Raw genomic sequence first — 250,042 nt, 5'->3', positions numbered from 1 at the left:
TTCATCTGGCCTACAGACCTCTATTAGCCTGGCCTTGGTGCCAGACTGATAGCAGCCAAAGTGGATGCAGCCAAAGTGCCATGTTTACCTTGTGTTTACCTTTGTGAACATGGAATACAAGATAAAGACCACCACTGCTTCCCAGCATTACCTGTCAAGAGCTGTGCCCATATTCTTATCTGGGTGCCAGCCAGTCTGGTCAGTCACTGCCCACTTACTAGGTACCTAGTCAACAGACTGGCACCTGGCAGCGACCAAGGCCTGCCTTTGGCATGGTTATTCCAATTATTCCTGGATTATCTTTAGAACTGTAAAGCCAAAGCATATCTGATGTGATTGCTGGAATATAACCACCTACATTGTATGAATCTCAGATTCATGAACCTCTCAAAACACGAATCAAAATCACCACAGGAATCCATGAAATTTGATGCCCGCTGTTTGATTTTGTCCTTTATATCGCCCACAAGGAAGAATATTGCGTGTTTAAAATGTAATGCAGTTGACCTCAGTGGAAGGAATTCAATGCATTTTCACCACCCTCCTTTCTCGGAAACCACACACCTCTGCTGAGAAGCCTTTCTGACAAGCTAAAGCAGTTGGACTGCTGACTAATCCCTGAACCCACATAAAGGGCTGAAAAGACACATTTCATCTGAGGATATTAGTAGCCTACAGTACTGTGTTTAGGTCATCCAAAAGTTACGTTGCTGCAAACAAGTTGACAGGTTACTATACTAAACAAAAATATAAATGCATCATGGAACAATTTCAAAGATTTGACTGAGTTACAGTTCATATAAAGAAATCAGTCAATTTAAATAAATAAATGATGCTCTAATCTATGGATTTCATATGACTGTGAATACAGATATGCATATGTTGGTCACAGGTACACTATATATACAAAGATTAGATTTGATCCCATTTTATACTATTTATACAAAAGTATGTGTACACGCCTTCAAATTCATGGATTCGGCTATTGCAGGTGTATAAAATTGAGCACATCGCCATGCAATCTCCATAGACAAATGTTAGCAGTAGAATGGCTTCACCGAAGAGCTCAGTGACTTTCAACGTGGCACAGTTGAAGGACCTCACCTTTCCAACAAGTCAGTTCGTAACATTTCTGGCTATGGATCTAATAATTCATTCAGCAGAAATGACTGTGCATCACAGAACACTGCAAATATGACCAGGAGGCCTTTGTTTGAAAAGCAAGCTGATTGGATGTTTGAGTATGAGTTTGTCAGAATATAAACACTTTCAACAATCAGAATGAGAGGGTTATAAAATGTAGGGTGATGCATTTTCTACAAATCCTCGTGACACATCTCCTTCGCATAGAGTTGATCAGGCTGTTGATTGTGGCCTATGGAATATTGTCCCACTTCTCTTCCAAGGCTTTGTGAGATTGCTGGATATTGGCGGGAACTGGAGCACACTGTCATACACGTTAATCCAGAGCATCCCGAACGCGCTCAAAGGGTGACATGTCTGGTGAGTATGCAGGCCATGGAATAACTGGGACATTTTGAGCTTTCAGGAATGGTGAACAGATCCTTGCGACATGGAGCTGTGAATTATCATGCTGAAATATGAGGTGATGGCGGTAGATAAATGGCACGACAATAGGCCTCAGGACCTCATCACAGTATCTCTGTGCAATTGAGTTTGTTGCCCTTATCTTATGCCTGCCCATACCATAACCCCACCGCCACCATGGGTCACTCAGTAAACAATGTTAACAACAGCAAACCACTCACATGGCGCTATACACGTGGTCTGCATCTGTGAGGCAGGTTGGATGTACTGCCAAATTCTCTAAAATGACATTGGAGTTGGCTTATGGTAGAGAAATGAGCATACAATGTTCTGGAAACAGCTCTGGTAGACATTCCTGTAGTCAGCATGCCAATTGCATGTGCCCCCGAAACTTGAGATATCTGTGGCATTGTGTTCTGTGACAAAACTGCACATTTTAGAGTGGCCTTTTATTGTCCCCAGTACAAGGTGCACCTGTGTAATGATGATAATTTATAATCAGCTTCTTGATATTCCACACCTGTCAGGTGGATGGCAGGGGTTATCTAGGCAAAGGAGAAATGCTCACTAACAGGGATGTAAACAAAATTGTGCACATTTCTGGGATTTTTTATTTCAGCTCATGAAACCAACACTTCACATGTTGCGTTTATATTTTGTACAGTGTAGTAACTGTAACGGATTGCATTTAGAAAGTAACCTACCCAACCCTGAGTATCCTATGAGCTTTATACAAAGAGATGGAAATACATCTACTTTTGTGATCTTCACGACATTCTATCTTTTGATTAGGATGTGCAGGCTTTCAAACGAGACAAATAAAACGGAATGTTGTTTTCCCTCCATAACTAGTAACAGTCATTACATTGGCAGCACAGCACAGGCAGCTTCCAGTGGGATAAAACAGAGAGGGCTGCTGATGAAATTGTGTGCAATCAGGGAGAAAAACCCTCACCCTGCAGAGCGTGCCACACACTGGTGTGTGTGGCACACGCAGACGTTCACAGTCCCGGCCTTTCTTACAGATTTACAGATCTACTATGACACCTTTAGGGCATCATTACAACACAAAACCTCAAAAGTGTTAAAAAAACATTTGAGAACTATAAATCATGTACTGGTAGTGATAGACCCCAACTGTATAGCCTTTTGGTATGACTTCATGCCTACAGAGATCACCAAGTCTATCTAGGTCATTATTTTCACAGCTCAATCAGTGTTAGAGCATAATATAATATAAACTCTGTCTCCATTGCTGCCATACATGAGTTTTATAGAAGCTGGAATTTTAAAGAAATTCATGAAAGATATGGATGATGCTGTCACGATCGTCGTAGTGAGGAGACCAAAGCGCAGCGTGATGTGAATACATCTTTTTAATGAGAGACGGAAAAACACAAAGTACACTAAACAAACAAAATAACAAGACAACCGTGACCGCTATCACAATTGAATGCAAACATGCAACATCACATAGACAATAACCCACAAACCCAAACTGGCAAATGGCAACCTAAATAGGTTCCCCAATCAGAGACAACGATAAACAGCTGCCTCTGATTGGGAACCAATCCAGGCCACCATAGACCTACAATATGCCTAGACTAGAAACACACACCTAGACATACAAAACCCTAGATGAGACAAAAAAAACACATACCACCCTCGTCACACCCTGACCTAACCTAAATATATTTTAAAAAACAAAGAATACTCAGGTCAGGGCATGACAGATGCAAACATTGCAAACATGGAAAGATAGCAGTAAACCCCCCCAAAAAATGAAAAGCTAGAAGTGAGGCTAATAATAAAATGGTGTATGAACTGATCTTGAAATTACTTTACGAGCAAACCTCTCAATGAATGATTTAGAGTGGCATATCAGGCTAATAATATAGAACTGAGAATTATATTAGCCCAGAGCTACTTTACAAGCAAACCCCTCAATGACTGATGAGCGACAGAACCAATAGGCTACCTGAACATTTGAGATCAAGCGAATACAAGTAGCGAAAGGCACTGAGATGTGTTTAGATCTGGACGGTACAATAAAGACATTGCATCATTTCAGTGCTTTCTGTCAAGATGCATGGAATTTACTCTGAGATGCGGTCGTTAAAGGACAAAGCAAAGAGCTTGCCATCGTACCATAAATATGTAAGGCACTAAAAGTCCTTCTGTTGATCAGCGTGTTATTACTAACCTAGCATTGTGCGAAGCCCCAGCAATGAGACGCTCACAAGTCTTCAAGGGAAAGAAAACTACATCTAATGGCAACTAGAAAGAGACACATTACCTTCTACTGCTGTTTAAATTGTAAGCACTGTTTACTTCCACATTCATTCGCTTTTCTGAGTTTGTGTGGATGAAGCATAATGTTAGACACACCTAACTGATCAAGTAAAATGTCATCTGGAGCTCTGCTGCTAATGTAGTCATTAATACTTAATGGCAGCAGGCCTCAAGTGCAGGAACTACTCACGTTAAATGACCATTATAGAGAAAGGGGTAAATGTCATGCAGGTGATAGAGGACCCAAAAGCGACTTAACAGAAACAGAGTTTATTTAAGTCCAAACAGGGAATAACAGAAATCCTCTAGTCTCTAGAGGGGAATAACTGGAGAAGCGGCCACAGACTGCAGGTCGCCTCGGGTAGGCGCAGGCCGTAGTCGACAGAGACACCTGCTCACACGCAGCATCTGACGAAGGCAAAAAACACGACAGGACAGGGCGATACACAATCACAGCAAAAACACGACAGGACAGGGCGAAACGCAATCACAGCATGGTGAATACTAAACAAGGAACCGACGGGACAGGAACGGAACACAAAGGAATAAATAGGGACTCTAATCAGGGGAAAGGATCGGGAACAGGTGTGGGAAGACTAAATGATGATTAGGGAATAGGAACAGCTGGGAGCAGGAACGGAACGATAGAGAGAAGAGAGAGCGAGAGAGTGAGAGAGGGAGGGGGAGAGAGAGGGATAGAAGGAGGGAAAGAACCAAATAAGACCAGCAGAGGGAAACGAATAGAATGGGGAGCACAGGGACGAGACATGATAATAAATGACAAACATGACAGTACCCCCCCACTCACCGAGCGCCTCCTGGCGCACTCGAGGAGGAATCCTGGCGGCAACGGAGGAAATCATCGATGAGTGAACGGTCCAGCACGTCCCGAGACGGAACCCAACTCCTCTCCTCAGGACCGTAACCCTCCCAATCCACTAAGTATTGGTGACCCCGTCCCCGAGAACGCATGTCCATGATCTTATGTACCTTGTAAATAGGTGCGCTCTCGACAAGGACGGGAGGGGGGAGGGAAGACGAACGGGGGTGCGAAGAAAGGGCTTAACACAGGAGACATGGAAGACAGGATGGACGCGACGAAGATGTCGCGGAAGAAGCAGTCGCACAGCGACAGGATTGACGACCTGGGAGACACGGAACGGACCAATGAACCGCGGAGTCAACTTACGAGAAGCTGTCGTAAGAGGAAGGTTGCGAGTGGAAAGCCACACTCTCTGGCCGCAACAATACCTTGGACTCTTAATCCTGCGTTTATTGGCGGCTCTCACCGTCTGTGCCCTGTAACGGCAAAGTGCAGACCTCACCCTCCTCCAGGTGCGCTCACAACGTTGGACAAACGCTTGAGCGGAGGGAACGCTGGACTCGGCAAGCTGGGATGAGAACAGAGGAGGCTGGTAACCCAGACTACTCTGAAACGGAGATAACCCGGTAGCAGACGAAGGAAGCGAATTGTGAGCGTATTCTGCCCAGGGGAGCTGTTCTGCCCAAGACGCAGGGTTTCTGAAAGAAAGGCTGCGTAGTATGCGACCAATCGTCTGATTGGCCCTCTCTGCTTGACCGTTAGACTGGGGATGAAACCCGGAAGAGAGACTGACGGACGCACCAATCAAACGACAGAACTCCCTCCAAAACTGTGACGTGAATTGCGGGCCTCTGTCTGAAACGGCGTCTAACGGAAGGCCATGAATTCTGAATACATTCTCAATAATGATTTGTGCCGTCTCCTTAGCGGAAGGAAGTTTAGCGAGGGGAATGAAATGTGCCGCCTTAGAGAACCTATCGACAACCGTAAGAATCACAGTCTTCCCCGCAGACAAAGGCAGACCGGTAATGAAGTCTAAGGCGATGTGAGACCATGGTCGAGAAGGAATGGGGAGCGGTCTGAGACGACCGGCAGGAGGAGAGTTACCCGACTTAGTCTGCGCGCAGTCCGAACAAGCAGCCACGAAACGGCGCGTGTCACGCTCCTGAGTCGGCCACCAAAAGCGCTGGCGAATAGACGCAAGAGTGCCTCGAACACCGGGATGACCAGCTAACTTGGCAGAGTGAGCCCACTGAAGAACAGCCAGACGAGTGGAAACAGGGACGAAAAGGAGGTTACTAGGACAAGCGCGCGGCGACGCAGTGTGCGTGAGTGCTTGCTTAACCTGTCTTTCAATTCCCCAGACTGTTAACCCGACAACACGCCCATAAGGAAGAATCCCCTCGGGATCAGTAGAAGCCACAGAAGAACTAAACAGACGGGATAAGGCATCAGGCTTGGTGTTCTTGCTACCCGGACGGTAAGAAATCACAAACTCGAAACGAGCGAAAAACAACGCCCAACGAGCTTGACGGGCATTAAGTCGTTTGGCAGAACGGATGTACTCAAGGTTCTTATGGTCTGTCCAAACGACAAAAGGAACGGTCGCCCCTCCAACCACTGTCGCCATTCGCCTAGGGCTAAGCGGATGGCGAGCAGTTCACGGTTACCCACATCATAGTTGCGCTCAGATGGCGACAGGCGATGAGAAAAATAAGCGCAAGGATGAACCTTATCGTCAGACTGGAAGCGCTGGGATAGAATGGCTCCCACGCCTACCTCTGAAGCGTCAACCTCGACAATGAATTGTCTAGTGACGTCAGGAGTAACGAGGATAGGAGCGGACGTAAAACGTTCTTTAAGAAGATCAAAAGCTCCCTGGGCGGAACCGGACCACTTAAAACACGTCTTGACAGAAGTAAGAGCTGTGAGAGGGGCAGCAACTTGACCGAAATTACGAATGAAACGCCGATAGAAATTAGCGAAACCTAAAAAGCGCTGCAACTCGACACGTGACCTTGGAACGGGCCAATCACTGACAGCTTGGACCTTAGCGGAATCCATCTGAATGCCTTCAGCGGAAATAACGGAACCGAGAAAAGTAACGGAGGAGACATGAAAAGAGCACTTCTCAGCCTTTACGTAGAGACAATTCTCTAAAAGGCGCTGTAGAACACGTCGAACGTGCTGAACATGAATCTCGAGTGACGGAGAAAAAATCAGGATATCGTCAAGATAGACAAAAACAAAGATGTTCAGCATGTCTCTCAGAACATCATTAACTAATGCCTGAAAAACAGCTGGCGCATTGGCGAGACCGAACGGCAGAACCCGGTACTCAAAATGCCCTAACGGAGTGTTAAACGCCGTTTTCCACTCGTCCCCCTCTCTGATGCGCACGAGATGGTAAGCGTTACGAAGGTCCAACTTAGTAAAGCACCTGGCTCCCTGCAGAATCTCGAAGGCTGATGACATAAGGGGAAGCGGATAACGATTCTTAACCGTTATGTCATTCAGCCCTCGATAATCCACGCAGGGGCGCAGAGTACCGTCCTTCTTCTTAACAAAAAGAACCCCGCCCCGGCCGGAGAAGAAGAAGGCACTATGGTACCGGCGTCAAGAGACACAGACAAATAATCCTCGAGAGCCTTACGTTCGGGAGCCGACAGAGAGTATAGTCTACCTCGAGGAGGAGTGGTCCCCGGAAGGAGATCAATACTACAATCATACGACCGGTGAGGAGGAAGGGAGTTGGCTCGGGACCGACTGAAGACCGTGCGCAGATCATGATATTCCTCCGGCACTCCTGTCAAATCGCCAGGTTCCTCCTGAGAAGTAGGGACAGAAGAAATGGGAGGGATGGCAGACATTAAACACTTCACATGACAAGAAACGTTCCAGGATAGGATAGAATTACTAGACCAATTAATAGAAGGATTATGACATACTAGCCAGGGATGACCCAAAACAACAGGTGTAAACGGTGAACGGAAAATCAAAAAAGAAATAGTCTCACTGTGGTTACCAGATACTGTGAGAGTTAAAGGTAGTGTCTCAAATTTGATACTGGGAAGATGACTACCATCTAAGGCAAACATGGGCGTAGGCCTGTCTAACGGTCTGAAAGGAATGTTATGTTTCCGAACCCATGCTTCGTCCATGAAACAACCCTCAGCCCCAGAGTCAATCAAGGCACTGCATGTAGCACCCGAACCGGTCCAGCGTAGATGGACCGACATAGTAGTACAAGATCTAGATGAAGGGACCTGAGTAGTAGCGCTCACCAGTAGCCCTCCGCTTACTGATGGGCTCTGGCCTCTTACTGGACATGAATTAACAAAATGTCCAGCAACTCCGCAATAGAGGCACAGGCGGTTGGTGATCCTCCGTTCCCTCTCCTTAGTCGAGATGCGAATCCCTCCCAGCTGCATGGGCTCAGTCTCAAAGCCAGAGGAGGGAGATGGTTGCGATGCGGAGCAGGGAAACACCGTTGATGCGAGCTCTCTTCCACGAGCCCGGTGACGAAGATCTACCCGTCGTTCTATGCGGATGGCGAGAGCAATCAAAGAGTCCACATCTGATGGAACCTCCCGGGAGAGAATCTCATCCTTAACCACTGCGTGGAGTCCCTCCAGAAAACGAGCGAGCAGCGCCGGCTCGTTCCACTCACTAGAGGCAGCAAGAGTGCGAAACTCAATAGAATAATCCGTTATGGACCGTTCACCTTGGCATAAGGAAGCCAGGGCCCTAGAAGCCTCCCTACCAAAAACTGAATGGTCAAAAACCCGAATCATCTCCTCTTTAAAGTTCTGGAACTTGTTAGAGCAATCAGCCCTTGCCTCCCAGATAGCTGTGCCCCATTCTCGAGCCCGGCCAGTAAGGAGTGAAATGACGTAAGCAACCCGAGCTCTCTCTCTAGAGTATGTGTTGGGTTGGAGAGAGAACACAATCTCACACTGCGTGAGAAAGGAGCGGCACTCAGTGGGCTGCCCGGAGTAGCAAGGTGGGTTATTAACCCTAGGTTCTGGAGGCTCGGCAGGCCAGGAAGTAACAGGTGGCACGAGACGTAGACTCTGGAACTGTCCAGAGAGGTCGGAAACCTGAGCGGCCAGGCTCTCCACGGCATGGCGAGCAGCAGACAATTCCTGCTCGTGTCTGCCGAGCATGGCTCCTTGGATCTCGACGGCAGTGTAACGAGCGTCTGAAGTCGCTGGGTCCATTCCTTGGTCGGTTCCTTCTGTCATGCAGGTGATAGAGGACCCAAAAGCGACTTAACAGAAACAGAGTTTATTTAAGTCCAAACAGGGAATAACAGAAATCCTCTAGTCTCTAGAGGGGAATAACTGGAGAAGCGGCCACAGACTGCAGGTCGCCTCGGGTAGGCGCAGGCCGTAGTCGACAGAGACACCTGCTCACACGCAGCATCTGACGAAGGCAAAAAACACGACAGGACAGGGCGATACACAATCACAGCAAAAACACGACAGGACAGGGCGAAACGCAATCACAGCATGGTGAATACTAAACAAGGAACCGACGGGACAGGAACGGAACACAAAGGAATAAATAGGGACTCTAATCAGGGGAAAGGATCGGGAACAGGTGTGGGAAGACTAAATGATGATTAGGGGAATAGGAACAGCTGGGAGCAGGAACGGAACGATAGAGAGAAGAGAGAGCGAGAGAGTGAGAGAGGGAGGGGGAGAGAGAGGGATAGAAGGAGGGAAAGAACCAAATAAGACCAGCAGAGGGAAACGAATAGAATGGGGAGCACAGGGACGAGACATGATAATAAATGACAAACATGACAGTAAAGACAAGGTGATACAAAAGCAACTGTTGATTTACAATTGACACCACAATGACATCTAATTATGTTGTTGTGCATTAGCATAGCAGACACACAAAAAAATGCTCCAAATGTGTTGGGCCACAGTTTGGCTATGTCAAACCAAATCATTATTTTGTCCTGTCAGCTTTAAGTGGCCATCTGGATTCACGCTGCAAGAAAGCAACAACCAAGCTTAGCGCTACAGGGATAATATTTGAAAACACAAAGGGCCAACTGCGCTCTCAGACAACAATAAGGCTATGGATCTACTGTAATCATTCTGTAGAAATGACTGTGTATCACATAACACTCTGCAAATAAAACCAAGGGGAAGTAGGCCTTTGTTTGAAAAGCAAGCTGATTTGATGGAGTTTGCCAGAATATAAACACTTTCAACAATCAGATTGAGAGGGTTATAAAATGTGGGCTGCTGCATTTTCAGCTTTATGACAATTCTTTCCAATATCTTTCAATGTACAGGCCTTTTTGAAGACTGTGCCCTACAGGTCCTCAGGCTGGAGCTCAACATATGGTTAACATACACTATATATACAAAAGTATGTGGACACATCGTCAAATTAGGTCATTCGGCTATTTCAGCCACACTCTATGCTGACAGGTGTATAAAATCAGGCACACAGTCATGCAATCTCCATAGACAAACATTGTCAGTAGAATGGCCTTACTGAAGAGCTTGGAGACTTTGAAAGTGGCACCGTCATAGGATGCCACTTTTCCGACAAGTCTGTTCATCAAATTTCTGCCCTACTAAAGCTACCACGGTCAACTGTAAGTGCTGTTATTGTGAATTATACAACGGTTGGGTCTAATCCTGAATGCTGATTGGTTAAAACAACATTCCAGCCGGTGTCTATTCCACAAGTTACCACAGGCTAAATCTATGATGTTAAAATGCCTATTTACTCTGTTCCATCTGACTGCGCAATCCACTGTCACATCAGCCCAGCCAGGCAATTTATAAACTTGATTTCCACTATAAAAAGCATCTAGACATTATCTCTCATTTCTTTAGACTAACATTTATTTTTCAACAGCGGAGATTTGTATAAACTTTGCTGTCTGTCTCTCCGACATTTGCAACATTGTTTCAATATTCAAATTCAATCTCCAGCTGTCCCATAGTAATGAACGAGTTGGGACGAGACAGACAGGCAGGCAGCATTTCTCAGACAGTCGAAATCATGAATCAGCTGGCATAATTTTTTGGGAGATATATAAAGAAATGTCAATTCAAAAAAGGTCAAACTAAACGAAGTGCAGCTAGTTTGCAGTCTTTCCAGCTTCAGTTTGAATTGTGTTGTTAGATGTGTTGTTGGCTAGCTCCTCTGAACAACAGTGTCCTGACGAGTGAGCACATTTTCTATGCCGGGCAAGATCGTGCCTCATTAGCTCATTGTTATGGAAGTATCCAAATAAATGTCACTAGAAAACAGTTTAAACAAATGCAAATACAACTAATTTGCTGTTATTCTGGCTTTTTAATGTGACTGTAAGTTAGCGATAGTTGGCTAGCTAGCAAGCAATGGATAAGAGCAATTAGAATTAACAACTGGGTCGCATCCATAGATACAGAACAAAGAGACTGAATGACTGGGTCGCGTCTCTGGCAACCTATAGAACGAACAACCAGCCGGCTTGGGTAACAACCCTAGATTTGTGTCGGGACTATATCTTGTGGAAGGAGGAAATAGTATGAATAAATTCATATGTAAATCATTATTTAAATATGTTGGTAACCCGTTGTATAAAAGTGATAATGCCCTCGAAACCGGTGTTTATAGGATATATTGGCATGGTTTGCCTAACAATACCAGCTTCGAGGGCATTATCACTGAAGTAGAAACCTCTAGGAACAACAATGGCTCAGCCACAAAGTGGTAGGCCACACAAGCTCACAGAACGGAACCACCGAGTGCTGAAGCGCGTAGCACGTAAAAATCATCTGTCCTCGATTGCAATAATCACTACTGAGTTCCAAACTGCCTCTGGAAGCAATGTCAGCACTATAACTGTTAAATGACATTCTGTGCTTCCACCTTTGTGGCAACAATTTGGGGAAGGCCCTTTCCTGTTTGAGCATGACAGTGCCCCCATGCACAAAGCAAGGTCCATACAGAAATGGTTTGTCAAGATTTGTGTGTAAGAACTTGACTGACCTACACAGATTCCTAACCTCAACCCCATCAAACACCTTGGGATGAATTGGATAGCTGACTGGCCGTGCAGTGTATTATGTCCACGGCAGGGGCTTTTATCAAGTCATGCTCGGAATACAAAGTGCACATTCACTTGATGTACGCCTGACAGAATATGGTTTCTAACGGCTACAGGTAGAAAGACTAAGCTCAGATCACATTCAAATGGGTGAGTGCGACGATCTATTCTTTGGTTTGATGTATTCTTTATTCTTGTTTTTCAGGTGACGCGTACCCAGAATAATTCATGTGCCTCATGCTTGTCTCACTCTAATGTTGTTACCTCGCTATGCAGGTCTCGTTCACAGGAGTAATCCATAAAATCCTGTCCTCGGAGCCAAGGGAATATCAATAGTGACTCAACTGGGATTTCAACCATAGCCCCCTCAGGTGCTGCCTGCTCGATCACAGCCAGTCCATCACACTAAAGGCTACAATAAAACAGCAACTCCAAATACAATTCAAGAGATTGGGATCATAAGGTTCTATTTGCATTTTTGTCAAAGTGTAGTTATTGACATAGCCTTGTTGTCTTCAATGTTCTCTACCTATATCGTACACTAAATACCCCATTTGTGTTGTTTTAAAAGGAATACAAGCTCAAATTGCTGACATCATTCAAAAGAATGAGGGTTTGGAACTTTAAAGCTTTTTGCAGATAGAAACAAAAAGTTCCAAGCTCTCGATTTGCAGATGGAAACGTAGTCCCGAGCTCTCGATTTGGCAAAAAGACCCCTTTCGAAGGCCAGAAATCTATAGTCAGTGATAATTACGCATGAATACAACTATCTGGCCGGCATGGTACACCATCTCTCTCACTCTCTCTCTCCTCCTGACCAGTGCTGAGAAAGGTGACCCAGGGTTGGGCTAATTTACAGGCAGTGGACACCCCAAAATACTGCTGATGTCAGCCACATAACGTTATAGTTACACTCCAACATGCTTAGTAATAGTCGTTATGTGTCCCTGTGTTGAGATGGTACACCGTCAATAAAGGACCTCTACATTACTAGTGATAGTACATTTAGTACATGATAGTACATTGTACGGCACCTGCACCCTTTTCTTTATTATAAAAACCAGCAGTTCAAAGGAGCCATATAAACGATGTCAGGATGTAAAAAGCTGCCGGTTTTCACCCTCCTTCATGCCAAGTACCACAACTTCTCCACGGAGTTGAGAGCAGACAAGATCTTTTTTAACTTAAAAAATGTACGTTCTTAAACCCTTACCGTGTACCTATGTTTGCCCTCTGTTTGTGCGTGCCTTTCTTTGTTTGCAGAGATCCGTACTTTTTTATAAAACGTTAATCAAATACAACTATTGACTGTTTCCTCATTGCTGTTACTCTAAGATGGCAACTCGGCACGAATGCGCATGTGCCAATTGAATCTCAACAAGGAAACAGTCGGGTGGATGTATTTGATTAACGTTTTATGAAAAAGTATGGATTTCAGTACACATAGAAAGGCACGCAACAACAGAAGACAAACGTATCTACACAGTAAGGATTTAAATGCCAATGTTTAAGTAGGAGTCCTTTACTCAACTCCGTGGAGGAGATGAGGTACTTGGCTACCCGCCTTCCATCTCTTTGGGAGCTTTCAATGGGGGAGGAAGGTTTCCCTCAGGGCAGGGAGATCCTGCTGCTGCTCAAAACATCCAGTTGCATGAAATACACTACAGTCGCAATGTAAACAAGGTTATTATTCCTGAGATGTGCAGACGTGACAACTCTGGGCTAATTGCTGAGGGTGTGCATTACACAGTGTTATTAATGACGTCACAAGCTGGTGATGACGAGAGGAGAGAGAGAGAGAGAGAAACAGAACCACAGATATGTGAGTAGTAACCAAGCTGTCAAACCAGGTGTAGTACCAGGCTGTTCTCATATCCCACCGGATGAGGAATGTCATTTGGGGGTGAAAACAAACCGATTTCCCCATTCATCGCTTCATGTGTGGTGTGTCTCCTCCATGTTCATCAGCCTCATCGCCTTGAGACAGAACATCAGGGTGGTGCTGTTAAGGATCTCATCTCACACTGCCCTCAATGTTGCTGCTGCTGCTGCTGCCTGCAACAACACACAGGCTGGGAATAATAAGGCCATGTTAGGCTGGTTTCCACAGTCACCACGTTCTGTCTGTGGGCTGCTTCCATTTGGCCATCAGCCTGCATGTCCCAAGGGTTTATGGCTGCTGAAGTCAAACCAAACCCAGCTTTCCTATAACACCTGCTACCATCCAGATTCTCACTGAGTGGGTGATAGTGTGACTGTCGAGAATGGCAAAGTAAACATACATTCCCACATGTAGGCCCACACACAAACACATGCATGCAACCTATTTTGCTACCTGACAACTTTACGGGTTTCACTTTTTAATTACCGTTCATATATTTATTTTTTCCTCGACTTTTCTTTCCTCGACTTTTTCACTCCGGACGCTTTATTTGGACACGATTCGTCAGGACCTCCAACAGCCGAAGCTAAGTAGTAACATTAACATGATGCCTTCTAATTGCAGCCGCTGTGCTCGCCTTACGGCGAGGATAGCTGTACTGCAAGCCCAGCTTCAGACGCAATCGTTAGGCAAGGGTAATTTCAGTGTAGGAAAGGATGAAACAGCGTCTGTGCCACCAGTAAGTACAGATAGTAGTATAAATCCCCTGGCACAGTCCCCGCAGCCGGACAACTTTCTCACGGTTTCTGGAAGGAAATGCTGTAGGAACGCTCAACCGGTGTCGCTCATTCAGCAGACAGAAACTTTCAACCGGTTTTCCCCATTAAGCAGCGGGTCGGTGTCAGAGGCCGAGTCTTCTCTGGTCTCTACTCCTCCCGTTACGGGGTCTGAGACGCCGAAGCTTCCCACCATTAGCTCTGACAAATTGAAACTCTAGTCATTGGCGACTCCATCACCCGCAGTATTAGACTTAAAGCGAATCATCCAGCGATCATACACTGTTTACCCGGGGGCAGGGCTACCGACGTTAAGGCTAATCTGAAGATGGTGCTGGCTAAAGCTAAAACTGGCGAGTGTAGAGAGTATAGAGATATTGTTATCCACGTCGGCACCAACGATGTTAGGATGAAACAGTCAGAGATCACCAAGCGCAACATAGCTTCTGCGTGCATATCAGCTAGAAAGATGTGTCGGCATCGAGTAATTGTCTCTGGCCCCCTCCCAGTTAGGGGGAGTGATGAGCTCTACAGCAGAGTCTCACAACTCAATCGCTGGTTGAAAACTGTTTTCTGCCCCTCCCAAAAGATAAAATTTGTAGATAATTGGCCCTCTTTCTGGGACTCACCCACAAACAGGACCAAGCCTGACCTGCTGAGGAGTGATGGACTCCATCCTAGCTGGAGGGGTGCTCTCATCTTATCTGCCAACATAGACAGGGCTCTAACTCCTCTAGCTCCACAATGAAATAGGGTGCAGGCCAGGCAGCAGGCTATTAGCCAGCCTGCCAGCATAGTGGAGTCTGCCACTAGCATAGTTAGTGTAGTCAGCTCAGCTATCACCATTGAGACCGTGTCTGTGCCTCGACCTAGGTTGGGCAAAACTAAACAAGGCGGTGTTCGCCTTAGCAATCTCACTAGGATAATGACCACCTCCATTCCTGTCATTACTGAAAGAGATCATGATATCTCACATCTCAAAATAGGGCTACTTAATGTTAGATCCCTTACTTCAAAGGCAATTATAGTCAATGAACTAATCACTGATCATAATCTTGATGTGATTGGCCTGACTGAAACATGGCTTAAGCCTGATGAATTTACTGTGTTAAATGAGGCCTCACCTCCTGGCTACACTAGTGACCATATCCCCGTGCATCCCGCAAAGGCGGAGGTGTTGCTAACATTTACGATAGCAAATTTCAATTTACAAAAAAAAAAAAAATGACGTTTTCGTCTTTTGAGCTTCTAGTCATGAAATCTATGCAGCCTACTCAATCACTTTTTATAGCTACTGTTTACAGGCCTCCTGGGCCATATACAGCGTTTCTCACTGAGTTCCCTGAATTCCTATCAGACCTTGTAGTCATTGCAGATAATATTCTAATCTTTGGTGACTTTAATATTCACATGGAAAAGTCCACAGACCCACTCCAAAAGGCTTTTGGAGCCATCATCGACTCTGTGGGTTTTGTCCAACATGTCTCTGGACCCACTCACTCTCACAGTCATACGCTGGACCTAGTTTTGTCCCATGGAATAAATGTTGTGGATCTTAATGTTTTTCCTCATAATCCTGGACTATCGGACCACCATTTTATTACGTTTGCAATTGCAACAAATAATCTGCTCAGACCCCAACCAAGGAACATCAAAAGTCGTGCTATAAATTCACAGACAACACAAAGATTCCTTGATGCCCTTCCAGACTCCCTCTGCCTACCCAAGGACGCCAGAGGACAAAAATCCGTTAACCACCTAACTGAGGATCTCAATTTAACCTTGCGCAATACCCTAGATGCAGTTGCACCCCTAAAAACTAAAAAAATGTCTCATAAGAAACTAGCTCCCTGGTACACAGAAAATACCCGAGCTCTGAAGCAAGCTTCCAGAAAATTGGAACGGAAATGGCGCCACACCAAACTGGAAGTCTTCCGACTAGCTTGGAAGGACGGTACCGTGCAGTACCGAAGAGCCCTTACTGCTGCTCGATCGTCCTATTTTTCTAACTTAATTGAGGAAAATAAGAACAATCCGAAATTCCTTTTTGATACTGTGGCAAAGCTAACTAAAAAGCAGCATTCCCCAAGAGAGGATGACTTGCACTTTAGCAGTGATAAATTCATGAACTTCTTTGAGGAAAAGATTATGATTATTAGAAAGCAAATTACGGACTCCTCTTTAAACCTGCGTATTCCTCCAAACCTCAGTTGTCCTGAGTCTGCACAACTCTGCCAGGACCTAGGATCAAGAGAGACGCTCAAGTGTTTTAGTACTATATCTCTTGACACAATGATGAAAATAATCATGGCCTCTAAACCTTCAAGCTGTATACTGGACCCTATTCCAACTAAACTACTGAAAGAGCTGCTTCCTGTGCTTGGCCCTCCTATGTTGAACATAATAAACGGCTCTCTATCCACTGGATGTGTACCAAACTCACTAAAAGTGGCAGTAATAAAGCCTCTCTTGAAAAAGCCAAACCTTGACCCAGAAAATATAAAAAACTAGCGGCCTATATCGAATCTTCCATTCCTCTCAAAGATTTTAGAGAAGGCTGTTGCGCAGCAACTCACTGCCTTCCTGAAGACAAACAATGTATACGAAATGCTTCAGTCTGGTTTTAGACCCCATCATAGCACTGAGACGGCACTTGTGAAGGTGGTAAATGACATTTTGATGGCATCGGACCGAGGCTCTGCATCTGTCCTCGTGCTCCTAGACCTTAGTGCTGCTTTTGATACCATCGATCACCACATTCTTTTGGAGAGATTGGAAACCCAAATTGGTCTACACGGACATGTTCTGGCCTGGTTTAGGTCTTATCTGTCGGAAAGATATCAGTTTGTCTCTGTGAATGATTTGTCCTCTGACTAATCAACTGTACATTTCGGTGTTCCTCAAGGTTCTGTTTTAGGACCACTATTGTTTTCACTATATATTTTACCTCTTGGGGATGTTATTCGAAAACATAATGTAAACTTTCACTGCTATGCGGATGACACACAGCTGTACATTTCAATGAAACATGGTGAAGCCCCAAAATTGCCCTCGCTAGAAGCATGTGTTTCAGACATAAGGAAGTGGATGGCTGCAAACTTTCTACTATTAAACTCGGACAAAACAGAGATGCTTGTTCTAGGTCCCAAGAAACAAAGAGATCTTCTGTTGAATCTGACAATTAATCTTAATGGCTGTACAGTCGTCTCAAATAAAACTGTGAAGGACCTCGGCGTTACTCTGGACCCTGATCTCTCTTTTGAAGAACATATCAAGACCATTTCGAGGACAGCTTTTTTCCATCTACGTAACATTGCAAAAATCAGAAACTTTCTGTCCAAAAATGATGCAGAAAAATGAATCCATGCTTTTGTCACTTCTAGGTCAGACTACTGCAATGCTCTATTTTCCGGCTACCCGGATAAAGCACTAAATAAACTTCAGTTAGTGCTAAATACGGCTGCTAGAATCCTGACTAGAACCAAAGAATTTGATCATATTACTCCAGTGCTAGCCTCTCTACACTGGCTTCCTGTCAAAGCAAGGGCTGATTTCAAGGTTTTACTGCTAACCTACAAAGCATTACATGGGCTTGCTCCTACCTACCTCTCTGATTTGGTCCTGCCGTACATACCTACACGTACGCTACGGTCACAAGACGCAGGCCTCCTAATTGTCCCTAGAATTTCTAAGCAAACAGCTGGAGGCAGGGCTTTCTCCTATAGAGCTCCATTTTTATGGAACGGTCTGCCTACCCATGTCAGAGACGCAAACTCGGTCTCAACCTTTAAGTCTTTACTGAAGACTCATCTCTTCAGTGGGTCATATGATTGAGTGTAGTCTGGCCCAGGAGTGGGAAGGTGAACGGAAAGGCTCTGGAGCAACGAACCGCCCTTGCTGTCTCTGCCTGGCCGGTTCCCCTCTTTTCACTGGGATTCTTTGCCTCTAACCCTGTTACGGGGGCTGAGTCACTGGCTTGCTGGGGCTCTCTCGTGCCGTCCCTGGGGGGGGTGCGTCACCTGGGTGGGTTGATTCACTGTTGTGGTCGGCCTGTCTGGGTTCCCCCCCCTTGGGTTGTACCGTGTCGGAGATCTTTGTGGGCTATACTCGGCCTTGTCTCAGGATGGTAAGTTGGTGGTTGAAGATTTCCCTCTAGTGGTGTGGGGGCTGTGCTTTGGCAAAGTGGGTGGGGTTATATCCTTCCTGTTTGGCCCTGTCCGGGGGTGTCCTCGGATGGGGCCACAGTGTCTCCTGACCCCTCCTGTCTCAGCCTCCAGTATTTATGCTGCAGTAGTTTATGTGTCGGGGGGCTAGGGTCAGTTTGTTTATCTGGAGTACTTCTCCTGTCCTATTCAGGTGTCCTGTGTGAATCTAAGTGTGCGTTCTCTAATTCTCTCCTTCTCTCTTTCTTTCTCTCTCTCGGAGGACCTGAGCCCTAGGACCATGCCCCAGGACTACCTGACATGATGACTCCTTGCTGTCCCCAGTCCACCTGGCCATGCTGCTGCTCCAGTTTCAACTGGCCTGGGCCCTAGGACCATGTCCCAGGACTACCTGACATGAGGACTCCTTGCTGTCCCCAGTCCACCTGGCCATGCTCCTGCTCCAGTTTCAACTGTTCTGCCTTACTATTATTCAACCATGCTGGTCATTTATGAACATTTGAACATCTTGGCCACGTTCTGTTATAATCTCCACCCGGCACAGCCAGAAGAGGACTGGCCACCCCACATATGCTCTCTCTAATTCTCTCTTTCTTTCTCTCTCTCGGAGGACCTGAGCCCTAGGACCGTGCCCCAGGACTACCTGACATGATGGCTCCTTGCTGTCCCCAGTCCACCTGACTGTGCTGCTGCTCCAGTTTCAACTGTTCTGCCTTATTATTATTTGACCATGCTGGTCATTTATGAACATTTGAACATCTTGGTCATGTTCTGTTATAATCTCTACCCGGCACAGCCAGAAGAGGACTGGCCACCCCACATAGCCCGGTTCCTCTCTAGGTTTCTTCCTAGGTTTTGGCCTTTCTAGGGAGTTTTTCCTAGCCACCGTGCTTTTACACCTGCATTGTTTGCTGTTTGGGGTTTTAGGCTGGGTTTCTGTACAGCACTTTGAGATATCAGCTGATGTACGAAGGGCTATATAAATAAATTTGATTTGATTTGATTTGATATCTGTGTAGGCCTAACTGACCATTTCTGCCAAGGACTTGATCCAGGTAGGCCACCATTTAAAAGGCACTTCAATTTTAGGCATGAGTGCAGCTAGCCCAATAATGGACCAAAAGAGCCTAACGTTACACCTTAGAGTCCAAAGGACCTTACATGTTCTGTTGAAAGGCGAATTAGCTTTGGCAGTTTTACAGGCTTTGGTTTTTCCATTTATATTTTGAGGTTGGACGGTAGCACGTGGGGCGCACCGATTGGTGTCACCTTGTTAGTCAGTATGTGTTACACCAGTGCTGGCTTGTCCATCTCGTTAGTTGGAAGGTGTTTCACCTGTGCTGACCTAGGTGATATTTAAGAGTGGCTGGCCCAGTCCTCCAGTTGTCTTGAGAGATGTGGAGGGTTAACACCTTTAGTTAGGGCTCCCTATTTGAGTTCTAGAAGAACAATCTGATGATCTTCCCTATTTATGTTTTGCTCCGTTTTTTGGTTTGCTTCCTGGGTTTTTCTTTTGTTTGCTTTATCTTGGGAAAATTAATGGTGGGTGTCTTTTAGGTACCAGTTGTTGTTGCTAGTCAACTCAGTGGACACCCCCATGAGTGTCTTCCAGAACCCCTTCTAAAACTCAGCCTGTTTTGTTTTGGTTCTCATTGCAGTAGAAGCTGCTGAGGGGAGGACGGCTCATAATAATGGCTGGAAAGGAGCAAATGGAATGGTATCTAACACATGGAATCCATGTTTGATGTGTTTGATGTCATTCTACTCATTACATTCCAGCCATTACCGAGAGCCCATTCTCAATTAAGGTGCCACCAACCTCGTGTGTCAGTGACTCTTTGTTAGTTCCCCCTTCTGGTTGAGTGACATTTTTTGTTCTTCTTGCCAGGGAACGTAACAGGCAGCAAAAACAGCCAAATACTCCATCTAAATGTGACTCGATTCTCAATTGCGGTATGGTTCTAGATACACAAAGCCCTCTACTTTCATATCAAATAAAACAAAAAATCACAAATGTAACAATGTACAGTGTTAATGTTTTAATTGGTTTTAACACAGTTGCTGCTGACAGTATTTTTCAGTGACATGTTTGTGGCATTCGTCTTCCGTTTACACACAAGTGTTCGAGAGACACAGAGAGCCGATTAGCCTCTGTCTTCTGTCTGTTTCCCGTAAACAAGCACTGTAACATGGAAATATGGCTGTATGAGAACCATAACCCTATAAAAGGTGTGTAGTGATTTGAAGTATTTTTTTCTTCTGTCTATGGTGTTAAGAATTAACAAAAATTCAGGAGAGAGGACCAGACTTGAATGCAATAGTTGCCTTGAACGCAGCTCCCTCCTTAAGTGGTAATGTCCTCGGAGCTGGTGTTTTGAGGATTTATTGGCACGTGCCATTATATTCTCCAAACACTGTCTTTGAGGGCATTATCACTTTTACACAACCGGTTACCAACATATTCAAATAATGATTTACATATTTTCATTAACTTTATTTTTGGGGCCTCCCGAGTGGTGCAGCGGTCTAAGGCACTGCACTGTAGTGCTAGAGGTGTTACTACAGACCTGGGTTCATTCCTGGGCTGTACCAAAACCGGCCGTGGCCGAGAGTCTCATAGGATGGCACACAATTACGCCAGCATCCATTACAGCAGTGGCTCATCCCCTCCACCAGTGACAAACTCCATCTTTGCCTACAGTCCCACTGGTCCTGTGACCGCCACCGCTGCAGTGCCTCACCTTCCTCTCTGCCAGCGACAACAGCTCAGCCAGCTATATGTTCCTGCTCCTCCAACTGTGGCTCTGCCCCTGTTCCTCACAGCTGTGACCTCTCAGTTCAGTGAGCCAATTGCCTCAATGTTCCAGTTTTCACTGCCCGCCCTGGCCTCCGGCTCACCATTTCCTCTCGACGGCCACCCTGGCTCTTCCTTCACCCAACACCCTCCACTTCCCGTCTATTCTCTTCCTCGCTTCGCCATTAGGTCCAATAAAGTCCCGCTGGCCATGTGACCACTGCTGATCCTCATTTTCTACCTACATCCCTTTTCATTATGTCAGATATTACTATCCTCGACAAATATATCTTCACCATCAAGCACAGTAAACTGATCAGTTTAGCAGAATCACAAGTCTACCGGTTCCAGCTATCTAACCTCAGCCCTTACCAACCACTCACCTACTTCCTACAGCTCAGACAATCTCAACATGCCTTTCTATCCGATCCACTGTTCATAAACTAAATCTGGTTTCATCGCCTCGCCAATGTTCCATTCCCATCTGAGACAAATACTATCACTGTATGGCAATCATGTTGATCAATTCTCCTGACCTGCCCTTCCAAGTGGTGCAGTGGTCTAAGGCATTGCAGTGCTTGAGGAGTCACTACAGACCCGGGTTCGATCCCAGGCTGTGTCACAACCAGCCGTGCCCGGGAGTCCTATAGGGTAGCGCACAATTGGCCCAGCGTTGTCCGGGTTAGGGGAGGGTTTGGCCTGGGGGGGGGCTTTACTTGGCTCATTGCGCTCTAGCGACTCCTTGTGGCAGGCCGGGCGCCTGCAGGCTGACTTGCGGATGTCAGTTGAACACTGTTTCCTCCGACACATTGGTGCTTCCGGGTTAAGCGGGCAGGATTTGAGAAGCTCGGTCTGGCGGGTCATGTTTCGGGAGGACGCATGACTCGACCTTCGCCACTACTGAGCCCGTTGGGGAGTTGGAGTGATGAGACAAGATTGCAATTGAATATCATGAAAAAGGGGGTAAAATATAGAAAAAAACTATTAATAAATTAATTGATCAGTAAATAAAAATGTGTTTGTGCATGTGAGAGTTGGGCTATATGGAAGAGATTACTGAGTAGTTTTGTTCATCAGGCTGACCCCCAGTCTTTGCTTGAAGTCACTGAGGGATGATATTCTGGCAATGTGAAGATAAGAATTCCAGAGTATGGTACCTCTTTATCTGATAGAGAATTGACTATGTGAGGTGTGGCAATGGGGAGGGTGAATGTTATTGCAGTGTCTTGAGTTGTATAGCTGTATTTCAGAATGAACCTAAAAAATTCCATTTAAGGGCTTAGGTCAACTGTCTGGAAGGTATGAGTATTAATAGACGAAGGTGCGTAATTGGTGTACATTAATGTCATAAATAGACAAGGTATTGAGTTTCTTAAACAAAGATGCAGCTGGAGCTAGGTAATTACAGGAGGTAGCTAGTATTGTACATTTATTTTGTATGAGGAGTAATTTGTGTAGATAGGAGGCATATGTACTGGCCCAGACAATATTACAGTAAATGTAGCTATAGTGTATATAGTTAGGAAGCAAGCCTGATGAACCAAACCACAAATCTTTCTGATACCAACAGATTTCATAACTTTGCTTCAGGCAAATTGATATGATCTTTCCAGGATAACTTTTCCTCAATTAAAATTATGAGGAATCTAATGGTTGTGACTTGTTCCATTTCATTCCCACCAATTGAGATTCTGCCTCTTTTCTTTTACAATATTTCATATTCATTGCTTATTCTTACTAGTGAAAACAAAGTTGCATTTAAAAAAAAAAAAACATTTTGAAGAATTTGTTTATCCGGAACTAGTCCGAAAATTTTCCCATGCCTGAGTTGTCTTTATTAATAAGTGAATTAACATTTTTTGGTGATTAAAATCAAATTGTTAACATCAGCTAAAATAATGGGAAGTACTGTACAGTGGAAGACACAGCAGCAATGTAGGTGATATAAGTTAGGGATAACAAACATCCAATTATCAAACCCTGTGGCACGACACAGGATATTTTGGCCCTGGTAGATGCACAGCCATTTGCATAAACAAATTGTTCTCTATCATAAACATCACTATTATATCACTATTACCAATTATATGTATAATCATGAAAAACATAATTTAGTTTAGAAAATCATATTTAATGATCAACCATATCAAACACTTTGGATAAATAAATAAAAATGCCAAGAGTGTAATCATTGTTGTTCAGGGCTGTAGAGATTTTATCCAGAAGTTGCAAAAGATGGTATTCTTGGGGTTGTACTCATCGTTCTTCTTCCTCCAAATATGGCGAGTGGAGTTTAGACCAAAAAACTATATTTTTGTCTCATCAGACCACATGACCTTCTCCCATTCCTCCTCTGGATCATCCAGATGGTCATTGGCAAACTTCAGATGGGCCTGGACATGCGCTGGCTTGAGCAGGGGGACCTTGCGTGCGCTGCAGGATTTTAATCCATGACGGCGTAGTGTGTTACTAATGGTTTTCTTTGAGACTGTGGTACCAGCTCTCTTCAGGTTATTGACCAGGTCCTGCCGTGTAGTTCTGGGCTGATCCCTCACCTTCCTCGTGATCATTGATGCCCCACGAGGTGAGATCTTGCATGGAGCCCCAGACCGAGGGTGATTGACCGTCATCTTGAACTTCTTCCATTTTCTAATAATTGCACCAACAGTTGTTGCCTTCTCACCAAGCTGCTTGCCTATTGTCCTGTAGCCCATCCCAGCCTTGTGCAGGTCTACAATTTTATCCCTGATAAATACTTGTTCTCCCCACTGTACCTCCATCACCTCCATTAATTCAGAAGAATCAAATTGAAGCAGAGAAGGGAAATGTCAATCAGGTTTTCTTAAATATTTATTTGACAGAGGAACCCACATTCGCAAAAAAGTTATTAAACTCATGTGAAATAACATCAGGATTGCTATAGATCTTATTTTCAACAAACAATACATTGAGATGGGATACTTGTAGATACCTTTTTCTTATTCAACAGTCGATTGATGATTTTCCAAGTTGTCTTTATATTATTTAAGGATTCTTGGAATTTGTTAATAAAATATGTATTTTGATATCTGAAGCAGGTGAGTAAATTTTGTTCTTATAGTTTTTGTAATTTGCAGAATACAGGAGAGAGGGATTTGTGAGGTTTGTGAGGTTTCTTTTAACTTAAGATTTTGAGACTGATTGTAAACCAATGTTTCCAGAACCCTTCTGCTGCTCTTCTATGTGATTTCACTAAGGGAATGTCACGATTGTTGAAATGAGTGGACCAAGGTGCGTAGAGTTCTGATACTCCAGATCCTCAACTAGTCTAAAGAAGTCTAGTTTTATTGCTTCTTTAATCAGAACAACAGTTTTCAGCTGTACTAACATAATTGCAAAGGGGTTTTCTAATGATCAATTAGCCTTTTAAAATGATAAACTTGGATTAGCTTACACAATGTGCCATTGAAACACAGGAGAGATGGTTGCTGATAATGGGTCTCTGTATGCCTACAGTATGTAGATATTCCATTACAAATCAGCTGTTTCCTGCTACAATAGTCATTTACAACATTCTGAACATGTTTAGGTTATTTTAACGGACAAAAAAATTTGCTTTTCTTTCAAAAACAAGGAAATGTCTAAGTGACCAGTAGTGTACGATAGTGTACTTCTGTTATAGACTCCCACCATAATGATTTGATCGTTTGTTGCCTCTAAGTTCAATATATTGGTATAAATATTTGACCTGGACCATATAGATTAATGAGCCAAATCTGTTTTTCATCCACTTTAATTTTCAAAGGGATCCTGATAGATCAACATTCTTGTTAATTAATATCATCACACCTTTTCAGTTCCTTTGTCCATGACAGAAAATGATTTCACCACCCCATTACTTTTTCCGTGCGTTTCGTGTAAACAGCATATGTTATATTCCTTTTTATTTTTGTCACGACTTCCACCGAAGTCGATCCCTCTCCTCGTTCAGGTGGCTTTCGGTGGTGGACGTCAGGGCCTTCTAGCCATCGCCGATCAACTTTTCATTTTCCATTTGTTTTGTCTTTGTCTTACACACCTGGTTTAAATTCCCCAATTACTTGTTCATTATTTAACCCTCTGTTCCCCCATGTTTGTTTGTGAGTAATTGTTTATTGTATTGCGGTCCATATTTGTGACCTTGTATTTATATTATTGACGTGTATTGTTATATTATTGAGTAAAATTGCTTTCACTACTCATATCTGCTGTCCACCAGCTACACGCAGATACATTACAATTTTAGGCATATAAAGACGGATCTTCTTTTTAAAATAATATGCTAAGCTGTTACAATTATAACTGGCTATACTTACCATAACTAGATACTATTCTCAGTCTAAATTGACCATAATACATGATAATGGAATCAGATTGAAAATGTATTGTCAAATTCCTTTCACACTAATTCTCTATTATCCTCAGTCAAAGTGGATTTTCACTAATCTACACATTGACATAGAATAGATTATTATTTTGTGCATGTTCATTTATACAGTATATTCAATATGTCCCCCCCCTATGCAAATAGTTTGGGTATCCATTTGATTAGCTGTTGTTTTATATACATAGCCTCAGGTCCCATAACACACAAATGAAATTTGTGGTGCTTTTAATAACCATTTTATCACCTGTTTGAAAGAATAGTTTCTGAAAATACCTATAGTTCCACTAGAGAGAGTCATTTATTCACCTCTAAACAGATAGTAGAGAATGATTCACTTCCAGGAACTCACTCTTTTTTTCTAATTTGAATCAGCTTTCTGCCCCTCTCATTGTTGAAACTTTGAACCACATTTTCATTTAACAATTGCTTCTGGTGCTATCTCTAAGATCTGGACGGCGGCGCATGTCCTCCTCCTCCTCCAGGGATCCTTCTGACCTAGATAACAATCGCTCAATTTCTAAACCATCTTGCCTTGCAAAAATATTAAAATCACTGGCAAATGCTCAGCTAAGAACTTTTAAAACTTAACATTTCTGTATATTCTTAATGTGCACCAGTCTAGTTTTAGACCTAGACATAGCACGGTTTAAGCAGCTATGCTTGTCTTAAAGAATGTGTTAAATTGCTTAGATCGTAGGAATCACTGTGCTGCCATATTTATAGACCTAGCCAAGGCCTTTGATACTGTCGACCATCCCCTACTCATTCAAAGGTTGTCTGAAACGGGCCTCGACCAGGCGTCTTGCAAGTGGTTTGGGAACTATCTCTCAGACAGTGCACAAGTTGTGCTTTCTGATGGTGTTAAGTTACCTCGCTATTACTAAAGGTGTCCCAGAGGGGTTGATTTTGGGACCTGTCCTCTTTACTATTTATATAGGTAATAATGGTCTATCTGCAAAAACCGGACACTTATGTACACTATTCCCCTACTGCAATCAGATTTTGCTGCTTTGCAGAAAGCCCTTGTTGATTTAAAATTGGTACTAAATGCAGGACAAACTAAATGTATGTTTTCTAAATCTCGTAGAAGTATTTCAGATAGTTATACACATTTATGCATTGGATGGTTCTCTCGTCGAGCGCATTCTTGCCTATAAATATCTGGGCTTTTGGATTGACAAAAAAAAAGACATATGGATGAGCTAGTTAAGAAGTTGAGATTTAAAGGAGGCTTCTTTTATAGAACTACGTCAAGCCTCTCCCTGAACAGCAGGAAACAGGTTGTACAGGCAATGTTCCTGCCAGCTCTTGATTATGGTGACACCATTTATTAGAATGCAGCAGCCACTACTCTAAAACCCGTGGATGCAGTGGACATTAGCGCGCTTCGCTTTATCACAGGTGACAGCTTTAATACTCATCACTGTATCCTTTATCAGAAGGTCGGCTGAACCTTTCTGAATTCCCATAGATCACTTCATTTCTCCCTTTTTGTTTACAAAGTTCTCCTGCACAAGCTTCCAATATGTCTCACTTCTCTGTTAAAGTATAAATATTTGAGGCACTATTCCTGCTCACAGGGTTGATTAACTCACAGGTCCCTCATGTCTCTACCAAGCTAGGTAAATCAGCCTTTAGTTTTAACGCCCCCCCCCCATGTTCTGAATAATTTACCATCCTTATTACATCTTGATTCCCCGGTGCCAATTTGGCAGTTTAGAATGCTGATGAGGAATGAATTCACTTAGGTTTGTGAGCGTTTTGGTTGATTGCAATAATTTATTTGTGTTGTTGAAATGTAGTGTATTAGTTTCCTTTTTGTTGTTGCTGTTTTATTGATGTTTTATTGAATCATCATGCTGATTTGTGAATTGTTTGTTCTCGGGGCGCGATTGAGAATGAGACCCTGGTCTCAAATTGGGCATCCCTGAATATGATTATTTTATTTGATTTAACCTTTATTTAACTAGGTAAGTGAGATAAGAACAAATGTATATTTAAAATGACAGCCTACCCCAGCCAAACCCTCCCCGTACCCAGACGACGCTGGGCCAATTGTGCGCCACCATATGGGACTCCTGATCACGGCTGGTTGTGATACAGTCCGGGATTGAACCCGGGTCTGTAGTAACAACCCTAGCAGTGTGATGCAGTGCCTTAGACCACTGCACAACTTGAGAGGCCCTCAACAACAACAAAAAAACATGCGCCAAAGGTGGAGACGTTAGGATTTTTATGGACAGGGCCTAACTAGACTGGCCCAATAAGCACGTCTTAGAGATATCCTTTATTTGGACAGGCCACTAGCGCCAATGACGAATGCCCTAACCAGAGAAAATGTAGCCCCTCCTCCTTGGGCATTTGAGTAGATCTGAAAAAACTTGATAGGTGGAAGGCTGTAAACAATAGGGTGAATGCACCTTGAAGTAAATCTCAGCTCTGTTGAAAGTACACTCAAGAAACACTTCTATCGATAATAGCGATTCAGGAGTATCATTCAAACGGGTTAACAGCTATACTGAATGCCCTTAGATCGCTGAAATAAGTAAATAAATTCAAATCAATTATGGAAATGGCCAGACTAACTGATACATAACACGGACATGGTGGCGCACCATGAATCAAGAGGTTGTGAATTAAAATCACAGGTGAGGACTGTTGAACACTAATTACTGTATAAATGAGCATGCACACTGTAGTCATGTATGTCAAAGTGTGTAAAATATGTACAATGAAAACACTATGTTTAAAAGCACTGTGTGCAAGTATCCCTAACCTTGCCGACAGACAAAAAGCTTGGAATGGATCAGTGGTTCACGAAGCAGGGCTTTGATTCACTCTGCAACAGTAGAAAGGCGTGATGTGTAGTGAAACCCTTTTTGGTTTCTGGAACATTCCTTTTGTCCCTTCAAGCGTTGTCCTGACAACTGATGAAACGTGTGTAGTACATTCATATCATACATTCTGAATACACAGCAACCATGTTCTGTGTATGTTTGTTGGGATGTGGATCGAATATTCTCCCAACCCACAGAAAACCGGAAACATTCATGTTCATGCAGCGTTCCATGAAACATGTCGAGAACATGAATATGGTATATTCTAAGAACGTGGTAACCATGTTCTTGGTATGTTTTGTTTGACACTAAGAGATTGTTCACCTAACTAAAACCAAAACATGCTAGAAAGGTTCTCAGAAGGTTTATGCTAAATAGAATGTTCCCCTAACCAACGGAAAAACTGGTCACTCAAACATTAGGTGAACATTTTGGCTAACATTACGAAAATGTTCTCTCTCCCTAGAATTGTTAGCGAGGTAGAGGTTGCTTTATGTTTAATTTAATTTAATATAGTTTCTTTTGTTTGTGTTCTTCTCGTGCTTCCACTGGCCAGTCATGTGCTCCGCTGTGGGTCCCAAAGTGCACCCGAATGAGCCAGTATTAGTGACAAAGGTGACATTGCAGCCCGCAATTTGTGCGTTCCTGCATAGGGGGTGTTCAAACTCTTTATGCTTCTATTGGTCCATTTTGAAGCTAGGACTGTACGCTACTAAGTTAGCCTTCCGTTATCACATTATAAACACCATCCTAAAAATACTGGCTATGCTGATGAGGTAACGTTATAATCATTACTAACAATTATAACGTTACTTTACATTTACATTACATTTAAGTCATTTAGCAGACGCTCTTATCCAGAGCGACTTACAAATCACTTCGTGAGCACAGCATCATGTCTCTCCTTTTCCTTTACTATAAGCAAGCTTGTGAAATGTCATTTGCCTGTTAACTTCATCCTATCAGCATGACAGACTAAGGCAATTTCACCACACTTGCTGATTAACCTATGGGCTCACTCATGCAATAATCACTTCCCTTTATTTCAAGCAATGGGCATTAATCTAGGGGAGAATTTATATGTTAACTGCCTTGTTCAGGGGCAGAACGCCAGTTTTGTACCTTGTCAGCTCGGGGATTTGAACTTGCAACCTTTCGGTTACTAGTCCGACACTCCAACCACTAGGCTACGCTGTGCTTCGGCTGTGCTTTGGTAAAGTAGGTGGGGTTATTTCTCCTGTCTCATCCGGTGTCTTGTGTGAATTTAAGTATGCTCCCTCTAATTCTCTCTCTTTATCTCTCTTTCTCCTTCTCTCTCTCTCATTTCTCGGAGGACCTGAGCCCTAGGACCATGCCTCAGGACTACCTGGCCTGATGACTCCTTGCTATCCCCAGTCCACCTGGTCATGCTGCTGCTCCAGTTTCAACTGTTCTGCCTGTGGCTATGGAACCCTGACCTGTTCACTGGATGTGCTACCTTGTTCCGGACCTGCTGTTTTGGACTCTCACTCTACCACACCTGCTGTTTCTAAGTCTGAATGATCGGCTATGAAAAGCCAACTGACATTTACTCCTGAGGTGCTGACCTGTTGCACCCTCTACAACCATTGTGATTATTATTATCTGACCCTGCTGGTCATCTATGAACATTTGAACATCTTGGCCATGTACTGTTATAATCTCCACCCAGCACAGCCAGAAGAAGACTGGCCACCCCTCAGAGCCTGGTTCCTCTCTAGGTTTCTTCCTAGGTTCCGGCTTTTCTATTTAGTTTTTCCTAGCCACCATGCTTCTACATCTGCATTGCTTGCTGTTTGGGGTTTTAGGCTGGGTTTCTGTACAGCACTTTAAGACATCGGCTGATGTAAAAATGGCTTTAGAAATACATTTGATTGATTGATTGACTGTCATGCAGATCTGTCCCAGAACTTTACAGGGAGGACAAGCTGGGACGAAGGACATGGTGTACTAGCTAGCTGCGCGCTCCACTCGTCGGTTTTGTTTAGAATCAGGCCCAAGTGCTGCTAATTTGTGAATATTGTCGTTATGAGTAGGCCTAGTTTATGATTGCTTTAAATTAGCAATTATATATTACGGTATTGTGACCCAGTTTGCATCCTTTTACATGTGCAATTAGATTGGTCCCCTTAGATAGTGGGCAAGTTGGTAGGCTCCAGAAGACCTTCTCTCTCACTAGAATTGTTAGCTGGGTAGAGGTTTTCTGTATGTTTCATTTCATTTAATTAAATGTTGGATCCATCAGAACTTAGTCAGATCGAGAATATAAAGGGTTCTGAGCTTTGATCAACGCTGGGAGTAGCCTAATATTTAGATGTTGACCCGTAATTGATTTTCTTTATTGTGTACTACTGTGTATATATTTAAAGAAAGATACATCAAAAATACCTAGGTCTGGACCTCGCTGACTTCATACAGTATGTAGTTAGGGCCATACACTGTACACAGTTAACAACACATTTGCGGTGTCCATCTTCAGTTCACACGCAGGTGTTTTGAGAAGAAGATAGCTAATTAGCACAGATAGTCGACTCTGTCTTCCGTTCGTTTTCTGTTACAAAATTCTCTCGTTGAGTTTAAAGATATGTTCATGTTTTGAGCAAGTGTTGGGCTCTTAACAAAACACCCCCGTCCAGAATAGGCACTTAACAGGCACTTAATGTAGCATCAATGAACTCAACTCAGATATAAACCTTGAATGACACACCTGTCTCGATCAATGAGAAGATTTGAAATAGGCAAAATGGCGGCGTAAATATTGTTGGATTACTTTATGGAGCATGTATTTTTATAAAAAAATGTACATTTAATAATGGAGCATTTTTCAATTCAAACAAAGCAACTGCAACTAGCCATATAAGTTTTGAAGACAGTCATTTTCTGGGATGGCAGGTAGCCTAGTTGTTAGAGCTTTGGGCCAGTAACTGAAAGGTTGCAAGATCAAATCCAAGAGCAAACAAGGTAAGAATCTGTCGTTCTCCCCCTGAACAAGGCGGTTAACCCACTGTTCCTAGGCCATCATTGTAAATAAGAACTTAACTGACTTGCCTAGTTAAATTAAGTTTAAAATAATTGTTGGGTATTAACAAGTGAAGTTTGGTCAAATGTTCTGCGCTACAGCTTTACAGTACCTAGGTAATAACGCCTATCAGCCAGCTGGAACAGAAGTAATGGTTTGACTAGGCAATATTTTTTAATACACTGTAGCTAATTGAGATGGAAAAAACTGTGATGGAAAGAACTGGATGGATTAGATGCGCCTAAACCACAAGGGGGCACTCGGCCACCCAATGAGGCGCCTTCTTATTAAAATATGAATTATTGCGCCACCCCACCGAAGGCATTGTTATTTTATTTAATTGGTTCATTATGTGAGTGTCTATAATCAGCCCACAGCATTGCTCCTAATGGAATCACAGGTAGGCAGAGTATAGCATTATTATGCCGCTGATGCCAAATGCCAAATCCATGCATGAAGCCAATGTAGGTCACCCATATACAGGAGTTATCTTAAGTTGCCCAAGGTTATTATTAACTCTGTAACTCATCTACTTTTTGGTTTGATGTCTGTATGAAAGTGAAAGTAATGGATGGAAAGAAAATGTGGGTAGCCCACCCACTGCCCTATTCTTTGCCTCGAAATTGTGGTCCAACCATTTTCTTTCTGTCAGTTATTTATGGACAAAGATTTTGATAGTTGTCCATGTTTGCTTTACCATAGTCTAAAGCCGGTCTCCACAGGAGGCAGCCCCTCAATTAATAAATAAATAATTTTCCGTCTTGGACATTAAAGACCATAAAATCCCCAGGAAATTCTGTATAGCCCCCTACCTTGTCACAACACAACTGATTGGCTCAAATGCATTAAGAAGGAAAGAAATTCCACAAATGAACTTTTAAGAAGGCACACCTGTTAATTGAAATGCATTCCAGGTGACTACCTCATGAAGCTGCTTGAGAGAATGCCAAGAGTGTGCAAAGGATGGCTACTTGAAGAATCTCAAATATAAAATATATTTGGAATGGTTTAACACTTTTTTGGTTACTACATGATTTCCTATGTGTTATTTAATAGTTTTGATGTCTTCACTATTATTCTACAATGTAGAAAATAGTACAAATAAATACAAATCCTTGAATGAGTAGGTGTTCTAAAACTTTTGACCGGTGGTGTATATCTGTTCGGGATTCTTGCGGTCAATTCGAGGTCAACAGATTATTTATAACTAGTTCTGGCCCCCTGACCATCCACTCAAGGAACAATCGGCCTATGACTGAGGGTAATAGGGGTCCCCTGGCCTAAAGTGTGATGGTAAGCCTTCCCAAATAACAGGCTACTTCCCATAATTAGGTGATTGGAAGTTTTCCTTCCAGTTTGCTCTTTCAAAAATAATTTTAGGCACTCTATGAAGAGCAGATAGCAGATATCTCCCACTCCATAATGATTTGGTATTGTCAATTATAATGAACCAGCAACCGTTTACTGGCACGCAAAACATAGACATAAGGTGTTGTGCAAATGTTAAGAGATTATGCAAATTCAACTGACACCTTCAGGTTTGACAATTAAACCAGCACTGCAAGCATCAGTGATACTCACACAGCATTGGAAAACAATCTGATTGCCAGGCGGCTGATTTGCTATGCAAAGCTTGTACTGGATACTTTTCTTAAAGCATTTATTTGCTCTCTGGATATTGGAATACACAGCTAACATTGTGCTTATGTGTTCTATTACAGATGGATACATGAAAAGGAAGCCTTATGGTCCACATAGGAAAAAATACAATTAAGTAACATGTTTAGAATAGGTAATACTCTACAGTGGTTCCCAAACTTTTTATAGTCCCGTACCCCTTCAAACATTCAACCTCCAGCTGCGTACCCCCTCTAGCACTAGGGTCAGCTTACTCTCGAATGTTGTTTTTTTGCCATCATTGTAAACCTGCCACACACACACACTATACGATACATTTATTAAACACAAGAATGAGTTTCTTTCACAACTCGGTTCTTGGGAAGTGACAAAGAGCTCTTATAGTACCAGGGCACAAATAATAATATCATAATAATCCATAATTTTGCTCTTTATTTTGCCATCTTACATATAAAACTTTATTTGTTCAGCAAAAATTGTGAATACCTCACCACAGGTTAATGAGAAGGGTGTGCTTGAAAGGATGCACATAACTCTGCAATGTTGGATTGTATTGGAGAGGGTCTGTCTTACACAGTCTGTGCCTGTATTTAGTTTTCATGCTAGTAAGGGCTGAGAATCCACTCTCACATAGGTACGTGGTTTCAAAGGGCATCAGTGTCTTAACAGCCAGTTTGCCAAGGCAGGATACTCTGAGCGCAGCCCAATCCAGAAATCTGGCAGTGGCTTCTGATTAAATTACATTTTCACAGAACTGCTTGTTGCAATTTCGATGAGGCTCACTTGTTCAGATATCGGTAAGGACTGGAGGCAGGGCATGAAAGGGATAATGAATCATGTTGCTTGTGTCCGTTTCGGGAAAGTACTTGCGTAATTGCGCACCCAACTCACTCAAGTGCTTCGCTATATCACATTCTACAGATGCACAATCGAGAGCATCCTGGCGGGCTGTATCACCGCCTGGTACGACAACTGCTCCGCCCACAACCGGAAGGCTCTCCAGAGGGTAGTGAGGTCTGCACAACGCATCACCAGGGGCAAACTACCTGCCCTCCAGGACACCTACACCACTCGATGTCACAGGAAGGCCATAAAGATCATCAAGGACAACAACCACCCGAGCCACTGCCTGTTCACCCCGCTATCATCCAGAAGGCGAGGTCAGTACAGGTGCATCAAAGCTGGGACCGAGAGACTGAAAAACAGCTTCTATCTCAAGGACATCATACTGTTAAACAGCCACCACTAACATTGAGTGGCTGCTGCCAACACACTGACTCATCTCCAGCCAATTTAATAATGGGAATTGATGGGAAATTATGTAAAATATATCACGAGCCACTTTAAACAATGCTACCTAATATAATGTTTACATACCCTACATTATTCATCTCATATGTATACGTATATACTTTACTCTATATCATCTACTGCATCTTTATGTAATACATGTATCACTAGCCACTTTAACTATGTCACTTTGTTTACATACTCATCTCATATGTATATACTGTACTCAATACCATCTACTGTATCTTGCCTATGCCGCTCTGTACCATCACTCATTCATATATCTTTATGGACATATTCTTTATCCCCTTACACTTGTGTCTATAAGGTAGTAGTTTTGAAATTGTTAGATAGATTACTTGTTGGTTATTACTGCATTGTCGGAACTAGAAGCACAAGCATTTCGCTACACTCGCATTGACATCTGCTAACCATGTGTACGTGACAAATACAATTTGATTTGACATTGTCCATAAACTTGAGTTCATTTGCACACAAAAAAATAATACAATGATGGAAAGACCTGTGTATTGCCCTTGTGAATGTAGAAAGAGAAGAGCTCCAACTTCTTAATCATAGACTCAATTTTGTTCCGCACATTTAATATAGGAGAGTCCCTGTAATCCTAGATTCAGAACATTCAGGCGAGAAAAATAATAATAATATGTTCCGGAGTTCTAAATTGAGCAGCTGCTGAAAAATGAGCTCCTGTATATATTGAGATTTAAATGGTTTTTTAGAGTGAAGTACATCAAAAAAATCAAGAGAAAACTGCAAGACTCAATAGAAGACAAAACAAGGAACAAACCAAAAAGACAGGCTTTTGAAAAATTAACTATTTTTCATAAAATTGTACAGTTATCTTAGCTAGCTGAATTGCTAGCAGAATTGTTTACTTGTTGCTAAGCAGTTGCTAGGGACTCTCCTGGAAGAAGCTAGCTAGCTTACAAAGAATAACAACAAAAAATATCTAGTTAACAGAAGAAAGGAAGACAAAATAAGGACAAAAGAAGGACAGAAGAAAAAGGAAAAGAAAGAGGACAACATAGTGAAACAGTCAGCACTTCTATTGCAACTTGTATTTCGTCGTCCTAACGTAGTCTACACTGCTATCTGCCCAGCAGCTAGCCAGCTAGCATACGTCCACCGTCTACCGAATAGCAGCACTGTAGAAACTATTACACTCAACTGAACGACTTGATTAGTGTAGTGTTAGCTAGCTACATAGTTGTCTTTGCTGTCTTCGTATCCAAGATAATTGTGTAGTTTAGAGCGTGTAGTCTTAGAGTGATTATCTTAATTTACTGAGGTTAGCTAGCCAGCTATTTGTCGTCCTTAACGTAGGAGACACTGCTAGCGCTGTTTTCACTATCTTGAACATTTTTGTTTTTGTCTATCTTGATTGATATCCTGATTTTTCTCCGTTCGAGATTCATGTTCAGCACGTTCGACGGTTCTACTTTTAGAGAATTGTCTCTTAATGGAAGTGCCAACAGCTAGCCAACGTCTACTGAATAGAACTTCCGCACTCAACAACCCGGTCGCATTCCGCTTCGCTCCACAGGTAGTATCACATTTTTCATTTCATTTCATTACAGCACAACGGTTTGATTTGTTTGATCGTAGCTAGCTACATAGCTAGCTACATAGCCGTCTGTGTATCAAAGATAATTGTTGTCGTTCTTTTAACGCAACGTAACGTAATCAACACTGCTAGCTAGCCAGCTAGCCCCAGAATAGCAGCACTGTAGAAACTATTACACTCAACGGAACAACTTGATTAGTGTAGTGTCAACAACGCAGCCACTGCCAGCTAGCCTACAAAGTCAACAACGCAGCCACTGCCAGCTAGCCTACTTCAGCAGTACTGTATCATTTTAATCATTTTAGTCAATAAGATTCTTGCTACGTAAGCTTAACTTTCTGAACATTTGAGACGTGTAGTCCACTTGTCATTCCAATCTCCTTGCATTAGCGTAGCCTCTTCTGTAGCCTGTCAACTGGGGGTACTGTCATGTTTGTCATTTATTGTCATGTTTGTCCTGTGCTCCCCATGCTATTCGTTTCCCTCTGCTGGTCTTGTTTGGTTCTATCCCTCTCTCTCTCCCTCCCTCTCTCACTCCTCGTTCTCTTCTCTCTGTCGTTCCGTCATGCTCCCAGCTGTGTCTGTCTATCCCTGTTCTCTCCTCTCTGCACAGACCATACAAACGCTCCACACCGCGTGGCCGCTGCCACCCTAATCTGGTGATCCCAGCGCGCACGACCCACGTGGAGTTCCAGGTCTCCGGTAGCCTCTGGAACTGCCGATCTGCAGCCAACAAGGCAGAGTTCATCTCAGCCTATGCCTCCCTCCAGTCCCTCGACTTCTTGGCACTGACAGAAACATGGATCACCACAGATAACACTGCTACTCCTACTGCTCTCTCTTCGTCCGCCCACGTGTTCTCGCACACCCCGAGAGCTTCTGGTCAGCGGGGTGGTGGCATCGGGATCCTTATCTCTCCCAAGTGGTCATTCTCTCTTTCTCCCCTTACCCATCTGTCTATCGCCTCCTTTGAATTTCATGCTGTCACAGTTACCAGCCCTTTCAAGCTTAACATCCTTATCATTTATCGCCCTCCAGGTCCCCTCGGAGAGTTCATCAGTTCCAGGTCTCCGGTATGAGCTTGATGCCTTGATAAGCTCCTTTCCTGAGGATGGCTCACCTCTCACAGTTCTGGGTGACTTTAACCTCCCCACGTCTACCTTTGACTCATTCCTCTCTGCCTCCTTCTTTCCACTCCTCTCCTCTTTTGACCTCACCCTCTCACCTTCCCCCTACTCACAAGGCAGGCAATACGCTCGACCTCATCTTTACTAGATGCTGTTTTTCCACTAACCTCATTGCAACTCCCAAGTCTCCGACCACTACCTTGTATCCTTTTCCCTCTCGCTCTCATCCAACACTTCCCACACTGCCCCTACTCGGATGGTATCGCGCCGTCCCAACCTTCGCTCTCTCTCCCCCGCTTCACTCTCTCCTCTTCCATCCTATCATCTCTTCCCTCTGCTCAAACCTTCTCCAACCTATCTCCTGATTCTGCCTCCTCAACCCTCCTCTCCTCCCTTTCTGCATCCTTTGACTCTCTATGTCCCCTATCTTCCAGGCCGGCTCGGTCCTCCCCTCCCGCTCCGTGGCTTGACGACTCATTGCGAGCTCACAGAACAGGGCTCCGGGCAGCCGAGCGGAAATGGAGGAAAACTCGCCTCCCTGCGGACCTGGCATCCTTTCACTCCCTCCTCTCTACATTTTCCTCCTCTGTCTCTGCTGCTAAAGCCACTTTCTACCACTCTAAATTCCAAGCATCTGCCTCTAACCCTAGGAAGCTCTTTGCCACCTTCTCCTCCCTCCTGAATCCTCCTCCCACCCCCCCTCCTCCCTCTCTGCAGATGACTTCGTCAACCATTTTGAAAAGAAGGTCGACGACATCCGATCCTCGTTTGCTAAGTCAAACGACACCGCTGGTTCTGCTCACAGTGCCCTACCCTGTGCTCTGACCTCTTTCTCCCCTCTCTCTCCAGATGAAATCTCGCGTCTTGTGACGGCCGGCCGCCCAACAACCTGCCCGCTTGACCCTATCCCCTCCTCTCTTCTCCAGACCATTTCCGGAGACCTTCTCCCTTACCTCACCTCGCTCATCAACTTATCCCTGACCGCTGGCTACGTCCCTTCCGTCTTCAAGAGAGCGAGAGTTGCACCCCTTCTGAAAAAACCTACACTCGATCCCTCCGATGTCAACAACTACAGACCAGTATCCCTTCTTTCTTTTCTCTCCAAAACTCTTGAACGTGCCGTCCTTGGTCAGCTCTCCCGCTATCTCTCTCAGAATGACCTTCTTGATCCAAATCAGTCAGGTTTCAAGACTAGTCATTCAACTGAACTGCTCTTCTCTGTATCACGGAGGCGCTCCGCACCGCTAAAGCTAACTCTCTCTCCTCTGCTCTCATCCTTCTAGACCTATCGGCTGCCTTCGATACTGTGAACCATCAGATCCTCCTCTCCACCCTCTCCGAGTTGGGCATCTCCGGCGTGGCCCACGCTTGGATTGCGTCCTACCTGACAGGTCGCTCCTACCAGGTGGCGTGGCGAGAATCTGTCTCCTCACCATGCGCTCTCACCACTGGTGTCCCCCAGGGCTCTGTTCTAGGCCCTCTCCTATTCTCGCTATACACCAAGTCACTTGGCTCTGTCATAACCTCACATGGTCTCTCCTATCATTGCTATGCAGACGACACACAATTAATCTTCTCCTTTCCCCCTTCTGATGACCAGGTGGCGAATCGCATCTCTGCATGTCTGGCAGACATATCAGTGTGGATGACGGATCACCACCTCAAGCTGAACTTCGGCAAGACGGAGCTGCTCTTCCTCCCGGGGAAGGACTGCCCGTTCCATGATCTCGCCATCACGGTTGACAACTCCATTGTGTCCTCCTCCCAGAGCGCTAAGAACCTTGGCGTGATCCTGGACAACACCCTGTCGTTCTCAACTAACATCAAGGCGGTGGCCCGTTCCTGTAGGTTCATGCTCTACAACATCCGCAGAGTACGACCCTGCCTCACACAGGAAGCGGCACAGGTCCTAATCCAGGCACTTGTCATCTCCCGTCTGGATTACTGCAACTCGCTGTTGGCTGGGCTCCCTGCCTGTGCCATTAAACCCCTACAACTCATCCAGAACGCCGCAGCCCGTCTGGTGTTCAACCTTCCCAAGTTCTCTCACGTCACCCCGCTCCTCCACTCTCTCCACTGGCTTCCAGTTGAAGCTCGCATCCGCTACAAGACCATGGTGCTTGCCTACGGAGCTGTGAGGGGAACGGCACCTCAGTACCTCCAGGCTCTGATCAGGCCCTACACCCAAATAAGGGCACTGCGTTCATCCACCTCTGGCCTGCTCGTCTCCCTACCACTGAGGAAGTACAGTTCCCGCTCAGCCCAGTCAAAACTGTTCGCTGCTCTGGCTCCCCAATGGTGGAACAAACTCCCTCACGACGCCAGGACAGCGGAATCAATCACCACCTTCCGGAGACACCTGAAACCCCACCTCTTTAAGGAATACCTAGGATAGGATAAAGTAATCCTTCTCACCCCCCCCTTAAAATATGTAGATGCACTATTGTAAAGTGGCTGTTCCACTGGATGTCATAAGGTGAATGCACCAATTTGTAAGTCGCTCTGGATAAGAGCGTCTGCTAAATGACTTAAATGTAAATGTAAATGTAAAAAACATCACACAGATCGGCCAGTCATGTGAGAAACCCGTCATCATGCAAGTGGTCAGACAAGTGAAAACTATGGTTAGTAAAGAAAACTTTAAGCTTGTCTCTCAATTCAAAAAAATGTGTCAATACTTTGCCCCTTGATAACCACAGCACTTCTGTATGTTGTAAAAGCGTTACATGGTCGCTGCACATATCATTGCATGGTGCAGAAAATACATGAGAGTTCACGGGCCTTGCTTTAACAAAGTTAACCATTTTCACTGTAGTGTCCAAAATGTCTTTCAAGCTGTCAGGCAGCAAGAGCCTCTCGGTGGATACGGCAGTGTACCCAAGTGGAGTTGAGCACACTCTTACAACCTTATCTTACGAGTGACTTATTAGCTTGGTATAACTCTGAAGTGCTTACATTCATAACAGTTTAACCGGCGTTATAACGGGTTCAGATTAAACACATGAATAAAGGAAAAAATACCTAATTGGCTGCTTATTACAGAAGGGAGGAAATCAAACTTCACACTTATTATTCCTGGCATGAATTCACACTTCATCCTAACATACACTCTTCAACCTTTATGAACTACACCTGATGACTTGAAAACTTAGCTAATGCAGCACAGGATTGCCTTCCCTCCAAAAGTGTGTTGCTACAATAAGGATCCCCGTTACAACAGTATTAGCTACGTAGTTCCGCTTGTATTATCATTTCCCCCGCACAGCGGACACATAAGCAATTCAAACAAAAGACAACGACATAACCTGTAAGTCTAACTGTCAGTTACACTCCCACCAATCACCGGTGATTTCTGTGAAAGGGGTCTGCAGGTTTCTTGATCGGCTTCCAGGAGGGTGACTGTCTTATGGATGGGCCTCTCCAGATAAGTGGGTTTGGTGATGCGTTTACCTCTCTCATCTAGGGTTGAGTCGCTGATCAGTAACTTGAATCTTCTCAGCCGGCCATCCTGTCCCGGGTACACTTCTGTAACCTTTGCCAATTTCCACTGGTTGCGTGGTGCAGTATCATCTTGCAAAATGACAATGTCATTAATCCTTGCGTTTCTTCTGTCTTTACTCCATTTCTGTCTGTGTTGGAGGTTTAATGCGTTGAATACGGTTAGCTACAAAGACGTGGACTCTTCTGGCTTCATTGTTGATGTAGCCAAGAACTACCTTCGAGTCTGTCCAGAAGTATTCCTGTAGACCTTGTATCTCTAGCTCCTTTTGAGCATGTCACTTGTTCGAACAGCTACCACCGCTGCTGAAAGTTCCAGTCGTGGTATGGTCGTAACCTTGGAAGGGGCGACTCTCGACTTCACCATAACTAGGGAGCAATGAACTTCTCCTGCGGTGCTGATTGTTCTGAGGTATGAGCACTCTCCATAACCTGAGGTACTAGCGTCGGAGAAGTGATGGAGCTCATAACTCTGCACCTCCTTGAAACTTGATGGCAAGTAGCTTCGTTGGATCCTTACTTCAGACAAGTTTTGTAGGCCTTGGAGCCAGAATTCCCACTAGGAACGTAGGTCATCTGGAAGGGGGTCATCCCAGTCGATTTTGTCACGACACATCCGTTGCAAGATCTGCTTCCCCGACAGGACAAAGGGTGCCACAAACCCAAGCGGATCATATACAGAGGCTACTGTAGACAACACTCCTCTTCTTGTGAGTGGGCGTTCCTTGACAACTACTCTAAACTGGAACTCGTCTGATGCGACACACCACAGTACACCAAGCGCTCTCTCCATGTGTGGTTCACCCAGAGCCATATCCAGGTCTTTGGCACCCTTGGCACGTTCTTCCTTGGGAATTGTGGCTATAACTTCCTTGCTGTTAGAGATAAACTTGTGCAAACAAAGTTTGCCGATGCTACAAAGCTCTCTTGCTTCTTTCACCAGCTGGGCCGCTTCAACTTCAGACGATACGCTCGTCAACCCATCATCAACATAAAAGTTCCTTTCTATGAACTGGATAGACTTCTCGCTGAAGCTTCCTCCTCCTTCGGCAGCAAGATGTTTGAGGCCATAGTTGGCGCAACCAGGAGATGAAGCTGTGCCGAACAAGTGGACCTTCATACGATACACTGAGGGTTGAGACTCTAGATCTCCGTTCTCCCACCAAAGGAACCGTAGATAATCTTGGTCTTCTGCTTTCACATGAAACTGGTGGAACATGCACTCTACGTCACACATGATTGCAACTGGACCCTTACGAAAACGACAAAGGACACCCAGCAATGTGTTTGTCAACTCTGGACCGGTAAGGAGATGATCATTCAAGGATGTCTCTCGAAACTTAGCTGAGCAGTCAAAGACGACGTGTATCTTCCCAGGCTTTTGTGGGTGATAAACCCCATGGTGCGGGATGTACCATGCTGGATGCTTGTTAATTTCCTCTTTAGAGACCTTCTCAGCATCTCCACAAGCTATAGTCTCTTCCATGAATGCTGTGTAGTCCTTGTAGTACTGCTTGTCTCTCCTTAGCCTCCTTTCCAGGCACTTGAGTCGGTGAACTGCACATGTTTTATTGTTCGGCAGATTGGGTCTTTCTTCCTTAAACGGCAGCGGCATCTCATAATGTGCATTGTCCTTACATCTGATGCCCTCTTTCATTTTCTTCAGGAACCGGATATCCTCTTGAGATATGAGGTCCTCTTCTGCAGCTCTCTCGTTGAAGTCAGATTGAAGTGTCTTGATAATGTTCAGTGTTGTGATTACCTCTCTTACCTGTGTTTTACAAACATAGTGTATTTGATTTGTGAGGTTGGAAGAAGATTGAAGGCTTGGCATCACCTGTCTAACAATAAACCGATGACTCACTCCAATAGGGTAGCCATAGTCGATACATGGATTTCCATAGCCGACTATGCTCCAGCCAAGATCTGTTCTCTGAGCAAAAGGCTGATTTCCCTTACCAGACACAATTTCTCTTGGAAGGAGAGCCTGGGAGCAGTTGTAGCCAATTAAGAGACCGACATTACAGCTCTGTTGAGGAGCAATCTCCTCTGCAATGTGTTCAAGATGAGACCATGCTCTTGCAGTCTCTGGAGTAGGAATATGATCTCTGTTTGCAGGAATAAACTCTCTCGAGTAGGTCGTTGGCAGAGGGATTTTCTTCTCCAAGTAAAACCCTCTAACCTGCAAACCAGACAGCTTCTGGCAGGGCACAATGGTATTCCTTGAAGCCATTGTAGAGAGTTTCAGTTGGACTGGCTCCTTCCTTGTATTGAGAGCTTTTGTTGTCTCTTCAAGGATAAAAGTGGTGTCGCTCTGGGTGTCAAGAAGTGCATACACAAGAACTTCACGATCTGGCTCACTTGTGGTTTACACCCATACTGGAATGATTGTGGAGGTGTGAGTGTTAATGTCCCTTACGACTCTGTTAGATATGGCCTCACTTGACGCTCTTGTCCCCTTATCTCGTGGGGGCTCTGTCTTCCTATCCCTTAACCTTTCTTTAGTACGATCTTCGTGCAGGCAGGATGGATGCCTCCTCTGACACGTGTCGCAGGTGTTCCTGTTATCACAATCTTTCGATCGATGCCCAGGCCTTAAACAGCCAAAGCACAATTTATTCTCTTGAACAAACTTCTGTCGCTCTGTGGTGGGCTTATCCATGAACTTCCAGCATTTGTGGAGACTGTGACCTGACTTCTCACAGAAGACACAACTAGTAACAGTATCTTTCTCATCAGAGTTAATTGCTAATACCCTTGCTCCGGGGTTGTGAATCCTTGGCGTCTTAAGTTTCCCATTTTCACCTGGTTTCAAAGCATGAAGGGATGTTACAGGATTGCAAGCAATCTTGGCTTCTCTCGTGAAAAACTTCACAAACTGACTGAAGCTAGGAAAGATCTCTGTTTCTTCTAAGATGTCTGTGACCTTTCTATTCCATCTTGAAGTTAGCCAATCTGGAAGTTTAGCAAGGATCTTTTGGTTTTCATTACAGTCATTAAGCACCTCCAGGCCCTTATTCTGAGACATAGCAGCTTCACAGCTGTGAAGAAAGTCTACAAGGTCTCTAAGTTCAAGACTGTCCTTGGATCCTATCATAGGCCATGCATTGAGCTGATCTCTGAATGACTTGGCGATGAAGAATTTGTTTCCGTACCTTTCTTCAAGAATGGTCCAAGCTGCATGGTAGGCTGATTCTGTTCCTAACATAAAGTAACTTTCGATGGCTTTCTTGGCAGGCCCACCGACACATTTTCTTACGCAATATATCTTCTCAATTGTTGGTATGTTCTTCCTGTCTATCAGAGTCTGAAAAGAGACCTTCCAGTCAGTGTACAAGAGAGGCTCTCCATTGAATGTTACTGGTTCTGGTATGGGGAGGCGGCTTTCACTGATTGCTTCCGCTAGTAACCTGAACATGGGCTTGGTGCCATCTTCTTGCTGTGTGCTTGTCACAACATGTTGTGGTGAGAGACTGTGAAATGAGCCACTTCTGGGCATGATTTGCAGTTAGAGAGTAGTTCTCTCTTCTCGTCCTCTGAGTTTTCATCTTGCTCATACACTTGCATTCGCGCCTTGGCAGCATTTCGTTTCTTGAGCACTTCTAGGCGCTCTAACTCTCTACGCTTGTCTTCTAGCGTCCTTCGTCTGGCAGCATTTTCTACCTCTAACTTGACTTGCAGCCTAGCTTCTTCTAAGCTGCGTTTCACAGCCTCAGCTTCTTGCTCCGCTGTCCTCTTCTTATCTTCATCTTCGAGTCTCTGAAGCTCTTCTAGTTGGCGTTCTTGCTTAACCATTACTTCTAAAGCTGCTTGGTTAGCAGCAACTTCCGCCGCAGCCTCTTGTCTCTTGACAGATGACACGCTTGAGCGTCTGGAGTTTACGTTTGAGTTGCTTTGAGACTGGGAGGAAGCACTTGAGGGCTGATAGTTGAGACTTGACTTATGTGAGAGTTCGGACATGCACAAGGAATTGCTGTCCTTCCAGTACAACTCTATCTGGTTACTTTGACCTTCTTCCCTGCCTTTTAAATGACACCTTACAGTCTTGATAATAGACATTGTAACTGCTTCACAAGTATCAACTCTGCGTCGTATATCGTTGTCGGGAATGTCGATTTGACGCAAATTTACATAGACAAGGTTTAGCTGTGTAGAGGTATGGCTAATCTTGTTTAAGAGGTCTTCTAGTAGGTCTTCAGAGCAACAGCCTGTCAGTGACAGTTTTGCTTCCTTTACCAGAGCCTTCCACTTCTCATAGCTGACCCTGAAACGATGTTTGAGCTGTCTCCACCTTTCATCGCGCAGTTCTCTGCCCTTTTCAGTTAACCTGCAGACCCTCTCACCTTTTCGTGGCTCTTGTTGTGCTATCTCATTAGCAGTCTCTGTATCATCATTCACTGGCCAAAGTGACTCCACACCAGTCTGGGCCTCTTCCTGCTGTTCTGTTTGTTCTGATGAAGGCTCGAAGTTTGCGAGGTGTTGCTGCCGCTGCTCAACTTGACCCACCCCATCTCTATCACCTTTAGTGAAACTACCTCTTTCTGACATTCTAAATCAAGTCAAATCAATTCTAGCTAAGGTTTGGATAAGTGAGTAGGTAATTTATACTCTAATTCACTGTAATTTAAACCTTAGTACGTAGTATAAACATGTATAATGCTTGTAACAAAGGCTTGAACAAACACCTTACCAAACAATTACGCTATTAACTTACAGGTGAAAATAGAATTAATAGGTGTACGCTGACCCTTAATGTTTGTGACTATATATATATTTTTAGTAAGTATCAAATAATATTTTTCAGTAATACACATACCAGTGATACATTAAGATAGAAAGAGCAAATGCATAATACCAGAGTCTTTATGAAATAGACAACTATCTCCAGTCCTTACGAATTGTAATCTTAAAGTCTCTTATTAGCTGTTCACAAGGCTAGGACCACCTTCAAACACCTTGACTTGTACTTGCGTGTCTGACTTTCCTGTTAGTCTTGACCTTATGTTGCCTCACGATGCTTCCTTATGTGGAGATGTTCTTCTAAGTTTGCAGGTAGGTGCAAAACTCTTATCTGGCAGATGACAGGGTCTACCAGGATTTGGGAATCTTGTAGACGTTTTACAGCTGGATGAGATTCTTCTTTCTCTCTTGCTCGTGAAGAGCATTGAGTTCTCACTGTAGCTCCCTTCAGTAACCACGAGCACAACCGTTCCTTGATTTTAACTGGCGGCTTTATTCTGTAGTTTTAGTCAGAATTATCACCTTCCGTGAGAACTATAAAGTAAATGAAAAATACAGTTAAGCACACTCTTACAACCTTATCTTACGAGTGACTTATTAGCTTGCTATAACTCTGAAGTGCTTACATACATAACAGTTTAACCGGCGTTATAACGGGTTCAGATTAAACACATGAATAAAGGAAAAAATATCTCATTGGCTGCTTATTACAGAAGGGAGGAAATCAAACTTCACACTTATTATTCCTGGCATGAATTCACACTTCATCCTAACATACACTCTTCATGTCATGTTTGTCATTCATTGTCATGTCTTGTCCCTGTGCTCCCCATGCTATTCGTTTCCCTCTGCTGGTCTTGTTTGGTTCTATCCTTCTCTCTCCCCCTCCCTCTCTCACTCTCTCGCTCTCTCTTCTCTCTGTCGTTCCGTTCCTGCTCCCAGCTGTTCCTATTCCCCTAATCATCATTTAGTCTTTCCACACCTGTTCCCGATCCTTTCCCCTGATTAGACTCCCTATTTATTCCTTTGTGATCCGTTCCTGTTCCGTCGGTTCCTTGTTTTGTATTCCATGCTGTGATTGCGTTTCGCCCTGTCCTGTCGTGTTTTTTGCCGTGATTGTGTATCACCCTGTCCTGTCGTGTTTTGTGCCTTCTTCAGACGCTGCGTGTGAGCAGGTGTCTCAGTTGACTACGGCCTGCGCCTACCCGAGCGACCTGCAGTCTGTGGCCGCTTCTCCAGTTGTTTTCCCCTCTACTAATCTAGAGGATTTCAGTTATTCGGTTTTGAACATTAATAAACTCTGTTTCTGTTAAGTCGCGTTTGGGTCCTCCTTCACCTGCATGACAGAAGGAACCGACCAAAGAATGGACCCAGCGACTTCAGACGCTCGTTACACTGCCGTCGAGATCCAAGGAGCCATGCTCGGCAGACACGAGCAGGAATTGTCTGCTGCTCGCCATGCCGTGGAGAACCTGGCCGCTCAGGTTTCCGACCTCTCTGGACAGTTCCAGAGTCTACGTCTCGTGCCACCTGTTACTCCCTGGCCTGCCGAGCCTCCTGAACCCAGGGTTAATAACCCACCTTGCTACTCCGGGCAGCCCACTGAGTGCCGCTCCTTTCTCACGCAGTGTGAGATTGTGTTCTCTCTCCAACCCCACACATACTCTAGAGAGAGAGCTCGGGTTGCTTTCGTCATTTCACTCCTTACTGGCCGGGCTCGAGAATGGGGCACAGCTATCTGGGAGGCAAGGGCTGATTGCTCTAACAGATTCCAGAACTTTAAAGAGGAGATGATTCGGGTTTTTGACCGTTCAGTTTTTGGTGAGGAGGCTTCTAGGGCCCTGGCTTCCTTATGCCAAGGTGAACGGTCCATAACGGATTATTCCATTGAGTTTCGCACTCTTGCTGCCTCTAGTGAGTGGAACGAGCTCGCTCGTTTTCTGGAGGGACTCCACGCAGTGGTTAAGGATGAGATTCTCTCCCGGGAGGTTCCTTCAGATGTGGACTCCTTGATTGCTCTCGCCATCCGCATAGAACGACGGGTAGATCTTCGTCACCGGGCTCGTGGAAAGAGCTCGCATCAACGGTGTTTCCTGCTCCGCATCGCAACCATCTCCCTCTGGCTTTGAGACTGAGCCCATGCAGCTGGGAGGGATTCGCATCTCGAATAAGGAGAGGGAACAGAGGATCACCAACCGCCTGTGCCTCTATTGCGGAGTTGCTGGACATTTTGTTATTTCATGTCCAGTAAGAGGCCAGAGCCCATCAGTAAGCGGAGGGCTACTGGTGAGCGCTACTACTCAGGTCCCTTCATCTAGATCTTGTACTACTATGTCGGTCCATCTACGCTGGACCGGTTCGGGTGCTACATGCAGTGCTTTGATTGACTCTGGGGCTGAGGGTTGTTTCATGGACGAAGCATGGGCTCGGAAACATAACATTCCTTTCAGACCGTTAGACAGGCCTACGCCCATGTTTGCCTTAGATGGTAGTCATCTTCCCAGTATCAAATTTGAGACACTACCTTTAACTCTCACAGTATCTGGTAACCACAGTGAGACTATGTCTTTTTTGATTTTCCGTTCACCGTTTACACCTGTTGTTTTGGGTCACCCCTGGCTTGTATGTCATAATCCTTCTATTAATTGGTCTAGTAATTCTATCCTATCCTGGAACGTTTCTTGTCATGTGAAGTGTTTAATGTCTGCCATCCCTCCCATTTCTTCTGTCCCTACTTCTCAGGAGGAACCTGGCGATTTGACAGGAGTGCCGGAGGAATATCATGATCTGCGCACGGTCTTCAGTCGGTCCCGAGCCAACTCCCTTCCTCCTCACCGGTCGTATGATTGTAGTATTGATCTCCTTCCGGGGACCACTCCTCCTCGAGGTAGACTATACTCTCTGTCGGCTCCCGAACGTAAGGCTCTCGAGGATTATTTGTCTGTGTCTCTTGACGCCGGTACCATAGTGCCTTCTTCCTCTCCGGCCGGGGCGGGGTTCTTTTTGTTAAGAAGAAGGAGGGTACTCTGCGCCCCTGCGTGGATTATCGAGGGCTGAATGACATAACGGTTAAGAATCGTTATCCGCTTCCCCTTATGTCATCAGCCTTCGAGATTCTGCAGGGAGCCAGGTGCTTTACTAAGTTGGACCTTCGTAACGCTTACCATCTCGTGCGCATCAGAGAGGGGGGACGAGTGGAAAACGGCGTTTAATACTCCGTTAGGGCATTTTGAGTACCGGGTTCTGCCGTTCGGTCTCGCCAATGCGCCAGCTGTTTTTCAGGCATTAGTTAATGATGTTCTGAGAGACATGCTGAACATTTTTGTTTTTGTCTATCTTGACGATATCCTGATTTTTCTCCGTCACTCGAGATTCATGTTCAGCACGTTCGACGTGTTCTACAGCGCCTTTTAGAGAATTGTCTCTACGTAAAGGCTGAGAAGTGCTCTTTTCATGTCTCCTCCGTTACTTTTCTCGGTTCCGTTATTTCCGCTGAGGGCATTCAGATGGATTCCGCTAAGGTCCAAGCTGTCAGTGATTGGCCCGTTCCAAGGTCACGTGTCGAGTTGCAGCGCTTCTTAGGTTTCGCTAATTTCTATCGGCGTTTCATTCGTAATTTCGGTCAAGTTGCTGCCCCTCTCACAGCTCTTACTTCTGTCAAGACGTGTTTTAAGTGGTCCGGTTCCGCCCAGGGAGCTTTTGATCTTCTAAAAGAACGTTTTACGTCCGCTCCTATCCTCGTTACTCCTGACGTCACTAGACAATTCATTGTCGAGGTTGACGCTTCAGAGGTAGGCGTGGGAGCCATTCTATCCCAGCGCTCCCAGTCTGACGATAAGGTTCATCCTTGCGCTTATTTTTCTCATCGCCTGTCGCCATCTGAGCGCAACTATGATGTGGGTAACCGTGAACTGCTCGCCATCCGCTTAGCCCTAGGCGAATGGCGACAGTGGTTGGAGGGGGGCGACCGTTCCTTTTGTCGTTTGGACAGACCATAAGAACCTTGAGTACATCCGTTCTGCCAAACGACTTAATGCCCGTCAAGCTCGTTGGGCGTTGTTTTTCGCTCGTTTCGAGTTTGTGATTTCTTACCGTCCGGGTAGCAAGAACACCAAGCCTGATGCCTTATCCCGTCTGTTTAGTTCTTCTGTGGCTTCTACTGATCCCGAGGGATTCTTCCTTATGGGCGTGTTGTCGGGTTAACAGTCTGGGGAATTGAAAGACAGGTTAAGCAAGCACTCACGCACACTGCGTCGCCGCGCGCTTGTCCTAGTAACCTCCTTTTCGTCCCTGTTTCCACTCGTCTGGCTGTTCTTCAGTGGGCTCACTCTGCCAAATTAGCGGGTCATCCCGGTGTTCGAGGCACTCTTGCGTCTATTCGCCAGCGCTTTTGGTGGCCGACTCAGGAGCGTGACACGCGCCGTTTCGTGGCTGCCTGTTCGGACTGCGCGCAGACTAAGTCGGGTAACTCTCCTCCTGCCGGTCGTCTCAGACCGCTCCCCATTCCTTCTCGACCATGGTCTCACATTGCCTTAGACTTCATTACCGGTCTGCCTTTGTCTGCGGGGAAGACTGTGATTCTGACGGTTGTCGATAGGTTCTCTAAGGCGGCACATTTCATTCCCCTCGCTAAACTTCCTTCCGCTAAGGAGACGGCACAAATCATTATTGAGAATGTATTCAGAATTCATGGCCTCCCGTTAGACGCCGTTTCAGACAGAGGTCCGCAATTCACGTCACAGTTTTGGAGGGAGTTCTGTCGTTTGATTGGTGCGTCCGTCAGTCTCTCTTCCGGGTTTCATCCCCAGTCTAACGGTCAAGCAGAGAGGGCCAATCAGACGATTGGTCGCATACTACGCAGCCTTTCTTTCAGGAACCCTGCGTCTTGGGCAGAACAGCTCCCCTGGGCAGAATACGCTCACAATTCGCTTCCTTCGTCTGCTACCGGGTTATCTCCGTTTCAGAGTAGTCTGGGTTACCAGCCTCCTCTGTTCTCATCCCAGCTTGCCGAGTCCAGCGTTCCCTCCGCTCAAGCGTTTGTCCAACGTTGTGAGCGCACCTGGAGGAGGGTGAGGTCTGCACTTTGCCGTTACAGGGCACAGACGGTGAGAGCCGCCAATAAACGCAGGATTAAGAGTCCAAGGTATTGTTGCGGCCAGAGAGTGTGGCTTTCCACTCGCAACCTTCCTCTTACGACAGCTTCTCGTAAGTTGACTCCGCGGTTCATTGGTCCGTTCCGTGTCTCCCAGGTCGTCAATCCTGTCGCTGTGCGACTGCTTCTTCCGCGACATCTTCGTCGCGTCCATCCTGTCTTCCATGTCTCCTGTGTTAAGCCCTTTCTTCGCACCCCGTTCGTCTTCCCTCCCCCTCCCGTCCTTGTCGAGAGCGCACCTATTTACAAGGTACATAAGATTATGGACATGCGTTCTCGGGGACGGGGTCACCAATACCTAGTGGATTGGGAGGGTTACGGTCCTGAGGAGAGGAGTTGGGTTCCGTCTCGGGACGTGCTGGACCGTTCGCTCATCGATGATTTCCTCCGTTGCCGCCAGGATTCCTCCTCGAGTGCGCCAGGAGGCGCTCGGTGAGTGGGGGGGTACTGTCATGTTTGTCATTCATTGTCATGTCTTGTCCCTGTGCTCCCCATGCTATTCGTTTCCCTCTGCTGGTCTTGTTTGGTTCTATCCTTCTCTCTCCCCCTCCCTCTCTCACTCTCTCGCTCTCTCTTCTCTCTGTCGTTCCGTTCCTGCTCCCAGCTGTTCCTATTCCCCTAATCATCATTTAGTCTTTCCACACCTGTTCCCGATCCTTTCCCCTGATTAGACTCCCTATTTATTCCTTTGTGATCCGTTCCTGTTCCGTCGGTTCCTTGTTTTGTATTCCATGCTGTGATTGCGTTTCGCCCTGTCCTGTCGTGTTTTTTGCCGTGATTGTGTATCACCCTGTCCTGTCGTGTTTTGTGCCTTCTTCAGACGCTGCGTGTGAGCAGGTGTCTCAGTTGACTACGGCCTGCGCCTACCCGAAGCGACCTGCAGTCTGTGGCCGCTTCTCCAGTTGTTTTCCCCTCTACTAATCTAGAGGATTTCAGTTATTCGGTTTTGAACATTAATAAACTCTGTTTCTGTTAAGTCGCGTTTGGGTCCTCCTTCACCTGCATGACACTTCAACCTTTATGAACTACACCCGATGACATGAAAACTTAGCTAACGCAGCGCAGGATTGCCTTCCCTCCAAAAGTGTGTTGCTACAATAAGGATCCCCGTTACAACAGTATTAGCTACGTAGTTCCGCTTGTATTATCATTTCCCCCGCACAGCGGACACATAAACAATTCAAACAAAAGACAACGACATAACCTGTAAGTCTAACTGTCAGTTACACCATGTCTGTATAGTTTTTTTAGCTTTTCTCCCAGCATTGTCCCAGCCATATCCGCGGCAACAGGAAGAATTAAGTCCTCCACAATAGTATAGGGCTTGCCTGTCCTAGCCACTCGGTAGCTCACAATATAAGATGCTTCTATCCCCTTCTTACTAATGGTATCTGTTACTTTTATACATGTCTTACTACTCTACATTTGTCTTAATTCTCGCTCAAAAAAGTCCTGTGGCTTATTTTTCAAATTGGCAGGTTTTGTCTCTAAATGTCTACGCAAGAGTGAAGGTTTCATCAAGTTGTGAGATAGTACTTTTGCACATATACCACAGAGACTGAGGAAAGGCACTACTACCAATATAAGTGAACCGCAAATCAATATAGCGCTCATCATATTTGCGCCTCTTCGATGGTCCAACATCCTCCCTGTCTGTTGTTCGGTGCTTTCCCGGGTATGGGTGCAGTAGCTCGGGTATGGGTGCAGTAGCTCTTCGGCTGCATCAGATTCACAACGCTCAGTGTCCATGCTAGCTGGGCTAACAACAAATGTAGAATTACTTATGCTATAGCATTGGATTTGCTCGTGGAAGCAGAACAACTTGTGTCGTCGACAGGTGCAGGTGTAGTACTGCTGGTAGTAGCAGTACTACCAGTAGAGCTGGTATGTGTCTCTATGGACCTGGGCCTTACTTTTTTTAACCATTTATACATTTTTGCACAAACGGAATGAGCAGCAGCTACGTTTGGCTACATACGGACGTTAGTGGAATTCCCGCGAGAGAGTAACGGTTAATGTGATTGGATGTTAATTATTTGACTAGGCTACCTGTATTTGACATTGTGTTGTTATTTCGCTGAACTCTAGATGGTTTTATTTTATTTTTGGGAGTAAAATGTGGCTACTCAGGTGAGAAAAACACCTCACCCAAATATATAGCCTCGTTGGAAAATATAAATGGATTGTTTGAAAATGTGAAGATTAAAAAAAAAATATATATATAATATCTATTACATTATTAGGATTTATTTTAATTTGAATCACGTTTAAAAATTGTATTGAACCTTTATTTAACTAGGCAAGTCAGTTAAGAACAAATTCTTATTTACAGTGACGGCCTACTAGGGAACAGTGGGTTAACTGCCTTGTTCAGGGGCAGAACAACAGATATTTACCTTGTCAGCTCGGGGATTCGATCTAGCAACCTTCCTGTTACTAGTCCAATGCTCTAACAACTAGGCTACCTGCTGCCCCAATTTTTGCGTACCCCCGACGGCGTTGCGCGTACCCGTACCCCAGTTTGGGAATACCTGTCCTACAACAATAGTATCCCTAGCCCCTATATGGAATTCGACTACACACCATAAACATTAAAGATGGTGTGATGTGGTAGCCTACATCCTCTGGCCTGTTTGAAATGCACTAGGCTAGTTTATACGCATCCCAGATCGACCTTTTCCTAGAAGAGATTAGACGTGGTATGTCAGACATTTTCATTTTTTTATATATATTGAAAATAAGTGATTTCATTTCAGACAAAATTCAATATAGGCCTATCAGGTCACGTGAAGCATCTGAAAGAGCCCAAAGTTGAATGCATGAAAGAGGGAGGAGAGCATGTGTTTAGTGCTTTGCTGGAGCACTTCATTCATTTTTTAAATGATCAATATTTCTATGTACAGCACTTTCAGATGCCCGCTCATCGTTCATTTCAAACACTGAAACGGTTGGCACAAGAACACCAAAGCAGAATAAAAACAAGAAAGCAATATCTGATACAAACTGCACTTTAGCCACATATCTGGCTATTAAAAAACTAAGGAGGAGATGATTCCACAGACCTCAAATAACTTTCAAGTCATAAACAAAATCAGAGAGTTGAACAGTATTTTTGCCCATGGTAATAGATTGATTTTAATGCAGTGGATTCCAGGATAATTTAAAACTGATATTTGGTTTCATTTACTGTTCTATTTTTCATTGTATTATGACTTTAGGGCTTTTAAGATGTGTATTTCTCTTTTCGAAGGACGACACCGAGGACAAAACATACAATATAACATACCATGAGCCCATATGGACTGGGTACCTTTGTGTGTATGTATTCTCTGTAAGACACTGAAATAATCAAATCAATCATGCGACCAGCCTGATTTCCAGCAACACTGCAGCTGATTGTCAAGTATCCACACATAGTACCTGGCATCGTTCTGAGTGACAGCTGGGTCTGTGTCACTCTCCCTGAATCTCAAGTTCACTGAAGGTGAAAACCTCAATATTGAAAGGTAGATAGCTTTATCGCACCTCTAAATTAAGTCAAAGTCAAAAAGTTCAATCAATGCTGTCTGGGCTTAGTGAGGCTTTACAAAGGTGGACAGTCACATGCTTTACTGCCAGTTAATGTAGCCATTAACACTTCTCCGGAGACACAGACTGCTTCATTAGACTGACCAAACAAGATATGATGATCTGTTACATAGAAAGGGCATTGAGGATAATGAGATGCCGCATGTTGATTATAAATCTCTATTGCACTCCACACTGCCATTTCCCACTTGGAAAAAAGGAACGCCTACATGAGAATGTTGTTCATTGACTACAGCTCAGCGTTCAACATCATAGTGCCCTCCAAGCTTATCACTAATCTAAAGATCCTGGAAATGAACACCTCCCTCTGCAATTGTATCCTGGACTTCCTAACAGGACACCTCCAGGTGGTGAGGGTAGGCAATAACAAATCTGTCACGCTGACCCTCAACATGGGTGCCCCTCAGGGGTGTGTGCTTAGTCCCCTTCAATACTCCCTGTTCACCCATGCATGACAACAACACCGTCATTATGTATGCAGACGACACAATTGTGGTAGGCCTAATCTCCAACGACAATGAGGCCCAGTACATCACTGGGGCCAAACTCCCTGCCATCCAGGACCTCTATACCAGGCGGTGTCATGGGAAGGCCCTAATACTTGTCAGACTCCAGCCACCCAAGACATATCTGCAACTGTACGGTCAGCGGTACCAGTGCACCAAGTCTGGAACCAACAGGACCCTGAACAGCTTCTACCCCCAATCCATATACTCTTAAATAGTTATTTAAATAGTTAAACAACTAGCTATATGCATTGACCGTTTTTGCTCTAACATTTTTTGAATCATCACATACGCTGCTGCTACTGTTTATTATCTGTCCCTTTATTCCTAGTTATATGTACATACAGTATCTACCTCAATTACCTCATGACCCTGCACATCAACTCGGTACAGGTACCCCTTGTAATAGCCAGTATATCATTACTCATTATCATTACTGTTATTATTTGTATTATTACATGTTTTACTTTTCTATTATTTCTCTATTTTCTTTCTTTCTGCATTGTTGGGAAGGGCCTGCAAATAAGCATTCCACTGTTAGTCCACACCTGTTGTTTACGAAGGATGTGATGAATAAAATTGATTTGAAAAGCCAATCCAAGCTCAGCTATCTCCATTTTTGTTGGCCTCTTTGTATACCTTACAGCACTATTTCTCTTTCCCATCGGGTTGTCTCAAATTGTTTATGACAACCATTCACAGCATTTCATGTCACAGTGTTTCAGTGACAGAGCCGAAGTGTACCAGCAGCAGCCATCTGGCTGAGACAGATAAGTAGTAAACACATTCCCATCCTTCTCTATATCTCTGTATGTATCAGTTTCAGGGGTTATTCAAGGACAACGATTTTGAGATTACACTGGACGAGATATGCCAGTCTTCCATTTCTCTCTAAAAATCATTCCAAGGGGGATGTATGGATGCCACTAGTCATTACCCCCAGGATATCAGGCAGTAAATACATGATACTGTCAGTCAAGATTACCAAGATAATTAAGCCATGTCATAAACACAGTGTGTGTGTGTGTGTGTGTGTGTGTGTGTGTGTGTGTGTGTGTGTGTGTGTGTGTGTGTGTGTGTGTGTGTGTGTGTGTGTGTGTGTGTGTGTGTGTGTGTGTGTGTGTGTGTGTGTGTGTGTGTGTGTGTGTGTGTGTGTGTGTGTGTGTGTGTGAGAGAGAGAGAGAGAGAGAGAGAGAGAGAGATATATATATATGGCAGGATGGCTGTCCTTGCCAATGTAAAGACATGCTGGGGGGAGAGTACACAATATGGGGGAAGAACAGGGCATTTTTCAGTACAGTTTACTCCTTTGTGCATGTTATCAAAGGCCACTTTGGATTATATGTGATGGCTCAGTTGGTTGGAACAGCATGTCCTCGGATGAAAGTGTCTGATAAAATAAGTTGGCCTATTATTATCGCCTATATTATCACAAATGAAGGGTGGCATATGCCTATGCCATTTATTTGGCTTCGTCAATGACCTTTTAATTTAATTGACTTTTCGTTCTGGATGACTGACTGTCCATCATTGTGGCTCTAAATCCAATCCACCTATGATTTACAAGTGATGATTCAAATTATAATCACCTCAACTCCCTGCCATTGACTCCCACTGCGAATCGGAGCAGAGGGCTAATCCAGTGTATTCAGTGATGGCCAAGCCGTCAGCTGCGCTCTATATCGCATCTCTCTGGCTCATCGTGAGAAAGGAACCCAGCCTCTTCCCTGTGGTGAATAACACTGCGTGCGGTTCATTCATTCTGGAGCGTCAGATGGTGGGGCTGGCGACCGTGCAACTTGCACCGCGTCTCTCTTTCGTCTCTCTTTTTACTGGGCTGTCTGTGCCACCAACCATATATCCAGTATAGGACAGTCATGCTCTGTGTGTAAGCGAAACATGTTTTATTTCCAACAGGGGACAATTATCGGTTTTGAAATCCAGCCAACTGAGGATGCACAGCGCTGCTGAGGAGGATAGTAGTAGGACTCTGTTCAGCTCCACCGATTTCAGACAACGACGGGAATTCTCATATTCGCGGTATGCCTCCTATTGAGAGAGAGTAAAGCAGGGAAAGAAAATAACGTCTGACCACATTGGATTCTACACTGTCCCTTTGACTTTCTGTGTGAAAACTAAATGGTGCTAGTTAGTTGCACACTAGTACCCGACCAACCCGATAGTGGAGGGAGGAGCGATGAGAAGAACCCCACAACACTGGCTTGCTTTGTTTCTCAGCAAAGGACCCTTTCAGAAATAGGCTGATACTATTAATTTCTTCAAGTGGCACTGTGTTTGCCTAATGCCGACTGGCACTTTATTCTGGACCATGTACAGTATGATCGAACATTAATTGTAAACGTTTTTCAGATTCTTTCATTCTGGTTTATGGATTATCCATGGACTGATCATTCAGACGTATAATAACCAGATCAAAATACTACTAATTAAGAACTGACCGACTTTCTGAATTTTGAACATCCGGACATGTAATTCAAACTATTCCAGTATTTGTTGAAATAGGATTATCAAATTGTTGAACCAATCATAATTGTCTTCGTCTATTTCTGCTTGGATACCCGTCGATTGTAATATAGACAAAAGTAAATACGGAGGGGAGTTAATGGGTATGTCAACAAGACTACAGCTTTGACTGAAAACCATCTGGAATTGTGGAATTGGACCTCCTGAAACGTACTCTGCTTTAAAGTGCGGTCGCGTCATTGCAACTGCCCAGGCCAACAGCGCAGATATTTGGGGATTTGAGAGTTACAGTGACCCACGTGGAGCAGAGATCCAAAGTGGACAGTACACCATGGGTTGTTGCAGTGGCAGATGCACGCTGGCCTTTATATGTGGCATACAATTGGTGAGTTCATGATCTTAATGATTTCATGCATAATGGATTTCTCTTAGGGCAGGCTGGTCTCATAGACTCGACGTAACATAGTATACGGGAGACTCAAATAATTATGATATGTTACCTATGGTATAGTTACATAAGGCAGAGGGTTACTTAAAGGAATACTTTGGGATTTTGGCAACGAGGCCCTTTATCTACTTCCCCAGAGGCAGATGAACTAGTGGATACAATTAGTATATTTCTGCATCCAGTATGAAGGAAGTTAGAGGTAGTTTCACAAGCTAATAATAACTTGCATTAGCACAATGACTTGAAGTCTATGGGTATCACTTTAAGGCTAACACGAAAGGAGAGTGGTTTATCAGGGTGGATGGGTAAGCATATAACACTATTGTCTAGCAATCCAAAGGTTGCATGTTTGAATTTCATCACAGACAACTTTAGCATTTTAGCTCATTTGCAACTTTGCAGCTGCTTATGACTTTTTAGCTACTTTTTCAATTACTTAGCATGTTAGCTAGCCCTTTAACCTAACTCCTAACCCTAACCTTAACCCTAACCCCTAGCCTAGCTAACGTTATCCCCCTAGCTAACATTAGCCACAATACATTGGAATTGGTTTTGAAGAAAATTGTGTACTGGGCACATGAAGAAAATAATTAGGTGGACACAACATTTTATTTTATTTGTGTGCCTGACATGAATTTCAAATAAGTCATTTCTGTTTATTTCACGATAATCTGTGATCGTGATCATTTCAACACACTATCAAGGAGAAAAAAATGGTCCAGCGTGGGAGTCTCAAGGAAAAAAATGCCATGGCTGTTTCTTGGTCCCAGTTCGACCCCGGCAAGAGGCATATACTGGGCTAGTTCCCTCTCCAAAAAAATACAGCCACACCCTCAATAGTCCACTTCACTTGACATCAGCCAATGAATCTGATTAACTTCTCCAGGTAACTTTGGCAAAGCATAATACAGCATCAGTTCCAGTAGCCTACATTTGAGTTGTTGATGACAGCATTATCAGCTGCATCCCATCTAATTCCACATTATTCCTGCAGCCTTCTGTAATAAAACCTCAACATGACTCAAGGCGTTAGGCATTTCTAAATGTGACTATGGAAGGGAGCCATTTACAAAAACACCCCAGCCCCTCCATTTCACCATGCTTCCCTGGCATCAGCCCCCAGTGGTACAGCTGGTAAGGAGCCTCTTGTGCGTGTAGTCAGTGAGCACCGGGAGGAGCAGTGTGAGCGCAAACCTTTGTGTAATTCAACACTCCAAATGATCCTATTCCCACTCTCCTCTGAGTTGTGATGATCAAATGATCCGCTTGAACTCTGAATTGTGGATTCGGTCGTACTAGGCCACTGGCGATTTTCCAGTTATTGATTTAGCACAGAGGAGTTGACTTTTAGGATGGCATACCCTGCTGTAGGCTGTAGTGAAGTGACCAGCTAGTACCCTCATGCATCTCCCAAAAGCAACCCGGACTCAGGGGTAGCGTAACATAGTAAACGAAAATGCTGGACTCTCAAATTAGTAAAATATGTTAAGTTGGTATTAATATGTGGATGTCCATCGTAAATTCCGTATGATATGTTATGCATTACAATTCATACACAATGGTACGAAGTAAATCAAATCAAATCAAATTGTATTTGTTACATACACATGGTTAGCAGATGTTAATGCAAGTGTAGCGAAATGCTTGTGCTTCTAGTTCCGACAATGCAGTAATAACCAACAAGTAATCTAACTAACAATTCCAAAACTACTGTCTTATACACAGTGTAAGGGGATAAACAGGGGATGAATAGGCAGTGGCTCGGGTGGTTGTTGTCCTTGATGATCTTTATGGCCTTCCTGTAACATCGGGTGGTGTAGGTGTCCTGGAGGGCAGGTAGTTTGCCCCCCGGTGATGCGTTGTGCAGACCTCACTACCCTCTGGAGAGCCTTACGGTTGAGGGCGGAGCAGTTGCCGTACCAGGCGGTGATACAGCCCGCCAGGATACTCTCGATTGTGCATCTGTAGAAGTCTGTGAGTGCTTTTGGTGACAAGCCAAATTTCTTCAGCCTCCTGAGGTTGAAGAGGCGCTGCTGCGCCTTCTTCACAATGCTGTCTGTGTGAGTGGACCAATTCAGTTTGTCTGTGATGTGTATGCAGAGGACCTTAAAACTTGCTACCCTCTCCACTACTGTTCCATCGATGTGGATAGGGAGGTGTTCCCTCTGCTGTTTCCTGAAGTCCACAATCATCTCCTTAGTTTTGTTGACGTTGAGTGTGAGGTTATTTTCCTGACACCACACTCTGAGGGCCCTCACCTCCTCCCTGTAGGCCGTCTCATCGTTGTTGGTAATCAAGCCTACCACTGTTGTGTCGTCCGCAAACTTGATGATTGAGTTGGAGGTGTGCGTGGCCACGCAGTCGTGGGTGAACAGGGAGTACAGGAGAGGGCTCAGAACGCACCCTTGTGGGGCCCCAGTGTTGAGGATCAGCGGGGAGGAGATGTTGTTGCCTACCCTCACCACCTGGGGGCGGCCCGTCAGGAACTCCAGTACCCAGTTGCACAGGGCGGGGTCGAGACCCAGGGTCTCGAGCTTGATGACGAGCTTGGAGGGTACTATGGTGTTGAATACCGAGCTGTAGTCGATGAACAGCATTCTCACATAGCTATTCCTCTTGTCCAGATGGGTTAGGGCAGTGTGCAGTGTGGTTGAGATTGCATCGTCTTTGGACCTATTTGGGCGGTAAGCAAATTGGAGTGGGTCTAGGGTGTCAGGTAGGGTGGAGGTGATATTGTCCTTGACTAGTCTCTCAAAGCACTTCATGATGACGGAAGTGAGTGCTACGGGGCGGTAGTCGTTTAGCTCATTTACCTTAGCTTTCTTGGGAACAGGAACAATGGTGGCCCTCTTGAAGCATGTGGGAACAGCAGACTGGTATAGGGATTGATTGAATATGTCCGTAAACACACCGGCCAGCTGGTCTGCGCATGCCCTGAGGGCGCGGCTGGGGATGCCGTCTGGGCCTGCAGCCTTGCGAGGGTTAACACGTTTAAATGTCTTACTCACCTCGGCTGCAGTGAAGGAGAGACCGCATGTTTTCGTTGCAGGCTGTGTCAGTGGCACTGTATTGTCCTCGAAGCGGGCAAAAAAATTATTTAGTCTGCCTGGGAGCAAGACATCCTGGTCCGTGACGGGGCTGGCTTTCTTCCTGTAGTCCGTGATTGACTGTAGACCCTGCCACATGCCTCTTGTGTCTGAGCCGTTGAATTGAGATTCTACTTTGTCTTTGTACTGACGCTTAGCTTGTTTGATAGCCGTGTGGAGGGAATAGCTGCACTGTTTGTATTCGGTCATGTTACCAGACACCTTGCCCTGATTAAAAGCAGTGGTTCGCGCTTTCAGTTTCACGCGAATGCTGCCATCAATCCACGGTTTCTGGTTTGGGAATGTTTTAATCGTTGCTATGGGAACGACATCTTCAACGCACGTTCTAATGAACTCGCACACCGAATCAGCGTATTCATCAATATTGTTAACTGATGCAATACGAAACATATCCCAGTCCACGTGATGGAAGCAGTCTTGGAGTGTGGAGTCAGCTTGGTCGGACCAGCGTTGGACAGACCTCAGCGTGGGAGCCTCTTGTTTTAGTTTCTGTCTGTAGGCAGGGATCAACAAAATGGAGTCATGGTCAGCTTTTCCAAAAGGGGGGCGGGGCAGGGCCTTATATGTGTCGCGGAAGTTAGAGTAACAATGATCCAAGGTTTTTCCACCCCTGGTTGCACAATCGATATGCTGATAAAATTTAGGGAGTCTTGTACATGATATGTATGATATGTTACAAATTCAATTGAGGTGGTTAACGTTAACTAGGCTAAGGGTTAAGGTTAGGGTTAATGTTAGAGCTAGGGGATAAAATAAAATGTTATTCATCACATGTTTCGTTAACAACAGATGTAGACAAACAGTGAAATGCTTACTCACAGGCCGTTCCCAACAATGTAGAGAGAAAGAACAGAAAAAGAATGCAAAAGTAAAACGTGTAATAATAAAACGTATAATAAATACACAATGAGTAACAATAACTTGGCTTTATACACAGGGTACCAGTACGTAAGTTGATGTGCAAGTGTACGAGGTAATTGAGGTAGATATGTACATATAACTAGGAATAAAGTGACAGATAATAAACAGTAACAGTTGTGTATGTGACGACAGAAAAAAGTTTGTGCAAAAAGGGTCAATGTCCAGGTAGCTATCCAGGACACCATTTTTGATATCTCTGTGTCCAGTATGAAGGAAGTCAAAGGTAGTTTTGCGAGCCAATTCCATCTAGCGTTGACTGGAAATGACTCATCCGCCACCAATGTAAGTAGTTGCAACATACAGTACCAGTCAAAGTTTGGACACACCTACTCATTGCAGGGTTTTTATTTATTTGTACAATTTCCTACATTGTAGAATAATAGTGAAGACATCAAAACTATAGAATAACACATATGGAGTCAGGTAGTAACCAAAAAAGTGTTAAACAAATCAAAATATATTTGAGATTTGTCACAGTAGCCACCCTTTGCCTTGTTGACAACTTTGCACACTCTTGGCATTCTCTCAACTAGCTTCATGAGGTAGTCACCTGGATTGCATTTCAATTAACAGGTGTGCGCCTTGTTAAAAGTTCATTTGTTGAATTTCATTCCTTCTTAATGTGTTTGAGTCAATCAGTTGTGATGTGATGGAAGGCAGGGGTGGTATACAGAAGATAGCCTTATTTGGTAAAATACCAAGTCCATATTATGGCAAGAACAGCTCAAATAACAAAGAGAAACAACGGTCCATCATTACTTTAAAACATGAAGGTCAGTAAATGAAGGTCAGAACATTTCAAGACCTTTTAGAGTTTCTTCAAGTTCAGTCTCAAAAACCATCAGTGCTATGATGCAACTGGCTCTCATGAGGATCGCCACAGGAGAGGAAGACCCATAGTTACCTCTGCTGCAGAGGATAAGTTAATTAGAGTTAACTGCACCTCAGAGGAGACTGTGTGAATCAGGCCTTCATGGTCGAATTGTTTAAAAGACATCACTGCTGAAGGTACTAATAAAAAAAAGAGACTTGCTTGGGCCAAGAAACACAAGCAATGGACATTAGACCAGTGGAAATCTGTCCTTTGGTCTGATTTGTCCAAATGTGAGATATTTGGTTCCAACCGCCATGTCTTTGTGATATGCAGAGTAGGTGAACGGATGATCTACGCATTTGTGGTTCCCACCGTGAAGCATGGAGGAGGAAGTGTGATGGTGTGGGGATGCTTTGCTGGTCACAATGTCTGTAATTTATTTAGAATTCAAGGCACACTTAACTAGCATTACTACCACTGCATTCTGCAGCGATACTCCATCCCATCTGGTTTGCGCTTAGTGGGACTATCATTTTTCAACAGCACAATGATCCAACACATATCCAGGTTGTATAAGGGTTATTTGACCAAGGTGATTGATGGAGTGCTGCATCAGATGACCTGGTGTCCACAATCCCCTGACCTCAACCCGATTGAGATGATTTGGACCGCAGAGTGAAGGAAAAGCAGCCAACAAGTGCTCAGCATAAGTGGGAACTCCTTCAAGACTGTTGGAAAAGCATTCCTCATGAAGCTGGTTGAGAGAATGCCAAGAGTGTGCAAAGCTGTCATCAAGGCAAAGGGGTGGCTACTTTGAAGAATCTCAAATATAAACAAATCAAAATATATTTTAACAATTTTTTGTTTATTACATGATTCCATGTGTTATTTCATAGCTTTGATGTCATCACTATTTTTCTACAATGTAGAAAATAGTTTTTTATTCTTATATATCTGGCATGTTTAGGTGTGTCCAAACTTTTGACTGGTACTGTATATATTTGATCAAACATAGAATTGTACCTTTACTGCTACAGCCCAATAAAAACACATTGAATAACACATTAAAAAAATGGCAAAACAAACAGACCAAAAAATAAATCAGGAGGAACAAGGTTTTGAAATGACTGTCCTGTATCTAGGAGTTATCAGAAAGCTCAGGAAATAATATTTAACCCCTTTTTTTATTTGGTCCTGTGACACTTGGGGGTCGTAGAGCAAAACAGAGAACACTACCCCTTTCCATAGTGGGGTCATATTAGTTTGTATCCCAAACCGTTCAGACTTTTTTCATGAGAAGACCGACTTTTGGGATGTCTCCTAGTCTGACAAACAGTGCTGTAGCTCTGCCACTTTCCACCGCAGACATAGGCGGGTCCGGTGGATTGAGACACAGCCCAAGCAGATATCTCTAGCTTAATCAGACGGCTTTTGATCGGGATGTTTTCATTATTTTAATTAGATTGACACATGGGTGCATCAATCGACTCTAGGGTTTTTAAAGTAACCTAATGCCTTCATCTGTGATTGAAATGCCGGGAACACAAAAAAACGTGTGGTGGAGGGGAATATTGTTTTTGTGTGTATCTGTCACGAATTTCGCATATGTAATTTGTGTCTATTTCACGATAATTTGTGATATTCGGTTGGATCATTTTGAGTGAAAAACACAAGTTAGACATGCCGACTCAGCTATGAATGTATCAGTCCATTTGGTATTTGCCCCGAAATGCCAGATGGCCAGTCCGCCCTTGGCCTCTTGTTTCACTACTCTTATGAGGATGTTCTTCAATTAAAAATGGTTAATTGTTCACTTTCAAACATAGCCCTTGCCAACAACATTAAATAGTATCTGCCTGATAGTTTTCATTAAAACACTCATTGCTATACTATAGCCTACTCAGCCAAATGCAGGTTAGATTTCAAGGAACCAGATTATATTCATGGTCAAGGCAAGCTCCTTTGAGCTTCATGGTCCATTGTCATTATTTTGGAGATCAGCCTCCATATGAAACTATAGGCCCTATTATAACAAGGTGTTGCATGAGTAGGCTACTATCTCTCATTCCATGTATGTCACAATGTGTCCTATAGACTACAGTGACTCACTGTCACTTAACTGATAGTAGATGGTGGTGACCATGTCAACACCATCCACCAGCTGGTACATATGATGAATCACCCTTGCGTGATGGGTCACATGACATTTGCCAAGTCTTGTTTAGCACACCCCTTAAGAATGTGCAGATGGCTATTTTGTGTGTACAGTATGTGTGTGTACACATTAGTGATGCATGAGTTGACTCATATACCGCAGCCCCCGTGGTTATTTCCGCAGGGCGGGCATTTTTAGAGTCATGATGGGTGGGTGGGTTGAATAAAGAGAAAACAATACCTTTAAAAATCCATAAATGTATCATTCTTGTGCAATTTATCTTTTTTTTAAACAATTTTCTTAAATTATGTTAAGCTATCTGGCATTAGTGTGTAAGCCTAAGCTTTAAGGCATAACTGTATGCATGCCAAATAGCCTACACGCCAATTGCCAAATGCTTTTGGGAAGGGCAGAAAAAGTTAATGTTCGATCCACGGAGGCAAAAAGAACGATGTCGGAGTTTAATTCGATAAGAGAAAAGCTGTGAAATGGAGAGTTGAAAATAAAGAGAAGGGGGGACAGGAAAGTCATGTTTGGGAAAGGTTTGGTGAAGTGCTAAAATAGGATGATAGCAGCAGGATATGTTCTATGTTATATTTGAGCCGCTATACAACTTTGAAAGTCACAAGCAGGGGACTTCAAATACTGTAAGCCTATCAAATACTGTAAGCCCATGGCACGTCAAGGGAACTGTAGCCTACTGTTCAGATGGGTTGAATGGAAACTGAACTCTGGACACTGACTGTAGGTCTATAACCTCTCAAGTAGCCTTAATATTAACTCCTGCAGAATTAATATTTTTTTGCAGTTAAATTATAACAGGGACAAGAGTGGAAAAATATAATTTATTTCTTTTAGCATCTTGAGAGAATGTGAACATGCAATTAGATACCATCTGTAGAGGCGCTGTCTTTATCAACATCATAAAAGCTGATCATATTTCAACCACAAAATATGCATCCAAGCCAAACTGAAATCTTATCAGAAACGTGTTTGGTCGTTTTAACAGCTTTCTATTTCCTTTCAACCAGTCATTTGCAACTGATGTCATTTGGAAATTTTGCACTGAAAATCTTCTCAGTTTTTTTTATTATTGCATTTTATCCCCGGTCCCTGAAAGAAGCAGAGATGACAGAGAACATTACTGATGTTAACTAGGTTGAAGAATACATTCTATTGATTTATAACATTATTCTGGTGAGCAAGGGTTTATTTGGTCTTCTACGGCAACATATAATGACTGAAAAGAAACTGTATGTATCTAATTATAGACAAGTTGCCCCCAAAAAATTATAGGCAGAAACATATAGAAATCAGGCAAACATTATTCCGCCGTCTCTGACTGTAGTCCACATCCCATTTTCTATATTAGCTGGTTAGGGTTGGGTGCGTGCCTCAGATTTTCATCTGAGGATGGGTTATTAGCAATTGTGGGCGGGTGAACAAACAGCCGACCTGAGCAGTAGTGTACATGTCTTATAGCCGGGCGGCTGTTAGAGAGACTCAGCCGAGGCGCAGTGGGCGAAGCCACCCCCTGAAGTCTGTTAATTACAACTCCCAGTCTTCCTAGCTGGAGACCTAGCATTCGGTCTGCTCTGGTCACATTGTTAGCAGACGGCTGTACTTTTACAGAACATGATAAGCCACCTCCTTTCAAAAAGGCTTTTAGGCTTCTCTTAGCACCGACTATGTTGGTTGTAGTGGAAAAAGTCTGCCTATGTGTAACTTAAAGATTATTTATACTTTTCGCATGTTCTGAAGAATAATGTACGCAGTAGGCCCCACAGACACTGTTCTGCACAATGATTGGTGTTTGAAGAAGGAGATAGTTTGAGAAGGTACCACAGGACAGCTGTGTCTGAGAGCCCACACTGGAGTTGTTCTGATCGCATGGACACCATGTCCAGCCTCACCCACAGATACCCCTGTGATCAATGAGCTCTCATGCACACAGCGCTGGAGATAACCTTTCCCAATCCCCCTGACTGCATACAGCCAGACACAGCCTGCTTGCTCCCCAACACGGATCCATCAGTATTTCAAAGCACTGCTGCGGTGTCATAAAGCTGGAGTAGGAATGCATCCTCATCCACTGGGCCGCTTTTTAGCAGCGGCTACATTTAGTGTTTCGTTAATGCTCTGAAGCAGCAGCTGGAATTTTTAAACACTTGTGGGCATGCTCTCTAATTTCCTCCCAGAAAATGTTTCCTCCAGTCGTTAGGAAAGCCCTGTTAGGCTTATTTCATCATCTGTGCTTTTCCCTTTACCTCAAGCTGACTGCTTGACCTTGGCTGATGTCAGAACTTGTAAACAGTTTTGTAAACCATTTTATGTGTATTGATTTAGAATAGGAATTATGCACCAAAACAGTAGGCTACATAAGTATTGCAATATTTATGCATGCGCCTTGATTAGACCATTTGAACGTAACAGTTTATCATACTCGGCCTTTCAAGCATTACCTCTCACTTAGTAGATTTGGAAACACAACACTCAAACAACCCAGAACAAATGCTCTCGTGCTCTCAAAGTGACTTCAAATGGACAATGTGTCACCCAACAATATAATCCATGCTAAATAACCATGACGAAAATATTTTAAAAGTGTTAATAAACTCAGCTGCGTTTTTCATTTTGTTTGTGCATCAAACCGTGTTTCAGAATGGATGTTAATTTGATGCTAATTCCCACAGAAGACTGAGCAAGGATTAAAAAGAGATTGTGCTGTTCAAGTGTATGACATTTACCAATTTATAAAAAACGAAGAAGACCTGTTCATGTTTTTTCTAATCATGACATAATGCAGGGATTATTTACCTCTTTTGATCCTGCCTTTGATCCTCTCAGATATGATTCATTTTTCATTCACTACCCCATCGCGTGCACATTGAATTGCCATATAGTTTACGGGATATTTCCTCTACCATGAGGCTATTTTTGAGAACACTCAAGTTGGCTTCACACTACATCAGTTATCACTATTAATGTCACATTGCTGGTATGTTCCAGTGAAAATAGCTTCGCATTAGTTTGTTTTCATATGTGATAGTACTTGAACACAGGGGCGTAACTTTCACTGGGGACGAGGGGGGCACATGTCTCCCCCACATTCTGAAATACATTTTTTGTCCTCCCCCGCCCAGTTTTATCATTGGTATGAGATACAAAACGAGGCAACAATGGGCTTTAGGACCATGGGGACGCCTCCAAGCAGTCGGGTAGGCTGTTTGGAATATTTATCCGGCTAGATAAAAATACATAGATATATATTATGTTCCCCCACTTCTAAAACCAAAGTTGCGTCCCTGCTTGAACATATGACTAGACTCTGTCGAAGACGCTTGGGCCTTATTTTCAGTGGTATTGTTAACAAACACACCCCCATAAAGAAAATTAGAATTAAAAACAGGTTCAGCCCCTGGTTTGACCGTGATCTTGAAGAATTACACCACCTCAAGAATTGCATTTGGCGAATGGCTCGGCACACGCATACTCAGGCTGACTGGCTTTCAAATCCAATCAAACTGTATTTGCCACATGCGCCGAATACAACAAGTGTAGACTTTACCGTGTAATGCTTACTTACAAGCCCTTAACCAACAGTGTAGACTTTACCGTGTAATGCTTACTTACAAGCCCTTAACCAACATTGTAGACTTTACCGTGTAATGCTTACTTACAAGCCCTTAACCAACAGTGTAGACTTTACCGTGTAATGCTTACTTACAAGCCCTTAACCAACAGTGCAGCCCTTTACCAACAGTGCAGTTCAAGAAGAAGAAAATATTTACCAAGTAGACTAAAATAAAAAGTAACAATAAAAAGTAACACAATAAGAAGGCTATATACAGGGGGCACCGGTACCGAGTCAGTGTGCAGGGGTACAGGCTAGTTGAGGTAATCTGTACATGTAGATGGGGGCGAAGTGGCTATAGGTAACAAACAAACAGCGAGTAACAGCAGTGTACAAGGGGGGTGTCAGTGAAAATTGTCCGGAGGCGAATTTTATAAATTGTTCAGCAGCGCCTTACCGTTTGGTTTGGTGTTAGAAGCTGTTGAGGAGCCTGTAGGTAGACTTGGCGCTGCGGTACCGCTTGCCATGCCGTAGCACAGAAAACAGTCTATAACTTGACTGGAGTCTCTGACAATGTTATGGGCTTTCCTTTGACACCGCCTATTATATAGGTTTTGGATGGCAGGAAGCTTGGCCCCAGTGATGTACTGGGCCGTTCGCACGACCCTCTGTTGCGTCTTACCGATGCCGAGCAGTTTACATACCAGGCGGTGATGCAACCGGTCAGTATGCTCTTGATGGTGCAGCTGTAGAACCTTTTGAGGATCTGCGGGCCCATGCCAAATCTCCTTCAGTCTCCTGATGGGAAAAAGGTTTTGTCATGCCCTCTTCACGACTGTCTTGGTATGTTTGGACCATGATAGTTCGTTGGTGATGTGGACACCAAGGAACTTGAAATTATCGACCCGCTCCACAACAGCCCCGTCTATGTTAATGGGTGCCTGTCCGGCCTGCCTTTTCCTGTAGTCCATGATCAGCTCCTCTGTCTTGCTCACATTGAGGGAGAGGTTGTTTTCCTGGCACCACACTGCTAGTTCTCTGACTTCCTCCCTATAGGCCGTCTCATCGTTGTCAGTGACCAGGCCTACCACTGTTGTGTCGTCAGCAAACTTAATGATGGTGTTGGAGTCTTGTTTGGCCACACAGTCGTGGGTGAACAGGGAATACACGAGGGGACTAAGTACAACCCCTGAGGGGCCTCAGTGTTAAGGAACAGCATGGCAGACATATTGTTGCCTACTTTTACCACCTGGGGGCAGCCCGTCAGGAAGTCCAGGATCCAGTTGCAGAGGGAGGTGTTTAGTCCCAGCGTCCTTAGCTCAGTGATGAGCTTCGTGGGCACTATGTTTAAAAAGAAACTGAGCTGTAGTTAATGAACAGCATTCTCACATAGGTGTTCCTTTTGTCCAGGTTAGAAATGGAAGTGTGCAGTGAATGTTTGTGAATGTTGATCTGTTTAAAGGTTTTGTTCACATCGGCTACCGAGAGCGTTATGGCACAGTCATCCAGAAGAGCTGGTGCTCTTGTGCATGCTTCAGTGTTGCTTGCATCGAAGCGAACATAAAAGGCATTTAGCTCATCTGGTAGGTTCGCTTCACTTGGCAGCTCGCGTCTGGGTTTCCCTTTGTAGTCCGTAATAGTTTGCAAGCCCTGCCACATCCGACGAGAGGCAGAGCCGGTGTAGTAGGATTCAATCAAATTCCTGTATTGACGCTTTGCTTGTTTGAGGGCATTTCGTTCAAGTAAATGAGAAATAAGTGCACTCTTTGGCAATCTGTAAGGCCAAAGTTATTTACTTTAAGAAGCAGTTCTCTCTCTGTGGGTTTAACCCCACAAAGTTCTGGAAAACAGTTAAAGACCCAGAGAATAAACCCTCCTCTTCACAGCTGCCCATGTCCCTTAATGCTCTTTAATCACCACTTCATTAAGTCAGGATTCCAATTTGACTCAGCCATGCCTCCTTTCCCGTCCAACATCTACTCATCTCCTGTCCCTTCTAAGCGACTATCCCCGATGCCTCTCCCTCTTTTTCCCCTGCCCCGCTACAAAGTTTCTCCCTGCAGACAGTCACTGACTCTGAAGTGCTAAAGGAGCCCCTGAAACTTGACCGAAATAAACATCTGGGTCAGATGGTTTAGACCCTTTCTTCTTTAAGGTTGCTGCCCCTATCATCGCCAAGCCAATCTACAACCTTTTTAACCTGTCTCTCCTTTCTGGGGAGGTTCCAATTGCTTGGAATGCAGCCACGGTTCATCCTTTATTTAAAGGGGGAGATAAAGCTGATCCTAACTGTTATAGGCCTGTTTCTATTTTACCCTGTTTATCAAGTGTTGGAAAAACTTGTCAATAATCAACTGACTGGCTTTCTTGTAGTCTATAGTATTCTCTTGGGTATGCAATCTGGCTTCTGCTCAGGTTATGGATGTGTCACTGCAACCTTAAAGGTCCTCAATGATGTCGCCATTGCCCTTGATTCTAAGCAATATTGTGCTTCTATTGTTATTAACTTGTCCAAAGCTTTTGATACGGTAGACCATTCCATTCTTGTTGGCCGGCTAAGGAGTATTTGTGTCTCTGAGGGGTCTTTGGGCTGGTTCGCTAACTGCCTCTCAAAGAGTGCAGTGTATGAAGTCAGAAAATCTGCTGTCTCAGACACTGCCTGTCAGCAAAGGAGTACCCCAAGGCTCGATCCTAGGCCCTACACTCTTCTCAATTTACATCAGCAACATAGCTCAGGCAGTAGGAAGCTCTCTCATCCATTTATATGCTGATGATATAGTCTAACACTCGGCTGGCCCCTCCCCGGGTTTTGTGGTAAATGCTCTACAGCAAAGCTTTCTTAGTGTCCAACAAGCTTTCTCTACCCCCTAAACCTTGTTCTGAACACCTCCAAAACAAAGGTCATGTGGTTTGGTAAGAAGAATGCCCCTCATCCCTCAGGTGTTATTACTGCCTCTGAGGGTTTAGAGCTTGAGGTAGTCACCTCATACATGTACTTGGGAGTATGTATGTCCTTCTCTCAGCACATCAAATCTGCAGGCTAAAGTTAAATCTAGACTTGGTTTCCTCTATTGTAATCGCTTCTCTTTCACCCCACCTGCCAAACTAACCCTGATTAGATGACCATCCTACCCAAGCTAGATTACGGAGACACACTTTATAAATCGGCAGGTAAGGGTGCTCTCGAGCGGCTAGATTTTCTTTACCATTCGACCATCAGATATGCCACGAATGCTCCTTATAGGACACATCACTGCACTCTATACTCCTCTGTAAACTGGTCATCTCTGTATACCCATCACAAGACCCACAGGTGGATGCTTATTTATAAAACCCTCTTAGGCCTCACTCCCCCTATCTAAGATATCTACTGCAGCCCTCATCCTCACCATACAACACCTGTTCTTCCAGTCACATTATGTGAAAGGTCCCCAAAGCACACACTTCCCTGGGTCGCTCGTCTTTTCAGTTCGCTGCAGCTAGCGACTGTAACGAGCTGCAACAAACACTCAAACTGGACAGTTTTATCTCAATCTCTTCATTCAAAGACTCCTATATTTATATTGTATTTATTTGTCATTTTCAATCCCAGGCCCCCATCCCCACAAGAGGCCTTTTGCCTTTTGGTAGGCCGTCATTGTAAATCAGAATTTGTTCTTAACTGACTTGCCTAGTTAAATAAACGTAAAATAAAAATAAAATGTAAATGAATGTTAAAATGTGAAATATGCTAGCTCCTCATCCTACCCCCTAGTGGTGTTGCCAGGTTTCTGTAGGAGCAGAGACAGCAGATCAATTTGAATAGGGTTCCTCACTAGGGTAAGTCAGCCAGGTTCCCCAGCTCTTATTGTACCATTGTTATCTGAGAGTGGTAGCTAAGCACTGCCATGGCTCATCAGCGTCGGTGTCAGGAAGGCTATGCATTAACCATTGGAAGTCAAGCTTCTGTGTTAGGCATGGAACCAATACACGAGAACACGACAACTCATCCCCCTCGTTTGTGTTGCTTCTGATGGTCTCATTGTTGTATGTTGTTAAAACAGCAGTGTGCAGCGGTGGTGCGGTGGCTGCTGGGAGAAGCAGTCTGCTGACCTGCTGGTTGCGGCTTTGGACCTTTATAAAGATAATTGGCCCTATGTTCTCTGGGTCCAGCTTTTATATCAGTGAATGTTAACTGTGTGCCCCACCCCTAGAGAAGCCTGCAGGCTGAACAAAGACAGCTGGGTAGGCTGTGAGTGTCATGAATCAAAACACTATAAATACATTTGTATTGAAAGCTGCAAACTGTCCAGAGCACTCTTCCTATACTATTCTTACATCTGATATAGCGGACATGAAAGCTGGGCTATGTTTGTAGTAATAAGATGTAATTTCCTGACTGATGTTGGCTGCTTGCAGCTGGGCTCCGTGTGGCTGCTAGATGTGGGAGGTCTGAACCTCTGCTCTTGACTGAGCCGTTGCTCTCGGTGGAGATGGTGAGCAGGAGACCTGCTCATTTACATGCTCTCCAATTACATTAATGTACTGTACATCGTAAGTACAATACATATTATGTAAAACAATTTATATCTTTCATATCAGTGCATCATTACTACAGTATTTAGGTATTATCGTATTTTCCTTAGGGAATGATGTTCTAATTAAACTGACACTAAGTTAAAGTAAGGAAGGGAAAGAACCAACAATAGGCTAATTGAATCCAGACTATAAAGCCTAGAGGTACAAAAACAAGGACAAAAAAAAAAAACGTTTAAATGCTACCCATTCAATTTTTTTCTTCTTGAATTATGTCCCAAGTGTTTATGATTCCAGAGAACAATTAGAGTGTTATTGACCAGGTTTAAATTGCATTTCTGAAAGAGCTGTAGTTAGTTAGTTCTGGGCAGTTTGCTGTGGATCATTGAAGCAGGACAGGGAAACAATTGGGAATATGTGTTTAGACTGATATTGTGAACTAATTGTTTGGGAAAATAGTAAATTGACATGTATTTATTCGCCTGTCAACACATGTACACCTCTGAATAATTAATCTGGAGAAATGTATGCACTTCACATCATATGTAGTGAACTCATCGTGTTGATGCTCTGTAAGGGTATCACTACTCTATCCACGACTCAAAGCCCACAGGATAAGCTATGTGATGTCACTTACCTCCACATCCTCTGCACTACCGATTTATTAAACGTATGCTATGCTAATCTGGCACAAAAGGTTTCTGCCACTAGTCAAAATGTCATATTTTTGTTAAGAGTATGCCCACTTTCAGCGATTACCATAAAACGTTCATCCTGACAACGTGATCCAAAAGCAAACATCAGGTGGTATCACTTCAGAACAGAGAGGAGATGCATCTACAGTACAAAATGGACACGGCCTCAAACATAACAGGTTTAGTGTAGAGTGTCGTTGAATTTCAAAATCAGATTGCCGATTCACTCTAGAGATGGGGAAAACGTCTGTGGAATGACTGGCATTAATGGTCCAAATTCCTCACCTCAGGGTCCATATCTGTCTTCTGCTCTGCAGTCCCAGTCCTGCCAACAGTACACTTATATGATATTAAGGAATATGGCGCTGCAGTGGCTGCACATGAATCATTGCATTGTGTATCTGATAAATTTGCCCTGTAATCCATTGTATACATTCAAACCTGTCATGGAGTTTAGCCAAGCAAGGTTCACTGTTAGGATGTGTTTTTCTCTGCATTTCTGTTTGAATGTCTTTCATGTCTTTAGGGATAGCACCTGTTAAATCTATCCACTGGTACAGTACAGTAGGTGGTTGCTGTCATGTTTTTCTGGTAGTTTTTCTCCCAATTGTAACATGGTAGGCCAGCTGGATTTATGCATTTGGCTTCCAACATAGTAAGGCTTTAAATTAGGCCCTGACAACAAAGCATTGCTGGTTCCAATTGTGGAAATAAGCATGTTGTGCGACAGCATTTTCACTAGCAAAAATCTGTCAACAGCTAAAAAGTTGCCATCAACTGGTTTGGAACATGACTTTAGGTTTCCAGCATTGACAGATGGCGGAATAAGTTGTTGGGCCAAATTCTCTCTCAATATTTACTGCCTTAGCTTGCAAAACCCCCTGCATTTATCCAAATGGAGATTTCTGTTTTGCCTGGTTTGTTTTTTATTGTTTATCCCTGAAGGTGAAAAGCCTATTGTTCCAAGTGAACCAATATGCTTCTTAGCAGATCGAAGGATAATTTATTTATGTAGAAATATATGTGAGTCACTGCAGAGTGGTGGCATATGTTTCATTAGGTTTTATTGTCTTATGAGACTACTAAACTGTATCCTGATGCTATAAGTAGTACCACCACAAACCATAATATAATGCAATAACAAACCTTGATTAGATTCTAACACAGGTTATTGCAATGCATTATTTCCCTCCATGCAGTCTTATCAGATCCAGACACATCTACTCATCCTTTACACTCATATTGCTGAGGGAAACTATTACACTGTAAAAATAAAAATAAAACTCTGCTACTGTCTCCACTACCTGTTCTGATTTGATTGAATCCATCCCTTCTGCACAAATTATAGAGATTATATAATGTTAGCGGAGTGGTGGCTTGTTTCTCAGCATTGGTTTTCAGCCTCTCTAGTGACTGAGGGAATTGTCAGATAGCTGTATATACAGTCATAAAGATGAAGGTAAAATATTGTTTGTAGCTTGAGTGATGGCAGGTACGTGTCACAGAAAGCTGCATGTCTATTAAGAAAACTCCTTGTCGTGGGGAAGAGCAAAATTAATTATCTCCCTGTATTGCCACGGATATCTTACAAGGCAGAAACATTTAATGACTCTTCAACATGTTATAAATCATTCAAATCTTAAAAGGTAGACTTAATGAAACGACGTTGCCACTAGAGGCACCGCAGATATTGCGACGAGTGAGATGCAAGACTTCGCTCCCACACAGTCACACACAGTATCCGCTGGTGTGCATGGGTTTGCTTTACAATGTTAGAGCTTGGTATCGGGACCAAAACAGTGGGGGAGTTTAGCCTTGCGCTTCAAAGCTCTTAGTCGTTGTGGAAATTGACCCACTCTACTGTTTACTTTCTGCACCTACCTGTATGTCATATCGCTGAGTCTACCTTTTTAACAAGACCAATACATATGAGTGCTGTGAAGGTGTGTGGGGGAAATCTCTTTACTCTAGAAAGTTTATGCCCATTGCTTTTAACCCCAGTATTCCATTAACCTCTCCTCTTAGCCCTGTCTATCTTTTTGACAGGAGGTATGCCTTCAGTACATACACGGACACTGAGATGAACCCATTGCTGCTGTCTGTTTGTTTGGGTAATTGTCCATTGAGCTGAAGTATAAAAAATGACAGTGTATCTTAGCAACAGAAGGTACCAGGTAAGAATTGCAGGAAGTACAATGTGTATAACTGCAGAGGTATTTAAATTGGACTCCAAACTTCTGACACCTCGACATGCTACATTTCTAAAACGCCCAGCTTTGTCTGACAACAACAGTGCGAGTTGGATAATAACTTTTGAATAAACTAAATGCAGTCTGCCAACCGAAGATGTTACTCAGGGTTTTTTTGTCTCCTGCTCAATCTCTTTCCAGCAATTTGTCAGCCATTTGTCAGAACCCTGTAAAACGCAATGAAAACATGTAGCTCAGTAGAGTGGATATGAGCCCACGAGGCATGTGAGAGGCAGTTGTAGAGATATGAGGGTAGGCCTGAGTGGCCACAGGTCTGAAGGCACATCAGAGGCATTCTGCGGGTTAATTATGGAAGGCCTGGGGGGGGGGTCAACAGAGCTAGCCGCTGAATGGGAATGCTAGGCAAGTGGACGACTGATTAAGGCCAGGCTGAGATCAGTCAACATGGCGATGTGGATGGGCACGTCCACGGCTCTGAGGGCAGCTCGCTTTAAAGGGGGTTTAACCTCAGCGATGAGCCGTGAATGCAGGGATGTATGGCAGTCGCCATGTCTCTGTGAGGACCTGCCTGCCTGTATAATGACAGTGCTGGATTTGATAGGTTCACAGTTTTGTGGTGATTGGTTCAGTGATGCTTAAGAACAACGACAACTGACTGTTTAAGAGATGAGGAGTCTGTACCAGGTTGACATGTGAAACAATGTCGTCGATTGATACTTTTCATTGTTATTCTGACAGAAAGCTGTTATTTGGTGACAAAAAGTTAACGTAATTATTAGACTATTATTTTATTTTCACAGCTTCAAGCTCAAATTGTTGCCTATGAATTTTCTCCAGAAAGCAGTGTTTCCAAACTTTACAATCTAATAATAAACAGCTTGGTCACCATGAAATATGAATACTTGTACCCATAATGCCTCTGTTAAATCCCTAGTTGGGAGGGAAGGAGTTGTTCTCTCTGACTGCAGCGGTTAAACACTGAGTGTACAATCCCACTGAGACGAAAACAAAGATGCTTATATGAAACAAGACATGTCGGGGGAGATGAGGAAGAATCAAACCATGTACCTGTAACTTTTTGTCATTGCACCATTTTCTGTGTGTGTGCGCGCGCAAGAGGGAATAGTACTCTGCGTTCTTTGTATGAGTGAAATCATTAGTATAACTCAAGGCGTTGCTTGCTGGAACTTGGCTTGTGAGAGTTGTCACTTACTACCAAGATATTATAATGACACATGGTGATGAAATTCTCAAACAACAGCCCCAGACAGCCTGGGGATGTAGTCTTGTTATCCTGCTCCTCTCACTAAGATTACAGATAATGTCTGTCTGTCTGTGACAGTACCAAGCTCGATTAGTCTTCCTCTTGTGTACCTCTGTGGTTGTTTAAAACTGATGTATGACAGCCAATCTCCAGCTGGAGATGAGGAAGCCCAAGGCCCCATGACTGCCTCTGTGTCCTTACTGTGCCCCAGAACAGAAGCAGGGCTCTTTGTGTCATGTGGCCCTCATAACGTCTGCTGTGGAAATTCTGTCAATATGGTGGTGGAGTGGTTGGCTCTGTACTATAGCCTGCCAATTATTATGTGTTTTCCAGCACATTGGCTTCCTTCTTCTATATCATTTTAGCTGCGATCTGTTCTCCTGCGCAGCAAGCAGATTATGTACTGTACTGTATGAATTTATTTATTTAGCCTTATTATGTTACACCTGCCCTCTATTGCTAGTCCCTCTGTAATCTGATTCTGTTCTTTTTCCTGCTGTTGAATTGTTTTAACACTGGGGCTGACCTACACACCACATACAGTGTACAATTTCAGCCAGCAACTACACTGAACAAAAATATAAATACAACACGGAACAATTTCAAAGATTTTACTGAGCTACAGTTCATATAAGGAAATCAGTCAATAATTTCTAAATGAATTAGACCCTAATATTTGGATTTCAAATGACTGGGAATACAGACATGCATCTGGTCACAGATACCTTAAAAGAAAGGTAAGGGCATGGATCAGAAAACTTAATCAGGTTGTTGATTGTGACCTGTGGAATGTTGTCCCACTCCTTTTCAATGGCTGTCCATAGTTGCCGGACATTGGCGGGAACTGGAACACACTGTCGTACACATCGATCCAGAGCATCCCAAACGTGCTCAATTGATGACATGTCTGGTGACTGTGCAGGTCATGGAAGAACTTGGACATTTCTAGCTTCCAGGAATTGCCCACCGGAGTCAGTTACGACGCAGAACTGCAGTCAGGTCAAAACCCTGGTGAGGACGACGGCACGCAAATGAGCTGCCCTGAGACGGTTTCTGACAGTTTGTGCTGAAATTCTTTGGTTTTACAAACCCACAGCTGTTTCATCAGCTGGCCGGGTGGTTGGTCTTAGACGATCCCACAGGTGAAGAGGCCGGATGCGGAGGTCCTGGGCTGGCGTGGTTCCATACGGTCTGCGGTTGTGTGGCCGGTTGGACGCACTGCCAAGGCTTATGGTAGAGAAATGAACATTCAATTCTCTGGAAACAGCTCTGGTAGGCATTCCTGCAATCTGCATGCCAATTGCACACTCTCTCAAAACTTGAGACATCTGTAATATAGTGTTGTGTGACATAACTGAGAATTAAGCCTTTTGTTCGTACGGAACATTTATTTTATTTCAGCTCATGAAACATGGGTACAACGTTTTACATGTTGTGTTTATATTTTTGTTCAGATGTCCAATCCCCATACCATATTTTTATGAATGATGGAAGTGGCAGTAAAGAGTGGGCCAACTGGGCACTGTCACACCTGTCAATGACCCCTGGCCCAGATGCAGGGCTAGGGTCTGGGATGGGGACAGTTAATCAGGGTCAGCCATCATACCAGTTTATCTGCCAGTCACCTGGGTCACCACCTGAGTTGGCTTCACTGTAGCCCTGAGGTCCTAGTGCTGGTCGTGTCTGGACCCAATGTCTCACATATGTCCCACATAATGCCACTCTGCTTTGACATTACTTTGTAAATGGAATATCAGATGTTCATTTTATAATATCATGAGATTACCTGGAAGTGTCCCCTTCAATTACAAATAATGTTAGGTGCTCTTTCCCAGCATTACAGTATGTGGAGGAATGATGAAATGGTTTCAGTGCTTGGCTGCTTTGAGGGCATTAATGAAGCCCCGGAATCCTGACCAGCCCCTGACTGGAAAAAACTTCTGGACATCAGAAAAGCGATTACTCACTGCAGAGTGGAATAAACTTTTTCCTTTAATCTCTCTGGGATATGTGGGACAGTCAAAGAGAGGAGTCACAAAAAGCAGAAATAGAGATAAAATTCATCACTAAACTTTGATGATCTTCATCAGATGACACTCGATAAAGTCCATCATTTATGTCCAAATACCTCCTTTTTGTTCGCGCGTTTAATACACAATCTAAACTCACAAGGCGTGGGCAAGTCCAGGCGAAAGTTCAGACGAAAAGACATATTACAGTTTGTAGAAACATGTCAAACGAAGTATAGAATCAATCTTTAGGATGTTTTTATCATAAATCCTCAATAATGTTTCAACCAAAGAATGACTTTGTCTGTAACAATGCAATGGAACGCAGGTCACTCTCACGTGAGCGTGCGTGATCAGCTCATGGCACTCTGCCAGAGCCCTGACTCATTCAGCTCTCATTCCCCCCTCCTTCACAGTAGAAGCATCAAACAAGGTTCTAAAGACTGCTGGCATCTAGTGGAAGCCTTAGGAAGTGCAATATGATGCAATTGAAAAACTACAAACCTCAGATTTCCCACTTCCTGGTTGGATTTTTTCTCAGGTTTTTGCCTGCCATATGAGTTCCACTATACTCACAGACATCATTCAAACAGTTTTAGAAACTTCAGGGTGTTTTCTACCAAAATCTACTAATAATGTGCATATATTAGCAACTGGTCCTGAGTAGCAGGCAGTTTACTCTGGGCACCTTTTTCATCCAAGCTACTCAATACTGCCCCCCAGTCCCAAAGAAGTTAACAAGTCCGATGAGAAGGATATCCTGCTTTCACTGGAACAGGCCCAGATCCACGCCTTTTGCGTGAAGAAAAGACACTGGAAAAGGGGGCTCAGAAATTCCTTTTATGCTTGCTTCGAGGCAAGCAACACTGAAGCATGCATGAGAGCACTAGCTGTTCTGGATGACTGTGTGATAACTCTCTCGGTAGCTGATGTGAACAAAACCTTTAAACAGGTCAACATTCACAAAGCCACTGGGCCAGACGGATGACCAGGACGTGTGCTCAAAGCATGCACAGTCCAACTGTCAAGTGTCTTCACTCACATGTTCAACCTCTCCCTGATCAAGTCAGTAATACCTACATGTTTCAATTAGACCACCATAGTCCCTGTACCCAAGGAAGCGAAGGTAACCTGCTTAAAGCATGCATGAGAGCACCGCCTGGTACGGCAATTGCTCTGCCCACAACCGTAAGGCTCTCCAGAGGGTAGTGAGGTCTGCACAACGCATCACCGGGGGCAATGGGAATTGATGGGAAATGATGTAAAATATATCACTAGCCACTTTAAACAATGCTACCTAATATAATGTTTACATACCCTACATTATTCATCTCATATGTATACGTATATACTGTACTCTATATCACCTACTGCATCTTTATGTAATACATGTATCACTAGCCACTTTAACTATGCCATTTTGTTTACATACTCATCTCATATGTATATACTGTACTCGATACCATCTACTGCATCTTGCCTATGCCGCTCTGTACCATCACTCATTCATATATCTTTATGTACATATTCTTTATCCCCTTACACTTGTGTTTATAAGACAGTAGTTTTGGAATTGTTAGTTAGATTACTTGTTGGTTATTACTGCATTGTCGGAACTAGAAGCACAAGCATTTCGCTACGCTTGCATTAACATCTGCTAACCATGTGTATGTGACAAATAACATTTGATTTGATTTGATTTTAAATGATTACTGCCCCGTGGCACTCACGTCAGTTGCCATGAAGTGCTTAGAAAGGCTGGTGATGGCTCACATCAACAGCATCCTCCTGGACAGCCTCGATCCACTCCAACTCGCATACCGCCCCAACAGATTCACAGATGACATAATCTCAATTGCACTCTACAATGCCCTTTCTCATCTGGACAAAAGGAACACCTATGTGAGAATGCTGTTCATTGACTACAGCTCAGCGTTCAACACCATAGTGCCCACGAAGCTCATCACTAAGCTAAGGACTCTGGGACTAAACACCTCTCTCTGCAATTGGATCCTGGACTTTTTAACGGTCCACCCCCAGGTGGTAAGAGTAGGCAACAACACGTCTGCCACGCTGATCCTTCACACTGGGGCCCCACAGGGGTGTGTACTTAGTCCCCTCCTGTATTCCCTGTTCATCCACGACTGCGTGGCCAAACACGTCTCCAACACCATCATTAAGTTTCCTGACGACGCAACAGCGGTAGGCCTGATCACCGACAACGATGAGATGGGCTATATGGAGGAGGTCAGAGAACTGGCAGTGTGGTGCCAGGACAACAACTTCTCCCTCAATGTGAGCAAGACAAAGGAGCTGATCGTGGACTACAGGACAAGGCGGGCCGAACAGGCCCTCATTAACATCGACGGGGCTGTAGTGGACCGGGTCGGGAGTTTCAAGTTTCTTGGTGTCCACATCACCAACGAACTATCATGGTCCAAACATATCAAGACAGTCGTGAAGAGGGAACGAAAAAACCTTTTCCCCCGTCAGGAGACTGAAAAGACTTGGCATTGGTCCCAAGATCCTCATAAGATTCTACAGCTGCACCATCGAGAGCATCCTGACCGGTTGCATCACCGCCTGGTATGGCAACTGCTCGGCATCTGACCGTAAGGTGCTACAGAGGGTCATGCGAACGGACCAGTACATCACTGGGGCCAAGCTTTCTGCCATCCTGGACCTATGTAATAGGCGGTGTCAGAGACTCCAGTCACCCAAGTTATGGACGGTTTTCTCTGCTACCGCACAGCAAGCGGTACCGGAGCGCCAAGTCTAGGACCAACAGGCTCCTCAACAGCTTCTATTCTATCCCCAAGCTATTAGACTGCTGAACAATTCAGAAATTTTGCCACTGGACAATTTACTTTGAACCCCCCTTGTACACTGCTGCTACTCTGTGTTTGTTTGTTACCTATGTTTAGTCACATCGCATAGTCACCTAAATGTACAGACAACCTCAACTAACCTGTACCCCTACATACTGACTCGGTACCGGTGCCCCCTGTATATAGCCTCGTTACTGTTATTCTTATTGTGTTACTTCTTATTATTACTTTTTATTTTAGCCTACTTGGTAAATATTTTCTTCTTCGTGAACTGCACTGTTGGTTAAGGGCTTGTAAAGTAAGCATTTCACGGTAAAGTCTACACTTGTTGTATTCGGCACATGTGGCAAAAAAAGTTTGATTTGATTTTGATTTGATTTGATCATGCCAAGTCTTCCAAAATAAATCTACAGGGTTCCATCAAAGCAGATTTCATTGACAGGGATTTGGCTATATTTCTGCCCAGAAGTCCATCAAAGAGCTGCAGAGTCAGGCCTAGCTGTCATTGTGATGTGAGGTGATTTTTATGCAGGGGTTATGGGGATTGGAGGATTGGTTACTCCGTGCTCACTGTCACTGATCATATGCTAAATGTGCTTTAGGCCATTGCCAGGAGGCCTCGTTATCGCAGGGAGAAAATGTGATTATATTTTAGAGCACAGGACGGAAATCTTCCTCTGAATATATTAACGGCATTAGATACACTTTTCACCCAAGCAAATGAAATTAATTTGAGCCAAGCAACTGTCTTTGGGCTCCGACAGAGGTAAGAGTTACAAATTGATTGTTATTGTTTCGGAGAGGCAGAAATGCGAGGGACAGTGGCGAAACAATAAATACCGGATGACTAGGGAGTTCTGAATATAAAACAGATTTATAAAGACACGTACTTTATAATTGTCAGTATTTTGGTCTTGTTCCAACCTCTTTTTATTTTGTTTTATGATCCCATCAGACTTTTAGACTTTCTTGAACCAGTAAAAATAAGCAATTTCCACCCCAACTCAATACAGCCCCCTTGGGCCAGAGGCTGTGTTTCTGTCACATCACCCAGTTCTGTGTCCTGTGGCCAAAGTGGTCATGTGTTTAGTGTTCCTGTCATGCTCTTGCTCAAACCCCCCTCCTGCTGTGGGCTCCTGAGGCATTTTCTACCATGTGTGGCTGAGAGCCTTAGCTCACTGTGGCTGTACACTGACAGTCCAAAACATTAAGAACCCCCCCCCTCCCCTTTCCCCTCAGAACAGCCTAAAGGTGTCTGGAGCGTTCCACAAAGATGCTGGCCCATGTTGACTCCAATTCCTCCCACAGTTGTGTCAAGTTGGCTGGATGTCCTTTGGGTGGTGGACAATTTATGATTCACACGGGAAACTGTTGAGCGTGAAAAACCCATCAGCGTTGCAGTTCTTGACGCACTCAAACTGGTGCACCTGGCAGCTACTACCATACCCTGTTCAAAGGCACTCAAATCTTTTGTTTTGCCTGTTCACCCTCTGAATGACACACATACACAATCCATGTCTCAAGAGTCTCAAGGCTTAAAAATCCTTCTTTAACCAGTCTCGTCCCCTTCATCTACACAGATTGAAGTGGATTTAACAGGTGACATCCTTAAGGGATCATAACTGTAGCTTTCGCCTGGTCACTCTGTAATGTTTTGTACACTCAGTGTATATCGGCAACAAAATGCACCTGACAAACACCTCCCCTATGTTCCAGGCTGACTTCAGTCTTTTGTGATGGCAGTTTTTCTGTGTCTGCAAGCAAAGCAAGCCCAGTGGTGAAGTGATTGCTGTTGATCCATAAATATAATTTCATGAATGCCTTTGGGTTACCATTTGCTGCATGTGTGGTAGGCTGATTGCGTTGGAAGTGAATGAGACTCTCCAACGACCGCCTGCATCACATGGCTATCTGGATCACGGTGGTGACCTTGGGAGAAAAGGAGCTGTCTGATGGTCAGGAATGATGGATTTCCTCATGCCTACGACACACAAACACCCACTCGCGCGCACATGCACAAACACATGCACAGGAACGTGCATGCACACTCGCACTCTGTCTCTCTCTCTCTCGATCAGTCTCTCTTTCTCTCCATCTCTTTCTCTATCATATTTTATCCCCAGAGGAAAAGACCCAGAGTAGAAGCTGGTGCTTGGACAAAATAATCAAAGGATTTTGATCTGAGGAAAATGTAATGCCATTCTTATTCATGCATTTCAGTTATGTACTGCCTGAGCTCTTCGATTCACCCATAAACCACAGTATTGTCTTTGTTCTCATTAACCCCACCCCACACATGCACACACCCCACAAACCCAACCACAACCATTGGCATATAATGGAGGAGAATTCATTAGTGTGTCTGGGTTGAGGATGGAGTCCAGCAGCGGAGCATTGTGGTGCTTAAGGTGCTGAAGAGGCTAATGAGATGTGGAGGCAGTCTGGATTAAACAGCCATTCTGTTTTAATAGGAAAGGCCAGTGGTATTGGCTAGAATTATTTTTTCCCTGAGCTAGCTCCATGCTAGCTGCTGCCAGTCTACAGGAAAAGAGGAATAGAAATCTCAACATGCTAATAGCCTTAGCATTAGGATGGGGTTTATTAAACCCACCGAACCTTTCCCCCATGCTTCACTGTCAGAGTCATAAAGGGCATTGTTGCCCACTGAGAAGTCACGAGGAGCCGATCGATAAGCACACAGTGCATGGAGTTTTTAGAGACACTCTGGCTTACGAGGAACCTAGGATGGATCTGGCTGGGGAGAGTTGGGGCAGGAGTTCCACATGGATTGGAAAGTGTAATGGAGCCAGCGATCGCTCCTTAAGCTTCATCCGTCCTGTGGGGGCTGAGGGAGGGAGTTTAGAGCTGTGGCCATGCTGCTGAAAGGCTCAGCTCCTCTCCTATCCTGTGCTCACAGGATGCTGTGGGAATGGAATCCCAGGCAGCAAATAACTTGGCTTGGGATGAGCCCTGTAAATGTGTGTGAAGACCATGATCCTGTATTCAAATATTTCTGGGTCTTTTTTCTCTTGTTATTTATTGGTGTCTCTCCTAACTAATTCTGTAGCTCAGTTGGTAGCTCAGTTGGTAGAGCATGGCGCTTGTAACGCCAGGGTAGTGGGTTCGAGACCACCCGTATGTAGAATGTATGCACACATGACTGTAAGTTGCTTTGGATAAAAGCGTCTGCTAAATGGCATATATATTATCATTTGTGGTATGTTGCTTGTAAAGAAAATTAGGCGACGTTTATATGATCTTCTTTCAAACAATACATTTTTGCCACATATACGTGCATCCAATGTGTAGCTGGCACCGGGGAGTGGTGGGAGTAAAAAACATTTAACTTTGACAGGTAGCCTAGTGGTTGGAGCGTTGGACTAGTAACTGAAAGGTTGCAAGATCGGGATGGCAAGGTAAAAATATGTCGTTCTGCACCTGAACAAGGCAGTTAACCCACTGTTCCTAGGCCATCATTGAAAATAAGAATTTGTTCTTAACTGACTTGCCTAGTTAAATAAAGATCAAATAAAATAAAAAATTAATGAAATTTTCCCACCTTAGTGGAAAATTGGGGAGTTCTCATAGACCACCAGCAGAAAAAGTCTCCATTTACGAGTTGCTTATGAGTACATTTCACACTACTTTTGGATTATAATTGGATCGTAAGGCTGGAATGAATGTCCTGCTTAATATAATGTTTGTGTCATCGTTGCAAATCAACTACATGATACTTAAAAAACACTTCAACTTCAACCAGTAGAATGGCTAGCTTTGCTGCAGTCCATGTGAATGAGTGTTAGCATTCTAGCTAACAACTGCTGCATTCAGAATAGGTATTTTGCAACAATTACAACAAAATATAAACTTATCGACCGCTCAAGCAGTAATCAAAACAACATTTTAACCTAATGAGAACCCCCTAAAAGTGTTTTTGTTTAGAAGTAATAACTCTGTAAATCTAGGCTAAATGGAATAGGCACAGGTGGCGAAAAACCTTTGTTTCAAATCTAAATGTATTTGTCATGTACACAGATTAGCAGATTTTAAAGCATCAAGTAGCCCAGTGGATAGAGTGTTGGACTAGTAACCGAAAGGTTCCAAGATCGAATCCCCAAGCTGACATGGTAAACTCTGTTGTTCTGCCCCTGAACAAGGCAGTTAACCCACTGTTTCAAGGCTGTCATTGAAAATAAGAATTTGTTCATAACTGGTACACGGTAATAAGCTATTTTTTGCTCACCATACTTGTAAATCACTTGTAAGTAATTACCTTGTAATGTGCTTATTTTCCTGTTATGATTAATAAAAAGTTGGCTACTGTCATCAAAATGTTGTCAGATATGTTCGGGTAATTATCTGAGCTGGCAGGGCAGCTAGATAGCTAGCTAACAAGCTAGCAATGAACCAAAACATTGTCTAGAAAGTTTTTTTTAGTTGCCTGGCTTACTAAACTGCCATATCCTAAATACATCTTCAAACAGATGGGTTTTTTGGTGCAATAAACAGAGCAGGTAACGTTGCTATTTGGACCAGGCTGATGCCATGTCATGCAGACTGACGTTTTTTGTGTTCATACCGTTTCATAGTAAGACATTTGACGTCGGGCCACAATAAAATGTTCATGATTCAATGTCGTCTAAAGCTGGTGAGATGAAAGGCAATGTTTACACTGAGGCGTAGGCAAAAACTTGAAAGAAAATACAGAAAATAACATTATGGTGGAAATAAATGTCCTGCGTCTGTTACCGGCTAGACCTTTCAGATATAAAGAAAGGGCGAGATAAAGAAGATGGCATGGTAAAGATGACAGGTTTTTGTCTCGGTATAAAGGGGATATCTGACGAGGACGGTTTAATTTCCTGCAAAGTGGATTGATATACCGTATTTCATAGATGGATTTCTAAAAAAACAGCCATTAAAAAGTTTGTCTTTAACCGACTACATTTTTAAGAAAAGGAACCTCTCACTCACGCACACATGCACGCCCACATACACCCACACACCTTCTGTCTCCTATTACAATCATAGGCTGTGCATTTTTTATGATCTGACAGAACCCCATCCATCTTATTTACTGCCAGCTAATGCAAATGAGAGGTGAATGATATTTAATATGCTGGTTATGCAAGACTCATCACATCCTGCTGGAGGAGGACGTTGGAGATGTCATGTATTCCTCACCGGAGTAGCAACTTCTCCTGTGACACCTATCCTAAGTGTAGGTGCTTCACAATGCCACGCCATGTCTCCAACACTCCATGCCTCAGAGAGTGCTTCACAACGCTAGCAACTGTAATTCATTTTGTCCCCTGCCATCCTCCCATCCTGGTGCCCTTGGGATCAGTGCAGGAGTTACACATCCTTTCAGCAGATATAGCTGTTGCACTCCAACACAATGTATATATATATATATATATACCAAAAACAGAGAGATGACATACTGATGTGTATGTATTTATATATTTATATCCCCCCTGAGGACAGCATCACATTGCAGGGTAATGGCCTTTGGGACCTGCAACAATAGTTTCCCGAGTGTGACTATTGAAGTGATCGATGCCTCCGTGTGGCCATTGATCGTACCTAAGGTTGTCTCTAATTATGCAGCGTGTCAACCTAGTATTACATTAAGTTGATATGACGTAACATAAAATCCCACCCTCGCTGTGTTTGTTTCCAATGCTAATCGCTCCATGTTCCTTGGGTGTGCTTTGTCATACATATGCATGTGAAGTGTGTTTTATACATCGCTGCATGCTGTATTTCATTCATAAATATGTATAGATTTACATTACATTTAAGTCATTTAGCAGACGCTCTTATCCAGAGCGACTTACAAATTGGTGCATTCACCTTCTGACATCCAGTGGGACAGTCACTTAACAATAGTGCATCTAAAACTTAGGGGTGGGGTGAGAGGGAGATGCAAATAGCCACATGCTACATGTATCTCTGATGGTACGACTGCACATTGTAGGTAACTATCAAAAGGCTCAGCTAAATTGGGCTTTTGAAAAATCATGGCCTGTTCAGGTTAACTTACAAGTCAACAGGAAGGAGTACTAATACTGTGTGAATTACCTGGGACTTGACTTGTATAGGACAACGGTTGTGCTTGAGATGTATAACATTACAGTGAGACCGATATGCACTATTAGCTACTAAAAAAAAGGGCTGAATAGGAAAATGATGGAACAAAACTTTGAATGATGTTGAGAAATGAAATGGTTATAATTTGGTTTCATTTCAGTCTTTGAAGAAAAATTGGACTTGATTTCTGCTTGAATATGCAGGTGATGTATTTACAATGAGTCATTTATTAGCATTGTATTCAATGGCAGTGGATCAGACACATTTCATGAAACAATGGCCATTGTGAAGAATGCATAGTGCAGATGACTCAAGAGTTAGAATTTATTTTTTATTTTATCAGAATGATAAATGACTGTCTCAGTACTTTCATTTGTATTCTGGGGTGAGTAAACCGGCAATAACTTTTCATCGTGAAATGGGACTTTTCTCTCTCGTCTATAACTTTAAGGCACCCTAAATGATATGTGGCCATACTGATAAAATACTAATACTTCACGCATAGCCCTTGATCTGTTTTAAGTGACATTACTTCAGTACAGGATTTCCCTCAAAAACCTATCCAATTAATCAGAATAGTGTTGCCTATAGGCTGCCTTTGTTTATACTGTGGGTAGATACAGGACCTCCTAGTATTGACCTTTGTTCTTTTCTAGACCCCTGACCTCTCAAAAGGAAAGGCACAATGCGGTCATTTTACGTTAATCCATAGTCCATCTCAGGACCTCAATGAGCAACCTGTGATTGGAGGAATCCAGTCCAAGGCTAGAATGTGCTGGTAAAGCGAATCAGGGGATGTTATTCTTCAGCGTCCTCTCCTCCTGACAAAACTCCATTCACCTTGTGAATTATTAGCAGGCTGTTCAATAATCTATGCACGTCCTCCTGGCTAACCAGCCTAAAATCCAGGTTCAGAGGAATTCAGCTGATTTCCCCCAGTCATCCATGACTGGTGATTAAGTTGTAAAATCTAGAGGTATTCATTATTGAGCAGCATAGGTCATGGTGAGAAGCATTTTATAGATTCAGACGGCTGTCATACTGTCAGAAAAAAACTGTGATGTGAGGAAATTATTGTGTTGTTAAAATGAATTATTTAAAGACCACGGAGACCCAACAGTGGCAGAATGCAGGTTGCGTTTGAAACATTCTACTGGGGGGGTAGCGTTTGTCATTTTCCAAGCTAGAGAGTGCCGAAATTTCTCCTGAGTAGAAAACGCTGCTCATGATTAATGGGACTATTGCAGTATGCCTATTTTTCTAGTAAATGTATTTACTGTATATTTAGTGTATATTACTGTGGTTTACTCAAATAATTTCCAAGGGTTGCTTGAGGTTTGGCATTTCTATATGAGAGTATAATGGAGGTTATAATGTCCCTTTAGTTAGTTGATTGGTTGAAGTATTTTTGTTTAAATCAGTGCTCTTGATATGACATAAGTAGTACTGAGATACAGACCAAGAGCATCTGTATCAGTCTCTTCATCTGTTAAGCTCTCAATGAAGACATGTTGCTCCTTGTTGAGCCTGGCAGTACATCAGAACATACGTCATATCATATTCGAACTTAGCTATGCATCCAACACTCTGTGTTAACAATTTCAAAACATTATTATTATTAATTTGACTTTTTTTACCCCCTTTTTCTCCCTAATTTTTTGATATCCAATTGGTAGTTACAGTCCTGTTCCATTACTGCAACTCCCCTGCGAACTTGGGTGAGGTGAAGGAAACACAACCCTGTCAAGCCGCACTGCTTCTTGACACACTGCTCGCTTAACCGGCAAGCTAGCCACACCAATGTGTCGGAGGAAACACCGTCCAGCTGTCGACCAAAGTCAGCTTGCAGGCGCCTGGCCTGCCACAAGGAGTCGCTAGAGTGCAATAGGACAAGGAAATCCCGGCCGGCCAAACCCTCCACTAACCCGGATGACACTGGGCCAATTGTATGCCGCCTCATGGGTCTCCCAGTCACGGCTGGCTGTGAAACATATCCGTCTCTGATGTCAATCTGTGTGGTACACAGTTGACAAAGAGCAAACACGCTGAACATGAAACCTTTGTGAACTGTGTTGGCCCGAGACATCAGCTGACTGTCAACCCCACCATTAGAGGTTTATGGATAAAATCAATGGGTAAGACAAGCCAGGAAAAAAGCCATATTACAACCTGTGTTTTGATAGATGCATTGTTTTCTCTATAACCCGTTAGTTCATACAACAGTGATATATATATAAGGCTTAGACAACAAGAAGACAACAGTCACACAGTGAGCAGAATAAATTCAACCACACTTTTGTTTAATCACAAAACCGGAGAGCTTTGCTTTGTTATAGTTATAGAAAGCAAATTGATATAGAACCACAGAGAGTTACAGCAATCCGCAAAGAAAACAGGAGCTACTTTCCCCATTTCAGCACCATTACTACTTCAACATGATCAAATCAGCTATGCTTACAGTAACAAATTGAAGTTACCAAAAAACGATTTAGTCTAATCAGTGTAAGCTAAATATCATGTGGCTGTCCATGGTACTGATTTATGTGTGTAAGATGGGCGTGTGTGTGTGTGTGTGTGTGTGTGTGTGTGTGTGTGTGTGTGTGTGTGTGTGTGTGTGTGTGTGTGTGTGTGTGTGTGTGTGTGTGTGTGTGTGTGTGTGTGTGTGTGTGTGTGTGTGTGTGTGTGTGTGTGCGTGTGCGTGCGCATGTAGAAAAAACGTGTTGACTCACCATACTCGTAGAGCAACACCATGCCATCCTTCTCTCTCTTATGTTGTCAATCATACAGTTTACACCCTTTTAGTGTTTGTTGTCCTAGACAAGGCTACCTGGTTAAAATACTTGCTTGGCTAACTTCCTTTCATTGGCAACGATGAGCCAGCTAGTTAACGTTAGCCTATGGTACTACATCTAATGTTAGCTAGCTACATATGGAAGTTCCCTAGTCTCTGGCTGGCCAGGACCACAATCAGTGGCGACCCGTCATTCAGGGCAGGTCATTTTTTGTTAATACGTATTAAATATCAGTTTGCAAACAATGTATAAAAAAATCTTTGAGTTAATAAAGCCACATACAAGCATGGTCTCTTTATTGCTTTCTTGAGTAAAGCAGCTCCAAAAGGCAGGCGTTTCAGCCTAGCTCAGTGCTTTCTGTGGTGGTAGGGAAGCCAGCGGGAAAAAGGGAGAGTAGGGGTTGGTAATGTTCTCTAGTTGCGCCGTGATTGGTTCAGCGTTCTGTCACTCATGGGGACACTACGCCACCAAAACATCTATGGGGAGAGCTTGAAAATGCAAGCCCCTTGGGTGTTGCCATAGATTTACATTAGAAGTGCCCACCCAAGAAGGCTCAAGGTCATTGGCCACAGATAAAATGACGTCAAATCACGTTATATCTACCGTAGCTTTGATTGGACTGATCATTTCAACATCATACTTTCAAAATCTTAGCTAACAAGCTAGACAAGTAGTCATCATCATGAATCACTTTGACAATCTACTTGAAAATCCATTTCATATGAAGAGAAATTATAGATAAAACGTATCGGTGCTCATCGACCGTTGGACATAAACATTACACAAAAAGTTGGAAATTGCAAATTCAACAATGGGTGGTTTGGAAGGAATCAGTGGCTAACTGCAAGCGTTGCAAAGCAATCACTAGCCTGCTATTGTCACGGTCTGACCATCGTTCGTATGTGTTTTCCTTGTTTTAGTGTTGGTCAGGACGTGAGCTGGGTGGGCATTCTATGTTGTGTGTCTGGTTTGTCTATTTCTATGTTTGGCCTGATATGGTTCTCAATCAGAGGCAGGTGTTAGTCATTGTCTCTGAATGGGAACCATATTTAGGTAGCCTGTTTTGTGTTGGGTTTTGTGGGTGATTGTCCTCAGTGTCCTGATGTCCTTGTTCTGTGTTAGTTTACACAAGTATAGGCTGTTTCGGTTTTCGTTACGTTTATTGTTTTGTAGTGTTTGTGTTTAGTGTGTTTTTTCATTAAACATGAATCGTAATCTACACGCCACATTTTGGTCCGACTTTCCTTCACCACAAGAGAACCGTTACAGAATCACTCACCACCAATGGACCAAGCAGCGTGTCAACAGGCAGGAGCCACAGGAGAGATGGACATGGGAGGACGAACTGGACTGTAAAGGACCCTGGGCTCAGCCTGGAGAATATCGCCGCCCCAAGGAAGAACTGGAGGCGGAGTAAGGAGAGGCGATGGTATGAGGAGGTAGCACGGCAACGCGGATGGAAGCCTGAGAGTCAGCCCCAAAAATGTCTTGGGGGGCTCAGGGAGAGTGTGGCAGAGTCAGGAGTCAGACCTGAGCCAACTCTCCCTGTTTATCGTGAGGAGCCAAGGAGGAGACTAGAACCAGAGCTGGTGTTGGAGGTGAGCGAAGCAGAGACTGTGAAGGAGTTAATGGGGAAATTAGAGGAGAGAGAAATGAGGGAGTTGCTGTGTTGGTGCTTTAAGCATGGAATTCGCCCGACGGAACGTGTCGGGATTTGATGGCACCTGAGTTAGCGCTCCATAATCGTCCTGAGGTGCGTGTTAGTCGGCTGGTGAAGTTGGTGCCAGCCTCACGCACCAGGCCTCCTGTGCACATCCCTAGCCATGCACGTCCTATGCCAGCACTGCTCTCAAGATCTCCAGTACGCCTTCACGGTCTAGCCCATCCTGTGCCACCTCCACACCCCAGCCCTCCGGTAACAGCTCCCTGCACCAGGCTTCCTGTGCGTGTCCTCGGTTCAGTTCCACCAGTGCCAGCACCACGCATCAGGCCTACAGTGCGCCTCACCTCTCCAGCGCTGTCGGAGTCTCCCGCCTGGAGCAGCCAGAGCTGCCAGCCTGCATGGAGCAGCCAGAGCTGCCAGCCTGCATGGAGCAGCCAGAGCTATCAGTCTGCAAGGAGCTGCCAGTCTGCAAGGAGCTGCCAGTCTGCAAGGAGCTGCCAGTCTGCACGGAGCTGCCAGTCTGCAAGGAGCTGTCAGTCTGCATGGAGCAGCCAGAGCTGTCAGTCTACATGAAGCAGCCAGAGATATCAGTCTGCATGTAGCAGCCAGAGCTGTCAGGCTGCAAGGAGCTGTCAGGCTGCAAGGAGCTGCCAGTCTGCACGGAGCTGCCAGTCTGCACGGAGCTGCCAGTCTGCACGGAGCTGCCAGTCTGCACGGAGCTGCCAGTCTGCAAGGAGCTGCCAGTCTGCATGGAGCAGCCAGAGCTGTCAGTCTGCATGAAGCAAGCCAGAGCTGCCAGTCTGCATGAAGCTGCCAGTCTGCATGGAGCAGCCAGAGATGTCAGTCTGCATGGAGCTGCCAGTCTGCAAGGAGCTGCCAGTCTGCAAGGAGCTGCCAGTCTGCAAGGAGCTGCCAGTCTGCAAGGAGCTGCCAGTCTGCAAGGAGCTGCCAGTCTGCCAGGATCCGCCAGTTGGCCAGGATCCGCCGGATCCGCCAGTCGGCCAGGATCCGCCTGTCGGCCAGGATCAGCCAGATCCGCCAGTCAGCCAGGATCCGCCAGTCAGCCAGGATCTGCCAAAACCACCAGCCAGCCAGGATCTGGTAGATCCATCAACCTGTCTGAGCTTCCTCTCACTCCTGAGCTTCCTCTCACTCCTGAGCTTCCTCTCACTCCTGAGCTTCCTCTCACTCCTGAGCTTCCTCTCACTCCTGAGCTTCCTCTCACTCCTGAGCTTCCTCTCACTCCTGAGCTTCCTCTCACTCCCGAGCTTCCCCTCGGTCCCCAGCTTCCCCTCGGTCCCGAGCTTCCCCTCGGTCCCGAGCTTCCCCTCGGTCCCGAGCTTCCCCTCGGTCCAGTGGGGCCCGTTGTTAGGTTTCCTAGGCCAAGGTTAGCGGCGAGGGTCGCCACTCAAGGGACGCTAAGGAGGTGGACTAAGACTATGGAGTGGGGTCCAAGTCCAGAGCCGCCACCGCGGACAGATGCCCACCCAGACCCTCCCCTCACCTTGGTCCGACTTTCCTTCACCACAAGAGAACCGTTACAGCTATTCAGTGGAGTAGCTCCAACTGGGAAAACAAGTTTTGTACGGTCATCCAACTCGGATTTCCAAGTCGGGAACTCAACCTAGTTTTTTTCCCGAGTTCCCAGTTGTCTTGAAAGCACCATAAATCCAGAGAATGCCAGTTGATGACAAAGTTTGATGCCAAAATGTGTCCATAAGGACCACTGTGCCACCTTCCTGTTCAAGTGGGCACAGCACATCAAGGTGAGTCCAAAAATGTCTTGTATGCAGCAGCATAAATTATGTAATATGCCTAGGGGATACGGTTGAAATCGGAAGTTTAAATACACCTTAGCCAAATACATTTATACTCAGTTTTTCACAATTCCTGACATTTAATCCAAGTAAAAATTCCCTGTTTTAGGTCAGTTAGGATCACCACATTATTTTAAGAATGTGACATGTCAGAATAATAGCCGAGAGAATTATTTATTTCATCTTCTATTTCTTTCATCACATTCCCAGTGGGTCAGAAGTTTACATACACTCAATTAGTATTTAGTAGCATTGCCTTTAAATAGTTTAACTTGGGTCAAACGTTTTGGGTAGCCTTCCACAAGCTTCCCACAATAAGTTGGGTGAATTTTGGCCCATTCCTCCTGACAGAGCTGGTGTAACTGGGTCAGGTTTGTAGGCCTCCTTGCTCGCACACACTTTTTCAGTTCTGCCCACACATTTTCTATAGAATTGAAGTCGGAGCTTTGTGAAGGCCACTCCAATACCTTGACTTTGTTGTCCTTAAGCAATTTTGCCACAACTCGGAAGACCAACTTAGTGTATGTAAACTTCTGACCTACTGAAATTGTAATACAGTGATTCTAAGTGTAACAATCTGTCTGTAAACAATTGTTGGAAAAATTACTTCTGTCATGCACAAAGTAGATGTCCTAACCGAACTATAGTTTGTTAGTATATTTCAACCCTGCAGGCGCTACACAAAGCCCTTAAATAAAATATAAAATATGCATTACCTTTGACGAGCTACTTTTGTTGGCACTCCAATATGTCCCATAAAAATCACAAGTTGTCCTTTTGTTCGATCAATTCTGTCCATATATATCCAAAATGTCCATTTATAAAGCGCATTTGATCCAGAAAAAACAACGTCACTAAAAAATATTTCAAAAGTTGCCTATAAACTTGCCAAAATATTTCAAACTACTTTTGTAATACAACTGTAGGTATTTTTAAACGTTAACAATCGATCAAATTGTAGACTGGGCAATCTGTGTTCAATACAGGAATGAAAACAAACCAGCGCTACTTTTCACGTCTTGCGCAACTCACAAAAGTGTTACCCAGGTCCTAGTTGGCCTACTTCTTCATTGCACAGAGGAATAATCTAAACCAAATTCCAAAGACTGGTGACATCCAGTGAAAGCGGTAGGAACTGAAAATAGAAAAATGTCCCTTGGCAATGACAAATCAGGGAACAGACATGATTCAAACAGTTAGTCCTTGGGGTTTTGCCTGCTACAGAAGTTCTGTTATACTAACAGACATGATTCAAACAGTTAGTCCTTGGGGTTTTGCCTGCTACAGAAGTTCTGTTATACTAACAGAGATGATTCAAACAGTTAGAAACTTCAGAGTGTTTTCTATGCATATCTACGAATAATATGCATATTTTATATTCTTGGCATGAGTAGCAGGAAGTTGAAATTGGGCACGCTATTTATCCAAAAGTGAAAATTCTGCCCCCCAGCCCCAAGAGGTGTTAACAAGAAACAAGAAATGTTTGGAGTGGTTGAAAAATGAATTTTAATGACTCCAACCTAAGTGTATGTAAACTTCCGACTTCAACTGTATGTACAGTATACTGCAGCTAAGAAAGTAAAACTAAGTGTATTTTGTGAAGTAAGCTGTTAGTAGGACATGTGCCTCACCTACGTCTGTTGCGGTGACCGTATTACCGACCCACCGGCAGTCACGAGTCATGAAAGCTCTGATGCTGCTGCTGCTGGTTATTAGTTGCCTACCAAACTTGTTAACTCAAATCAAATTATATTTGTCACATACGTCGAATTCAACAGGTGTAGTAGACCTTACAGTGAAATGCTTACTTACGAGCCCTTAACCAACAATGCAGTTCAAGAAATAGAGTTAAGAAAATATTTACTAAATAATCTAAAGTAAAAAAATTGAATATAAAAGTAACACAATAAATAACGAGTCTATATACATGGGGTACGGGTACCGAGTCTATGTGTACAGGTTAGTCGAGGTAATTTGGAATGTGACTCAGCATAGATAATAAACAGCGAGTAGCAGCGGTGTGGAAAGAAAGGGGGGGTGAGGTTGACTGGGAGTCTTTGACAATTTTTTAGGACCTTCCTCTAGGACCTTCTTCTTCCTACTATATAGATCCTGGATGTCAGGAAGCTTGGCCCCAGTGATGTACTGGGCCGTACGCACTACCCTCTGTTGGTCCTTATGGCCAGATGCCATAAGGCGGTGATGCAACCGGTCAGGATGCTCTCAATGGAGAAGCTGTAGAACTTTTTGAAGATCTGGGGACCCATGCCAAGTCTTTTCAGTCTCCCGAGGGGGAAAGGTGTTGTCGTGCCCTCTTCAAAACTGTTTTGGTGTGTTTGGACCATGATAGTTCATTGGTGATGTGGACACCAAGGAACTTGAAACTCTCGACCCGCTTGAGATTGCGTTATCTGTGGATCTGTTGGGATGGTATGCGAATTGGAGTGGGTCTAGGGTTTCTGGAATGGTGGTGTTGATGTGAGCCATGACCAGCCTTTCAAAGCACTTCATGGCTACCGACTTGAGTGCTACGGGGCGGTAATCATTTAGGCAGGTTACCTTTGCTTTCTTGGGCACAGGGACTGTGGTGGTCTGTTTGAAACATGTAGGTATTACAGACTCGATCAGGGAGAGGTTGAAAATGTCAGTGAAGACACTTGCCAGTTGATACGCACATGCTTTGAGTACACGTTCTGGTAATCCGACTGGCCCTGGGGTTTTGTGAATGTTGACCTGTTTAAAGGTCTTGCTCACATCAGCTATGGAGAGTGTGATCACACTGTCGGCCGGAACGGCTCACGTCACTGGACAGCTCACAGCTTGGTTTCCCTTTGTATTCCATAATAGTTTTCAAGCCTTGCCACATCCGGTGACCATCAGAGCCGGTGTAGTAGGATTAAAACTTAGTCCTGTATTGACGCTTTTCCTATTTGATGGTTCGTCTGAGGGTATAGCACGATTTCTTATAAGCGTCTGGATTATTGTCCTGCTCCTTGAAAGCGGCAGCTGCCTGGTACTCAGCACTCTGTTGTCCCTCTAATCACTCTGACGTCAATTCAAATGTATTAAAAAATCTAATCAAACACTTGAGCTCATGTTGTGCAACATTTCTATAGGCTATGCAATTGCGGGAGAAAACAGAGTGATGGCTGCTAATAAAAATACTAGGATCCCATCAGCTTTCTATAGGCTAGGCCTACTATATTGATTTCTCAACTTTCCTAGTATTTTTACAACTGGAGTATAGCCTACCTTGCTGGCATGAAAATAAACCATGGGGAAAAGCGTTCACTATTTTCCTTCATTCCCTATTGTTTGTATTTATTTTTACCACTTTTTCTCCCCAATTGGTAGTTAGTCTTGTCTCATCGCTGCAACTCCTGTACGGACTTGGGAGAGGCGAAGGTCGAGAGCCGTGCATCCTCTGAAACACGACCCAGCCAAGCCGGACTGCTTCTTGACAAAATGCCCACTTAACCCGTACACCTGGTGACCGTGTCAGCGTGCATGCACCCAGCCTGCCGTAGGATTTGCTAGAGCACGATGGGACAAGTACATCCCAGCCAGTCAAACCCTACCCTAACCCAGGCGATGCTCGTCCAATTGTGCTGCGCCCCATGGGTCTCCCGGTAGCGGTCGGCTGTGACAGAGACTGAACTTCAACCAGGATCTCTAGTGGCAGAGCTAGCACTGCAATGCAGTGCCTTAAATTACTGCGCCACTCAGGAGGCCCCCTCCTTTGGCTATTTAAGTGCATAGATGACGATACAGGTGCATGATAATGGTCCATTCTAAATCAAAACAAATGTCACACATATTATTTAGTATATTTATAGACAAGATTAATGGGGGACAATATTAGCCTATCACTTGTGAATTATTTATTATCCCTTGTGAATGATGCCCAGTATAAGAAGCAAAGAAGAGAACTTTTTTTCAAATCATAGTCGCACACCTCATGTCACCGAGCCCATAGGCCAATATGTTTTACAAAGGTTTGTATCACAACTTAAGTGACCAAATAACCTATTAAAATGAAGTACATTAATCCGTTTTACAAGGGTGTAGAGCCTAACTGGCATATATAAGCAGCGTGTGAGTTTCATGTTTGGGGAAGATAATTTTCACCATAAAAATGCACATTTATAATAAAAGCATTACATGCATAATTGCATTTGCGGTCACTTTTGATAATGGGGTTTTCCGCTAATGGAAAATTTGCGCTTATAGCCTTCTACCATGTGCGCATTGCTGCGCTTATAATGTGAGGAAATAGCATAATAGTCAACATTTTAAGCTAAATGTTCTGATCTGTTGCAGCAGCCACATTACATAAAAACATTTTGATGCCAGTGGTTGTATTAATTTGGGATCTATCACATCCCATAACTGTCCCAGGCTATGTTTGGAATATTTATTTCTCGCACACTATAGAATAGGTTGACTTTTATACTATGGGGGATAGTAGATTGACATATGCTTTTGCCGTTTGTTACTCATCTTGTTGGCTGACGAAAAGTAAATGTGGGCAGTTCTTCCAATATCTTTAATATGCACCTCGAAATTGGATAAGGACACATGCAGTTGCGTCCCCGATGTGTCTGTCTTCACTTGTGGCCTGTGAGAAAGACCTGATCACATGACAGAGAACCATGTGAGTGATAGACGCTTCGGATTGTGCAGCACACTCAGGTAGAAGGCCACAATGCAGCACTCCGGGCCACATAATGCATGTTTTTTAGGGTGCATTACGGCCACACAGGGGATGCCGCCGTGTAATTTGAGGCATTATCAAATGCTTATCAAATTGTGAATGAGAGACTATTCGAGTGTGTACGTTCTGCTCAAAAAAGCTAAGCAGAGCTCATGCCTTTCAAGCAACTTTTTTCAAATCATCATTAGAGTCTCATCATGCAGCCTTATTACAATGTATTAAAAATCAAAACATATAGCCCAACATTTGTACAACAACTAAATTTCCATTAATACCTCTAAATTAAGCATTTAGGAGTACATATTAACCACTCAACACAGAATAGCCGCATGTACACACTCCCTCAAATCTTTTGGAGAAAATCTTTTGATTTTATTCAGCTCTGTTCAATTGTATTCTTCATACTATAAAATAATATAAAATAATGCCACGGAATTATAAGCAAATCTTGTCTGCTAAATTAACTAGTGTAGCCCACATCCATTTGGCATAGCCACATCAGGATCTAACATAAGGACAACTCAGAGTATGCTATTATTTTCTTCATACAGTATCATGCTTCTTTAGACCTGTCTAAAATAAACAATACATTTATTGTGAAGGTGTAGGCTATATTACATGAATTTATTAGACCTTTTAAATGGCTTGTAGGCTATGTGTGGAAGCCAGGAGATGCTAAATGTGTTTATGTTAATTAACGGTCAATTACCGTGAGACCAACCAATATTTGCTTGATAATCACCAGCTAATAATTTGGTCCCTTTTCCCCTCATAACTTAACCTACTGTTCTGACTTGGTGGTGCACATGTAGCCCATAGCCTGTTTTAGCCAAGTTGTAACGGCTGTCGGCGGTGGAAGAAGGTGAGGACCAAGGTGCAGCGTGGTAAGTGTTCATGATTTTTAATATAATCAAAACTGAACACTAAACAAAATAACAACTAGGAAGAACGAACAAACGAAACAGTCCTGTCTAGTGATGACACACAACACAGAAAATAAACCCCCATGAAACACAAGTGAAAAAAGGCCACCTACGACACCTGCCTCTGATTGAGAACCATAGCAGGCCAAACTCAAAAACCAACCTAGAAAAACACACACAGACTGCCCACCCCAACTCACGCCCTGACGATACTAAAACAAAGACAAAACAAAGGAACTAAGGTCAGAACGTGACACAAATATAATCATTGAATATTGTAAGAACTTTCATTGTCTGCTTATATGCCCCCTTTATTTATCCTACAGTTCTGACTTGGTGTACAGGGAGAATACTGTAAGAATGACCTATGTTCTGAATTCTGTCACTGTACATTTCAAAAGTGTTAAACAAATAGTTATATTGACTACGTCTGTCCTAGCTCGCTCATTGTCTGAATCAAAATTATGGATTGCCTCATCGTCCCCATCTCAATTGTCAGTAGATACCACATTTGTTTAAGCAAGTCAGCCATATAAGATATGTTTTTTTAAGGCAGCAAATAAGGCTGAAGGAACTGTTTCGACGGGCAAGGCTCTGCTGATAGCCAGGTGTGGAAGTGGTAAGGTAAGGATTCACTCCATGGTGCTGAAAAGAAAGCTCTGCTATTGGGACAGCTTGATATAGGCCCTAACAGTTTGTGGGCACCGTTTGTCACCGTTACAGTGCAATTAATGTATTGTTTAGTGTTAGTGTTGTGTTGTGTAGTGAAATTGCTGGCATGCATCTAAAACAAACTGACCACAATGTATGTTGGATCAGAATCGCTGTTATTGGCCAGTACGAAGAATTAAGTAAAACTATGACTCCAAATCCCTTCTCCATCCATGGCTAATGTAGGAAAGGGACCATTTTAGCTAGCTAGCTACCTAGCCACTGGACGACAACGACTCAACGAGATGCAACAGTTTAGCTTTTGATGTGATGTGATTGGTGTGAATCCAAATCCAAACTGGTTTCCCTTGAAACTATTCTTGGGGGCACCAGAACCATTCACAGTTGAGCTAAATCAGTTTAGCTCAACTCTGATTGGCTGTACTTTTTTATCAAGGGAGGCCAAACGCTTGCTGGCTTCCCTTGCTTTTGAATTCAATGCTACATGCGGAAACCATGTCATACTATTTTGTCCAGACAGCATCAGATACATGGGCTATACATACTGAGACAGAGGGTCGCTTTTCGCTCACTCTGATGCTTTCTCTGGCGAGATACATTCAGCCACTTGCAAATTGAAGGAAAATGATACAACAGAGAAACGAAAGATAAATTATTTAAGATGTTTTCTTTAAGAAATATATTGTACATATTTGGGGAGAAGCCTGGCTTTCCTTGGCCTCCTTGAATATATGCCACTGCAACCCCCCATCCATCTGCCCACCACCGTCCTCGATCCTATCACAGTTCAAGCCCAATGGGGCCCAGATAGTTCACTGCTCCCTCAGCCACCGCCGACAGTAGAGGCTGTCAAGATGCACTGGAACTCTGGAAATGAAAGTGTGAGAGGTGACGTGTGGCAGGAGATATTGGCTGACAGAGGAAGAGAGGGGAGAGGAGAACGTGTTGCTGTAAGGGAGGAGATTGAGACAGAATGGGAGCTGGGGATGGAGGGACGTGGAGGTCAAGCATGAGAGAAGGGGGGAGAGTGCTAGTGGAGGAAGGAGAGAGCAAGAAAGAATTAGAAAGAGGGTTGGTGAGGGAGAGAAAGAGCGACGGTGAAGTGGTGTTAAGGGAGAATGAGAAGGGGAAGAACGGGGGTGTGGAGGCGACTGAGAGGCAGGATAAGCCCAGCACAGCTCAGGTATTGACGACACTTGACTGCTGGAGGGTGGCTGGAAATAAGACAAACTGTCCCTCGCTGTCAGGCCTTCAACCCAGATTGATCTGTTATCTCTTCTTGCAATTTATTTCTCACCAGGCCTGTATGTGTATGTGTGTGTGGGTGTGTGTATTCTTCTGTCTCTGTTTGGGTGTATGGGGGTCTGGCTGACTGTGTTTTGAGGGGGGGGGGGGGGGGGTCATTCTTTCCTTAAGCTGCAAAGGGGAGATAGTTGGCAGACACTACGGTGTGTCTCAGTTCCAGATTAATATGTCTGGTCTTTGTAAAAGGGGGGGGAGTGTTAGCAAAGACCCCGATCGATCGCTTCGAAAAAGATCTGCCATGTCACACTGTCTGACAATGGCCTCCCTACTCCTCTACACAGCCCACAACACCACTGCAGATCGCTGACGTTAACAAATAGCAACGTCTTCAGTAAGATCAGATCCAACCGTGTTTAATCGGCCACCACTCTAATGTTAAGTGCCCCAAACAGGGCAGGAGTGTGGAATTAACTGACAACAGCCCAAGTTTGATCGCCGTATTAAAATGTCATTAATCAATGAGAGACCCCCCCCCCCCCAACAACAAAAAACAACCAAATGTAAGCTTAGCTCAGCACAGTCTCCCATTTAAAATAATGAAATGTTCTAAGTAATTTCTTATTATTTATTTATTTGTTTACGTAGGGAGGTGTGTGGGGGAGGAGGGGAAGTCTGAGTGATTCTGTCTGACTCTGGAAGACGATGCTGAAGTTTCTCTTTTTGTGCGGGAGCAATATCTTAAGTAGTGTGAGACTTGAAGTGGTCGAGCTTTCTCTCTCTGAGATGGATGAAAGTGGCTCATAAATTGCATTAGTGCAAAAGCACATAGAGGGACTGTGCCAGATGTCATTTGAGCTTAGAGGGTCACAAACGCTACAGTTGGTTGTGCCTGGATTTATGCATATAAGCATCCTGTGAAAATCCATTCCTTCTCTGAACCAAGTTCCTGGAAGTTGTCTTTACAGTTTTTGAAAGATATCCGTTGGTTATGACTGTCTGTGCGTGGATAAAAAAAAATCAGCTTTTAATTTCTCTGAAATTGTTATGTTAAATGACTAGCTTGTCATTACTTTAAAAGGACTTTTGAATTGTAGATAACACAACAGACAGTCGCTTTCTACCCCTTTTCTCCCTTATCTTCTAAAATAACAATTATTAGGCATCAGGCTGAGGAAATAGACTGGCTACCGAGGTCACACATCAACTAAAATGAAAAGTAATCAAAAGTTGTTTCCTCTTGAAAGGAGCAGTAGGCTATGACTTTTATTAGCTGTCCTTAGTTTCACCACGGCATTGTCGCTGACAATCAGCGGGAAATAACGCTGATAAGGCAGCACGTGGACTGAACACCCAATTTCTACATCCATTTCAGAAATGATCAGAGAATAACCGGCAGATCTGTCAGGGTTAGAGGAGCAGATTGAAATACATGGACTCAGTCCCTTTAGGTCAGCTCCGATTGAGTTGGAAGGAAGAACACCAGGTGGTTGGCCTTTCTCTCCATTTATCACTTTCTCTCTAGCATTTCTGCTTGCTAGGAAGCGGTTTTACAATGATGAATAGTTTGCATCATGGGACCACTCTCTGACCTCTCCTCCATTGGCTCTTATCATTATGGCTTGTTTACATAACACACAATCACGCACTTAACAACTCTCCCCCCTTCCACTGCTCAGATATTAAATAGTCTGAAGACAATTCTCTCACACTGAGAACAGGCGAAACACACGTTTTAAAATTTTTTATAACCAGGACATTTGTGCCCACAAATATCCTTTGAGCAGAGAAACCAACAACATCAAACGAGTGTCGTGAGACAAAATGGATGACCTTGGAATAAACATTGGCTATGCAAGACTTCATTAGGCTATGTTCTTTTGTTCTGTGGTGGCTAGACTGTCTGTTTGTCCGTGTCACTGTTATGGAGACAAGTCTCAACACCATTATTAAGAAGACAAGTCAGAGTGCTGGCTTTTAGGCTTTAAAAGCCCCAATTAGTTGTAATTACACACAGAGAACATTCAACCAGTTGGAAATCCAAGTATCAACAACAGGAAATTGTTGACATTGAAAGACAACAATTACATAGCATGTGTGGTAGTTTTAAGGGGATTTAAATTGTGTTCTTTGTTCTGCTTCAAACGTGAATGGTTAAAACTACCTTCTGACTCTCTCTCAACTATTCTATTCTGCTCTCTATCTGTCTCTCATACCCCAACTCCATGACTAGGCTGTCAAGGTCTTTTAGACGGAAAGCTATCTTTGCCACCTTGCTCACCACAGATACAAATCAAACACGTGGACTTCAAAAGTTCAAAACCATCCAGTGACCACTTTACCCCCACCATCATTTTTATTAATGCTCCAGATGTATATGGCTGATAGTTTCAGGTTGCCCCTCAGCCCCTGCCCCCTGGAATACAGAGCACCATGGTATCAGCCACTTCATTCTGCCGTGTTGCCATGATTTCTAAAAGGGGGAGATAAGCCAAGAGCGGCCAATTTCCTTCCCAGTATGGGAGAGGTTTATTGATGGAGTGGACTGGGCTAATGTTTTTAGCCTTCTGGGTGTCCATCTGTGAGCATTTTTCCAGTGTCATCACCACTCTGTTTAAGTAGCTCCAATGGCTTCCTCGGGCAGAATGGAGACAATACCTGCTATTTATCATGCAGAAATTCAATTTCGGCCCTGCGATTCTCCTCATAAAAGAGTTTCCAATCCATATATCAACCATTTAGTTGTCTGTTTTCATGAGCGGGAAATCATTTGTGTGCATTTTATTTATTGGGAGGGGTTCCGCCAGTGGGTAGGGGTGAGAAATAGCACGAAAACTGATTAACCAGTGAGAAAAAACAGCCAGGGCAAGACAAGAAACCCAGTTAGTGCTGCACAAGAAGCAGTTTGTCTCCTATTATTCCTGCAATGGGTGTATTAGTATTCCTTTGTGCCATGTGTACGAGGGAAGAAAGGGCATATGCTTCATGCTTTACATTTGCTTTAATAATAACTTGTTCATGCTTCATCATTGAAGCCTAAAACCAGACCGCTGTTAACAAACTGCCAATTACAACAAATGAGACATGCTCAATCAAACCATCACACCACAGCCTTGTTGTCTGTTCCTCCCCCCCCCCCCCCCCCCCCCCCACACACACACACACCGCCACAACCACATCGGGATTCACCAGCCTTACACTGGGTAATGATCACTAACAAATAGTCGCCCTGTGAGGAGAAGGGATTTGTCATTTCCTCCATGTCTCCAATTTCCCTGGTTTGTGTTTTACTTCAGTTTTTGTTTTTGTTTTTTACCCATTTACCCATACAGCTTTGTAAATTCTACACACATTCTACATACATGGCACTTTTTAAATGTTCTATGTCTACAGTAGTTACATAGCAATAATATAGTTTTTTGATATACATTACATCTGGATAGATACTTAAACACATACAGTATACATTATATAGAACATGAGCTTTTAAACTCCCCCTCAGCTATTCTCAGTCTCTCACCTATCTCCGTAAACCCCCCTCTTATGATATCCATGTACCATGACCACTCACTGGCCAGTGCATTAGGTACACCCCCCCCCATTCATGAAAATGTATTGCTCCTACCCACAGCGAGTCACGTGGCTTGCTATGTAAAGTAGGCAGACAGGCATCAAGGCATTCAGTTACTGAACGTTAGAATGGGCCAAACAGGTGACCTAAGCGACTTTGAGCGTGGTATGATCGTCGGTGCCAGGCGCGCCGGATCCAGTATCTAAGAAACAAATGCCCTCCTGGATTTTTCCCGCTCAACAGTGTCTAGGGTTTACCAAGAACTGTGCGACAAACAAAAAACATCCAGTCAGCGGCAGTGCTGTGGGCAAAAAAAAGCTCATTGATGAGAGTGCTCAAAGGAGAAAGGCAAGAATCGTGCAAGCTAACAGGCGGGCCACAAACAGACAAATATCATCGCAGTACAACGGTGGTGTGCAGAACGGCATTTCCGAATGCACAACTCGTCGGTCCTTGTCTTGGATGGGCTATTGCAGCAGACGACCCACACTGGGTTCCACTCCTATCAGCTAAAAACAAGAAGAAGCAACAACAATGGACACACGATCACCAACACTGGACAACTGCGGAGTGGATAAACATTGCCTGGAACATGACAGTGTGTTCAATTTACTTGCGTGGCCTGCGTGGCCTGTCCCCAGACCTCAACCCAATAGAGCATCTTTGGGATGAGATTGAAGGGTCTGTTTGCAGCATGAATGTACAGCATTCCAAACTGCAGCAACTGCATGATGCCATCGGGACAGCATGGACCAACATCCCTGCGGAATGTTTCTGACACCTTGTAGAATATGCTGAATAATTCAGGCTGTTCTGGAGGTAAAGGGGGTCTGACCAAGTACTAGATGGGTGTACCTAATAATTGTATTTTTCAACTTTGCTGTGATGGTTCACATACATTCGGAACCTTTCTAACCTTTCTCGTATCTACAGATTGCAAGTTAAAGATGAATATTTCTAATAAAAGTATTATTATAGTGTTGATTGATTGACTATGGCTTTCCAAATCTCCCAACAGTGCTATTTGCAGGGTTAATTTTTGGTAAATGTTGTGATTTTCTTCAGACACTCCTGAACCTTTGACCAGAAACAAGCTACGTACATAGGGCCAATTCCAGAATAAATGATCTAATGATTCTGTCTCTGAGATGGTTGTGTGCCCCATATATATAACATTCGGTTGGTGGCAAGAATTTTTCATAATCATTTAAATGTTAAAAAAAGTTTTGAATCAGTTCATAAACCATGTGCCATGGAATCAGCACATTACAAATATCTTCAACTGTTTTGCAACCTGTGTGGCGCCGCTGTGAACATTTCTGGTCCTCAAATGAAACTGGTATGTTTTTATATTTATTACAATAATATTTTTTTAGAAAGAGAAGACAAACAAATTCCCTATCTGCCTTCCCTTCCACGTGCCTCCATTTTTGTGGTAATGATGCAATCAGTTGGATGTAATCTTGGGTAGAGCAAACATTGGCATATATCTTTGTTAAGTGCACGCGACGTACAATAACTGTCACGGAGGCGAGATGGATCGGAGGACCAAAATGCGGCGTGGTATGTGTTCATCATTAATTTTAATAAAGAAAACACTTAACACTGAAACCCTATACAACAACAATAAACGAAATAACAACCGTGACGCTAATGCGAACTGCGCTGAAACAAGCAATCAACATAGACAATCACCCACAAACAAACAGTGCAACCCAGGCTACCTTAGTATGATTCTCAATCAGAGACAACTAATGACACCTGCCTCTGATTGAGAACCATACTAGCCCGAAACATAGAAATCCCCAAATCATAGAAAAACAAACAGACTGCCCACCCCAACTCACGCCCTGACCATACTAAATAATGACAAAACAAAGGAAATAAAGGTCAGAACGTGACAATAACTCCACCTTTCCTATTCAAAATATCATTAACAAAGATAATTCCTTTTTTTATCAATTAGTATTCTTGAGTTTAACCGTGATATTTGTTGTAATGTTTGTTCTGTCTTTTATGGGAGATGAAACTGTAAATGAACTGGCATTGTATGGTTTATTTTAGTAAAGGACGATATTTTGAAAATGGTTCCATTTTATAATTTACAAAGTGAGAGGTTGCAATTTGGACCTGCCCGGCAGCTCCGACTTTGTTCACATAAGACAATATGTTGTGCATTTTTTTACTCGACAAATACTGCACCAAGCACCTTAGTTAGATGTACAATTCTGCAACAAAAACATCCCTGGCAAAAACGTCCAAATTCATTACAGATTTCTTACGTTATCGTAGATTCATTCTGGGGATTGTGAGGAAGTGAAATAGGCTTCCATGTCTACAGTGTCTCATGGGGGACAAACATTATTAACCAAACATGGAATCGGTCAGGAAACACACTTCCAAGACTGAAATCTTGTTCTTCTAATGAGCAACAGAAAAACACACTTGCCAATCGGCGTTTTCAGTGGCTCTTTAAAAATGATTGGTTCAAGTACTTGTCTTATATTGTCTCCAATGTATCATCCATTTTAAAAAAGCCTGTCTGATCAGGATGAATTACATCAGACAACATCTTTTTAATAGTATGCGGTATGCACTTTGCTAGGATTTTTGCATCACACACTGAGTACATAACACTGAGTATATTGAAAAAGGTTTGATATAGCTCAACTGGTATGCCATTCCAGCCTTGGAGTTTTCCCTGGCTTTAATTGCATGAAGTTGTTTCTCCTCTGCAATCTTTCCATCATACAAATATTTCTGTATAGCTGTTAATTTTACTCTATTATTAGGAAGAAATTCCTTACAGTTAACTTTAGTTAGTGGAAATGGACTGAAAAGAGAACATACACAAAGGATTTTGCTTCCTCTTTCAAAAAACACTTTTCTTAATTATGGATGACTCCGTCATTTGTAGCAAGTTTCTGTAAATTGACTGGTTGGACAACATGTCATTTCTTGCTGTAAGCGCACTGATAGATTGGAGGACGTCCTCCAGAGGTTGTCATAACTACTCTGTAAATTGGTGGAAGAGGTGAGAAGCATGAGTCTCCTAGATTTTGTCAATGTACCCAGAGGAGGATGAAAGCTAGCTGTCCTCTGGATACACCATGGTGCTATCCTACAGAGTGCTGCTGAGGCAATTGTATACATGTTTTAATGAATTATTTGGTGACATGGGAATATATTTAGTATAGTTTAGGATAACTTTTTTAAATGTTTAACAATAAAAATACAAAATAAATTAAATTCCCTGAGGAGGATGGTCCTCCCCATCCTCCTCCGAGGAGCCTCCACTGATCTCACTAGGTCAGGATTTTAAGCCTCCACGCCTCCAACTCAATCATCAAGTTTGCGGACGACACAACAGTGGTAGGCTTGATTACCAACAACGACGAGACGGCCTACATGGAGGAGGTGAGGGCCTTCGGAGTGTGGTGTCAGGAAAATAACCTCACACTCAACGTCAACAAAACTAAGGAAATGATTGTGGACTTCAGGAAACAGCAGAGGGAACACCCCCCTATCCACATCGATGGAACAGTGGAGAGGGTAGTAAGTTTTAAGTTCCTCGGCATACACATCACAGACAAACTGAATTGGTCCACTCACACAGAAAGCATCGTGAAGAAGGCGCAGCAGCGCCTCTTCAACCTCAGGAGGCTGAAGAAATTCGGCTTGTCACCAAAAGCACTCACAAACTTCTACAGATGCACAATCGAGAGCATCCTGGCGGGCTGTATCACCGCCTGGTACGGCAACTGCTCCGCCCACAACCGTAAGGCTCTCCAGAGGGTAGTGAGGTCTGCACAACGCATCACCGGGGGCAAACTACCTGCCCTCCAGGACACCTACACCACCCAATGTTACAGGAAGGCCATAAAGATCATCAAGGACAACAACCACCCGAGCCACTGCCTGTTCACCCCGCTATCATGCAGAAGGCGAGGTCAGTACAGGAGCATCAAAGCTGGGACCGAGAGACTGAAAAACAGCTTCTATCTCAAGGCCATCAGACTGTTAAACAGCCACCACTAACATTGAGTGGCTGCTGCCAACACACTGACACTGACACTGACTCAACTCCAGCCACTGGGAGTTATGGGAAATTATGTAAAATATATCACTAGCCACTTTAAACAATGCTACCTTATATAATGTTACATACCCTACATTATTCATCTCATATGCAGACGTATATACTGTACTCTATATCATCTACTGCATCCTTATGTAATACATGTATCACTAGCAACTTTAACTATGCCACATTGTTTACATACTCATCTCATATGTATATACTGTACTCGATACCATCTACTGTATCTTGCCTATGCTGCTCTGTACCATCACTCATTCATATATCTTTATGTACATATTCTTTATCCCCTTACACTGTATAAGACAGTAGTTTTGGAATTGTTAGTTAGATTACTTGTTGGTTATTACTGCATTGTCGGAACTAGAAGCACAAGCATTTCGCTACACTCGCATTAACATCTGCTAACCATGTGTATGTGACAAATAAAATTTGATTAGATTTGAGAGAAAAACGGGAGAAAAAAAAACACAAAAAAAATAACATTGAAATGAGAAAATATGAAAATAAGAAAAAAGAAAAAAGAGACACCAGAAAGAGTAAAGTAGTACTGGGGCCAACATAATGCTAACGTTAGAGCACATTGATCGAATCTTTGAATTAAATGTCAAGAATTGTGAAAAACTGAGCTTAAATGTATTTTGCTAAGGTGTATGTAAACATCCTTCTTCAACTGTGCATGGTGCATGAAATCTAAGGAAGTCTAAGTGGTTTTGCTTGCCTGAGGTAAAGTATCTCATTATAAGCTGTAGACCATACTATTTACCAAGAGAGTTCTATATTCTTCATAGCGGTCTTTCTACCACCACAAACCGATGCTGGCACTAAGGCCAAACTCAATGAGCTGTTTACAGCCATAAGCAAACAGAAAAACACTCATCCAGAGGCGGCTTTAATGCAGGGAAACTTAAATCAGTTTTACCTCAATTCTACCAGCATGTTACATGTGCAACCAGAGGGGGAAAAACTCTAGACCACCTTTACTCCACACATGAAGACGCATTCAAAGCTCTCCTTCGCACTCCATTTGGCAAATCTGACCATAATTCTATCCTACTGATTCCTGCTTACAAGCAAAAACTAAAGCAGGAAGCACGACTCGGTCAATAGAAAAGTGGTCAGATGAAGCAGATACTAAGCTACAAGACTGTTTTGCTAGCACACACTGGAATTTGTTTCGGGATTCTTCTGATTGCATTGAAGAGTACACCACATCAGTCACGGGCTTTATCAATAAGTGCATTGAGGACGTCATCCCCACAGTGACTGTACATACATACCCCAACCAGAAGCCATGGATTACAGGCAACATTCGCACTAGCTAAAGGCTAGAGCTTCCGCTTTCAAGGAACGGGACTCTAACCCAGAAGCTTATAAGAAATCCCACTATGCCCTTAGACGAACCATCAAACAGGTAAAGCATCAATACATGACAAAGATGGATTCGTACTACACCGGCCCTGATGCTCGTTGGATGTGTCAGGGCATGCAAACTATTACAGACTACTAAGAGAAGCACAGCCGAGAGCTGCCCAGTGACATGAGCCTACCAGACGAGCTAAATAACTTCTATGCTCGCTTCCAGGCAAGTAACACTGAAACATGCATGAGAGCATCAGCTGTTCCGGACGACTGTATGATCATGCTCTCCGCAGCGGATTTGAGTAAGACCTTTAAACAGGTCAACATTCACAAAGCTCCAGGGTCAGACAGATTACCAGGACGTATACTCCGAGCATGCGCTGACCAATTGGTAGGTGTCTTCACTGATATTTTCAACCTGTCCCGGACTGAGTCTGTAATACCAACATGTTTCAAGCAGACCACCATAGTCCCTGTGTCCAAGAACACTAAGGTAACCTGCCTAAATGACTACCGACCCGTAGCACTCATGTCTGTAGCCATGAAGTGCTTTGAAAGGCTGGTTATGGCTCACATCAACACCATTATCCTAGAAACCCTAGACTCTGATTTGTATACTGCCCCAACAGATCCACATATGACGCAATCTCTGTTGCACTCAACACTGCCCTTTCCCACCTGGATAAAAGGAACACCCACTGTATGTGAGAATGCTATTCATTGACTACAGCTCAGCGTTCAACACCGTAGTGCCCCCAAAGGTCATCACTAAGCTAAGGACCCTGGGACTAAACACCTCCCTCTGCAACTGGGTCCTGGACTTCCTGATGGGCCGCACCCAGGTGGTAAGGGTAGGTAACAACACATTTTCCACGCTGATCCTCAACACGGGGGCCCCTCATGGATGCTTGTTCACTCATGACTCCCTGTTCACTCATGACTGCATGGCCAGGCACAACTCCACCACCATCATAAAGTTTGCTGATGACACAACAGTGGTATGGCCAATCACCGGCAATGATGAGATAGGGAGGAGGTCAGAGACCTGGCCATGTGGTGCCATTACAACAACCTCTCCCTCAACATGATCAAGACAAAGGAGATGATTGTGGACCACAGGAAAAGGAGGACCGAGCACATCCCCATTCTCATCAACGGGACTGTAGTGGAGAAGGTGGAGAGCTTCAAGTTCCTTAGTGTCCACATCACCAACAAACTATCATGGTCCAAACACACTAAGACAGTCGTGAAGAGGGCACGATAATGCCTATTCCCCCTCAGGAGACTGAAAAGATTTGGCATGGGTTCTCCAGATACTCAAAAGTTTCTACAGCTCCACCATCGAGAGCATCCTGACTGGTTGCATCACTGCTTGGAATGGCAACTGCTTGGCATCTGATCTCAAGGCACAACAAAGGGTAGGTGTGTACGGCACAGTACATCAATGGGGCCAAGCTTCTTGCCATCCAGGACCTCAATACCAGGAGTTGTCAGAGGAAGGCCCTAATAATTGTCAAAGACTCCAGCCACCCTAGTCATAGACACCCTAGTCATAGACCGCACGGCAAGCGGTACCTGAGTGCCAAGTCTAGGTCCAAAAGGCTTCTTAAAAACTTCTACCCCCAAGCAATAAGACTCCTGAACACCTAGTCACAGGGCTACCCAGACCCCTCTTTGACGCTGCTACTCTCTGTTTATTATCTATGCATAGTCACTTTAACTCTACCTACATGTACATATTACCTCAATTACCTCTCCTTACAGGTGCCCCCGCACATTGAATCTGTACCGGTATCCCCTGTATTTAGCCTCTCTGTTGTTATTTTACTGCTGCTGTTTAATTATTTGTTACTTTTATTTTTGATAAAACTGCATTGTTTGTTGAGGGGTTGTAAGTAAGCATTTCACTCTAAGGTCTACACCTGTTGTATTCGGCACATTGTGGCAAAAGCTGTAAGGCTGTCAGCCTAGTCGGTTTTGTTCATTGGATCCAATTGTTCGCAAAAGGAAAGAAAGAAATTGAAAATGAGAACCATCATTATAGGCTACATAATATCACAAGAACAGTTCCTAATGTCCCTTACATGCGCTTTGCCTATTGGCAGAGACATATCTCATGTAGTCCTTGTTATGTCCTCTACAATTTTAATAGCCGCTAATGACTGGGAGCGGATATCCATTTCACACATCACGCTACCCATGAAGAGAAGTTGAACTTATAACATAAGTTTAACTTGTAATCAACCCTGACACAGTTCTATCTAGTGCGAGTAAACATGTACACCTACCTTTTCTCCACACTCACATATTTTAAGGTATGTTTATAAGGTACACCCTTCTAGTACCGGGTCAGACTCGCTTTTGCCTTCAAAACAGCCTGAATTCTTTGGGGCATTCTACAAGCTGTCAGAAATATTCCACAGGGATGTTGGTCCATGCTGACGAGGTGGCATCACGCAGTTTTTGCAGATTGGACGGCGGTACACTGATGAATTCGGCTATAATCAGTTTAACACAGTGTTAACCTGACAACCCAGCGCTAGCTGACTCAACAGACCCTGTTGACCAACACCTAATTCGTTTACCGGTGTGTATAGGAACAATAATGTCCTTTGCATTTTTGAAAGAGATTTATGGTGTAAATGGTGTTGAAAAGATCATGAAACCAATTGATACGGGATAGGTCTACTCCAGCAGAGAACCTAGACAGGTTATTAATCCTCCACCTCTACCTTTATCCTATCCTAGCCCCACATTACATCAGTCAAACATTTTTTTTCTTCTATTCTATTCGTACTTCAGTTTGTTTGACACTAGTATTTATAATGAGCAGCGTTGTTACCGTAGTCTCCCAGCACTGCTGAGAGGCGTGACCTTCAGACCCCTTCACTTACTGTTCCATGATGAACACGCACAGAACCCCAGATCAGATAGAGGGTCACATCAGTCCCCCCCCCCCCCCAATGTTTTTATAGTATCCTGCATTTCTTTCCCTTTGGGTGCGGCCCATACTGGTCTAGTACAGTACTCTCCAATATGCTGCGGTTCCCTCGTTTCCATGTCGCCCAGGACTGGGACACACCCACATGTGTTGGGGTAGACTCTGGTGCTGGGGGTGCATATATGTGTTGAGGTAGACTCCAGCTGGTGAGGCCAAGCATGTGGCCTCGTCAAGGTCTGTTTTGCGTATGTTTGACAGTAATTAATTGAGCTGGGTTCAATGCTAGTAGCACTACTTCTGGAATGCAGTCTCCTTGGTGCTAGTTAATGTAGATTTCTTCTGCATAGTCTGACTTTGACAAAGCCACAGATTTGTTTGAATGCCAAGAAAGTTAATATGATCTAATAGAGTCGTGCCAAAATGAATTGAGCTCTGCAGTTTGTCTTAGATGCATTTTCTACGCCTTGTAAAGAATAACCATGGATATTTTTGATAAATTCTAATAGTGTATTTGATTCCAAAGTCATTTCTCCTGTCAGATCTGGTGCTTGGGTACAATAGAGAGGCAGGGAAAGTGCAGTGGAGCTATTTAACATATCCATATTCTTTGCCAGGCGGTGAAATTCCCAAATTGAAGTTATACAGTTTGAAGTTGTTTTCTGCGCTGTCAGTCTCACTGCTGATTGGTCTGGCACATTTCTGGCTATCAGTAGTCAGGTGTCTATCTGGATTATAAATGTGTAATGTCAGCGCGGCGCTATTTGCTCTTGCTGCAGCAACACAACAGAAGTGGTTTCCACCACTCTTCCGCAGACAGCTAGGTGAGCTCACCCCCCTGTTTTCTTCTCCCTGTGGTTCAATGCCTGGCTACAGTGTCAGCACAATTAGGAAGGTCACTCCACACACAGTCATTACAATCAATGTCACTCAAGGTAAAGAAAGGTTCACTGTTTACTTAGTTCTTGCATCTGCTTCGGGACCGTTTAATTTATTAATCGATTTAAAAAAAAATGTGCAGCATTTCCAGTGTATTTATTACAGGCTTTTTAATGTTGGCATCTTGCCTGTTGCATTAGAGAGTTTGTGTGTGTGTGTCTGCGTGTGCATCTGTGCCTGTTAAGAGCCTATTCCGTTACGCCTCCTGAGACTGTCTAATCAGTTGGAAAACAAACCGGGTTTTATTACTGTCTTTTTGTTTTTATTTTGATGCATAATCATCTCTCTGTCTCCAATCTCATTTGGATTCTCATTGCCTCAGAAGTCCGATGTCTGTAGTCAAAGCAGCGCTCTGAGTAAAGGCAGATAAGAAGCTACCACATGTCCTTCCCCGTAGGGCAAAGGGAAGGATAGAGGAGAGGAGGATAGAGGAAGGAGCTCCTTCTTCCCACTCCATGGCAGTCAGGTTTAGTGTCTTCTTTGCTGTACACTGTTGACTTGAATGGGAAAAGGAATTTGGCAGAAGCACCATTCATCCTGTAGTGTGTGCTCTCATTATAAACACCTCCTATGATCATGAGTAGAGTGTTTCTCGAGCACCTGCTCCGTCATACTCATTTTCCAGTTGCTTTGAAAAAGAATAACCATTCAAATTAGTCATGGGGATCAATGTGAGCTCCCTCCATCGTCCCCATGCCGTACCCCCTCTTGTGACTTAATTAGAAAGATGACAGAGCTTGCTTCGACTGAACACCACAACGCCTCTCCATTATGGACTACTTTTACACGCACCAGATAGGAAGGAGGTAAACAGCAATGAAATCAGGGGGAAATGCCAGTTCTTAAGATGATTAGATTATATTTGTGACATTTAAATGCCAGGGTTTTAGGGAAGTGAAAAAAAGCTTTCTCTGAATATTAAACAGTTCGGTTGAAATTAGATGGGGAATGCAGGCAGGGTTTTTTTGTAATAGAAGAATGAGGGTATTGTGTGGTGAAGAAACCTTGGTGCCAAACACAAAGCTTTTTAGCTGATTAAAGGGGATGGATAGGGGATGAGACGTGGGGGACTATAGGTCTGTTCCTGGTGCTTCATTGGCCCTGATACCCACTCAGCCAAGGAAAGCGGAGCCACAAGTGATGTGTTGCTGTCATTGTGACATCATCTCAGATCCTCGATAAAAGTCTCCTCATCCATGATATTACGGGGGTAATGATGATAATGCAGTCCTCCACCTTGATAAGCCGAGCCAACGGATGTTTAAATGGGGACATAGTGATTTGCTTGAATGCAATTTGTTGATTCTGGTCCTCCTGGTGCATTTGAACTAAATATGATGTTTGGCAGTCGTCTGCGTTGACTCACGTTTATTGTATAAAATAAGTTGATTGACTACACATTCTTATTCACAACGAGGACCAGGGATAGTAGATGGGTTGAAGACGTTATCCCCATGGAGTCAAATAAAAGCAGTCTGGAGATACAGTAGCTGTAATGTTGATAAATGATATCATGAGTTACTGGTTTGAATTACATGATTAGCACAAGCAGACTGGCACTTTTCTGGGTTCTGCTAGGCCAGCTGTAATGAATTCAAATGAAACCAGAGCCCGGACTTTGTGTTCTTATTCTAGAAGGTAGCCTATTACATGGCTTCATTTGACAGTTCCGACCTGACTTTCCTTAGTTTCTTTACATCATCTGACACTAATGGAATTATGTATATATTCTCCAGGTGTACTTTCCACAGTAAGCATCTTTGGAAGAGATATGAACACTTCTATGTTCATAAGGCTTTGGGGGAAGTATCATTTCCTAGGGAGGTACTTAGAATAGCTACTATTATGACTTGGTACATGACCATTATATTCAACGGTCATTTTGCTCTGAATGAATGTTGGCCATTAGAGTGATACAGCATAGGTAGATGGAAGAGATCAGTTCAAAACGATTTGATCTATTGTCATATTGGAGACTAAGTAAAAGACTTGGACACTTGAATCAGTAATCATTTCAGTAATTGGGAAAACAAAAACAACAGTAAAACAAATAGTCAGAAATGGATATCCCTGATGTGTGCTACCGCTAGTAAACTATCTTCCCTCTTGCCCTGCCCTGAGAGGCTAAAATTGCCTCTACATTTGCCGGGGATTAATACTGTATCTGATCGATGACGTGGGCAGATAATTGATTGATGGATCAGGCAATCAGCTGTCCTCTGCTGTGGACTGCAGGACGATGCAGGCGATCAATTCTCCTTCCAGTGGACAGATATCATTAAGGCTCAGGAAGTTTCAATAACAGTCCCTGCTGGATCCTCCTGCCCGGTTCACAGCCAAGATAGGATATATATTTGACCTAGGAATGGCCAGTTAACTCTGCTAAAGTCAAGATATAAAGGCTGTTTTATGGAAGCTCAGGGACAGAGTATTACATTTCCCATCTCTCAGGCCCAGAAAACCCTTCTTTTTTTAAATTAAATGCACCAAACTCCAAGTATTTTGATAATTAAAGATGAACGCAATTTTTCTCATCTTTTCTCGTCCCTCCTTAATCCATTGTGCAGCAGAATTTGATCACTGGCTTTTAAAAGGTCACAGAATCATCGGGAAATTGCAGTAAATCCCTTTGGCTGGCTGTGCTGGGAGCTGAGCAGACATAGTATCCACTCCTTTATGACGAAGAACGTTGGCTGGATAGATATCAGACTGTTGTTGCCCTTTGTGTGTTGCTGCTATCAATGTGTGACTTATAATGGCTTAGCTCCTCTCCTGGGGTCCATGCTCCCAGAGCAAGTGTAAACCTACTGCTCTTTGTAAGACTGCGTCTTTACAGATATTTCAATGAGAGAACCCTATGAGTCAGGTTCAAACACTTACGGAAACTCTGCAGAATAGTTGAATCCGACTTTTCCCCCCACAGTCTCAGTAATTGGATATATCGTTGTATGTAACAGCATGAAAACGTGTCAGACAAGCTGGTCTCTACCCCCTCAGTCAGAATTGGAGCTCTTTCTTTTAATTCCCACTCCTCTCAGAGTGACTTCCAGTGCCCTCTGTCATGTTCAGGATCAAAGAGACCTGTGAGTGGCATAGCTCTCCTGAGTAATGGACAAACACTCTGCATCCAGTTGTGAGCACATCCTGGTGCAATTCCATCCGAATGATTTGAAATGAACTTTCCGTCTGTCATTCTCTTCATCAGGAAAGAAACTACCAGTTTCCCTTTCCAGAAGTGCATGTCATGACTCATAGATTTTATACCACTCTGTATATTAATGTGTCAGGGTAGAGAGGCAAGCTCTTAAGTAAATGTAAATTATAACTAGCCACAGAGTCAGAGTCGCCCACTAACTTTGGCCGGGGCCTCTAATGGTCTTGGTCTCCTTATGGTCTGGCTGGGTTTGTCTCTTGGTAATGGCCATAGACAGCCAGGAGGTCTGGAACACTGATGCGTATCCTGCCTCTCTAGGGCCTGTCGTTGCATGGCTGCCTGCATCACCACCACCATGGCTCCCCCTGACTACCTAGCCTTGACGGCTGGGTAGGAGTTGGGAAGGGGATTTTACCCTCCCCCTCGCCCCCCTGCTGTGACTGGAATGAATGGATGGTGCTGGTCCGATCAACACATGTTCCTCTCCAGAGGGGGCCTGGCTGTCACTGGGGATTGTGACAGCTTGACCTCGGTAATACTGGGTCTGTTCAACATGTTTGGGTTGGAGAGGAGAGATTTACATAAGAAGTAGAACAGAACCTAATGAATATTCAAGCCTTTGTCCCCGCTGCACTCATCTCAGTGACCCAAAAGAAATTCATATAGAGTAATCAGGCTTCGAAGAATTGCTTTGTTTGGCTGGAGTGTTGTGTTGAATCATGTTTACTTCGATCAATTTAACACACAGAGTATGAAGTGACATTGAGCAAAGTTTAACATAGAAATCTGAATATCCTTTGTTGTTGCACCAGTCATCCTATAATTAATTACAATATATGTTTAAACTTCCCACACCGAAGCCTCATGCCCATAGGGGACACAATGGCATGTGCTACCTTAGATTTGTCCTGTTAAAAAAAATCAGATGTTAAACTAATTACTAAACTTCATGTTTTATAATAATTGTTTGTAAAAATATCTGTCAGCGGTATTTTATGGAGGGGACCCACTGACTGGATCACCCCCCTATTCCTATTCTCCCTGGTAAGTGGTTCCTTCCAAGGTGCACCACAGAGAAAATATATGCTAGGCAGGACGCTAGATACTCTAGTGCAGGTATTCCCAAACTGGGGTACGTACGCAAAATGCCGTCAGGGGTACGCCAAATAAAAATGTGATTCACATTTTAAAATATATATATACTCTACCGTTCAACAGTTTGGCGTCACTTATAAATGTCCTTATTTTTCAAAGAAAAGCACATTTTTGGTCCATTAAAATATCATCAAATTGGTCAGAAATACAGTGTAGACATTGTTAATGTTGTAAATGACTGTTGTAGCTGGAAACGTCAGCTTTTTTATGGAAATCATACATAAGCATACAGAGGCCCATTATCAGCAACCATCACTCCTGTGTTCCAATGGCACGTTGTGTTAGCTAATCCAAGTTTATCATTTTAAAAGGCAAATTGATCATTAGTAATTATGTTAGCACAGCTGAGAACTGTTGTCCCGATTTAAAGAAGAAATCAAACTGGCCTTCTTTAGACTAGTTGAGTATCTGGAGCAACAGCATTTGTGGGTTTGATTCCAGGCTCAAAATGACCAGAAACAAAGGACTTTCTTCTGAAACTCGTCAGTCTATTCTGGTTCTGAGAAATGAAGGCTATTTAATGTGAGAAATTGGCAAGAAACTGAAGATCTCGTACAACGCTGTGTACTACTCCCTTCACAGAACAGCACAAACTAGCTCTAACCAGAATAGAAAGAGGAGTGGGAGAATCCGGTGCACAACTGAGCAAGAGGACAAGTACATTAAAGTGTCTAGTTTGAGAAACAGACACCTCACAAGTCCTCAACTGGCAGCTTCATTAAATAGTACCCGCAAAACACCAGTCTCAACGTCAACAGTGAAGCGACGACTCTGGAATGCTGACCTTCTAGGGAGAGCTATACATATGGATGAGGTTTTTCTCGCCTGAGTAGTTTCATTTCACTGCCAAAAGTAAAATTAAACCATCTAGTATTCAGAGAAATAACAACACAATGTCAAATACAGGTGCCTAGTCAAATAATTAACATCAACTAACATTAAGCGTTACACGGAACCCAAACCAGCTGCGCATGTGCGCCATTGTGCACTAACGTGCATACATTTATTTTGTCCCCCTACACCAAACGCGATCATGACACGCAGGTTAAAATATCAAAACAAACTCTGAACCAATGACATTAATTTGGGGACAGGTCGAAAAGCATTAAACATGTATGGCAATTTAGCAAGTTATCTTTCACTTGCTAGCTAATTTGTCCGATTTAGCTAGCTTGCTGTTGCTAGCTAATTTGTCCTGGGATATAAACATTGAGTTGTTATTTTACCTGAAATGCACAAGGTCCTCTACTCTGACAATTAATCCACACCTAAAACGGTCAACCAAATTGTTTCTAGTCATCTCACCTCCTCCCAGGCTTTTTCATCTTTGAACTTATATGATTATTGGAATCTACACTTTCATAGTATTACCACAACAACCGGCAAAACAGTTCATCTTTCAATCACCCATGTGGGTATAACCAATGAGGAGATGGCACATATAAACCAATGAGGGGTAGGAGTTGGGAAGGGGATTTAGTAGAACTGCTACTAGTGTCGATGACACAAGTTGTTCTGCTTCCACGAGCACATCCAATACTAGCATCAGTAATTCTAAATTTGTTGCTAGCCCAGCTAGCATGGGCACTGAGAGTTGTGAATCTGATGCAGCCGACGAGCTACTGTTCCCTTATCCGGGAAAGCACCGAACCACAGACTGGGACATTGGACCATCGAAGAGGAGCAAATATGATGAGAACTACATTGATTTGGGGTTCACTTATATTGGGAGTAGTGCCTTTCCTCAGCCACAGTGTGTTATATGTGCAAAAGTACTATCTCACAACATGATGAAACCTTCACTCTTGTGCAGACATTTAGAAACAAACATGCCCATTTGAAAAATAAGCCAAGGGACTTTTTCGACCGAGAATTAAGACGATTTTCGAGTAGTAAGACATGTATAAGGAGTAAGACAAAACAAAGGAGATGGTCGTGGATGTCAGGAAACAGCTGAGTGTGCACCCAAATATCTACATCGACAGGGTGCAGTGGAGAAGGTGGAAACCTTCAAGTTCCTTGGCGTACACATCACTGACAAACTGAAATGAACCACCCACACAGACAGTATGGTGAAAAAGGTGCAACAGACCTCAGAAGGCTAAAGAAAATTGGCTTGTCACCAAAACCCTCACAAACCGTTACAGATGCATAATTGAAAGCATCCTGTCGGGCTGTATCGCCTCCTGGTACGGCAACTGCACCGCCCCCAACCGCAAGGCTCTCCAGAGGGTGGTGCTGTCTGCCCAATGCATTACCAGGGCAAGCTACCCGCCCTCCAGGACACCTACAGCACCCGATGTCACAGGAAGGCCAAAAACATCATCAAGGACATCAACCACTCGAGCCACTGCCGGTTCACCCCGCTATCATCCATAAGGCGAGGTCAGCACAGGTGCATCAAAGCCCCCCCCCCCACTATTCTGGAAAACAGCTTCTATCTCAAGGCCATCAGACATTTAAACAGCCACCACTAGCACATTAGAGAATGCTGCCAATAGGCATAGACTAGAAATCTCTGGATACTTTAAGGAATGGAACACTAGTCACTTTAATAATGTTTACATATCTTGCATTACTCATCTCATAAGTATATACTGTATTCTATACTATTCTGCTGTATCTTAGTCCGTTCCGCTCTGACATCGCTCGTATATAGTCTTAATTCATTCCTACTTAGATTTGTGTGTATTGGGTATATGTTGTGTAATTTCAAATCACATCAAATTGTATTAGTCATATGCGCCAAATACAACAGGTGTAGTCCTTATAGTGCTTTCTACAATGCTTTCTAACGATCCCCTAACCAATAATGCTGTTTTTTTTAAATATGGATAAGAATAAGAAATAAATTAACAAGTAATTAAAGAGCAGCAGTAAAATAACAATAGCGAGACTATATACAGGGGGGTACCGGTACAGAGTCAATGTGTGGGGGCACCGGTTAGTTGAGGTAATATGTACATGTAGGTACGGTTATTAAAGTGACTATGCATAAATGATAACAACAGAGAGTAGCAGTGGTGTAAAAGAGGGGGGGTCTTATGGCTTGTTCTGGGTAGCCATTTAATTAAGTGTTCAAGAGTCTTATGGCTTGGGGGTAGAGGTGCCCCTGTGTTGAGGATCAGCATGGCGGATGTGCTGTTACCTACCCTTACCACTTGGGGGCGGCCCATCAGGAAGTCCAGGACCCAGTTGCAGAGGGAGGTGTTCAATCCCAGGGTCCTTAGCTTATTGATGAGCTTTGAGGCCACTATGGTGTTGAACGTTGAGCTGTAGTCAATGAATAGCATTCTCACATAGGTGTTCCTTTTGTCCAGGTGGGAAAGGGAAGTGTGGAGTGCAACATAGATTGCATCATCTGTGGATCTGTAGGGGCGGTATGCAAATTGGAGTGGGTCCAGGGTTTGTGGGATAATGGTGTTGATGTGAGCCAAGACCAGCCTTTTGAAGATTTTCATGGCTACAGACGTGAGTGCTACTGGTCGGTCATCATTTAGGCAGATTATCTTAGTGTTCTTGGGCACATGCACTATGGTGGTCTGCTTAAAACATGTTGGTATTACAGACTCGGACAGGGAAAGGTTGAAAAGGTCAGTGAAGACACTTGCCAGTTGGTCAGTGCTTGCTCGCAGTACAGGTCCTGGTAATCCATTTGGCCCTCGGCCTTGTGAATGATGACCTGTTTGAAGGTCTTACTCACATCGGCTGCTGAGAGCATGATCACACAGTCTTCCAGAACAGCTGGTGCTCTCATGCATGTTTCAGTGTTATTTGCCTCGAAGCGAGCATAGAAGTTATTTAGCTCGTCTGGTAGGCTCGTGTCACTGGGCAGCTCTCGGCTGTGCTTCCCTTTGTAGTCTGTAATGGTTTGCAAGCCCTGACACATCCGACGAGTGCCAGAGCTGTTGTAGTACGATTCGATCTTAGTCCTCTTTTGACGCTTTACCTGTTCGATGGTTCGTCTGAGTGCATAGTGGTACTTCTTATAAGCTTGCGGGTTAGAGACCCGCTCCTTGAAAGCAGCAACTCTAGCCTTTAGCAAAATGCGGATGTTGCCTGTAATCCATGGCTCCTGGTTGTGGTATGTACGGTCACTGTGAGTACGACGTTATTGATGCACTTATTGATGAAGCCAATGACTGATGTGGTGTTCTCCTCAATGCCATCGGGGGAATTCCAGAACATATTCCAGTCTGTGTTAGCAAAACAGTCCTGTAGCTTAACATCTGCTTCATCTGACCACTTTTTTATTGATCTAGTCACTGGTGCTTTCTGCTTTAATTTTAGCTTGTAAGCAGGAATCAGAATGATATAATTATGATCAGATTTGCCAAATGGAGGGCAAGGGAGAGCTTTGTATGTGTCTTTGTGTATGGAGTAATGGTGGTCCGGAGTTTTTTCCCCTCTGGTTGCACATTTAACATGCTGATATAAATTTGCTAAAACCGGCATCCTGCCGGTGCAGCGTATTACCAGCCAGCTGTATGTTGGTAGTGTCGTTCAGCCACTTCTCCGTGAAGCATAAGATATTAGTTTTGAATGTCCCGTTGGTAGTTTAATCTTCCGTGTAGGTCATCTATTTTTTGCCCAAAGATTGCACGTTTGCTAGCAGAATGGAAGCAAGTGGGGGTTTATTCGATAGCCTACGAAGCCTACGAGCTTCTCAGAAGTAAAAAAAATAAGTTACAAACAAACAAAAATAAGTTATAAGTTATAAACTAACAAAAAAACAGAATCTGTTGGGGGAATGTAAAACGTCTGCCTTCTCCGGCGCCATCTTATCTTTGTTAGATATTACATGTTAGACATTACTGCACTGTCGGAGCAAGAAGCACAAGCATTTCGCTACATTTTCACCCGCAATAACATCTGCTCATCACGTGTATGTGACCAATAACATTTGATTTGATTTGAAATGATTTAAGACTGAGACTCTCTCCAATACAATTCAGCATTGCAGAGTTATTTTCCTTTCAAGCACACCCTTCTCATTAACCTGTGGTGAGTTATTCACAATGTTTGATGAACAAATAAGGTTTCATATCTAAAATGGCTAAATAAAGAGCAGAAGTATTGATTATCATTACATTATTATTTGTGCACGGGTCCTATAAAAGCTCTTTGTCACTTCCCACAAGCCGGGGTTGTGACAATAACTCACAATAAATATATTTGTAGAGTGTGTTTGTGGCAGGCTTACAAGGATAGCAAAAATAAACATTTGAGAGTGTGCTGACCCTGGTGCTAGAGGGGGTACGCAGCTGGCGGTTGAATGTTTGAAGGGGTATGGGACTATAAAAAGTTTGGGAACCACTGCTCTGGTGTATGAGTGTAGAGTGACACACAGCATTTGATTTCATCATAGCTGCCGGTGATGGGCAGGACTCACAGGAGGTATGTTTGTAAATTAATTTGATCAAGCTATGTAGCCTATTGATTCCTTCTTGATGCAAAAAACAACAACATATTTTGTTTCTTTGTAATACTAGCCACTTACCCATTTAATGAAGTTGGCTTTAGCTAGCCAGCTAGATAGGTTCCCAATCTCCCAACCTCATAACATAGCTTGTCTAACTATCTTAGCTGGCATGTCTGCTGGCAAGGTTGCTAGACTTTAGAAAAGCAAACAATTACTAAATGTACTGAATAATCATCCTACTAATCTTTTACACAGATTTTAGCAGAGATGCAGAGAAGCATATGTATTTTCTTTAAAAAGATAACCTCTAGTCATTAGGATACGGACAGCTCAAGAGGTGTGCTTAAAACCTCTTAAGGATTAGCTGCTTTTTTTCAATTTTCTCCTAGAATTACATACCCAAATCGAACTGCCTTTAACTCAGGCCCTAAATCACGGATATGCATATTATTGGTACCATTTGAAAGGAAACACGTTGAGGTTTATGGAAATGTGAAAGGAATGTATGAGAATGTAACACAATAGATCTGGTTAAAGATAATACAAAGGAACAACCAACCTTTCTTTTGTATTTTTTTGTACCATCATATTTGAAATACAAGAGAAAGGCCATAATGTCACGACTAGTCGAGGTGGGTGGAATCAGGCGCAGAGAGCAAATAATGAATAGAGGTTTATTCTCCGGTGAACAACAAAAAACACGGACAACCCAAAAATACAAACAGGGTGAAAAATATCCAAAACACGGAAATAACAGACAAACCGGAGAAATAAAACACAAAAACACAGACAGCCGCAACGAAATGACAAAAACAAACAATCCCGCACAAAACAAGGGCGGGACAACCTACATTATATACAGATACTAATTAACTAACACACAGGTGAAAACAATCAGACAAAACCAACAGATAACCGAAAAGGGATCGGTAGTGGCCAATAGGACGGTGACGACGACCGCCGAGCACAGCCCTAACGGGCAGGAGAGCCTACCTCGGCGGAAGTCGTGACACATAATGTATTATCTAGCCCAGGTGTAATTTAGATGTTGGCCCCTAGATGGCATCAGTGTATGTGCAAAGTTTTAGACTGATCTAATGATCCATTTAATTTTGGTTAAAAAATGTGTATCAAGACTGCCCAAATGTGCCTAATTTGTTTATTAATAACTTTTCATGTTCAAAATTGTGCACTCTCCTCAAACAATAGCATGGTATTCTTTCACTGTAATATATACTGTAAATTGGACAGTGCAGTTAGATTAACAAGAATTTAAGCTTTCTACCAATATCAGATATGTCCATGTCCTGGGAAATTTTCTTGTTACTTACAACCTCATGCTAATCGCATTAGCCCACTTTAGCTCCACCGTCCCGTGGAAGGGAAATGCTTAAAATATGCTTAAAAATACTTGGCTTAAATGTAATCTGGCATTTTATGATAATATAATTAGTTGTGTGTATTAATTATGATGCCATGAGTGCCAGTCATGCAGCCATCATTTTAGAGGGAGCACAATGTACTTGAGGATGGAGGTCAGTGGGGGGGGCATCACCCCCATCAATCCTCATAATCTTTGTGCCCCCTCTAAAATAATGGGTGCATGACACCACTGTTCCCACATGACAACATATGCTATAAAATGAAGTGAATACCTTACTCCAAACCATATATATTCAAACCCAATAGTCAACCTAAGGTTAGTGTCAGCACCTTGCCAGTAGCCACACTGCAGATTGTTTATGAAAGAGAACATTTCAGAGGGGTCTCGGGGCCTGATTGTTGATGCTGCTTTAGTTACAAAAGCAATGAGAGGAACAATACCAGACAGCATGCACGAGTGCTTCCAGACTGATGGAATTCATTTGAATGCGCCTGGCGGGTACAATGTGACTATATTCCTAGGCCTTGGATCAGGTACATCTAGCCTTTCTCCTCAGAGCCTGTGGAAATGAAGAGCAAAACGAATAGGCTAGGTTGTCTGGGATGACTTTATCAATGAAATTCATATCCCCAGCTGTTCAAGTCCACTGCACTTTAATCAACAAATGCATTTTGGGTTTCCAGGGCTTATATGGGGCACATATTAGTATTGTCTAGTGTCTGCCCCCCCCCCCCCCCATTGATTTGTATGCATTTTTGTGTCATTTGATGCAATTCAACACATGGTGTATCCTTTTTTTTGTACAGTATATTACTATATTTTATTCAAATAAAAATTAGCTTTTTTTTTGCAAACAGCCTCTCAATCTGAACTAGTCTCTGAATCGGTGTCTTGAGAGTAAGTCATGGCAGACCCAGTATCTCTCACACTGAGTCTTCTAGTTAACAGGTTTCTTGAGCGTGTAATATTTCCCATTAAATTCCTTGAGAGGATTTTGGAGTCTTTCAGCCAGTATGTTGCAGGTGTTTGGGATACCAGGACACCGATACAGCCCTGCCACAGAGAGTAAAACTGTCAACAAGCAGAAATATCTCTGGATGGCCGCAAAAGATCTTTCAGGGGGCAGGTGCTCCAACTCATGATATATGGTTGACTGGCTAGTGGCTTGTGTGGATATTTTAGTATATGGTGGTTAGCTAGAGAGTAGACAACCTGTGTTGCTGCTGCCCTGGCCCCCATGTGCAACTCCCGCCTGAAGAAGGGATGGAGTTGGGTCAGAGGGTCGTTGATGCAGAACCCTCCTCTCTATGTCTTTCTGTCTCTCTGCTGCACGTATCAGCCACGTGTATCAGCCAACCAGACTGAATATTGATGATGATGAAAATCAAGTGTTTTCAAGTGCTACTCAAATTTTATTTGATTTATTTCACCTTTATTTGACCAGGTAGGCAAGTTGAGAACAAGTTCTCATTTACAATTGCAACCTGGCCAAGATAAAGCAAAGCAGTTCGACAGATACAACGACACAGAGTTACACATGGAGTAAAACAAACATACAGTCAATAATACAGTATAAACAAGTCTATATACAATGTGAGCAAATTAGGTGAGAAGGGAGGTAAAGGCAAAAAAGGCCATGGTGGTAAAGTAAATACAATATAGCAAGTAAAACACTGGAATGGTAAATTTGCAATGGAAGAATGTGCAAAGTAGAAATAAAAATAACGGGGTGCAAAGGAGCAAAATAAATTAATTAATTAAATACAGTTGGGAAAGAGGTAGTTGTTTGGGCTAAATTATAGGTGGGCTGTTATTCTGCTGTGGCTGTCCTGCTGATATTCAAACTAGGTAGCTAACTACACACACTCGACCCATGACCGCATCTCAAGCCATGCATATTTGGATACCGAGTGTTCGCACTCTCCGTACAAGGCAGACTGGGACCCGGGCGCTCGCAAGCTCAGTACAGGGCAGACCAACAGGCACAACGGACGGGTGGGGGTGGCTAACTTGACAACGTCACGACAACTTGCGGGCATTGGGTTTAGAACACCATCACCCAAAAGGGAACTGAGCGAGCGGGAGGGCAAAGGGGCATGTGTTTGGCACAAGTAGATTCCTATCTGTGCACCTGCATGCTCCACGTAGTAATACAGTCATCAGAGCAGATGTCCTCTGAAAGCTTTTAATGAGTTTGAGAATACCGTATTCCCCAAAATGCTCTCCAGCCAGATAAATAAATAAAAACGGCCAATTACTACGTATAAAAACCAAGATGACAGTTTAAGGTCATCCCATTTCTGTAAAACCCTATTAATATCTTGTTATGAGGAATATAACTTTAAAGCTATTAAACCAGACCACATGATTTCGTTTTGCCCTCCAGAGTTTTTCTGATTATTTAGCATTCTGTAGCTGTGTGTAATGTTTTTTCAAGAAGCAGAAATTCACCATGAATCATTTCAACTTCTGTCATAGTAATTGTGCATCGAATTGGTGACCTTGCCGGCCATTTATTGCCTACAATATTTCCCTCCTCACTCAGTGTCTATGGAAGTTGATAGTAGCCACTTGCTGCATAGAGTGTTAAGTCGCACCTTCCAGCCATGTTGGCAACACTGAGGTCTATTCCTGGTCTATTCAGGCCTCACTGACACTTCACCACGGCTCCTTAAAATGCAAATTAATATTGAAATGAATTATCCTCATTAACACTTATCCACATCCTGATGAGTTTTATTCCGACTCTGTCCCCTTCCTCCCGAAGCTATTCTCGCTCATGTCATTAATGCTCTCCCCAATGGTTCTCAAGAAGCCCAGTGTGGCAAATGAGTGCTCGTCATCAGTCCTCAGGGGCTCCTCAATGGCTGATATTATTAATAAGGCTCTCAGGCAGGCACAGTTTGGAATGAAATACCCTCACAATGATTCTCTGGCCCTGCCAGATCATTAGGGACTCAAGGATCATAGCTCCTCCAATCATTTCTATTTGGTGCCAAAATCATAAAGGGGAAAATTAAAGTGAATTTATGGCCAGAGAGCACAATAGAGCACAAAAACCTAAAACCTGGCATGGGTTTTAGGGATCGTACATATATTCCCATCACCTCTAGCGGAGAGAAAAACGTCCGGTATATGTACGTTTGTATGTCGCTTCTGATTCTCAGTATGTTGGTTACAGTTCTTCTTAGTAATGGTTATGTGATATAGTTTGTGGACTGGTGGAGGGCCCTTACCCTAGAAGTTGTCGACGTGATATCCATTGTTGTTACAATAGAAAGGTTACAGAGGTGGGAAGAGGGAAGAAAGAGAGCTACTGCTTCCTCTCATTCCATAGCTAAATGTCTGTTTGATGTCATATGGAGCTGTTCAGCCCACTTAAGCATGTATAACAGTTCTGTAAACAATACGGTACGGTATGTCCTGTAGGACATTAACTGCATTTCTCTCCTTGCTGACAAGCAGCACATTCAGTTTGAGATGGCTGTCGTGTTGTTTAAATGCTTACTTCAGCACAGAAGGCATTTAGTGTTGATGGAGCTGATGCATTTTGAATGACTGTTATTTGTATCATTTCTATTATGTAATGCAGAATGAATTCAATTATATTTTTGAGTCCATTTTGTTTAATTGCTTGTTGGTTCAATCACAACAGCATTGTATGTCTTTAATTACTTATTCATTGTAATGTTCCTGTGTACACTGAGTGTACAGAACACTAATGACATCTGCTTTTTCCATGACATAGACTGACCAGGTGAATCCAGGTGAAATCTGGGATTCCTTATTGATGTCACCTGTTAAATCCACTTCAATCAGTGTAGATTGAAGGGGAGAAGACAGGTTAAAGAATGATTCTTAAGCCTTGAGATAATATAGACATGGAGTGTGTATGTGTGCCATTCAGAGGGCGAATAGGCAAGACAAAATATTTTAGTGCCTTTGAACGGAGTATTGTAGTACGTGCCATGTGCACCGGTTTGTGTCAAGAACTGCAACGCTGCTGGGTTTTTCATTCTCAACAGTTTCTGTGTGTATCAAGAATGGTCCACCACTCAAAGAACATCCAGTCAACTTGACACAACTGTGGGAAGTATTGGCGTCAATATGGGCCAGCATCCCTGTGGAACGCCTTCGACACCGCCAATAAATTTAGGTTGTTCTGGGGGCATATTCAATATTAGGACAGTGGCATTAATGTCTTGTAAACTCAGTGTATCTCCGCAAGTACTGGTTCATATTTCATTATCCATAGTGCCCCAAGCTGTTCAGGAGACACTTTTTGTACTCAGTTGAACGTGTAGACCAGTTTCACATCACTGCATTCCTCACTGTCCTGTGTCAATACCCTCCTCCCCATCTCCATGTGGCCTGTCATATGTCTAAGGGCCTGCATTTGTCACTTTTACAGCCCCTATAGATCTGAGTCTTCTATCACTGAAGACTCTACATGTAGCCTACATTCACAGAGGCGTCTTCAATGGGAACATACCGCACATGACTAGAATACGATGACGGGCACATATATCTGTAGATTAGAATGCACAAAATACCCTAATGTGTGTCTTATTTGCCCTTTATTTTATTTGTATTTTTTTGTAGAACAATATCATATATACAAAAGTATGTGGACACCCCTTCAAATTAGTGGATTCGGCTATTTCAGCCACACCCGTTGCTGACAGGTGTATAAAATCGAGCACACAGCCATGCATTCTCCAAAGACAAACATTGGCAGTAGAATGGCCTTACTGAAGAGCTCAGTGACTTTCAACGTGGCACTGTCACAGGATGCCACCTTTCCAACAAGTCAGTTTGTCAAGTTTCTGCCCTGCTACGTTTACATTTACATTTAAGTCATTTAGCAGACGCTCTTATCCAGAGCGACTTACAAATTGGTGCGCATTCACCTTATGACATCCAGTGGAACAGTCACTTTACAATAGTGCATCTAAATCTTAAAGGGGGGGGGTGAGAGGGATTACTTATCCTATCCTAGGTATTCCTTAAAGAGGTGGGGTTTCAGGTGTCTCCGGAAGGTGGTGATTGACTCCGCTGTCCTGGCGTCGTGAGGGAGTTTGTTCCACCATTGGGGGGGAACAGTTTTGATTGGGCTGAGCGGGAGCTGTACTTCCTCAGTGGTAGGGAGGCGAGCAGGCCAGAGGTGGATGAACGCAGTGCCCTTGTTTGGGTGTAGGGCCTGATCAGAGCCTGGAGGTACTGAGGTGCCATTCCCCTCACAGCTTCGTAGGCAAGCACAATGGTCTTGTAGCGGATGCGAGCTTCAACCGGAAGCAAGTGGAGAGAACGGAGGAGCAGGGTGACGTGAGAGAACTTGGGAAGGTTGAACACCAGACGGGCTGCGGCGTTCTGGATGAGTTGAAGGGGTTTAATGGCACAGGCATGGAGCCCAGCCAACAGCGAGTTGCAGTAATCCAGACGGGAGATGACAAGTGCCTGGATTAGGACCTGCGCCGCTTCCTGTGTGAGGCAGGGTCGTACTCTGCGGATGTTGTAGAGCATGAACCTACAGGAACGGGCCAACGCCTTGATGTTGGTTGAGAACGACAGGGTGTTGTCCAGGATCACGCCAAGGTTCTTAGCGCTCTGGGAGGAGGACACAATGGAGTTGTCAACCGTGATGGCGAGATCATGGAACGGGCAGTCCTTCCCCGGGAGGAAGAGCAGCTCCGTCTTGCCGAGGTTCAGCTTGAGGTGGTGATCCGTCATCCACACTGATATGTCTGCCAGACATGCAGAGATGCGATTCGCCACCTGGTCATCAGAAGGGGGAAAGGAGAAGATTAATTGTGTGTCGTCTGCATAGCAATGATAGGAGAGACCATGTGAGGTTATGACAGAGCCAAGTGACTTGGTGTATAGCGAGAATAGGAGAGGGCCTAGAACAGAGCCCTGGGGGACACCAGTGGTGAGAGCGCGTGGTGAGGAGACAGATTCTCGCCACGCCACCTGGTAGGAGCGACCTGTCAGGTAGGACGCAATCCAAGCGTGGGCCGCGCCGGAGATGCCCAACTCGGAGAGGGTGGAGAGGAGGATCTGATGGTTCACAGTATCGAAGGCAGCCGATAGGTCTAGAAGGATGAGAGCAGAGGAGAGAGAGTTAGCTTTAGCGGTGCGGAGCGCCTCCGTGATACAGAGAAGAGCAGTCTCAGTTGAATGACTAGTTTTGAAACCTGACTGATTTGGATCAAGAAGGTCATTCAGAGAGAGATAGCGGGAGAGCTGGCCAAGGACGGCACGTTCAAAAGTTTTGGAGAGAAAAGAAAGAAGGGATACTGGTCTGTAATTGTTGACATCGGAGGGATCAAGTGTAGGTTTTTTCAGAAGGGGTGCAACTCTCGCTCTCTTGAAGACGGAAGGGACGTAGCCAGCGGTCAGGGATGAGTTGATGAGCGAGGTGAGGTAAGGGAGAAGGTCTCCGGAAATGGTCTGGAGAAGAGAGGAGGGGATAGGGTCAAGCGGGCAGGTTGTTGGGCGGCCGGCCGTCACAAGACGCGAGATTTCATCTGGAGAGAGAGGGGAGAAAGAGGTCAGAGCCCAGGGTAGGGCAGTGTGAGCAGAACCAGCGGTGTCGTTTGACTTAGCAAACGAGGATCGGATGTCGTCGACCTTCTTTTCAAAATGGTTGACGAAGTCATCTGCAGAGAGGGAGGAGGGGGGGAGGAGGATTCAGGACGGAGGAGAAGGTGGCAAAGAGCTTCCTAGGGTTAGAGGCAGATGCTTGGAATTTAGAGTGGTAGAAAGTGGCTTTAGCAGCAGAGACAGAGGAGGAAAATGTAGAGAGGAGGGAGTGAAAGGATGCCAGGTCCGCAGGGAGGCGAGTTTTCCTCCATTTCCGCTCGGCTGCCCGGAGCCCTGTTCTGTGAGCTCGCAATGAGTCGTCGAGCCACGGAGCGGGAGGGGAGGACCGAGCCGGCCTGGAGGATAGGGGACATAGAGAGTCAAAGGATGCAGAGAGGGAGGAGAGGAGGGTTGAGGAGGCAGAGTCAGGAGATAGGTTGGAGAAGGTTTGAGCAGAGGGAAGAGATGATAGGATGGAAGAGGAGAGAGTAGCGGGGGAGAGAGAGCGAAGGTTGGGACGGCGCGATACCATCTGAGTAGGGGCAGTGTGGGAGGTGTTGGATGAGAGCAAGAGGGAAAAGGATACAAGGTAGTGGTCGGAGACTTGGAGGGGAGTTGCCATGAGGTTAGTGGAAGAACAGCATCTAGTAAAGATGAGGTCGAGCGTATTGCCTGCCTTGTGAGTAGGGGGGGGAAGGTGAGAGGATGAGATCAAAAGAGGAGAGGAGTGGAAAGAAGGAGGCAGAGAGGAATGAGTCAAAGGTAGACGTGGGGTGGTTAAAGTCGCCCAGAACTGTGAGAGGTGAGCCGTCCTCAGGAAAGGAGTTTATCAAGGCATCAAGCTCATTGATGAACTCTCCGAGGGAACCTGGAGGGCGATAAATGATAAGGATGTTAAGCTTGAAAGGGTTGGTAACTGTGACAGCATGGAATTCAAAGGAGGCGATAGTCAGATGGGTAAGGGGAGAAAGAGAGAATGACCACTTGGGAGAGATGAGGATCCCGGTGCCACCACCCCGCTAACCAGAAGCGCTCGGGGTGTGCGAGAACACGTGGGCGGACGAAGAGAGAGCAGTAGGAGTAGCAGTGTTGTCTGTGGTGAGCCATGTTTCCGTCAGCGCCAAGAAGTCGAGGGACTGGAGGGGGGCATAGGCTGAGATGAACTCTGCCTTGTTGACCGCAGATCGGCAGTTCCAGAGGCTACCGGAGACCTGGAACTCCACGTGGGTCGTGCGCGCTGGGACCACCAGATTAGGGTGGCCGCGGCCACGCGGTGTGGAGCGTTTGTATGGTCTGTGCAGAGAGGAGAGAACAGGGATAGACAGACACATAGTTGACAGGCTACAGAAGAGGCTACGCTAATGCAAAGGAGATTGGAATGACAAGTGGACTACACGTCTCGAATGTTCAGGAAGTTAAGCTTACATAGCAAGAATCTTATTGACTAAAATGATTAAAATGATACAGTACTGCTGAAGTAGGCTAGCTGGCAGTGGGTGCGTTGTTGACACTACACTAATCAAGTCATTCCGTTGAGTGTAATAGTTTCTGCAGTGCTGCTACTCGGGGGCTAGCTGGCTAGCTAGCAGTGTTGTTTACGTTACGTTGTGTTAAAAGAACGACAATAGCTGGCTAGCTAACCTAGAAAATCGCTCTAGACTACACAATTATCTTTGATACAAAGAAGGCTATGTAGCTAGCTATGTAGCTAGCTACGATCAAACAAATCAAACCGTTGTACTGTAATGAAATGAAATGAAAATGTGATACTACCTGTGAATGCGACCGGGTTGTGAGTCTATTCGGTAGACGTTGGCTAGCTGTCGGCTAGCTGTTGGCTAGCTGTTGGCCACCTAGCAGAGTCTCCTACGTTAAGGATGACAAATAGCTGGATAGGTAACCTCGGTAAATTAAGATAATCACTCTAAGACTACACACTCTAAACTACACAATTATCTTGGATACGAAGACAGCAAAGACAGCTATGTAGCTAGCTAACACTACACTAATCAAGTCGTTCAGTTGAGTGTAATAGTTTCTCCAGTGCACCTAATCAGTGGACGTTAGCTAGCTGGCTAGTGAAGACTACGTTAGGACGGCGAAATACGATAATTACGCAATTATCTTTGATACAAAGACGGCTATGTAGCTAGCTAAGAAGAAATTGCTAAGATTAGACAAATCAAACCGTTGTGCTATAATGAAATGTAATGAAATGTAATGAAAAAGTTATACTACCTGCGGGAGCGAAGTGCCGATGCGACCACTCGCTCCAACCCGGAAGTGCTCACTCCTAGAACTGCTAGAACTGCCCCGGTCAACTGTAAGTGCTGTTACTGTTATTGTGAAGTGGAAACGTCTTGGAGCAATAACGTCTCAGCCGCGAAGTGGTAGGGCACACAAGATCACAAAATAGGACTGCTGAATGCCAAAGAGCGAAGAGCGTAAAAATAGTCTGTCCTCGGTTGCAAAACTCCCTAGAAAGGCCAAAACCTAGGAAGAAACCTAGAGAGGAACCGGGCTATGTGGGGTGGCCAGTCCTCTTCTGGCTGTGCCGGGTGGAGATTATAACAGAACGTGGCCAAGATGTTCAAATGTTCATAAATGACCAGCATGGTTGAATAATAGTAAGGCAGAACAGTTGAAACTGGAGCAGCAGCATGGCCAGGTGGACTGGGGACAGCAAGGAGTCATCATGTCAGGTAGTCCTGGGGCATGGTCCTAGGGCTCAGGTCCTCCGAGAGAGAGAAAGAAAGAAAGAGAGAAGGAGAGAATTAGAGAACGCACACTTAGATTTACACAGGACACCGAATAGGACAGGAGAAGTACTCCAGATATAACAAACTGACCCTAGCCCCCCGACACATAAACTACTGCAGCATAAATACTGGAGGCTGAGACAGTATTCACGCTTCATCATCTGGCAGTCCGACGGACGAATCTGGGTTTGGTGAATGCTAGGGCACTGCTACCTGCCCCAATGCATAGTGCCAACTGTAAAGGTTGCTGGAGGAGGAATAATGGTCTGGGGCTGTTTTTCATGGTTCAAGCTAGGAACCTTAGTTCCAGTGAAGGGAAATCTTAATGCTACAACGATTCTGTGCTTCCAACATTGTGGAAACCGTTTGGGGAAGACCCTTTCCTGTTTCAGCATGACAATGCCCCTGTGCACAAAGCATGGTACATACAGAAAGGGATTGTCGAGATCGGTGTGGAAGAACTTGACTGGCCTGCACAGAGCCCTGATCTCAACCACATCGAAAACCTTTGGGATGAATTGGGACGCCGACTGCAAGCCAGGCCTAATCTCCCAGCATCAGTGCACGACCTCACTAATGCTCTTTTGGCTGAATGGAAGCAAGTCTAGTGGAAAACCTTCCAAGAAGAGTGGAGGCTGTCATAGCAGCAAAATGGGGACCAACTCCAAATGAATACCCATGATTTTGGAATTAGATGTTTGACAAGCTGTTGTCCACATACTTTTGGCCATGTAGTGTACGTTTTGAATGTATTTTTGGTAATTATCATTCTTATTTCTCACCATCACGAACTGGTAAAAATACCCCAAATAATAAAATGCATTAAAGAAAAAATCCAGTGATGTGCTTTTGACGAATTATTAATGGCCATGTGCATTTTCTCTCACTACTGCATACCTTTTCATGAAGGTATGAAAATACGTATGCTAATTTAATGATCAAGTCATTTTGAAGCACACGCGAACTAAATGGCTGCTCTTCGCCACTGACATCTAGTTGCCTGAAAGGTACAAATGAAGGACTGTCAATACGCTCCCATTGTACAGACGATGCTGTAAGCTTAATGGTCTATGAAGTTGGGGGACATCTCAACTTTATCTGTGTCATTGAGTTGTTTTTCAGGGATATCATTGGTCTGTATCACTGGGATATATGTATATTCTGTAGTGGCTGAATGCTTTTTCCCATGGAACATATAAAAAGTTGTGGTGATCCAAACAGTATATGAATATGCCAGCACGTGTGAATACAAACGCGTCTACGGCTTGTTGTGTCCTTAGTTTGATTTGACAATGCATAGTTGTTCAGTCTTTTCCGTGGTAGGATCTTCCAAGACTCTAAAAGCCTTTTGTTGTGTATATGAAACTTTAACTTTACACCGACTTCATCAGCATCATCACTTTTCATGTACTCACAAAGGTACAGTTCATAAAACCACAGGAAAAGAAGAAACAAAATCATCATGGGCGTATTGATTGATTCTCAGATATGTTCCTCTCAGTTGAAGTCTTGTTGTTCCTCAAGTTCAACTGTGTTAGAATGGTAGGTCTTCTCATCAAGTGTAACAGTGCAGAAGGTGACTACTGCTACGGCAGAACAAAGGGAGCTGAATGAATATGTGCCTATCTCAGGCTCTGAATGCTTGTCATTGTATTCAGCAGAGAAGGATGGTGTTCCCCAAGGAGTTGTACTGGGTACACCTTTATTGTCAGAATGCTTTCATCACCCCATATATATCCCTCTACCATCTCTGGGTGCTTCATATTTAGTGATTCCACTTCAACCAAAGCTGCGTCTTTTATCTCTTCCCTCTTCCCTGAAGGAAGTTGTGATAATGCATACATTTTTCATGACTTATGATTTCACAATTATTCTGTCATCTGACACATGCACATGATGTTGGTGAATATTTCATGAAACTTTTGCATATATTATTCGTTTTTTTTCCATTTAATAAAAAACCAAATTAAACTGGGAGCGATAATAAATTCACACCAAAATGTCAGCATTTATGAAGTATGTTGCTATTGTTTGATATTTTATCTAGTCAAATAAAATAAAACGTATGTATATTTTTTACTTGTTTATAGTGGCAAAGGGTGTTCTGATTTATTATTTATCAGATTAGATATAGCGTTAAGATCGTCTCATGAATATCATGTCTAACTGTTTATGCACAAGTGGTGTAGCCTATCGCTGAGAAATCTGCATATTCATTTTGATCATACAATTCTCATAAGTGTTTTCTTTCCATCCAAGAGTGTTTTGAGAGGCAGCCCTACCCACTGCAGATGTGAGCGACTTGTTTCAAACCTTTTTAAATGATCTAGCCTGAATATATTTTGAATACATTTCTTTTCTCACTTTCACAGTGAATAAATTATGAAACCATCTCAAGCATGGGATTGGGTTGATATACAGAAGGAAGAGATTTATCCAGTAGCCTACTGACTGCAGGGACATAAATGAACTGACATGTATACACTGAGTGTACAAAACATTAAGGACACCTGCTCTTTCCATGACATAGACTGACCAGGTGAATCCAGGTTTAAGCTATGATCTCTTATTGATGTCACTTATTAAATCTAGTACAATCAGTGTAGAAAAGGGGGAAAAGACAGGTTAGAGACGGATTTTTAAGCCTTGACTGAAACTCAATATTAAGAAGGTGTTCTTCATTTTGTGTACACGTAGTGTGTGCTTCAGTACAATTTTCCATTTCAGACTAAAATTATTATTATTAGAGCCTCTGACTCCTACTGTACATTAATCGAAAGGTAAATAACCTTATAATATCTCTGCTTGTTTATCAATTGCTGCATAGCAGAATGCCCATCGTGCCATCGATAAGTGTTGATGCTATGAACAAATCAAATGAGTTTCACTCCCCCAGGTTCTAAACACCTGAGCATTTGTAGGTGGATTTGTAGCCGTAGTGACGGACAATGGTGACGCCCTCATCTGTGATTCTGCATGAGAGGGAGCCCCTAGCCCAGGCTTCACATTACCTCCCCACACTCCGGGGCTAATGTGCTCTGGTCAGAGCCGCTGTGTGTCGTACAGTCTCCCGAGCCTTGTCTGAATGCAACATGAGGCTGCATCTCTATTCATGCTGCCACCACTGATTGATAGGCTTTTCTCTCTCTCTCTCTCTCAGTGATTAGAGGCAGCTCATGTCTCCTCCACATAAGGAGGAAAAAAAGAAAAACCCTATGCTTTGACGAAGCCAGGAGGATAAACTTCCATTTCAATCAGCAGTTGTAGAGTTGGAGTGTGTACTTCTTTTACCGTAATCATCCTTGTGTTGTACCTCAGTAATGAGGTTCTCTCCAACTCTTTTCAGGAGGGTAAAATGAAGGTGTTATGTAAAACAGCCTCACCAAACAGAATTATCAACTGAATTCTCTGTGTAGGAGGAGCTGACCTTTCCCGGCAGTAAAAAAACAAAACTATTTTACCATGAGTGAAGAAACCCCAATAGCAGTATAATGACAGATCTGTACAGTTTAATGGTTTACTAATAGCATTTTTCAAAGTCGTATTACTGTTGTAGGGGCCTACAGATTGCCCTTGCAGATGTTTTTAGTTCTATAAAGGGTTATAACTTACTGATAAATTCCTTCTCTTGAGATCTGACATGTTATTTGGATCCCCTCTCTTATTTCCCTGGTGAATAGGGTCATTCTTCTGCCCCGCTCAATAATTGGTTCCCCCAAATGTATGTTTATAATTACTCATGTATGGATAATTGCTTGATAAATATTTCACTCTGTGCACAGCTGCTTGAGAGAGCTGTTTACATGTGTGATGATAAAAGGAGGCTCGGTTACAACATTAATGACTAGGGAGGCCCTCTGACTTCAACAATAGCCTGAGGTGTGTCTCTCTGTGTCAGGCAGTAAGCAAAACCCTACAGCTTCTCTCTCACCATTGGACAGGGCCTGTGATACTGAGGCAGCTGAGCTCTCTGGGTCTTTTGGAGTTCCTCCAATAATACCAGGCACTCCCAACTGCATAGTCAGAGAACAGCCTTTATCAGGCAGCTTTGACATTGAGACATTATCAGGTAACTAATGCTTGGGGTTACGATTCACCAATGGCTGTTATTCGTGTTGAGGCCTATGAATGCGCTGTGGAAGCACGGCATGTTTAATTGCAGGCTATATACCATGTTTCCTTGTTGTTTACCCTTCTAATCCAGGCGGCAGGATGCTTTTGAGCTGCCATATGGGCTCCCTTCAGGACTCTCTGGGCTCCCTGCTTTAGTTGCGGATATGGTGAGGTGCAGGCAGCTTTTCAGGAGGGCTTCTCATTCTCCAATGCCATGGAAATGCCATGGAGTGCTGCTAATTAACACCATTTATTTTCTTTGTGCCTTTTTCTGTTCAGCAGAAACATGTTAACAATGCCTCTGAGAGGAGGACCTGATGTGTGTAATGTTAGACAGGAAGGAGCTTTGATAAGAGGGCTTGGCAGGGTGGAGGAGATAGCGATGCTACCTTATATAATGTTACTTACCCTACATTATTCATCTCATATGCATATGTATATACTGTACTCTACAACATCGACTGCATCCTTATGTAACACATGTATCACTAGCCACTTTAACTATGCCACTTTGTTTACTTTGTCTACACACTCATCTCATATGTATATACTGTACTCGATACCATCTACTGTATGCTGCTCTGTACCATCACTCATTCATATATCCTTATGTACATGTTCCTTATCCCCTTACACTGTGTATAAGACAGTAGTTTTGGAATTGTTAGTTAGATTACTTGTTGGTTATCACTGCATTGTCGGAACTAGAAGCACAAGCATTTCGCTACACTCGCATTAACATCTGCTAACCATGTGTATGTGACAAATAAAATTTGATTTGATTTGATTTTTTGATTTGCAGGGTGGTAGTGGTGTGGAGGAGCTAGCGTTGCAGGGTGGTAGGGGCGTGGAGGAGATAGTGTTGCAGGGTGGTAGGGGCTTGGAGGAGCTAGTGTTGCAGGGTGGTAGTGAGATGGAGGAGCTAGTGTTGCAGGGTGGTAGTGGTGTGGAGGAGTTAGCGTTGCAGGGTGGTAGTAGTGTGGAGGAGCTAGCATTGCAGGGTGGTAGTAGAGTGGAGGAGCTAGTGTTGCAGGGTGGTAGTGAGATGGAGGAGCTAGTGTTGCAGGGTGGTAGTGGTGTGGAGGAGTTAGCGTTGCAGGGTGGTAGTAGTGTGGAGGAGCTAGCATTGCAGGGTGGTAGTAGTGTGGAGGAGCTAGCGTTGCAGGGTGGTAGTAGTGTGGAGGAGCTAGCATTGCAGGGTATTAGTGAGATGGAGGAGCTAGTGTTGCAGGGTGGTAGTGGTGTGGAGGAGTTAGCGTTGCAGGGTGGTAGCGGTGTGGAGGAGCTAGTGTTGCAGGGTGGTAGTGGCGTGGAGGAGCTAACGTTGCAGGGTGGTAGGGGCTTGGAGGAGCTAGCGTTGCAGGGTGGTAGTGGTGTGGAGGAGCTAACATTGCAGGGTGGTAGTGGTGTGGAGGAGCTAGCGTTGCAGGGTGGTAGTGGCGTGGAGGAGCTAACGTTGCAGGGTGGTAGTGGTGTGGAGGAGTTAGCGTTGCAGGGTGGTAGTGGCGTGGAGGAGCTAGTGTTGCAGGGTGGTAGTGGTGTGGAGGAGTTAGCGTTGCAGGGTGGTAGGGGCTTGGAGGAGCTAGCGTTGCAGGGTGGTAGGGGCTTGGAGGAGCTAGCGTTGCAGGGTGGTAGTGGCGTGGAGGAGCTAACGTTGCAGGGTGGTAGTGGTGTGGAAGAGATAGCGTTGCAATGATGTAGTGGCGTGGAGGAGATAGCGTTGCAGGGTGGTAGTGGTGTGGAGAGGCTAGTGTTGTAGGGTGGTAGTGGCGTGGAGGAGCTATTGTTGCAGGGTGGTAGTGGCATGGAGGAGCTAGTGTTGCAGGGTGGTATATTGGTGTGGAGGAGCTAGCGTTGCAGGGTATTAGTTAGATGGAGGAGCTAGTGTTGCAGGGTGGTAGTGGTGTGGAGGAGCTATTGTTGCAGGGTGGTAGTGGTGTGGAGGAGATAGCGTTGCAATGTGGTAGTGGCGTGGAGGAGATAGCGTTGCAGGGTGGTAGTGATGTGGAGAGGCTAGTGTTGCAGGTTGGTAGTGGTGTGGAGGAGCTAGCGTTGCAGGGTATTAGTGACGTGGAAGAGCTAGTGTTGCAGGGTGGTAGTGGAGTGGAGGAGCTATTGTTGCAGGGTGGTAGTGGCATGGAAGAGCTAGCGTGGCTCCCTGACTCTGACTCGCTCTGTTCGGACTTTATGTTGTGTGGTTTTGGATTAGGGAACTAATTTACTGGGGAAACAGATGGAAAAATACCAGTTTTCCTTTCATTCCAGTGATACATGAAATGACGGTATAGTAATTATGGAGGCTGGCCCAGATAAACATACAGTAGGTGTCAGGAACCACTTGGCATACCACACGATTGAAAGGGAAAGGGGATACCTAGTCAGTTGTGCAACTGAATGTATTCAACTGAGATGTGTCTTCCGCATTTAACCCAACCCCTCTGAATCAGAGAGGTGCAGGGGGCTGCCTTAATCGACATCCACGGCGCCCAGGGAACAGTGGGTTAACTGCCTTGCTCAGGGGCAGAACGGCAGATTTGCACCTTGTCAGCTCGGGGATTTGATCCAGCCTTCCAGTTACTGGCCCAATGCACTAACCACTAGGCTACCTGCCGCCTCACCTAACAGTGGTGGAATACATGCACTTCGTTTGGTTATATTTTCAAAACAAAATGTGCATAATTTATCAGTTCCTGCTGGATGAGTAACAGTTGTGCCGGCACTATTTCAATAAAGGTCCTGTACATAGAGAGACATGTCATTCCCTGAGCAATAGTTCTCATAAACCAAGCATTAAAGAGGATCATTACGTGTCATACAATGGAACAAGGTAGGCTGAGCTCTATAGTTATAGCTGGCATGCATAGGGAATCATTTCAATAAAATATAAAAAAATATATATAAAACAATGCCAAGCTTAGCCTCTGTTTAGCAGGCAAGTTCCCCTGAAAATACTATCATTTATTTACGAACTCTTCTGGGAGCAGTGAGTTTGTGAGTTATTGTTTGTACCTGGGATGACATTCCAATCCTGTCATTTGGACCCAACTGTGCATTCGGATTAATGTATGATCTATGAGCTGTACTCCTACAGTACCCAGATGTATAGTGACTAGCTAGGTTGCCAGAGACCGACAGACAGACAGACAGAATGGGGCAGGAGCAGCGTTGTGAGCTGGTCAGCCCTGGGCTGGACTGAGCCATGGACAGACTGGATTTAATAGAGAGAAACTTGGTGTTTTGATGACTTGAAAGTACATTTATGAAGTATTGCCTAGCGGCATGGGGAATGTATCACTGAGCACCCACAGGGGAAGTTAATTTAGTTGTGGCATCTGTTGTGATAGTCAAAGCTCATCAACAGTCAGTCGAAGGAACACTAGCGAGGAATTCCAGTCAGGAAAATACTGCCTGTGCAAGTGCCCGGAGTTCTTTAATACAGGCGGTGGTTCGTTAAACTGAGATCTCACAAATATTTAAAGGCCATTTTCTATCCGTTCACATGGAATTTACAGCGAGGGCAATCCAATTATCCCACAGGCATTTTGTTTTACTCCACCAACTGTAAAAATTGGAGTGCGCAGACATAGTTTTATTAGTAAGGACTATAAAATAAGAAGATCGTTAGTTGCAGATATGAAGTTGAGTTTAAAGCTTCCTGTAGTTGTTGGGATTTGGGAACCATTAGCGTCAGTGCTATGAAGCGCTATCTAGCTCTGACACTGTTGGGACACACTGTTATGCTTCCCCTTACCGCAGCGCTTTGAAGTGCCATGGCTGATAGTCGTATCAACACTGGTGTCATGTCCAATCAGACACTGAGACCCAAACGGTCTGGGCAGAGGGGTCTAGCCTTGCCAGCTTCAATTTCCCGCAGAGGCCAACATCGAGGTGGGTGGGGACACGACCCTAAGGAACTCTGCCCCTCTCGGGCAATTCGAGACAGCTGCGTGATGGGGAGGAGGAGAGAGAAGATGCCGGTGTCACGACCCCTTTGTGTGGTGTTCAAGCAGATTTCCCTGTCCTCCCTCCCTTCCAGCACAAATGTTAAAATATATCACTCCAGCACATCTCTCAGGGCTCTGATACCCTCCAGCAGATCAGCAATAAAAAGTTGACATGGCCCACAACTGTACACAGGCATCTTTCTTTGTGTACATTTATTTCACTAGGCAAGTCAGTTCAGAACAAATTCTTATTTACAATGACGGCCTAGGAACAGTGGGTTAACTGCCATGTTCAGGGGCAGAATGACAGATTTTTACCTTGTCAGCTCGGGGATTCAATCAAGCAACCTTTAGTTTACTGGGCCAAGATGCTAACCACTAGACTACCTGCAGCTCCAAATCTTGTAGCAAACCTCATGCAAAGATGACATCGATTTTGTCTGATACTAAAGTTAATTTCATTTCTCTCCATTTCCCTTACAGATCAGCATATTGGAACGACAAATATTTGACTTCCTTGGCTACCAGTGGGCTCCCATCCTCACAAACTTTGTGCACATCATCACAGTCATCTTGGGCCTCTTTGGGACTGTACAGTTCAGACCAAGATACGTGACCGGGGTGAGTTATATCTTCCTTGATTTCCTATGGAGTCATACATTAATATCTTGGGATATTAATCTTGGGATAAGTGGTTTTATGGAAAGTGGTGTTATGAAGCAATTCATATATCTTACATGTTACCTATTTGATTGACAAAAGGTAATATTACATGTTCATATTTATTGATTGCATTTATATTTATAGTGAACAATAATACTGTACATAGTCTTATAACTGATATGATGTCAAGGCCTATGAACTTTGACCTACACAGTATACAAATAAAGAGAGCAGGAATACATATTAATTCAAGACTCTCCTACCTGAAATAAGTCTCTCATCTTGACAATCTTTCAATCAAACCATACATGTACTCAGCAAAAAAAAGAAAAGTCCTCGCACTGTCAACTGCATTTATTTTCAGAAAACCTAACATGTGTAAATATTTGTATGAACATAACAAGATTTAACAACTGAGACAAAAACTGAACATGTGTCTAACAGAAATGGAATAATGTGTCCCTGAACAAAGGGGCGGGTCAAAATCAAAAGTAACAGTCAGTAACTGGTGTGGCCACCAGCTGCATTAAGTACTGCAGTGCATCTCCTCCTCATGGACTGCACCAGATTTGCCAGTTCTTCCAATGGGATTGAGATCCGGGCTCTTCGCTGGCCATTCCTGTCTTGCAGGAAATCATGCACAGAACGAGCAGTATGTCTGGTGGCATTGTCTTGCTGGAGGGTCATGTCAGGATGATCCTGCAGGAAGGGTACCACATGAGGGAGGAGGATGTCTTCCCTGTAACGCACAGCGTTGAGATTGCCTGCAATGACAACAAGCTCAGTCCGATGATGCTTTGACACACCACCCCAGGCCATGATGGACTCTCCAGCTCCAATTCAATCCCTGCGACTCGTCAGTGAAGAGCACTTTTTGCCAGTCCTGTCTGATCCAGCGACAGTGGGTTTGTGCCCATAGGCGACGTTGTTGCCAGTGATGTCTGGTGAGGACCTGCCTTACAATAGGCCTACAAGCCCTCAGTCCAGCCTCTCTCAGCCTATTGCGGACAGTCTGAGCCCTGAAGGAAGGATTGTGCATTCCTGGTGTAACTCGGGCAGTTGTTATTGCCATCCTGTACCTGTCCCGCAGGTGTGATGTTCGGATGTACCGATCCTGTGCAGGTGATGTTATACGACGTCTGGCACTGTGAGGATGATCAGATGTCCGTCCTGTCTCCCTGTAGCGCTGTCTTAGGCGTCTCACGGTACGGACATTGCAATTTATTGCCCTGGTCACATCTGCAGTCCTTATGCCTCCTTGCAGAATGCCTAAGACACGTTCACGCAGATGAGCAGGGACCCTGGGCATCTTTCTTCTGGTGTTTTTCAGAGTCAGTAGAAAGGCCTCTTTAGTGTCCTAAGTTTTCATAACTGTGACCTTAATTGCCTACCGTCTGTAAGCTGTTAGTGTCTTAACGACCGTTCCACAGGTGCATGTTCATTAATTGTTTATGGTTCATTGAACAAGCATGGGAAAGAGTGTTTAAACCCTTTAAAATGAAGTACGTGAAGTTATTTGGATTTGTACAAATGATCTTTGAAAGACAGGGTCCTGAGAAAGGGACGTTTCTTTTTTACTGAGTTTATATTATGGAGACTTAAAACCCAGGCATTTTGACTTGTCCGTCAGCCGTCAGAGAGCTGCTGTCATACAGCAGATAGATTACCTTGACAGCCCCTCCTCCTCACCCACTCCTCCCCTGAAGAAATGGAGCCTCAACCCACTATCAGCCTCAGCTATCAAAGTCTATGCCTGTAAAGATAAATGGCTTACTGTCCAATATTACTCTTGCTTATTTCCGTTTTGGTAATGCTGTCAGAGCAGATGAATTTTTATTCTAATTTAACATGGCTCTTGCCAGTAGCTGGAGAAAGGCCAAATTAGGTTCCACTACACTCACCCATTTTCTGGATCTAATGTCTTGACAACATGTCAGATTATAGAGGCGGTAAAACCTTCCCCCGTGGCGGCTCTCCCCCTCTGTCAATGGTCTGGTGAATTAGGCCTGGAAACATATACACTTGTGCCCTAACACATTCATGGATTGCCCCCTACTGCTCCCTCCAACCTCCACCCCCTGGGTTTAGAGACCATCACCAGCTCACATACCAGTTTGGATTATGGCCCTAATTGAAGTCAATGGCTTGGCCTAGTCCTGCTCCACCTCACAGACGTGGGAGAATCATTATGCCGCCACACGTCTACTTCGAGAGACATGTCAGCCAGACAGCCGCACTCCAGTTGGGAGGAAGGCATGTAGTATTGACCTCAACCCTCCCCTCGGGCGTTTCAGCTGATTCACTGTATAAATTGTACGTACAGCATGTGCCGGCCGACAGTACCTGTGACAGCTTGCAGTGGTATCTCCCCCCTCTCTCATCCTCTCCTCCTCTGAGGCCATCTTGGGTGAGAGTCAGTCATTCCCAACACATTACCAAGGAGTCCCCATGACTACGGGAGAGGATAGACCCCCCCCCCCCCTCCCATCTACTGAGGCCCGGTCCAATGTTGGGATAGACCCATCGCCCTCCCATCTACTGAGGCCCGGTCCAATGTTGGGACAGTCCCCATACTACAGGGGTTCCCAAACCTTTCTGGGCCCCACAACCCCATTTTGATTTCAAAGAATGTTTGTGACCCCACCGTGTAAAAAAAAAGTGATCAGTGTAAAAAAAAAAGTCATCACCGGTCAATGTTAACTTTTTTAAATGGGTCTATTGCAGTCTATTACAAATCAGTCCGACAGTACTTTTGACAGTATTTCAATCTGAAGTTAGTATGGTTTGAAGTGACTGAAATGCATTAGAAAATATATTGTTCAGAAGATCATCCGACAATCATTTTGTATGATTTTCTGTGTAGAAACGATCATCATCGATGATGTTATTTCCCCCCCAGTCTGATTTAGTGCCTGGTCTTGTCCACTCTGTTCTAATGAGTCCTGCATGGCTTGTGGGTATTGCAGTGGGAAACAGAAGTCTTGTCTTTTCAGTGATGGGGGTCATAATATTTTGGAGCTTAAACCATTCAAAAGATAGTGCCACGTTTGTAGGAAGAAACTGCATCTAGCAGCTACCGAAGGTTAATGACTTAACCCCGGTTCTATGAAGCGGAAATTTTATCTTGCGACCCCATTTTCAAATCAGGCGACCCCATATGGGGTCACGACCCCTAGTTTGGGAAACACTGCCATACTGTATCCCTTTCTGTAAATGTTCCTCTTTAGCTACAGTTCTCTATCCATAATATTGCATATCTCCATACCTCCTTGATCCATCAGGTTGTACATTCATGATGATTATGATGCCTGCATTCATGATGATTACAGAAACCTGCATGATATCAACAAAGATATTTGATCTTACAGTCATAAAGTACACATTTTCTTAACTAGTCAAGACAACTAAGAACTCTTACTTACAATGATGGCCTAGGAACAGTGGGTTAACTGCCTTGTTCAGTGGCAGAATGACAGATTTTTACCTTGTCAGCTCGGGATTCGATCTAGCAACTTTTCAGTTACTGGTCCAACACTCTAACCACTAGGCTACCTGCCACCCCACTTGTGTCAGCTATGGCTCCTGTAGTGATATTTGTCCTCGATCATGTGCATTTAACAGATAAGTGGATGCATATATTTGCGGTGGCGTAAAGTGCTTAAGTATTCATACTTTAAAGTACTACTTAAGTCGTTTTTGGGATTATCTGTACTTTACTTTACTATTTATATTTGAACAACTTTTACTTTTACTTCACTACATTCCTAAAGAAAATAATGTACTTTTTACACTGTACATTTTCCTTGACACCCAGAAGAACTTGTTAAATGTTTAATGCATAATAGTACAGGACAATCATCCAATTCACACACCTCTGATCTGGCAGACTCACCAAACACATCATTTGTAAATTATGTCTTAAGTATATTTGATCAATTACATTTACTTTTGATACTTAAGTATATATAGAACCAAATACTTTTAGACTTTTCATTTTTATTTGTTTTTATTTTACCTTTATTTAACCAGGCAAGTCAGTTAAGAACAAATTCTTATTTTCAATGACGGCCTGGGAACAGTGGGTTAACTGCCTGTTCAGGGGCAGAACAACAGATTTGTACCTTGTCAGCTCAGGGGTTTGAACTCGCAACCTTCCGGTTACTAGTCCAACACTCTAACCACTAGGCTACCCTGCCACACTGGGTAACTTTTACTTTTACTTGAGTAACTTTCTACTAAGGTATCTATACTTTTACTCAAGTATGACAATCGGGTACTTTTTCCACCACTGTATAGTTGAATGAGCTTTCTACATGTAATGAAATTGAGTTCCCATTTCCAATGGCCCAGTATTTTATTCTGGATCACCTGTCTGCTTTAAAATAGGATCAGATAAGCATCCTTTTATCTGAAGATCTCTCCTCTGCTCTGCTTATCAGACTTCACAGTTCTTCTTCTCCCAGAAAGTCGCTTCTCCCATTTTAATCGGGGGGAAAAAAACATGTGTTGTGATAATGATTTCCCATGCTTCAAAATAGCCTGCTTCGGAAAAAAAGTACATGATATGTCGATAGATGCGCCGTGTCTTAGATCAGGGGTGTCAAACTCATTTTGCCCCCAACTTTCTTGTGAGTGTCCTTTCAGACATTTGGACAGTACTGGGAGCTAAATGAGGACATACTGAACTGTAACATCATGTTTTGTGTTCTTCAGTGCCAATTGGACATTGAGTTGTTTCATTTTGACACATTTCAAAACGCTTTGATAAGCCTCCATCCCTATCTCTAAGGAGCCTCTACGCCTCAGCCCTCCCACACACAACACACACACACAACACAAAACACACACACAACACACAACACACACACACACACACACACACACACAAACACACACACACCTTCAATACCGAGAAGAGGTACTAAGTGTTTGGCTCTGGCATGATTCAGATGTGTGGAGGCAGATTCTGTGTGAAGACATACCCAGCAGATAATTAATTACAAAGAAACACTATGATCCTGGCTGTGGAAACCCAGATACTAAGGAGAATCAAAATATGCATTTGTTTTTGGCGTGTTATTCTGAGCTTGACATTGCTTGTGGTGTTCTAATACTGTGATACTGTTTGTTCAGTGGTGTGTGCTTCTTCTCTCCCCCTCCTCTCTCTCTCACGCTCTCTCTCCTCTCCCATAGTATGCAGTGTGGCTGGTTCTCTGGGTGACCTGGAACATCTTCATCATCTGTTTCTACCTGGAAGTGGGGGACCTCTCCAAGGTAATGTGACCTGCTGAGAGCTCTACAGAGCTGGAGAAACTTTTATTATTACCTGCCAGACGACAGAGGCCATGGATAATATGTCTTTAATGGTCTTTTTCGCATGCCATTTAATCACGCGTTACACATTACTTCGCTGTTTCTGAAAGAGATAGTTGCGAGTCTTTCTGGGTAAGTCTTTTAAGAGCTTTCCACACCTGGATTGTGCAACATTTGCCCATTATTATTTTCAAAATTGTTCAAGGTCTAGGATTTTGCCTGTGCTTAGCCCCATTGCGCAAATTATTTTCCTGAAAAACTCCCCAGTCCTTAACTGCAACAAGCATACCCGTAACATGATGAAGCCACCACCATGCTTGAAAATATGGAGAGTGGTGCTTAGTGAGTTGTATTGGATTTGCCCCAAACATAACACTTTGTATTCAGTACAAAATGTTAATTACTTTCCCACAGTATTACTTTAGTGCCGTGTTGCAAACAGAATATATGTTTTGGAATATTTGTATTATGTACTGGCTTCCTTCTTTTCACTCTGTCATTTAGGTTAGTATTGTGGAGTAACTACAATGTTGTTGATCTATCCTCAGTTTTCACAGCCATTAAACTGTTTTAAAGTCACCATTGGCCTCAATGGTGAAATCCCTGAGAGGTTTCCTTCCTCTCCGTCAACTGAGTTAGGAAGGACTATATGTATTTTAATCAATGCAAAAATTTGGGCTGTAACACAATAAAATGTGGAAAAAGTCAAGAGGTGTGAATAATTTCTGAAGGCCTTGAAAATACGGTGTGGTTTGACGAGAACGCTGACATTTTTCCAAGGCAGATATACCCGGCCCGAGACTGACAGCTGTAGATGCATCCATTCATGCATAATGTGTATAAGTGTAGGCATAATGACAATCGCCAAATGTCCTTACACTTTTCGGTTCTTGAACAGATGTTTATTTTTATTAATCAAATGGCGGGTGCATAGAACACTGTTTGGCTGCTGGAATTAATTTGTGAGTAGACAAACGTGCGTTTTGACAATCAGATGAAAGATCATGACTGGTTGTGTTTATTCCACAGTATAAGGTAATACATTTGAGTTAAGTTCAGATACATCTTTACTACTAGGCCCAGATCCTATTGAATTAATAGCGATTCTATATGTAATTCTATGATTAGGCCCATCCAAAAAATTCATACACGAGGTCCCGTACAGGGAAAACAAATACATCTACTTTCACCCCTGGTTCAAAGAAGTAAGGTAATACCGCAATATAGATGCAAATGTGTCTTCTCTCTCTCCCTCCACCTCTCGGTCCCTCTCTCTCTCTCTCTCCCTCTCTCTCCTTCCACCTCTCAGTCCCTCTCTCTCTCTCCCTCTCCCTCTCTCTCCCTCCACCTCTCGGTCCCTCTCTCTCTCTCTCTCTCCCTCTCTCTCCCTCCACCTCTCGGTCCCTCTCTCTCTCTCCCTCTCTCTCCCTCCACCTCTCGGTCCCTCTCTCTCTCTCTCTCTCCCTCCACCTCTCGGTCCCTCTCTCTCTCTCTCTCTCCTCTCCACCTCTCGGTCCCTCTCTCTCTCTCTCCCTCCACCTCTCGGTCTCTCTCTCTCTCTCCACCTCTCTCTCTCTCTCTCTCTCTCTCTCTCTCTCTCTCTCACCTCTCGGTCCTCTCTCTCTCTCTCTCTCTCCTCCACCTCTCGGTCCCTCTCTCTCTCTCTCTCCCTCCACCTCTCGGTCCCTCTCTCTCTCTCTCTCTCTCTCTCTCCCTCCACCTCTCGGTCCCTCTCTCTCTCTCTCTCTCTCTCTCTCTCTCTCTCTCTCCTCCACCTCTCTCGGTCCCTCTCTCTCCCTCTCTCTCTCTCTCTCTCTCTCTCCCTCCCTCTCTCGGTCCCTCTCTCTCTCTCTCTCTCTCTCTCTCTCTCTCTCTCTCTCTCTCTCTCTCTCCTCCACCTCTCGGTCTCTCTCTCTCTCTCTCTCCTCCCTCCACCTCTCGGTCCCTCTCTCTCTCTCTCTCTCTCCCTTCACCTCTCGGTCTCTCTCTCTCTCTCTCCCTCCACCTCGCGGTCCCTCTCTCTCTCTCCCTCCACCTCTCGGTCTCTCTCTCTCTCTCTCCCTCCACCTCTCGGTCCCTCTCTCTCTCTCTCTCTCTCTCTCTCTCTCTCTCTCTCTCTCTCTCTCTCTCTCTCTCTCTCTCCTCTCTCAATCTCTCGGTCGGTCCCTCTCTCTCTCTCTCCACCTCTCGGTCTCTCTCTCTCTCTCTCCCTCTCTCTCCCTCTCTCTCTCTCTCTCTCTCTCTCTCTCTCTCTCTCTCTCTCTCTCTCTCTCTCTCTCTCTCTCTCTCTCTCCCTCCACCTCTCTCCCTCTCTCTCTCCCTCCACCTCTCAGTCCCTCTCTCTCTCCCTCCCTCTCGGTCCTCTCTCTCTCCTCCCACCTCTCGGTCTCTCTCTCTCTCTCTCTCTCCCTCCACCTCTCGGTCCCTCTCTCTCTCTCTCCCTTCACCTCTCGGTCTCTCTCTCTCTCTCTCTCTCTCTCTCTCTCTCTCCCTCTCTCTCCACCTCTCGGTCCCTCTCTCTCTCTCTCCCCTCCACCTCTCGGTCCCTCTCTCTCTCTCTCTCTCTCTCCTCTCCACCTCTCGGTCCCTCTCTCTCTCCACCTCTCTCTCTCTCTCCCTCCACCTCTCGGTCCCTCTCTCTCTCTCTCTCTCTCTCCACCTCTCGGTCCCTCTCTCTCTCTCTCCCTCCACCTCTCGGTCCCTCTCTCTCTCTCTCTCTCTCTCTCTCTCTCTCTCCTCCACCTCTCGGTCCCTCTCTCTCTCTCTCTCTCTCTCTCTCCACCTCCCCTCCACCTCTCGGTCCCTCTCTCTCTCCACCTCTCGGTCCCTCTCTCTCTCTCTCCCTCCACCTCTCGGTCCCTCTCTCTCTCTCTCTCCCCTCCACCTCTCGGTCCCCCTCCACCTCTCTCTCTCTCTCTCTCTCTCTCTCTCTCCCTCCACCTCTCGGTCTCTCCCTCCACCTCTCGGTCCCTCTCTCTCTCTCTCTCTCTCTCTCTCTCTCTCCCTCCACCTCTCGGTCCCTCTCTCTCTCTCTCCCTCCACCTCTCGGTCCCTCTCTCTCTCTCTCTCCTCCACCTCTCGGTCCCTCTCTCTCTCTCTCCCTCCACCTCTCGGTCCCTCTCTCTCTCCCTCTCTCTCTCTCTCTCCCTCCACCTCTGTGTAATTAAAATGTCAAAATGTTTAATATTGTACCCAATTAAAAGGCAAACCAGCCGTGTACCTTGATTATGACATTTCATCAAGTGCTTTCATCTACTATGTTTTCATTTGGAAAATGAAACTGAAATGACTAATCCCTTAATGTTGACCACTGACTCTGAGCACTTCTCATGACCAGATATTACCAGAGCTGTGGACATGAGTCAAGTAGAGACGTGAAGATTATATTGCTGTAGCTTTTGGTCACAAATGTGGCCACATGACATGCCATTGTTGTATCACCATTGATAAGGATTATTGTAGTGTTATTGGTCAAGCTAATTTGCCGGTAAGGTAGTTGTAGTTCAGTATAAATCCCCATAGAAAGGAAAGAGAACAGGTGTGGGTATTTTGTCACACCATTTGGTTTTGTGTTTATCTGTGAGGAAGTCTCTTGGAAATGTCTGTACATTTCTTAGCCGATCGTGCTTCCTTGTTGCTCTGTCGTTACTGTTTAATCTTATCTGGGATCTATGGCAACAGATGGAGCTCTCACTTAGTCTCACAGTCTTCACTCTCCTATAGCCTGTGCCAAAATGGCTTCCTTCCTCCTCAATTGCCTTTGGATGATTTGACAGTTTCACCTCAGAGATATCTTAGCACGTTTGAAAAGCATCAGGGAATGGCATCTGTTGCATTATAGTTTTATTAACAGTCAATGTCATTAACAGCTGGAAAATGACATGGGTTTGGGGCTATATACACTTTGACAAACTCAATCCCGGTGTATCTGCATAGCACATTGCCTTTTTCTCAGTGAGTTCTCCCTGCTGCATTTCAGCACTGCTTTTTTATGTCTTCCAACTTGCCTGAAATAAATCTCTTAAAGAGAGAATGTTCATTGGCTTCCTCCACAATTCACCAGCGTCAGTTCCCACGAGTGGCCTTGTCACTTTTTTTCCTGGGGAGAAGAGGCACTGAGGCATCAACTCATCGCTCCTCATCGTTTTGCCTGACTGACGAAAAGGGCATCTGCGGCTTTGTAGTTCTGAGTGTGATTCCACTGCATGTTCTACACGGTGGTTCTTTTCAGGTACTTTAATTAGTAACAGTAAAGTGATAGTATGTTAGTTAGTGTGATTTATTTGGCTCACGTTTAGGCGCCTCATGATTTATTAATGTAGGTGTAATGTGTTTAACCAGGAGAGAATCCACTGAGACCCGCCAAGGCAGGAAGATCACACACAGAAACAAATTAAGATAAATAAATGGTACAAATCCCTGCGTATTCTTTTCATTACTTGGCGCAATCCTCCTTACAGGTCTCAACTCGCTCAATCAGCTAAGGGGGACTTGTCTAGGAGAAAGCCAATCGTCTATCAGGAGAGTGATTGACATAGAAATAATACGTGACTTGAGAGAGAATAAACAACAACAGTATTTTCGGTAGCTCGGGTTTGGGCCTGTAGAGAGGAAGTGTCACCATGTTTCTTTTACATTCATGGCAAATGTCTCAAACGGCAAACTGGGCACTCTTAAGAGTGCTCCCTTTCTGGATTGTTTTTGTGCTTTAATATGTGAATGGGTTAAAAGTGGCAAAATCTTTGGCCTGTTCACCAATTCCATTGGCATGCCCAGAGATATTCTGGGAATTGAATGTGGAGGCCATTGGCAGAGGACTGTTGGCACTGACAAGAAGTGACAGGGTAGAGCATGGGAGAGTGGGTAGAGTGGGCGTAGAGAGCCATGGAGCTCCAGTCTGAGCCTCAACCTGAGCCCAGGCACAGTAAATAAAACGGTGTCCCAGCCATGGCAGCCGACAGCCTTCTAGCTTCAAGGCAAATAGTCACAGTCTGGCAGAGAGGAGGATGAGAGCTGATGCAATAAGAGCTGCTCACAAACGTCCCTCCCAATCTGGGACAGACAGATACACCTGGCCCACCTGGCCCAAAAACGGATAACGTCTCCTGTCAGCCAGGAATCTAATCCAGGCTGGAACAACCTGACATTTGCATAAACAAATAACTCCATTTAAATGGAGCTTTCTGACATCTTAGTATGGGATTCATGCCAAATATTGTGTGCCAAAGTTCTCCATATCAACACTGATCATGACCTCTGTATTTTAGCCTTAAGGCCTGAACAATATTGCTGGCTATATTATGCACAGTGCTAAGCAATGGTTCAAGGTTCAAATCAAAGCAAAGGTTAAATGGAGAATGTATGATAGATTTGGCACCGATGTCTTCCCAGTTCAGTTGAATTAATGATACCTTTTTACTGTTTGTAAGAAGTTCCTATTGTGCTATGTCATGATGTTGATATATTTGCAGCCCTATGAAATATTGCTAAAGTTGTAAGTGGCATGGCAGAGCCTCAGTACATCCTTACATTGGCAGGTTATCTGTGCCTTTTTCCTTGGAGCAACTTTAAAAGCATGCAACTGGCCTACTTCCTGTCTGCACACTCTTCATAGTCTTCATATACAGGAAAATACTGGTATTCTGATAAAGTGTCAGGTCTGGGAGGAATAGTGATTTATAGTCAATTTCACTGGAGAGGAGGGACAAGGCTGGCCTGTCAGCACCGGGCCCTCAGAACAAATGAGTTACAGTGCTTGTGCTAGCTCAATAAGGCTATTATTTCCCATCACCACCTATCACAGACTCTGAGAGCCGTCTAGTTTAGGAATAGGCTGGCCGGAGGAGCTTGACAGGGGAGCCGGACACTAGAACTCCAGACGCTACATGAATCACGGACACTCCCATAGAGTAGCCTACATCCCTTACTAACTTTGAACTTCTCACAAAACATAAGGGAACTATGTTGTTATAAAATAAATGGAAGTTAGAAAAGGGTGTTAATAGTTACAGGTGAGGTAATGCAGGCCTGTCACCAGAAACTGTTTGCTTTAGTCCTAGATAGTTAATTACTCATGTTATACCCTTTGGCAGTGCACTGACCCCGAATCACCCAACTTAAAATATCCAGTAGTTTAACTGAACCCGCTGGAGCAGTCCGAGCACTCCAATTTACAGCACACATAACATTGGTGACTATGTATTAGGTTATTATGAGCTATGTTTCTGTCTCATAGACCCTTGATAGAACCCGAGTCTAACAGTGAAATGCTTACTTGCGGGCCCTTCCCAACAATGGAGAGAGAACGAAAATAGAGAAATAGTAGAAAAGTAATAACACATAATAATAAAAGTCATAATAAATACACAATGAGTAACGATAACTTGGCTGTATACACAGGGTTTTATAGCCTTTTAAGGGTTATATCTATATATTGGCTTTCCTATTATTTGAATCGATCTGGCCTGGGCTGAATAAGTTATTAAAAGTACCCGAAGCCTGCCTCTTATTGAGCTGTTTATAGTTGGGGTGCCGGCATGGCCCTGTCAGGGTTTAATGTGCTGCTGTTAAGAGTTCACAACTCGGTGTCGGAATCATTTAACAAACCTCAAACCATGTAACAAAAGTGTCTTCTCCTGGGTGATTAAAGGCCAAACCAACGACATGGACGTCACTTGATTGAGCTCAAATGAATTTGATCCACTCCTTGATTTTACTGAGACTCATTGATTCAATTTGGTGAAACATTCGGAAATATATTTGGACCAATCTAGCATGTACGTACACAAAGGCATAGCAGACGTGAAGATGTCAGAATGTGTTGATTGTATTGACCATTACCGGATCAATGCGTTCGAAGACAGACTGGGAACTAGCCACAAAGTTAATAACCGGACTAAATGCAGAGTAAAAGGCAAGGCATGCTCCAGATGCCTCCCTGATGAATGCTGAAGTCTGCAGAGTGCTCTCAGTGTCATTAAAGATGACAATAAAAGTCCCCCCTCCAGTGTGCTATTCAGATTAGAATGACACTAATGCAGTGCTCCGACCATGAGGGTGCTTGGAGAGGCTTGTCGATGCTTTGCCACTGACTTGGCTGTATGTAAATGCTTCATTCTCCACCACACCTCTGCCACTAGCCAATATGCCATAGTATACAGTGGCTTGCGAAAGTTTTCACCCCGCTAGGCATTTTTCCTATTTTGTTGCCTTACAACCTGGAATTAAAATGGATTTGTTAGGGGTTTGTATCATTTGATTTACACAACAACATGCCTACCATTTTGAAGATGCAAAATAGTTTTTTTATCGTGAAATAATACATTAAACAGAATACTTGAGTGGGCGTAACTATTCACCCCCCAAAGTCAATACTTTGTAGAGCCACCTTTTGCAGAAATTACAGCTGCAAGTCTCTTGGGGTATCGCTATATAAGCTTGGCACATCTAGCCACTGGAATTTTTGCCCATTCTTCAAGACAAAACTGCTCCAGCTCCTTCAAGTTGGATGGGTTCTGCTAGTGTACAGCAATCTTTAAGTCATACCACAGATTCTCAATTGGATTGAGGTCTGGGCTTTGACTCTGCCATTCCAAGACATTTAAATGTTTCCTCTTAAACCACTCAAGTGTTGCTTTAGCAGTTTGCTTAGGGTCATTGTCCTGCTGGAAGGTGAACCTCCCAGTCTCAAATCTCTTGAAGACTGAAACAGGTTTCCCTCAAGAATTTCCCTGTATTTAGCACCATCCATCATCCCTTCAATTCTGACCAGTTTCCCAGTCCCTGCAGTTGAAAAACATCCCCACAGGATGATGCTGCCATCTCCATGTTTTCCTGGGGGGGGGTGGTGTTCTCGGGGTGATGAGAGGTGTTCGGTTTGCGTCAGACATAGCGTTTTCCTTAATGGCCAAAAAGCTCAATTTTAGTCTAATCTGACCAGAGTACCTTCTCCCACATGCCTTTTGGCGAACACCAAACGTGTTTGCTTAATTTTTTCTTTAAGCAATGGCTTTTTTCTGGCCACTTTTCCGTAATGCCCAGCTCTGTGGAGTGTACTGCTTAAAGTGGTCCTATGGACAGATACTCCAATCTCCTCTTTGGAGCTTTTGCTGCTCCTTCTGGGTTATCTTTGGTCTCTTTGTTGCCTCTCTGTTTAATGCCCTCCTTGCCTTGCCTTTGGTCTCCTTGCCTAGTGAATTTTGGTGGGCGGCCCTCTCTTGGCAGGTTTGTTGTGGTGCCATATTCTTTCCATTTTTTAATAATTGATTTAATGGTGCTCCGTGGGATGTTCAAAGTTTCTGATATTTTTTTATAACTCAACCCTGATCTGTACTCCTCCACAACTTTGTCCCTGACCTGTTTGGAGAGCTCCTTGGTCTTCATGGTGCCGCTTGCTTGGTGGTGCCCTGTGCTTAGTGGTGTTGCAGACTCTGGTTCCTTTCAGAACAGATGTATATATACTGAGATCATGTGACACTTAGATTGCACACAGGTGAACTTAATTATGGACTTAATTATGGTGGACTTAATTATTGACTTAATTAATTGTGGACTTAATTTTGTGACTTCTGAAGGTAATTGGTTGCACCAGATATTATTTAGGGGTTTCATAGCAAAGGGGGTGAATACATATGCACACACCACTTTTCAGTTTTTAATTTAGATTTTTTTTTAAGCAAGTTATTTCTTTCATTTTACTTCACCAATTTGAACTATTTTGTGTATGTCCCTTACATGAAATCCAAATAAAAAAAACATTTAAATTACAGGTTGTAATACAACAAAATAGGAAAAACACAAAGGGGGATGAATAGTTTTGCAAGGCACTATATATGAATCAGTGTTAAGAAATAAACCGCACAAACTTCCCCTATATCAATGTTCACATTTCAGTCATGTGACAAAAGTGAATACTTGAGCTTGTGTGTCAAAGAAAAATGGACATTAAAACTGTAATTTTGCCAGTACATTGTTTTGCTATAATCCAGGGGATTTACTTGAGTTAAAATTCCCTTTCAACAAGCAAGAAGTTTATCCCATCAATGATTTCTCCGCGGGAGGCCAGTGTGTTTGTCCCACTGCTCCATCTGGGAGGGAATGTGTCACCAGCAATGTCAGTCAGTGGAAACAAACAAGCAAACAGACAGACAGACTCAAAATGCCACACTCTCTCTTTTAATGCCTATGGTTGTACAGTCTGTGACGCACTCACATGGATTCATATGACTGTAGAAAAGACATAGATAGAACTGTAGATATGACACATATGATACAGATCCCATGGAATAGAAATAGACTATTGTCAGCTGTCTGCAAGTGGTCACCTTAATGAAAAATGATGTGCCAGTGTGTAATGGATGCAGGGATAATCAGAAACATAATACTTTTCCCATTCACCTGAGAGAAGGAGCCATCATCTGGGTGAGAGAGGTTAGAGAGATAAATGTGCTGATCAGCGTGGTGTGGTGCCGGCAGGGAAAGGGGTGATTTGTCCAAAGTGCCGCGATTGGCAGGGCTTGACCAGCAGGTCAGGTGGGAAGAAACTAGTCATATCCAACGGCATCGCAGCACAGGCAGGGACCAGGAGATTGCCGTCTCGGTAGAGATAATGCAGAGCAGGAACAAGCCTACAGGCTTCACTCAAAGCCAAGATGGGGGCGAATAGCGCTGCAGCATCCCGCAATACATCACTCCACTTACGGGTCTGGGACCTTTGTGGATGATGGGGGAGCATTTAAAGTAGGGTGCTTCTGTTGGGAGAATACATAGCCTGTAAGGTTATCGTTGTTGATATGCTTGCAATGTTCAGGTCTGATATCAGCCACTTTGTCTTCAACCGGTCATTGAGTGACTGGGTCGAGTATCCAGCGTCAGGGCCAATGACTTGCTAAAAGCAGTGATATAGTGCTCTTAAATGTTGCATGCTGGGAGAGAACGTTTTCATCCCTTAACCGTCTTTTTAATCTCCGGAAGAAAACGGCAAAAAGCATAAGCAGTAACCTGTCCAATAGTGCCATGAGGATCAAAAAACGATTTGGAATTTGGCATGGTGATATGAGATCAGTACTGCCTAAAGCTATATGAAGTGTCAACAGGCTTTTTCAGTCCCTTGGTACCATGGCAGCCTTCAATAGTCTGCTTCGAAAATGCGCCCTTATGATATCTTATGGTCGAAATAAACACGGCAACCCAGAGACGCCCAGCGCAGCCATCTTTAATTCCTTTGTATTGATATCTGTCTGATGGCAGTGACCTGAACACCGAAGGGACATATCAAATATTCAAATCTCATTAAAAGCACCTGACCTTTTAATCTCACCTAGAGGTTGAAAATCATGAGCCGTTCCGATGCCGTGTTAGTATAAACATAATTAAACACAAGCTTTTAGAATTTACAATCAGAGCTCTTGAATTATGATGACCCTTCCATTTGAAGGTCAACAAGTGGAGGAGTATCAGATGAACCAAGGGGGATAATTCAGACATAATGAGAGAGAGAGTACTGTAGTTAGATGACCGAGTCAGGGACTCAGGTAACCTGCAAGCTCAGACATGATTTAGAACAGACGGTTCCTTCTTACTGAATGTCCACACTCTCTCCGTCACAGATGAGCAAAGACGGCCGCTAGTAGGAACACTTACACAAGGTTCACTACAACAGTCAACCTCATCAAACACTGTGAAGCCGATAGTTTGTCACACCTCATTGGTGCCTTATGTTGGTCATTATCGCCAAACTGTGCTGGAGGTAATAGTGAAAGAGTATCTGTAGTATCCATGCTACTGTAGCTTGATGACTTGATGAATCAAGCAGTACGTGGATCAGAGTAAGTGTGTGTCAGGAAAAGAGAGATAGAGGACTGTGTTTCTGTCATATCTTTCTCTCTCTCTCATCTCTCTTTTTCTTTCTTTCTTTCTTTCTTTCTTTCTTTCTTTCTTTCTTTCTTTCTTTCCTTCTTTGTTTCTTTGTTTCTTTCTTATTGGCATGGCAAACATATGTTTACATGTCATATTATGTCTATATACAGTGATGTAGTGATGTGCAAATTGTTAAAGTACAAAAGGGAAAATAAATCAACATAAATATTGTATTTGTTCTTCACTGGTTGACCTTTTCTTGTGGCAAGTCACAAATCTTTCTGCTGTGATGGCATGCTGGTATTTCACCCGATATGTATGGGAGTTTATCAAAATTGGATTTGTTTTCAAATTCTTTGTGGGTCTGTGTAATCTGAGGGAAATATGTGTCTCTAATATGGTCATACATTTGGCAGGAAGTGCAGCTCAGTTTCCACCTAATTTTGTGGTCTGCACATAGCTCTATTGAGAGCCAGGTCTGCCTTTGGCGGCCTTTCTCAATAGCAAGGCTACGTATGCTCACTGAGTCTGTACATAGTCAATAGCATTCTAGTTTGCTCTATTTTTTTGTAAATTCTTTCCAATGTGTCAAGTAATTATCTTTCTGTTTTATCATGGTTTGGTTGGGTCTAATTGTGTTACTGTCTTGAGGCTCGGTGGGGGTCTGTTTGTGTTTGTGAACCGAGCCCCAGGACCAGCTTGCTCTTCTCCAGGTTCATTTCTCTGTAGGTGATGGCTTTGTTATGGAAGGTTTGGGAGTCGCTTCCTTTAAGGTGGTTATAGAATTTAACGGCTCTTTTCTGCATTTTGATCATTAGCGGGTATCGGCCTAATTCTGCGGTCTCTCTCTCTCTCCCTCTCTCTCTCTGAGATGCATCTCTCTTTCTCTCTCTCTCTCTCCCTCTCTCTCTCTGAGATGCATCTCTCTCTCTCTCTCTTTCTCTCTCTCTCTCTCTCTCTCTCTCTCTCTCTCTCTCTCTCTCTCTCTCTCTCTCTCTCTCTCTCTCTCTCTCTCTCTCTCACTCAGCACCATTACACAAATAGCAATTAGTTCACTGCCTGTTCTGTTGTAACATCAGGCCTATTCCAAAGGTCAATCTTTATTGCTAATTGCTCTGAAGAAAATTGCACTTTTTTCTCACCCACTCACCCATGACACCATCAAATTACTTTAATCAAAGAAAGAAATACATATATACAGTCGGGCAAAAAAGTATTTAGTCAGCCACCAATTGTGCAAGTTCTCCCACTTAAAAAGATGAGAGATGCCTGTAATTTTCATCATAGGTACACTTCAACTATCGACAGACAAAATCAGAAAAAAAATCCAGAAAATCACATTGTAGGATTTTTAATTAATTAATTTGCAAATTTAGGTGGAAAATAAGTACTTGGTCACCTACAAACAAGCAAGATTTCTGGCTCTCACAGACCTGTAACTTCTTCTTTAAGAGGCTCCTCTGTCCTCCACTCGTTACGTGTATTAATGGCACCTGTTTGAACTTGTTATCAGTATAAAAGACACCTGTTAATTACACCTGAATCTGCAATAGGTAAGCAGCTTGGTTTGAAGAAATCAACTGTGGGAGCAATTATTAGGAAATGGAAGACATACAAGACCACTGATAATCTCCCTCGATCAGGGGCTCCACGCAAGATCTCACCCCATGGCGTCAAAATGATCACAAGAATGGTGAGCAAAAATCCCAGAACCACACGGGGGGACCTAGTGAATGACCTGCAGAGAGCTGGGACCAAAGTAACAAAGCCTACCATCAGCAAGGGCATTGAAGATGAAACGTGGTTGGGTCTTTCAGCATGACAATGATCCCAAACACACCGCCCAGGCAACGAAGGAGTGCCTTCGTAAGAAGCATTTCAAGGTCCTGGAGTGGCCTAGCCAGTCTCAAGATCTCAACCCCATAGAAAATCTTTGGAGGGAGTTCAAAGTCCGTGTTGCTCAGCAACAGCCCCAAAACATCACTGCTGTAGAGGAGATCTGCATGGAGGAATGGGCCAAAATACCAGCAACAGTGTGTGAATACCTTGTGAAGACTTACAGAAAACGTTTGACCTCTGTCATTGCCAACAAAGGGTATATAACAAAGTATTGAGATAAACTTTTATTATTGACCAAATACTTATTTTCCACCATAATTTGCAAATCAATTAATAAAAAATCCTACAATGTGATTTTCTGGAGAAAAAAATCTAATTTTGTTAGTCATTGTTGAAGTGTACCTATGATGAAAATTACAGGCCTCTCTCATCTTTTTAAGTGGGAGAACTTGCACAATTGGTGGCTGACTAAATACTTTTTTGCCCCACTGCATACAATAAAATATATAGGGGAATGGAAATGATGCAGACAATTACATTGAAGGAATGCAGACAATTACATTGAATGAAGCTACAATCCATGTGCATTATTAAATCTGATCTAATGTACCCCCTGTTTGTTGCTTAGCTTTGCATTGGTGTGCGATTCTATAGGGTGTCCACACGCTTTGGTGATGAAATGTCTCTTTCTTATGTTATAAAATATATTTTTACAGAGACAAATAATATCATTCACATTCTAAATTGTGTAAAGGGTCTTTCTCTAACATATCATTAACATTATATCACAAAAGTTGGATTTCTGGACCTAATACATGCGATAATAAGCACTAGAGGGGAAGGTTTTACATTTTGTTGTCATCGTCTCAAAAGTTGTCTCCATGGGTGTCAAAAAGCTAAATGAGCATGAAACGAGCTGAATTACATGTAAATGGTTTTGAAAATGAAAAGCTTGGTACACACACTCAGTGCTCCGTTGACATTTCACAGACAGTTGTTTTTGTGAGAAATCCTCAACAACAACAAAAAGAATTTTGAATGAATATGAAAAGTCATATTGTGCACAAGTCTACTAAATACTATGTGTCTCCAAATCGATGTCCATGTTACCGCTATATTGTTTTTTCTTGTCCTGCAGACTTGAGAAGAAAGATGACGAGTTCAACAGGAAAGTGAGCCTTAATTCTTGCACAGAATCCAGCCCAGCTGATGCAATGCAATCTTCCTGATTTTTGGCCACTTTTTTCTTTTTTCCTTCTCCGGGCCACCATTGATTTAGTCACTCTCTTTCTGGCCGTCCTACAAGGATAAAAACTCCAATATACTCTTGAACGTTTTACGATACATGAGGTTTGGACCCTTGGTTTTCTTCGAGGATTACACAATGAACATATTATTTTACCCGTCGCTCAAAAGATGCATTTCGTATTGGACACCCTGCCTCCTGTAGCAATAGGGAACATGTAGTTGTGTTTCTGTGAGCCTGTTTGATCATTTTGCACCACAGTTTCTCAAATTGAATAATACATGAAACTATAAAAGCTTTTGATAATGTGTAGTGCACAGTATGCGTAGCATTTCCTACGGTTCAACTATATCATAATAATAGATATAATTTCTAAAGCTGCCTTGACTCGGCTGCATGTATCATTCTCCCTGAATGAATGACCTTCGCCATAAATACAATTCTCTATCCTCAAGTGGACAGCACATTGTAAAGACAGCGCCTGCGGCTACTGTTCCAGAGAACGATTGCGCGGGAATGCATGAACAAACAACAAAACCAAACGGACACAAAATAAATTTAACCTCTTTCAGCTGTTCATATCTCGCTCATAAATCTACCTTAGCACATTCTCGGTAAGAGTGTTCGGTTCTGAACACTGGGGGCCTACTGGAGAGAAGTGGGGAGGAGTGTAACAGAGACCCATTTAAATGTGACTGCTTACGCCTTATTTAAAGATCACTTCCAGCCTGTGTTCCCGAAGAGGGAAATTGAACACGTCAAATTTAACCTTTAGACAAATAATTTGGGATATTGTAATTGAAGTGAGAATATGACAATATCGCCATGGTCTGTGAGGGGAATGGATTAGTAAAAGAGCAATTTGAGAGGGATGAACAATGAAAGTGGTCATTTCCTCCTTCCTATTTCACACATGTCTATGTCTTTTACAGTGTTCTGCCTCTGCCCTCAAGCGCAGTGTCCTTCATCAGTCATCTCAATCCCCAGGAGACACTGGCCAACATTCGAATAAATTGGTGTGAAGTCCCCCTCATTCGCTGATCATAGACATAGGGAAAGGTTTTGCATCTACAGTATGGACAGCGTGCATGAACATTACTAGTCATGACAGTTGCCATACCTATTGTGAGAGTCCTAGGGATAATAGTCATGGCTGTAAGCGCAGACAGCCCATATTTGCATCATGTTCATGTTAATTTGATGTCTGTCTGATGATATTTTCTTGTTTGATAGCTTCTTACTATCCGGAAGTAGGTCAGTCAGAAATAGACATTGGTGTGTCTGGCTGGTTCCGTCTACTGATCTGTGTCAGTAGCATTTCATTGAGACGTCTGTCGGAAATTGGGTTTGTGAGAGATTCTGATACAGCACAGTTGTCACATTCTGACTTTAGTTCTTTTGTTATTTCTTTGTTTTAGTATGGTCAGGGCGTGACTTGGGTGGGTTGTCTATGTTCTTTTTTCTATGATTTGGCATTTCTGTGTTTGGCCTGGTATGGTTCTCAATCAGAGGCAGCTGTCAATCATTGTCCCTGATTGAGAACCATACTTAGGTAGCCTGGTTTCACAGCAGTCCTTGGCGGTGCTGGAGGTTGGCACTGTCTGCTGTCATTCAGATGGAACAGGAAAATTAACCGGGCTGTGGTTATTGTTTATCGACCTACATACTCTTAACCATGGTTGGTGGCATCTTAATTGGGGAGGACGGGCTCGTGGTATTGGCTGGAGGGGAATGAGTGGAATGGTATCAATGGTATCAAACACATGGTTTCATGCCGTTCCATTCGCGCCGTTCCAGCCATTATTATGAGCTGTCCTCCCCTCAGCAGCCTCCACTAACACACATGTATCCTAGTGCAATAGGCTATTCTTTAGGTCTCTTCTGTGCTGCGACACAGATTCCAAGGTATTGTGTAATCGCATATTTTTTTCCGTTAGCTAGCCGAGTCATTCATTCCATGAAACGTAGTCTGAGACATAATAAGCCAAGCTGCGTTTTTCAGTTATTATTTTTTCCCCTGCACCCAGTGCCGCCTTACGAATAATTATGTATTTATTTTGTGTTGTATAGCACTCCCTTTTCATCACTGCCTGGGCTTTTGTCTCCATAGATTTAATGAAAGGCTTAATGACACTGAGCTCTCCCCCGGCGCTGCGTGTCTCAGAACTCCCTTTGATTCCCTGCTCCTGGCATATGTTTAGAATTAGCTTATAATAGAGAATACTAAACTGAAAGGATTCTGCCTTTATTTTCCCCAGCTGTTGCAGGTGCTTGTGTTGATGAAGGTCAAGGGTGATTGTCCATTGGTTTACCACGCACCTCCTGTCATGTCAGGCTTCATCAGAGTACTGTGACATCAGGGGGTCAGAAGCAGGGGAAGCAAGGGGGAGGGGGGGTCATTGAGAGATTGCTTATTTCACGGGTCAATCTGAGGCTTTTGTCTAAGAGAGCCTTTGTGTGACTACTAACTGTGTTAGCCAGGGGCTCTCAGGGCTGCCTCTCAGGCCTGTCTGAGGACCATGCTCCTAGTTGCCTCCTGGCCAAGAATAGTAGGGATAGCGTATTTCTGGAGGGGACCTGAGCAGGTATTGTCATGGGGATGACAGCCGTTAAAGATCAGTGAGCCAGCTGAGCCAGGAGCTCTCCTGAACCCAGACCTGCTCTCTCCTGTACATATAATTTCAGCTAGGACCGAAATCAAAAGGGTCTCAACTGCTCTGATAAGCATGTAGGAACTAACCCAGGGTCAGTGAGTGCTCACCTGTCTGTTTCCAGCTACACACAGGGCACAAGGAAGAACATGTTTTATCTATTATAATGAGGCTTGTATGTATTTCTGTTGTTAGTCTCCTTGCCTGTTTTCCAATGTTACCATAGTCTGCGCAAATGAGAGACAGCCAACAACGAAATGGATGTGTCGTTCATTAGCATAGCCTCGTCACTGTGCACACACAAGGTATGGCATTGTGGCTCAGCTGTGGATCCTCTGCGTTTAAACTCAAGAATGGAAAATAATCACCCTGTAATTCCCAAACAGGGAGTGGAATATAGCAGGCATTGGAAATGAAGCGGCTAATGATGAGAAACAGTCATTCCGGAGGCAGCGGTGTATCATGTGGAAAGGATCTGAGGCAATACTGCTCCCTGTTAGGCTCTTCAATATCCACTATCCAAACGTCTTACATTTTAAAAAGGAACACACCCACTGAGTTGAATAATAAATAGTATTTAACTGCATTTAACGGTTGATCAGGTTCGTGAGGGGAGAGGTCCTTTCTGTGCTGCTGTAAAATGTACTGCCAGTCCGAGATAAACACTATCAGTGTGTGGGCTTGGGCTTTTAGCTTCCTAGAAATCAGCTGTACCTTGTAGTTACTGTAATGGTTCCTAAAGATAGGCAGGGACTCCATGTTCCTGTAACGACAGCTTGGTATGATCAAGCTCCAGTAGTAATGAAGTGAAACTACTCTCACCATCAACCCTCTGTCCTTGGAGATTGATTAGTGTTGTTATTTTGATGTTCTGTAATTAGCCGTGTCGGTCCGATTATGGATGAGAATCAGTCTGACATTTGGAGAAGATCAGCTGCTAATTTCTTATTGACACTGAGTCACTGAGTCACAGACACAGCAGCGCAGTAGAGACGGTTGGATTCACCAGGGGGCCATTAACCTAGTTTGTTCTCTTAGTTACATCAGTTAGGTCTAAATAGGTGAACAGTCCTCATTGATGTTGTGGTGTATACCAAGATGGCTGACCATAAAGTAGCTTGTGCCAGCTGTCCACATCTCTTTAAACAAGAATGGATGCACAATAGAATGGCCTGAGTCAAAGGTAATGAGAATCCCCAGATCCCTTTCTTGGAGAACTCGCAGTCAGATGATTGTACCTCTTCTTTCTCAGAATACATCCCCACGCCCCCATCCTCCTCACTCTCTTCATCACTTTAGGAATCAAGCTTGGGTAGGCATCGCAGCCCTACCGCAGACTGCCACACAAATAAGAATCCTGAAAAGCCTGTCAGTTGTTGGCCTGTACAGAATGCATTTTTTTTTATCCATATGTGGCTGTCGTGCTGTTGGTTTCAAGGCTCTGATGTTGCTGCTGCCACGGCTGGCTACACAAACGAACAAAGACACATGAAGACACAACCTGTCGTCAGTATGATAGCTTTGTTCAGTTTCCATTACTCTCCCTGTCTACTGTTTTACTACTATATATCCTACCCTTCCTCTCTCCTCCTCCCTTCACTCATCCATTCCCCTCATGCCGAGGAACAATTAACCTCCCGCGGGGTGTGGTGGAACCCGGCTGCCTCCCTCTCTCACCCTCTCCCTTCGCCTCGCCTCTCCTCCGTCAAGGGAGTGGACCGACATGAACAAGAGAGGGAGCACCTATTCCTCCTCTCCGTGCTAGCTGGCTGTGTGTGAGATCTACACCTCTCTACCTCCTATGGAGCTCTCCTATGGATTCTTACCTAATGGCCATATGGCCCCATATGAGAGATGGGCGAGCTGGATCAGTTATGCCTTATCTCATGGCTCCCTCCCCCTGACTGAAATGTCAACACCACCACCTAAATGTCTGATTTGGTGTGCGTCATCACAATGGTGAAGGACTTGGATATGTCGGTGCCCCCTCTGTTTGCCTTTTAGAAAAAAAACAGGTAAATATATACAGCCCATCTCAGACACAAACACACGATTATGGAGGTTCTGAAACTGAATAAGGCGCTTGGCAGCTCCAAGATTTTCAAGAGACTTGTACACGAGTAAGATGTCGTCCTCCTTAATGGAATGGGGCATTAGTTGTGTGTGCTAGATGCCTGATAAAGAGCTCTCTTTCCTCATACATAGTTATAGCATGTTTCTCCCTGAGCCATTCTCATGATAGCATCCCCATATAGTATTTTAGAGGGGTCAAACCATTTGCAAAGGAGACACGTGGGAATCACATGCTCTCATGACACAAGGGGATCTACTGCAAAGACATCTACTGCAATTTGTTTGTCACTATTAGTCACTTGACTCACAAATGCCCAAGATGCAACCATTCAAATGTTATAGTCTCCATTTTCCATCTCTTCCCTGACTAGAAGGGTACAGTATTGAAACTGACAGATGGAACAGGAAAATGTAAAAAAAAACATTTTTTTGAATGCCAGTCTTCTTCTTCCCTTTTTCTGGAAGGTGTGTACACACACACACACACACACACACACACACACACACACACACACACACACACACACACACACACACACACACACACACACACACACACACACACACACACACACACACACACACACACACACACACACACACACGCACACGCAGTAACCACACACACATTCTGGCATAATGACACCTCAGTATGCTAAGCCTGTCCAGGAGTGTTCCAGGAGGTGCTGGAGGATTCACAGGATTTGGAATTCCAATGAAATGTAAATTACCTTGTTGTGGGGAGGAGCTGCATGATGTCTCAGTTCACTCTCTGTGATCAGCTTTTTATTCCCCTCCAAAAAAGTGGCCAGCCAGCAGCCTTGGTCAGAGCACCTCCTATCATTATTGTTTCTTTATACGACTGCCTTTGTATCACTTTAAAGAAAAAAAACTCCTTTAAGCATTGTGGAATACTTGCGAAGGGGGACACATGGGAAATGAACGAGACAGCAAAGCAAGACGGTCCATGACTGTCTGATCATGGTACAGGTTTGGTGCTTGGCTCTGCTCGGCTCGGCATACCCTTAGCTAAACGTGTGCTGCTCAGACACATCCAAAGATCTGGGATTAGTCTGGGATATTTGTTACCAGATGTTTACCCTCTTGTGAAATTCATGAAGCTATTAATTAAACTCACATGCTCTGATAAATATGAATGAATTAGCACTGGCTTAACTTAGATTACAGGGCTCTTGGCGTGTGGACTGGAATTGCTCAATGGATGACATTAGAATTCAGCACCACCTTTGTAACACTACTGTTTGAGTAAGATAAATTGATATCATCTCTTTACAGCTCACAATAAGAACCCTGTTCATCCACAGAAAACAGGTCATGAGTGCACCTACAGGTAACTGGCAAAATAAAGGAAACACCAACATGAAGTGTGCTAATAGGGCTTCAATGCACCTTGGCATAGATTCAAGTGTCTGGAACTCTATTGGGGGGGATGCGACACCATTCTTCCACAATTCTTTGGTGTTTTGTTGATGGTGGTGGAAAAGACTGTCTCAGACTCCACTCCCGAATCTCCTATAAGTGTTACACACACACACACACACACACACACACACACACACACACACACACACACACACACACACACACACACACGCACATGCGCAAATGCACCCACTGCACACATACACCCACCCACACATGCACACACACATGCAGTACATACACATACACACACGCACACGCACAATTCATCTCTGACTGTTCCATTCTCCATGCTCCTTTGAAACTCCTCTTTCAAAGTCACTGAGATCTCTTCTAGCCATGGTAGACGAAATAATGTGCAACTGGGCATTTTTATACATGACCCTAGGCATGATGGGATGTTCATTGCTTAGTTAACTCAGGAACCACACCTGTGTGGAAGCACCTGCTTTCAATATACTTTTTATCCCTCATCTACTCAAGTGTTTCCTTTATTTTGTCAGTTACCTGTATATCTCTAAACAAACTGTTTCTGATATTTATACTGGACAAAAATATACATGCAACAATTTGAAATAAAATAAAATTGTATTGGTCACATTCACATGGTTAGCAGATGATAATGTGAATGTAGCGAAATGCTTGTGCTTCTATTTCCGAGCATGCAGTAATATCTAACAAGTAATCTAACAATTTCACAAGAACTAACTTATACACACAAGTGTAAAGGAATTCATAAGAATATGTACATATAAATATATGGATGAATGATGGCCGAACGGCATAGGCAAGATGCAGTAGATGGTATAGAATAAAGTATATATATATGAGATGAGTAATGTAGGGTATGTAAACATGATATAAAGTGGCATTGTTGAAAGTGACTAGTGATACATGTATTACATCCAATTTTTTATGTTTAAAGGGGCTAGAGATTTGAGGCAGTATGTTGGCAGCAGCCACTCAATGTTAGTGATGACTGTCTAACAGTCTGATGGTCTTGAGATAGAAGCTGTTTTTCAGCCTCTCTGTCCCAGCTTTGATGCACCTGTACTGACCTCGCCTTCTGGATGATAGCGGGGTGAACAGGCAGTGGCTCGGGTGGTTGTTGTCCTTTGTGATCTTTTTGGCCTTCCTGTGACATCGGGTGGTGTAGGTGTCGTGGAGGGCAGGTAGTTTGCCCCCAGTGATGCGTTGTGCAGACCCCACTACCCTCTGGAGAGCCTTGCGGTTGTGGGCGGAGCAGTTGCCGTACCAGGCGGTGATACAGCCCGACAGGATGCTCTCGATTGTGCATCTGTAAAAGTTTGTGAGTTTTTGGTGACAAGCCAAATTTCTTCAGCCTCCTAAGGTTGAAGAGGCGCTGTTGCACCTTCTTCACCACACTGTCTGTGTGGGTGGACCATTTCAGTTTGTCCGTGATGTGTACGCCGAGGAACTTAACATTTTCCACCTTCTCCACTACTGTCCCGTCGATGTGGATAGGGGGGTTCTCCCTCTGCTGTTTCCCAAAGTCCACGATCATCTCCTTTGTTTTGTTGACGTTGAGTGTGAGGCTATTTTCCTGACACCACACTCCGAGGGCCCTCACCTCCCTGTAGGCCGTCTCGTTGTTGTTGGTAATCAAGCCTACCACTGTAGTGTCATCTGCAAACTGGATGATTGAGTGGGAGGCGTGCATGGCCACGCAGTCATGGGTAAACAGGGTGTACAGGAGAGGGCTGACAACGCACCTTTGTGGGGCCCCAGTATTGAGGATCAACGGGGCAGTGATTCTATGATCAATGATTCTACTGAGTTACAGTTCATTGTTAGGAAATCAGTCAATTGAAAAAAATCTATGGATTTCACATGACTGCGCTGGGGCGCAGCCATGGGTGGGCCTGTGAGGGCATAGGCCCACCCACTGGAGAGCCAGGCACAGCCAATCAGAAAGATTTTTTCCCCACAAAAGATCTTTATTACAGACAGAAGTACTTCTCAGTTTCATCAGCTGTCTGGGTGGCTGGTTCCAGACAATCCCGCAGGTGAAGAAGCCAAATGTGGAGGTTGTGGGCTGGCTTGGTTACACGTTGTGAGGCCGCTTGGATGTACTGCCAAATTCTCTAAAACGATACGTTGGAGGCAGCTTCTGGTAGAGAAATGAACATTCAAGTCTCTGGCAACAGCTCTAGTGGACATTCCTGCAGTCAGCATGCCAATTGCACACTCCCTCAAAACAAATCTGGCATTGTGTTGTGTGACAAAACGGCACATTTTACAGTGGCCTTTTATTGTCCCGAGATTTATTGTCCCTAGGTGCTCCTGTGTAATGATCATGCTGTTTAATCAGCTTATTGATATGCCACACCTGTCAGGTGGATGGATGATTTTGGCAAAGGAGAAATGCTCACTAACAGGGTTGTGAACAAATTTGTGCCCAACATTTGAGAGAAATACGTTTTTTTGTCCATATGGAAGATTTCTGGGATCTTTTATTTCAGCTTGTGAAACATAGGACCAACACTTCACATGATGCGTTTATATTTTTTGGGAGCTGATGCCCTGAAAGTGGCCGCACAGTCCAATGCTCCTCTGTTTGCTTCAAGCAGCAAACAGAATTGTTTGTCATTGTGTTATTTCCAGCCGGTTGGCTTTGTTTGATGAGCCTGGGCTCCTGTCACTTTGGCTGGGGTGCAAATGGTCCTACCACACTCCCCTGCCTCCCAATGTAGCAACTCTGACCTGCTGGCTGCCAGGGCCAGGCTCCACTGTGGGGGCTCACGTTAGCCCCAACACCACCCCACAATCCAGCAGCCGCTTCCCATTCCCCAATACGCTTACCCAGCAGATATCCATTCCCCTCTCTCACATTTGATCTTGCTCATTCATTTGTGTCCTTGTAAGGAGGGAGTCGGGTGTATGGATGGATGGATGAATTTGGGTGCATGGGGGTTTTGTGCTGTTGGGCTGTCAGCCTGCTGGGGGTGTTCCCATTCTCTTCCCCCAGCAGCCCCTGCACCTGCTCTATGGGAGAGAATTGGGGAAGTAGCTAGACAATACTAGCCCCAGGCTTCTCTGGCCCTGGAGCCTTACCCTAGCTACCATACAACTCGATCCCATTACGTATAGGTCAAAAATGTTATTATAGTGATAGTAGACCCATTTCATAACAATTTTCCAAAGGTCTTTTCCTCAGTATTGTAATTTTGATGTAGGTTGGGATGGTTATGAGTGGTGTGTGTGTTGTGATTGAAGGTGAAACATTCTGTAGTTCTACTCTCCATTTGCTTCCATTATGCTAGTGGCTATAGGCTACTATATAAAGATCACATTTCTTAATTTAAGAGCTGGCTAAGAATTACTTATTTTGCATATCTAACTTCACCGTTTTAATGGGGAATGTGCTACATGCCTTCAGAGTAAATGGATTTCATTCCACCAATCTGAAACCCAACACTACTTTTAAGTAATTTGGCTCCAAACAGCAGTGAGAGGAGCAGATGCCCTGAGAATCATCTCTCTATGAGTTATCCTTTTCCACTTAATGACCTGTGGACCAGGGGCGGCTGTACACACACACACACACACACACACACACACACACACACACACACACACACACACACACACACACACACACACACACACACACACACACACACACACACACACACACACACACACACACACACACACACACACACACACACACACACACACACACACACACGCCCATCTTACACACATAAATCAGTACCATGGACAGCCACATGATATTTAGCTTACACTGATTAGACTAAATTGTTTTTTGGTAACTTTAATTTGTTACTGTAAGCATAGCTGATTTGATCATGTTGAAGTAGTAATGGTGCTGAAATAGGGAAAGTATCTCCTGTTTTCTTTGCGGATTGCTGTAACTCTCTGTGGTTCTATATCAATTTGCTTTCTATAACTATAACAAAGCAAAGCTCTCCGGTTTTGTGATTAAACAAAAGTGTGGTTGAATTTATTCTGCTCACTGTGTGACTGTTGTCTTCTTGTTGTCTAAGCCTTATATATATCACTGTTGTATGAACTAACGGGTTATAGAGAAAACAATGCATTTATCAAAACACAGTTACCCAGTGGTTAGAGTGTTGGACTAGTAACCGGAAGGTTGCGAGTTCAAACCCCCGAGCTGACAAGGTACAAATCTGTCGTTCTGCCCCTGAACAGGCAGTTAACCCACTGTTCCCAGGCCGTCACTGACTTGCCTGGTTAAATAAAGGTTAAAAAAATAAAAAATAAAAAAATATATTAAAAAATGCACACACTGCACACATACACACTGCACACATACACACACACCCACCCACACATACACACACACATGCAGTACACACACACACACGCACAATTCATCTCTGACTGTTCCATTCTCTCTGCTCAATTTGAAATGAACACATGCTGCATACATCAATTGGATGGCTTTCATATGCAGTTGTTTCTGCATGTATGTGCATGGCATGTGTGATGAGAGAAATGTTACACCACAGTGTGTGCCACAAACAGTATTTGTAATTGTACTACTGTAATGAGGAGTTGTTCATTTCTCTCAGGGTGGGGCTGTTTTTTGCTTTGTGTGCACACCGGAGATGTGAGGGTTCAAGTCAGGTTCATAGTCATTCATCGATCCATCATCTCTTTGAAAACACCACTCATGAATTGGGCTCGGGTCCAAACGGGGAATAGAAAAGCTTTTACCTCAATTGAATAAGGCAGCTTTTGATTAATGCAGTTTAACAAATGATGATGCCAGACTTGATAGTTGTGGTTTTATTTCATTATATATCTCTTGCTGAAGCAGACCCATTATACTGAGAAAATAATTGCCAACATTAGTCAAATTAAGTTTCCACCAAAGGTGCATAACAAAAGCCATGGCTGCCAGACTCTAATCTAGTGGTTAATGTCTATAATTTACATACAAACAGTTACAAACTACCACTATGCTAGCTAATTTGACTCATCATACAGTATTGTATGAATACAATACAGTACAACACAGTATATGGTCAAATGTTGTTGTTGGTCTTCAATCATCCAGCTGCTCATTTTCACTTCAGGGATGAATGTTCCCCATTCAGTTACAGGTTCATTGTATGCTCAATAAGATGGTTGGCATTTAAACTATGTGAATCATGTATTTTAATGAGTGCTTATATTAATAAGCAACGGGTATAAACTGAGTGTACAAAACATTAGGAACACCTTCCTAATATTGAGTTGCACCCCCTTTTGCCCTCAGAACAGCCTCAATTGGTCCGGGCATGGATTCTACAAGGTGTCAAAAGAATCCCACAGGGATGCTGGCCCATTTTGACTCCATTGCTTCCTACAGTTGTGTCAAGTTGGCTGGATGTTCTTTGGGTGGTGGACCATTCTTGATACACAAACCCCAGCGTCATTTTAGTTCTTGACACACTCAAATCTGTGCGCCTGGCACCTACTACCATTCGCCGTTTAAAGACACTTAAATATTTTGTCTTGCCCATTCACCCTCTGAATGGCACACCAACACAACCCATGCCTCAATTGTCTCAAGGCTTAAAAATCCTTCTTTAACCTGTCTCCTCCCCTTCATCTACACTGAGTGAAGTGGATTTAACAGTTGACATCAATAAGGGATCATAGATTTCACATTGTATTTGTCACATGCGCCGAATACAACACCTTACCGTGAAATTATTAGTTACGAGCCCTTAACCAACAATGCAGTTCAAGAAATAGAGTTAAATAAAAAATACAAAAAAGATACAAAAATGAAAGTAACACAATAAAAGAACAATAACAAGGCTTTATACAGGGGGTACCGGTACCGAGTCAATGTGCTGGGGTACAGGTTAGTCCAGGTCTTTTGTACATGTAGGTAGGGGTAAAGTGACTATGTATAGATAATAAACAGCGAGTAGCAGCAGTGTACAATACAAAGGGGCTGTATAGTCCACGTGGCCATTTGATTCATTGTTCAGCAGTCTTATGGCTTGGGGGTAGAAGCTGTTAAGGAGCCTTTTGGACCTAGACATGGCGCTCCGGTACCGCTTGCCGTGCGGTAGCAGAGAGAACAGAGAGACATTTTTGGGGGCTTTCCTCTGACATCGCCTAGTATATATGTACTGGATGGCAGAACGCTTGGCACCAGTGATGTACTGGGCCGTACGCACTACCCTCTGATTACTGATTACTTGGTCCCCTGGTTAGTCTATGTCACAGAAAGAGCCGGTGTTCCTAATGTTTTGTACACTCAGTGTATTATTCAGTTGTCAGTCCTGGAGCATCTAGCAGTGTGTTGTTTGCGTTCGTGTGTATTGGTTGTGTCCGTCATAGATGAAGGTAAAGGCCTAATGGCTTTAGCAATGATAGCATCTTTGGTGGTTACAAGATGAGAGCGTCTGAATAATTAAACGAACACGGTGGGCCGATCTTTCTCAATTGCTAACCCGGTTGAAAGTACAATTTTTTTTTTTAAATAACAGAGATATCAAAACATATGATTTTATTTCACGTTCACACCTACACTAATAAAGCATAATATGCTAAGCATTTCTCCTTCTCTTCTTAACAACATGCAACTTCCCAATGATGAATGTACAGTACTTTTAGATATGGAAAGAGGTATCTTGGGGTGCTAAAGGCAGTAGCACTGCTTGGTTGAGAAGATCAAAAAGGCGTCTGGAGAAATGGTAGATAGATGGGTCCTTTAGAATGTCCAATAGAATGAGTGTGTTTTCGGGCCATCACATGTCGTCACCCAACATCCCATTACGACAGTGTTGCGTAAAATCAACATTCATCTTTTAATTGCTTTTATTTGGCCCAAACTTAATCAAGCTAATGAAGCACGCCCTCTAATCAACACTTGTGATTGTCTTGATGAGATGCCTATCTTCCATCATGATCATTTACATCATTTCCCCATCGCCATCTCCAGCAGCAGAGATCGACTCAGAGTCCTGCCTCGGTCTTCAGTCTATAGGTGGAGCATCATCAGTAGTAGAGATCTCATTTACTGATTGGTTGATGCAACTGTGAGCAGAACCGACACTAGACAGCCAAACAATCTTTCACAACAATGGGCCTGTGGCCTGCCATGGCAACAGTCACCTTCTAGACTACACTGAGACTACACTGAGCTCCATGGATTATGGCAGCGTTAGTTGCAGAGTGTACTGTTTATTCATTTAAAACGTCACAATGTGTTTCACTGACCAAAATACCCTCGTCATTCTATCATAATTCCCAGCATTGCTGGAGTGCGTTGTGCCTTTAATCTGTTGTTCTATTTTTGGGCCAGCATTATGAGAAAACAACACCGTAAGAAACCAGGCTAAACTATCTCTGTGTTCGAGGTGCAAACTGAGCCCAGTCCCCTTGTGTTCGTGCTCTTTTTGATAAGCTTGGTCATTCGAGAGGATATTTGGTGTCAGCAGCCTTCATCCCTCGATACACCTGAAAGTAATTTCAAATCAAATCAAATCAAATTGTATTTGCCACATACACATGGTTAGCAGATGTTAATGCGAGTGTAGCGAAATGCTTGTGCTTCTAGTTCCGACAATGCAGTAATAACCAACAAGTAATCTAACTAACAATTCCAAAACGACTGTCTTATACACACAAGTGTAAGGGGATAAAGAACATGTACATAAAGATATATGAATGAGTGATGGTACAGAGCGGCATAGGCAAGATACAGTAGATGGTATCGAGTACAGTATATACAAATTAGATGAGCATGTAAACAAAGTGGCATAGTTAAAGTGGCTAGTGATACATGTATTACATAAAGATGCAGTAGATGATATAGAGTACAGTATATACGTAGACATATGAGATGAATAATGTTTGCGACGTCACGCCCTCATCCCTTCTTGCTGTCATAGCTAGTTTGTGTCAATGATACCCACACCTCTTCCAGTGGAGCTGGGAAGCGGGAATCAATCATAAATAGCTGTGTAAGTAATGGATGTAATGTATCAGTCGTATCTGTTGGGTAGATATGACTGACGATGACAGTGTGTACGGTCATTTTTGTTCCAGGTGAGATCACCAGTTCTGGTTGAGGCTTGGCGGATCTTCTGACCGTCTTGATAATGTGTCACCCTTGATTCCTGATGGGTTTTCATACCCACCATCGCCAGAGCCCTCTTGCAAAACACCTATATTTTACAGTTGCCAATGTAGCGCTTAACACAATCAGACCGCAAATCATCATGGCTCTTTAGGAGAGCCTTATTAAAATATTGCTTTGAAGCAGTTTGTACAATTTAAATTGTTCCAGAAGCCATTAATATTTACCAAGAGGTTTCTTTTCTTTTAAAAAAAAAAACACCCAAGTGCTGCGGGTCTGAATTAATAAGCTACCTTTGCTAATGATTCATTTAGCTAAGCTACAAAAAAATGTATCAAGCAGAAACTGTTAAGGATGAACGACATTATCTTATGACACTCATATCTCCAGACATCACAGAGGTGGGTGAGGATTTACAGTCAATGGATGAATCCTAATGAGAGACGGATCAGCCGCCTTATTATGGGTTAAGGTGGCGCGAGAGAGAGAGAGAGAGAGAGAGAGAGAGAGAGAGAGAGAGAGAGAGAGAGAGAGAGAGAGAGAGAGAGAGAGAGAGAGAGAGAGAGAGAGAGAGAGAGAGAGAGAGAGAGAGAGAGAGAGAGAGAGAGAGAGAGAGAGAGAGAGAGAGATGTGTACGAAAAAAGTATTAAAATGTATGCACTCAATACTGTAAGTCGCTCTGGATAAGAGTGTCTGCTAAATGACTATGTAATATGTAACTACAGGAAACACAGAGGACCTATTGGATGAATAAGCTCGTATTCTAGTGAAATGATATCGACTTGAGCTCTGAATGGCGATAAGCTCATTATGATTTTGTGATATAAAAAATACCGGTATGATCATATAGCCTACCTCAATTTAAACAAATGGTCTGAACAACAATGGCAATTCAAGCAAAGCCAATATGCAGTGATAATGTATTGGCCCTACAGCTTACTGCACAAACCTCATTGCTACAGTACTGTTTTTAAACAGGTTAATGTTGCATAGGCTTGTGTTTTTAAAGTCATGTTGAAAGATCCCGACTTGCATTTTGACTCAGAAAAGGTTGGTTACCCTGGTGTAGGGGAGGAGAATAATTTTGAAACCTTTGAGGTTCATTGAGACATGGATTGTGTAGGTGTGCCATTCAGAGGGTGGATGGGCATCCGGCCAACTTGACACAACTGTGGCAAGCATTGGAGTCAACATGGGCCAGCATCCCTGTGGAACACTTTCGACACCTTGTAGTCCATGCCCCGACAAATTGAATCTGCTCTAAGGACAAAAGGGGGTGCAACTCAATAGTTGGAAGGTATTCCTAATGTTTTGTACACTCAGTGCATGTTTCTTGTCATATCCCTCCACCCACATAACCTATCCAAGGCTATCCATAGACTCATTCTGTCTGGAGGGCCATAGGCCCCAGGCTGCCATCCATCTGGGTGCCAGCTTGAGCCCAGTGAAGTGTGGCTGCTTCCCCCATCCAAGGTGTCCCATCACACTCCAGTGAAACCAGGGCCCAGTTGAGTTGTTCTGCCCTCGTCTATCTGCCCAGGGCCCTAAATCAGGGAGGCAAAGCCTTCAGTGCACCACCAGATCGTCGCAGGACCAATAAAGGAAGAAGGAACTGGCGTTTGTCACAAACCCCCCAGATGTGATGTGATATCCACTTGAGCCAGGTTCCATGTCTAATTAATCTTTCTGGTGAAGAAATCCACTAAGTTAGGAGCTTAAGGGCCCCTTCTTGAATTTGATGTGGTTTTCTACAACTAAACTCTAATGTGGATGGATATCATTTTCTACATCTCTCTCTGGATGAAAGCCGCACCTATCCTCCCCCTTTGTGATTGTTCTTTGTTCTGCATGTCCAAAGTGGATGGTCTAGTGGTCCAGGGGTCCTGTTATTTGAGCTGGTGCCAGGCAGAGGGAGACGAGGGCCCACTGACCCCTGACCCTCCCCTGTTGCCCCTTGACTCTGGCCCTGGCAACTGCTGACACTGGAACTCTCACAGCAGATTTCCTCCGAAGAGGTGAAACAAGGATCGGACCAATACGCAGTGTGGTAGGTGTCCATGGTTTTTAATAAGAAAAACTAAACATGAACACAGAATACAAAATAATAAAGTGAACTGGCAATGAAACAGTCCTGTGTGGCACAAACACTGACACAGGAAACAACCACAAAATACCCAAAGAATATGGCTGCCTAAATATGGTTCCCAATCAGAGACAACGATAGACAGCTGCCTGTCACGAATCCCGTTTCCTGAGTCTGTTTTTTGCCTGTGTTCTGTCCTGGAGTGTTTTTTCCTGGCGTCCTGGAACGCACCCTGTCTGGTTGCCGGGCAATGTAGCCAGTTGGGAGTTCTGATTACCCGCACCTGTATCCCATCAGCTATCTGCACACCTGGTCCTGATCATCATCTCTCCTCTTCATAAGCCCGGACCTGACATCCATTCCCTGCCGGATCGTTAGCCATGAACAGTATGTTGTGCCATAGTATCAGCCTCAAGTTGGATAGAATTTGTTTTGTTGTTTTTTTACGTATTGCTTGCCTTAAACTTACCTCCGTTTGTTCTGTCTTCAGTTACTCACCCGGATCATTTACCCCATTCCCGCCTGGTCGTCGGAGGATTCCGCTACCCCATTGGATCCACTTATTTACTCCCATCAACTCACCACCGCTGCCCGCTACGCCACCTGGATATATTTACCCATTCACATTCACTTGTAAATAAATATTCACCTTCTTCCTACTCTCCTTGTCCTGGTCTGCTTCTGGGTTCGATTTTGAAAGAACGTGACAGAACGATCCGGCCAAGGATGAACCCAGCGGACCTGGACTCCGTTTGCCATGCCATTACCCAGCAGGGGAAGACATTGGGACAACACAAGACGGCGCTACAGGAGATAGCGGGTTCAATCCAGAATTTATCTGCTAGCTTGACACAAATCCAGGATCAGCTCAGTTTGCCGGCGATTCATTCACCACCTGTTTCACCCATCTCACCTGCCGTGTCTGGTGAGGTTTCCTTCCGTGAACCCAAGGTACTGACGCCTTGGGTACCAGGTGTTGCCGTTTGGACTGACCAACGCTCCTGCTGTGTTCCAAAGTATGGTGAATGACGTTCTGAGAGATATGATTGGTATTTTTGTGTTCGTTTACCTGGATGATATCCTCATCTTCTCGAAGGAGCTTTCTAGCCACGTTCAGCATGTCAAGCAGGTCCTGCAGCGGTTATTCGAGAACCGTCTGTTCGTGAAGGCTGAGAAGTGTGATTTTCACGCCCACACGAGGTCCTTCCTCGGGTACATCATCTCCAGGGGAGAGATCAAGATGGACCAAGAGAAGGTTTGGGATTGGGTCCAGCCCGGTACGAGATTGCAGCTCCAGAGATTCCTGGGGTTTGCAAATTTTTATCGGAGGTTTATCCGTGATTACAGCCGGGTGGCCGCCCCTTTAACTGTACTGACGTCTTGCACCAGAAAGTTCTGTTGGTCTCCTGAGGCAGACCGAGCATTTCTAGATTTGAAGAGCCGATTTACCAACGCCCCGATTCTCTCTCAACCTGACACTTCCTGTCAGTTCGTTGTGGAGGTGGATGTGTCTGATGTGGGGATGGGCGCCATCCTGTCCCAGCGTAGCTCCACTGATGGTAAACTCCATCCCTGCGCCTTCTAGTCTTGTCGTCTTTCTCCAGCTGAAAGAAACTATGATGTGGGTAACCGGGAGCTTCTCGCTGTGAAGCTTGCCTTGGAGGAGTGGCATCACTGGTTGGAGGGAGCGGAGCAACCGTTTGTGGTCTGGACTGACCACAAGAATATGGCTTACGTGCAATCAGCTAAACGTCTCAACTCCCGTCAGGCCCGGTGGGCTTTGTTTTTTGGACGCTTCAATTTTTCCCTGACGTTCCGACCTGGGTCGAAGAACGGGAAGGCGGACGCCCTGTCCTGGATGTTCTCCAAGACGGAGGAGAGTGGGGCCAAGACTGAGACAATTCTTCCCCAGAACGTTGTCGTGGGAGCCGTTACATGGAGGATTGAGGAGGAGGTTCGGACACAGCCCGGGCCCGGTAACGTTCCACCCGGTCGGTTGTTCGTGCCTGAGTCGGTTCGTTCTGCTGTCCTTCAGTGGTCCCACGCCAGCAAGATAGCTTGTCACCCTGGTGTTGCTCGGACTATGGTGCTACTGCGCAGACGATTTTGGTGGCCTGCCATGGGAGAAGATACCCGGAGGTTTGTTGCCGCTTGTCCTGTTTGTGCGCAGAATAAGAGTACCAATCGGGCCAGCTCTGGGCTTCTTCACCCCCTACCTATTCCCCGGCGACTTTGGTCGCATCTGGCCCTGGATTTTGTCACGGGGTTGCCCTCTTCTGTTGGTAACACGGTTATTCTGACCATTGTGGATAGATTCAGCAAGTTTGCCCACTTTGTTCCCCTCTCCAAGCTGCCTTCTGCCACTGAGACGTCCGAGATCCTGGTTAGGGAGGTGTTCAGGGTCCACAGGTTGCCCTGTGACATTGTTTCTGACCGTGGTCCTCAGTTTACCTCTGCTGTCTGGAAATCCTTCTGTTTGGCCATTGGAGCTACAGACAGTCTCACATCTGGATTTCACCCCCGGAGAGAGCCAACCAGAAGATGGAGTCCACGCTGCGCTGTCTTGTTTCCTCTGATCCCACCTCTTGGTCCTCTCAATTACCCTGAGTCGAGTATGCTCATAATACTCTCCCTTCATCTGCCACTGGGATGACTCCCTTCCAGTGCCTGTACGGTTACCAACCTCCCTTGTTTCCTTCTCAGGAGCGGGATCTCTTGATTCCTTCTGTCCAGACCCACATTCGTCGTTGCCACCGCACCTGGCATCGGGCCAGGAAGGCCCTCCTTAAGGTTTCTGACCGGTATCAGTTCCAGGCGAATCGTCGCCGTATTCCTGCCCCCGCTTATACCATCGGAGATAGGGTTTGGTTGGCTACACGGGATCTTCCTTTACGGACTGAGTCGAGGAACCTGTCACCGAAGTTCATTGGTCCGTTTGTAGTGAAGGAGATCATTAATCCTGTTGTGGTCCGACTCAAGTTGTGTGCTACACTAAGAGTACATCCCACCTTTCATGTCTCCTGCCTCAAGCCGGTTCTCCTCAGTCCTCTGTTGCCCCCTCCTCCTCGTCCTCCTTCTCCTCGGATGATCGGAGGTAGCCCTGTCTACACAGTGCGCCGCATTATGGACTCCAGACGGCGGGGTCGAGGGTTCCAGTATTTAGTGGATTGGGAAGGATATGGTCCTGAGGAGAGGAGTTGGATTCCGTGGCGTCAGATCCTTGACGATGACCTGCTTCGTGACTTTTACCGCCTCCACCCTGGTGCTCCGGGTAGTCCGCCCGGTGGCGTTCGTCAGAGGGGGGGTACTGTCACGAATCCCGTTTCCTGAGTCTGTTTTTTTGCCTGTGTTCTGTCCTGGAGTGTTTTTTCCGGCGTCCTGGAACGCACCCTGTCTGGTTGCCGGGCAATGTAGCCAGTTGGGAGTTCTGATTACCCGCACCTGTATCCCATCAGCTATCTGCACACCTGGTCCTGATCATCATCTCTCCTCTTCATAAGCCCGGACCTGACATCCAATTCCCTGCCGGATCGTTAGCCATGAACAGTATGTTGTGCCATAGTATCAGCCTCAAGTTGGATAGAATTTGTTTTGTTGTTTTTTACGTATTGCTTGCCTTAAACTTACCTCCGTTTGTTCTGTCTTCAGTTACTCACCCGGATCATTTACCCCATTTCCGCCTGGTCGTCGGAGGATTCTGCTATCCCATTGGATCCACTTATTTACTCCCATCAACTCACCACCGCTGCCCGCTACGCCACCTGGATATATCTACCCATTCACATTCACTTGTAAATAAATACGCAACTTCTTCCTACTCTCCTGGTCTGCTTCTGGGTTCGATATTGAAAGAATGTGACACTGCCGCTAATTGAGAACCAATCTAGACAACCATAGATATACAATTTACCTAGACAGGACACAGCCCCATAAACATACAAACCCCTAGACAAGACAACACATAAAACCCCCATGTCACACCCTGACCTAACCAAAATAATAAAGAAAACAAAGATAACTAAGGCCAGGGCGTGACAGGAACAAGCTCTCTAGAAGACCCTTCTGTCTAACACTCGTTCAAGCCAAGCCAACAGTCTCTGATTGTTGTAGAGGAGATAAAGGACACTCTCGCTAAAGGACACAAGCCGATAACATAGTACACTGCTCGTTCTCTCAAGTATGACTGGCCACGTTGAGGCAGCACAGCATCATTCCGCATCATTCAGCATCATTCCGAACTGAACGGAAGACTCCCATTGTCTCCCAGCAGTGTCCTTGTATATTTACAGAGCACTGGTTTGTGGTATGTGAAAAGAAAATGTTTCTCAGAAATCAACGGGTTGTTTATCTCTCTGTTGGGTTTTCCTCTCCACACACACACGTCCGAATGCTTTTCTCTCCTGCCAGTGTGGCAACCATCTGCAGGTGCGATTCAAATGGTGCGCGTCTTATTGAACAGCCATACCTCCTCCACCTCTGGCAACCATTCAGTATGAGGGTCCTGCAGCCAGCCAACAGAAAGGTATAGTGGACCCTGCAGAGAACCAGAGACTAATGCCTAGAGCCTACCCAAACAAAAGCTATTCCAGAGTTCATCCTATCATCTGAATGGTGTTACGACACTGGGGTTCTGGCATTTTCAGTTCAATCTTCCAATGGTCAGTTATAAGATGGAGGAAAGGCATCTGAAGGTGATTGCCATGTGTCCCATTATATTGAAATGGACTCTCGTCTGAAGATGATTTGCTGTGTGACGCGGAATAAGCCACAGAATGAGTCCAAATTGTCTTATTTCCTTCTTGCCGAGGTGTATTGGGTTGTCACAGCGATGTATGCCGTGACTTTTCAATGTTTTCCTTCTCTCCAATTTTCAGCTGTTACACCACAAACATTGGCTTTGGCACAGCCTGTTGTTGGTTGGGCACTCTGTTGTCATATGCCGTGTTACTTGGAGTTCTCTCTGCAATCAGCGCTTTCAGGCAGGTAGGAGAACACAGCCATTTGGCTTTCAATCTCTGTTTGACTTTTTTGTATGACCCACTCTATTGCCAATGCACTGTTATAGCTTGCCACTTGCACTTTTGGGACTATTCTATTTGCTCCATTGTACAGGGAAAATGTAATTATGCAGCTCAAGTATCTATTTGATCCAGATCTGCTGGTGGTCAACTAAAAGCTATCAGAGTACAGGAGATGCCAGTAGATCTTGTCGCGATGTGAATGTTCTGGGGTCTCTAAACCATGAGGAACTCACTCTGTGCACCTGATTATTATATATGACAGGAGGCAGCAGGCCCAGACTGAGCTCAGCTACAGCAGTAATGACAGCACCAGGGAAGCATTGCTTAAAGAAATCCCCACTGGACTGCCCATTTAACCTGCTGTAGCAAAACTGCAAAACCTCCCCTACCCCATCTCTCTCTCTCTCTCTCTTTCTCTTCTTCTCTCTCTCTCTCTCGCTCCCTCTTTCTCTTCTTCTCTCTCTCTCTCCCCCTCTATCTCTTCTCTCTCTCTCTCTCTCTCTTCTTCTCTCCCTCTCTCTCTGCTGTTTGCTTGATTGCCTTCTGTCTAAAATGATTCTGTTATTTGTCTCTGTGGAATTTCTCCATTACCTTTAATGATCCATTTGCTCTCCTTTTCCCCTGAATGCCTGAATCACCAGATTCCAAGGATATGGGACTTCAGACCTCGAAGATGAAAAAAGGATCCTATGATTTTTATGAGTTGTTTTCTGCCAATAGTGTGTGCTGTGTCATCATTTGAGTTGACAAGGTATCTGTGAATAACGATTCTTCCTCTTGTTCTTCCGCTGTTTTTCAACATCTGTTTTTGTAGCTGTTAGCACACGTTGTGGAGCTGTAGTGTTATTACAACAACTGCATATTGCTCTTGTCTTTTCAGATAAGCACGTGCATGTCTCAGAGGCCTCTTTCTCTGTTGGCCATATGGGCTGTTTGTGAGAGGTGGTGCATACATCATTTGATAGAACTGAACAATCTAATTTGTTGCGCGTGCCTCCTCCATTCTCGGCACAGAAGGTGCTGTCCACACCTCCTCCCGATGGTGGCTAGCCACATGTGACGCACTCGCACCGCACACATGGCATGGCTCATCTGTGACTGTGTGTGATGACGGCAGTCTTTGATGTCATGGAGCAATCCGTCCCCCACTTGCCACCCCCTCCTCTGTGAGGACACAGACTCCATGTGTCGCCCAGGTTACAGTAGCAGACGACAAGAATGGGAAACAGACTTTCAACTGAAGGATGACGGCCAGGTTCTTACACCAATCCACCTTCTGCACACTTATCCCCTCATCACTGTCTTTGTCTCATTCTGCTCCTCTCTCCTTAATCCATCTCTCTCAAACGCTTCATAATCTCTCTCTCTCTCTCTTTATTTATCTGATCTCATTCTCCTCATCCTCTCTCCCTCTCACTCTCTTTCTCTCCCTCTCATTCTCTCTCTCTCACAGTCTCTCACCCTCTCACTCCCACTCCCACTCCCCCTCTCACTGTCCCTCTCTCTCTCTCGCCCTTTCACTCTGTCTCTCTCTCTCCCTCTCCCTCTATCCCTCTCTATCTCTCTGGCTCTGTCCTTCTCTCCCTCTCTCCCTCTCTCTCTCTCTCTCTCTCTTTATCTGATCTCATTCTCCTCATCCTCTCTCCCTCTCACTCTCTTTCTCTCCCTCTCATTCTCTCTCTCTCACAGTCTCTCTCACTCTCTCTCTCTCTCTCTCTCTCTCTCTCTCTCTCTCTCTCTCATTCTCTCTCTCTTCTCTCTCTCTCTCTCATTCTCTCTCATTCTCTCATTCTCTCTCATTCTCTCTCTCTCTCTCTCTCTCATTCTCTCTCTCATTCTCTCTCTCATTCTCTCTCTCTCTCTCTCTCTCTCTCTCTCTCTCATTCTCTCTCATTCTCTCTCTCATTCTCTCTCTCTCTCTCTCTCTCATTCTCTCTCATTCTCTCTCATTCTCTCTCTCTCTCTCTCTCTCTCTCTCTCTCTCTCTCTCTCTCATTCTCTCTCTCTCTCTCTCTTCTCTCTCTCTCTCTCTCTCTCTCTCTCTCTCTCTCTCTCTCTCTCTCTCTCTCTCTCTCTCTCTCTCTCTCTCTCTCTCTCTCTCTCTCTCTCTCTCTCTCTCTCTCTCTCTCTCTCATTCTCTCTCGCTCTCTCTCTCTCTCTCTCTCTCTCTCTCTCTCTCTCTCTCTCTCTCTCTCTCTCTCTCTCTCTCTCTCTCTCTCTCTCTCTCTCTCTCTCTCTCTCTCTCTCTCTCTCTCTCTCTCTCTCTCTCTCTCTCTCTCTCTCTCTCTCTCATTCTCTCTCTCTCTCTCTCTCTCTCTCTCTCTCTCTCTCTCTCTCTCTCATTCTCTCTCTTCTCTCTCTCTCTCTCTCTCTCTCTCTCTCTCTCTCTCTCTCTCTCTCTCTCTCTCTCTCTCTCTCTTCTCTCTCTCATTCTCTCTCTCATTCTCTCTCTCATTCTCTCTCTCTCTCTCTCATTCTCTCTCTCTCTCTTCTTCTCTCTCATTCTCTCTCATTCTCTCTCTCATTCTCTCTCTCATTCTCTCTCTCTCTCTCTCTCTCTCTCTCTCTCTCATTCTCTCTCTCTCTCTCTCATTCTCTCTCATTCTCTCTCTCTCATTCTCTCTCTCATTCTCTCTCTCATTCTCTCTCTCATTCTCTCTCTCTCTCTCTCTCTCTCATTCTCTCTCTCTCTCTCTCTCTCTCTCTCTCTCTCTCTCTCTCTCTCGGGGAACTCGTCCTATTTTCCCGTGAGTGGAGGTGCCGCTCCATTGCCGCTTGATTGGCTGCTACCTTTGATCTTCTCCTCTCCTTTGTTTAGATCCTGCGTTGACTCTGTCTCTCTATGGATATAAAGGGAGGGGTTGTGTCACACATAATGTGGCCCTGTCACGCCCACATTTCATTCAGAAAGGCTATATGAACCATTGCCAAATACATTTCCTGTTAGAAGTTCGATTTCAACTTTCCTGAATGGGTTACCAGTATATTGATTACAGGTCTTGTATAGCCATGGCCTCTCAAAGAAATGTTTCTATCACATTGAGCCGCATGAACCATTACTTTAATTCTCCCTCCAGTGTATTTTCCCTCCACATTGAATACAGTCAAGAGTTTAACACACAACCGCATTGTGATAAAATATCTTATTGTTGTGCTACAGTCAGTAAATTGCTTTTAAACCTCCCTCCCTGTTCAGTGAAGAAATCAAATTGTAGTGAAACAATCTGATTCAGACATTGGAGCAGCAATTCCACACCCTTTCTGGTCCTCTTATCGAAATATAGTAATTCATTATGCAGACTTTGTGCCTGTGAAAAGTGGTTGTAATTGGATTTTTAGAATAGAGGGACTCTTGCATAGTGTGGGCATCGATTTGATATTTTTTATATGAATACGAGAGGCGTTAAGTTACAACATTTTAATTATTCGTTTTTTATTTAACCTTTATTTAACTCTGCAAGCCAGTTAATTTATTTACAATGACGGCCTACACCGGCCAAACCCAGACGACGCTGGGCCAATTGTGCACCGCCCTATGGGAGTCCCAATCAAGGCTGGTTGTGATACAACCCGGATACACTATTCCTTCTAGTATAGAATTTTTTTCATAACGATTTAACATTTTCAACAGCAAATTATTGTGAAGAATGAAGAAACATTTGACTAATCCTTACATACACTTCACATAAAGAGTTCAATCGTGAGCCATAGATGGGAGCAATATGATTTATCTGCTCACAGTCACTTCCTAAAGCATAGCGACAGGGGTTAGAAAGCCCAGGCTCATTTAACAGGAATTCTAGTGGAAGTTAAAGCAGGCAGGCAAGCTCCAACCCACCAAACCCCCTGACTGTGCCAGCCAGCGCATCCCTGTCACAGAGCAAACCACTACATCAAGCTCAACCTGCTCAAAAGGAGATCTTCTGAGCACTGCAGAGCCAGAGGAGTCTGCCTGGGAATATCAATGATTTCCCCAACCCGGGTAATAAATGGAGGAGACACACAACCCCGATGCGTTATGTATAAGAAGTGAATTACCACTCTAATATCCAGGCCGGTGAGCGGATCAATAAGATGCCAGAGGGGCTGATGAACAGCTACCTAGCGCCTGGGCTGGTCCAGAGGCCTCCTCTGCTATGCTCGGCTATTCCCCCCTGTGTTATTTAATGGTCACGTGGTGTAGCCAGCCGTGCTGCAGGAGGATAGCTTCATCTGGTAGAAGAAAGAGCTGCTTGCCCTGTCTTCTCTATCCTCTCTGCTTTCATTCACATTGATGTTATGGTGAGAAGGCATGTGTCCGTGTGATGCCAAACACTCAAAGGACTGCGTTTGCAGTATTCACTCATGTTAACAATCATCCATTTGTTAATGGAAGCCATGTTCTGCCGTACATCGCTCATACAAAGGAGGAGTTTCACTGCAGCGGATAAACAGGATGGGATAGAGGTCTGGTGATTAGCCTTGGTGTCTTTGGAACAGTATGGCAGCGTCTGCCATTATTTTAATCGCACCAAATTAATTCACTTCTGTGCTAAATGAGCTAATTTCATGGTCCTGTGAACAGACAAAACTCCTCAACTGGCAGGAATTGTCTGTTGTGCAGCAGCTGGAGACGGATCACAATAGAGACCCTATGACGTAGACGATGTTTACAGGAGAGCTCATATTAAACTCTGGTCAGTATGAACCATGCAGACATTCGAGTGGGTTCATTAAGTTTTACTACCTTTCCTAGTCAGTGGTTTGTTAACCGTGGCTGGGCTGATGCTAGCCTATACTGGACTCCTACAGCCCAGCTCTGAGATTACTCAGTGGCTTCATCTCAGTCACACTTAGCAACGGCTCAGACGCACAGTGCCGCTGTCACACTCCACTGCGCAATTAGCATAATCCTCGGGAACTCTGGGTGTCAGAAATGAACAACGCCCATGGCTGTGGTTGTTACTTACATTCCTCTCTCCCTCGGACTGAGCACATCCATATCCGCAGCCTCTCTTTATGTACGCCAAACCCTCTTTTATTCATCTGGGGTTTGGAGGCAGGACTGCTCCGGATGGAGCCAGAAGCTTTAGTATCAGAGGTTTTGTGTTGAGTTTGGATCTCTGGTTTAGTGGTTGACAGTTAGACAGTTCAGTATAGATTGTTAGTGTTCAGTATAGATGGTTAGTGTTCAGTATAGATGGTTAGTGTTCAGTATAGATAGTTATTTAAGCACAAATGCAAGAGGGGGTGTGGTATATGGCCAGTATACCATGGCTAAGGGCTGTTCTTAGCACGACGCAACGTGGAGTGCCTGAACACAGCCCTTAGCCATGGTATATTGGCCATATACCACAAACCCCTGAGGTGCCTTATTGCTATTTTAAACTGGTGACCAACGTAATTAAAATAAATGTTTTGTCATACACATCACATGGTATGTGGTCTGATATACCACGTCTGTCAACCAATCAGTATTCAGGGCTCGAACCACCCAGTTTATAATGTTCATTATACCAAGGCATTGTTGAATACTCGTTTCTGATTGGTTAGAAATACATTCTAGAATGGTAAAACCAGATAACGGGACAGTTGGAAAAGATATATGGACAGTTGGGAAATATATCGGGACACCTTGTAATCATGACGCAATAAGCTTCTACACATGCAGACTGTACTTGCTACAAAGTTACAGAGAGTTAAAACAACAACCACAGAATCAGAAATTGGATACATTGGAAATGCAGGTTCAACAAGGGAAAAAACGTAGCTAGCTAGTTAGCATTGAGTTGTTTTTGCAGAGACATATTTCTTTGGAGCATCTGATGACCTAACGTGGTGAGTGATGAACATGAATTTCACTTCTCCCTACTGTTGCCATCATGACGCAAGTGGCGCTATGCTGTCAAATCCTCCCACAAGTTTCTAGTCTGACCTGCTATTTTCAGCAACTGATATTTTTTTATTTGCTTGTCATATTGGCAGGCTTGCTAGCAACAAACTGTTTAGCTAGCTTCTAGGCTGGTGTTTGATATGCAATGCGATCCCCTAGTAATGAACAGTGTCAAGTGTTCTAACAAGAAGGCAAACTTTTCTAACTAAGCTAGGCAGTATCGGGCATTAACAGCTCATTGTTATGGACGTATCCAAATGAATGTGAATAGAAAACAGATGCTTTGCTATTATTCTGGCCGCAAAGGTCGTGACTGTGTTAGCCGTACCTAGCTAGCTAGCAAACAAGCGATACGAATGTTGTCAGCGAGCATGGCAACGGAGCATAAAGAAAGTCGCGTCCATAAATATCGAACCAATCGAAGAAATTATTGGGTCGTGTCTCTATCAACCAAACGATGATAAAGTCTGAATTTGCTTATTTAAATGAAAATATATATATTTTAAAATTTATTTATACCAGTAAATGTGTGCTTATAGTATTGTTTTATTTGGAAACTGTGGTATGAGCAGGATAAACAGCTTAAACAAATGCAATGGAATAGACTTTGCCGTTATTCTGGTTGCAGAGGTCGTGACTGTGTAGCCATAGCTAGCTGGCTAGCTAGCAGAAAGCAAGGGATAAGAACGTTGCTATGGAACATGGCAACGGAACATAAAGAACAAACGACTGGGTTGCATACATAAATATCAAACTAATCGAACGAACGACTGGGTCGCTCGCGTCTCAAGCAACCAAAAGATGAGAAAGTATGAATTTGATTCTAAAATGTTAATATCAACATCTACTGGTAAATGTGTGTTTTCATATTGTTTTATTTGGCAACTGTGATATAAGTGGGATAAGTGCCTCCGTTCTGTGTATTACCTTGGAAAATGAACTGTTGTCCATTATTTCCAAGGTAGTGTACAGAACGTTAGCGTTTATCCCTTACGTATAGATGGTTATTGTTCCGTATTGATGGTTATTGTTCAGTACAGATGGTTATTGTTCAGCATAGGTGGTTATTGTTCAGTATTGGTGGATATTGATCAATATAACTTAGATAGTTATTGTGGTCATGACTGTCTGGTGAGGATCATAATGGGTCAGATCAGCTTGGCAATGGCTGACAATAACCAGACCCTCTCCCACCCGCAAAGAGGGGGAAGGCGGGCACTGGGTCGTTTTGACACCTCCATTTGACATGCAAATTAAGCAGGAGAGGACTCACTCGACCCTCCAGTTTTGGATAAAGGAATGTCCCTTTGTCTCCAGAGACTTTTCCCCACACAAAACTCTAACGTCCAAAAAGTGGATAATGGAACAATAACTCTAACATAAAGAATGTGGGCAATGGTCAGTGGGGAGATATAGAAAACTAATGTCATATTGTTTTTAATTTTGTGATGTCATTAAAAAAGCTGTATGGACAAAATACTGTAAGCACTGTAAGTTTTCATCCAATACATTGTGCATAGGAAAGGAAACATTATGAAAGTATTTTTGTTAAGATAGGAATGGGATTTTAGGAGTCATAAGAGATATCTTCTAATCATATCCTTTGCACATTAAGTAGCTACGCCCTGAGTGAAGTCAGAGAGCTTGTCAGCGTGATGGAACACCCATTTTGACCAAGAGTGCATAAAGGCTTGGAAGAGCCAGGACCAGGAAACATGAAGCAGAGAGCTGCACGTTTGGAATGGTTGACACTTTGAACTGAACACGAGGTGAATAAATAAACTCACCTTCCTTTGGACCAGAGAGACGAAGAGCTGCAGCTCATGTCCATCGTGGTCCGAATCCTGAATGCCAACACAAGGAGGAAGAGGCGAGAAGCTCAGCTCAGACAATCACTGGTACAGCGAAGTAGCTGTTCTGAGGAATGAATACCCATAGATACCAGATAACTACGAAGAAGGACATTGTGACCTCTTGTGGACAATTAAAGCCTTACACTCACAGGAGACCCCACCAAAACCCTTTCCAAGAAGGCTTGGTTCTGACAAAGATAAACAACGAACAAAGGTGTTGTGTGTGTGTGTGTGTGTGTGTGTGTGTGTGTGTGTGTGTGTGTGTGTGTGTGTGTGTGTGTGTGTGTGTGTGTGTGTGTGTGTGTGTGTGTGTGTGTGTGTGTGTGTGTGTGTGTGTGTGTGTGTGTGTGTGTGTGTGTGTTATTATTTAGTTAGCTAGTAAATAAATAAATAATTGTTGCACTGATTAATGAGCAGGGCTGGGGTTTTCGCAGATGATGATTTGAAAAGAGGTAATGATTACTGTTTATCGATGAAATAGGTAAAGATCTTATAGAGTTTAATTCGGAAGATGGTAACTCTCTAAACAACTTCTTCCGTGGTGCCCCAAATCCTAATGAGTTAATTGTTACATGATTAATTTAATTGGGTAACAATTAAACATTGTAAGTGGATTAAAAAATAACAGTTGTCAGATTAATTAAAGTAAAGTCACAACATTGTCCAGTATAGATGCTTATTGTTCAGTATAGATGGTTATTGTTCAGTATAGATGGTTATTGTTCGGTATAGATGGTTATTGTTCAGTATAGATGGTTATTGTTCGGTATAGATGGTTATTGTTCGGTATAGATGGTTATTGTTCGGTATAGATGGTTATTGTTCGGTATAGATGGTTATTGTTCGGTATAGATGGTTATTGTTCAGTATAGATAGTTATTGTTCAGTATAGATGGTTATTGTTCAGTATAGATGGTTATTGTTCAGTATAGATGGTTATTGTTCAGTATAGATGGTTATTGTTCAGTGTAGATGGTTATTGTTCAGTATAGATGGTTATTGTTCAGTATAGATGGTTATTGTTCAGTATAGATGGTTATTGTTCAGTATAGATGGTTATTGTTCAGTATAGATGGTTATTGTTCAGTATAGATGGTGAGTGTTGACCCCCTGATGTGTTTGTTCTGACACATTCCTCCACAGGCAATTAGAGACACTGGCCTTTAGACAGGGGACCAGCTGCACTTCTGCCTCTTACCAGCCTCTCCCTGCCCCCTCCATGGCCTCTGCAGCAGTAATTGCTAGACACCATCTGAAATGCCAAATGAAATAACTTTGGAAGATTAGGACCAATGTCCAGTTCAACATCTGTCATGACTGAGACAGCCAGGGGTGTATCATTCTGTTCTAATTAGCGTAGACAAATTCAAATCAAATTAAATGCAATTGTATTGGTCAAATGCGCCGAATACAAGTGGTGTAGACTTTAGAGTGAAATGCTTACTTAGGAGCCGATTCCTAACAGGGCAGGGTTAAAAAGTAACCCGATAATAAAGTAAAAGTGACCCGACAATAAGGATACCAGTACCGAGTCAACGTGCAGGGGTACGAGGTAGTTGAGGTAATTTAGGGCATACAGTATACAAGTGGGTAGGGGTAAAAGTGACTGGGCAATCAGGATATATAATAAACCAAGTAGCAGCAGCTTAAAGTGCATTCAGTAAATACCCCATGATTTTCTCCACATTTTGTTATGTTACCAGCCTTAATTCTAAAATGGATTCAATATTTTTTTCCCTCATCAATCTACAATACCCCATAATGACAAAGCAAAAACAGGTTTTTAGACATTTTTTAAATGTATTAGAAAAAAATATAGAATATCACATTTACATAAGTATTCAGACCCTTTACTCACTACTTAGTTGAAGCAACTTTGGCAGCGATTACAACCTTGAGTCTTCTTGGGTATGATGCTACAAGCTTGGCACACTTGTATTTGGGGAGTTTCTCCCATTCTTCTCTGAAGATCCTCCCAAGCTCTGTCAAGTTGGATGGGGAGTGTTGCTGCACAGCTATTTTCAGGGCTCTCCAGAGATGTTCGAGGCTCTGGCTGGGCCACTCAAGGACATTAGAGGCTTGTCCCGAAGCCACTCTTGCATTGTCATGGTTGTGTGCTTAGGGTTGTTGTCCTGTTGGAAGGTGAACCTTTGCCACATTCTGAAGTCCTGAGCGCTCTGGAGTAGGTTTTCTCTCTGTACTTTGCTCCGTTCATCTTTCCGTTGTCCTGACTAGTCTCCCAGTCCCTGACACTGAAACACATCCCCAGAACATGATGCCGTCACCACCATGCTGCACCGTAGGGAAGATAATCTTGTTTCTCTGGTTTGAGTCCTTTAGGTGCCTTTTGCCAAACTCCAAGTGGGCTGTCATGTACCTTTTATTGAGGAGTGGCATCTGTGGGGCCACTCCACCATAAAGGCCTGATTGGTGGAGAGCTGCAGAGATGGTTGTACTTCTGGAAGGTTCTCCCATCTCCACAAACAAACTCTGGAGCTCTGTCAGAGTGACCATCGGGTTCAAGGTCACCTCCCTGACCCAGGCCCTTCTCCCCCGATTGCTCATTTTGCACTAGGAAGGGTCTTGGTAGTTCCAAAATTCATTGATTTAAGAATGATGGAGGCCGCTGTGTTCTTGGGGACCTTCAATGCTGTAGACATTTTTTGGTACCCTTCCAAAGATCTTTGCCTCGACAAAATCCTGTCTCGGAGCTTTAAGGACAGTTCCTTCGACATCATGGCCTGGTTTTTGCTCTGACGTGCACTGTCAACCTTATATAGACAGTTGTTTGCCTTTCCAAATTTGTATTTGTATTTTTTTAGTTCACCTTTATTTAACCAGGTAGGCCAGTTGAGAACAAGTTCTCATTTACAACTGCGACCTTGCCAAGATAAAGCAAAGCATTGCGACACAAACAACAACACAGAGTTACACATGGAATAAACAAAAGTACAGTCAATAGCACGATAGAAAAAGTCTATATACAGTGTGTGCAAATGGCGTGAGGACGTAAGGCAATAAATAGGCCATAGTAGAGAAGTAATTACAATTTAGCAAATTAACACTGGAGTGATAGATGTGCAAGTATAAATACTGGTGTGCAAAAGAGAAAAAAGTAAATAAAAACAATATGGGGATGAGGTAGGTAGATTGGATGGGCTATATTTGGTAAACTGCTCAGAGAGCTGATGCTTAAAGTTAGTGAGGGAGATATGTCTCCAACTTCAGCTATTTTTGCAATTTGTTCCAGTCATTGGCAGCGAACTGGAGAACTGGAAGGAAAGGCGACAAAAAAGGTGTTGGCTTTGGGGATGACCAGTGACATGACCTGCTGGAGCGCGTGGTACAGCTGGGTGTTGTTATGGTGACCAGTGAGCTGAGATAAGGCGGAGCTTTACCTAGCTTTACCTAGACTTATAGATGACCTGGAGCCAGTGGGTCTGGCGACGAATATGTAGCGAGGGCCAGCTGACGAGAGCATACAGGTTGCAGTGGTGGGTGTTATATGGGGCTTTGGTGACAAAATGGATGGCACTGTGATAGACTGCATCCAGTTTGCTGAGTAGAGTGTTGGAGGCTGTTTTGTAAATGACATCGCCGAAGTCGAGGATCGATAGGATAGTCAGTTTTAAAAGGGTATGTTTGGCAGCGTGAGTGAAGGTGGCTTAATAGGAAGCCGATTCTAGATTTAATTTTGGATTGGAGATGTTTAATATGAGTCTGGAAGGAAAGTTTACAGTCTAGCCAGACACCTAGGTATTTGTAGTTGTCCACATATTCTAGGTCATAACCGTCCAGAGTAGGGATGCTAGTAAGGCGTGTGGATGCAGGCAGCGATCGGTTGAAAAGCATGCATTTAGTTTTACTAGCGTTTAAGAGCAGTTGGACGTCAGGGTAAGAATGTTGTATGGCATTGAAGCTCGTTTGGAGGTTTGTTAACAGTGTCCAAAGAAGGGCCAGATGTATACAGAATGGTGTCGTCTGCGTAGAGGTGGATCAGGGAATCACCCGCAGCAAGAGTGACATCGTTGATATATACAGAGAAAATAGTCGGCCCAAGAATTGAACCCTGTGGCACCCCCATAGAGACTGCCAGAGGTCTGGACAACAGGCCCTCCGATTTGACACACTGAACTCTATCTGAGAAAGTAGGTGAACCAGGCGAAGCAGTCATTTGAGAAACCAAGGCTGTTGAGTCTGCCGACAAAAATACGGTGATTGACAGAGTCAAAAGCCTTGGCCAGGTTGATGAAGACGGCTGCACAGGACTGTCTTTTATCGATGACGGTTATGATATCGTTTAGTACCTTGAACCTGGCTGGGGTGCACCCGTGATCAGCTCGGAAACCGGATTGCACAGCAGAGAAGGTACGGTGCGATTCGAAATGGTCAGTGTTCTGTTTGTTAACTTAAAATCACGTCCAATCAATTGAATTTACCACAGGTGGACTCCAATCAAGTTGTAGAAACATCTCAAGGATAATCAATGGAAACAGCTCAATTTATGTTGTCCATTTTAGAATTTGGCTGTAACGTAACAAAATGTGGAAAAAGTCAGGGGGTCTGAAAACTTTCCGAATGCACTGTGTGTGAAAGTGTGTGTGTGTATGGCGTCTATATGCATCTATAGAATGTGTAGGTAGAGTCTAGTGAGTGTGCATACAGCCAGTGCAATGGAGTCAGTGCAAAACAACTCAGATAAATAAATGATAATAAAGGGTCAATGTAAATAATCCTGGTAGACATTTGATTAACTGTTCATAAGTCGTATGGCTAGAAGCTATTCAGGTGCCTTTTGGGAAAAGGGATACCTAGTCAGTTGCACAACTGAATGCATTTAACCAAAATGTGTGTTCTGCATTTAACCCAACCCATCTGAATCAGAGAGGTGCGGGGGGCTGCCATCGGATAGAACAGCTGATTTTTTTCACCTTGCCGGCTTGGGGTTTTGAACCAGTAACCTTTCAGTTACCGACCCAACCAGCAGTGAGAATGCCAACTGGCAGGAGTCTTCAGCAATTTTTAGGGTCTTCTTCTGACGTGCCTCATATAGAGGTCCTGGATGGCAGGGAGTTCGACACCAGTGATGTACTAGGCCGTACCCACTACCCTCTCTAGCGCCTTGTGGTCGGATGCCGGGCAGTTGTCATAGCAAGCGGTGATGCAGCCAGTCAAGATGCTCTTAACCACTTGCTCCTACCTGGCACGCAGGCGTCCCATCTAGAGCTCTGGAAATGCAAATGCGCTACGCTAAATGCTAATAGTATTAGTTAAAACTCAAACGTTCATTAAAATACACATGCAGGGTATTGAATTAAAGCTACACTCGTCGTGAATCCAGGCAACAAGTCAGATTTTTAAAATGCTTTTCGGCGAAAGCATGAGAAGCTATTATCTGATAGCATGTAACACCCCAAAAGACCCGCAGGGGACGTAAACAAAATAATTAGCATAGTCGGCGCTACACAAACCGCACAAATAAAATATAAAACATTCATTACCTTTGACCATCTTCTTTGTTGGCACTCCTAGATGTCCCATAATCACTATTGGGTCTTTTTTTTCGATTAAATCGGTCCATATATAGCCTAGATATCGATCTATGAAGACTGTGTGATAAATGGAAAAAAATAGCGTTTCATAACGTAACGTCATTTTTTTAAATTCAAAAAGTCGATAAACTTTCACAAAACACTTCGAAATACTTTTGTAATGCAACTTTAGGTATTAGTAAACGTTAATAAGCGATCAAATTAATCACGAGACGAAGTGTTTTCTATAGGGGTCCGTCCTGAAATACTGTCCGTGTATTTCTCAACCAAAATATCCGGCCGGAGACCGGAAGAAATGGGCTGTCTCTTGTTCGTTTGACCAAGAAACAAATCCTAGGCAAATGACAAGACTGTTGACATTGTGTGGAAGCTGTAGGTACTGCAACCTCAGCCATATTTAATGTCTTTCGCCCATAACAATGGGTTGAAGCGGCAGATGGATATATTTTTCCACTTTCAGTGATCAGATTTTCCTGCACTTTCCAATGAAACGCACAGCCGTGATTTAACCAGTTTTATAAACGTCTGAGTGTTTTCTATCCACACATACTAATCATATGCATATACTATATTCCTGGCATGAGTAGCAGGGCGCTGAAATGTTGCACGATTTTTAACAGAATGTTCGAAAAAGTAGAGGGTCGACTGAAGAGGTTAATGCTGCAGCTGTAGAACTTTTTGAGGATCTGAGGACCCATGACAAATCTATTCAGCCTCCCGAGGGGGAAGAGTTGTTGTCGTGCCCTCTTTACGACTGTATTGGTGTGTTAGAACCATGACAAGTCCTTAGTGATGTGGACACTGAGGAACTTTGTTGGTGATCAGGCCTACCACCGTTGTGTTGTCAGCAACAGGGTGTACAAGAGGGGAATGAGCACACACCCCTGAGGGGCCCCCATGTTGAGGGTCAGCGTTGCAGATGTGTTGTTGCCTACCCTCACCACCTGGGGGCCGGCCTGTCAGGAAGTCCAGGATCCGGTTGCAGAGGGAGGTATTCAGTCCCAGGGTCCTTAGCTTAGTGATGAGCTTGGAGGGCACTATGGAGTTAAATGCTGAACTGTAGTCAATGAACAGCATTCTCACGTAGGTGTTCCTTTTATCCAGGTGGGAAAGGGTAGTATGAAGTGCAATAGAGATTGCGCCATCTGTGGATCTGTTGAGGCGAAATGTGAATTGGAGTGTGTCCAGGGTTTCTGAGATGATGGTGTTGATGTGAGCCATAACCAGCATTTCATGTCATTTAGACAGGTTACTTTGGTGTTCTTAGGCACATGGACTATGGTGGTTTGCTTAAACATGTACCATAGGTATTACAGACTGAGTCAGAGAGAGGCCAGCTTGTCAGCGCATGCTCTGAGTACTCGTTCTGGTAATCCTTCTGTGAATGTTAACCTGTTTAAAGTTCTCACATCGGCTACGGAGAGAGCGATCATACAGTCGTCCGGAACGCTTTGACGCTTTGCCTGTCTGATTGTTCGTCCGGTGGGGGGGGGGGGGGGGGTGCGTGATTTCATATAAGCATTCGGATTAGTGCCGATGTTGCCTGTAATCCAATCCACAGCTTCTGGTTGGGATATGTACCTATGGTCACTGTGGGGACAACTCCTCAATGCCATCGGATTAATCCCGGAACAGTCTGTGCTAGCGAAACATCCGTTTCATCGGACCACTTCCATATTGAGCGTGCCACTGGTACTTCCTCTTTGAGTCTTTGCTTGTAAGCAGGAATCAGAGTTATGGTCCGATTTGCCAAATGGAGGGCGGGGGAGAGCTTTGTATGCGTCTCTGTGTGTGGTAGAAATGAGGTGAAATGGATTTCTGTTTTCCTGCATTAAAATCACCAGCCACAATTATTTTTGAATTGAATCATTATTTAACTAGGCAAGTCAGTCAAGAACAAATTCTTATTTACAATGATGGCCAACTGGGGAACAGTAGCTTAACTGCCTGGTTCAGGGGCAGAACAACAGAGGGATTTAATCCAGCAACCTTTCAGTTACTGGCCCAACGCTTTAACTACTAGGCTACCTTCCACCCCACTAAATTATATGTCAAGTAATGTAACTGCATGTTAGTGTGGTCTCTTTCATTTTGTGAAATGGGAGGATATGAAAGGATAACTGGATTCCTTGAATTGTGTTTATAATAATGTAAGATGTTTGACAGTGTGTGTGTGTGTGTAACTCTGCTTTAAGTGTATCTGTGGCCACAGTACACTTCACTATTCCATCCTCATTAGCCACCAAGCCTCAGTATTTTTAAAGTTCACACTGAACTAATGCGTCTTTCCCATGGTGCAATTAATGTTGCGTGAAAGCCACTTGACACTTTAAATATCAACTTTCTTTGAATATGACTCATTTTAATCGGCAGGAAACACACGTGTTCTGTTGCTTAGCAAGACAATTATTTCCCAATCTAATTCAGTGTATTCTGTTGGTTCTCCTTGTACCACATACACTTGCACAATCAGCCCAGTCGTAGTAATCAGCCATTGGTTCAGCATGTACTTGTCAAAGGAAATTCCAAGAAAATACTGGAAATACCCTTCTGAGTACTTCAATTCGTTCGCTGATGATAGGTATTGATCTGGATCCTTTCCAAATACCTTCAGATTGCTTTCTCTCAATGTCATTCTCCAGTTCTGATTACAGTCACCCCTCGAACATTCCTACAAAAAGCATACTAAACTCTGTGCAGCACTTGCCTCTGCATACTTCCACGAGTGCAAGGAATTCAATTCAAAGACACACCCAGGATTGTTTAGTGGTATTTAAATGCACACTTTGATAGGCATTCAACTGTAAATCAGCATATTGTGAAAGGAGAGAGAGGACACTCTTCCTTCCTGTTAGTGTTGTCAGGACACTCTTCCTTCCTGTTAGTGTTGTCAGGACACTCTTCCTTCCTGTTAGTGTTGTCAGGACACTCTTCCTTCCTGTTAGTGTTGTCAGGACACTCTTCCTTCCTGTTAGTGTTGTCAGGACACTCTTCCTTCCTGTTAGTGTTGTCAGGACATTCTTCCTTCCTGTTAGTGTTGTTAGGACAGTCTTCCAGTTAAACTCCTCTAGAACTTGGATTGAAGTCTTTAAATACAGAAAAGCTGCTCTCTTGATCTCTTCCTGTGCACTGCAGGGAATGTTGCACCCCTGATACCATGGGAAGAATGACAAATGCTCCTACTCCTTTAAAGTGGAACATCTGGGTGTCTTTCATAGCTGGCTGTTGTGCTTAACAGTGTGATTGTCCCTCTTTTGTGTTCAAACAACCAAATCCCCCCAACCAGGGCTAGTTAAGCATATATTTTTTTAGAACTTGAAAGTAGTGTTGCAGGAATGTACTGGTGGTGTCTAAAATATATCTACAGAATAACTCACTCAAATGCCACTCTCATAAAAGTGTACCCATCCAATATGTAGTCCTTTGTAGTGTCAGTGCTTTTTAATGCTCAATCAATGTAATATTTCGAAAGGTTGTCGCCAATTTGAATTGAATTCATTTTGTTTTTCGAGGGATTCTCTGGCTGGTGAAACAGCAAGAGAGTACAAAGCCCTACAAATGGAAGCCACGGGGACGTAGAGAGCAAAGTAAAGCCTCCGTGCAACTCCTGTAATACTCCTCTCCGTTCCCTTCAGATGTGAGACAGATACTGCATATGGCTGATTCTCAATTATTTCATCTTTTTTCTCTGGCGACTTAGTTTCTTCTACTTTGTTGCCAGGGATGTGTTAGCCGATCCTTTTGCAGTCATCAAGTATGGACAACAACCGTTGGGGAAAGCCCAGTCATCAAGTATGGACAACAACCGTTGGGGAAAGCCCAGTCATCATCACCTTACTATTTAGGAGGAGTAATAACAATCAGTCGACTCTCAGTGATACCCAACTCTCACGCTGTCCTTGTACTGGTTCCAGATGATGCTGAACCACACTGCCAGTCAGTCAGAGGGTAGTGGAGAGGTGTTTGGCTGGTAGTAAGGAAGGCAGCCCTGTACTACTGCATATGGAACAGTGGTGAGCTGAGCTGAACACTCGCCACTCATTCTATCCCGCAACTTGACTGATGATTGATGCTGTCCAGCCACACGACTGACGTTCATTACAGCAGATACAGAGGCAGGGAGACACAGAGAGGTAGACAGCTGCAACCCCCCATCCCCCCCCCCATCTCTTTCTATTCACGTCTAGCAGTCTTTATGTTCCACTTGTCTGTCTCCATACGAGGAGGCATGAGACCACACCTGTCGTACGGCATGAGGCACCGAGCCGGTCCGCTCTCGGGTGCTAGGGGACAGGCAGAGGTGTGCTAGTCCAGCTAGCGTGCTTAGGACGACTGTACATAAGATTGCACGTTAGAGCAGGCTGTTGTTCTATCACAGGTCAGATACTCTGTAAGTTACAAGCATTTCCGTCATGTGTTTGTTTGTCCTTTATGTGGGTTTTCAGGTAATTACAATCTGAAATAGTTGAGCAGTCTGGCACTAGACCTACCAGATAAGGCCTTGAGTTTCTGATTGTATTAGAGAGCCTGTTGCATCAATACCCACTCCTCAATGAAACAAACTGTGGGTTTGTTGTTTGGCAAGGCTCCAGCCAAACGTCTCCCACTGATGCGTATTTCAAGATGAATTAAAAGCAGTTTACCACAACACCCACATCCTGCTGTGGACAAACACTGGCGCCATTTGTTGAGGCAGAGGAGTGATAGATCTTGATATGGCCTTTAAACAACAGGCAATAATGCCACTGACACCAATCCCCCAGATGACTCATTCCCTTCTGCAGGAGAGAAGAAAAGTAGGAGCTGGTTGACAAGTGTTGGTAGGATGAAAGTGAATTGGGTGGTGTTACTTGGTTTTGTAAGTGAGAGGGAATGTTTGTCTCCATGCCAAATACCAAGGTTTTATGCTACAATAACCGATACACTGCAGAGCGGGCAATACTACAGCTAAGGCTGGAAGGCACACTTGTCTGATTTAAGCAGTGCTCTTAAATGTGAGTCGAAATGTCAAAATGCAGGTCTTTAGGGAGAGTTTAGCACAGGCTGATAATGTGTGCATCGAATACATTCAGTCATGTGTCCGTAGGTGTGAGAACAGGGTAGAGGCTTGAGAGCTAGTCGGACCATTTCTGGGATGGATCTTGTCGGCGTTTTGTTCTCTCTCTTCATTCGCACGCACACTTCCCTCTCAGTACCAACTCGAATGATCCTCTGCTTGATGACTCAAACGACCCGGGGTTTCACAATTACTTTTTGTATACCGGAGTTTGGGTCGCTAGCACTGGAAATGGCACAGAAAAACCCGATCCCTAATAGCCATTTCTTCCGTCACTTGATTGTAGAATTAATGGCATGCAAAAGCCGAATGCATGTTGGCTCAGTTTTACCCTCTGTACACTCTTGTTCTGCTCAGAATTAATAGCCTTCCCGAGATGCCGGGAAAGAGGCAGAATAAATAATTGTGTTGCAAATTGTTAAGCAAAGCTTTTAACTTAACCGAAAACATTACCAAAGCAGCACTAGCTCAGTTCTTTTTCCACTCTAGAATGGTTAGATGATTCTTTAAAACAAATTTCGTAATAGGCTTATTAATGAAAGTAAAATACACATTGCATTAAATTAGAATCTCAATCCCCTGTAGGCAATGCAGCCTTTTTAAAGAGTTGGGAAGTGGTAGCGTAGAGAAGTCACAGAGGGGAGGTTTTTCACCCTTTTAGCCATTGTTCCATGCCAACGAACACATTTTAGCTTGATTAGAATATTGCGGAGCGCTGGGTGTTTGACCTACGTTGTTAAATCACTGCCAGACTGACTGAGGTGTAATCGTGCTTAAGCTTGAGCACGTAATTGCACTGACTCCACTATGGCTGGGGGAGGCGTCGGTAGTAGCTGAACACCTACAACAGAAAATCCATTGTAGATATACTCAAAACGTACTCGACTATCTAGCATTTCTACATAAAATAGCACAATATGAATGTCACCTCAATATTAATGTTGTCCCCTTTCCACATAAACACCTGATCTACCGTACAGTAGTACCTATAAATACGGTATTTCAACCCCCCCTCTCCTTTCTGCCAGCAGGACAGTGACCTGATCATGACCTTCAACATGTCCATGCACCGGTCCTGGTGGATGGAGAATGGTCCAGGCTGCAGGGTGACCCCGGTCACCCCTCCTCCGTCCTGGGCCCCGGAGGACCACCGCTACATCAGCATCGCAGGTTGTCTGCTGGAGTACCAGTATGTGGAGGTGGCCCATAGCTCCCTGCAGATCCTTCTGGCTGTAAGTATAGTAGGCCTCTGTAAGTATAGTAAACATCTGTAAGTATAGTAGACCTCTGTAAGTATAGTAGACCTCTGTAAGTATAGTAGGCCTCTGTAAGTATAGAAGCTCTCTGTAAGTATATTAGACCTCTGTTAGTATTGTAGACCTCTGTAAGTATAGTAGGCCTCTGTAAGTATAGTAGGCCTCTGTAAGTATAGTAGGCCTCTGTAAGTATAGAAGCTCTCTGTAAGTATATTAGACCTCTGTTAGTATTGTAGACCTCTGTAAGTATAGTAGGCCTCTGTAAGTATAGTAGGCCTCTGTAAGTATAGTAGACCTCTGTAAGTATAGTAGGCCTCTGTAAGTATAGTAGACCTCTGTAAGTATAGTAGGTCTCTGTAAGTATAGTAGGTCTCTGTAAGTATAGTAGACCTCTGTAAGTATAGTAGACCTCTGTAAGTATAGTAGACCTCTGTAAGTATAGTAGGTCTCTGTAAGTATAGTAGGCCTCTGTAAGTATAGAAGCTCTCTGTAAGTATAGTAGACCTCTGTTAGTATTGTAGGCCTCTGTAAGTATAGTAGGCCTCTGTAGGTATAGTAGGTCTCTGTAAGTATAGTAGGCCTCTAAGTATAGTAGACCTCTGTAAGTATAGTAGTTCTCTGTAAGTATAATAGGTATCTGTAAGTATAGTAGGCCTCTGTAAGTATAGTAGGTCTCTGTAAGTATAGCCAGTCTCTGTAAGTTTAGTAGGTCTCTGTAAGTATAGCCAGTCTCTGTAAGTATTGTAGGCCTCTGTAAGTATAGTAGGCCTCTGTAAGTATAGTAGGCCTCTGTAAGTATAGTTGGCCTCTGTAAGTATTGTAGGCCTCTGTAAGTATATTAGACCTCTGTAAGTATAGTAGGCCTCTGTAAGTATAGTAGACCTCTGTAAGTATAGTAGGCCTCTGTAAGTATTGTAGGCCTCTGTAAGTATATTAGACCTCTGTAAGTATAGTAGGTCTCTGTAAGTATAGTAGGTCTCTGTAAGTATAGTAGGTCTCTGTAAGTATAGTAGGTCTCTGTAAGTATAGTAGGTCTCTGTAAGTATAGTAGGCCTCTGTAAGTATAGTAGGTCTCTGTAAGTATAGTAGGCCTCTGTAAGTATAGTAGACCTCTGTAAGTATAGTAGGTCTCTGTAAGTATAGTAGGCCTCTGTAAGTATAGTAGGTCTCTGTAAGTATAGTAGGTCTCTGTAAGTATAGTAGGTCTCTGTAAGTATAGTAGGTCTCTGTAAGTATAGTAGGTCTCTGTAAGTATAGTAGGCCTCTGTAAGTATAGTAGGCCTCTGTAAGTATAGTAGGTCTCTGTAAGTATAGTAGACCTCTGTAAGTATAGTAGGCCTCTGTAAGTATAGTAGGCCTCTGTAAGTATAGTAGGCCTCTGTAAGTATAGTAGGCCTCTGTAAGTATAGTAGGCCTCTGTAAGTATAGTAGGCCTCTGTAAGTATAGTAGGTCTCTGTAAGTATAGTAGGTCTCTGTAAGTATAGTAGGCCTCTGTAAGTATAGTAGACCTCTGTAAGTATAGTAGGCCTCTGTAAGTATAGTAGACCTCTGTAAGTATAGTAGGCCTCTGTAAGTATAGTAGGCCTCTGTAAGTATAGTAGGCCACCAGAACAGCTTCAATGTGCCTTGGCATAGATTCTACAAGTGTCTGGAACTCTGTTGAAGTGATGCCACACGATTCTTCCACAAGAAGTTCCATCGTTTTGTGTTTTGTTGATGGTGGTGGAAAACGCTGCACGGCTCTAGAATCTCCCATAAGTGTTCAATTGGGTTGAGATCTGGTGACTGAGACACACACAAACACTCCCTTTAAACCCCCTATGCTCCTTTTGAGACCCCCTTTCAAAGTCACTGAGATCTCTTCTTCTAGCCATGGTAGCCAAAATAATGGGCAACTGGGCATTGTTATACATGACCCTAAGCATGATGGGATGTTAATTGCTTAATTAACTCAGGAACCACACCTGTGAGAAAGAACCTGCTTTCAAAATACTTAGTATCCCTCATCTACTCAAGTGTTTCCTTTATTTTGGCAGTTACCTGTATGTAGACCTAGTCTGGCTGCTAGTCTACCCGCTACACTCCCTCTCATCTCAGCAGGGGGACGGGTTGGAGCCTAGGCTCTGGGCATGTGGGACTCTTTTTGTTGGAGTTGGAAGACTGTACACTGACCTTGTTTCACATGAAGAGGCTTTTATAAAAATAAAAAATAAAATTAAAAAAATATGCCATTTAGCAGACGCTTTTATCCAAAGCGACTTACAGTCATGTGTGCATACATTCTACGTATGGGTGGTCCCGGGAATCGAACCCACTACCCTGGCGTTACAAGCGCCATGCTCTACCAACTGAGCTACAGAAAGACCACGCTATGATGATGATACCCCTGTGAACCACGCTATTTTGCACAGAAATGTTCATATTGTTTTCAGTTTAGTTAGGCTGTCTACCTGTGATATGAGGTAATGGATGAAGAAGTTAATCGTATGCCTGTGCACAGTCATCAATGCTGAGACATGCCAATGGGATGTGAAACACACATTATTTTGCCTCGTATTACTAGCTGCCTACTACTGTAGTGACTAATGGCCTTGCAGCAATATTATAAGGCAGAAAATTGTCAAAGGGAAAAACAACTCTTCATCTTTCTAAAAGTGCAGGCTTAGGCCTGGCGGCAGCTTTTAGGGGCTTGGCACTGGGCCATCCCAGGGGGTGGCAGAGGAAACGCAATTCCCTTATTGACGATTGGTTTTCCCTCCATTCCCCTCCAGAGTGTGTGTGTGTGTGTGTGTGTGTGTGTGTGTGTGTGTGTGTGTGTGTGTGTGTGTGTGTGTGTGTGTGTGTGTGTGTGTGTGTGTGTGTGTGTGTGTGTGTGTGTGTGTGTGTGTGTGTGTGTGTGTGTGTGTGTGTGTGTGTGTGTGTGGGAAAACTGTCCCCAGTGTATCTTTCTTTCCCTCTCTTGCTCCCGCCACTTGTGATTATAGTCCTCAGGCTCTCAGTGTGAGCAGGAGATTCCCACAATGCACCAGGATATTTCAGAATGACTTAATGTACGCCGTGTAATTAGGGGAATGTTGATGTAACAGAGCAGGGTGTTGTTGCTGTGTCAGTGATCATGTTGAGGGTTCCACATAGATAGATCCCAGGAGAACACATTCTCTCCAGCCAGTTTGTGAAAGACAACCACCCGATACTTTACCTGCCTGGAGTTAGAACTATTCTTCAACTCTGTCAGACACTGTGCCACCTATTTAGGATTTGATTTCAGGGATACTTCTCAGGTATTATTCGCTTCTCAATGTATTTTACTCTGCACAATGGAAACCTTTCAGTCATAAACCGAACACTTAAGTTGTTTTTGATTGAAAACAACCCGTGAGATGGTGGATGATCATTGTTCCCTTTGTATGATCTGTCTACTGTAGGGACTATTGCACTCACCAAACAAGGTTTGTGCATCGAGTCTACAGTATTCCATCACATGTTCAGCGAGTCTCTCTTGCAGTACAGTAGAATAGATACATGAACACAATTCCAAACCCCAGTGAGAAATATGCTTAGAGCCTGTCAGGTATTATGTATAAAATGATTGGAATTATTGCAAGTTCAATAACGCTTAGTCTCCTAAACACAGGAGCTGGTTCAGTAGCGTGGTGTCAAGAGAATGTTGGGTGTCAGGATCAATATGACAATGATTGAATTAAGTTCTCCCTGAAACATCGAAGGGGACCAGACGGGTGTCGGTGTCAGCAAAACCTTTGAGGGGGGGGGTTAGAGGGCTTCTTCATTACTACACAGCCTGCATGGAGCCCAATAATAATACAATGGTTTGAAACTTCTTTCTGACATTCAGGTGCCGTCTTTTAATGTTTCCGACATCCCTTTTGCATAGACTAGAAACACGTTCCTGTGAGGATAAAATGAGAGTCGCTGCACCGTTTTCATTTCAAAGGCTAAAATATGCCTGGAGAGACACCAAATCCATGAAAAGTTTTATGCCAAAGCTACTGTCCTGAAGTCTGTTATGTACTGTTATATAAAGTCAAACCTGGACCTGAGAGGTTCAAAGCACTAGCTTCTGTAGTGGAGGCATTTGGGAAGTGGTGTGTCGTGCTTTGTCATTATGGCTGATAGCTGTGAGCCAAAGTCTACAGCCATTCAATCTGCAGACCTGGCCACAGTGTCCAGTATCTACTGGACATTATACAAACCATGGAGCTAGAAACTAGACCACAGCATTACACATACCGGTATTCCCATAATAACTGTGCCATGCTGCCATAATGCATTTGTATTGTAAGCTGCTGTTGTCTTTAGCTTAGCTTTTCACTAGCTTAGTGGAACACATTGGGCTGAATCTCGAATCAATTTGCTAAATTACCTCCGATACTCCATTCGCGCGGAGTACCCTCTGTAAGCGGCTTTCATTGCACTGGAGGTCTTAGCGACGGACATCATAATTGGGCTAAGAAACATTCCGAGGCACAATTGCATCCCAAACACACTTTTCCTATCTCAGACGTTCGACGTGGAAGACTGTTTAATTGTGTCTGGCAGCACGAGGCAACAATGTCAATTTTCCCCAGCACCTCTTTAATGGATAAGGGATGGCTTTTGTTTCCTCGCGTGAGAATCTCAGGGAAAGAAATGACTGGTTCATTATCTTTCCCCCAAAATGAATGAGTGGCTCTTTGATCTGCTAACTGCGCAGACAACCGCCGTCTCTCTTCTCCTCCTCTCCTATTCTCTCCTTCCTTGTCTCTGCCAGACAAGAACACAATTGATCCACAACTTTTGGTTGTCCCTCTTCTTTCATTGAAGTACAGTCATTTGATAGGGTACAAAGTACCCAGGTGATAATGTCTTATCTCATATGTATTAATGAAAATAACCTGGGAGGTTAATCTAATTCAGTAATATCTATGAAAATGGTCCGCGGTGAAAGGGCCTCCCTGTGTGAACCACAATGATGACAATAAAGAGATAATTATAAGGATTACAGAGGAAGCTTTTCCCCTGTCATCCACGCACCCACCAACTTCTTTTTTTAGGCAGCTTCCTCCGAACAGAAGACGATCGCTAAGTCCCACTGTTATTCTGCTGCTCTCTTTTCTAGCGTCAGGGCAACAGAGCAGCACCTTCCGTTAATGAGGTTTCTCTCAAAGCCGAGAATGGATGTAGGGGCCTCATCCGTTCATTTTACAACCGGCCTCGACATTAGTATGGCGGTACGCGTCATTACGCCATCAGGAAGCCTCCGTCTCGAAGTAATTAAACAGTGCGTGGTACTAAGAAACCTGCCTTGGGGGGGACTGAGGAAAGGGGTTGAAATCGCTGGAAGATCTTTTGATGTTACTCCTCCCCTCTCCTCCAGTCCTCCCTGCCTTTGGTGTCTGAGTGAAGCTGTCTTTGTTTTGCTGTCAACATCAGACAGGCGGGCAAGTAGCTACGGCCGATAAATAAGATGTTAATTGGCGCAGTGACCCTTTACCAAAAGTAGTGTAATAAAGACAGCCCAAGCAGTTTGCAGTGGGGTCACTGTGACACTGTCAACCCGAGACTGCTGGGCTTGGTGGCACTTAGCTGAGGGACCATATGTTATTTTCAGCTCCGGGGTTGCGTGGTTCGGCCCGAAACTGTGATGTCTCACTGTTCTTTTGCCACGTCCCATCTGCAATTACACTCGGTTCCCACCACCATAGGATGTCATTATCTATGGACAATGTGTTAATGTTCTGAGCTAGTTGGTGGAAAAATATCAGTTCAAGACATTCTTGATTGGGTTCCTTGTGGGATAAATTTGTCTCGGTAGCACAGTGGTGCACCATGCTGTGGTAGGTAAGGTTGCTCTGGGAGTGTAATCACACGGCTCTGTGTGGGAGTTGAACCACTGATTATGGTTAACACTCTAGGTGATTAACGTCCTCCGTCTCACCTTCAGCAACGTACCGTGGCGAGGTCCAGCCATGTTGCTTTGCACCATCGTCTGCTGCATGAACCTATTAGTGTAATGCAACACTGGATGAGAAGAGCCCCAGCGCACTCTCCCATGGTTGAAAATAACACTCACACCTACCTACTGTTACTGTACAGAAGCAGTTAACCATAAAAATGTACAGTACACTGACATATACTGTGTAGGTCTCATGCCATTCAACCTCTTTTTTTCACTGGTGTTGCTACTGTGATGCTTTTTCTTTTGTCTATAAGAATGGCTGCTTGTCAGTTATTATCTGCAGTCAACCTCTGGGAGATGACGAGTGCAGCCAGGAAGACGTTGATGTGTTGCCAGGCAGATTTCTCTGTTCTTCCTTCGCACTGGGAGAGAGCAGAGGAGAGGAGTACAGTGGCGTCGGGGCCAGGCGGTGCACAGAGCCACAGAGCAGAGATACAGCACACACCACCAGGGTCCAGTGGAGAGCCTGGGGGGGGGGGGGCAGAGAGAGGCGGCCATTTCATATGGCTGGATAAGCGGCTAAATGAGCTGTGTCCGGTACACAGTAGCATGGCTGACGCCTCAGAGCCCCGGGGCCAGATTCTCTAAGAACAGCCAGCCAGTCGACCCGAGGAGAGCCATGAATCAGAATAGCTTCCATGTTCATTCTAACAAAACTGTTTGATGAGGAATGATGAAGGTATGACTAACTGTTCTATTCAAAGCATGTGCACAGACTGTGTTTGGACAAGGACATGGTTTAATGCAAAAGTAATTGAAGTCACCCTGATATGAACTGTCAGAGTCAGTGCCAGTGCTACTGTATTGCTGCTACTAATAGTTGCACATTTATATGCAGTAAAGTCACAGCTCTATGGAGTCGTAAGGGGACTCGGTCTGTAGAAAAGGAGCCAACTTTGCCATTGACGGGTGCCTCCGATGACAGGTGCCATAGGGCTGCAGTATATGTAGCAGGCTGAACTCCTGGCTAGCACCACTTACTGTCAACCCTTAGCTTTACAATTGTGTCCAGGCCCCCCATATCCAGCAAGACATTTCATAGACTCACACATAGACACACACACACACACTGGGAGGAATAATGTTTTCTTACTGGAGGAGACAGCTGTTGGAGTCCACAGCCCCTCCACTCCTCCATCACATCCTCCAACCTGTACAGACACACAACAGGCGTCCTGTGCCCAGGGCCAGAATACGCTTTAATAAATGAGACTATTAACACGGTTAATAGTGATGGTGATGTGCTTTATGAGAATATTTTCAATGACACTTGTAATGAATAATAATTACATCTGATGGTACTATTGCTTTTTCCTTGGTTAGGGATTCCGAGTGGGTCTTTGAATGTGAGTGTAATTGTTTAGAGAAGAGCTATGGCCCGGGTCCATTAGCTAGAAGATTAAAGGGACGCACGGCATAACCGTAAGTTTCCTATTTTCACCTATCATTCAGGCACTGTGAAAGCCCCTTTGTGTAGTATTTGCCTGGTTAATGGTAAATGCACTTCGTGATATTATTTACCCTTCTCTGAATTTAGCCTGTTGATGAAGTGGGAGAATTATCATAAACCCTATGTGTTAAAACAATGTCATCTCTGCTTTGCTGCTGTGATCTATTATGGGAGTAGTGGAAATACCTTGTGTGTTTTATTCTCCATATGATCCCACCATTTTAATTTCCATTTATCTTCCTGTTGTTTGGCATTTCTGTCATGATGGGATGAAAATTGCTCTCTCTCCCTGTCTCTCTGTCTTCAGACATTCATTTCTATTTTCTACCTGAACCCCTCTGTCACAGATCCCTTGGGAACTGTGTCATTACGCACACCTGGTCCCCATTCCCACTGATTGTAATTGTCTAAATGTGCCCTTTGGTTTCCACTGGGCTGTCGATTATTGTTACAATGTCAGTTGGTCCTGTGAGTACCTGTGCTGTGTTGTTTTGGCTTTCGTGCCACTTGTATTGTGCAGATGATTACGGGTTTGTGCGCTTGGGTTATTTATTGTTTTGTATACGTGTTTGTTTGGTCTTCGTCCCTGTGCCTTTACGTGGCACACCGTAATTTGGGTAAATAAAAATCCTATTTCACATTCCTGCACCTGTCTCCCGATCCCTTTATACCAACGTGACAGAATAATGGACCATTAAGGGAGACACTGTGACTGGTCCGTCCAGGCATCCGCAACTTCAGCAGCTGCAACAGGCCTGTCACAGATCCCTCCGGAACTGTCATTACGCACACCTGGTCCCTATTCCCATTGATTAGTAATTGTATAAGTGTGCCCTTTGTTCACCATTGTCTCGTCGGTTTACTGTTACAATGTCCGTTGGTCATGTGAGTACCTGTACTGTGTTTTGGCATTCTTGCCATTTGTATTGTGCAGATGATTACAGGTTTCGTCCCGTGTGGAATCATTGTGTGCATGTATGTTACGGGTCTCGCCCCGGTGCATTTACTCGAGGTACTCCTCGATCTTTTGTTTTGGGTTTCAACACCATGTTTTGTATACGTGTTTGTTTGGTCTTCGTCCCCATGCCTTTACATGGCGCGCTGTAATTTGGTTCAATAAAAAACCCTATTACGCATTCCTGCGCCTGTCTCCCGATCCCTTTATACCAACGTGACACTCTCCCACTGCCTTCAATGTTCATTTCAATGGCTATTGTTCAAAAAAGATAACAGAATGGAAAGATGTGTATCTTTAGAGAAATCACTATTGAAGACCCGGTGACTGGGCTCTCTGGGAAATATGAAGCAAACACTAAGCCAATTTGGTCAGAAGTAATTTTAAGAGGATTGGAGGAGGTATCAGTTATGGCGAAGGAATCTGCTCCTCTGATGCACCGACGATGGAAAAACACTTTGCTTTTCCTCATCCAAGTCTTTCAATGTCGAATTAAACAAAAAAGCAAAGACCACATTGATAGATGAATCCAATTCATTAAGCCAGGATAGGTGCTTCGCTCCAATTTCCGCTTCTTTCGACAATCAATTTCTCTTCGCCAAAGACTACACGTGTTTCACGCCTGTGCATGTTGTAACGGTTTTGACTTGAGGTTATTATTTATAGGGGTGCCAGGTAGGTTGTGCCTACCAGAGAAAACATTAGTTTCTCCTTTTAGTTTGGGTGGGAAAGAGTCCCATCTGGTCCGTCAAGTCTACACCAATACAAAGGACGTATGTAAAAGTCAGGATGGAAATAAACTTTTCATAAACCCTTAAAACATTGGAAAGAACTTCAAAAACAATTATATTCTGTTGCGTGGGTTGTATTAGCAACAACAATGATTACACACATATATAATAATATCACAATGAGTTCTGGTTCCTCCAGAAATGTCCTGTACCTCGGGCCTAAAAAGAGTCCTGCCCGGTAAAGGAGTTCAGTGAACTCAAGTGACTTTTGTCACGCGATGTTTGTCCGTTCGTTCCGTGTAGCGTAAACCCAGTATTAAACATACAATCAATATAACAATTACTTTACCACAGAACCTTAAAGCGGATCAACTCTTAATTAAGTCCTCAACTACCACTAACTACCCAAATCACAGTATACATCACATCCAAACAAATGAAATACCGTATACAAAAAGGTGGTAGTCAGTCGGTCAATCAGACAATCCAATCCGCCAATAGATCTCCAGCGGAGAAAGGCCACGAAGAACGGAGAGGTGTAGTCCAGGGACGCAAAGAGTGGATCCGATCCTGGGTAAACTCTCTTAGGCTACAAAACACACGTTTAACGGCAACAAAACAAACGGAATAGAGAAGCTTCGGAACAGAGGGTTGAACACATCCTCATGCACGTCTCCATCACAACCCCCCACTTTTGCGCAGCTGATACTGGCTATTTAATTGGGAATTAAAGGGAAAGCGCCCTATTGGAAGGAGCTGCACTGAGACGGTTCAGAAAAATTCAGGGCCGTCACACACCCCCCCCTGGAAAAAGCCGACCATTGCCCTGGAAGGCACATCTTGGTCGGGAAACCGAGAAAGGTCTCCTCATCGCTTTCCTCTACAAAAATATTCATTACTTTTTGGAGCTCACGCTCCTCAGCTGAGGGGCCACAGGCCTTAAGGTGCGAGACTTCTGGGTCTGGGAATCCGAGAAAAGTCTCCTCACTTTCCTCTTCAAAGATATCCAGGACCTTGCGGCGCTCAATCGCCTCCATTTCCTCAGCCGAGGGGTAACAGGCCTTAAGGCGTGAGACATGGACGATGCGCATATCTTCACCTGTGTCCTCTTTCACCACTCGGTAGTTCAAAGGGCCCATCTGCTCCACAATCCTATATGGTCCTTGCCATTTAGGAGCGAGCTTGGCCGAGAAGAATTGTTCAGCTTTCGAGTAAGGATGAGAGCGAAGCCACACCCGATCACGAAGCTGGAACTGCATGTCTCGTCTGTTCTTATCATAATTTCTCTTCTGCTTGAGTCGAGCCTGGATCATGTTCTTTGAGACAAGAGCTCTCAAGTCATGGAGATGGCCTACCTGGTCATAGCAAGCAGCGTCTGGAGTAAGCTGCTGGGGCTGTAGCACCATATCCAAGGGTCCTCTGAGAGGACGACTTAGGTTCAGCTCTGCAGGTGTGACTCCAGTGGACTCTTGCACAGCAGAATTCAGGGCAAATCGAAACTCGTGAAGGTGCTTGTCCCAGTGTTTGTGCTGCGTCCCTACATAGGAAGCAATCATTGTCTTCAAGGTTCGATTTACTCTCTCAGTGAGATTGGTCTGTGGGTGATAGGTCGTGGTCAACTTCTGTCTCAGGTTCCATCTTTGGCAGGTCTCCTCAAAGAGATCAGAGACAAATTGGGAACCTCGATCAGACAGGATGTAATCAGGCACTCCCCAGCGAGTCAGGATCTCTTTCGTAAGGATGTTAGAGACGGTCCTTGCTGTGGCCTGACGCAGGGAAAAGAGTTCCACCCACTTTGAATAGTAATCAACAAAAACAAGTATGTACACATTCTGATTGGAGCTTCTAGGAAATGGACCCATCAAATCCACTCCTAACATTTCCCAAGGTCGGGTAACCACCGTTTGCTGCAACTTGCCAGCAGGCTTTCTACCTTCTGGTTTGTACATTTGACAAACCTGACAGTTTCGGATGTGTGACTTCACATCCATGCTCAGATGTGGCCAGTACAGTAACGCTTGCAACCGCTTGTAGGTTTTGAACCTGCCCAAATGACCAGCTAATGGGTCTTCATGGAAATGTTGAAGCAGTTGAAGGCGTAGAGTTTCAGGTATGTACATTTGGTAGAGTGTTCTGTGAGGTAGTTGTACGACTCGGTAGACTTTATCTTCAATGATGGTCAGCTTTGTGGTAGGATTGACCATCTTTTCTCCATCTTCCAGGATAGTCTGGTACAAAGCCTGTACTTCTGGATCATCCTGTTGAGCTTTCCATATTGCCTCATCAGAGATGGGAAAGTCTGTTTTGGGCGAGTCTCGACTGCTTGACAGGACAGTAGCACATGTAAGATCAGGGCCACCGTTATCACAAGTAGGAGCTCTGGACAAGGCATCTGGAACAGTGTTGTATTTTCCTTTCCTGTATTCCACTGCAAATGTGAACTCTTGCAACCGTAGAGCCCATCTTATGAGTCTGGTGCTTGGTTTGTTGGTCTTGAACACCCACACAAGGGAGGAATGGTCAGTGACCACAGTGAAGTGTCTACCCTCCAAGTAGTACCTCCACTTTTCCAAAGCCCAGACAACTGCAAGGCACTCTTGCTCGGTTGTGGAGTAGTTCCGTTCCGCTCCATTCAATGTCCGACTGGCGAACGCTAGCACTTCTTCAGTGCCAAGTCCAGTCTGTTGGACTAGGACAGCACCAAGTCCAACATCACTTGCATCAGTGTAAACAACAAAAGGGCAATCAAAGTTGGGATGACCTAAAATGGGAGGTGTGACGAGATGTCGTTTCAGGGTTTCAAAGGAAGTCTGGCACTCTGCCGTCCATTGGAATTTCGCTCCTTTTCGCTTCATCGCGTTGAGGGGTTCTGCCACCTGGGAGAAGTTCGACACAAACCGATGGTACCATCCAGCCATACCAAGGAACCGTTGTAGGGCCTTGAGTGTGGTTGGCACAGGGAAGTCTTGTACAGCCTTTGTCTTTTCAGGATCCACATGAATGCCGTCGAAAGACACAATATGGCCAAGGAACTTCAGGGAGGTTTGGCAGAAGTTGCTCTTCTTCATATTTAAGGTCAGACCAGCTTCTCTTAGCTTGTCCAACACTGCTTGAAGATCTTGAAAGTGTCTTTCTCTGTTCTGAGAGTAGATAATTATATCGTCCAGGTAGACGAAACAGATCTTCCCTTTGAGCTCACCTAACGCAATCTCCATGAGTCTTTGGAAAGTGGCAGGGGCATTCTTTAATCCAAAGGGCATCACCTTAAAGGAAAACAAGCCCTCGGCACAGACAAACGCAGTCTTGTCCTTGCTTTCCTGGTCCATCTCAACCTGCCAATAACCACTATTGAGGTCAAGGGTAGTGAACACAACAGCGCCAGACAATGACTCCAGGATCTCATGGATGGTAGGAAGAGGATATGCATCAGTCTGAGAAACATTGGTCTTCCTATAGTCCACACAAAATCTAAGACCACCAGTCTTTTTTGGGATGAGGACAACAGGAGCAGCCCAGGGAGAGGAGGAACGTTCTATTATATCTTGTGCTAACATATCATTTATGAGTCCCTTTTGGATGATTAGCTTCGCTGGGGACAAACGATATGGCTTTTGCTTGATCGGCATTTCCTGTGTAAGGAATATTTTGTGCTTCAGGAGCCCGGTGCGTCCTAGCTTTGAAGTACATACATCAGCATTATTCTGCAGCTGTTCCAACAGCCGTAACTCCTCTGGCTGTTCCAGCTGAGCTCTTCTCACAGCCTGTAAAAGGAGATCGTCAGAAGGATTATCAAGGGTTAGTGGTACCGGAGCAACGGCAGAGAAGAGTGCCACATTTGAACCCCAATCATGTAACTTTTTAGCTTCTGATTGGTGCGGTATTAACTGAAAGGAAGGGGATGTCGATGGGGGGGCGTAGGCAGTGACTCTTGGGGTTTCAGCTCTGGTTAAAGCACCCAGAGAAGGATGGTCATTGCTGCGAAGAGAGTTAGGTGTGTTGGCCTGTTGCGATTTGTGGTTTCTGGAAGGGTTTACTTGATACGGTCTTGGACATGTAGCTGAAGAATGTCCCTTTTGGCTACATCTCCAACAGAACATGAGAGAGGTCTTGGCTGGAGACTCTGGCTGTTGTTGATGGTCTGTCTTGGGTAACTGTTTGGGTGTCTGTTTCTTTCTCTGGTCATATTGCTGTTGGCATTCTCTGTCCTTCTCAAACTGCTGTCCCAAGCGAACCAGTCCATCGACAGTGGTGACTGTAGCATGGCCTTGTCTTGGCTGTTCAGAGGTGCTAGCTTGGCCCTCAGTGGTCTGAACAGAAGTGGACACCAGAGAAACTCTGTGTAAGGAGTTGTGCCTAATGGAGGCCATGTCCACAGACACGTCATCCAACATTTTAACACAATTAGAGAGTTCTCTCTGCAAGTGGCCTACAGTGTTAACCATGGGAGAAAAAACAGAATTAACGTCCTTGAGGACCTCAGTGTGGTGATGTTGCAGGCGCCATTGGAGAGTGGCAGTGAGTTGGTTTCGTTGGTAGTCAAACTGCCTGTCCAGGGCACCAGTAATTTCCCGTCTTCCACTCTCACTGAGCTCTGTCAGCATGTGGGTTAGAGTGCTCAGTGAGTTTCTGAATTCCATGGCACTCTGTTGTTGCTCTTCCCTCAGACATTTGAAATTATGGTGGATAAGAGTTTGGAGATGTTGTTGAGTCCGACGAATATCAAGGATGTCACCTTGAAGTTGTAAGACTACAACCTCTGGAGATAAACCAGACAATGGAGGAAGGTTGGGTGTCAGAGGGAGGGCTAGCTCAGTACTTCCACACAGATCCATGTCAATAAGTGAGTAACTGGTTAGACCTCCTGTGGCCTGTGGCTCAGGCCGAGCATTCAGATTCCCAGGGCTCTGGCCCAAAGCAACTCCATTATCTCCATTCACATTATGATTTGTATTGTCAGCTTGATGGTCAGAATGGCCCTGTGTATTCCCATTGACAGGTATGACATGGATGAGCACATTATCTTGGGGTGAATCCATTGTTTTAATTCCACACAAAATATTTGCTTTGGTTAGTTCTCAATGTTGAGCTGTCCCATCTGGGGTGCCATTTTTTATGTAACGGTTTTGACTTGAGGTTATTATTTATAGGGGTGCCAGGTAGGTTGTGCCTACCAGAGAAAACATTAGTTTCTCCTTTTAGTTTGGGTGGGAAAGAGTCCCATCTGGTCCGTCAAGTCTACACCAATACAAAGGACGTATGTAAAAGTCAGGATGGAAATAAACTTTTCATAAACCCTTAAAACATTGGAAAGAACTTCAAAAACAATTATATTCTGTTGCGTGGGTTGTATTAGCAACAACAATGATTACACACATATATAATAATATCACAATGAGTTCTGGTTCCTCCAGAAATGTCCTGTACCTCGGGCCTAAAAAGAGTCCTGCCCGGTAAAGGAGTTCAGTGAACTCAAGTGACTTTTGTCACGCGATGTTTGTCCGTTCGTTCCGTGTAGCGTAAACCCAGTATTAAACATACAATCAATATAACAATTACTTTACCACAGAACCTTAAAGCGGATCAACTCTTAATTAAGTCCTCAACTACCACTAACTACCCAAATCACAGTATACATCACATCCAAACAAATGAAATACCGTATACAAAAAGGTGGTAGTCAGTCGGTCAGTCAGACAATCCAATCTGCCAATAGATCTCCAGCGGAGAAAGGCCACGAAGAACGGAGAGGTGTAGTCCAGGGACGCAAAGAGTGGATCCGATCCTGGGTAAACTCTCTTAGGCTACAAAACACACGTTTAACGGCAACAAAACAAACGGAATAGAGAAGCTTCGGAACAGAGGGTTGAACACATCCTCATGCACGTCTCCATCACAACCCCCCACTTTTGCGCAGCTGATACTGGCTATTTAATTGGGAATTAAAGGGAAAGCGCCCTATTGGAAGGAGCTGCACTGAGACGGTTCAGAAAAATTCAGGGCCGTCACAATGTATAGAAAGCCATTTTTTAGCTATCAGTTCTGTGAATAGTGAATGTCTGTAATAAAATGGATCAGTTTTGACAGTGGCCAACACCTTGAGGGAAGTGAATCAATTGGCCTCATTAAATGTTAGGCCCTAAAGGCACACAGAGACCATGGCCGCACGGAATTGCGATCTTCGACTAATTGTTGTGTTGAAACAGAGTCATGCTCGGCAAATCATTCACGAGACATCTGTCAGTCTGGCTCACAACGTTATCACAGAGGCTTCAGTATTAATCTCAGGCCCCTTTCCCCATGTCTGTCTCTCTTCTTATTCGAAGCCTGCTTCTCTGTGTGTCTCTTCGTTCTCCACTCTCTGTGAGATGGGCTTGTTGTTGTGGCTGAATGAGTAACGGCGTGGGCCTGTGTTGAGTGACAGGGGAGCTGATATTGTCGGGATCTCTGAAGTGTCGGAGCATCTCATCTGATAAGCCAGAGAGCGAGAGCGAGATCAACGGCGAGGGAGGGCGAAACCGGGCGCCTATTTTTCAAATGTCAGAAACGACATGGGACGCCGCTTGATGAGACCCTGTGAGCTGCGAGCAGTGTTTCATTCAGCTGCTTTAATTGCGGGAGCCTTTTGCTCCCAACGCCGACGACGTCCCATATCACAGAGCTGGAGATGATCAGTCTCCCTCCACACCACTGAGGTGATTGTTACCAGTGGACAAAAAAGGCGAGCTAGCACTGCACTGACGCTGCAGGGGCTGGGGCTGGGGCGAGGGCTGGGGCTAGGGCTGGGGCTGGGCCCCCCCGACACACACAGACAAGACGACAGTGTCTGAAATGTGTAGAAATGTTGGTCTTAAAGACCTCAACTGCCATCCAATTTTTCAATCTTAAAGTTTTGTCCGTGGTACAGCGTTGTAGTGACACACTGACACTGTGTTAGTAGCAGCCTACAGCCCCGGTCACGAAACAACATTGTCAGAGTAATAAGAAATAGCTGTCTATCATTGTGACGTGTAGGATACACTGGAGAGACGTTCAGCTCAGCCGCGTATGTCTTGACAAGGGGCAGATTAATTGTAAGCTCTCCGCTTTCACAATAGGTATATATTGTGTTTGGCTAAAGAGCAAACAGCCTCGGTGTATGAAAAATGGTGACGACAGTGTGCTGACACATGTTCTTAATGTGTTGAATTATGTTGAGATATTCAGCTAGTGTTAAGAAGGCGTTTGACCCTGCCTCTATCACACACTTCCTGTGTTATCCCTCCAGTGGCTAACACAAGTCCTGCTCTCTCTTCAATCTCCTCTCTTCCCACCCTTCTCTCCTCTCTTCCCACCGTGTTGATCTTTCAATCCCGTTGTCTATCACAGCGTTTGTCAGGAGAGCACCTTTCACTTCAATCCGTTATGCCTCGTCAGGGAAAGAAAATATCTCTGACGTGCTATAAAATGGCCATTACTCACTCCGTGAGGGCTTTGGGAGGTCACAAAACCAATTATCAGGAAGTCACGCAGGCCGTACACCAAGTGACTTATGACCTCCCAATTTTTCACCATGACCCTCATATTTAGGAGAAAATCTATAAATAAAACATCTATAAATAAAATCTATCAACCTTCACATGGGTGCATCAGACTTTACCATTAGAATTATACCGATATTGAGCATCTCCGACTACCTTGCAAAGAATTTGTTTGCGTTCCCCTCTTTGCATAGAGGTCAAAACTACCATCAGCTTTACCATCTTCTTGGCAGACCGATATTAGCTGGCTTGCCATTAATTTGGAGAGTTGACGCTTAGAATACAAAAGCAAGCATCTACTCAAGGCTATCGGGGCTCAGTACATTACTAAGGCTAGTTCGGCTTGGTATTCAAACAGTATTTTGGCCTAGATCAATGGGGAGATGTCTGAATGCATTATAGTAAACAAAGAGCAATTATGCTCCTAGCTCAGAGTTGGCTTTTACAGCAAGCAATCAATCCCTGGACAATGGATATGGGAGCTAAGGGCCACATAATGAATGATTATCAAGTGAAGGAAAGTATCTCTGCAAAGCCAATAAGGTTAGCCAATAAGACCAGAACCAATTAAGCAGAGTTGTCTATGTTGAGATGCTTTGCCTGCGGTAAAACACATTAGGGTCACTTCCATCAATTTAATACTGTAGTCGTGTGTGAGTATGAGTGGAAGCAGCATCAATATAGATAGAAGGATATGGAATGTACCTTTAATGGTCTACTCGAGACCCATACCTGTAACCCTGACCGGTGACAATGAGAACAAATAGTCCTTTCCTGTGTGGGTAGTGTTGCCAAGCAGTGCAAACCCAGTAAAGGTCATTCCACCTTAACCTTCTGTCAGTCAACATGCGTGCAACATCCATGTCACGTAACCAGCCTATTGAACAGAGTCGAAGGGTTCTCGTTTCAATCTTGACTCTTTGTCAACAGGAGTGCACAGCGAATAGAAATATGCGATAATGGAAGCGATTCCTCAATTCAATCCTATCTGGCCATGGCATGTTAGCCTGGCTGGTGGGACTTTAAACATGTCTCTCTCTGAGGTATAAAGGAAATGGGAAACTGTAAGAGGGAAATAATGGTCAAACACTTCACAAGCATCTCTGTGTGTTTGAGGAGAGAGGAGAGTGAGAGGGAAGCGCCACCCATGTGTTTATTGTGCTGCAACATTGCTATGTCAAAAAGTGACTCATTCTCCTCTAAGTGCCTTCTCAATTGTGAAAGTGGAAAATTGGGTCTGATGAATGTCGTTGAGGAATCACAGTATCCTCACAGGAAAAGAAGACTTCTGTCTCATTTCTGATCATTTGGTACCACTGGGACAATTCAACAGCTATCCTGGAGTAAAAGAGCTCTCTCAGAACAATGCATTGATTTATCTCTTTGAATTCCCTAGAAATATCAGGGTAGCCATACAGGGCATATAATATTGTTAAAGATCATTATCAATGATTTCTTCAGGGAATGACTTAATACATGTGACCTTTCAGCATTCAGTGATTCTGCTAAATGTGCATATTTCATAATTACATTACCAGGTTTGGGCAAGAGATTCAGACTAATGTTGAATAATCCTTCATATTCATGTATTTTTTTTATCTAGCGGCTTAAAATTGATTGCCTGTTGCTTAGTCATTTTACTTTCATTTGCATTGTGCTAGTTTTCCAAAGCTTTGCATTTGGCTTATGATTTGTCTGGGGTACAGGGCAAGATACATTTTCTGCCACATAGAGCCATGTGTACTTACCGTCGGGCTTCTTTGAGAGTAAAAAGGTGAATATTTTAGGGCTTCCGGAACATTTGCACTGTGACAGAATGATCGGGTTTGGTGGAATCTCTCCTTACTTTGTGAAATATCTTCTTACTTCAAATATGTCATGTTTCAATTTCTCAAAACTCTTTCAGGCCAGTTTCTTTTCTATTCATCCTCTCGTCTTCTTTCTGGCAAACTGCGGCCAATGATTCAAGACATTAACTCGTTAGAGAGCATGAATGATTCAGCAAGAAAATTTTTCTCAGTTATTATTGGAGAGGTTTGACATTTTTAGCATCCTCATTTGAATTTTCACTTTTTCAATTACAAGTGTTTGATTATTGAAACCACTCGTATTGATTACAAAATGTATTTCTAATCACACAAATGAGGAAAGGAGCGTGTCTGTTTCCCAAATGGCACCCTATTCCCTATAGTCCATTACTTTTGATCAGGGGCTGGTCAAAAGTAGTGCACTATATATGGAATAGGGTGCTCTCCTCCTTCATGATGTGCAATGATTTACACTACAGCCTATAGTACATAAATCTTTCCTTTGACCATTTTTCCTCCTCTCCTCTTACAAAATGATGCCCACCAGCCGAAGACTCAATAGAGAAGTCAATGAGCTTGGCCCTTGGCCATGATTAAGGAAGTAAACGGTTAATTTAGCTACCTAACAAGACCAACCCCTATGTGGAACTCACACAGCACAAGCTCAGGAGGTCTTTGCTGTGGAGCCTCTCCTCCTTCTGTAGGGAGACTAATTCAGATGAAGAGCCCGGTAGGTCGCCCAAGGAGGATTAGAATGAAGAGAACTGAATTGCTTTCTGCTCTAAGGTTGGCAGATTATTGAAGACACAGAGGTTTATTTTAATTACACCCAAAGAATGGGCCCAGCTCACAGCTGAAAGTCTGAAAGTTCTGTCTACATTAAATGGAACCTAATGAATTCTTCGATATCTTATTTTTTAAGGATTCAAAAATTCACTGTCAAACAATGAGACACTGATGTGTCAATATATAAAAAGTTACACTAGGAGACATTCACTTGGGAATGCACTATTGAATGTAGTCTTACATTAGAATAACAGTAGCATTACTGGGTTATTTTTTAAATTTAACTAGGCAAGTCAGTTAAGAACAAACTGTTATTTACAACGACAGCCTACCGGGAACAGTGGATTAACTGCTTTGTTCAGGGGCAGAAGGACCCATTTGTATCTTGTCAGCTCGGGGATTTGATTCAGCAACCTTTCGGGTTACTGGCCCAACGCTCTAACCACTAGGCTACCTGCCGCCCATTTCTTACTGCATACTGTGCAGATTAAACTGGCTTTGATGGTTGTGAATGTGTGAGGGGTAATGCTTTGCCATCGTTGAATTATCATGAATCCTGAATACATTGCTCAGGGCCCATTTTCCAAATGTTCTCCAGTCTTTTTTCTTCTCGGTATGGGGTTAAATACTAGGGAAACATTTCAGCGAGGCTTTCACAAGTCCTCAACCTGCTTGTGCAGTATTACCCACAGTGTATGCAGTACCTCATTTAGAGTGATGCATCAGCTTGCCATCCACAGCATCTACCCCCAACCGCTCTGATATGTGGCCAACAGAAAGCACCATTTTATAGGAACTGCTGAAATGCCATTTGGCTTTATTGTGATGAGTAATAAAACACACATTGAACCTTTAGCGTACTCTGTAAATGCCCCAAAATATATACAATCAGCATTTCCCTGAGCCAGGTCTGGTTTTACAAGAGTCTGTATGGCAGCAGTTGTCCTATTTAAAATGTTTAATGGAGTCAATGTACTTAGATGTTTGCCCTTGATGTGTTGTAGCTTGCTTCCATTTCCTGGGGATGCAACCCCAGTAAAAAGCTAAGGTTCCACTGAAAGTCTGTTTGCTGGTGCAAGCTGTGAGATGTGGCTGCAAATAACCAGTTGTTGGCATGGTACGCAGCTCTGCCCCGTCTATAAACGCTAAGGAGCAAAGTCACCCGCAGCGAGCCAAGGAACACAGGTGGATGGGGTCAAGGACATGTGAATTACCTTTTGCACAAAGTGAGCTGCTCACAGTTTGAAATGGGAGTCTACACTGAGACAGAAATAGAGTGAGTGATGCCATATCAGCACCTGAAAATGGATTAAACTACAGGATTGTGCCCACTTTTTATGAGGAAATAGGTTAGCTGGGAAATGTCCTCCACATCAATAATTGTATGAAGGACCTTTGAAGTTATATTTTCCCTGCCGATTTCTAACATGGTTGGGTGAAGTAAAATATCTGATTATAATACTATAGTCAGAAGTTATATTTTCCCTGCCGATCTCTAACATGGTTGGGTGAAGTAAAATATCTGATTATAATACTATAGTCAGATGTGAGGTGTTGGAAGTGAGATGCAGGGGTAGGTGAAAAGCCAAGATCCAGGATTTCAACACATGCAGTAGCATGCTCACATCTGTAGACTTTGTATAGCAGTGGAAGCTGCTGAGGGGAGGAAAAAATTGTTGGAAAAATTATCCAACACTTGTTTCCTGGCAATTTTACTTTTTAATTTTACAATTTACAGACAAAAATGTATTGTGTCCTACCGACTTGCCAAAACTATAGTTTGTTAAACCTCTTTGGGCTGAGATTCCTCTAACGGGGGATAAGTATTTTACACCATTTTAAATAAACACTTCTTGTTAATCCCATCACAGTGTCCGATTTCAAAAAGGCTTTACGACGAAAACAAACCAAATGATTATGTTAGGTGAGTGCCTAGTCACAGAAAAACACAGCCATTTTTCCAGCCAAAGACAGGAGTCACAAAAAGCAGAAATAGAGATAAATGAATCACTAACCTTTGATGATCTTCATCAGATGACACTCATAGGACTTCATGTTACACAATACATGTATGTTTTGTTTGATAAAGTTCATATTTATATAAAGAAACTCAGTATACATTGACACGTTATGTTCAGTAGTTCCAAAACATCCGGTGATTTTGCAGAGAGGCACATCAATTTACAGAAATACTCAAAATAAACACTGATAAAAGATACAACTATTATGCATGGAATTATAGATACAGTTCTCCTTAATGCAACCACTGTGTCAGATTTCAAAAAAGCTTTACCGAAAAAGCACACCATGCAATAATCTGAGTACAGCACTCAGAGACCAAAACAACCCAAACAGATATCCGCCATGTTGTGTAGTCAACAGAAGTCAGAAATAGCATTATAAAAATTAACTTACCTTGAATGATCTTCATCAGAATGCAATCCCAGGAATCCCAGTTCCACAATAAATGTTTGATTTGTTCGATAATGTCCATCATTTATGTCCAAATACCTCCTTTTTCTTCACGCGTTTAGCCCAATAATCCAAAGTCAAAAAGTTCCGTTACAGTCCGTAGAAACATGTCAAACGATGTACAGAATCAATTATTAGGATGTTTTTAACATAAATCTTCAATAATGTTCCTTTGTCTGTAGAATTGCAATGGAACTCAATCTAACTATCACGTGAATGCGTGTGGTCAGCTCATGCCTCTTTGGCAGACCTCTGACTCATTCCCTTCTCATTCGCCCCCACTTCACAGTAGAAGCATCAAACAAGGTTTTAGAAGCTTTAGAGTGTCAAATCTACTAATAATATGCATATATTAGCAACTGGGCCTGAGTAGCAGACAGTTTACTCTGGGCACCTTATTCATCCAAGCTACTCAATACTGCCCCCAGCCATAACAAGTTAACAAGAAATTTGTAGAGTGGTTGAAAAACAAGTTTTAATGACTCCAACCTAAGTGTATGTAAACTTCCGAATTCAATTGTGTACACAACTGTATACATAAGATTTTTCCAACAATTGTTTACAGACAGATTATTTCACTTATAATTCACTGTATCACAATTCCAGTGGGTCAGAAGTTTACATACACTAAGTTAACTGTGCCTTTAAACAGCTTGGAATTTTTTTAAAAAATGATGTCATGGCGTTAAAAGCTTCTGATAGGGTAAAATCAAAAGAAATCAGCCAAGACCTCAGAAAAAAAATTGTAGACCTCCACAAGTCTGGTTCATCCTTGGGAGCAATTTCCAAACGCCTGAAGGTACCACGTTCATCTGTACAAACAATAGTACGCAAGTATAAACACCATGGGACCACGCAGCCGTTATACCGCTCAGGAAGAAGACGCGTTCTGTCTCCTAGAGATGAACATACTTTGGTGAGAAAAGTGCAAATCAATCCTAGCAAAGGACCTTGTGAAGCAAAGGACCTTGTGAAGATGCTGGAGGAAACAGGTACAAAAGTATCTATATCCACAGTAAAAACGAGTCCTATATCAACATAACCTGAAAGGCCGCTCAGCAAGGAAGAAGCCACTGCTCCAAAACCGTCATAAAAAAAGCCAGACTACGGTTTGCAATTGCACATAGGGACAAAGATCGAACTTTTTGGAGAAATGTCCTCTGGTCTGATGAAACAAAAATAGAACTGTTTGGCCATAATGACCATCGTTATGTTTGGAGAAAAAAGGGGTAGGCTTGCAAGCCAAAGAACACCATCCCAACCGTGAAGCACGGGGTTGTGGGGGTGCTTTGTTGCAGGAGGGACTGGTGCACTTCACAAAATAAATGGCATCATGAGGTAGGCAAATTATGTGGATATATTGAAGCAACATCTCAAGACATCCGTCAGGAAGTTAAAGCTTGGTCGCAAATGGGACTTTCAAATGGACAACGACCCCAAGCATACTTACAAAGTTTTGGCAAAATGGCTTAAGGACAACAAAGTCAAGGTATTGGAGTGGCCATCACAAAGCCCTGACCTCAATCCCATAGAAAATTTGTGGGCAGAACTTGCTCGAGTGTGCGAGCAAGGAGGCCTACAAACCTGACTCAGTTACACCAGCTCTGTCAGGAGGAATGGGCCAAAATTCACTCAACTTATTGTGGGAAGCTTGTGGAAGGCTCCCCGAAACGTTTGACCCAAGTTGAACAATTTAAAGGCAATGCTACCAAATTCAAATTGAGTGTATGTAAACTTCTGACCTTCTGGGAATGTGATGAAAGAAATAAAAGCTGAAATAAATCATTTGCTCTACTATTATTCTGACATATCACATTCTTAAAATACAGTGGTGATCCTAACTGACCTAAGACTGGGAACTTTTACTCGGATTAAATGTCAGAATTGTGAAAAACTGAGTTGAAATGTATTTGGCCAAGGTGTATGTGAACTTCCTTCTTCAAATGTAGATTGATGCTTCTTATTGTGCATGTTATAAACGACATTTTTTATGATTAAAGATTGTACTATGATTAAAGATTGTACGATAATCGTTACAAATAATCTGAAAATCAGTCTGAAATTGAATATTTCACCTGTTGTTCATGTCCATATAGCCTAGGACAATATGGTAAAGTACTGTTATTCCTTATTCCTTTTTTATACATTTTTCCGCTCGCTTGCCTCACTTTTCTGGGGGGAAAATACGTTAAACAGTGAATCAATTTTGTCTGGCCTTACCTAGTTTCCAAAATGCAATAGCCATAGTATGAATTTGATTTCTAACAACCAATATGAAACCCTTTTTTTTCTGTCAAAATATTTCTAATGCTGGAGAATGTTTCTAGTCAATTTCTCCGTGGCTGAATTGGTGCATTCAGAATGAATGGGACCGTTTTGAAACCACTCTCCTATTACAGTACATTGCATTGTCATGCCAGTTGGATTTCACAAGTGCTGCAGATAGATTGAAAGTGTCCTCTGCCTCAACACTCCTTGACCTTTGAGCAGTGATGTGCATGTGATCCATGCATGCAACAGCACCCTCCAACTATAATAAGGCCAACATGCGATCGCTATCGCACCCGTGCAAAACATGCCACTCATTCAGTGTCGTGGCTATCTGCTGCACAACATAGGAGACTATTCATTCATAAGGCTCCTGATTCAATCAGCCTTTGAACAGTAATGCAATCAGTCATATTCAAAGTCAACTGGACAAAGCTGCTTTTTTGAAAGTGATGGTTATGAAGCTATGTAGTAGAGACGTGTGTCTGACTCCCACCCAGACCATAGAGAATGGCGGTGTTGTGTGTCTGTGTTTATTCTGAGGAGACGCGGCTTCATAATACTTGCGGTGAGATCAATCATGCTCCCAGACTTATTCTCAATTATTAATGGTTTCCTCAGTAACTCTGCATGTATTATTCAGATGTATAGAATCTAATTTTAACCTACCATCGGGAGTCATCGTCACAGTGGTATTACCTACGGAGTAGAACATTTTGTGTATAAAAGAGCCTTTATCATAAGAATACCCTTCTCTATTTACAGGAGACAAATTAGGTTTATGCCCTGTGACACGGTTCAAAATGAGATGCCATTGGGTAATCAGAGGAGCTTTGTGTGTGTGTGTGTGTGTGTGTGTGTGTGTGTGTGTGTGTGTGTGTGTGTGTGTGTGTGTGTGTGTGTGTGTGTGTGTGTGTGTGTGTGTGTGTGTGTGTGTGTGTGTGTGTGTGTGTGTGTGTGTGTGTGTGTGTGTGTGTGTGTGTGTGTGGTGTTTCTGTCTGATAATAACGCCCATGCGACAAACAAAAAACAGCTCCTTTGTCTCACCTTCTCAGTGCTCCTAATGGGTAAAGTGTGCAGTGTATTATGTGAGTGGCGGGGCCCGGATCGTGTGTGGCATGTGTCCTTCACATCAGGGCACAGTATTATGCAAATGGCCCAGTCTGGAGATGTATTGCATCTGTGTGAGTGTTGGCCTGTGCTCCCAGCCAGCTACAGAGACAGAGCAGGGGGAGAGGGGGAGGAAGGGAGCGCCACATTATTTAGAGTAAATGAGGGCAAGACCTTGAAATATTCCTGGAATTTTAAATCTGTGGTTGCTCAGATTTATAACTGTGTCTGTTTATCGGGCAAGGCGGGGTAGAAATGAAATACAAAATAGCTTATTATGTCTTTATGCATTTTAGTTCAATGATCTGATTAAACGATAAACACAGATTATAAAGAAAGCCATGCTGGCTAAACTCTCCAAAATGGTAGGGGCCACTATGATGAATCTCAATGTACACACTGCTGGTTGCATGCCAGCGTGACCCTTAGACTCCAGACAGCGCCTGAATATGAGGACGGCACACCCATTATCCACATGGGTATCTATAGTGCTGTCTCGTGCATGGCCTCCTGTCTAACTGAATCCTCTGTTACATTGAGAATGTCCATTCCTCTCCACTTACACGCTGACCTCAGCCTGACCCCCAGCATCTGTATCGCGCAATCCAATCAGAGGCCTCCAATTCCTGGTCTATGAAATTACAAGCCTAAGGAAGAGTGGGGAAAGAAAGTAATATGGTTGTGTTGTTCTGAGGTGTGTTAGTGCCAAGAGCAGGGATATCTACTATCCTACTGTGTTGTACTTTGGCTAAGCCATCAATGATATTTCCTATGTTCGCCTGGCTTTCTATTGTTAAACTTAATCCACTTAATCATTATATTAGGTGACTCATTTTAAACACAGACTTATTAAGAACCGCCAAGCCCACATGATTAGCCCCCGACCATTTAACAAAAACTTTTTGGGGGGTGGAATGTCTCTTAATAAACAATGTTTTTCCATTGGCGATGCAGGGTTTATTTTTTCTCTCTTTTTCCGTTGTCGTGTCTCTTCCTCTCTATGTGACCCGTTTCCTAGAGCAGAGTGATGCATTATATGTTGTACTAACACCTGTTCCCTCAACACAGATAGCGTTAGATGGTATTAGATTAGATGCTAACACCTGTTTCCTCAGCACAGAATGTTTTCCACTTGGAGATGCTCTTCTGATCTCTATCTTGTTCCCATTTTGTATCACTGGTGGCTCATCTTTTCCCACCAATATTATTTTGTAGCTCTCTGCAGCTCTTGAAGGCATGGACACAGAAATCTATGTTTCCTCCACTAATTGTGCTATTCTAATTAGTCTCTTTCTCACTGTGAAATGTCACAACTCACAACTGCAGACTAACTTAACTTTCTTCATTTCTCTTTTGCAGCTTGTTGGGTTCATCTATGCCTGTTATGTGGTGAAGCTCATCTCAGAAGAGGAAGACAGCTGTGAGTATTGCCTTTCAATGAATATTGTAGATCTAGGAGAAATATACCTGATTCCTACGGTCACACATTTAAAGGTGATTATAATTTCCCTTTGCTTGTTATAATGATGACTCAGTGCCATCTCACCTCATGTGCCTCAGTTGCCCCGTTCACGTCATGTCGGAAACTCAGAGTTAAATCTCAAATGAATACAATTTGTGTATTGTTTGATTCTGATCATTCCCAAATGGGAAACTCGGGTGTCATGTTTCTACAAAGAGTATCAAGTCGCACATTTCAGAGTTTCCGACATGACATGAATGTGGCAAGTGAAACGCACACCTTTGATTCATAAGCTTTACCTGACCAATCACATAACTCCAGTTACTGATGTTTTGCTACGACAGTACTAATGAGCCATTTTCCTGGACTCACTCCATGATATAATATATGACTAGTTATTTTACGTCCAGGTAAATATATACAGTATGTCTGGCTCAAGGCTGACCTCTCTGTATTCCTGCATTGACAGAGTACTTCATTTACTCTAATAACCAAGCATTGGCATGGACATTACTCTTCTGGTAGGATCTTTAGATTTAGCCAGGTTTAATGCTCCAGCAAACGTTCACATTTAAAAGTCCATTTGCTCCAAGATGCATGAATTATTTCCTTTGGCCACTGCCTCTTTTTCACAAGATTAGAAAGCAAAACATATATTGGGACAGGAATTACTTTTTGTGTTATCGTCATTTAGAAATGAATATTGATTGTGCCAAGACATGTGCTAGTTCCCCTTGTTACCCGTCTTGATTCGGAAACATAGTATGTGCTGGAAAGAATGCATTTGCCAACCACCCCGGCATCCTAGATCAATACCATTTAGTTTTTAGCAATCTCTCTTGCATTCTCTCCATTTGCAACATTTGTCACCAAGCAGCAGCCATAAAGAGAAAGAAGGAACGAGAGGGGATAGAGAGCGAGAAAGAGAGAGGGGGGGGGGGTCCAAGAGGGGGGGGGGGGGTCACATGAGGCGATTGTACATGATTGCACACTGTACATGCCTTCTCTATCGTTTTAGAGCATTTTTGACTACAGTACCGTTCAAAATGTTGGGGTCACTTAGAAATGTCCTTGTTTCTGAAAGAAAAGCACTTTTTTTTGTCCATTAAAAGAATGTCAAATTGATCAGAAATACAGTGTTGACATTGTTAATGTTGTGACTATTGTAGCTGGAAATGGCAATTGTTGTATGGAATATCTACATAGGTGTACAGAGGCCCATTATCAGCAACCATCACTCTTGTGTTCCAATGGCATGTTGTGTTAGCTAATCCAAGTTTATCATTTTAAAAGGCTAATTGATCATTAGAAAACCCTTTTGCAATTATGTTAGCCTAGCTGAAAACTGTTGTCCTGATTAAAGAAGCAATAAAACTGGCCTTCTTTAGACTAGTTGAGTATCTGGAGCATCAGCATTTGTGGGTTCGATTACAGGCTCAAAATGGCCAGAAACAAATAACTTTCTTCTGAAACTCGTCAGTCTATTCTTGTTCTGAGAAATGAAGGCTATTCCATGCGAGAAATTGCCAAGAAACTGAAGATCTTGTACAACGCTGTAGATGACTCCGGGATGCTGGCCTTCTAGGCAGAATTCCTCTGTCCAGTGTATGTTATTTTGCCCATCTTAATCTTTTATTTTTATTGGCCAGTCTGAGATATGGCTTTTTCTTTGCAACTCTGCCTAGAAGGCCAGCATCCCGGAGTCACCTCTGCACTGTTGACGTTGAGACTGGTGTTTTGTGGGTACTATTTAATGAAGCTGCCTGTTGAAGACTTGTGAGATGTCTGTTTCTCAAACTAGACACTCTAATGTACCTGTCTTCTTGCTCAGCTGTGCACCGGAGCCTCCCACTCTTTCTATTCTAGTTAAAGCAAGTTTGTGCTGTTCTGTGAAGGGAGTAGTACTCAGCATGGTACGAGATCTTCAGTTTCTTGGCAATTTCTCGCATGGAATAGCCTTAATTTCTCAGAACAAGAATAGACTGACGAGTTTTGGAAGAAAGTTCTTTGTTTCTGGCCATTTTGAGCCTGTAATTGAACCCACAAATGCTGATGCTTCTTTAATCAGGACAACAGTTTTCAGCTGTACTAACATAATTGCAAAAGGGTTTTTTAAACTTGGATTAGCTAACACAACGTGCCATTCGGGAAACACATGAGTGATGGTTGCTGATAATGTCCTCTGTATGCCTATGTAGATATTTCATAAAGAAATCACCCGTTTCCAGCTACAATAGTCATTTACAACATTAACAATGTCTACACTGTATTTCTGATCAATTTGACGTTATTTTAATGGAGAAAAAAAAAAGCTTTTCTTTCAAAAACAATTACATTTCTAAGTGACCCCAAACTTTTGAACAGTAGTGAATATTACCTTGAGTTTCATAATCACAGTTATTCATTTAAGATTGGATGCAGCATGCCTTTATTAAGAGTGCCCGGCTCCCCTAGGTCCTCCCCTAGGTCAGTACACTAACAACACTTTTAGTGTACTGACATTATACCTGCCTGCTGGTTAGTGTTGTCGCAACCCAACATACAGTACCGCTCACCAGCAATAGGGATTCATATAAAACGTTTCAGTGGTGGTAGAAGAAGGCTTTGCCTCTGATAGCTGTGTGATCAACTTCAATATGCACACAGTACACTGAACATAGGAGCTGTTATGAGAGATATTACTAAGAGTGTGCGCGGTTTGGTTGCTCTCTCAAGCCAGAAAAAGACTGAGTCAAATAAGTGATGTGGCACTTAGTAGGCTATTTCCTCTATATTTAGCATGGGTATCTGAGTGTAAAAAAAATGCAGCATTTCTCCTGGCTCTGCTGGAGCCCCTATACAGGGAGCCAACACTAGGCAGGCAGGAGTACTAAACCATGACCACAACCAAACGTGAGTCTCTCAGCTAGCTGAGATTGCCTATCAGACCATGTCTCTCTCTCTCTCTAAAGAGTATCCCCAGACATAGCTTTCCCATCTTTAGAGCCCAAATGTCACTGCCCAGAATGGGGAGTACCTCAATCTGGCATATTATATAGCCCATCCTGGATAAGTAAAGGATTCCCTCAGGCATTGTTATAATAAAAGTAATTTTGGTCCCAATTAAGAGACAATTATATTTTCCACTCAATAATGGCAGTGAGAAACATGCCATTCAGGGGAAATTAAGCTCAAATTGGAATTTACCCTTGACAATCTTGTTGATGTATTTGATGTGTTCCGGAGTTGGAATTTAAAGAACCTGGGAAAAGCCCATGAAGTATAATACTCCATTTGCAGTGGTGGTGGTGATCATTTCAGTCATATAGCTGTGTTTAATTTGGCCAAACACAGAGGAATAATATTGTTCATATCCTCCAGTGAATGAGAATGGTATTGATAGTTTGATCCCTGAAGCATGAGGAAACACTAATCTGGGAGCCGTATTGGCCATTACAGCTCTAATTAATATAGTACATGAAGCACCTCAGCGAAGGTAATGAACAGCTAAAACCAATCAACACGCTCACTCCGTAATTACAACTACTATCAAGGGTAATGTCCCAGGGTCCATTTAAAAGAAAGGATGGTATTTTAAATTATTTTGCCTCCAAGAGAGGAAAGAGGGAGAAAATATGAGAGAGGGGGAATCAAGATGCAGCTAGCAGTGTGTTCAAGGTGCTGTAAATACTTTTTTTTGCATTAATAACAAGGAAATTAGGTTACAGCTTCCTCTTTGGGATTTGCAATCAGGTTCAGTGTACCAGAAAGGTGGAATGTCATGTTGATTGGCCCTCGGCGGCATTTCATTTGCCACTGCTTTGTCATAACAACTTGTTGTGAGTACTTAAGACAAAGCAATTTGGAGACGTAGATCAAGTTGTGCTGACTGCAATTCTCAACAATGCTGCCATTAAACCTTCCCCTATAGCTAAAGCCTACTGAATAAAGCCCAATCAATATGTGGCTATGTCTTTGGGGGAAGTGGTGCCTGTATATCTCTGACTGCTGCTAGTGTTTTACTGCATCTTTCAGGGCTTTTTGTTTAGATATGAGCTACTAATAATCCACCTTAGCTATTAGCATCTGTTTTAGTGTGTTTTGTCATCAAGTGAGCACTATTTGTCATATTAGCATGGTAAATATAAGTAGCTGCAGGCATTTAACATTATTCCCTCCAGCAAAAGGAAAATATAAAAATAGCTTTTCATTAGACACATAATGGTTCAGTCAGTCGGTCTCTCAGTGTAACATTCTAACAGTCTTATATATTCACCTGAAGAAAACTGAAATCACGCCCAATGATCCAATGGGCCAATGGATGCCGAGCCCGCCCTCATAAGCCCCACCTTCCTGGCCCCACCTTCCTGGCTATAATCCCGGGGCACGCATTCATTTCCTCAATGCTTCGCTCTTCAGCTCCTCTGGAGGAAGAGCGTATCATGTAATTTGCTAACTTCTGAAGCACACGAAGACTACAAAATTCAGCTCCGACTTTGGTCTGTTAGTAGGGAGAGAGTACTCGTCCCAATAGATGTTACGAATTTTGACTCTTCTTATCGGTTTTTGTTTTTGTTAAAAACCCATTACTTTCTCCACTGCTTGTGTAGACAGTTCTTCCTTGCTTTAGTAAGATTGCCAGTGGTAAGAGTAAATTCAAAAAGGCTAACCAGCCGAGTTGGAACCTCCGACTGTGCCCCAGGGCATGTGGTTTCACAATGAAAATGAAAGATACTCATGAGTGCTTTCCTGTTTAAATGGAGTGGAAACACGCTCAGGAGGTCTTGGCTCGGACCAGTTCGTGTGACCATTGTCTCCTCCTGGCTTCATCTACCATTGGGCATCGGGCTGACTTTGTGAGAAAGATTGGGGCTCCTGATGAAGGGTTTCCAGTGAAGCGACCTCGGGAATGGGGTTGTCTGAGGCCGGGAGAGAGCAGCAGCGGTGGTCGGAGTTGATAGGGCTGTCATCAGAGCAGCAGCAGAGTTCCTCTAGGTTTGGAGGAAGGTATCTACCTCCTGTTCCTGCAGCTGTGAAGCATCGCTTACAGCTGCATACCCCTGAGCTAAAGGCGACCCGGGATTCCCCTCTACCGGGTTATGGGGAGTTCATGAATGTACAGCGTATGGAGTAGGCGGGGCACGTTTGCACACCGCTGATGGATGCAAAGCTGGCAACTTACTTACCTCCATGGACTAACAAAGGGGCTAATCCTAGCACGGTACTTCCAAATAAACAGTCCCAGTTCTCGGGGGATCAGCTGGACAGAGTATACCAGGCCTAGAGAGTGGCAGCCCGGTTGTTGAATGTGGTCACAGTGCTGCAGATGTTCTGTATCATATCGATTTGCTGCAAGAGCTGAATAAGACTATGGAGGCGGGAAAGCCAGTTTCAGGGATCTTTGTCGAAATGCATGCTACGGCTAATTTTGTACATCTGTCCTGCTGTACTATCCTGTCTGTAGGGGAAGTGTGGGGTTGACAGTGGTGGCTCAGCGACACCTCCAGTTGACATTGTCCAGGATTCCTGAGAGGGACATGCAGATGTATTTGGATGAGCCAGTTTCGCAAACAAGGTTGTTTGGCTCGACTATGGCGTTCTTACAGAAAACAGGACGCAGCTCTACGTGTCCTTTTCCCACTAAAATCCTTCACAGGGGTGACGGGGCCTTCCTCACCAAGCATGTATAGTGGCAACAGTGCTCCCAAGTGGCTTGGTTAATGGGGGCAAGTTACTAGTTGCCGAAGTCCCCGAACCTGGTGTGCGCTGGATGTCAGAACGGCAGTATCACGAAAGCACATTGTTTCAACCCAAAGTTCCTTGGTGTTCAGGGGTATCGAGAGGGCAGTATCATCCAGGTGAGGGCATAATAAAAACAGTTCCTTCCCCACATTCAGACACATGGTTGTCAAGAGTGGTGGATTCGAAAACAAATTATCCCAGTCCTCAGGGTGGAGCTCTGCCCCTTCAGGACATAATGTATGGGAGACTGGCAGCGTGCTCTGTCCAGTGGCGGCCTACGCAGTTTCACAGTAGGTGATGAGGACGGTGGCTAGGGGTTACGGACAGCAGTTTGCTGTGCGTCCTCTTCCTTTTCGTGGCATCATCACGTCAATGGTCCCCGGGGTCCTAGCGCCTGCCTTAAGATTGGAGATTTCCTCTCTCCTTCAAAACCATATATTTGGATGGTCCCCGTGTCAGAAGTACAGGGCGGTTGGTGCAGCCTATGGAACGCTGCGAACCTTCCTGGACTTGCGGTTTCATTTTGAGGGTGGGCTCTCTTTCAGGCTCTCCCTATCACCCGTACCTTTTCTATGGTGGTGGAGGCTGCTTTGGCACCGGTGTGGTGCCAAGGGATCAGAGTATTGGCCTATCTGGACGATTGGCAGGTCTTGGCGGAGTCAAGGGAACAGGTGGAGCTCCACACTGCCGTGCTGGTTTCCCATATTCAATCTCTCGGGTTCATAGTGAATTACAAGAAAAGTTGTTTGACTTCGGCTCAGTGCGTTCATTTTTTGGGTCTCAATCTGGACTCTGTTCTGAATCATGCGTTTTTGTCCCAAAAGAGGAGGGACGCATTCCGGCTCGGTCTGGCACGATTTCAGCTGGGGCACTCGATGCCTTTTCACTTGTGCCTGCAGTTATTGGCTCTGATGGCCTCTATGATAGCTGGGGTGCCTCTGGGACTTCTGTTGATGCGTCTGTTTCAGCGCTGTCTGAGTGCTACACGCCTGGACGCAACTTGCCATTGCCATCAGTGGCTCAAAGTATCCCTGTCGTGCCTAAGGACGTTGACTCCTTGCAGTGGGTTCTCATGGGCCGGATATTGTCCCGCAGGGTGATCACCGCAAACGCTTCGTACTCAAACATTTTTTATAGTTGTTTATTAACCTCTTGCTCCTACCTGGCACGCAGGCATCCCATCTAGAGCTCTGGAAATGCAAATGCGCTACGCTAAATGCTAATAGTATTAGTTAAATCTCAAACGTTCATTAAAATACACATGCAGGGTATTGAATTAAAGCTACACTCGTTGTGAATCCAGGCAACAAGTCAGATTTCTAAAATGTTTTACGGCGAAAACATAGCACATATTTATGTCAAACCACCACCGCAGACATAGCTCATTAGCATAGCCAAGTAGGAAAAAATATGCAATCAACAAACGCAGGATTTAAAAAAAAATCATTTCACTAACCTTTTGAAATCTTCATCAGATGACAGTAATATAACATGTTACACAGTACATTCATTTTTTTTCAATAATCTGCAATATATATCCATAAATCTCTGTTTACAATGACGCATCGTTCAAAAAATGCTACTAAAATGTCAGGAGAAATGAAATAGCTCCGGCAGATAACGTCAGCTAACAAGGAATACACATCATAAACTTTGACTAAATATGCATGTTTTACATATGTATAGGAAGGTACACTTCTTCTAAATACAATCACTGTGTTACATTTATTTTTAACGTTACAGGTAGCGTTCACTAGGCTATACTAGGAGTCGGCGCTCCAAATGTATCATTATGCCTCCTCTATCTTGGAGTCGACAGAAACCCAAAATTAACACATAAATATTCCCTCACCTTTGCTGTTCTTCCATCAAAAGACCTGGAAGGGATTATACTTACCAAAACAGCTTTAGTTTTCAAGTCTGCGTCTTTCGGTTATCAAAATAGCCACATTTCGGTCTAAATGTAGGCAAAATTCAAGTGGATGCGCACCAAAACGTCAAAAATATATATTATATGTCGAGTAAACTTGTCAAACTATGTTCATAATTAAGCTTTAACATGTTATAAAGCTGTACAGCAATTGTGAGGACGAAGCGAAACACACACGTCTTTTAATCGATCCTGAAGAAAAGACTTCACCGGAGCAGAGCGCGCATAATCGTACACTTTTTTTTCGCGTGACCGAGACCTTTCGGCACGCTCAACGTCTCGTGAGCGCGCGATTCTCACAATGAGAAGCCCCATTGAAAGCAGGCTTCGCGCTGAACACGTACAGACTGTTCCCAGAGCGGTAGTTGTTTGGGAAGGCGTATACGATGACGTCAAAGTTGGGCCAACTTTTTCCATGACAAGAGAGACTTTGGGAGAATGCATGCCCTGAGACATCTGCTTTACATAGAGACAAATTTTTAACGGTTTTAGAAGCTTTAGAGTGTTTTCTATTCGATAATATTTTTTATATGCATATATTAGCAACTTTTGACAAAAATTTATCCTGTTTTATATGGGTACCCAATTCCTCCAGAAGGGGCAGTAAACAGGGGTAGGCTTAACAGGTTAACCATTATTCTACCAGGTATATTGACAGAAAACATAGTGTACTACTTTCTCTTGTACACTTAAGGCTCGGAAGAGTTGCAGGGGAGTGGAGAAGAGATAAAGGTGCTTTGAAAGCTAGGAAAAAAATTGTAGCTTGCAACATTTTTTTTTAAAGCAGCTCTCATGCTAGAAAAGGTTGGAGACCCCTGGTAAAGGCCATGGCATTGACCTTGGACCTAGCTTTGATCCTGGATGCTCTGTGTGGGCCTCCGTTTGAACCATTGGAGTCTGTGGACCTGAAGGTCCTTTCCTACAAGACTGCCCTGCTCATGGCATTGGCGTTGGCCAAGCGCGTTGGGGATCTTGACGTGCTATCAGTACACCCGTCCTGTTTGGAGTTCGCGGTTGGCGACTCCAAAGCTGTGTTACATCCTAATGCAGCTTTTGCTCCCAAGGTTATGGCTATATCTCACAGGTCCCTGGCTTTTGAGCTGTTCCCTTTCTCATCTCCTCCATTTGCTCCCAGTGAACAACGGAGGTTGCATGGCCTGTGTCCGGTGCGCTTTACACATGTATATGGATGGGACCCTGGATGTCCGTGTTTGTGACCAGCTTTTTGTCTATTTTCCTAATCCAGCTCAGGGTAGGGCACTTTCTTGGATTGTCTCCCTGGCATTTGACAGCAAAGGACAAGGGAAAAGGATCGCCTAGCGATGTGCATGCTCACTCCACTAGGGGTGTGGCGGCTTCTAGGGCATTGATCCGGGGCATCCCCACATACCTTAGTGAAGTTTTATCACTTGAATGTAACTGCTCCCAGTGTGGCTCATAGTGTTCCTATGGCTGGGTCCGGGAGTGGGTGTTAGGCAGTGTGCAGGTTGCGCATTTATCCGGGTTACCACAGTTCCCTGCGGGTTTGAGCCTTGGGCTGCCTTGGGGTGCGGCAGAGCGTAAAGTGCGCATTATCAGGGTTACCATAGTTTTCTGTGTGTTTGAGCCTTTGGCTGCCGTGGCGGCGTGGGAGTACACAGTTTCCAGGTTACTGCAGGTTTCCTGTGTGTTTGAGCCTCAGGCTGCCGTGGTTCATCGGCTCTGATCAATGCTATGCAGCGCGTGTGCCCTTTGGACTTGACCTGTAGTGGCAGATTGTCATTGTGCGTAGCCAAGTTGCAGCTGGTTCTGGTTCCCTATATAGGGCTCTGACAGTTCAGGCTTCATGAGGCTCTGACAGTTCATGCTTCTCAGGTACCTATTAGGTAAAAAGGTGGCTTCTGTAACCAGTGGTGGACTTAATGATTTGGAGGCCCCATGCAGAGACCAGTTTTATGGGTTTTATAGGAAAGACATGAAATTTAACTGTGAAAATGTATTACCTTTTAATATGCCATGAACACAACCACTCATGATTTTTCATCTGATTATCAAAAAGTAGGTTACCTTTGCACTTTTATCCAAAATAATTACAGCATCCAAACAGTGCACTTTGCACCCGCCAACTTTTCTTCAATTGGCAAGTGGCTAAAACTATATTACCGGAGAAAGCATCCAAGAAAACGAAAAAACGTACTATGCCGTACTCTTGTTGGCCAGACAGCATAATATACATGGGCTACACATACAGTGCCTTCAGAAACGATTCATACCCCTTGACTTTTTCCAAATTTGGTGTGTTACAGCCTGAATTGTAAATGGATACAAATTAGATTTTTGTCTCTGGCCTACACACAACACCCCATAATGTCACAGTGAATTATGTTTTTATTTTATTTTACAAATGTAATAAAAAATGAAAAGCTGAAATGTTTAGAGTCAATAAGTATTCAACCCCTGTGTTATGGCAAGCCTAAATAAGTTGCATGTTCTGTGTGCTATAATAATTTTTAACATGATCTTTGAATGACTAACTCATGTCTGTACCCCACACATACAGTACAATTATCTGTAAGGTCCCTCGGTCGAGCAGTGAATTTCAAAACATATTCAACTACAAAAACCAGGGAGGTTGTCTAATGCCTCGCAAAGAAGCGCACTTATTTGTAGATGGGTAAAACTGTAAAAAGCAGACATTGAATATCCCTTTGAGCATGGTGTGTTAATAATTACACTTTGATGGTGTATCAAAACTCCCAGTCACTACAAAGATACAGCCGTCCTTCCTAACTCAGTTCCTTACTCAGAAACCTGTTCGCAATAAGCCACTAAAGTAAAACTGCAAAAAATGTGGCAAAAGTATGCTTGTCATCGGCAAGGTCTAGGGAGTTGTTTATGATACAAATAAATGGTATACAGCTAAGCGCAGGCGGAATCCTAACGGGAAATCTGGTTCAGTCTGCTTTCCAAAAGACACTGGGAGACAAATTCACCTTTCTGCTTTCTGCACTTTAAACACAAGGCCAAATATACACGGGTGTTGCTTACCAAGACGACCAAGATGACACAAGTCAAGGGGTATGAATACTTTCTGAAGGCACTGTACATGTCCTCTGCCTTGATGACGATGGCAGTATTATCAGCAGCACCTGTCTTTTTACTGAAGAAATATGTTCACTTCGGCAATTCTTCTGTAAAAATGTAATCTTTCTTTATTTTCTCTGCCTCGCTCTGGAAGCGCCTCATTGCTGCTACTTAATTTCAATGAAGGTCACATTTGAAATCGTATCGCGTGAAACAATGCACAGAAACTCTGTCATGGTGGAATAGTCCATTATTTTGAACCAGTCAAGGTGAAATCGTACATTGTTATGAACCAGTCCATGGGTGATTAATGACACTTGTTTCTACCATTATGATAAAAACTTGGATAATATTAATATTGATATGAAACACATGTACACTATATGTATGGAAATAAATTATTGGCGGGGGTTGGGGTACTCGAAACAGAGCATGGGTGGGATCTCAATCGGAGAAATTAGATATTTTTGCAAAAGATTAGAAGTAAAAAAATATATAAATTATGCCTAGCTTATGAGGCCTCTTGATGATTTGAGGCCTGAGGCTAATGCCTCTTCTGCATAATGGTAAATCCGCCACTGTCTGTAACCCCTTTTTAGAGCTGGTGTAATCTGTGTGTGCTTGGGCTGCCGTGAGTCTCCTTGTTTGGTACCCTCTGAGCCGTTGACTCCCTCCTTCGGGGAATAGTAGTTATACTCATAACTGTACATTTTCCTGTGGTTATATATGAACATTTACTCTGCAGAACAATATTGATACAATACAATACTTAAGTGCTAAAGCTACATTTACTGGGACTTTTTTTCTCAAGAGGATGTAGTGCAAGCCTTTATTGTTCCTTAGCCTTTTATTGAAATTTGCCTGATTGAGATGTGGCCAGTCTATCTCCAGATTTTAAATTGGGCACGTTCTGTCTTACCTCTGCAGGTCCTCTGATAAGCCTGATCACAGTACAGAGGTTAATGCCTACAATAAAGGCCAACAAGGATTTAGAGCTTTTGGTGAACGTCCCCTAAAATGTACCATTAGAATGATGATAATGCCCGACCTTCCATCTCTTCCTATTCAAGGCGCTGGGGGAGGAGGAGAGCTCATCAGGAAATGTATTTGGCTTATCTCAGTGTTTCATTTGTCTTAAAAGACTCAGATGCATAAAGACATCGGATCGTTATCGCGCTTTAGCACCTCCGTCTTTTTGGTTGAGGCCCAGATGCCTAGACCTGCAGGCCGGTCTCTGTGGAAGGCTGGGCTTTAATCCTGTCCAGTTTGTTATTCTGTGTGATCTGCTAATCCAACAGGCCATGCTCCCCGAGCATTGCTCCACCGCAGATATCGCCCCTAACCAGCCCTTAGACGGTCCGGACACTGATCATCCACTGCCTGGGATTATCACAAAGACACAAGCACGCACACGCTTATTTAGAGACACAGACGCACACACACACACACACACACACACACACACACACACACACACACACACACACACACACACACACACACACACACACACACACACACACACACACACACACACACACACACACACACACACACACACACACACACACACACACACACACACACACACACACACACACACACACACACACACACACACACACACACACACACACACACACACACGCATGCCTTTGTTTGATCTCACAGTAACCAGATGTCCTCCTTTTCTTCTTATTTCTGTGTCCAGTTGATTTTATAGGAGGGTTCGACTCCTATGGTTATCAAGGGCCTCAGAAGACATCCCATTTGCAACTACAACCCATGTACATGTAAGTGCACAGTAGCTACATCTCTTCACACCTCCTATTACAGTCCTTCAGAAATGTTTTCCCCTGACTGTGGCTTATCTGGGTGCCAAGTTCACTATATTGTCACACTTCAGTCTATAAATTGGACGAATAGGACTAGGCTGAGGACATTAGAACGCCAGGCAGAGAGGAGTCTCATATATAAATAATGCTAGTGTCAATACAGCTTAGGCAATAGCTTGGGCCAACAATGAGGGAGGGACTGTTTGTATCTGGACTCCTGAAAGGTTGGGATTGTCTTGAGAGTAAATGAGGAGAGGAACACGGGATGTTCAGTCTTTGAGAGACTTGAAAGGATTTCCCTACTTGACACTGAATGGATCAGAGATTTTGTTTTCTAATCCTGTGTACAGTGCAGGCTGGTCAACATATAATACACGGGAAATAGACAGTAATCCACTCCTACAGTATAAAGAGTTATCCTCGAAAGCGGGTCTCAGAGGTACGCTGAGCATGAAGGTGGATATACAATGCACAGGAGGTTGGTGGCACCTTATTGGGGAGGACCGGCTCGCGATAATGACTGGAGAGGAATTAGTGGAATGGTAACAAATACATCAAACACATGGTTTCCAGAATTTAAAAAAAAAATCACATTTCTCTGGGGGTCACATGAAGCATATTTTTGGGGATATGCTGTGCTGTGCTCATGGCCTTGTGTGCCAGATGAGCTCCACAGTGGCAGGAACAGAACATCCTGGGTATCCCCTGCCTGCCTCTCTCTGTGGAGCACAGGCCTCAGCTGACTGGCCCAGCTAAGTAACACTAATCGTAGGGGGAGAACCACTGTGAAGCAGTGCCAGGATTTAGAGCAGGGTGCTGACATGTCTACTAGCGAGGAGAGGGGGTTGGTGGGAATAGGTAGGGAGGAAGAGAGGGGGGTAACAGCCTCTTGCCCAGCCCAATGCCTACATTTGGTCATTCAGAGGTGACTACAATGGAGTGTCTCCTAAATCTTAACCTGCTGTCTGTCACTCTCAGACAGCAATGAACTGAAACACAGGGAGGGGAGGGGACAATGAAGTGCACAGAGGGTGTGTGGACATGTCCATTGTCTAATGTGAATGGAATAGGATGTGTTGTATCTGGCCCATTGTTCAAATCAGTATTGTGTCATCTGTTATTAGCTGCTGGTTGTACAAGGTCAGCTGAGTTCAGGTGGGAGTCCTCCGTCATTTAAGGGAGTAGGGTTTAGACATGCACTCAAGGAAACACTTCAATCCTTCGCCAACATGACTCAGTTGTGTCATGAATGTTCTGCCTATACTTCTCTATAATAACTGGGCAGATAGGTGGCTAATTCCAGGGTAAATCACTTTGCCATCATCACATCAGACAAGAACCATCATTTTATGATCATAATTTCCTGTATTGCTCAGGGAAAGTGTGTAACTGTCGGTAGGTCAGCATTTAACACATATGGCACACATTATGGACATATGGATTCATTTGTAACACAGGAGAATGGAGAAAAAAAACAAAAATGTCATTAAGAGCCATTCTGTGGTTTTATGACACCCAATAGGGAAGACAATATAGATTATAAATCATTTGCGCCAAGATAATGATATGGTAGATGTGCTACACATCATCTTCAATAGTCAATCAGTCTTCACAGCTGATGCCCGTTAACAATTGTTCTTATTGGATGTAACAACTGTGAATTACCAAGGTCTTTAGAGAATAGTGGCAGGTGTAATGATTCATGCTTTTTTTTCGTGGTGTGCTTGTTTTAGCATGAACATACAATATGAACTTGTATTTGAATTTGTCTGTGGCAATGTGCTTTCATGGCACTGACTCATTTTTCTCTTTCTCTTCACAGGTCAAAGTAACAAGGACAGCTGCCTTATGCACCAATCAAATAGAGAGCTACAGTTCTAACTTATTGTCTCATTTCGTAAATGTCTTAAAATAATACAGTGTCTTACAAACTGTGTGGAGAACGTGAGATTCGACACTTTAACCTCAAAGACTCCGACAAACACACTGGGTTTTCTTTGTCTCTGCTCAGCCTCTCTGCTCAGTGGTGAAGTCAGTCTGGGTCTGGACTAGGGGGCAGGCAGGTGCAAGAGCGCCCTCCTGTGGCTCTGTTGACCTTACAGGACGCATATCTCTCCATACTGGTTCTTGCTTTCTTTATGACAGCTGAATAACTGTTATATTGAGGGAACAAATTGCTTTGATGCCCCTGGACAGTGTTCAAAAGGACCAAGATTCCGGACAAAGGGAAACAGTTGGACGTGTGCCAAGTTCTGAGAGCACGAGCTAAGTGGTGCCTGTGTTCCGACTAACTTGATTAGAAATACGCTCTGCTTAAGGAATGTTCAATAACTAATCACTATGGCTTTAGTCATCACAAGTAGTTTTATAGCTCCCTTATGAAGAGTTGATTAGAATCAATGTACACGTGAAACCATGTGTTTACAATACATACACTTTGGGCCGTTGGAATTCGATCTGAGTTGGGCAATTGAATGGGACAAAACTTTGACGGGATTGAAAAAGCAATCAGTTGTTGTTTCTTACGATGGATGTATTTGCCTTGAATGTGCCAAGAACAAGCGTTAAAGATGAGTTAGACAAGGTATTGGATGCTATCGAGAGATACATATTTTTGGAGCTCGTCTCGGGGACATCAGTTCAAAAGTTCATTCGGGGATAACACAATATTTGTTTTGCATGAGGTGTCAAAATCTGTTGCATATTTAATCTCTGAAAGCACTGGACCTCATCCCAGACTAGGTAGAGGTGACAGTTGGCCTTTCTGCAGATGTCTTTTCTCTGTAAGGTTATGTGAATTTTGTGCTTTTTTAAGACAGTGTGGAGACATGAGTCTAATGACAAAGAGAAAACAAAATATAACTTCTTTCAATTCTAGAATTTTTTTAACATGTGACAGTGTTTACTCTTTTATAGTTGACTAACAATATATTATAGAGAGCTTGGAACTAGAAGGTTTTATCTGCATTTTTTAAATCAAAATTGAGTTATTGACATAGCCTTGTTCTCGTCAATGTTCTCTACAAATATATAAATACCCCAATTCATGTTGTTAAGTTCCAAAGAATACAATAGAAAAATAGCTGACACTATTCAACGCAATGAGGGTTCGTAACTATAAAGCCAATTATCTTAGAATAATCTTTTTGCAGATAGAACCTTGTAGTCCCAAGCTCTTGTTATGTTGTGTATAAGTGGGCCTTTCTTTTACTCCTAACTGTATAAAGTGCCAAGGGAAACCTTGGGAACAATATCTTGCTGATAGTGGTGTGGTGTGAGGACTAGAAGGAGGTGTGTGGTAGAGTTTGTGCTGTGGCTGAAACGTTGTGCTTTTGTCTAGTGGACAGCGTGGGAACCCCCTGAACCAACCAGGACTGCCTCAGTTCTTTCATCGTCGTCTTAGCCTCATCATACTGTAACTGTTCTACTGCACGGGAGCCTTCTTCCCGTGAGCAAAACAATTTGTATATCTCCCACCATGCATAAATCCTTCTGCTCTGTAGACCTTAACTCTATATCATGGGACCTATCTATGTTTTCTATTTCAATAGTGTGAATCTGTTGGCTCTTCTGGAAATGAATGAGGTAATACTAACAGGTCTTCCAAGTGACTGAATATTGAAATGGAAGCTTTTATTTCCCCCTCTGTTGTGATCTATGATGATAATTTTGTAAATATCACCTCGAAATACATAAATGCCTAAAATGCTGTTCTAAACTCAGGCAAGTTTTAGCTTCCAACATACACTTACTATTTGTGTTTGAACATGACCAAATGGTAACAGCCAATAGAAAACCTGAAGACACAAAGATTCCAAAGCTAAGCATTATCCTCTTCTTCATAACATTTGTGTCTGGGACAGTATGGTATTGATATTCAACTGGGTAAAATCAATATGGTCTCTAGTATGCTTCCATTCATTATAAGTCCCGGATAAGAGTAAGTTGTGTTTTATCAGTGAGTTGATCTAATATGATTGGATAGTGGATGTACTGTAGTGACACTGGTGGTTACCAACATAGTTACTTACTGCTGCAATTGTCCATCACCCCTTGATTACAGAGATTATTCAAAGTTGTAAATATAACAGAAATTCTCAACCAGGGTAACGTTTTTGACAAGATGTTGTATAGATCTGAATTAGAAATAAAATCATTAGATTGCATCTTGCTGTACTGTATTCTAAGTTCCTACATTCAAAGGGAGCTGTATATAATACTGTTGCAGGCACTCAATTGCTCATCATAGAGGCTTTCCTGAACACACCATTGGTTGTTTTGCTTGGGTTTAGTGCTCACTTCTACTTCTCAATAGATTTAGCAATTTATATTTATGTTACTTTCAAATTGACTGTAAATATAATAAAATCTAACTGTGGAAAAGTCCAATCAATTTTCTCATTTGATTTCCGAGTACTTTCACTTCCTGCAATGCCTGATGTAATCACTGACATCCTACTTTCTAATCTCTCATCTGAACAGCGAGATGTGCTGATACAATAATGGTTTGGAGTGCCTAGCAACAGCCTGTACAGCCGGAAGGTATCATTCATTACAATTGTCTACAGTATGTGAGGCAAACTGTTGCCAGCCTCAGCCCATCCGTTCTCAACACTGCAGACATAACGGGGGAGGGTGTGAAGCTAACCTGATGCTGCCATCTAATCATTTATTTGTTCCTCTATTTTACTAAATGCTCCACTCTCGTATACAATGTTTAAAAGACCCATGTACTTGCCCTGTGCCAAGTATAATGCTCTGGCAGGAGGCTATTGATTAAAACCTTTGAAGCAAGCACATGTGGCTACCTGTGGATGTAAAGATTTTCCTCTCCTATTCATATGTCTGCAGGTTTACCTTCCACCTGCCTGAGTTTTCTATGAAATATCCCTTTATGAAAGATAGCAAGGCATGAAACTCATTGTTACCTGAGACCTATACAGCTTTCTATAGTAAACAACGCTTGCCCTCTGGGAGAAGAGGAAATACTCTGCCAACTCCTCACTGGAAATTGGATCTTTAACCAATGAGGCAATTGGAAAGAGAATAATATCCTGATATGATACAGGAGCTGAGCTGTGGTCGGGGGAGAAATCAATCCTTGACACTGTTGCATTTTTATCTGATCTTTGTGTGTGTGCGCGTGTGTGTGTTTGTCTAAATATACACCAATTATGGAAAGGAGACTGTCTGTACTTGGAAACCACCGCGGTGATGCTCACAGAGCAATGGTCCCAACACACACAGAGCTGGCTGGAAGTTCACTGAACGCTCACTCTCTCGCACACAAAATGAAATGTCAAAGACTCCCCAATATTCACAGCCATCTGTTCAAGAGAAAATGCAAAGTAGTCTGTTTTAAAGCCTCCATCAGAGTCACACTGCAGCCGGGCTCCAAGCTGACCAAAGAGGTGCCATCATGTGACAGATTGTTTTATCAGAGAGTCATGTGAGACCTACCAGTGTTAGAAAAGGATGAATACGGGGGAAAAGCATATAGGCTCCTATGCTAAATAATACTGAGAACATCAGGGACATCTTTAGAGCTCTTTTTCTGATGACATAGGCATTCCTACCCATTAGTGTCTGTCTCCTCTTTGCCCCCGTCAATCATTCTGTCTGGGCCTCCTGCCACAGGAACCATGTGTAGTTGAGAAGTGTATATGATATAATGAGGTTGGGAAGCCTCAGAGCGAGTAATGACTGATCATGAGCCATATCACAGTATTACTTTGTTTCGTTGCTTTTCCCAGTGAGGAGGATTTCAGAGTCTAAGTCAGCATCTCTGCTGTATTTTGAAAGTAAAATATGCCATATAAAAAAAATTGTATTTGCAACATTAACAAGCATGCTCATAAACAGTTTAATACACAATACACTGTTTAATGTTCACATATTCATGATACTACCTATCAAGAGGTTATCTTGATGAACCTAGTTTTGATACCAATATGGTATTAGTCATTTTACTACCAAGCTAACATATCCACATGTTTACAGTTGGCTTCTTAAATACAATATTAGCTCTATGTGTGAAAGTTGTTTGTCTTAGCTGAATTTCTCCCTCTCTGCACTGTATATTAATCATGCATATATAAAACGCAGCCCCAAGGGTCCATTTGGGGCTGCGACTCATTTGACCACAGGGTTGATTCAGCACGTATCCATTAGCCCTGGGGGCCTAATATGAAGGTAATTTAGCCCTGAAGTCTTTCTGAAGAAAACTGTACAGTCTGCACATATGCTTGTCTTTTTTACGTTTTCTATATCGACTTGCAAACCAGATTTCCTCTGTCGCAGTTACATATCCTAAATGCAAATTCCCCAGTTGTGATGTTGTGTTATAGACTATTACGACCCTCTTCTGTTGACTGTTGATGTTGTGTTATAGACTATTACGACCCTCTTCTGTTGACTGTTGATGTTGTGTTATAGACTATTACTACCCTCTTCTGTTGACTGTTGATGTTGTGTTATAGACTATTACTACCCTCTTCTGTTGACTGTTGATGTTGTGTTATAGACTATTACTACCCTCTTCTGTTGACTGTTGATGTTGTGTTATAGACTATTACTACCCTCTTCTGTTGACTGTTGATGTTGTGTTATAGACTATTACTACCCTCTTCTGTTGACTGTTGATGTTGTGTTATAGACTATTACTACCCTCTTCTGTTGACTGTTGATGTTGTGTTATAGACTATTACTACCCTCTTCTGTTGACTGTTGATGTTGTGTTATAGACTATTACGACCCTCTTCTGTTGACTGTTGATGTTGTGTTATAGACTATTACGACCCTCTTCTGTTGACTGTTGATGTTGTGTTATAGACTATTACGACCCTCTTCTGTTGACTGTTGATGTTGTCAGTGTGCCACTGGACCACACATGTATTGCTGATTATTATTTCATTGGCAAATACATAAATGGAATAAATATATTCAATTATGAAATGAAGTGCCATCACTTTCCCATTTTGAATTGTTTTATTGAAAGC

General features: G+C 43.8%; 1 protein-coding gene across 3 annotated transcripts; it reads left to right on the top strand.

The window, feature by feature from the left end:
* The first annotated feature begins 56,964 nt into the window (after positions 1–56,964).
* On the top strand, positions 56,965–247,433 carry LOC123995666 (sodium/potassium-transporting ATPase subunit beta-1-interacting protein 2-like). Of its 3 annotated transcripts, none has more exons than XM_046299322.1 (7): positions 56,965–57,616; positions 143,593–143,730; positions 148,966–149,046; positions 203,755–203,955; positions 230,393–230,453; positions 242,921–243,002; positions 244,867–247,433. In XM_046299322.1, the coding sequence occupies exons 1-7, from the start codon at positions 57,563–57,565 to the stop codon at positions 244,874–244,876; spliced, it is 627 nt and encodes a 208-aa protein (XP_046155278.1). In that variant the 5' UTR covers positions 56,965–57,562; the 3' UTR covers positions 244,877–247,433. The 3 variants fall into 3 exon arrangements, with proteins under 3 accessions (XP_046155278.1, XP_046155277.1, XP_046155279.1); XM_046299321.1 differs by having other exon boundaries at positions 203,752–203,955; XM_046299323.1 differs by lacking the exon at positions 244,867–247,433 and having other exon boundaries at positions 203,752–203,955; positions 242,921–243,006.
* Positions 247,434–250,042: the final 2,609 nt, after the last annotated feature.

The sequence above is a fragment of the Oncorhynchus gorbuscha genome, linkage group LG14, assembly GCF_021184085.1.
Source record: "Oncorhynchus gorbuscha isolate QuinsamMale2020 ecotype Even-year linkage group LG14, OgorEven_v1.0, whole genome shotgun sequence".
In the NCBI taxonomy this organism is placed as follows: domain Eukaryota; kingdom Metazoa; phylum Chordata; class Actinopteri; order Salmoniformes; family Salmonidae; genus Oncorhynchus; species Oncorhynchus gorbuscha.
Note: the sequence above shows the minus strand (reverse complement) of the source record. Positions and strands in the feature narration are given on the sequence as shown.

Coding starts and splice junctions, on each gene's coding strand:
- LOC123995666 (XM_046299321.1), top strand. CDS start 57,563: ATGGGTTGTTGCAGTGGCAGATGCACGCTGGCCTTTATATGTGGCATA. Junction 143,731..148,965: donor GACCAAGATACGTGACCGGG/GTGAGTTATATC, acceptor CCTCTCCCATAG/TATGCAGTGTGGCTGGTTCT. Junction 149,047..203,751: donor AAGTGGGGGACCTCTCCAAG/GTAATGTGACCT, acceptor CCTTTCTGCCAG/CAGGACAGTGACCTGATCAT.